This window comes from Capra hircus, chromosome 20, assembly GCF_001704415.2.
Source record: "Capra hircus breed San Clemente chromosome 20, ASM170441v1, whole genome shotgun sequence".
In the NCBI taxonomy this organism is placed as follows: Eukaryota; Metazoa; Chordata; class Mammalia; order Artiodactyla; family Bovidae; genus Capra; species Capra hircus.
In genome coordinates, this window is record NC_030827.1 from 38,322,134 (window position 1) to 38,610,491 (window position 288,358).

General features: G+C 39.9%; 1 protein-coding gene across 1 annotated transcript; it reads right to left on the reverse strand.

Annotated features, from left to right (window-relative positions):
- On the reverse strand, positions 16,406 to 216,255 carry SPEF2 (sperm flagellar 2). The gene is made up of 37 exons (XM_018065771.1): positions 216,113 to 216,255; positions 205,831 to 205,933; positions 197,372 to 197,624; positions 194,973 to 195,113; positions 193,387 to 193,451; positions 188,976 to 189,162; positions 176,861 to 177,049; positions 171,947 to 172,134; positions 166,665 to 166,833; positions 149,263 to 149,482; positions 145,919 to 146,077; positions 145,384 to 145,407; positions 143,892 to 143,924; positions 142,262 to 142,323; positions 139,799 to 139,902; positions 136,136 to 136,392; positions 131,150 to 131,258; positions 129,167 to 129,324; positions 121,800 to 121,967; positions 115,086 to 115,160; positions 103,261 to 103,409; positions 97,017 to 97,144; positions 96,795 to 96,933; positions 93,165 to 93,302; positions 86,632 to 86,783; positions 83,616 to 83,796; positions 77,615 to 77,780; positions 69,323 to 69,451; positions 66,623 to 66,761; positions 63,098 to 63,327; positions 50,130 to 50,236; positions 48,849 to 49,031; positions 41,996 to 42,088; positions 34,871 to 35,050; positions 24,175 to 24,414; positions 23,862 to 23,984; positions 16,406 to 16,768 (listed from the first exon to the last, which is right to left on the reverse strand). The coding sequence occupies exons 1-37, from the start codon at positions 216,168 to 216,170 to the stop codon at positions 16,679 to 16,681; spliced, it is 5,289 nt and encodes a 1,762-aa protein (XP_017921260.1). The 5' UTR covers positions 216,171 to 216,255; the 3' UTR covers positions 16,406 to 16,678.

The window sequence follows — 288,358 nt, forward strand, 5'->3', positions numbered from 1 at the left end:
GTGTCCTGCTGAGCACAATGCTACTTGTATAAGCAGGAGCTCACCTCTCACAACAAAAATCTATGTAATGTTTGAAAACAAGGAGGAATAAAATTAGAGTTATATAGCTCTTCTTCCACAGTGATGCAGCATGAGTTGTAATACAGTCACTGAATTTGGGTAGAATGACCTGGCCAGTAAGGCTTCAAGCCAAGACGGAAAGAGAGAGACGACCATAGCAACAGAAAAATTACCTTTAAAGGAAAATATCTTTAGTGTGGCACCAAACACTTCAGAATGTTGGTCAATTATGTAAGCTAGAAGGATGTCTAATGAGGTGCTATCAATAAATAAAATATTTCCTAGGTTAATATTAAAAAAATCCTGAGATGTTATAATTAAGAGAACCACTAATTTTACAAATATTTACAATTGCTTTAGAACCAAAAACATTCATTTGTGAATTTGGAATTAATTATTGCAATTCACCAAATCTAGATGACATTATTTGGAAGGTTCCTGCCAATTTCATAGACGTTAACTTGTGGGAAAAAAGTTAATCTTTTAAAAACTGTCCTTTGATTAAGAAGCAACTTTGTCCCCCCAGTTACTATAAATGTTTGTCTTTAATATTTGTGAACTATAGAATGGTACTGCTTGGAGAATATCATATTTCTATTCTTGTCCTTAATTCAGAGAGGATGCCATATTAATTCATACAAATTACTATGTACCATGCCATGAAGTTGTAAGATAAGGGGCACTCAAGTTGTAAAAGCACGTGACTCATATGCACCAAATCTTATGTCCTATCAGGAGTTGTCCCTCTCAATCCATGGATCACCCTATTGTCCCCTGAAATACTGCTGGGCTGCATTTCCAGGAACTAGCAACAGGTCTAGAACTCCGAATTCCCAATTGACTTTAATGTTCTAAAAGCGATGGGGAAGAGTCAGAGTGGGACTTTGTCTCCCTGGTGCCTTCTTAATCTATCAAGGCTAATGCTCTGTGAGAAGGGGTGGTCCCAGATACTTACCGCATGGGGGTAGTTCAATATGTGGCTGGAAGGGAAAGTTACAATGAGTCAGAGACTATGGTTCTTCTAGCTGCCTTGCCGCTGGCCCCCATCATCTCATTCAGACAAGCATGGGGACTCTTTGTCTACACGATGTTTCCCATGGATGGAAGGAAGGCCCCAAAGGTATTTGCCAAGGAAGACTAAATGTTTACCGATGGTAGGTATCTGAAGCCCTCAGAACATCAACTTTCGAAGACTTGCCTTAACAATATGTAAGTAAACAGTATGCTACCCATCAGCACTACTGTGAGAACAGTTAATGCAGGTGACAAGAAAAATGAGACGAGGAAGACAATTTCTGTCCTAATCTTTTACTTCATGAAGGAAACTTCTCAGAAAAATAAGAAAGCAGACAGCAGATATTTTAGATGTCTGGATGTCTAGATGTCTTAGTACTTTTCAATTTGCTATAAGAATAAACATTTAGGGTGCTAATGACTGAATGTATCAGATTACATATTTGTTTAGGTGTAGTGGTTTTTTGGAAATGGCAACCCACTCCAGTGTTCTTGGCTGGAGAATCCCAGGGGCAGCGGAGCCTGGTGGGCTGCCGTCTATGGGGTCACACAGAGTTGGACATGACTGAAGTGACTTAGCAGCAGCAGCAGTGGTTTTTCATTAAAAAAAAAAAAAAGCTTTGCTTGTTTTATTTTGGCTGGATTGAATCTCTGCTGCAGCACAGTCTCAGTAGTTGCTGCACATGGGCTTAGTTGCTCCAGGACATGAGGGATCTTAGTTCGGTGACCAGGGATGGAACCCATGTCTCTTGCATTAGAAGGTAGATTCTTAACCACTGGACCACCAGAGAAGTCCAGGTTTAATGGTTTTGCCACTGAAATTAAATTAAAATATGTTCTGCATTTTGCAAGGATGAAGGGACTAGTAATCTATATGTTGCTTCATTTCTGAAACAGTTAAAGCATTGCCCTGGATTCTAAAACCAGGACTGCGGCTTGGAAACAGTCTTTGATATTATCTGAAAATCTTCAAAACAAAATGCAAGTGTGGCCGTATTTTTTTTTTTTTTTTCTTTTTCTAGCTGATCTGCCATATGCTTGTTTTAGGTGTCTGTCTGATCGCACTCAGATGTGGGTAAGTGGTGGGGAGGAAAAAATAATGTTTCTTAGCTCTGAGGATAAAAAGACCTGAAATTAGATGCACTTCACACACTTTGGTAATCTGCCCCACATTCTGCGCCATGATGTAGGATATATACTGCTAATTCGGTGATTATTTCTTTGGGGGAAAACAAACTTTGCAAAAAAGCAGTTACAGATAAGTGACAACTTCTGTGCTCTATGAAGAGAACCTGATGATACTACTTGGTGAAGACTTCAAGGGGATTTAATCAGTTATGGAGCCTACCCTTCAGAGCTATTGATTTTGGGACTCCCAAATCACATCCTCTCTGGTCATTATTGACATATCAATCATCACTATGATGTTTTCTTTTTTTTTTCTGCTGGAAGCAACCAAACTGGAAAGTACCATGTAAACATCAGTGAGCTAAGAAAAGCTTCTTGAACATTCATATGAAAGTAATTTTGAAGTAATTAAGAAGAACAAGTTCTAAGTATATCAGAGACTGCTGTTTTATAATTTATTCCTTCTTGGCTAGAGCCTCAGAATGGCATTGTTGGGTTGAAGACTTGTAATACTCCTAATTTTAATAAATGTTGTCAGATCACTTTACAGAAAGTAATTCATGTTTCTTACCAGGATATATTAGAGTCAATATAATGTTTTAAATACTTGCTATTCAATGTGTGATCAAGGACCAGCAGCCTTGGCATTACCTTAAAACTTGTTAGAAGTGCAGAATCTTAGCCCTATTCAAGTTTGACTCAGTCAGAATCTGCATTTTACTAAGATCCCTGGGTGACTCATATATACTTGACCATTTGAAATTTTCTGTTTTTAATCACTTGCAATCTGTGTTAAATTAACAGGGGTTGTATTGATGAAATATCTTCTCTGGAAGGAGAATTAAGAAACTGGTAATGGTAATTGACTCTTGGGTGGAGCATTGTGGGACTGGCATAGAGAACTGAGATGGAAACTTGTTCATCACCATATAGTCTCATCAGCTTTGAACTTTTCCATGTGCATGTATTATCTAAATGAAGAATATTTAAGAACACCTTCTTACAAATTTAACGACTACTTTCCACCCACAAATCTCCAGGGAGATGGTTGCCCAGTGGTTCCACGTTTATTCCTCACACACTCCTGCTGACTTTGTCATGTTAGTGGCCTTCAGTTTAACAGCATGATGGAAAAGAAAAACTTTCCAAGCCACACGACTTGCCTTTTGAGGATATGAAAATGTAATGATGTCAGTGGGGGTTTATCTGACAAGGAAACCTCGACAGGGCAGACAGAGTGAGTCAGTGTCATGGGGGTACCTTTGAATGTTTTCTGTAACCTCCCTATAGTCTGAACTGTGATCATCATCCCAGTGTTCATGTTGCAATAGTATACAATTCCCCCACAAGAGAAAATTGCACTTAAAGCTTTGTGACTGATATAACTTTTTGAAATACAAGAATTCTTGGGTTTCTTGTAAATCAGAGAGCTGGCAAGCTGGTTTGGAACATCTCAGTTTCAGAGTTCACACTGGATCTGCTGACACCGGGATGGCTGCAGGTTTCAGGGAGAATGGGAGGCAGCTTCACCTTGGGAGGTTAGAAATGGACCATCCGCACTGCCCTCTTGGTGCTTGGAGTCTTCTTGTGACAAGAGTCCCCCTTTTCCTCAATGATCCATTATATACAGTGTAATGTGGTTTTGGGAAATGTTTCATACAGGCTACAGTGAAAATATATGGAAGTGTTAAACAGACTCTGAAGGTTAAAATATATCAATCTTTTATTAGATTAGATTGATTGATTTTAACCTTCAGAGTCTGTTTACATATACACAATGGAGTATTACTCAGCCATTAAAAAGAATACATTTGAATCAGTTCTAATGAGGTGGATGAAACTGGAGCCGATTATACAGAGTGAAGTAAGCCAGGACGAAAAACACCAATACAGTATACTAATACATATATATGGAATTTAGAAAGATGGTAACGATAACCCTGTATGCCAGACAGCAAAAGAGACACAGATGTATAGAACAGTCTTTTGGACTCTGTGGGAGAGGGTGAGGGTGGGATGATTTGGGAGAGTGGCATTGAAACATGTATATTATCATATAAGAAACGAATCGCCAGTCTAGGTTCAATGCAGGATACAGGATGCTTGGGGCTGGTGCACTGGGATGACCCAGAGAGATGGTATGGGGAGGGAGGTGGGAGGGGGGTTCAGGATGGGGAACACGTGTACACCCCTGGTGGATTCATGTTGATGTATGGCAAAACCAATACAGTACTGTAAAGTAAAATAAAATAAATCAATCTTTTAAATCTAGTTTCTCCAGATGTCGCCACCTTGTGGGTCTAACTGGCTTTATAATAAGCATGGTAATTTAAAGTTCTCTGGCCCTTGAATACACCTACTCTCTTAGGACCACCAGCCTCCTGAAAAATGTTGCCCAGGTATTTTGGAGAACTTTTGGGAGGGTGGTGGTGGTTTTCACATATGCTCACAAGTAAACCAGGTGAGCCACCAAAAGTTTTCCATTTCGTAATTTTCACTGACTTTGGCCCCTTCCTCTGAGCATCACCACTCTTGTCAGGAATTTCTTCCTTTTATTTCTTTCTGCAGACAGTAAGTCCAGGCTTCCCTCATGGCTCAGTTGGTACAGAATCTACCTGCAGTGCAGGAGACCCCAATTTGACTGCTGGGTCAGGAAGATTCGTTGGAGAAGGGATAGGCTACCTACTCTAGTATTCTGGCCTGGAGAATTCAACAGACTATAGCCCATGGGGTCACAAAGAGTTGGACACGACTGAGCGACTTTCACAGTAAGTCCCCTCCATAAGCACAAATTCTGTTCTGAGAGTGCATTCATAAGTTCAATTTGTTTGTAAGTTTGACAAAGGTAGCCTGGGTACCCAACTAACAGCTATATAATTCTGTACTGTAATAAGTTTATAATACTTTTCACACAAACAATACATACATGGAAAACAAACACAAAAAATAAAACATATTTAATCTTGGAGTACAGTACCTTTAAAAGTACAGTCATATAGTACAATAGCTGGCCTACAGGGGACTGGCACACATGTTCAAATCTTTGAGAAGTTTGCATCCTTGAAAGTTTGCAACTTGATGGTTCGTAGGTAGGGGACTTACTGTATCTCCTTTGTCCTAGGAGGCATCTGTCTCTGGATGTATCTGGGACACTGGAGCCCTGGCAAGTGTGGGGAGTGGAAGGGGTTGAGGCTGCAGGGTTTTCTTCTGGATGGGAGCAAAGAACTTAGTCTTCTTTTGGTGTTATTCTCCCTTAGAGGCCCTGTGTCCCAGGGTTCTTGTGAAACAGCCCTTTTAGCGTGTCCTTACATTTCCCTCTGTCTTGAGTTCATGGCCATTTCACTGTTATTGAATCTAGTTTCTCTAGCTCTTTCTATGTTCCAGGTACATTTTTGCCTTAGGATTTTATCTTCTACCAATGGGTTTCTGCCTCCCAGAAACCCAAGTTTATGTTGGGGTTTCTGCTCTATCCTCAGTGGAAACTCTAGGTTCATGAGAAACAATGGTTTATTACCAGGACCTTTCTGGGATTTGGGATCTAAATAAGAGGTTTCCATGGCCAAACAGATGCCACCTACTCAATTCTCTAGGAGCTTCTGGGGTAGGGGGCCATCCAGCTGTTCAGTTATGGGCTCCATGGCAAGGCCAGTTCTTCCTACACTTCAGCCACTTCTCTTGCCCTCTCTAGCATGGAAGTGGAGATGTTCCATCCTGTGTGGGAGAGAACTGCCTCACTGCCTCACAGAGAAGCTAAGGGAGAAGAGACTGTGCTCCGTCCTCCAGGCCCATGATGCTTCAGAGCTGCTGCTGTGTGTTCAGCTCAGTGGTGGGGATGTTTGGTGTTGGTGGGTGGATGTGTGGGTGCTGGGGTGGAGGTGAGGAACCAGAAGATGGGAGGAGAATAGGGGAGTACCTTTGCCCACAGCACCCCTAAAATTCATAATGAGGTTTTCAAAGGGTGCGTTTTATTTTTATACAGTATTATTTACTTTCCCCAAAGAGTGAAGGTGGTGACAAAAGGGGACAGGGTGACTCGGTGGGCATGGAGAATACATCTTCTGACCCTGCTTTTCTGTCTTTGGGAATTTCTGTGAAAAGAAGGGGGCACCTTACAAAGAGAGTCTGCAGCCAGTTTCAGGAGAGACCCACAAGCTGTGGTTTCCGGAACGACAGTGTGATCACAATTGATACCTGCGTTGTAGTAATCACCACTTCAGTGGCCTTGTCTGTTCCTAGACATAGGGGGAGGGGTGGCGACAGGAAGCGGTGTTGGTTCTTCCATCTCGATTCAGTCTTGCAGGTGAAGTTGAGAGTTAGGTAAGAAGTACATGGCTAAACCACCCCCTAATCAAAGGAACTTGTGGGCAAATGCTGGGGAAGATGGCTGGAGGCTTTGCGTGCTTCTTCTCAGACCTGCCCTAGTTCACCACCTCCAGGTCTCTTTAAGACCTCATCTATCTCATGCATGTTTCTCTTCCACCATTCCATGTTTAGCATGGATAGGAGAGGCAGGCGACAAGAAGATGGGCTGCAGAAAGGGTTGTACCTCTGATCTTGGTCTAGCCATGCACGCCTAGCTTCCCAAAGGGTCAAATGTCTGGTAGCCCAGGACTTGCAGAAGGACCAGCTGGAGAACCTTGGTCACTTACTGTCTTCCTCCTTCAGATTATTTTATCTTTTCATCCACATGGTTGGAGTGTCCACACAAGCTGGATGGGACCGTGTCAAGGTGGCTGTGTATGGTTGGGCAGTTTGTACACTGTGAAAATGCAACCAGCTGAGAGAGAATGGGGCCTGGGCTCTATTAGCCCTGAACTAGGCCTGCCATGAAGCTGTATCAGGCCACAGGAAGGAATGTCTCCTGCATAGTGCCTGGTGGAGAGTCAGATGAAGGTGCTGTCATGAGTTAGTGGTGGCCCTGGGTGAAGGGTTTAATGGGAACTCTGAAGCGTTGAATTTGGCAGCAATCTCCATTCTTGCTGCCACAACCAATCCTCTGATGTGCTTGGAGAGACTGCCTCTAGGAAACCTGATGGTGGAGAGCTGAGGCCACAGACCACACACATGGCCCACGAGGGTAATCATTCAGCTTATACAAAGTTGGCCCACATAATGTTTTAAACTATTTGAATTAACTGTCAATATTTACAATGCAAGAGATTTTGCATGAGGATCAGAACTCCTGCCTTCCCATGGCACAGCCAGGTGACATGTGGTTGGCAGGCACTTAGGGTGTGACAGTCCTCAACGTGCTCTGTGAACTCTCCAGCACTGAGGATGAGACTTCACTGATGCTTATCATAGTGCTTGTGCTCTGTTTTCTTGTAGTAGAATTAAGAGACAAGTGAAATCTATCCTGGGCCGTCTTTGAAAAGCGGGAACATTAAAGGCAGACTAAGAAGCCACTTAAAAATAATTCTGTTGATGTATTTTTTAAATACCTGCCAAGTCCCTCAGGCAGTTGTGATTACACCCTGTACTGTCATGTGAAATTATCTCATAAACACATAGTAGAAAAAATTGGAGAAGTTCCTCTAAAGCCCATGCTCCTTCATTGGGCTGTTATATTAAGCGGCTAGGCTGACAGAAGCAGCTTGGCTTATCATGATTCCTCTTCAGTGGAGTTCAGGTTGGGAGGTGTGTTTGGGGGATTTACCTGTTGCTCTCATGGCAGTTGGAGAGCATCTCCAACTGCATGGACATGAGTTTGAGCAAGCTCTGGGAGTTGGTGATGGACAGGGAGGCTTGGCATGCTGCAGTCCATGGAGTTGCAAAGAGTCAGACACAACTGAGTGACTGAACTGAACTGACCTGTCCCTCTGCTCTCAGTGTTTGTCAGGATGGAGGGTTTTCGCCCTCTTGCTGAGCTGCGGGGCTAGCTGATAAGTGGAACACACAAGGCCAGGTCAAGTGTCAGATAGAAAGATACTGTGATCAGATATATGGAATCTAAATGGTGGGGCGAGGAAGGACAGAGAAAATTCGAACACAGGTAAGACAAGCCAGATGGCCACAAAAAAATCAGGTATCTAGGTCAATGGTGTCAGATTTCATAAGCCAAATCCCCTGATGGCCAAGTTCTGTTTGTAGGGAGGTGATGCTCAAAGGGCAGAGGGTTGAAGAGACCAGTCCTTAGCTGAGGGGACCACTGGGAATTTGACACCTGTGTTCATACCTTGTGTTGCCTCTACCTGACCCACACATGGCAGAGAAGTGGTGTGGTCCAAGGGTTAAGGGGAAAGACCCGGAAAACTGATTCCTTCCCTCCCAGGTAGGAATCCTAGCCTCTTAGCTATGTGAGTTTGGTGAGCTCCTTACCCTCTTTGCCCCTTATTTCTCCTGTTTTATAATGAGGATAGGTACATATCTATTTTATAAGGTTACCTATAGATGAGAATTGAGTTAATTCTTAGAAAGTGCTTAGAAGAGTGGCTGGCACATGTCAAATACCCAAGAAGTATTTATTACTACCAGCTTGCTGTCTTTCCACCTACCTTAGGAAAATGCAATATTCAGAAACATGGTTATCAGCTTGGAGGAAGTCACCCTCTGAAAGAAATGAGAGCAGCGTATATTTAGAGTCACTCCATTCAGAAAGGAGATGTGAAGTTCTCCTGGAGAGTGAGAAGCTAGGAGATGGCTTCCTGTTCGGAGCACTCTTCCTGCAGACACTTGTGCAAGGAGCCTGGTGGCAAAGCCTCTCCTTGATTTACAGGAGCTTTACCATGAAAGGGGCTCAAATGGTGGTGACATGGGTGGGAGAAGACTCAGCCCTCGCCCGCGGGAGGGCATGGCTTGGTTTGCCCTACGCAGAGCACAAGGATGCTGTGGTTTCAGCCTGGTTTGTGGGGCACAGCCAGGTGAAGCTGCTTCAGACGGAGCTCAGTGTTGCTGTCTCCCTGCGGTTAGCATGAAGTGAGCAAAGACACAACTGCCTGTGCTTGGAGCTCAAGAGCTCGGGGTGCTGCTTTGAGCCCTGTGTGGCCCTTCTGGGGCTTTGAACTGTGGCCACAAGACGCTAGTGGCATCTTTTTCCAGATTTGTTTTGACGCTCACTCGAAAACAAGATTTCACTCTGTCCTTCTGACGAGAATCTGACAAGGAGTGTGCTTGTAGATTTGTTTAGCCCTGGCGCAACAGACTCTCTGGTGATGCCTTGAGCAATGGAGGATGCTCTACGTCTGTGTGGAGAAAACTTTGGAGGCAGAAGAAGCTGTTACAACAGGCAATGTAAATTTGTTAGTAAGCCCAGTTTGCCAGCAAAGTAGAAGAGGAGACAGAATAAGGTGCAAAAAGGTGTTGGAAGCAGATTTAGGAAATCTTTTGTTTAGACAAAAAAAGGAGTAGGAATGGGGGAGGGGCCTGAAAGAGCCCAGATGGCGGGGGTTGCTGGGCTGATGTGCTTGGAGTTAGACTAGGCTCCCAGTGCTGAAAGGAGCTGATTATAATAGAAGTCCTGATTCTCATTAGTTTCCAGAGTCATTAGGCCTCTAGCAGATGTACCCTGATGTCAGGCAGCCTCCTTTCTCCAGAGCTGCAGGGGGCCACTTGAAGAGGAAAGCGACCCTCCTTTCACACACACAAATAATACTGACAAGATGAAATTGGTTCTCTCCACAGATCTAGAATATGGAACATATAAGATTATAGGAGGGCTTCCTAGGTGGTGCAACGGTCCAGAATCCACATGACAATGCAGAAGGTCCAAGAGATGTGAATTCGATCCCTGGGGCCAGAAGATACCCTGGTGGAGGAAATGGCAACCTAGTTAAGTATTTTTGCGAGGAGAATCCAATGGAGAAAGGAGCCTGGTGGGCTACTGTCCATGGGGTCACCAAGAGTCAGACACAATGGAGCACGCATCCAAGCAAGATTATGGGAATATCTTTACTGTAAAAAGTTACTCTCCACTTGCTAGAATTTCTGTTAAAGAAGACATTCCTCTTCATTCATTAATCCATTTCATATTTATTGAGTATCTAATATTTATTCTCTCATATTAGTAAGTATGAGAAATCATGTTGAGGGAAGCTGTGTAAAATTGAGTAGAAAAAGATGCTAAGCATAGAGAGATAGAATCAGACTCTGAATAGCATCCTAAGAAATGTGGAATTTATTTGATAGTAAGGAGTCAGGGTGGAGAAGGCGATGGCACCCCACTCCAGTACGCTTGCCTGGAAAATCCCATTCACGGAGGAGCCTGGTGGGCTACAGTCCATGCGGTAGCTAAGAGTCAGACACGACTGAGCAACTTCACTTCCACTTTTCACTTTCATGCATTGGAGAAGGAAATGGAAACCCACTCCAGTGTTCTTGCCTGGAGAATCCCAGGGATGGGGGAGCCTGGTGGGCTGCCATCTATGGGGTTGCACAGAGTCGGACACGACTGAAGCGACTTAGCAAGCAAGCAAGGAGTCAGGAGGAAGGTTTTAAAGCAAAAATGAGACATGCTTAAGTGAAGATTCAGAAAGATTATTTTGGGAATAATGTAGAGACTGGGTTTGGATTGAATGATGGGGGCTTTGGGAGAAGATATGAAAATAGGGGGTCAAATGGATGCTATTTCCAGAGTCTAGAAGAAGGATTTGGAGGGATTTTGAAATAGAGTGGTGAGTGGGCATTGAAAGGAAAGGAGAGATGTTTGTAAGAAGCGATAGGTAGGGGGAGGAGAATGAGAAGGGAAGGATGGAGCCCCAGTTCTGAGAATGGGAATCATCCTTCTGGGAGATGGAAGCTGGGGTAGTTGAGCTGAGGACCTGATTCAGTAGAAAGAGAACTGCAGTCAGGGTAGGTCAAAGGGGTCAAATTCTAAGTTCCTGTCATAGCCGCCAACTTCCCTGCTTCTTGGTACCCTTCATCCGTCAACACTTCTTGTAATACGGAGCTTGTAGTTTCTCATGGTCAGCTGAAATCTGCCACTAGTGTTGGTTCATCCTTGGGGACCACAGAAAAGCCACCTCAGCTGGACATCTTTTCAAATAGTTTGGAGATGGCTCCTTTATCCCTTACATTGGAAGCTTTTCTACTTTAGGCTAAAGCTATAGGGCTTTGAATTTCCTCCCTTCTGAGCATATGTATCAGTTCCTCTGCATAAATAAATGGTGAATATATTCAAGTGTGTGGCTACAAACTGCACACAGAATTGCAGGTGAGGCCTAACCAGCTCTGATCAGAGGAAAATCAGCATCTGCCTTCCTACCACTGATGCTCTGTGGACACCAGATTATTCGGGGGACTCATCACACAGCAAATTAGATTCAATTTACTTTGACTAAAAACCTTCTGCTTTTTATTTTTAAACACTGATAAGTCATACTTCCTCTATCTTGGGCTTGTGCAATTGGCTATTTGTACTCCAGTTGAGCAAACTAGGTAAGACAATGGCTTTGGGGGTTCATATTGGGTTCCTAATCTATGTCTATAATTTACAAGCTTGTGACTTTGGGAAAGTTATATGATCTCTCTAGCTGTCATTTTCATTATGTATAAATGTCCATCTTAAAAGAGTACTTACTTCACAGTTATGAGACTAAATGAGATAATGCCTGTAAAGCATTCATCACTGTGCCTGACTCCCAGAAAATTTCAATAGTATTAGCTCTTATTATTTATTGTTACCATTATTGATCTTCTAACTTTGTTATTGGCTCCTCTTTTTCTTATTAAGCATGTGTGTATGTGGGTATGCTCAGTCACGTCCTACTCTTTGCAACTCTTTGGACTATAGCCTGCCGGGCTACTCTGTCCGTGGGAGTTTTCAGGCAAGAATACTGGAGTGGGTTGCCATTTCCTTCTCCAGGGGAGTTTCCTGACCCAGGGATCAAACTCACATCTCCTGTATTTTAGGCAGATTCTTCACCCACTGAGCCATCAAGGAAGCGTATTAAGCATTATTTAACTCAAATTTCTTCAAACACTGTGTCAACCACAATTATAATTCATATGAATTCTCTCTCTCTTTGGATTTCTTTGTTGATGGTTTGTATCACAGAAGTGAGTATGACAGACATGGTCAGTTTCTCCTATATCTAACTAGTCCTAGTCCACCGAGGGAGAGGGAAAATGAATAATTCATGTTATGAATTCTGTGTTCATTAAACTCACTCCACCATTACACATTCACTTGTCATTCAGTCCTTATTTGTTTACCTTGTTCCCAAGGATATCATGAAGATGTCATGGATAACCCTGTAAAATGCCACAATGTTACGCAGAGGAGAGCAACCAGGATAAGATTCAGATTCATCTCATAGAAGCAAGAGTTAGAGGACAGAGTATTATTTAGTGCCAAAAAAGAGGAGATAGTATAAATGTAGGTACTGAAGAGGGTGACAGTTTGGTGGGTGAGTTGGATGAGGATGGAGAGAAGGTGGGCCTGGGTGGCATGAACATCCAAGGAGGCCAGTCTTATGTCGGCAGGAAATGATCCTGGAAGTAGCTCTTTCAGGCAGCCCATGCTGATACCTCCTTGATCTACAATTTGTGAGAAATGGTAGCCCCCTTTCATGTTTTTCCCATTAATTAATCTAAAATACCAATTTTTGTAAAGAGAAGGAAATGTATCTTTAAAATAAGTGGACATGGACCGCTAGGCAAGAAAGAGGAAGCTATCCAGTCAGGGGAAGAAAGAGAAGAGAAACTATGGTTAAGTAGCGGACTTCCCCAGCTTCTGCCTGCCATCATTCATGTTAAATGTGTGGAAACCAATGGAAGTGGTGAAGGAGGCATTTTATGCTTGTACCATAGATTAACAGTCATTCTGTTTCCTTTGCCATCTTTTGCCCAGCTGATCTCTTCACTGAGACATCACTAGTGTAATATTTATTTTAGAAGAGAACAGCATCAGCTTCCCTTCCTTTTCATAGCAAATGCTATAACATTATTTTTTTAGACAGTTTTAAAATGGGTGATCCCTGGATTTTGTCATCTAACTTACAGCAAAAGTGCAGTGATGTACATCAGAACCATTGCCTGATAGAAAGGTTGGCTCAGCTGTTCATCATGTGACAGATGGCTTCTTGAAGGCTGGCTTTTCAAGACTGGTGTTTAGGTTGAATGTCCAGAGTCCTGAAATGGATAGCCTCCTTTGGGAGATTTAAAATCAAATGAACTCTATAGTTTTGAATTAGATGAAGACTTGCAGAGGAGCACAGGTTCATCATGGGAGAGGGCAGATGAAAAACCATGAGTTTCCCAGGAGGGAGAGTGAAGAGCCTTTCTGCCTCAGGGTCCTGAGACCAGGACACTTATGTCACCTTTTAAGTGGACAATATCCTTGTACTATATGGTAGGATTACATTGGAAACTGTCTTCTAACACCTTGACAACAGAATACAAGAGCATATGTTAGAGATGAATTTAATAGGGTTATGTGAAAATACTTGTACTTTAGTTTTAGTTTTTTTTTTTTTTCAATGTGGGCTCTGTTAAGATAGGTGAAAAGGTGGTTAAACTAAAGCATATGAAACAAGTACTTAGAAGTTTTCATTACTTGTAAATTTAATATAAGTCATCAGTTTCTTTTGGTCATCACAGACTCCTGGTGTGTGTGTGTGTGTGTGTGTGTGTGTGTGTGTGTGTGCACGTGTGCGCACATCCATACACAATGGCTTTGACCCTCTGGGGTGCATTAAGAGGGATGCCGTGGTGGTGTTTCCAGAAGAGAGCAACCCAGATCAGAGACTTCAGAGACACCTCAGGAAAGCAATTCCTGGGGGATATGGTGATGTGGAAGGCAAAAGCGATACCAGCTGGTTTGAAGATGGATGGGCATTCACTAGAATTATGAGACATGAAAGGCCCTTGGGGAGATGAACTCCTAGAACATTTTTTCTTTCTCTGGCAGAATCCCATGCAGCCTCTGGTTTGAGTGTTAAGTTCCGCCCTTGCCTGCTCTGGAACCTGCACAAGGCAAGAGCTCTGTTTACTTTCATCTCTGGGTCATCTTCCTCCCCCAGGTCCGCCCAATCCTGATGATGATCGGAGTCTCACCTGGTGGCAAATGCCAACCTGAGAGACCTTTGTGGGGGTTGCTCTCCCACTGTTTAGATGAGATAATGGGCCTCAGGAGGGGAATTCTGCCATTTCCTCCTTCACACTGGGCAAGAACACTATTACAGCAAGAAATTATAAGGAAATAAACAAGGAATTCCCACAGAGCCATTGTCTCCGCTTTTCATTTCTTTCCATTGCAATATAATGTTGCCTTGTCTAGTTCAATCTTTAATAAAAGTGGATTAGTTGACTGCCTGCATCCTTATCACAATATGTTTTTCGTTTGAATCCTATTTGCAGATACTCTTCCATTTCCTTCTCTAGAATAACTAGAACTACATTTGAACCAACTAAATTGAAATTGTGAAATCTTAGCTGGGTTTCCTCTCCACCTCCCAAGCTTCTGTATCACCACCCCACCCCCATAATCCCGAAGGCAAAAGTTCTGGGAATGGAACTGACAAGAAGCAGATTTAGGCAACACATCACTCTCCAGAAATAGAGTACCATTCCCACTGATAATTGAAATCATATTTGGATCACTCATTGTTTTAGTGACCAATCAAGATGTGATCTGCCTACACATTTTGCACAAGTGTATTCTAATGCAACTTAACGTTGGCTGTGCTTTTAGTCTTAGGTTCGGGAGCATAGCAATAAAGAAAATTCACAACATCCCTGATTTCATGGAACCTAAACCTAGTGGAGTGATAGACAAACGAGAGTAAATGTACAATTTATCAGTTGTTGATAAGTGCAAGGGAAAAAAAATTAAAGTGGGTTTGAGATGTATGGGGATGGTAGGTTATTTCTATTTTGTATTATGTGTTGAGGGAAGGCCTTACTGACAAAGTGTCATTTGAATAAAGGCCTGAAGGAAACTGGGGACAGGCCATGATGATATTTGGGAGGAAATCACTCCAGGCAGAGAGAAAAGCAAGTGCAAAGGCCCTGAGGCAGGCATGCATCCTCTGTTCCAAAATAACATATACTTGTTGCTTATGAAGAGTGAGCTGTGGGGAGAACAGTGGGAAATGAGATAAGAGAGGCAGCAAGGGGTAAGATCCAGGTGAGAACCTGGATGAACCTCTGCACAACATGGGACTCTAATAGAAGGCTAGAGCAATGGGGTGACTTGAAGGCTCCCTCTCCTTGGCTTGGATATGTTGAGTCTGTGATGATGATAAACCATCCAGGTGGTAGTCAAGTCCACAGCAAGAGAGAAGTTTGGATTTCGGGGAAAGAAGATGGGAATAGAAATGTCAACTTTGGCCTCATAAAGTCTTGGAAAAGTATGAATCTTCCAGGAATTGACTGTGGATAGAGAAGGCTGAGTGCTGGGGCCTTCAACTCTTAGGGGCTGAATAGAAGAGGTGTGTGTGAAGTCCAGCAAAGATTCTCAGAAGTAGCCAGTGAGGGGACCCAGAAGGGTTTCAAAGAGGCACAGCCACTGAAAAGAGCATTGTTGTTCACTTTGCAGAAATATGGATGGACCTAGAGGTTGTCGCCCTGAGTGAAGTAAGCCAGACAGAGGAGGAGAAATACTGTATGACACCCCTTATATGTGGAATCTAAAAGAAATTATACAAATGAACTGATTTATAAGACAGAAACAGATTCACCGACTTAGAGAATGAACTTATGGTTGCCAGAGGGGAAGAGATAGGGAGTTTGGGATGGACATGTACACACTGCTATGCTTAATGGATAACCAACATGGTCCTACTGTATGGCACAGGGAACACTGCTTGATGTGGCAGCCTGGATAGGAAGGGACTTTGAGAGATAATAGATACGTGTGTGTGTATGGCTGAGTCCCTTTGCTGTCCATCTGAAACTGTCACAACATTGTTAATGGCTATATATTAATAAAATAAAAAGCTAAAAAATACAACAAAACAAAATCACTTTCTTGAGGTAACTATCACTGAATTAGATTCACTAATTTACACAAGTAATGAGCTATCATCGTACATCAATCTCTACAAGACACATATCCTATTAATAAAGGACTATGAATAGATAACAAGGTCATGACTATACCAGAAGCTGAGACAACAGCCTTCTCCTTGACTGGTGAGCCACACCTTGGGATTTTACAGAGCAAGAACCATTAATACAAACTGTATGAAGCCACGCTGCCCTGATTTGAGCTTTGGGAGAATTTTTAATGTATCTGCCTAATGCAGATACTTCTCACAGGGACACATCATGATGCATGTGCTTGTTTATTTTTGAAAATATTGTTTTGGTGTCTTCTGTTTTCAGAATCACTTCAAAATGCATTCCTTCTTACTTTGGATTTTGGCTCAGAAATTTAAGGTTTATTACAGAATATTCTTTGAATTAAAGAAGGAAGACTCCCTTTACAGTGCCCCTCCTAGGCTGGTAGGGGCCATTTCTTCACTTACAGTGACAATGTATACAACAAACACCATGTTCACATGAGTTGTTTGGAAGATTCATTGCCACTCCAGTGCCTTCATTTCTTTTCCTCTGTAAGTCTTGAAGGAGACCTCTCTTCATCACTTCCTTGTACATGCTCACTCCTTTGGAGAATTATCTTAACATCCTAAGAGAAGAGATTCAAAGAGAAGTTACAACTCTTAATAAATGAATTAGAAGTAATGATTACTAATAATACGGGCTTCAATATGTGGCAGGATTAAACAGTGAGTTTTAATTTTTTCCTTTGAAAAAATTGTTCTCTATTTAGTGTGAATCCTGCCTTGCAACTTATTAATTTTGCCAATGGAAAGATATCAAAGATCTTAGAGACTTCATTTCCCCATCTAGTAAGGTCTAATAATAGAGTTGTCATATTAGAATAATTAGATAACATTTGTAAAAGCAATTACACAGTTCTTGTTTAGTTGCTAAGTCATGTCTGACTCCTTTGTGATCTCCTGGGCTGTAGCCCAACAGGCTCTTCTGTCCATGGAATTCTCCAGGCAAAAATACTGGAATGGGTTGCCATTTCCTTCTCTGGCAATTACGGAGAGTTTGGCACAAAATGGGCAAGACAAAACATTATTTCCCTATTAATCAATAAAAAACAATATTCATCTTCTATTAAAGGAAAATTCTAATGCTAAATTAATCATGTTTACAGATTTGTAGAATTTTAGAACAGCAGATTATTTTGAGGTGGGGGAATTATCCCCTTTCTGTTTTCTTTTTTAATATTAGGGATAGAATGATCTGTTTTTTATCCAATTAAAATATCCAACTATGCTGCATTTTAAATCACAGATGTTTATAAAATAAATTTAAGATATTATCACAATGTATTAATAGAAGGGGTTCAGTTCAGTTCAGTTCAGTCACTCAGTCATGTCCTACTCTTTGCAACCCCATGAATCGCAGCACGCCAGGCCTCTCCATCCATTACCAACCGCTGGAGTTCAGTCAAACTCATGTCCATCGAGTCGGTGATGCCATCCAGCCATCCCCTCCTCGGTCGTCCCCTTCTCCTCCTGCCCCCAATCCCTCCCAGCATCAGGGTCTTTTCCAGTGAGTCAAATCTTCAGATGAGGTGGCCAAAGTATTTGAGTTTCAGCTTTAGCATCATTCCTTCCAATGAACACCCAGGACTGATGGACTGGTTGGATCTCCTTGCAGTCCAAAGGACTCTCAAGAGTCTTCTCCAACATCACAGTTCAAAAGCATCAATTCTTTGGTGCTCAGCTTTCTTCACAGTCCAACTCTCACATCCATACATGACCACTGGAAAAACCATAGCCTTGACTAGATGGACCTTTGTTGCCAAAGTAATGTCTCTGCTTTTGAATATACTATCTAGGTTGGTCATAACTTTTCTTCCAAGGAGTAAGCGTCTTTTAATTTCATGGCTGCAGTCACCATCTGCAGTGATTTTGGAGCCCCCCCCCCCCCAAATAAAGTCTGACACTGTTTCCACTGTTTCCCCATCTATTTCCCATGAAGTGATGGGATCAGATGGCATGGTCTTAGTTTTCTGAATAGAAAGGGTACTAGCTAGCATAAGGGGAAAATGTAAAATTACATTTATTCAGTTTCCAGGGTTTTTTTTTTTTTTTTTAGGGAACTATTTAAGAGTATAAGTTTCTTTACTTCAGAGCTGAGTTCCAAAAGTTTCTATTTAATTGTAGTCATTTTACTCATGAAAACATGAGTTAGTTCAACATCTGAACAGAGCCCTGCTGAGTGACACCCACATGGCTGTATCAGTCACTGCCAGGAAACATAGTGAATCATTTTCTTGAAGAAGCTTGTTCTTTGAAAATATAGATCTCCCACAGCTGAAGGGCAATCTTGGGCAAGTTAAGTGAAAAAGAACAGCTGCTTGCCATTGACCTTTCTGGTCCTACCCTCCACAGTACTTACTGACAGGTCTTCTTTGCAGAGAATATTATTTTTAACAGCTATTGCTGACTAGTGACTATTTACTTGGGGATTAAGGAATGAGTTGATCTGTGATTATTTGACACTCCATAGCATGGGGGAAAATTATAAGCTCTAGATATTTCAATCAGTCTTGGCTAGATTTATGGCTGAAATCAAGGGCCATAATTTTAAGTAACAGTTAGTGGAGAAAAGGCTGAGAGAGTCTAGAAATGTTTGGCATGGGTGCCTTGAAAACACAAAGCACTGAAGCAGCCATTGCATTTTGTTATAAACATAATAGAGGCTGTTGGAGTGTATCTTAAAGTCAGATACCTTGAAGACTGTGTCCCTTCTAGGTACATTTATATTTATAGGTACTTTGGCCTCATGTAATCAGGTCCTGACTCATTTGTTTCTAAGAAATTCTCCTGTGACATTCTGACTTTAACACTGAAAGATTTATTTTTATCTCCTAGTGAATGGAACCCTTAATATTAAGCCTATCTGCTGGATGTACAGGTTTTGTTAAAAGAGACTCATATTTATGCAGCATATGTGTGCATAACAAGAAACTACATTTGGTGAGTTGGTGCAGAAAATCCAATGCCCACTTACACTTGTAAATCTATTTATTGGAGGAAATTTACTTTCTTCACTAATCACCCAGTGATGGTGTCGTCAATGATCTTGTTATATTTAAGCAAAGGATTTTTTTAAAGAATTTAGGAAACTTCTTTGAAAATAACCTCTCTATATAAACATCTATGAAAGAAGAAGTTAAATAAATGAGCTTGAATTGAATAACTATAAAATCCAAAACTAAACATGGATCTTCTGAGTTGGAATTGACCACATGTGGATTCCTGGGACTTTGGTTTGGACTCCCTGTCATCATGACACTCTCCAGTGGAAGTCTCCTTTCTTTCCAGAGAGCAGACACTGAATTTGGCAGATGAAATGCCAGCTTTTAGTTCATCTGTGTAAATTTTGCACTGTTCAGAAATATTTCTTATGCACTGCAACCACCAACAGGCCAGCAGTAATAATAATAGTAATAATAATTACTATGTAGTGTTAGTCACTCAGTTGTGTCTGATTCTTAGCGATCCCATGGGCTATAGCCTGCCAGGCTCCTCTGTCCATGGACTTGTCCAGGCAAGAATACTGGAGTGATCCAGGGGATCTTCCTGACCCAGGAATCAAACCAGGTCTCCTGCATTGCAGGCAGATTCTTTACCATCTGAGCCACCAGGGAAGCCCCTACTATGTAGTGAGGGCTTTCTATCTGCCAAGCACAGAGCTAAGCACTTTGTATGGCTTAAGTCATTTAATCTGTACAAGGACCTTGAGAGGCATGTTTGAGAATTAACCCTATTTTATAGATGGGGAAACCAAGGCGCCATGGGGTCACTTGCCCAAGGTCACACAGTTAGTAGCTATGAACCCAATCAACATGGCTCCTGAGTCTGCTCTCCTAACCACAAAGCCAGGCTACTTCTCCACAGGAGCAAAAAATAACACGTATCAAAATAATTACCCAAACTGGCCTTTTTCATATGTATTTTAAAATGTTTGCTAGTTCCAAACATGAATCTTGTAAACACAGAGCTGTTGGGTGACAACCTTTACTTCCCACTGTTTATAACAGCAAACAACATTTTAACCTGAAAAACCACACTCTAGTTTTTGCTCTACTTATCTTGAAAGATCTTCAAACAACATCACTGTGGTTAAAGTTCATTTTAAAAATGTGATCTATTTACTTGCACATGGATATCTGGAGCAAAAAAATTGATGACAGGATGAGAGTGTTAGTAATACAGTCTTCAGAGATTTTTTTCTTTTCCTTTCTTCTTTTTCTTTATTTGCTTAGTAAAAATGAGAGTAGAGCACCTTACTGGAAAGGGAACCTCTTTCCTTTTCAAGCATCACATTTAGGTTTTTCAGGTCAAAGGCTCAACTCTCGTCGGAATGGTGCCCTGACTAGATTCTAGCAGGTGGTTCACTGTCCTCTTGTCAGATTCCAGGGTGAAGTGATGACAGGGAGGGGAGATGAAGGACCAGGACGGGGGAGGGTTGAAGAAGCTGACTCGGCAGAAGCACCCTGGCAATGAAGGAATGAACCATCGGACAGCTAGACAGACTGACAAGCTCTCTTTCTACTATTAGGGTGTCAGGTGACATTCATACTCTGAAGCTGGAGGTCAGAACAAGCTCCAGCTGGGGGGTGAGGGTGGGGGGAGGGGGGCAGGTGCTCTCAACCCGAGGGATCTGTGCACCAAGCAAGATTTGGGGAACGTGAAGAGATCTTTTTGGTCATCAGTGCATCAAGGTGCTCCCAGAATATAGTGGGCAGCAATTCAGAATGTCAGATGTTCTGCCATGCCAGAGTTGGTCCTGTGCTATTCAAAATGCCAGGAGTATTTCAGCTGGGGTGCATGCTGATAAAACTCCTTCCTAAATAAGAGAAATGCACAAAGTAATAAGAAGCCTGCTGACTCCAGCTTTCCCTGAGGATCAAAATCCATCTTCAGGGGATTGATCTTTGAAGGCAGTCAGCCATCTATTGATGGAGTTTTTTCTTCAGGAACATGCCAGATAGAATCATCTCTGCAAAAGTCAGTAATAGACATTCTGGTCAGAGTAAAAATGTTCTCAAATCGTCCTGACTTTGCAGGGAGTTCTTCTCCCATAATTGGAGGAAGTGATGGTGGAATCATTTTAGGGTCCTAGTTGTTGTTGATAAGACAAGGTAAACCCTACTGCACATTATTCTAGGGAGCTGAAAATTATTTTGCTGGTTTAAAATAGGGGAGTTGTTCCCTGAAATATGAAACAGAATGTGTAGGATGAAATGCACTCTAAAGAGATGGGCTTCTGGAACCCACCTCACACAGAATGATGGTTGCTCAGAGGACAGAAAAGGCAGGGAGATCCCACAAGTGGCAGACTGCCCCCCCTCCTGCCTGTGACAACCATGAACCCACCCACCCACCTCTCTCCATCCCTTTGTCTAGTTCTGATGTGTGCTATTCCCACTAAATCCAGGGTGACACTAATTTATCCCATTCTCATCCTAAGTGGGGAAGAAGGCTGGTCTTTATGAGTGAAAGTAGGAGTGTCAGATGCTGAAAAGGGACCTGTGACATATGGGTTTCATTGTGAAGAGTAAATGTTTGTGGGATGTATGAGTACAATTACTTGGAATATTGCCAACCACATATCCAAGTATTCTGGGCCCGTTTAAATAAAGAGACCCAAATAATTTTACAAAGAGGATGGTTAGATGTAGAGATATAATGATGTGATATGGTTAGATGGCTTCCCTGGTGGCTCAGTGGTAAAGAAACCATCTGCCAATGCAGGAGACACACGGGTTCGATCCCTGGGTTGGGAAGATCCTCTGGGGGAACCCACTCCTGTATTCCTGTCTGGGAAATCCCATGGACAGAGGAGCCTGGGTGGGCTACAGTCCATGGCATCACAAAAGAGTAGGGCACGACTGAGCAACTAAGCAACAACAACAACAATGGTTAGAGATAAGGAAACACTTCATTTCAGTTCAGTTGCTCAGTCATGTCCAACTCTTTGTGACTCCATGGACTTCAGTACACCAGGCTTCCCTGTCCATCACCAACTCCCGGAGCTTGCTCAAACTCACGTCCATCAAGTTGGCAATGACATCCAACAATCTCATAGCCTGTCATCCCCTTCTCCTCCTGCCTTCAATCTTTCCCAGCATCAGGATCTTTTCTGATGAGTCAGCTCTTCACATCTGGTGGCCAAAGTATCAGAGAATTCAGCTTTAGCATCAGTCCTTCCAATGAATATTCAGGACTGATTTCCTTTAGGATTGACTGGTTTGATCTCCTTGCAGTCCAAGGGACTCTCAAGAGTCTACTCCAATATCACAGTTCAAAAGCATCAATTCTTCAGTGCTCAGCTTTAGATCACTTGCATCTTATCAAAATGAAAGCACTTTTATCGAAAACTCAGCTAACTCTCTGTAGTCCAATAAACCATTAGGAGAAGCCAAATAGGGAGACTGCATGCTGTTAAGTGTGTGAGGCTTGTGAGAAGGTTGTAGCAACCTGCCACATTCTGAAAGGTGGTCACCCCCAGCCTTCCGTAGTCCTTGCTGTCGGGGTCCCGGCACTTGCCAGGTGGATGCACATTCAGCATGTGTGGTTGATGTGTGAGGTGATGGTGTGCGCTCTGAGCCCCAGCTCTTCCTCTCTTCCTTCCTTTATTCTGCTGACTTGGTCCAGCCTCTCTGGGTTTGGTCCTCAGTGTTCCCACCCTGAACAGTTTCTCTGATGGAACCCTTATCCCTTCTTTCAGAAGCGCGGTCACTGGATGAGTTACAGCAACAATGTGTATGTGATGAGAGTTTGGTGAATAAATCAGCACTTGGCTGGGGATCAGGGTCTCCTTCGTTCTCTTGGGCAGGGGGATTCTATTCCCCATGCTCTTCAATCATAGGCCAGGGTCATTTGATGGCTGGAATAATGCAGAACATGAATATAGCCACCCATCCAGCTTTTACTGCCATTTACCTCCAGCCTTCTGTGGTAGACTCAAGGCCTCAGAGTCCTGGTGGGGCAGCTCTATGGTATTATCCCTAGTATTGGCGGGCCTATTGGTGGTACTGATCATATTACGCATATACTGGTAGTGCTAACTATCATGGTACCCGTGTACTGACAGTCACTTCTACTCTGCCTGAACTCACTGCCCTTGCGGTATTGAGGGCTGGCCTTTTGGCTGGATGCTGTTACCAGCTTAGCTTCCTGAGACCCTGGTCTAGCCTAGTCCAGCTTCTTCCCTCCTTCTCTTCCTCCACAATTGTTTTATCCCACCAAGCCCTGAACCTGAATTCAACCACGTTAAGACAATCAAGAAAAACAGTCCTGATGAACCTATTTACAGGGAAGACAGGGAGATGCAGACATAGAGAATGGACTTGTGGACACAGTGGGGGAAGGAGAGGGTGGGATAAATTGAGAGAGTGGCATTGACATATGCGTGTGTAGATATGCATATCATGTGTAGAATAGATAGCCAGTGGGAAGCTATTATATAACAGACAGCCCAGCCTGGTGCTGTCTGATGACTTAGAGGGGTGGGATGCGATGGGGGAGGGAGGCTCACAAGGGAAGGGATATACATATATATATATATACTATATATATGCAAAACAATGCAACATTTATAAAGCAATTATCCTCCAATAAAAATAAAATAAAATTATAATGACAATTTTAAAAAAGACTGTATTAGGATCTTTAGGTAATACTCACAGGGATCTTATAGTCTGGATAACTTGAAATCAGGTCTTGAATAAAAGGATGCTTCAGAAGAACAGCAACTTCAATTGGCTCGAGGTTCTTGGAACCTAGGTCCTGAAACACTTTTATGAAGTTCTTAAAAAGATACAAAAAATAAGTTAATTAAATCTATGATCCTGATGATATTAAAAATGATTTACTAAAGGAATCATCATAATTTCTACACGTTGAGACATTTCAGGAGAAATTCTATGACCATACACTCAAAATTGATGGAAATTTTCTTGGGTATAGGTTGTCTCTTTAATGAAAGAATCCAACCAACCTCTAAATAAATGTTCTCTATCTTTTGGTGGCTGGCAAATCTGTTAGCGTCCAGTACTTCATTTCCTCCTCGGAACACTTGGAGTAATGTTTGCATAGAAATCGTTTCCGTATTCGCATTTTCAGGGATTTCTTCTTCCTTTTCCTCCCCGTCCTCTTGTAATTCTCTTTCCTCACTCATAAAGTTGTCCTCGAGTTCAGGATATTCCTCAATGGGACTCATATCAGTAAAGGAAGAGGTCTGTGCAATTAAATAAAGAGAAGATTAAGTCTTTCCAGTAATAGAGATATTTACTGCTGCTGCTACTGCTAAGTCACTTCAATCATGTCCGACTCTGTGCGACCCCATAGACGACAGCCCACCAGGCTCTGCCGTCCCTGGGATTCTCCAGGCAAGAACACTGGAGTGGGTTGCCATTTCCTTCTCCAATGCATGTAAATGAAAAGTGAAAGTGAGGTCACTCAGTCGTGTCCAACTCTTTGCCACCCTGTGGACTGTAGCCTACCAGGCTTTTCCGTCCATGGGATTTTCCAGGCAAGAGTACTGGAGTGGGATGCCATTGCCTTCTCCGAATAGAGATATTTAGAAAACACCAATTTTGTCCTGAACTTTTTATGCCTCGCGATGGTAATGCCTACTGGTGTGCTGCAGTCCGTGAGGTTGCAGAGAGCTGAACACGACTTAGCGACTGAGCAACAACCACAGACTAGCTAAACAAAGTCTAAAGATAGAATATGCTAGACAGTAAGACAAGTCTTTCTTCCTTCTCCAACTCAGAAACAACAGCAAGAAGAAGCAAAAGTGGTTACCAACTGGGAAGGGTGGGAGAGGGATAAAGTAGGAGTTTGTAATTAACATATACACACGAATATATCTATAAAATAGATAACCAATGTCTTACTGTATACTCAATACTTTGTAATAACCTATGAGGGAAATGAATCTAAAATGAATCTGAAAAATATGTATGTATAGCTGAATCACTTTGCTGTACACCTGAAACTAACACAGCACTGTAGATCAATTATACTTCAATAAAAAATAATAAAGTAAAAAGAATAAAAAGAAAAGAAGTAGAATATGCTGGCCGCACTGGAAATCATGTCAAAATTCTAGACCAGTTCTGCTGGTACTTGACAGAGGCCTTAGTGTGGGGTGAGTTTTATTTACTTTCACACATGCTTTTGCTTATCACTATTTCAGATATACTGTATGCACTTGTACTAAGTCCCGTCAGTCATGCTCCATTCTTGGTGACCCTATGGACTGCAGCCCACCAGGCTCCCCTGTCCATGGGATTCTCCAGGCAAGAATACTAGGGTGAGCTGCCATTTTCTTCTCTAGGCGATCTTCTCCATTCAGGGATAGAAACCACCTCTCTCCTACAGGCAGGTTCTTTACCACTAGTGCCCCCTGGGAAGCCCCAGATACACTGTATTACTCAATAAAAAAGCACTGAAATGAATTGTGTGACTTCTGTCAAACTTTTACACATGAATCTAGATTTTTGACAGGATTTGCTTTGGAAACTGCCTGCAGTCTAGAGGTTGTGGCAGGTTAATTTCTCAAGTTTGATAGATTCTGAGAAACTTTGGGGCCTTTGTTTGGATACTGGATGTTAAACTCAATGAAGCACTCAGAAAGTAAAATAGAAAACAGATTGAATACAGACAGATTGGGATTCATATTGCTGCTCTTTGAAACTTGACCAAGAGCCATGAATTTAGATGCTGGCATTCTGAGTATGGGAAAGAGTAAATTGTTTCTGATGTAGTTTCTTATGTATCAAAAGCCTGAAAAGTATCGCCTACCTTTTGACCCAGTAATTACTGATCTAGGAACTGATTCTAAAGAAATATTCATGTGCACCAAGACTTTTGTATGTGGATGTTCATTTTGTGTTACTTACCACAAAAATAGAAAACCTATGATTCCAACAACAGGGAATGGTGACATCAATGATAGTATCATTGGAATGATGGAATGCTGTGCTGCTGTGTGCATTTTAGCTTAGAATGATAGTGAAAATGACAGTGAAAAAACACTCATGGGATAAGTGCAAAAGGGAACAAAACACAAATAATAAATACTGCCAGGGTCCAGCCCCAGTGGATCCAGGGTAATTTGAAGTGGGGACGGCATGGTGAGGAAAAACATATTTATTTAGAAATATAAAAGAGAGATTAGGAAAGAATAGTGTAGTAGGAAAATTTAGTGGAGAAAAGAGGCTGAATAACTTGGTTTACGGGGAAAGCTAATAAAACCTCAGGATAAGAGATTTGCACATCTACGTTAGGCCACCAGTGCCTGTTTGAATAGAGGAGGGTGCCCCGCCTTGGGCTCCCTCTCTCATGGATCTTAGAAGCCAGGGCAAGTAAGTAGACATGGTGAGCCTCCACGCCCAAGATGGGAATTCAGACTGAAAATAGAGTAAAGAAGACATGGGGGAACCAGTCCAGTGACTGGCCCATCCTCTATTGTCTGGAAAGGCCTTATATACTTTTGATTTTACATAGAGATCAATGGATAATACAAAATTATGCAGTGTCAACTGCCCTGACTCTTATCGAGACCAGGCTTTCTCTCTGCATACCTAGTTGTATACATAAGTCTTAGGTGATTTACATCATCTTCTGGCCAGAAGGCCAATTAACATTTTACAGCCCTTTTCTGATAAGGGTAATAGTGTTGTTCTTCCCAAAGTCTGGTGCCACTCTCAGAAAGCACTAAATAAAGTTACATTCTTACATAGCAAGGATACAACAATTTATAACAAGGAAAAGGAGTACAGTGATGTATAACAAAGAGAAAATTAATTAACTCAAAAGTCTAGTATTGCTAACATCAAAACTACTATATTCCTATTTCTGCATCCTGATTACATTGATTAATATCCTCCCAGGTGCCTAAAAGATAAAGGATATGGAGGCCTGGTGGCAAATATTAACTTAACAATGGAACCCTTCACCAAACTAATTCTTAGCTCTAAAAGGCTCTATATCTTTGAGATGTTTTGAGCTTTGTGCCTCTCACAGTTGGGGGCTGTAAACAATACACAAGTTGTAAAGTCCGGGCAGACCGGTCAGATAAGTTAGAAAGCCATCAAAGGGGTTTAAACCGAGACATTCTTTTTATATGCAGGAGACTGCTAACTGGAGCCCTAAGTTAATTCCTTTTAGAGGCAGAAGAGTGGAAAGCACAGTACAATAAGGCAGGCAGACTCTGGTTTTTGGGGGTAGATGTTCAGGAAAACCCAGGGGGAACCCCTGAAGCCTGACTCGCCTTGCCCATCAGGCCTCTCTGCATGACCTTGTCATGGGTGGGATCTCCCATGCTGGCTGCCAGCAAAATACACCAGGGTCCTCATTTCCTTATATATCTAATACTTATTAATGAAAAAGAAGAGAAACTGATACATTAAAGAACTGATAGTAGTTACTACCTCTGATTGGTCAAACAGGTGATTTACTTTTTATTTTGTACTTTGCAAGTTCTCTGCAGTAGATTTGCATTTATAATATTTACTGTAATAAATGTGTTGTGTGTTTCTGATGATGAAGTGATAGATATTCAATGATTTGCTGTTGGGGTCCAGCCCCAGTGGATCCAGGGAATTTGAAGCGGGGATGGAGTTGGCGAAGAAAGATTAATTAGAAATTTAAAGAGAGATTAGAAGAGAATAATGTAGTGAAAAAATAGAGGATAAAAGAGACTGATATTCCTTGGTTTACATGGAAAGCTAATGAAGTCTCAAGACAAGAAACTTGCACCATCTACGTTAGGCCACAGGCTCCTGCTTGAATAACAGAGGGTGTCCCACCTTGGGCTCCCTCTTGCGTGGGTCTTAAAAAGCCCAGGCAAATAAGTAGACACGGTGAGCCTCTGTGTTCCAAGGGATCAGCCTGAAAAAGAGAGGGAGGGAGAGGGAGAAAGAGAGAGAGAGTCGACACGGGGGAGGCCAAGCTTGTGCAAAAACCCTGTAACTTTATTTTTAAAAGGTACTTATATACCCTAAGTTTTACATAATGGAAGATACAGAGTCATGTAGGGGCAGCAGTCCTGACCCTTACTGATACCAGGCTTTCTTTCTCTTATCTTTCTGTATACAAAAGGTCTCAGGTGATTTACATTATCTTCTGGCCAAGAGGCCTGTTAACACTTTATGGCTCTCTTCCTTAATGAATGTTAATCTCATTTCTCCTGAAGTGTTTTTCTTTAATCTGTATCACTCTCAAAGCACTAAAGTTACATTCCTGTAGAACAAAGGTGCAGTGGGTTATAACAAAGAAGGTACTTAACTCAAAGATCTATGTTGCTACTTGTTTTTTTCTATATACCAACTATATCAACAAATAAAAGATATGAAAACTTGGCAGCAAGTATTGGCTCAACAATGAAACCCTTAATCAGTCCTATTCTAATGATTTTGACTCCTCGGAAGCCCCTACATTCCTAGGATGTTTTAAGCTTCCTGTGCCTCTCGCCATCGCCATCGGGGAGGCTGCAAACAATCACATGCGCAGCTGAAAGAGTCCAGACAAACCTGTCAGGCAGGCTAGAAAGCCATCAGAGGGGTTTTTGGATTGAAACACTCTTATTATGCCCAGGAGATTTATTATCTAAAAGCTCTAAATTAACTTTTTCCAGGAAAAGGTGGTGGAGGGACAGCCCCCTGTTAATGTCAGAGGAGTTGGTGAAAGGCATAATATAGAAAGGAAGACAGATTTTTGGTTCTGGGGATAGATGCTTGAGAAAATCCAGGGGGGACCCCTGAGGCCTGATCCCACCTTTGCATTTTGTCAGGCCCCCTTCCTCATGACCTTTGCCACGGGTGGGATTCCCCATGCTGGCTCCTGGCATCTTGCCATGAAAAAATGAGTGTTTTCAGAATGTTGACTGGCCCGATGTCATAGAACACCTGAGGGCTGGTTCTCCTTTATTCTGAGGAAGGAAAAATGCTAATTTAGGTTTAAAATTAGAAGAGGGTGCCATTGCCTGCACATACTCAATTCAGTAGAAGCATTAAGTGCATAGATCATACAAGTTCTTTCCAAATAGCCACTGAAGTCCCATGTGTAAAAAGACTATACCAGGGCACAGAATTAAGCCTCTGGTCATCGTAAGCCCCTCTGAAGGATGTGTAGAGGCGCAGGGTGGTGCAATGGAGATAGGTTGCATTTGGCCTAGTTCTGTGTGGTCACCTTGCTTTAGTTGAGTTTCTGTATCCTTTGCTAAATTGGAAATATAATCTGATCTTGAAGTTCTTGGAACTGAGTATATCTATCTATTTAGTCTTCCTTGTTTATCTATCTGTCTACCGATCCAATTAGCTTCTTCTCCATTTTAAGCAACTGCAATACTGATTTACTTGGCAGAAATGTGAAACTGACTTTTTTGTCTCTACCTAGGAAGCTTTGGCAGAGAAGGCAATGGCACCCCACTCCAGTACTCTAGCCTGGAAAATTCCATGGATGGAGGAGCCTGGTGGGCTGCAGTCCATGGGGTCGCTGGAGTCAGACACGACTGAGTGACTTGACTTTCACTTTTCACTTTCATGCACTGGAGAAGGAAATGGCAACCCACTCCAGTATTCTTGCCTGGAGAATCCCAGGGACGGGGGAGCCTGATGGGCTGCCGTCTAAGGGGTCGCATAGAGTCGGGCACCACTGAAGTGACTTAGCAGCAGCAACAGCAACAGGAAGCTTGGGAATCATCACACTGGCTTCCCATCAATAATCCCTTGAAGAGACGGAACATTGAGTGTGGTGAAAAGAATCGTGTTGAGACATAGAATGTCTTGCTGATAGTATGAAGAATGAGTGAATTTCTATTCAGACAGAAACTGTAGGTGAGCACATGATGAACTGGGATGGATGAGCAGGCAATACCAAAATTAAAGAGCAAGAACCTGGTCTCTCTTCGTCATTTCTGGAACTAGAGAGGGTCCAAAGTCTCAAAGGCTTGATATTGTCATCATGGGATAAATGGATTTTTAAAAATTTTAGCCCAAAGATAACAAATTAAACATTTGAATGAAGAATGTCTTTCAAATGGCATTATGTCATTAGGTCTTATTAGGTTAGAGGATACTTTATAAGCATTTGCTAGTTTTGCTCTTTAAGGGGTTGGACAGAATAGATTTAGTGGTTCAGTGGGAAGGGAGGGAGTGAAGGGCGGCCAAGATGAGAACCCAAGGAGCTTCCTGGCAGGACTTCAGGGCGTGCACGGGAGGGGGTGCTCACCAACAGACCGCAATTGTGGATATGGATGTATGGACAAAACCAGGCATGCTGGTTTGGAGAAAAGCCAGGGCTTCTGAATGAGCAATTATTAGAGGCATCAAAACTCTGTGTGAGTCACATTATCTTCTAAGCAACAGGCAGATTGTGGGGCTGGCAAGCACTTTGTCACACTCTCAGAGGCAGCCCTTGAGGACTCCCAGCAACATGTCCTCAGAATGGTGCCTGAGTGTGAACTTCTACCATTCAATCTGTTTAGTTCCCCACATCTCAGAAGCAGAACAGAAGGTCAGTCCTCCGGACTAATGTAAACAAAGCATCAAAGAGCAGAATGGGAGGAACGTTTGAGTTATTTGAACCCCAAGGCCTCAACCCACCTGTCAAGATGCTTTAACAAGACTCTTAAAACGTGGGCAGTTCAAGCTCACAATTTACTAAATTCCAATATCATAACCCCGAATCCCACAGGCCAGGATGAACAAACATCAACTTCTTTGATGTTTCACATTAACTAGTGCCTGGTCATGAGTGCTTGGCTCTCGAGCTTCTTTAAACTACCCAAAGAAGCTGTGGATATAAACAGGAGGTCTGTGCCACACTGACTAAACCAGCGTGTAAGGAAGAATACAGTGAGGAAGAATGAAACATCAGGGAGATTTCCAGTTGTTTATTTGGAAAGCAAAAACTGAGATCTGATTGAATGTCTTGGGAGTAAACACAGACCTGTTAACCTGTTACAGGCATTGTTTCTGAGCAGGCTCATTTTAACTTCCTGGGATCAGGTTGCCCAGGAAACCAGAACACGGTTGGAAAGGGCACAGAGAGGCCGCAGGATAATTGGAGGCAGGATGGTGAGAGCTAGAAGGAGGCAAGAATGGGGGAGGCGATGGGTCCTGTATGCCAAAGGCTCCTATGCTTCACTCCCAGCCAGGAGCATGCCTGTGTGTGTGGCATGTGACAGACCTGCCCCCACCCTGGTTTCTTTGCTGCTGTGCGGTGGTTGCGGGAGAATTCTTGCACAGTGTCCTTGGACTTTAAAAGAGTTCTTAAGAGAAGTAACCCAGGGAGCTGCTTCCTGGGCGAGCACTAGCTCTGGGGTCAAGGCCAGAAGGGATGCAGCCTCTTACAGTGCTGGTGGTAGCTGGCCTGGGTGCTACCCATCCAGACAGCTGTCTGTTGCTATGGCAACTCTTCTAGCATAGGCTGCCTTTTCCTGGTTTTTCTGGTGACTCAGTGCAGCCTCCGGGAGAAGGAAATGGCAACCCACTCCAGTATTCTTGCCTGGAGAATCCCAGAGATGGAGGAGCCTGGTGGGCTGCCGTCTATGGGTTCGCACAGAGTCGGACATGACTGACGCGACTTAGCAGCAGCAGTGCAGCCTCCAAATCTGCTATTGCTTCTGCCTCTTGAATGTCTGCTCTCCTCCTCTCTGCTTCAGAGATGGGAGTCCACCCCTTCCTTCTCTCTTCTTCTCTTTCTTCCCTTTTACCAACACACATGGAGAACTTGTTATGTGCATTGCTGAGCACTTGCCACTTTAGAGGACGCAAAGAGGCGTAACAAGTTGTCTCCAGTGCACAGTGGAAATAACAGGAGTAGGAGTCAATAGATAAACCACCCCCAGCTTGCATTACTAGTCTTGCTTCCCTCCTGTGCTCCCTACAGTCTGTTCTATATGGGCATCCATTTTAAATGAAATGACCCTGCTCCAGTGCCTTCTCATCTCATCTCTTGGCACAGCCAAAGCCAAGGTCCTTCCAGGGGCCCTCAGAGTCCTCTCCTCATCACTGTCCTTTCCTGCTGCTCTCCTCCAGCTCAGTGCTCTGCAAGTGCTGACTTGAGGTTCTTTGGGATGCACCAGGCACGGCCCCACATGAGGTCTTTTGCATCCATTGCAGTCTTCATTTAAATGCTCTTCCTCCAGAGGTCTATCTGCAAGGCTCTCTCTCTCACCTCTCTGGGCCTTTGCCTATACGTCTTTGCACAGAGACACCTTCTGTGAAGACCCTATTTAACACTGCAACTCCTTCCCAGACTCCTGTATTTTTCCCTATCTTCTTTTTCATCTGTGGCATTAATCACCATTTGATTTAGCCTTCACTTTACTTGCCTTATCCCCAGGTCAAGGGTAGTTCCAAAGTCACCAAGGTGCTGGATAAGTAATTGAATAAATGCCTGGGTATGTGGGATGGTTCTCAGTCTTGCCAGAGAGGATCTGGATATAAATGGGGCCCAGGTGAGGGAGTGGTCAGTGTGTCAGGGGGAGCTTCATGAATGAGCTGGTGTAGGAAATAGGCCTTGAATACTGGAGAGGCCTTGAACCTTTTGAGATGAGCTGGCAGGTGCTCCAGGTGGAGGGAGCAGCAAGAGCAAAGACACAGAGGGGGCAGAAAAGAAGGCACAGACCTCTCTTTGGATCAGTAAGGCCTCATGCTAATCTGTCTTTTATTCTGTGTTCCCTCCGTGTTTGGGCCATCATTCCCTCGTCCTCCCATTCTTTCTTGTATGGTGAAGGCAAAAGTGCCAGTCACTCAGTTGTGTCCTCTGTCCATGAGATCTTCCAGGCAAGAAGAGTGGGTAGCCATTTCCTTCTCCAGGGGACCTTCCTGACCTAGGAATTGAACCTGGGTCTCCTGCATTGCAGGGAAATTCTTTACAGTCTGAGCCACCAGGGAAGCCCTGTATGGGTATGGGCAACTGGATTTGTAACCCTTGTAGATCACAGGACTACACAAAGGGTATAATTTACAAAGCTAATAGTGAGTTAGCTGATTGTTCCACTCAATGAAATGTGTTTACTGAGCTCTATAGCAGTAATTCAGGTTCAGGAATGCAGGTTTGGGGATGCAGAACAAGACAGATGGCCCTTCCCTGACCGCCGGGGGCCCAGAGCCCAGAATGGAAGCTGACCATGTAAAGCAGTTGTCTGTGAGGGTTACTGTGAGGGGAGAAGTGCAGGGAGCTATGGGAACACAGGCAGGGTGCTGCCACCACTGCAGGTCAGGGAAGGTCTCCTAGAGGACAGACATTCCATAGAGACCTCAAGGCAGGTCATGATCCATGCCAGAGATGGGTGAAGGAGGCCCAATCCATACAGAAATGCAGAGACATCCCTGTGTGTGTGCATGCTAAGTCATTTCAGTCGTGTCCAACTTTTTGTGACCCCATGGACTGTAGCCTGCCAGACTCCTCTGTCCATGGGATTTCACAGACAAAAATACTGGAGTGGCTTGTCATTTCCTCCTCCACGGCATCAACCCAGGGATCAAACCTGCAGCATCTCTGTCTCTTATGTCTCCTACATTGGCAGGCAGGGTCTGTATCACTAGCGTCACCTGGGAAGCCCTGGGAAAGTGGCAAAAGGAGTCCCAAGTGAAGGCAGACTGCATCTGGCTTGTCATTTATTTGGGAAAATGTAAGTGGTCCTCCTATGGGCTAAGAAGACAGCATTCTCGAGTGGGAATAACAATAACTCGTTGCTGAACTTTGTGTTGTTGAGTCAGTGTTAATGCTGCATTGACAGAGCATTGGGGTGAAGAGCCCTGAGCTGTCAGCTTCCTAGACAATAGCCCAGCCTCAGCCTGGTTCTGATAGAAGGGGTAGGAGTTCCTCCTGGCCATTTGCCCAGGGCTGACATTTGGAGATAAGAGGGTCTATCTATGTCTTTTGGGATGTGAAAGCTATCACAGGAGCTTCCCATTTTCACTCAGAGAATCCAGCGTATTTTTTCTATGAAAGGAAAAGAACTGTGGCTGGGATATCTGAGGAGTCTGGACACATAGTAGCCCTCTGCCCTCCGTGTCCACAAAGAAGAACAGAGGAAAGCGTTCCACTATGAGGGCCACAGCTCACCTCACAAGGTCTGCTGCAGACTAAAAAGTCAGACCAGCGGGCACCTCATAAGTCAGCACTCTGTTCTGTGACTTTTCTATCCGCCCTGCCCCCCACCAAAGTCAGGGAATGTTAACCCTTGATAAATCTATGGTGGGATGTGAGGTTTTATTGTACATTAAAGTTTTCTGTCCCTGGAAGCAGACGACACAAAGATTGCCCATGCATCTTAGGTGGCCAAGTTTGGGCCTGAAACTCTATCAAGTGTTACAAATCTGTGGTATATGTTTGAAGGTTGAACTTGTTTTACATAGAATTTCCACACAGTGTGACAAACAGCCTGGATTAATACCCAGTTCATTCTCATTTATCAGGATTAGCACTTCATGCAAAATAAAAACTGTCCCTGACAGAGCAATTTTGGTTCCACCAAGAAACTTTGAGCAAATTTTGGATTTTACTACCAAAGCATTTTTTTTTTTTTCAGAGTTGGCCCCAAGTTCTAATCCAACTGAGTACGGCCAAGTCTATCTAAGACCTAGTAAAGCATTGTGTGAGGAAAAGTTCAGAATCTTCTGGGATCCCCTCCAGACCCCAGCGCTAGTCCATTTCTGGAACACAATTACCTTTGCTGCAACAGGATGAGGCATTTCAATTGGCTGGAAGACGTGAGTCCCAATGGCTACGCTGAGGGCCCTGTAGACCCCTTCTGTACTGTCTGGATGGCAAGCAAAATAAAGCAGCATCTGTGTGTAGTCAAGCTGGGGTGGAACCTTCTCGCAGTCAGCAAACAACCTAAAGAAAAACTGTCACACAAAAAAGAATTTCAGCCAGAGGGAAAATGCAAACCATCGGGTAGACAGTGGATGCACAGACAATGAAGAATCTCTCCAGTTTTGGAATAAGGTCATTTTCTGAGGACTGAATTATTAAAACTAACATGTAATGAATGGTATTAACTGAAAAGTAAGATAAACATTTAGAAAAAAAAGTAGGGCTCTAAAAATTCTGATGTTCTAATGAGGTGGGTGAACCTAGAGCCTATTAGACAGAATGAAGTAAGTCAGAAAGAGGAAGACAAAAATTCGTGTGTGTGTGTGTGTGTGTGTGTATATATATATATGTGTATATATATATATATACATGTATATACAGGAGACACAAGAGATGAAGGTTTGATCCCTGGGTCAGGAAGATCCCCTGGAGTGGGAGATGGCAACCCACTCCACTATTCTTGCCTGGAGAATCCCATGGATAGAGGAGCCCGGTGAGCTACAGTCCATGGGCTTGAAGAGACAGACAAGAGGCATGTGCTGATTAAAGTGGTGCATATTAGGTAGAAAAAGAGAGCAAGAACCCTTCTGTCCATCCTCAACTCCATCCTGACACACTGGCCCTGACTTCCAATCATGAAGCTTCTGGTACATCCCTCTCTGTGGGAAGCGGGAGAAGGGAGGGCACAATGCCCAGAGCCACTGGGACTCCAGCCATTAGCCTCCTTGTTTCAGCCACTTGACTCTGAACTCCCTAATCTGTTGATGCAATGTGACTCCTTCCAGTGAGGACTCTCACAGAGGAAGAGTGTGCTCATCACTGAATACCAGCTTTTTCAGCAAGTCTCTCCCACATTCTGAATGACTGAGCTTCTAGTCAGTTCTAGAAGCATTGTCTCATGCATTTGACAGCAGAGTTGGTGCTTGGGGATCTAATATCATCCTCTGGGGCCCGGCAAAGCCCAGGCCAAACCCTGGGACACACAGGCCACACTTAAATACCTAGGGACTTCTGTTCTGGGAGGCAGCTGGCTCTTCTCAAACATGTGTGCTTAGTAACCTTTTAAAAATGTAGACTCTAATTAAGTAGATGGTTCTGGATGTTTGTGGGAGACCCCCGTTCGATTCCTGGGTCAGGAAGATACCCTGGAGAAAGGATAGGCTACCTACTCCAGTATTCTTGGGCTTCCCTTGTGGCTCAGCTGGGAAAGAATCTGCCTGTAATGTGGGAGACCTGGGTTTGATCCCTGGGCTGGGAAGACCCCTTGGAGAAGGGAAATGCTACCCACTCCAGTATTCTGGGTCACAAAGAGTTGGACACAATTGAGCGACTTTCACATTTTCTTTCTTTCTTTTCTGGATGTTTAGTAGATGGCCTAAGTTTCTTTATGTTTAGCCAGCTCCTAGGTGATTCCAAAACTGCTGGTTCTGACTTACACTTTGAGAAGCAAGTATCTAGATCTAGAGATAGCATGTCATTCTTTAAAAAAATTTTTTTTAATTGGAGTATAATTGCTTTACAACTTTGTGTTGTTTCTTCTGTTCAGCAACGTGAGTCAGCTGTATGCCCTCTCTCTTGAGCCTCCCTCCGACCCCTCCATCCCACTCCTCTAGGTCATCACAGAGCACCAAGCTGAGCTCCCTATACTACACAGCAGCTTCCCACTAGCTATCTGTTGTACACATCATGTCATTCTTTATTACTAGCAATCCTTACAACTATTAGCAAATTCAATTATACGTCCATGATGAACTGGTAAAATAAATTCCTGATATTTGACAAATCGAATCCAAATTTAAATAAAAATAACTTTAATAGGAAAACACTGAAGTCTAAAGCATAGCACAAACTAAACTTCATAGCATAAACTAAAGTTATGCTAGGAAGCAGAAAAGAATTTTTGAGGTCAATGGGCTCTGCAAGCTCAATCATTCAGTTCTATCTTAATCATAAGTTTACTGAGTATTTGCTGTAAGCAGGCACAGAGCCAGGCTCAGATGGTCAGGCAGCCTTAGATTTTTCAAGAGTCATGATCCAGCTTTTGGGTTCCTTCAGGACGTTGTATTTATTTCCTCTTCCCACTTGTCATTGGAAGTCCTCAGGGATTTCCAGCAGGACATGGGGTAGAAGGGTGTTGACACCGATAGATAACCATGGCATTGTCCTTTCATGCTTATCTTCCATTTCTTTCATATGAATTCTGGACCTTTAGTATTATTTCCACTGAAATGCTCTTGAAAATGCTATGTAGGTGCAACACATTATTTCTGTTAACAAAGAGGCTGAATATGATATACTGAAGGAAGATGTGAAAAAATAAAGTGAACTGATACGTGAACTCCTTCTCTAACTACACAGGCTTGATTTTAAATCAGTGGATGAAACGTGTAAAAAAGGTAAGGACTGCTATATTCTTAAGATCATTTAAAATGTTTTTATGGGAAGAATTCTAAGAAGGCTTTGAAGTTTTCTGTCCCTTGGAGTACCCCCTTGAATAAATATCTTGTATAACCCCTTCCCCTTGAGTGGGAGGGATCTTAAATGTGATGAGAAAGTCATTCCCAGGAGTGAAGGCAAAGAGAGTCTGCAGACAATTAAGGTACTTAATCAGTGGGTTTTGAGTTAATCAAAAGAGACCCCAAACTTGGGCCCTGATTTAATCATGTGAGGTGTTTTTTAAAAAGGACTCTTTTTAAGGAAGGTCTTAAGGAAGAGATTAGAGATTTGAAGCCAGTGAGAAGCTCTCCTGCTGGTGAAGAAGCAAATCTCACACTGTAAAAAGGCCATGTGGCAGGGAACAACAGGCAGCCTCTCGGAGCTGCAGTTCTCAGTCCTACAGGATAATTCTGCCAGCAGCCAGTCCTGGAACCAATCAACCCCAGGTTTTGATGGTAGAACTACCAAGGCTTCCTAAAGGATTGGCTGTGAGAGTTTGAAAAGAAAAAAAGGAAAAGAACTGGGGATGACTCTAGGGTTTTGGCCTGACCAATAGAAAGGTCAGAATGTCCACTGACCAAGAGGGAGAGGGTTCTGGGTGAGGGCAGGGCAGTAGGGTGGGGAGATGAGGGGTCCGGACTCAGACTTGGATGCAGTAGGTTTGAAATGTCTACTAGAACATCCACGTGGAGAGGTCCAATAAGCAGTTCTGTTTAGGAGTCTCATGTTTGGGAGACAGGTTGGGGGTTGAAATAGACTCTTGGGATTTGTTAGCAAATAGATAGTATTTCAAAACACAAGCCTGGCTTCAACAAATGGTAATAGTCCAAGGTCCACTGTAGGGGGAAATGGAAGACTACTTCAGTATTTCTGAACCCCATGAACAGTAGGAAAAGGCAAAAGAAATGACACCAGAAAATGAAACCAGCCCCTGCACCAGGTCGGTAGGTGTCCAACATGCTCCTGGGGAAGAGAGGAGAAATAGCTTCAGAAAGAATGAAGAGGCTGCACCAAAGTGGAAATGACGCCCAGTTATGGATGTGTTCGGTGGTGAAAAAAAGTGATGCTGTAAACTATGATATTGCATAGGAAACTGGAATGTTAAGTCAATTGTAAATTCCAAGGTAAACTGGAAGTGGTCAAACAGAGATGGCAAGAGTGAACATCGACATTTTAGGAGTCAGTGAACTAAAATGGATGGAAATGGATGAATTTAATTCAGATGATCATTATATCTACTACTGTAGGCAAGAATCCCTTAGAAGAAATGGAGCTGCACTCATAATCAACAAAAGAGTCCCTAATGCAGTACCTGGGTGCAATCTCAAAAATGACAGAATGATCTCAGTTCATTTCCAAGGCAAACCATTCAACATCATAGTAATCCAAGTCTATGCCCCAATCACTGATGCTGAAGAAGCTGAAGTTAACTGGATTTTATGAAGACCTACAAGACCTTCTAGAACTAACATTAAAAAAAATTCTTTTTCATCAGAGGGGATTGGAATACAAAAATAGAAAGTCAAGAGATATTTGGAGTAATAGGTAAGTTTGGCCTTGGAGTACAAAATGAAGTAGGCCAAAGGCTAACAGAGTTTTGCCAAAAGAATGCACTGGTCATAGCAAACACCCTCTTTCAACAACTCAAGAGACAGCTCTACACACGGACATCATCCGACGTCCAAAAACAGATTGATTACATTCTTTGTAGCCGAAGATGGAGAAGTTGTATACAGTCAGCAAAAACAAGACCTAGAGCTCACTGTGGTGAGCCATCAGCTTCAGTGAGATCATCAGCTTCTCATGATGGAAGATGTGGAGAAGACATTATGACCAAAAAATGTGTGAATTTGAGTAGATGAATTAAATTGCCTTTTCTCAGGATATCCCTGTAGATTTGTTAAAACACTTGGTATTGTGTGGCCAGCTAGGGAGCCAGGACGTGGCTGAGCCTCATCAGTTATAAGGAAGTGCACTGTCACTGTCAGGAGACAAGGATGTGACTGCAACACAGACCTGCCTCAAGGATCCTCTCTCGGATGTAAAGAGACCTTTTCCCCAGTGCCTGGGACTCACTCGAACTCATTAACAGTGATAATGACCTATCTCCAGGAGCCCTGTCAGTCCTGGATCATAGAGAATACAGGTGACAAAGCAGGAGAGCTGGGTGTGGCCCTAGACTGTAGGCCAAGCCCTCTTCTTAAGCCCTCTTAAGAGGATGCAGAGGCCTTGGCAGGTGAAAGAACCTACAGTTCAAGGTCCTACAGTGATTCCTGGCAGAATTGGAACACAGCCCAGGGATCTTGACCCTTAGAATTCCTCTTTATGGTGTTTTCCCCCAATTTGGTCTTTACTATTCTAATAATGGCCAAAAAGTAAACTTATTATTTTGTTTTATGTTTTCCCTTTGTGCAACTTCTTTGGGATGTTAACCATTAAGCGTTGTTTCACCATGTAGGGTTAGCGTGGTTAGCTTCTGTTTAGTTGACACTTATGTAAGGCTTACTGTGTGCTGATCACTGTTCCGAAAGGACCACACATACGAACTCATGCTGAACAACAACCCCAGCAGCAAAGGATGAAAATAAAACCACGGCACAGAGAGGTTAGGTAACTCCATCAAGACCTCACAGCTTGTCAGCCATGGCATCTGTGCTTTTAGTCCTAGCTAAAGGGTGTTGAGATTTATGTAATGTTGAGCATCCAGTCTGTGGGACAGAGAGGCATGGAAAATTCCACTCCCTTATGTCCTCTGGACACTACACACACACTCTCATACACATCTGTCAGCCATCCTTTGCCCCATTATTGTTCGGCTGCCAAGTCATGTCCAATTCTTTGCGACCGCATGGACTGCAGCATGCCAGGCTTCCCTGTCCTTCACCAAGTTTGCTCAGACTCACTCTCTATTGAGTAAGTGATGCTCTTTAACCATCTCATCCTCTTTGCCCCTTTTTCCTCCTGCCCACAATCTTTCCCAGCATCAGGGTCTTTTCCAGCGAATCTGCTCCATAGAGCGCATCTTTTTCAGACTTTGTGGTCCTGCCTCTACCCTCCCTCGCACACTTTGTTCCAGCAGTTTGGGTAGCAGCAGATGGGAGCCATACTCCTCCTTGGCACCCAGAGGCCTCTCTGGCTTCCCTGCCTTGCAGTCCTCAGGGCTGACCAGCATAGGCTGTCTCCTGCTTTCAGCAGCTCTGTGAGCAACTGAAAGGCTCTGCTGTGATGGACATTTCTAACAACTTCTCACAGAAAAGGAAAGTGCTTTGTACTTGACATCCTATTCAGACTACTGGCCTCTTCCCACAGAATGAAGAACCTATTTATATATAGATATGCTTTCCAAAGCTTTAGAGGAGAATTGAACTAAGTCCTCGGGTTATAAAACAATCAACAACAACCAAAACAAAAAGCTGCCCCACAACTGCCAGCCTCATGTTTTGAACTTTTTTGGTAACTCCCTGACCCTTTCCTTTCACCTGCTCTCCTGCTAGCATCTAGCAGAGATGCTTGAAATATGCATCCAACGGAAGAGAATTGCTCACTTTCATGTTACAAGTCATGTTCAATTTTACATTGCAATTTTACACTAATGGCTGGCTGAATTGATTAATCAATACACATAGCTTGCTGTCATGTCTAAACCTACCATTCAATGTTTCTCATATCTTATCGAACTTGATTGTGTTGGATATAGTTTCATATTTTTAACATTTATATTGAAGTCAGAATAGTTTTCAGATTTTAAGATCTTATATACTATTGGGGCCTCAGGTATAGAAGTTAATGATAGAAGTTAACGGCCAAAGTGTTCGTTTAGGCTTTACCATAACATGATATGAAAAGCCCAAATGAATTTTTTGGCCAACCCAATAATGATGATGATATTTTTGATGATAATAATAATCTGGTGGGTATGCAAACTCTTGGAATGTTACATGAGTTAGTCAAAATCAAAGAGAAATGAACAAAGGCATATATTAGTAAAAGGCAGTTCTTATCCAAAGCTTTTACAATTGTAAGGACCTTTAGTGAAGATTATGCTCAATAACAGCTGATTTGCTAGATGAGAAAAGTGAAGCCCAGAGAGCTTAAGGATATTGTCCAAGATCACATGGGAGTTAACAGGAGGACTGTTTAAGATTTTGATCCCTGCCTCCTCCTCTCCAGACTCCTCTGTACTGCTGCCTTGGACTCAGTTGCTCGGTCTTGTTTGACTCTTTGTGGCCCCATGGACTGTAGCCCACCAGGCTCCTCTGTCCATGGAATTTTCCAGTCAAGAATACTGGAGTGGGTTGGGCATTTCCTTCTACAGGGGATCTTCCCGACCCAGGGATTGAACCTGAGTCTCTTGTGTCTCCTGCATTGGCAGGCAGATTCTTAATCACTAGTACCATGTGGGTGAATATTAAACTCTGCACTTTGGGAATACATTAAAGAAACAGGGGGTGGGGATGGAGTCTAAGACTAATTACACAATTGATCAATGTTACCGTGATATGGTGCCACATACACTTTTTTAAAAAGACCTCAGTAATTACCTCTATAAGATGCTCCTGCCTATTGAATGGCAGGGGTTCAAGAGGATTTTCTGGAATTTTGATATCTTCATCTCCTGTAAACCACAGGCCAGCCTACACAAAAAAACAAAAATAAGAATCATTAAAGTTATGCTGAGATGTAATTGCTGCCCTCAGAGCCACAGAGGTTGAATTGATCTTTGCAAGATGTCTAGAGCAGAGGTCCACAAAGTAAGCTGCAGAAGCCATGGGGGTGCTGAAGCAAATTCTAGAAATTCCATTCACAGGTATGAGATCTCATTCTTTTGTAATAATTGTTTTAAATTGATAATGTATAGAATGCATTAGTGCAGTAGTACACATGAATGACTTGTTAATGAAAACCCACAGACCAGGGCGCCAGGTACACTATGACTATGCTGTAACTGTTGGAGTGTGCAATGAAGCTTGGAGGTCCTCACCCTGGATGTGGATTGCACAGCAATATCAAGGCTCAGACAACAAAGAATTAACATGCAATGCAGGAGACCTGGGTTCGATCCCTGGGTGAGGAAGATCCCCTGGAGGAGGGCATGGCAACCCACTCCAGTATTCTTGCCTGGAGAATCCTATGAACCGAGGAGCCCGGCAAGCTACAGTCCATGGGGTTGCAAAGAGTTGGACACGACTGAGGGACTAAGCACACTCTGCTGGTGTCTGTGTCCTCCATCACATTGCACGTGTCCTGTCCATGTTTATATATGTCTTGGAGCCTAGTGTCCTGCTGGGGCATGTTGTTGGTGTTGGAAATCTTGGCTGAGTGAGTGACTCGCTGACTCAAGAGCTCAAGGATCGATTTTGAAAAGACAGCACTTGTCCTCAGCCCATGTCTGACACTAATTACCAAACCCCTTGATTGCCATCTGGGGATGCCTTGCCCCTCTCCCCCTTTCCCCCACCCCACTGCTCCCATGCTGGTGTAAAGTCCTATTGCCTCCATCATGAGCTGCTCCGGCAGCCTTCGAGCTGTCTTCATTTCCAGTCTCCTTCTTGTTTGTTTCAACTCAGACCATTTGACCATATCAATTTTCTCTAAACTTGACTCTTGTCATGTCAGCCTCTACTCAGAACCATTTCCTTTTCTTGCTGTTTTGCTCACATCATTCCTCCTCCAGGTGATTACGTGTCCACCAATGTCAACCTGCTTATCTCTCCAGATCCAGCTTAAATTACACCTCCTCAGAGAGGTCCTCTCATCTTTGTTCTCTCCTCTAAACTCCAGTTTGACTTGTTTGTATCACACATTTGGGCATTCAGTACATTTTGGGCTGCCTCATTCATATTTGCTATTAAACAGGTATTAATTTGCTATTAAACAGGTATTAATTCCTTGGGTTCAAAGAATGTGTCTTGCCAAGCTTCCATATGGCAAGTACTTCCTTTTGTTCCTAGGTCTTGCTCCCTTGCTGTCTTCCACACTGACAACCTACCCTTGGCATTGCCTACTGCCAGGAACCATTGGCAGGTCTAACTTGATTCTGGCCTATGCTCTGGGCCTTCTTTCCTTCCGAGAATTACCTGTGCTGGGAGAGAAAGCTGGAGTGGCAATGGGTAGCTTATTAAGAGGATGCAGCCTCCAGAGGTGGAGACTGAGTTTTCATTTAGAACAGAGGAGTGCTGGGTGGGAGATCCTGGCCATGTATAAGCGTGTGAGGGGGAAGATCCAGGAGAAGCGAGGGTCCAGCATGGGCTCAAGTTTTGAATATAAGTGCTTGGCTTTGCCCAGTGACTAAACTGTTGACAGTAGGTATCACTCCATGGGGGCTTCCCTGGTGGCTTAGATGGTAAAGGAACTGTCTGTAATGTGGGAGACCTGAGTTCAATCCCTGGGTCAGGAAGATCCCCTGGAGAAGGGCATGGCAACCCACTTCAGTATTCTTGCTTGGAGAATTCCATGGACAGAGGAGCCTGGCAGGTTACAGTCCATGGGGTCAAAAAGAGTCAGACATGACTGAGTAACTAACACTTTCACCTTCACTTCACCACTCCATGGAGAATAGAGAGATAGGAGCACAGTTAACATTCATGCTTTGGGACATGATGGAGTGACAAAGCTCAGAATTACCCCTCCTGCCTAAAAAAATAAGAAAAATGACATATATATATATATACACACACATATATACATATATGTAACACAATTATTTCAGACATTGGACAACAGGCAACACAGGATGGTGATTCCTGCAATAAGGAGAACAATGAGGTGCCCAACTATGGTTCAGGCTACAGAGCCAGGGGCGGCATCTAAATCGAACTGGGATGTCCTGCTGGGCTGAGAAGATAGACTTGGATTTGAGGGAAGGGTAGCTTCACTGGTAGCTCAGTTGGTAAAGAAGCTGCCTGCAGTGTAGGAGACCCGGGTTCCATCCCTAGGTTGGGAAGATCCCCTGGAGAAGGAAATGGCAACTCACTCCAGTATTCTTGCCTGGAGAATCCTATGGACAGAGGAACCTGGTTCGCTACAGTCCATGGGGACACAAGAGTCAGACACGATTTAGCAACTGCCACCAAACGACCGCCACCATCATGACCATTGGGCTTCTCTGGTGTCTCAGACAGTAAAGAATCTGCCTGCAATGCAAGAGACCTGGGATCAATTCCTGGGTTGGGAAGACCCCTGGGAGAAGGGAATGGCAACCCACTCCAGCATTATTGCCTGGAGAATTCCATGGACAGAGTACTGCAGGCTGTAGTCCATGGGGTTGCAGAGTCGGAGACGACTGAGCCACTGACAACACTAACCACGATGATGACTATTAATAGAATTTCCAGGGCAAGACACTAGAGGTGCAGAAAGAGAAGGTGAGCCCTAGAGATGTGCAGAAAGATCTTCCAAGTCTCGGCTGAGAGCTGACTTGTGCAGATGTGTATGGAAAATACCAGAAATGGGAGAAAGAATCACAGGGAGGGAGTAAGCTTAACAATTCCTAAAACTTACAAAGGGCTGGGACTATATTACCACCAGGGAGAATGTGACCACCAGGCAGGGAAGGACTTTCTGATGCACAAGGTATTGGGTAGTGTCCCTAGGAGGATATTGCCTGAGTAGTGGGGCCAGAATGTTGTTATTTAGTGGTTCAGTCGTGTCTGACTCTTTTGCGACCCCATGGACTATATAGCCTGCCAGGCTCCTCTGTTGATGGGATTCTCCAGGCAAGAATATTGGAGTGAGTAGCCATATTATCCTCCAGGGGATCTTCCTAACCCAGGGATCAAACCTGTGTCTCCTACATTGGCAGGCAGATTCTTTATCGCTGAGCCACCTGGGAAACCAGGGCCCAATTAGCCCTACGATAAAAGGCTGTTTTAGACCCACCCTTACCAATCTTAATGTAACTTCGAAAGGTTAAAGCTGATTGCACATAACATTACTGCATGCCCAATAATATTTAAAGGCATATAAAATTGGGCACTTAGCCATATAAAATTTGTAACATGTGGCATTCTATACAAAGGCATTCAAAAAAGCCAGAAAATATAACCCACAGTCAGAAGAAACATCAATCAATAAGAACAAACCCAGCAATACATAGATAATAGAATGAACAGACAAGGATGTTCATTTAACTCTTCTAAATAAATTTCATTTGTTCAAGGAGATAGAGGGGAAAAATGCATATGATGAAGAGAGAAATGAAGGATATAAGAAAGATCCAACTTACACTTCAAGAAATAAAAACACACTGGATTGTATTAATCACAGATTTGGTGCTACAAAGGAAACGATCAGTGAATGGGAAAAATGGAGCAGTAGAAATGAATACAAAATAGAATCAGAGAGAAAAAAATTGAGAAAAAAAAATGAAACCAGGATCAGCAACTTTGGGACACACGTGATTGGATTTTGAAAATGGTAGTGGGGGAGTATGAAGAAAAAAAAAAACTTCTGAAAAATTTCCAAATTTGACAAAAACTACAAACCCACAGATTCAAGAAGCTCAGTGAACCCCAAGCAAAACAAATGTGAAGAAAACCACACTGAGGGACACAATAATCAAACTGCTGAAAACCAGCAATAAAGAGGAAATGTTAAAAGAAGGATTCATTTTCATCCCCAATTTCTCTACTGTCAATTCCATATCCAGTTGTTTTAACACACAGGAATTTCCCCTGAGTCTTAAAACCAAGAATACATTCAGTCACATGAAAAAATATAATAGATGTATTTTAAAAATTAGGAAGCTGTTTCAAAGCATTTCACACAACAGGAGTGCCACAGAAGAAAGAACTTAGAGAAACTTGTATTTTTTAAAGAGTCGCCCAAGAAAATTTTGCTATGTGAAATGGTACATGTGAACTTTAGGGTTGGGATTAACTTGATCAAGCAGGGTTCAGTCAACCACATCCTGCCCCGCTGGATAATCTGGGGCTTTCTCCTTGAAATATGGAAACGTCCCTTTGTACTCTCTTGATAAAATATGGCCAAGGAATTTGAGGTTTACTTTTCCTTAGAGAATATGTGCTGTGCTATTTGGATCGTAGAACACCTGACTCATTAAGCCTGTGATAACATGCATCCTCACTGACAGAAGGTGAGTCGAGAGAGTTCACCATCAAAGAATTCAGCGTGAGTGTGACTAGACACCCACACATGACAGAGGCCAGCATGTCACAGCTGCCTGAGGGCTGGGAGCAGAGGCAAGGCACTTTCACGCTCGCGTGGCTCAGCCCAGGTACACAGTCAGAGCCGCTTCACAAGCCCTGTGTCTTAGTCCATTTTAGAAGCTGGGGAAGTCAACACATTCTCAAGTGGCAGTTGTGGTGAACGTGCAATTAGTCAAGAAAAGAAAAAAAACAAAAACAAAATAAAAAGTGGAGTAAACAGCCTCTTTACCCTCCCTCACCCACAGAGAACTTCATTTCAGCAATGCAATTGTACTATTTGTCTATTCTAAGGTGACATTTTCCACAAATCATAACATATTGCTGAAGGAGCTGTTTTGATATTCCCATAAAAGAACTCTGTGTGTGGTGTGATCTGGCAAGTGCTGGGAATACGTAAGTCATGTGAAGTCAAGTAGGGCTCTCCAGTGGCTTCCTTGTCATGGGCTTTCTGAGGAGTGGGCACTGGGTGGGCGAGGGGAGAGGGAAGAGCTCAGAAATCAACTGCTCCCCAAACCCAGGTGGTGTTCTGATATGTATATTTGAGTTTCTGTTTCATGCAGCAGTCAACTTTCTCTAAGAAATTCACACCTTTGGTGAAGGAGCTTTCTGGTTTTGCTCAGCACTTGCTGGTACAAATTACCAACACTTTATGTTCATCTCATGTTTGTGCAAAAAGATGTTTAACTGGATATCCTGTGTTCACTGGCACATACTGCAAAGAGTGAAGGTTGTTACTTTCGTGACTGCACACTTGTTAAAATCTTAAGCCAACAAGTTTTGCTCTGCTGTTTGTGTTATTACACAAAATCATCTTTAGAGGTTGTAAGTCCAGGTCCAGGACAGTGAAAGAATTCACAAATTTCTTGGGAAGTAAGCCAGCCCAGTCAGTTATGTGTCTTTCTTCATCGGCCTTGAAGAGCCTCTTCTTCAGTGCGTCAGTGCTGTTTCCTCTGGCTCAGCTGCCTGAGTGTGGGAATGTCAGGGTTGTCTATGAGCACGTCATCCATTAATTGAGGAAGAAAAGAGAAGCAGCAAGAGATGTGATCTTTCAATGGTGAAATACACGGGAGATACCGGCACTGAGAGATTATCACCTGATTCAAAATCAGCACCTTATGAACCTTTCGTGTCTACCAGCTTTGTGAAGTGGTGGGCACTAAGATAAATTTCTTTGCTGTTGCTCAGTTGCTCAGCCATGTCTGACTCTTTTGCAACCCCATGAACTGTAACCCGCTACACTCCTCCATCCATGGGATTTCCAGGCAAGAATACTGGAGTGGGTTGCCATTTCCTTCTCCAGGGAATCTTCCTGATTCAGGGATTGAACCCCGTGTCTCCTGCATTGGTAGGCAGATTCTTTGCCACTTTAGGGAAACCTTGAATTCCATTAGCAGACACAAACTAAGTCACTTACACCCTTCTTAGTTATGGTGTTTCATTCTAACTCACTCTTTTCTTACTCAAACTTCTCAAAAGATCAATCGACTGTCTTATCTTCACTTCCTAAAGAACAATTTATTCCATTAGTCCTCTGCAATCTAGATTCTGTACTCTCTTCAAATTGTTCTGGCGAGGGTCACAGTTACATCCTATCTGCAAATCCATTGGCCAGGTACCATGTTACTGGATTACCCATCACTTTACACACTTCCCTCGGGTGATCTCATCCATTCATAACTTCAACATTTGCCTACATGATAGTGACTGACTTCTGCATCTGCCATATCAGATGGGACATTTCTGCCTGCATTTCCCACAGACATTTCAAAGTCAGCTTGTCAAAAACCATCTCATCATTCAGCATGCTCATGATCAAAGGGAAAAAAAAAGCAAACCTGTCCTTTCCCTGTCTGTGTTTACTGTAACTGTTGTTGCGACTTGCAAAATATTGGGTATTGGGCATTGGGCTGATTAAAATCTCTGCAGGCGAGTCTGATAAAAAGCCAAGGTTAAGAACTTGGGAGGAGGACAATGATGTTTGCTGTGATTTCTTTAAGAGCCCTTAGCTCTGCAAGCAGTTTGGACTTTTTCAGACCCTCCTTTTCCCAGGGGGTGAAGTGGGGGTAGGTGGGAGCAGACTTCTGCCTAGGACCTGGGCAGTACCTGTGCTGCCTCTGGGAGCCTAAACATGGGCCATGAGACCTGGCATGGTGAGATCAGGGAATAACACACTTCTTAGGTCAAAAGTACTCTGATAGGATTAATGCCACCAGGGGCCGGGAGTGACCTGCTTATACTGTTCATAAGTGACGGTGCCCAGCTGCTCCGCATCCAGGGCCTTGAACCTCTGCAGGGTCTCCAGAAGCTCCTCCTCCAGGGGGATGGGCCAAGGCAGCGCTACTACTAACAAGAATTTCCGCCAGTCCACGGACTCCGAGTTTGTTACCAACAAAGATGCTAACTCCTGCAACTAGAAGAAAACAGGAAATGCCATTGGGATATTTGTATGATTCTCTCGTGACATTCCACCTGCTTGCATTTCATAGTGAGAGGTTCTGGCAAAGGAAGCAAAATTTTTAGCTTGGTTAATACAGTCAGAGCTGACTTGTTCCCTCAGGTTCTACCAAGCAATCCATGCCAGACAGAACCTAGAGAGTGTTTCCATTTTTGCTTCCTTGACATTTGTGGGTTTTGCTTACTGTTATACAAGGAATTGGATTTCCCAGGTGGCACTAGTGGTAAAGAAACCGCCTGCCAATGCAGGAGATGCAAGAGATGTGGGTCTGATCCCTGAGTTGGGAAGAACCCTGGAGGAGGGCATGGCAACTCACTCCAGCATTCTTGCCTGGAGAATCCCATGGACAGAGGAGCCTCTCAGGCTGCAGTTCATTGGGTCACAAAGAGTCAGACACGATTGAAGTGACTTAGCACACACACATGCACACAAGGAATTAACATTTGTGACCACAGTACACTTTGTACCTTTCCAACAGAGGAGGAATAAAGATGATATGAATGTGGGAGGGCTCGACAGCTTGTAGGGAAATATTCTTTAACCATCTTGTGTTCTTAAGGAGCAGAATATGATTAAAGCAAGTCTGAATCATCTACTGTTACTCGTTAGGATCACTCCATCTGGTAATAACAGGTACAGACTCATTGGCTGACCCTCACAGTCTCCGTAAGGTTTCACTGACTGTGAACATCATCACTTGTTTTCAAATACTGTGTATGAACATACTACGTGTCTTAACTTGAAGTTCTTTCATTTGTTTATTTATCGGCTGCCTACAATGCAGGAGACCTGGGTTTGATTCCTGGATTGAGAAGATCCCCTGGAGAAGGCAATGGCAACCCACTCCAGTACTCTTGCCTGGAAAATCTCATGGACAGAGAAGCCTGGTAGGCTACAATCCATGGGGTCACAAAGAGTTGGACACAACTGAGTGACTTCAGTTTCTGCTAAATGTCAGATGCTGTGAATGAACTGGTTATTTTAAAACTATTGACTTATCAGTCAAAGAAGAGAATTCTCAAGGCTTGAAACCCAAACAAAATTGAAGCTTACTTCCGGTTGAGTGAGGTTCATCCAACTAGTAGGAAAGTTGTTCGTTCCAAGGTTCAGAGTTACCAAATCCAGCAAAATGTCAGCAAATGCTTTATTTCCTATTATACCTACAATACAAGGATAAATATTTTTTGGTGTTATTATATGATCTGTTTATTTTGCTAAAAATGGAATAAACAATGAATATTTGTATAATCATTTTATTTAAAACTTCAGCCTATAGAGAAACATTAGACATTTTGAAAATACAAAAATATCAATCAATTTCCCGATTCTCTTTCATGGTTGTTTCTCATCTAAGTCAATATGTCTTTTTTGGCTTAGTAATAACTCATTCCAGACTGGGTAAAATGCTGAGACTTTATATTTTGGTTTGGAGTCTTCTTTGACCTTTTATTCAGAATAGATTGATTGAATTAAAAATAGTTCTTTATTCCTATTATTATTTATGTTATTAAAATGAATACTATTATTGTTTACAGTAATATTCCTGTTATTCAGTAGGGCACTAGAGTACAACATTCTGGCAAATATGGGATAAAGATGTTTCAAACGCATGCATATCACCAATGTGATCAAAATAACACATTTATCCTCATTTTGCTTTTTTTAGATCAGAATATATTTGTTTGGGTTAAATTTTGGGATATTTGAATTACTAAATTACTGGGTTAGAAGTGCTAATTTAGTTATCTAATTGGCTCAAACATTCTGATATATTTTATAAAAGGTCACTTTGAAATTTTTGAAGGCTTTTGCTCTTAAACATGAATCTACTTTACTATATTTGTTTAGTCTGTTGCTTATTTCAAATTGCATGCACATGCATTAAAAAAGAAGTAGGAAAGCAAAAATAAGTGTATCTGCTTAAAATATGTCTAACTCCCATAGCAGAGGTACCTTCTAGAGCCAGGAGACACTCCTACATGTATTCAGGTAACTGTCAGGTCCAGAGTATACAGCTATTTTTCTTTGTTTAGGAATAAAAAGAGTGAAATAGGTATAGAGTCTCACATTTTTCTTCCTATATCTAAGTTTTTAGCATTTCTCAAGTCCAACATAAACTTTATTAACAATTTCCTCTAACCTTGGGAAAATGTAGTAATCATTTAAAAATTTCAATGGTTCAAATAAAATACACAAGGTTCAGATCTGGAAGGTAATTTTCTGTGTAGCAAGAGCAGAATATTTCTTTCTTTGATGTGACTGGCCATTCAGCAGGTTGTTTAGAAACAAATTCTCTATCCTTTTTGACCAAACCTGAATATCCAATTTTAAAGAAATGAGAATAACTTCCCCAGGTACTGGAATTTTTGGTAAAATGAGCTTTGTATGATACTACATTGGTTTCCAGATAAGTTAGAAATAAATCATTCATCTTTCTTAAAATGAAACCAGAAATAAACCCAATTGAAACCATGAAGAGGCTCAAAGTATTTAAAATTTCTGGTAGATTTGTGAAATAGTTCCACTGTCTCTAATACCAATGGCACAAGCAAAGTGTTCTAAGAAAATACTTTCATTTCACATAAAGATTATTTATCTGGGGACTTTAGTGTGAAATGCAAAAACTATTTTGATCTTTGGCCTTGTTTCTTAAATGACCAAGGCATATAATAATGTGACTTTCACATATAATGCAGTAATGGAAATAGATAAGCTTACAAATTTTGTTTACAGATTAAAAAACCAATTGGCCCTAAGTTATTTATCTAATGCAGCCATCCATTATAATTATCCCGGAAAAACAGTTTATTGTAAGCCAGGCCTAAAGGCACTCTTGGTCATAATTATAGTCCGGTTACCCTTAGCAATAACTCTCAGAAAGATGACATCAAGATAGTATCATTGCTTAGAAGTATACACTTCACCCAAAGAGTGTGAAAGAATGTGTGACTATAGAACTAGATTTAGAAGGTTATAGGAAAACCAATCTTTAGATTTTTGCTTTGTATGTCTGGATGATGCCAAATGCCTTTTGTGTTTGATGTGAAGACTGGTGACTTTTAAATTTCAGGGTTTTTAAAACAGTTCTTTTTGCTAGGATCAATGATGAGGTCGATATTTATCACATTACTCATCGCTTTCACTAAGGCTTTCTGAGTTTGATGAGCAGTCTGAGTTAGGTCTTGTGTCCTCAGTTGAGGATGGTGTTCTTGTATTCCATAAATGAATGGCTTTCCTAGGGTCAAAGCTGTTAATGTCTGGAGAATTCAACTGAATTATCAGGAGATCCGTCATGTTGTCAGCCTTGACCTTGGCATGCATTTGGGACCTGATGCGCTTCATCTGACTAAAGCCACGTCCTGCCTCAGCTGAACTTGCGGGCAGGCTCAGCACGAGGTCAATGAGTGTCAGGATGTTTGGATACTTGTGTAAATAAACAGAATTCACAAAATCCCAGGTCAGTTTGCGAATGTTCTGAAATCTAGGAGAAAAAAAATGAAAAACGTGAAAGATGGAGACTCCAAAGTTTTACCCCAATATTTATAAATCAACTAGGTTACTTATGCTTACCTAGAGTAGATCTCCAATTTCAACATGCTCCATTCTGTGTCTACTTGGTCAATTTTCACCTTGGCTGCCTCTAATACTGGTTCATAATGTGCAATCAGGATGGCCACCTCTTTTTCTCCAAATTCTGCAATTGATATGCCAAAGAAAAGGTCACATATCTGACAGACACGTGTACAGGCGATCAAAGAACAACAGAAGCAGAGCCAGTGCTCCTGGGTTACCTTGATTTATTTTTGCCGGCCACAGTTTAAAGCTTCCAATCGTGGTTGCCTTCACCACATCTTGGTTGGCATCTCTGAAACAGCCTCGCAGCCTCTTGATAAGATGTGTTAAAACAATGTTTCTCACGTCAGAAATGTTTCCCTTTCCTCCAAGGCAGTTACCATGAAAGTGTGTGACCGAATCCACCCCACGTTCTTTCGGCCCTGGTCTAGGAGGGGGAGAAAAAAATTGCCCCAAGAGATGATTACCTGTAAAAGCCTCTGGCAAATGGTTTCCCAAGTAGCTGTCTGGTTTTGATAGACTCTCAGATCACCCCGGACTCCTCACCTTGTCTGATAAATTTGGAGCATTTCCAGTGTTGACTCTAAGGTGGCAAATACATCAGCAATTGAGGAATTTCTGTTCTGATTGACGTGGGACAGTATGCTAAGGACATTGACAACATCCACCAAGAAGTGGACAAATTTGACAATGTCTGCCTGGAGGAGAGACTCCAGGAGTTCTTCGGCTTTCTGATGACTGCTGTTGCTTCTGCTTTCTTCTGTCTGCAACACAGGTTGGGAATAAAATAGTGGTTTATCTTTCTCAAAGTTATCTCAAATTGCTCAATAAAAGTATTTTTTTTTTAAATTCTGAAAATCTGAAATAGTACCATATTTCAAAATTACTTACTGACTGCAGCTGCTGGACAATTGCTGGATATCCCTTGAGAAAGTTCTGGAGGGCAGCCTGCAATCCCTGAAGCCACCTCCGGCCTCTGACTTGAGAGGGCATCGCAGGTTGAAGGTGGAGGCCCTTGAAAGCAGTCACCAGAGCACTCCTGCGAGCAGGAGAATCGTGATAGAAGCGGTGCATGCTATGAAGAAGGTCTTTCACACGGCTGTAGAGGGGAACGCTCTGGAACACCGCCTGGTAAGACAGTTCGAGGTGATGGGCAAAGCAGTAAATAGGCAGCACACCTGGCTGGATTTCCCTTAGAAGCAGGGCCACTGCGCTGCCGTTTTCTCCCTCTGAACCTGGAGCTCCATCGCTTCCGAAACCCACCAGTTTCTTTGCCCAGTCTTGGTTCGACAGTCGAAGTTGAAGATTTCTCTCCAGAGTTTTCTCGATGGCACGTTTTATCGCCCAGGGCTCCTTCTTCTCCACGGTCTGTACCCCGACGATTTGGCAGTGCACTCTCCCTGCGCGGGCAAACTGCACATATACGAGTTCAGCTTTCTCAGCTGAACTGTCTGCAATCCCATCTCTGAGGACGGAGAAGAACTGACTTTTTTCTAACTTCTCTCTTAGAGTTCTCCGTTCCACTTCAGCAATAAAGTAGGTAAAAGTTCTGGCCGATTTACTGGTTCTGAACACCGGGCCGATATCAACTCCCTTCATATCGTCCAGCGAACACATCCAGAGGAAGTCTTTGAGGGGACGTCCGGTCTTGGCGACGGCGTGGCAGGACCGGAACAGGTTCTCCACCCTGCCGAGGGTCACCTTGCTCATGGTCCTCACCGTCAGCTCCGTGGTAGCTCTGCTCCCTGGAGAACCACTCGTGGCTTCCATGAGGGACGCCTTGGCGTGAGCCTCGCTCAGATGATGCGCGTTGAGAAATTCAGTCCTGAAGTTATCCGTGCCATAAAAAAAACTGACCTGATTTCCCTTTGATGTCACTTCATGTTTACGACACAGGCCGCAGAACATAAGATTTAGTATCTCATCGTATACAAGCCAAGGGTATTTTTTAAGCCAAATTTTCAAAAATTGATTGTTCCTCTTTGGGAGGTAATGGTCAAGCTTCCGAGGCCTTTTCTGCTTCTTGGTGAATCCACTCACATTGTCTGGAGGATCCCTGCCTTTAAAATAACTCCATGTTGTTATTTTAAGTAATTTCTGATGCTACTGGCAATTTTAATTCCCATCCCTCACTCCAAACTTCATATTTCTAGAACAATCCTAGGGAGGGCTTACCCCTTACTAGGCATTTTGGGAGTGCTCCAAGGGCTTTGTATCATTTACTTGTCATTACCTAGTATCCCTATTTTATATAGTTAAGAAAGTGGGTCAGTTACTAGTACTGATAGCCAGTTTGTGGATTAGAAAACCTAAGGCACAGAAAGGGTAATTAACTTGTCCAGGGTCACAGTGGCCATCCACGGTGGAGTTGGGGTTAGCTAGCAGGTGGTCTTACCTAGCCCCCCACTGTTACACACTTCATATTCCAGGTTCCTCCTGTGGGCGAAGGGTGCTATGGTCTCCTTCTCCCTAAAACTGTTTCTCCAGGCAGGAGAGGGGCATGGTCTTTTGCTGTTAATTGCCTTCTCTGGGTGAAAACACAGGAATCACAGGACACATAGGGTCTTGCCTCTGCAGGGTTTGCTTTGGACACCTCTCCCCTCCCGCCTCAGCCCTGCCTTCTCTGGCATTGGTTGGTTGCTACAAATAGGGGGTCCTAGTGGGAAGCTCTTGTAGAGCACAGGGAGCCCAGTTCAGTGCTCTGTGATGACCTAGAGGAGGGTTGAGCGAAGGGAGGGTGGGTGTGGAAGGGAAGCTCGAGGGAGGGGATATGTGTATCCTTATAGCTGATTCACCTTATTGTACAGCAGAAACCAACACAACACTGTAAAACTATTATCTTCCAATTAAAAAAAAATTAAACATTTACTGATACTAAAAGAAGTTATATAGTTTAGATTCTACATTTAGATCTATAAAAAAAGGGGGGGGCATCCTTCCTAGATTATTTTGCAAAGAAGCTGTGCCTCATCTTTTTCCTTTCCCTTAAGGTCTAATTTCTGACACTCATTTATCTGCCAGAGAGAGGAATATGTATTTATCTGGACAGAAGGACAAAATAATTAAAATCACACAAAACTCCTAAAATACATTTCTTCCTAAAGGCAGAGAGCCTAGACCAACATCTCTCTCTCCTCCTACAACTTCTGTGAAACTCCTGGTCATGAGATTACATTGTCCTATTTCACAGCACAATGAAACCTGGAACATGTGCTTGTGTGACTTGATACTAAAATGACTCATGTTGACACACACACTGAGTGTTTGCTTCAATTTAAGGCTTTAGGGTCCCAGGCTTTCCCTCCTCAACAGACAGAACCACCCTTCTTCTGTGCTTTGTCACATGCCAGATGACTGCTGAGCACTAGGGAGATGTTCAAGAAAACAAATCTCCTTTCCTAATTGATCTTTTGGATCTCATGTCTCTTAACATCTTTAAATTGAAAACCTTTGCACTCGTGTCAGTCTGCTTCTGCCTCTTACTTTATTGGCCTCTAATTTATATTTTGCCTTTAACCAATCCTTTTGCGGTTGTTGTTGTTAAAACAAATCCTTATTTATTTATTTATTTTTAGATCCAAAATTTTCCTGTTTTCATTTAAACCTAGTCTCCTTATAGCTGGGACCCATTGACTCCACTATCTTTCGTGCAGGTTGGGTAACTTTCAAGCTTCCCACACTAGACCCTCAGCTCCATGCTGGCTGCCTGCTCTACACATGTGAGAATTGGTGAATACATGAACAGCTGCATGAAAAAAGCAGACTCTGGTTGTTGAATGAAAAGACTTTAACTTTCACTACTAATTTAGCTACTTTTTATATCTTTAGCTTGCTGGCCAGATTTTCCAGAAATTCTATCTTGAATTCTAAGCACACACTTTATCACTGGCCTCATATAATTCTCTGGCTTCATGAGACTATATTCCCCCTGAAGAGACACCTGGAACTGTGCCCACAGACTATTCTACCAGGTCCAAAGGCTTCTAGATTTACTACTGCATTTCTGTGATGTGACTCGAGCAAGTGGAAGGAGTTTCCAGGCTGAGAGAAACACAGGGCTCCTGAATGCCACACTCCTTCTTGCCCTAATCTCCAGGACTTGCCACCTGCTTAGATATTCCTGTTAATAACATCAATCCTTTTACCTTTTCTAGAAAGCGTGAAAGTGTTAGTCGCTCAGTTGTCTCTGATTCTTTTGACCCCATGGACTGAAGCCCACTAGGCTCCTCTGTCCGTGGAATTCTTCAGGCAAGAATACTGGAGTGGGTAGCCATTTCCTTCTCCACTTTTCTAAGAAAATTTTCTGTATTTCTTGATTTGAGTAAATGTCAGACTGATTTACTTTTCAGATCAAAATAGGGAGCTTATTTACCTGCAAAGTGTGGTGTCATAGTTCTAGAATTTTCTCAAAGACACTAAGCCTGGGAAAACCCACACAACTGTCTAGTTACTCCTTCCAGAGCATCACCAGGTGCCCTTACTCTTGCCTCTAGGTTAGCTAGGCTTTCTAGGGAGACAGTAGTGTCTGCTGTTCTCAGACACAGTCTTATCCTCCCTCCAATCCAATCTCCACATCCTTTGGCTCTAAATGTTTTTGATAATTCTCTCCATTGTGGCCTTTGGGGGCAGCCTGAGGCGTCATGTGGGCTTCCCAGGTGGTGCAGTGGTGAAAAATCCGCCTGCCAGTGCAGGAAATGAGGGTTGGGAAGATCCTCTGGAGGATAAAATGGCAATCCACTCCAGTATTCTTGCCTGGGAAATCCCTGGTGGGTTATGGCCCATGTGATTGCAAAGAGCCAGACACGCCTGAATGACTGATCACACAATCTTAAGATTTCACAGCTTGACCACAAGCTCTTTGTGGCCCTCATTTCCTGGCTGGTCTGTTGCCCATTCCCTAAATAGGTCATGCAACTTCAAAATCTCAGTGTTAATTCCATTTTCTCCTGTTCCTAGAAGACTCTGCTCCTGCTTCTCTTCCTGGAAGCTTCTGTCCAGAAGTTTCCCATGGACTACACCCTTTGCTGACCCACACAGGAGCAACAACTACTTCCTCCTTGGATTCTTGTAAAAACCACGGAGCTGGGTGATACAGCTCGGCCACTACAGCCTAAACTTCCTGAATTTGTGCCCCGTCTCTGAGACCAATCATTGACTCCCAGGGTCTCCAAGAGGGTGTTGAGAGGGACACTTGTCATTTTTTAGAACAAAGTTGCAGGCCTTGAAAAACTAAGCACTGCCTCTCTTGAAGAAGGAGTTGAGGGTACAGAATTTGCTGAATAGTGTTTTCTCTGGATAGCCTCTGAGCAAAAATCAAAATAACTATGAACCGAATCTCTATAAGATATTACATCGAGTACTGATGAGCTTACAAAGAAAAGGAGTCCTTATGGCTTAAGTGGGGACATTGGAACATTGTTAAAGTGTTTTAGCTTCAACAGACTCCAAATTGGTTGCTTTGGAGAAAGACTCTCTTTCTGATATGCTTGGCACTTGATGTTTGGACAGGATGTAACTACCCAGAGCTTACTCGGTACATAGCTGAATGTTTTTGGTTTGGAGGCTTACAGTCCCCAAGGAGCTGCATACCTCATGGTTCAGTTCCACCTGGTGTTGTGAATTTTCTTTTTTTTTTTTTCTGGAATCATTCTAAGATAACCCTGTGTTCCTATGTGTTCTGTCAATTAGTCGTGTCTGATTCTGTGACCCAATGGACTGTAGCCTGCCAGGCTCCTCTGTCCATGAGATTCTCCAGGCAAGAAGTCTGGAGTGGGTTGCCATACCCTTCTCCAGGGGATCTGGGGAGTTGAACCTACGTCTCCTGTGTCTCTTGCATTGCATATGTATTCTTTACCCGGTGAACCACCAGGAAAGCTCTGCAGCTACCTCTTAGGGCATGTGCACCTTCAGGATACCGGAGCTCACATTTTGCATAATAACAAGCAGAGTTTGTATCCATATTGCATAATGTTACATATTACATAAGAATATAACATTACTGTAATTATATAATTAAGAGATAATGGCTTATATCACATCTGAATTACACATTTAGTGTGCCAGACACTTTTAAAGCACTTTACAAACATTAATTACTTTAATGCTCATAACAGTGAAATATCCATTTTTCAGATGAGGAAAGTGTGACAAAAAGAGGTTAAATAATTTGCTCAAGATCATATTACAGTCATTTGACAAGAGGGGGAGTTGGAAAGAGCTGTCTGACTCTTCTTACCCATGGATGAGTCTTCTTCCTCATCCAGCCACGGGTAAGAAGTGAATTAATGTGGAGATGCTCGAGCAGGGGCTGACACATAGGGCTTGACACCATTCCAATATTGACTACTGTCATAATTCAGAAAATACCCACAAAATCCATTCTGTGCTGGGAGTATGCTCATGGGAATGATCCTTGGGACAGGCAGTGGAAAGAAGGTCCTGAAGATTCAGGCTCTCTTACTGACTTAAGCTGCTCCTAAAATTTTAAGTATAGATCTTTGTTGGATCTTTGTTGGGTGGGAATAAAAATACTAGCATGAAAAGTCCTTTAATTATATTTTGCATAACTTTGTATGATTATCACATATAAGATCTTTTTTTTTCTGGCATATTTGTGACAATTAACTAATGATATTTTATGTCTAATTACTGCCTTTATCAAAGGAGATTTAGAAATATGACACAGGCAGAATTTGATGAGGAAAGCAGGGCTGAATAAAAGCATGACAGTATATGACACACTTTCAATTTTCCGTTATCTTCAGTAAGCACTATCTTAATGACTTAATTTTCATGTGGATAACCAGTACTCAGTAAAAACTCTTTAAGCTTTAGTTCTTTCTATTAATATTTTGATACTAGTTGTTCACAAGTATTTATTCAGTCACTTGTTTTAATGAAAGATTATCATTTCACTCAATAATTTTATTTATGTAGTATAATTAAAAGTAACAAAGTGTAACTTAATGACATTGATAGCCCTTGTAAATTTGCTAAGATACTCTTACTGTGGGCCTAGTAACATAATGATTGTTACATGCAAATATGTATGTTTTTTCCTAGAAAAGATTCATCTATTCATCATATTTTAATATATTTTAGTGAGCTTGATGCATGCATCTTAGATATAATAGGTTGCATTGGACTATATGAGATAGTATAAGAAAATGCTCACATTTCTTGGCTTAGATACAACAGCAATTTTCAAGTTGAAGCAGGAAGTTTTGTAGGAGTCCACATTTAGAAAGTTACTACTTTCAGCCAGTTGTTCTATATTTTCAAAATAGTTATCACTTCAATTAAGATGGTCTTTTGAAACTGTAGATTTTTAGGGTAAGTACCATGAGAGGTATCCTAAAAGATTTTCTAATTCTTGAATACAACAAAAACTTCACGTAAAAGACAGATCGATGTGTATCTATTAATAATCACAAGAATGAAGAAGAAAGACTTAAGTCAGAGGATGTTTTGGGAGTCAAAGGAACTGGGAGAAAGGGTGAGTGGTAATTAACTTCTAAGATGTCATCAGAGAACCTCTAATTCTGTGACTCTGGGATACAGGAAATAGAATGATTATTATTATTTTGTCTTACATTTTATACATGAGCAAAATGACAACAATGAGTATTATTTCTGTTGTAGACCACCCGACTCTATGCTAAGTGTTTCACATGAACTTGAAAAGTGCCATATGTAACATATATTTTTTTCAAATAGTATGACTGAGCTAATAACAAAGAAAGGGTTTAAACTTTTTGCTTATAGACCGTAACTCATTTTGAACCATTGAGATCTCCAAATCCCATGGTATTATATAGCTTTGTCAATTCTGTGTCAATTACAACTGTCATTCTTAAATCTGGATAATTCTCCAGCACAGGCGGTGGAGGTGGTTCCACCGAAAGAGTTGGTCTCTGTACCTGTTTTCCTGCAGTTCACACAACTGGGGAAGGAGAAGCAGAGAAGTCCCTGGCCTTTCCATGAGCATCTGTACTCAAGCCTCATAGCTTCATGGTTTCTGGTGACTGTTCCCCCAACTTTAAATATCCTCTGTATCCTTGCCATTTAGTCACTCTTACTTCTTTCAGTTCCTCCCTCCAAGCTGTTTTTCTGCAGTTTCCCTGACCAACTTCTTTGCACACTGATTCTCTCTTGTTTGCATTCTTGAGCACTTTTTTTTGTTTTGTTTTGATCAAGTTCAGATTTTGTTTTGGAAAGAACCTAAATAGAAGTTTATATTTTCTTCTTCTTTGGATGCCTTTTCAAATTATGCTCTAAGTCCCTAGGGCAAGTGGTTTTCCTTTTACATCTACATATATATATATATATATGTACATATTATATTGGAGAAGGAAATGGCAACCCACTCCAATACTCTTGTCTGGAAAATCCCATGGACAGAGAAGCCTGGTAGACTACAGTCCATGGGATTGCAAAGAGTTGGACACAACTGAGCGACATCACTTTCATATATTATATATAACTATCTCCTTCCTCCTCTACCTCCCTTTCTTTCTTCTCCCTTCCTTCCTCTTCCTACCATACTTTGAGAACTGTTGTATCCTACCATACTCTGAAAATAGACAGTGAATCAGTTGATATCTTTTGGTCCAGTTTCTAGAGTTAATCTAAGACAAACACAGGTCAAGTTATAACTGATATTTGTAATTTATTCATTTTTTTACTTTTTGGCCACTCCTTGCAGCAGGAGTGGACCAGGGATTGAACCAGTGCCCCCTGTAGTGAAAGTGCAGAGTCTGAGCCACTGGACCACTAGGGAAGTCCCTGTAATTTATTTTTAAACTTTCAGTTGAAATGCAAACTCTTGACTTTGAGGCTGGATGCAAGAATGTTTTATGGCTATCATCATAAATGTAAAGTCTCTTCTGAAAGGGACTATGAGTGGTTGATAATTTTCCACCTACTCAAATGTCCCCCAAAACTTTAAATTTTGACCTGCTTCCAGTCACCCTCGTTTAGGATTAAAGCAAATTATATTTCATATTTGAATTTTTGTAGCTCTGTCTTATTTTATATATAAACAATTATCTGGATAAAATGAAAAGTGAAAGCAACTTGGAAGAAGGAAATATGTAATAAAAAGACATTGTAAGCCCGCACAATGGCAAAGAGGCTGGAATCTGCCTGACTGAAGGACTGAAGGGATTTCATGTGCTGGCTCTATAAAATTGAGATTTTTTTTTTTCTGTAGCTGCTGATGGCCATATTTTGGGGCCTTCTGCTCCCTGCTCAAATGCTGCCAACCTGAGTTGCTGTCCCCTTATATCCTGGAGGTGTAGACCCACTCAAGCTGATTAGATGAGGTGACACTTCCCAGGGTAGGGGACTACCCAGGGATACAGTGGTTACATCTATTTCACCCACTGGGCTTAGCAAGAAAGTCTTTAGGCTTAAAGTAAAGCAATACTCTCTTGACTAATGAGATCTAATGTGGTTTTCTGGGGATACTGAAAAAAATAAGTGAAGTACAACCATTATGAAAGTAAAATTGTGTTAGTAATGGACAAAGGTCAGCTGACTATTCTCTAGGGAAAAGCAAGTGATTTTCCAGTAAGTAGGAGACAGTAAGTTGGAAGACAAGCCTCTTTATGTGAGGCAACTTGGTTCAGCGAGAAGGGACAAGACCTTTGAACCTGAAGTGTCCTGAGGGCTATGTGACCATAGGCAAGTTCTCAACTGCTCTGCCACTCGGTATCCTGACCCATAAAACAGAGATGATGATCCTCCATGTTCTGTCTGAATTACGTGTGCTGTCAGTTGACGGCACTCACTGCTGAATATCTATAAGTAGAAACATCCAAAACTTAAAAAAAAAAAAAAAAGCCTATGTAGGTGTTACAGAGTCATAATAATAAAATGTGAAGGAAATCAAGAATTTGTGTGCAGAAAATGTGTCCACTTACATGTGAACAGATTAATTCATCAATTGATTAAGCAAGTATGTGTTCACAAAGGTTCTGCTCTTGGTCTGCAGAACATGGAAGGAAAAGGCATGCATAAATGGGAAATTCTCTACTCCCTGGTCTCCCTCCCTAGACTAGTTGGGGAAGATAGAAACATAGCTCATAATCCCAGTAAATTCCCAATGAAACTTAAACTTGAAGGATGCATGAAGGCTGCCTCTCGGCTGCCAGATGAAGTAATGCTCAAGTTTGCCAAATGGCTAGCCAGGGGCAGGGAGAGCAAAGAGGAGAATTACCAGGGATGAGAGTCGCCATACCGCCAAAGTGTTAGACACTGTTTTGCTCTGTTTAATTCAGATCTATGTTGTATGAAGCAAATACTAGATAAATTAGAATGAAGCAAGGGCTCATTTTAGCACCACACGACCATAGAAGGCTGTTTTACTTGTGGACAGGTGATTGCCTTCCTGGTTAACCTCAAACTTTTTTTTTTGGTCCTCTTTTCACAATAATCACTTTTCCTACCTTTGGGCGCTATATCTAAGAACTGATCCCGGAGGTTGTCAAGCTGCTCGATGGTCAGGGTGCCATTTTCCTCCTTTTCCACAGGTGGAGGGCGTACCGGAGGAGGTGGATCTGGAAAGACTTTGATATCGCCATTAATGAAGAAGTCTTCTTGGTCTAAATAAAGTTCATTCTGAATTTTGGTTGATGTTTCAATGTGATAGCGAGCTACCCCAGTTAGTTTTTCCACACTGAAAATAGAAACATGAATAGGTTTATCCTCATTGAAAACACTATCAGATTAATAGTGTTTTCTTCCTAGACATACACAAAGAGTTAACACATTAGAAAATATAGCTAAGTTAGAAAATTCAGTCTGCATGTTTAAAAATTCTAATTTATCCTCAAGTCCATTTGTACAAAGGTAGGATAAAAATAAATAAACATAGATTAGAAGTAAAATACATGCTCATTACAGGGCTGATAGTCTCACATTTTATTTTTTTAGTCCCACATTTTATACAAAACTGAACAAAAAGGGATTCCACTAAAATGATTTTATTAGTATTAGGCAAGATTATGTCAAGAGATATATTTCATTCTAAATATGGACCAGAATAAGGTTATATGACAGAAAAACCTGTAAAATATGACTATTAGTATAACACATTTATTTGAAATGAGGACAAGTTGTACGTAAAGTGAATTAAAATTGATAATGGATTTCAAGAAAAATGGCTTTTTTCCAACTTTATATCAAGGAGTTTGATGTTATCTAAGACCCATTTGACAGAATGGACTCTGACAAAGCCCGTTGAAATTGCTTTCCTATGTTTATGGAGAATAACGTTGTTGGTATTGTTTAGTTGTGTCTAACTCTTTTGTGACACAATGAACTGTAGCCCACCAGGCTCCTCTGTCCATGGGATTCTCCAGGCAAGAATACTGATGTGGGTTGCCACTACCTTCTCCAGGGAATCTTTCTGACCTAGGCACTGAACCCACATCTCCTGCATTGCAGGCGGATTCTTTACCACTGAGTCATCTGGGAAACCTGGTGAATAATAATTCCCAGCTAAATCACATGGTATAAGCAGCCACAGTTTGGAGTGACTGTGGTGCGGTGGAAAGAACCCTGGAAGCTGAGCTCTAATTGTACACCGTCTCCAGCTCTGGGTCCTTGAGTTAGTGACTTAAGCTCTCCAATTTTCTCATTTTTGCAAGGGAGCCCAAAACACATAACTCCATACCTTATGGTTATTAATGTGAAATCACATAGGGCATGGATTTAGGCTTTCTTAGGGATTATAGTTCGGAGAAGGCAATGGCACCCCACTCCAGTACTCTTGCCTGGAAAATCCCATGGATGGAGGAGCCTGGTAGGCTGCAGTCCATGGGGTTGCTAGGAGTCGGAGACAACTGAGCGACTTCACTTTCACTTTTCACTTTCATGCATTGGAGAAGGAAATGGCAACCCACTCCAATGTTCTTGCCTGGAGAATCCCAGGGACAGGGAAGCCTAGTGGGCTGCTGTCGCACAGAGTCGGACACAACTGAAGCGACTTAGCAGCAGCAGGAGGGATTATAGTTATGGATCTAACTAAAGGCTACTTTAAAGGCCAGAGAAGTTTTATACAATAACTAAAATATCACTGTAATACAGAAAGAATCTTATATCTTGCAATAAAGATTGAGCATGGCAGAAAAGTGCATATTTAATCTGCTTTTATATAACTCAGGAACACTGAAATAAACAACAACAAAAAAATCGTGTTAGTCATTTTCTTTCAAAAGACAATCTTGAATTTAATTCCAGTACACTGTATTAGTGAGGTATTTGTGAGTGCCCATATAGTAGGTATTATCTAGGTACTTTCTGGTTGATGGTGTTTGTAGGGTGGGGCAGAGAAGGGGCACTGTGTTAGGAGGGACGCCAAATGCATGCAGAGACCCAGCCAGAACCAGGTTATCAAAATAAGTGCGCCATCTAGTGGAAGGTTATGAAGAGTACCCTCAAAAGGGTAGAGTGCAAAGAGTCGGACATGACTGAGCAACTGAACTGAATTGAACTGAACTGAAGGAGAAATGCCAGGAGAATGAAAGTGGGATTCGAAGTTGAAAGAGATCCGATAGGTCTCCCTATTCATTTTTTCTTGCCACTGGAGGATTTTTGCAAGAACCAAAAACTAACAGCATAGCTGAACAGTACTAGGTTTTCATTTCTTGTGGCCATATTCAGGTATCAGAGAGAGACGCACACATACAACCCATCTGAGAAATATGCACCTGTCAGATAAAAGTCAGCATTTACACTTAGTGACCACAAGGACGGGCGCTGTGAACCCTGAGAATGAATAAGGTACGCTTTCATTTGTAAGTGGCAGGCAGAGATCAGGACTGTACATCACTGTTCTATGAGTAACTGTCCAATTATTTTAAGCATTATGGCAATGAGGTGACCAGGCTGAGGGGTATGTGTGTGCATGTGTGTGAGAGAGAGAAACTTAGATACAAACAATGAAGCTGAGGATTTTACAACAGAACTTTCACAATGAGGCAAGAACTGGAGAAAACAAACCATAATAACCATCTTCTAGCTGGCTCACGTTGCTTCTAAGAACACTTGCCGTTTGTATTCTATGTATGCCGTGACTTACAACTTATCAGTAAATGTTTATTGAAAACTGTGGTGTGGCCCAGAATCTAGCAGAAACCTCTAGAAGAGCCTGGTTGGAGTGTTTTCTTTTACAGATGAGGCTTGTGGGGTTGGAAGTGATTAGGCGTGCTGTAATTTGTGGACAAGGAGAGAGTCCCCATCTCTTGGTCTCCTGACTGTTGAGGGCATTTCTGCTCTGCTGAGTTGCTTTCTTACACCTTTCAGGGGAGAATTAAGAGGATGAGATGCTCCCTAAGGACCTGTACCTCCCCATAAACAAAATGATCGGTCACAGGTCTGTTTCTGCTCTAGACTACAGTTCTGTTCCTCACTACAAATGAGGATCTAAAAAGCCTGTAGAATCTAACAGAAAAGTAAACTGGCTGTCATGAGGGAATCAGCCCAACGGGGGAAGCATTCCTCTAAATGACTTCTCCATCTCCCTCTCACTGGCCCTGACTAATAAGATGCCTGGCATTAGAAAGATATGAAATTTTATATCATGTCTAAAGAATAATTTTAAATTGCTTATATGCTTACCTGGTACACTAAGGTCCTCATGGAGCAGTGGGAAAACCAAACTATCATAAATAATGTGTAGTAGTGCCCTTTGATACATGACTTAACTATGGTTAAAAAGAAGCAACACAAGCGTATAGGTGATTTTCTGCTGCTGCTGCTGCTGCTGCTAAGTCGCTTCAGTCGTGTCCGACTCTGTGCTACCCCGTAGATGGCAGCCCACCAGGCTCTGCCGTCCCTGGGAGGTCAAAATTCTATTTATAAATATAATTCACATTTGTAAACCTCTTAACATTTTTTGGTCAATTTTAGTCTTCAGGCATTAGCAAAGTAAATACTCAAAATACTTAAAATGTCTTGCAGTTCTTTACCTGGCCATTTCATTCAAGTACCTCTCACCGAGCCACTTGTCCATGAGTCTATATACATCAACCGCCTTTATTACTAACTCTTCCAGGAAAGCCAGTGCTTTTACCTTTATCAGTTCAAGTCGGAACTGTGTAGCTATCTCTATTTAAAAAAGAAATAAAAATGTTTTTAATGTATTATATGGCATGAACTTTCTGATGAACCAAATTCAATTTTGAACCAATTATGCTTTAGTTTGTGAAAATTTTGGCACATCTTTGATATACTAACATGGATAATTAATAACCTATCCACCTTGGAAACAAAACAGCATGTGGTAGAGTCCTTTGACAGTTTACTTATTATTATAAGTAAAAAATAATAATTCAATTTTACATATAATTGCACTTTATCATATACCATTTGATAAATTGGAATGGGAAAACAGAAATAGATAATTTCTGAATTTCAAAAAGGGGGAGGCTAACTAAGTCTCTTGATCTCTCTTCTTAGAACCTTGGGAAGGCGACACCATGTTCTTCAGCACAGGTGAGAGGAGGGTGAAGCCCATGGTCCCAGGGCCCGTTGATGTTCTGGGCACATGGTGAGGTCTGTGATTTCCCTCTAAAATATCTGTCCAATCCTTCTTCTTTGCTTTGTCTATTGCCACGTTTTGACACTGATTTATGTCTCGCCTCCACTACAGCAATCACCTCCATCCTGCTTTCTCTAAGTTCCCTTTCCCACCTCAAACCCAAATCTACCTGCCCCAGAGTGACCCGTCTCACCTGCCTGCACACATGCTTCTGGGCACTTTCTGCCCAGAATTCTTTACTAGCTCCCAGTTGCCATAAGGGAAACGGAACTTTCTGGACAGGGCCTATGTGACCCTCCATCTCTCAGATCCCTCGTTTCCAGAATGTGCCTCAGACTCCCCAGCTACTCCCCATCGGTGGGTCACCTAGTTCCCCTCCCCAATCTGTGCCCTCATCGTCTCCTGCACACATTTCTCACATTCTTCTTGTTCAGCTCAAGCATGAATTCAACTGATCGGAAGTCTTTCTTGACTTCCTGCTTTTGCCCTTTGTCCTGTCCACCGAGCTCCAGTATCACAATATATTGTAAGTGATCATTTGCAGTTCTGTTCCTCTCTATTTTTTTTCTTTTGATGCTTTGTGTTTGTGTATATATGTGTATATTTTTTTCATCTACTGTAGGACTGGCATATAGTAGAAACTCAGAAAACCTTTACTGTGTAAATATGTGAATTCAGCCACACTAGGAACCATGTATGCAATGAACTGATGGATGACGTATACTTAGCTACTGAAAGCAGATGTGGGAACAGGCAATGTGACAGGCATGTGTCTTGACTTCCTGTGTTCAACATCCTTCAGATTTTACTCTTGGAAATAAGAAAACAGGGGATAGGAGGATGAAGAGAGGGGAGAAAAGGAGAGAATCAAGGGATGGAAAGTATCTTTAGTGGCTAATCATCATTGAGTAGTTAATGGGTCCCAGCATATCCAACGCTGCATTTTTATGGTTTTGACATCTAGTATATTGACCATGGCTTCTTTCCAATGAGGATACTTTGGTTCAATTTCTTGATCTTTTCAAATTCTGTTTTGAATTGTGTTATAAAACACCTGGAAGAGTCAGGAGGAGATTATGTCGTATAAAATTGTTGCTCTCCATAGAGAAGGAGGCCCTTGAATGTTATTGATCTGTCACTAACTCTTCCATGGGGTCTACTCCCAAGAGCTCCCTTTCAGGACTGGTTAACCTTTAGTCAGAGTTTACTCACCTAATGAGATGCCTAAATTATTCTTATTATATTATAGAAGCATAACCTTAAGCCTTCTTTCAGCCTGTAAATTCACACCAACTCTAAATATTGCTTCTGTTTTTTGACTTTGAGATTTTAATTACTGCTGATTGCAGCCATGAAATTAAAAGATGCTTACTCCTTGGAAGGAAAGTTATGACCAACCTAGATAGCATATTCAAAAGCAGAGATATTACTTTGCCAACAAAGGTCCGTCTAGTCAAGGCTATGGTTTTTCCAGTGGTCATGTATGGATGTAAGTGTTGGACTGTGAAGGAAGCTGAGCACTGAAGAATTGATGCTTTTGAACTGTGGTGTTGAAGAAGACTCTTGAGAGTCCCTTGGACTGCAAGGAGATCCAACCAGTCCATTCTGAAGGAGATCAGCCCTGGGATTTCTTCGGAAGGAATGATGCTAAAGCTGAAACTCCAGTACTTTGGCCACCTCATGAGAAGAGTTGACTCATTGGAAAAGACCTTGATGCTGGGAGGGATTGGGGGCAGGAGGAAAAGGGGATGACAGAGGATGAGATGGCTGGATGGCATCATCGACTCGATGGACATGAGTTTGAGTGAACTCTGGGAGTTGGTGATGGACAGGAAGGCCTGGCATGCTGTGATTCATGGGGTCGCAGAGAGTTGGACATGAGTGAGCGACTGAACTGAACTGAACTGATGCTCTCCTAACCACTTCCAAAATTCCCTTTTTGAGATCCCAGCAGACAATCATACAACAGTCAGATCTAGTTTTCATATGGTCACGTGAAAACAGCCAACTGAGTTATGCCTTTCAGTCAGTTTGCTTGTGCCTCATAGACACAAAGCCAGCCAAGGGCTGCTTGCCTACTGGTCTATTTTCTACTCAAAATATCATCTTAGTTCTTTCCAATTGCTACCTTCAAATTGCAGGGCAGCAAGATGCTCTTCCTTTATTCTGAGCTTCAGTTCATTTTTTAATTCCACTTCCTCAGTCTCTTCTGCTGGCACTACTACAGGAGCAGCTTCTGCCATAGGTGGGGATTTACCTGAAAGGGTAATGAATCATGCTGAGTTATCTGCTAATGGGCAAGTATACACACAGGGTCTTGGATAAAATGCCTACAAAGTGGAGTGTGTAGAGATATACATGTCTAGTGATTTGGGAAGGAGAGACACCAGGCCAGACAGTGTGAGTGATGAAGCATTAATAATCCTTCCTTGAGAATTCTCCATGTGGTATCTGGCTGGACACATATAAAAACGCCCCATTCATGTAGCATCACGGAAAGATGAGATATGTGGTTAGTGCAGACATGGTCACAGACTCCAAAGAGGGTTCCATTTAGAGTTTGGGAACAGAAATTAGCAAACCCCAAGATTGTGCTGGCCACCTGGAGAAACAACAGTCTTCAAAGGATACTTGCCCTGGCCAGTGTTCCCCAGGTTCTCATCAAGAAAGACCAGAGAACAGCCTCGTGCAGATACAGTGGAAATGTAGCCTATGGTCAAGAATTCATAATTCACTTCATTTAAAAAATTTAATTATTTTAATTGGAAGCTAATTACTTTACAATATTATAGTGGTTTTTGCCATACATTGACATGAATCAGCCATGTACATGTGTACATGTGTTCCCATCCTGCACCCCCTTCCCACCTCCCTCCTCATCCCATCCCTCAGGGTCATCCCAGTGCACCAGCCCTGAGCACCCAGTCTCATGCATCAAACTTGGACTGGCGATCTGTTTCACATATGATAATATACATGTTTCAATGCTATTCTCTCAAATTATCCCACCCTCGCCTTCTCCCCTAGAGTCCAAAAGATTGTACTTTACATCTGTGTCTCTTTTGCTGTCTCACATATAGGGTCATCTTTACCATCTTTCTAAATTCCATATATATGTATTAATATGCTCTATTGGTGTTTTTCTTTCTGACTTACTTCACTCTGTATAGTAGGCTCCAGTTTCATTCACCTCATTGGAACTGATTCAAATGCCTTCTTTTTAATGGCTGAGTAATATTCCATTGTGTATATGTACCACAGCTTTCTTATCCATTCATCTGCTGATAGACTTCTAGGTTGCTTCCATGTCCCGGCTATTACAAACAGTTCTGAGATGAACATTGGGGTACATGTGTCTCTTTCAATTCTAGTTTCCTGGCTGTGCATGCCCAGCAGTGGGATTGCTGGGTCATATGGCATTTCTATTCCCAGTTTTTTAAGGAATCTCCACACTGTTCTCCATAGTGGCTGTACTAGTTTGCATTCCCACCAACAGTATAAGAGGGTTCCTTTTCTCCACACTGTCTCCAGCATTTATTGTTTGTAGACTTTTTGATAGCAGCCATTCTGACCAGCGTGAGATGGTACCTCATTGTGGTTTTGATTTGCATTTCTCTGATAATGAGTGATGTTGAGCATCTTTTCATATGTTTGTTAGCCATCTGTATGTCTTCTTTAGAGAAATGTCTGTTTAGTTCTTTGGCCCATTTTTTGATTGGGTCATTTATTTTTCTGGAATTGAGCTGCAGGAGCTGCTTGTATATTTTTGAGGTTAATTCTTTGACAGTTGCTTTGTTTGCAATTATTTTCTCCCATGCCGAAGGCTGTCTTTTCACCTTGCTTATAGTTTCCCTTGTTGTGCACAAGCTTTTAAGTTTAATTAGCTCCCACTTGTTTATTTTTGTTTTTATTTCCATTATTCTGGGAGGTGGGTCATAGAGGATCCTGCTGTGATTTATGTCAGAAAGTGTTTTTCCTATGTTTTCCTCTAGAGTTTTATAGTTTCTGGTCTTACATTTAGATCTTTAATCCATTTTGAGTTTATTTTTGTGTATGGTGTTAAAAAGTGTTCTAGTTTCATTCTTTTACAAGTGGTTGACCAGTTTTCCCAGCACCACTTGTTAAAGAGACTGTCTTTTCTCCATTGTATATTCTTGCCTCCTTTGTCAAAGATAAGGTGTCCATAGGTGTGTGGATTTATCTCTGGGCTTTCTAGTTTGTTCCATTGATCTATATTTCTGTCTTTGTGCCAGTACCATACTGTCTTGATGACTGTAGCTTTGTAGTATAGTCTGAAGTCAGGCAGGTTGATTCATCCAGTTCCATTCTTCTTTCTCAAGATTGCTTTGGCTATTTGAGGTTTTTTGTATTTCCATAAAAATTGTGACATTATTTGTTCTAGTTCTCTGAAAAATATCATTGGTAGCTTGATAGGGATTGCATTGAATCTATAGATTGCTTTGCGTATTATACATATTTTCACTATATTCATTCTTCCAATCCATGAACATGGTATATTTCTCCATCTATTTGTATCATCTTTGATTTCTTCCATCAGTGTTTTATAGTTTTCTATATATAGGTCGTTTGTTTCTTTAGGTAGATTTATTCCTAAGTATTTTATTATTTTTGTTGCAATGCTGAATGGAATTGTTTCCTTAATTTCTTTCTGTTTTCTCATTGTTAGTGTATAGGAATGAAAGGGATTTCTGTGTGTTAATTTTATATCCTGAAACTTTACTACATTCATTGATTAGCTCTAGTAATTTTCTGGTGGAGTCTTTAGGGTTTTCTATGTAGAGGATCACGTCATCTGCAAACAGTGAGAGTTTTACTTCTTATTTTCCAATCGAGATTCCTTTTATTTCTTTTTCTGCTCTGATTGCTGTGGCTTAAACTTCCAAAACTGTGTTGAATAGTAGTGGTGAGACTGGGCACCCTTGTCTTGTTCCTGACTTTAGGGGAAATGCTTTCAATTTTTCACCATTGAGGATAATGCTTGCTGTGGGTTTATTATATATAGCTTTTATTTTGTTGAGGTACGTTCCTTCTATTCCTGCTTCTGGAGGGTTTTTATCATAAATGGATGTTGAATTTTGTCAAAGGCTTTCTTTGCATCTATTGAGATAATCATATAGTTTTTATCTTTTAATTTGTTAATGTGGTGTATCACACTGATTGATTTGTGGGTACTGAAGAATCCTTGTATCCCTGGGATAAAGCCCACTTGGTCATGATGTATGATCTTTTTAATATGTTGTTGGATTCTGTTTGCTAGAAATTTGTTAAGGATTTTTGCATCTATGTTCATCAGTGATATTGGCCTGTAGTTTGCTTTTTTTGTGGCATCTTTGTCTGGGTTTGGTATTAGGGTGATGGTGGCCTCATAGAATGAGTTTGGAAATTTACCTTCCTGTGCAATTTTCTGGAAGAGTTTGAGTAGGATAGGTGTTAGCTCTTCTCTAAATTTTCGGTAGAATTCAGCAGTGAAGCCATCTGGTCCCAAGTTTTTGTTTTCTGGAAGATTTCTGATTACAGTTTTGATTTCCATGTTTTGATTTTCTATTTTCTATTTCTTCCTGGTTCAGTTTTGGAAAGTTATACTTTTCTAAGAATTCATCCATTTCCTCTAGGTTGTCTATTTTATTGGCATATAGTTGCTGATAGTAGTCTCTTATCATCCTTTGTATTTCTGTGTTGTCTGTTGTGATTTCTCCATTTTCATTTCTAATTTCATTGATTTCATTCTTTTCCCTTTTTTCTTGATGAGTCTGGCTAATGGTTTGTCTATTTTATTTATCTTCTCAAAGAATCATCTTTTAGCTTTGCTGATTTTTGCTACAGTCTCCTTTGTTTCTTTTTCATTTATTTCTGCTCTAATTTTTATATATTTTTTCCTTCTACTAACCCTGGGATTCTTCATTTCTTCTTTTTCTAGTTGTGTTAGGTGTAGTGTTAGGTTATTTATATGATTTTTCTCTTGTTTCTTGAGGTAAGCTTGTATTGCTATGAACCTTCCCCTTAGCACTGCTTTTACTGAATCCCATAGGTGTTGGGTTGTTGTGTTTTCATTTTCATTCATTTCTATGCATATTTTCCTTTTTTATTTCTTCTGAAATTTGTTGGTTATTCAGAAGCATGTTGTTTAGCCTCCATATGTTTGCATTTTTAATAGTTTTTTTTTCCTGTAGTTGACATCTAATCTTACCACAATGTAATCAGAAAACATTCCTGGAATGATTTCAATTTTTTTGAACTTACCAAGGCCTGATTTATGGCCCAGGATGTGATCTATCCTGGAGAATGTTCGTGTGCACTTGAGAAAAAGGTTAAATTCATTGTTTTGTGGTGAAATGTCCTATAGATATCAATTAGGTCTAACTGGTTCATTGTATCATTTAAAGTTTTTGTTTTTGTGCTAATTTTCTGTTTAGTTGATCTATCCATAGGTGTGAGTGGGGTATTAAATTCTCCCACAATTACTGTGTTACTGTTAATTTCCACTTTCATACTTGTTAGCATTTGCCTTACATATTGTGGTGCTCATATATTGGGTGGATATATATTTGTAATTGTTATGTCTTCTTTTTGGATTGATCCTTTGATCATTATGTAGTGTCCTTCTTTGTCTCTTTTCACAGCCTTTATTTCAAAATCTATTTTATCTGATATGAGTATTGCTACTTCTGCTTTATTTTTGTCTCCATTTGTGTGAAATATCTTTTTCCAGCCCTTCAGTCTGTACAGCCTTTCAGTCTGTATGTGTTCCTTGTTCTGAGGTAAGTCTCTTGTAGACAGCATATATAGGGGTCTTGTTTTTGTATTCATTCAGCCAGTCTTTGTCTTTTGGTTGGGGCATTCAACCCATTTACATTTAAGGTAATTATTGATAAGTGTGATCCTATTGCCATTTACTTTGTTGTTTTGGGTTCGAGTTTATACACCTTTTCTGTCTTTCCTGTCTAGAGAAGATCCTTTAGCATTTGTTGAAGAGCTTGTTTGTTGGTGCTGAATTCTCAGCTTTTGCTTGTCTGTAAAGCTTTTGATCTCTCCATCATATTTGAATGAGATCCTTTCTGGGTACAGTAATCTGGATTGTAGATTTTTCTTTCATCACTTTAAGTATGTCCTGCCATTCCCTTATGGCCTGAAGAGTTTCTTTTGAAAGATCAGCTGTTATCCTTATGGGAATCCCCTTGTGTGTTATTTGTTGTTTTTCCCTTCCTGCTTTTAATATTTGTTCTTTGTGTTTGATCTTTGTTAATTTGATTAATATGTGTCTTGGGGTGTTTCACCTTGGGTTTATCCTGTTTGGGACTCTCTGGGTTTCTTGGACTTGGGTGATTATTTCCTTCCCCATTTTAGGGAACTTTTCAACTATTATCTCTTCAAGTATTTTCTCATGGCTTTTCTTTTTGTCTTCTTCTGGGACTCCTATGATTCAAATGTTGGGGTGTTTGACATTGTCCCGGAGGTCTCTGAGGTTGTCCTCACTTCTTTTAATTCTTTTTTCCTCTCTGCTTCATTTATTTCCCCCATTATATCTTTCACCTCACTTATCCTATCTTCTGCCTCAGTTATTCTACTGTTGGTTCCCTCCAGAGTGTTTTTGATCTCAGTTATTGTGTTATTCATTATTGATTGACTCTTATTTCTTCTAGGTCCTTGTTAAACATTTCTTGCATCTTCTCAATCCTTAACTCCAGACTATTTATCTGTAACTTCATTTTGTTTTCAAGATTTTGCATCATTTTTACTATCATTATTCTGAATTCTTTTCCAGGTAGACTCCCTATCTCCTCCTCTTTTGTTTGGTTTGGTGGGCATTCATCATGTTCCTTTACCTGCTGAATATTTCTCTGCCTTTTCATCTTGTTTAGATTGCTGTGTTTGGGGTGGCCTTTCTGTATGTTGAAAGTTTGGGTCCTCTTCATTGAAGAGGTTCCTCCATGCGGGTGGGGTTGGACGAGTGGCTTGTCAAGGTTTCCTGACTAGGGAAGCTTGCGTCGGTGTTCTGGTGGGTGGAGCTGGATCTCTTCTCTCTGGAGTGTAATGAAGTATCCAGTAGTGAGTTCTGAGGTGTCTATGGGTTTGGTGTGACTTTTGGCCACCTGTATTTTAATGCTTAGGGTTATGTTCCTGCACTGTTGGAGAATTAGCTTGGTATGTCTTGCTCTGAACCTTGTTGGCTCTTGAGTGGAGCTTGGTTTCAGTGTAGGTATGGAGGCTTTTGGATGAGCTCTTGTCAATTAATGTTCCCTGGAGTCAGGAGTTTTCTGGTGTTCTCAAGTTTTGAATTTAAGCCTCCTGCCTCTGGTTTTCAGTCTTATTCTTACAGTAGCCTCAAGACTTCTCCATCCATACCCCACTGATGATAAAACATCTCCTTTCAAAGACAATGGGCTGCCTTTCTGCGTGGCTGGTGTCCTCCACCACCGTTCAGAAGTTGTTTGGTGGAATTTGCTCAGCGTTCAAATGATCTTTCGGTGAATTTGTGGGGGAGAAAGTGGTCTCCCCATCCTATTCCTCCACCATCTTAGGAACACCCCCCCCCCACACTTCATCGTTTTTTAACTAGTACTTAACTGCAAGTACTTCAGAGATAGTCTATGAGAATTAGAAAATAAGGATTTGTCAGTGTTTGCCTGAGAATGTACCCACCCATAAGAAATGGCAGTTTGATTCTAGCTGCAAGCCCAGCTTATACAATTCTTCTTAGTTCAATAAATCTTTCCTGAATGTCTGATCTCAGGGGGTTCAAATTTTGGGAAGAAGACAAATATTAACAAAGAAATTGTAATTAGATGTGTTGCATCTTATTTGCAGTAGTGGATATAAGTATACAGATGAAAGAGCCCTAATCTCTCTGGGTTTCTGTATTAGCATCTGTAAAATTAGGAAATTTGACCCAACTAACTATTCCATTAAAGTAAATTGAATCATTTCCTTCAAATGCTGATTATTTCCTTTATGTTATTTAGCCCAGATGAAACCCTGGAGGGTTTGTCTCAAATTTACCATTTGAGACAAATGAGGGTCACAGGTTCTTAATTGTAGTGCTACTCTTTCCTCTGTTCCAGTGGCCATCACCTCACGCCTCCCCCACCCTCAGGGCTTTGTTGTAACTCCCACTCTAGATACCTGGATGGACTCCACCCAGGAAGCACTTCCTATTTCCTCAGATGGAGTGAGGTGACTGTGCTCTCCAGGGACCTGTTCAGTTTAGTCGCTCAGTCATGTCCGACTCTTTGCAACCCTATGGTGACCCCAGGGACCTGTACCTCCACATAAAGAATAATGGTTGGTCACATGTCTGTCTCTGCCTTAGACTACAGTTCTGTCAGGGCAGGGACCACGTTTCTGATTTTTTATGTAAGTTTGCCATTGGGTCCCTTGGACTCATCTTCATTGTGTTCTGCATGATGGGGACTTAACAAACACAGGAGCAACTGATCAGTGGAGGGACTTCTGCTCATATGCTTCCCTCTCTTTCTCTCTGGCCTTAAGTCACTTCAGAAATGTACAAGCGGGAACATTCAGAGGGCAGAATATATCTGTGGTGGAGCTCATCCCCAAGGTTATTGGAGGTGTCTCCCAACTTAAGTTTTCTTTCCTCTTTTTACTCTGTGTTAAAGAGTTTTAGGCAGGAGGAGGCCTCTAGGAGGTTAAGTTAAACCTGAGATCTGAATTAAACCTAAGGGCATGGCAACTCACTCCAGTATTCTTGCTTGGAGAATCCCATGACAGAGGAGCCTGGCAGGCTACAGTCCATATGGTCGCAAAGAGTCAGGCACAACTGAGTGACTAACACTTTCTCACTTTCACTTCAAGCCTGAAATTTACACACACAGAATTAGCTTTTGGGCTTCCCTGGTGGTTCAGCAGGAAAGAATCGCCTGCAGTACAGGAGATGCAAGAGATGCTGGTTCCATCCCTGGGTCGGGAAGATCCCCTGGAGAAGGAAATGGCAATCCACTCCAACATTTTTGCCTGGAAAATCCCATGGACATAGGAGCCTGGAGGGCTACGATGGTCCATGGGGTCACAAAAAAGTTGGACATGACTGAGTGACTAAACTACCACCTGTTGCTTATAACCCTCTCTTGATTAAGGCAGCTACTGTCAGTCCCCTTGCACATACTTTTCAGATTGTACAGTGTCATCTTGGGGTTCTTTTCACATGTCTTTGAGATTTATTTCCCCCTAGATACACTTGGTTATGTGGATAAACAACTTAAAAGGGGCTGGCATGGAGAATGTTTGCCAGCTAACATTCGAGCTTACAGATTCCTGAGTCTCTAAATAAAACCTAATGAACAGCATTCTAGTAGCTCAGAGGCTCATGTGCCTGGTTAAGTGCTTATTTTCCACCAAGGAGAGGTTAAGCATCCACGGTTCTGGATGCTAAAGCTGTGAATACCTTTTCCTTTTTTGTCCTCTTTCTTTTTCTTGGGTGGTGGTGGCGGTGGCGGAGGCTCCTTTTTCACTTTTTTATTTGCAGCTGCCTGAGGAAGTTTTTCTTTTGTTTCTGCTGGCTGGTTTTCTTTTTCTTCTTCCATGAGCCTCTGATGAATTTCAGCAGCCACCTGGTTGTATAAGAGGAACACTTCAGTTACTGCAACATTTATGAAAAATGATAACTATTTGGACTGAGTCATCACCCAATGTCATTGAAACCGCCTTTTACTGAAACAACCATGCCATATACTGAGTCTTTACAGAACACACTTTGATGTTTCACTTAAATGGAAACCTGTCTCTGTCCCAAAAAGTGGCTTTCTGAGGCCATCTGTGTGGCAGCCACTCACTTTCTCAAGCCCTGCCTGCCATGCGTCTTTCTGTTTCCTCATTCCTGCCTCCAAACCTGGAAAGCTTCAGAGTCATGCAAGCATTTCTTTCTCAATTTCAGACCTATGGATTGAATGCTCACTATTCTTCCAAGTTATTTAACTTATATGCAGAGTACATTACATGGAATGCCAGGTTGGATGAAGTACAAGCTGGAATCAAGATCGCTGGGAGAAATATCAATAACCTCAGATAGGTAGATGACACCACCCTTATAGCAGAAAGCGAAAAAGAACTAAAGAGTCTCTTAATTAAAGTGAAAAAGTTGGCTTAAAACTCAACATTCAGAAAAAGAAGATCATGGCACCAGTCCCATCACTTCATGGCAAATAGTGGGGAAACAATGGAAACAGTGAGACACTTTATTTTTCGAGCTTCAAAATCGCTGCAGATGGTGACTATAGCCATGAAGTTAAAAGACATTTGCTCCTTGGAAGAAAAGCTATGGCTAACCTAGACAGCATATTAAAAAGCAGAGACATTACTTTGCCAACAAAGGTCTATCTAGTCAAAGCTATGGTTTTTCCAGTAGTCATGTATGGATGTGAGAGCTGAGTGCTGAAAAATTGATGCTTTTGAACTGTGGTGTTGGAGAAGACTCTTGAGAGTCCCTTGGACTGGATCAAACCAGTCCATTCTAAAGTAAATCAGTCCTGAATATTCATTGGAAGGACTAATGCTGAAGCTGAAACTCCAATCCTCTGGCCACCTGATGCGAAGAACAGACTCACTGGAAAAGACCCTGATGCTGGGAAAGATTGAAGGTGGGAGGAGAAGGGGATGACAGAGGATGAGATGGTTGGATGGCATCACCGGCTTGATAGATGTGCGTTTGAGCAAGCTCTGAGAGTTGGTGATGGACAGGGAAGCCTGGCGTCCTGCAGTCCATGAGATCACAAAGAGCTGGACATGACTGAGTGACTGAACTGAACTGAACTGATTCTTCCAAGTTCCTGTTATCTCTTGGGTTTCAATATGGGGCACTCCCCTAAATCAGAGTTTCTCAATCTTTTGTTTGTTTGTTTTTTGCTGTTGATTGTTTTTATGTCCATTTCTCCTAATTACATTCCCCTCCATGAAATCTGAATACTGCAGAAGTGTACTTGCCTGTGTACTTTATATATGTCTGTGCTTTGTATATAAAGTTAGTGAGAATCTGTCTTGTTCTTCAGTCAAGTTTTGGGAGTCCATGCCCTGTATTAACTGGGCTCACCGACACTTGAATCCTGGGTTCCCATTCTATTCTAACACTAGACATCACCCCAGGAATGTACGATGTTCATGGAGGATGACTAACCACATTGCTGGTTCTTAAGTTCCTCTCTCTGGGAGACTTTGAACTTCTCTCCATATCTGTACCCTCCTCCTTTCACTCTCACAGATTTCCTGGTGTAAGAGATTAACTGTGTGGTCACAACACAACAGCTGATGAATGGGGTGGGGTGAGCTGCTGCTGGGACCCCTCCCTCTCCCTGCTCTGTGGGCCTCAGGAAAACCTTGTCTTGGGGCTTGTGCAGCTGTGGCTGTGCCTGCAGTTAGAAAGAATGCAACTTTCAAACCATGTTATCTTCCTGATATATGCCCAGGAGTGGGATTGAATTTGAAAAAGTATATATGTTAGTAGTTCAGTTATGTCTGACTCTTTGTGACCCCATGAACTATAGGCCGCCAGGCTCCTCTGACCATGGAATTCTTCAGGCAAGAATACTGGAGTGGGTAGTAGTGAAAGTCACTCAGTTGTGTCCAACTCTTGCAACCCCATGGACTGTAGCCTGCAAGGTTTCTCTGTCGATGGGATTCTCCAGGCAAGAATACTGGAGTGGGTTGACATTTCCTTCTCCAGGGGATCTTCCTGATCCAGAAATTGAACCCAGGTCTCCTGCACTGCAGGCAGAGTCTTTACCGACTGAGCTAGAAGGGAAGCCTTACCATCCAAGCCACCAGGGAAACCACTGGAAAAGAATATAAATGTATATATGTATAACTTTCTGTACACCTGAAACTAACACAACATTGCTAATCAACTATGATCCAAGGTAAAATAAAAATTAAAAATAAAATAAATTATAAAAGAAAGACTAGACCCGCTAAAACGTGTCCAATGGCTACTGGAGAGGTGAAGGGCATTTATGGGTATCAAACTGAGAAACAAAAGCTGAGACAAGGTTTTCAAGGTTTTCTTTATCCCTTTCACACACACATGGTGTGTGCCCCACACACCATGGGGGCGGTAGCAACAGATGGCTGAAAACTTAAAAATCTCAGTAAGGCAACTGGTGAGGAAATGGAGGTCCACGGAGTTTGTTTATAATGTTCTCACTGTGTCCAAGACTGATGATATTTCTGGGGAGAATTGGGTTAGGGGCCTGGAGGAGAAAGGGGAAGTTGGATAGAGGTGAACCAAAAGAGGAAAAAGGCACAATCTAATGTTTACCTTCAAAGAAATTTGCTGTCTTGTGGGCAACATTGACCAGCCAATTCCTGTGCTCTCCAGATCCCTGCTGCAGAATCCCACCAAGCTTCACAACCGTGGCTCAGCATGTAACTGTCCTCAACTGTTCTGCGTGTTAGTCACTTAGTTGTGTCTGACTCTTTGCAACCCCAGAACTGTAGCCTGCCAGGCTTCTCTCTCCATGGGATTTTCCAGGCAAGAATACTGGAGTTGGTTGCCATTTACTTCTCCAGGGAATCTTCCCGACCCAGGGATCGAAACTGGGTCTTCCACATTGCAGGCAGACTCTTTACCATCTGAGCCTCCAAGGAAGCCTTCAGCTGTTCTATGACTATTAATGCTCATCTCCAATCTTGAAATGGGCTGAGAGTTCCCAAGAGCTAAGTGAGCCCTGTGTCTTAGTTTTATCCATAGCTTTTAGCGTCTGTGTTAATACTCATAGAAGATGCCCAGGACAGGCTTACTGATTGACAGGATTTCTTTCTATTTTTTTTAGTTATGAGCTGCCTGCACTTTGTTTTTTTTTTTTTAAATATAAATTTATTTATTTTATTTGGAAGTTAATTACTTTACAATATTGTATTGTATTCATCAACATGAATCTGCTACAGGTATACACGTGTTCCCCATCCTGAACCCCCCTCCCTCCTCTCTCCCCGTACCATCCCTTTGGGTCATAACCATATACTACAGAATATATCCACAGCTTCTGGTGCAGTGGTCAAGAATCCATCTGCTAATGCAGGAGCCGTAAGAGATGCGGGTTTGATCCCTGGGTCAGGAAGATCCTCTGGAATAGGAAAAGGCAACTCGCTCCAGCATTCTTGCCTGGAAAATTCTATAGACAGAGAAGCCTGGTGGGCTACAGTCCATGGGGTCATGAAGAGTTGGACACGACTGAGCGACTGAGCACACAAATGCACCCACAGCTCTTTCGGTATTAGCGGAACCTCGGAGGGATGCAGAAAGGTTTCAAAGAGCAAGGCAGCTTTTTTGGTGTGCGTGCATGCTTTTTAATCAGATGCTTTTTTGATAAAAATGAATTTCATGATATATACTGTACTTTCAAATTCTTGGTAAAACTGTTAACATACTCACCTAAATTGCAAGCAATTTGTTTTTGAATCCATTCTTGCAAGGCGCAATAAGTTAGCAATTTCCTTTAAAATTGGATTTTTCTTCTCTGTAAACAGCCTTGTGATAATGGTGATGGTGATTATCATTACCTGCATTTTTCTAGTCCACTTCCCTCAAACACTTCTGGGTCTCTTTCAAAAATTAGCATAATTCACAGTACACCTAGTAATCTAGCTTGTAAGACTGAAGAAACTCTAGAAATAATGCTTTGACATAGTGGGCGTTAAACATGACTAGTTTCTTTGAAATCATTGCATACCTGCTAATTAGAAGAAAGTTCTGCTAAAAATTAACATAACATACTAAGTGGATAGCTCTTGGTAAAGCTGCTGTGTACAGAAAAAGCCCAGGCCAAAGTGCTGTCATTTCAATTGCCCTGATCTCAGCTGGTCCTGTTCTTCCTGCATCACTTCATTGAATCAAGCCTTTCTTATTTGAAACTCAAAGTTCGCTTGTGTGTGTTAGTTGCTCAGTTGTGTCTGACTTGTTGCGACCCCATGGACTGTCGGGGTCCAGACTCCTCCATCCATGGAATTCTCCAGGCAAGAATACTGGAGTGCATGGCCATTCCCTTCTCCAGGGGATCTTCCCAACCCAGGGATCGAACCTAGGTCTTCTGCATTGCAGGTGGATTCTTTACTGTCTGAGCCAGCAGGGAAAGTTCTCTTAAGGTTATTTAATGTCAAAATTATTTGGAAGTCTACTAGGAATATAAAGGGCTTCCCTAATAACTCAGTTGGTAAAGAATCCACCTGCAATGCAGGAGACCCCAGTTCGATTCCTGGGTCAGGAAGGTCTGCTGGAGAAGGGATAGGATACCCACTCCAGTATTCTTGGGCTTCCCTTGTAGCTCAGCTAGTAAAGAATCTGCCTGCAATGTGGGAGACCTGGGTTAAGTCATAAATCAGGATTCAAATGTAATTATTGGGAATATTAATTACTAAACAATCCTTCCTCCTATGCTTTCTGTATGGTTTTCAAAAGTCTGAAAGCAAAGTGGTACAGTTTTAAACAAATTTCTTAACATAATGATCTATTATATTTAGTTTCCAAAAAACTTTCATATTCATTATTTCATTGGACCTTTTCAATCATTCAAGAAAGGCTAGGTACAATGTCTCTCATGTTACAGATAAGGAACTGAAGACTCAGAGAGGTTAAGTGATTTTCCTGAGATCACACAGCTTAACTAAGAGGTATGGCCAGGGCTCTTGGTGCTCTATGATACTCTCTGAGAATCTAATATTTTAAAACTTATTTTCCTAGGTAATTTTAGTGGGATGCATAAGACTTGTAAATTATGTTCATGTTCAGTTAAACAAAGAATAATAATTAATCAACTTCTCTTTTTAGAACTTCTAGATCTGGCTTCCTACTCTCTGGTGCTTGGTAGTTGTGGTCTTTGCAGGCTACAGCTCATTGCCACTGCCATCATCATTTATACGAACATCAGTGTCACCAGCATAGCAGCAGAAGCATCTCAAGAACGTACTGAGGACTCAATATTGTGTTAGATGTGGGCATTATGCTAGGTGTAGCAGATACAGAAAGTTTTAGAATTGTTAAGGATTCAGGAAAACATTAATGAGATAAAAATTATAAACAATAACCTAGACAATAAGAGTCAAGAGTAGGAGAGACAATTACTGCTACAAGGATTAGAAGAGCATATGATCACAGAAGGTTTGGGCTTTGGGAAACAGACAACCAATTGATTGGTAATGACAGTAATACTAAGACTTAAAGAAAGTGTAGGCTAAATTCCTGACTTTAAAAATCTGGCCCTATTGGATCCCATTCTTAAATGGCAAAGTTGGCCTCTCTGTTTCTCTTATTTCTTTTAGAAAAAAAAAAAGAAACTTCTGAGAGATATAAATGTATGTTGTGAACATTGTGTAAACTTTACATTCATAGCATATTACCAATTTTGGAATTCAATGAATGGGTGTTATTAAAAGAAAATGTAATAACCAGCATTGCTTACCATGTGAGATATTGCCAAAGAAGACTGCTGCCACGTATCCATCACCATCTTCTCATCAGTCTCAAAGTTTAACTCTACACTTTCCAGCGTGTAATCGATCTTGCCCTTCAGGATGCTTTTTGTTTTTGGTTTGGATAAAGCTGACTCTGGAGAAATGGATCTTCGAGGAACCAGGGGAATTCTTGGGAAAATCACCAAAAAAGAAATATAAAGACTTTAACAGAATTCTATTTTTGTGGCCATGCTATTTGGAAAATTTTGTTCTCTTGTTCTAAGAAGAACCCTTTAGATGGAGAAAAGATTATGAAAGGCTGTATTTAAATTTTTATGATCCAGAGACTCTTATTAACAAGAGGAAACTAGAGACAAGTAATCTTAAAACATAATCTTTAGGACTAATTCTTGGTAATTATAAGGAAGGCAATTTTATGAAGAAATTCAATTTTGGAATTTATCTGGGATATAAACTTCTGACAAGGAATAAATCAGTCATGAAAAAGAGAACCAAATAGATTTGAGCATCACTTCTTTAATATGACTAGCACTTGGCTTCTGGAAATGAACAGTTAAAAGTGGGATATATTATAATAGATGTAAGGTCTGCAAGGGGTGTCTCACTGAGGTTTGAGAGTACCAGCATCCCTCCCCCAACTTTGAGAATGGATGATGAACTGTTTTGCAAAGTGCTGTGAGAACACAGAGTTAAGCTTTCCCCCTGCTCTCAACCATATTGGAGCTGCCCCTGGGAATGTCCAATCCCTGAAGGATCCCAGGATCTCAGAGGCCAACTGCAGGCAGTGATCCACAGATCAGAATGCTTACTGTGACTGGGATCCTGCTCAGTGATAGAACATAGGAAGGGCTTTCAGCTTGGGCAGAAAGGAGCTCCCAGGATGCCTTGGCTAAAACTTGAGAAGAGCAAGCAGTTAGCTTGGCAGACTCAAGTTGCTGGGGAATGGAGCAGTGACGCAGAAAGCTGGATGTGAATTTTTACAAATCACTGGCTTGGTCATGTTTTGAAGCATCAGATGAGGTTTTCTGAAGCTGGCTCTTTGATTATCACAATGTTTGGAATTTTGACAGTACACAGTACCTATGGAGGCCATGTGTTTATGACTCAGTACCCACCTACCCACAAGGCCAGTTGACACTTTAATAATCAAGTAATGCTCAGTCTCAGTCACTGAGACATATTAGATTCATGTGCCTAATCAGTTAAGGTAAAGGTTGTGTGATTATCTCTAGACATTTAAGATGAGGCAACAGGCAATTCTGAACACCTTGCTTTGGAGGACTGCAGTAGCAGCATATCATTTTAAAAGGAATCTGGGTTTAGAATTCATCTACTGAGAAAAATTCTGGTCTAGCCAGTCCTCTCACTATCAGTAGATATTTCAGTAGATATTAACTGGGGCATGTCACTTGACTTTCTGAGGCTCCATTCCTCTTGGAAGAATACAAATATAATAATAATAATATTATTATTATTTTTATACATTCTTTGTTATTAGTTAATACCATTATTATTACTATTAGGTTGTTGGAGGAATAAAATAGACAAACTATGTGAAAATGCTTGATGCTGTGCTCATTTCCCTACACATGTTAAAGAGACTGGTTGACTGGTTGGTTGGCCAGTTGACACATCTGTTGGCTGAGAGTTCCAGGAGTTACTTACAGCAGTGACTTGAGGTTGAGATTGGTGTAGAGTACTTTTGTAGAAAATAAGAACTGGCTGTTCTTTTGCCCATCTCATTCTACTAACCAACATTAACAGCTTCCCCATTATGCCTGACTTGCTATTTTGTGCTAAGAACAGAATGCACTGCTACTGGGGACACTGAAACTTGGCCTCTTTTGATGACTTGATGGTTCATATCACTTTGGAAATTTTCTTAATGTTTTTAATTGCAATGTTCTCTTTCTGCACTGGCTGAGTTAAAACACTGATCTTGTATTTGAGTCAAAAAGAGGGTACAGAGTTTCCTTTTTGTGTTTTCTTGCTTATGCGTGGTCCTGACAGGGACATGATGGGACTAGATGGAAGAGGTCTACAGAGAAATGGGTGTCAGATCACTGTGGAATCCTGTTGTGCTCAGGCCATTTCTAATTCTTGATGGCATAAGGGAGCATAAAACAAGAGATACTCACAATTAAAACAGTGCATGTGAGGAAGAATAGTTCGTTGTCATATTATGCAATAAAGATAATAGTTACCACTTATCGAGAGTCACTGGGACTAGGTCTCAAGTTCTCTGACTCTCAGACATGGTGCTATATGTTCTGAGGATTTCATTTTCTGCAGTCTTCATAACCACCCTACTTCTACAGATAATGAAACCAAGGCTTAAGAGAGTTGGGGGTGACTTTTCCAAATAAGTTGTTTTAATTTACTTACATATAACTAGTAATTGGCGAAAAATGTAATCTTTATTCTACCCTTACCACCAAGTTTATTTTCATGCTGGTGGGAATCTGATGTTAGATCACTAAGAAGTTTCAGTCTCACAAAGACATAACCACATAAGTTTGAGTCTTTACTGTTTCTCAGTTTCCTATACTGTAAAAGAAGATACATAATGCCTTGCAGTTTCATTTACATGATGTCACACACAGACACACCCATACACACAGAACAGCATGGGACCTTTCGTAAAAGTGGTAGAGGGTCATGATCCCTTACCAGAAAGTCTTTGGTCAAAAGTGTTTCAGAATTCAGAATTTGTATATACTGTATATTCCCTATCATCCCCAGCAGTCTGGTAGAAGCACTCCGTTACAAAACACACTATATCTCTGCAGCAAAAATGAGTAATCAGTGAGTAGATAAGTAGAATAAATAATGCATATCAATAGTCTTTGTCAAAGTTAGAAAAGAAATTCAGTTTTCAGGCCTTTTTTTTTTTTGATTTTGGATTAGCAGATACAGGAGTGTGGTTTTATAATGGTATTCAATTTAAAATCACAAAGCTTTATGCTCAGACTAATTACAGTGCAACATGATAGTCTACCTTACCTAAGCTGGCTTTCCAAAATATCTCTACTATCCAGTCGGACCAATGGGACTCGAGTGAATCTCTTAGTGTCATCCATCGGAATTTTACATTCCATGGCCCTGTAATAATCTTGCAGGAATCTCTTCGTATCTTGGAAACGGTTCAGTTCTGCCTTTAATAGCAAATATGAATGTTAATACCCAAGACAGAATAAGATAATCTGTACATATTTTCCATATAAGCTCTGTAAACACTATTTAAAAACAGTAGGTTGAAATCAGCTTTCTAGAAACTAAGAGAAGTGGTTTTAAGTGTTTATATAAGATTTCATAAAAATTAAAGAAAGTTGGTAAGTTTGCATTCTCTGTACTTATTGATTATGAGTCCACTTAACAAGATGATGTTTCCATTCCTCTTAATAATGTTACAAAAGATAGTATGATGTCTGAAATAGCACATATTAGTCATTATTTTGACATTAGGAATTCTTTGTGCCATATATTCAACCAAGCAATACATTAACAAACATTTGAATGTGTTTCATCATACATAACACAGTTGACTTGGTAAATACTAAAAGTACACACAAAATACATAATATAAATACATATACTTCTATAAAAGAACTGAAACACAAAATAAGACTAGATATTGGTCCTGTAGGACTATGAAATGTAGCTGTGGAGAACTAACAAATGGTGAGGTGAAGTGATAATGAATAGTCTTTTTTTCTCACAGTTTCCATTCCTGCGCAACATGAACAGAAGGGAGGTCACTCCTCCAAGGTCAAAACGAAATGCCTCTGCTAACTTTGCCAGTAGGCATCTTGAGGGAGAGGAAATGGAGAAGCACAGAGGAGCATCAGTTATTCCTGAGTGACTCCCTCCCAGCAGGTTGTTTCCGTTTGTGGTAATTGTGACATGTATGTGCAGTGAGATTCCACACACTGTCAATTCCACAAACAGACCATGAGTTTTCCAACCTACTCTCCTATCAGATGTCAGGTCAGTTGGCATATCATAGGTGCTTCTCTCTGGTGGTGTAACCATGACCTTCATTCTTTGCTTTTATTAGTAGGGCTACTTAAACCAGTTCAGTTCAGTTCATTTCAGTTCATTTGCTCAGTCAGGTCTGACTGTTTGTGACCCTGTAGACTGTAGCACGCCAGGCTTCCCTGACCATCACCAACTCCCAGAGCTTGCTCAAACTCATATCCATCAAGTCAGTGAGGCCATCCAACCATCTCATTCTATATCATCCCCTTCTCCTCCTGCCTTCACTCTTTCTCAGCATCAGGGTCTTTTCCAATAAGTCAGTTCTTTGCATCAGGTGGCCAAAGTTTTGGAGCTTCAGCTTCAGCATCAGTCCTTCCAATGAATATTCAGGACTGATTTCCATTAGGATTGACTGGTTTGATCTCCTTACAGTCCAAGGGACTCTCAAGATGGAAGCTCTTATGCAGATGTATTCCACAACAGTTAGTTAATTATAGAAAGCATCTTTTCTAAAAAGAACAAAACTCACCTGGTGTTCAAAGCTCTTTGCTGAACCTAACTCAGGATATTTATAGGGGCTTCCCTGGTGGCTCAGATGTTAGAGTCTGCCTGCTATGTGGGAGATTCTGGATCGATCCTTGGGTGGGGAAGATCCCGTGGAGAAGGGAATGGCTACCCACTCCAGTATTTTTGCCTGGAGAGTCCCATGGAGAGGGGAGCATGGCAGAATATTTATAAAGGGGTCCCTATATTCAGCAAGCAAGTAATGTTGTAATTTATGTAAGAAAACATCAAGGAACAGTCTTGTACTGCCATACTGAGTTTGGAAAAAATAAGTGTCTGCTTTGCATTGTAGTCTACAATGAAAGACAAGGATGGTTTCAATAGATTTGTTTTTGATACAGGAATGGAGGGGCCAAACTGATCTTAAAAAGCTGCTCTCTGCAGTATTAAACTTTTCTAGCTAAATAACCGAAATAGGAAGAAATTCCTTTGGTTAATTCTATACTGTAAATAAAATTACCATTTATATATTATCTTAAGATATGATAAGATATGAAGAAAAGCTATGACCAACCCAGGGAGCATATTAAAAAACAGAGACATTACTTTGCTGACAAAGTTTGTCTAGTCAAAGCTATGGTTTTTCCAGAGGTCATGTATGGATGTGAGAGTTGGACTATAAAGAATGCTGAGTGCCAAAGAATTGATGCTTTTAATGTGTGGTGTTGGAGAAGACTCTTGAGAGTCCCTTGGACAGCAAGGAGATCAAACCAGTCCATCCTAAAGGAAATCAGTCCTGAATATTCATTGGAAGGACTGATGCTGAAGCTGAAACTCCAATACTTTGGCCGCTGACTCATTGGAAAAGACCCTGATGCTAGGAAAGATTGAAGGCAGGAGGAGAAGGGGATGACAGAGGATGAGATGGTTGGATGGCATCACTGACTCGATGGACATGAGTTTGAGCAAGCTCTGGGATTTGTTGATGGACAGGGAAACCTGGTGTGCTGCAGTCCACAAGGTCACAAAGAGTTGGACATGACTGAGCAACTGAACTGAACTGAACTGATACTCAAGAGAATCTTCAGGATATCACATTTACAGTGCGTGGCATGCAAATGTATTAATAAACCCAATTTGTACAAATTGGATATTGACAAATAAATTTGGGGAACTGAAGTATTGTGAGGCTATAGAAATTGTTAAACTATAAGCATTATGGTTTAATAATGCTTACCAAATTAGCATTATTTGTTAAATATATTTAGAAATCAGGAAATTATTCCCTCCTTAACTTAGAGAACTGAACTCTTTAATTATGATTAAGATTAGTAGGTCCTATTTTATATAATTGGTATTTCAGACAGTGCTGGTATCTATGCCTCAGACTAACTCTGTTATATTATTTTATATAAAACATTAATTTATTTTTGGAGGACATAATTTGACTAATTATACAGCTAACTATGAATAAGATGCCATTGTACATCCACAATACCCATATAAGCAGAATTAAGATTCTTTTCACACTTGTGATAGCTAGTAAATCATGCTTTCTCATTGTTTCTGTCTTCATAGAATCTCAGTTTTGAAAGCGATCTTAGAAATCACCTTGCATAGCATTTTCTAAAATTTGTTTTGTACAAACCTTGTCTTCAATTCAGTTCAGTTGCTCAGTCATGTTCGACTCTTTGCAACCCTGTGGACTGCAGCACGCCAGGCTTCCCTGTCCATCACCAACTCCCGGAGCTTGCTCAAACTCATGTCCATCGACTTGGTGATGCCATTTAATGATCTAACCTTCTGTCATCCCCTTCTCCTCCTGCCTTCAATCTTTCCTAGCATCAGGGTCTTTTCCAGTGAGTCAGTTCTTCTAAACAAGTGGCCAAAGTATTGGAGTTTCCGTTTCAGCATCAGTCCTTCCAGTGAATATTCAGGACTGATTTCCTTTAGGATGGACTGGTTGGATGTCCTTGCAGTCCAAGGGACTCTCAAGAGTCTTCTCCAGCACCACAGTTCAAAAGCATCAATTCTTCAGTGCTCAGCTTTCTTTATAGTCCAACTCTCACATCCGTACGTGACTACTGGAAAAACCATAGCTTTGACTAGACAGACCTTTGTCCACAAAGTAATGTCTCTGCTTTTTATTTTATTTATTTATTTTTTTGTCTCTGCTTTTTAATAGGCTGTCTAGTTTGGTCATAGGTTTTCTTAAAAGCAGCAAGAGTCTTTTAATTTCATGGACATAGTTACCATGTGCAGTGATTTTGGAGCCCCCCCCCCAAAATAAAGTTTCTCACTGTTTCCATTGATTCCCCATCTATTTGCCATGTCAATCTTGTCTTATAGACGGTTAATGAGCACCGTGTTGGGAATAAAACAAAAAAAAACTTTGCAACATCAGTTTCAGAAATCCTGGGTTAGCACACTCAAAGAGTTTCTATATTGCAGGGCATCTTGATAATAATAATATGTCAATATTTTTGTTAATGTTCCAGCAAGAAGGAAGGGTAGAGTACATAGCCCTTCCCAAAGTCTTCTGAATCAACAAGTCCTAGTTTTGTAAAACATCTTGTAGGAGTAGTGTTTTACAGAATCCACCTTGGGAAACACTTACCTAGCCATAAACCCTTGACAACTTTCACAAAGATTTTTCTCCCCTTCACAAATATGCACAAGATTCTGCTCATGGGCTTCTGGACCAGCAGCTTAAGGGCCTGCAAAGTCTGTTATCTGATGGACAGTTCCAATCATTAGGCTCTTTTTTTACTTATTGAACTGAAATCTACTGCTCTCCTGTAGTTTACAACTTTGTTTTTTTCCTTTTTTATAGGATTCTGTCAATCCATGCAGAATAAGGCCTTTTCTGTTCTATTGGCTAGCCTTTAACTATGGAAACACTGATGACAAATCAGTGGTCAGAGGTACTGGCCCAGGAGTTAGACTCCCTGAGTCCAAATCCCAGTTCTCTCTCGATTGGCGTGTGGCATTGGTCAAATTACTTCATCTTTGTTTGCCTCGGTTTCCTCATCTGTGAAATGAGCATTAAGATAGAATGTACAGCCTAGGGTTCCTATGAAGGTTTAATGTATTGCACATGAAGAATCCTTAGAACTGTGTCTGGCACATACAGATTAAGAATTTAATACATATTAGCCTTTATTTGGAGAAGGCAATGGCAACCCACTCCAGTACTCTTGCCTGGAAAATCCCATGGACGGAGGAGCCTGGTAGGCTGCAGTCCATGGGGTCGCTTGGAGTCGGACACAACTGAGCAACTTCACTTTCACTTTTCACTTTCATGCATTGGAGAAGGAAATGGCAACCCACTCCAGTGTTCTTGCCTGGAGAATTCCAGGGATGGGTGAGCCTGGTGGGCTGCCATCTATGGGGTCACACAGAGTCGGACATGACTGAAGCAACTTAGCAGCAGCCTTTATTTGTTGTCCTTTCCTTTACCCTCTTCCCCACCCCCCTCAGTTGGTTTTAGATGTAGATTCTGTATCTCAGGGAGAGTCTGAAAGGCAGGTATTGTGGGGTGTAAGAGTTATGCCATTTTCACAAGAGGTGTGTATTCCTTGGACTTCTTGGGATTTACAAAAATTCTCTAATCCCTTTCCCTTCACTATTGGATTTCTGTTATTTCTACCCTAAGCTTTTGACACACGTTTACCAACATTCAATATCCGTTTACCCAAAGTGGTGCCCCAGGGGTGTCACCCCAGCAGGTTTAGGCTGCTGGGTGTCTCGCCTTCATACTCAGCACAACCCATGTCTTGTGGCTCTCTCCTGCATCCCAGAGCCAGCAATCAGGGAGGCAGCTCCTGTCTCTTAGGCTTCTGCTTCCAGTGGTCCACAATTGTCTCTTGGAGTGCTGGAAGTCCTCGCCTTCAAAGTCACTTGTTGAACAAATATTTACTGAACACCTCCTGTGCACAACTCTGGCCAGCCTCAGCTAACTATCCTCATCTCCGGCAATAACTTCTCCTAAAAACAAACCAGTTCAAGGCCTTTTCCACTGTATCCTCACTGCTATTTCTTAGGAAAGAATACTCCTGTAGACACAAGATACCCTTCATATTCCCCTCAGTGTGAAGAGATTATAGACAGGTTTCTCCCTAACTCCAGGCTCCTGATCTTCCTTGTCTGAGAGTATTTACTTTAGGAAATTTGTCTTTGTAAGCCCATTCTCTGTCACTTTGAGATGTAAATATCTTCAGATCTTTCCTCAGGTTCTAGGAACCAGAACTGTCTCTGTCAAGGACCTGGGAACCACCTCTTTGAGATGGCAGCATATGAAATGAAAGAAGCAGCCCCAGGTCCCTGTCCTCTGGGAGGAGAGGAGCTGACTTAGGAAGACATCCTGCTCCAAGCTGTAAAACTACTTGCATCAAGAAGAGAGGAGAAAGTTTACTTTTCCTTTAGGTGAGGCCAGTTGAGAAACACAGGTTGCTCATGACACCCTACCCTGCTCCAGCTCTTAGAAACATTCCAGCCCTTCTTCTTGGGAGAGCTGGATCTCCAGACTTGGTCTGTGCTCTCTCCCCTATTGTTGATGAATTTCTTGGGATGAAATCAACGTCTGCCTCATTAGCTGGTCCAGCATGATTCATTATTTCAATGGGCTGCAAAAGCAAGTTAATTAGGTTGTTCTTATGAATGGTCTGTGTTGCCAATCTGAACACAAATGTTTTTCGGGAATCAAGGGCCTGCTGAGACTGATCCTGCCCATGTTCTGCGGCAAGGCTTCAGGTATCTGCTGCAGGGGGCGAGGTAGTGACCCAGGACAGACACCATCTCTGCTGTCCCCTCCACAGCTCCAGGCCACCTGGAAACAACTGGTGAGATGTCGCTTGAGATGTTCCCAGTTCTGGTGTTTGCTTGAAATGGTTTATTTCAGCTGAATTCTTTGACAAGTTGGGGCTCAAGACTGGGTCGGGTGCTCTGAGTGAAATGAGCTCCAAACGGCCCTTTACATTCCCAGAGGGGTGGTTAACAGGAGGGCTGTGGCCATAGAGGGCAGAGTCTGTGTCATTCTGACCAGCCACTCTTACCTGCATCAGTGAGAAGAAATGGTTCATGGCAATTCCCATTGAGTCCTGCAACCAGCTCTCGTTAATGATGTCCAGACGCTCCTGCTCTGCTTCTTCCTTGCGGGCATCGCAAATGTCCCACAGGCGGTCCCGTAAATCCTGAACACAGAGAAGCAACGCTGTGAGGCTTCAGAATCGCAGCTTGGCTGACCTCCGTGTAATGAAACTAAAATCCTTTGCCTGTCTTAAAAATGTGCCTGAAGAAGATTTAGATCTAATGCATTCATGTATTTTATCCTTTTGCTCAACAAATCTTTATTTTGCTTCTACTCTATCAGGTTCTCACTTTCTAAGACTCCCGTCAGCATACCCTGTACCCATGTTCAAACCCACTGTAGTTCACTTTCTTCATGGGGGGCTATGGTTTCTGTATTCTAATCCTTCCTCACAAGACTTGTTTGGTTGAAACAAGACCTCTCAGGGAATTTTTGAGGAAATGGTGTATTGTTGATGGAAGAAATCTGCAGCTCTGTGCAATCCAAGGGAATACACAGGCTTGTTAATGAATCATGGGTGGAACATGTCATTCATCAAGAAATGGTGTTTGAACTTAATGGGGCTGTCTGAAGATAAGCTTTGTACTGCAGAGTTAGCAGTAAAATAAAATCTTTTAAAGATCCCATTTCTGCCATTTACTAGATCCTGAGCAATAGTGATGATAATACCTTTCTGTGTGTGTCACTGCATCAGAATAAAAGTCAGTGAACTTATATTGACTCATTGAATGCCTCCCAACAAACTTAGGTACTCTTATTATCTTCCTTTTGCAGGTGAAGATCTGAGTCAGCCACAGAGAGGTTTTTTCCTAAAGCCACTCTATGAGCAAGTGGTGGAGTCAGGATATGAACCTGTGGGCTTGAGCAAGACGTACCACTAGATTAGGGCTCAGTTACTTGACCTGTGAAATGGGGATATTGTTTACCCTTTGGATGTGCTATAGTCAGCCTAAGCCTATAAAGCACTTTGATCCCTGGGTTGTGGAGATCCCTGGAGGAGGGTATGGTGACTCACTCCAGTATTCTTGCCTGGAGAATTCCATGGACAGAGGAGTCTGGAGGGCTACAGACCATGGAGTTGCAAAGAGTTGGATACAACTGAAGTGACTTAGCTTGCACAAAGCACTTAGCACAGTATTCAGCACATAATAATTTCTCAATTATAAACACTATCATAGAAATTCATAGCAATACAATATCTGTTTAACAAAAATCTCATTAAGAAAAAATATATAGTCCAATAAAACTTGACAGCTTTCATAACCTTAATAATTTATTGAATATTAACTGTGCCTTGGGCATTGTGTTTAATGCCTGACATTGATTACCTCATTCATCCCCACAATAACCAAGAGAGAAGTTCCTGATGAGAAATTGGATGCCCAGAGTGGTTAAATCACTTGCCAATGGTTTCAACGTGGTGAAGTCAGGAATTCAAGAGCAAGTTTTATTCCAGTATCTACAGAGGGTTTTATTTCTGTGATTTTGTGTTTATGGAACACTTAGCATTTTGGTTTGTTATCTTGTGGGGGCTTCATGTGAAATGAAAAGATCACTGTCATTTTTATAGCTGTGTGCTAATGGCAGAAGAATACACTATTATTTAGAGCTGATCTGGGTGTCTCTGGGGTCTTTCCACAAATGCTATATCAGACATTCAGTGAGGACTGGCTTGTACTCCCCACACATTTATACATTTTTAAAAAGACAGCAGAGGAAACAGGGGACTTGTTTCTAGCTCTTATTCTGTTTCTGACTCACATGGAGGCCTTAGCAAGTACTGTTATCTCCATAGTTTGGTTTTCTAATGGTAAGGTAATGATAACATGATAGCAGAGCCTCATCATTAACTTCTTAGGATTGAAATGAAATAAGCCAAGAACAAGGACTGTTACTCCAAAAAAGAGGTTAACTACTGGCTAATAGGATTATGGATTTGTCATTTTAAAATTTTGTTTGTTTTAAGTATCGAATTTGTGTACAATAAACAAATGGTACTTCAGGAATTAGGGGGAAAATGCTCATAAGATATTTTAAGTCCTAAAACCTTCTCATTCTACTAGCAATCATCTGATTGATCTGGGGCAAGAGTTGATAAGAGGGTCAGCTTTGTGAATAGGTAGGAAACAGAAAAGGCAGATATGTTTTAGGATTAAGGACAGGTAAAATGCTTCAGTACTAGGGCATTTGTTAGTTCCATACCTGCTTGATAGAACCTACCAGCACCCTGCTCATCCAGGTTACTGTCATGCCTTCACTTAACTTCAATGGCTCCCAGTTGGTTTCCCAATGCCTCTTAAACACACCAAGCACCCTCCTCCTCTAGTGTCTTTGCTTTTCTCTCTGCCTAATACACTCTTCCTCCCCAGATCTGCCTGGCTCATTCACTCTCCTTTCCTGAGTTTGCTCAAATATCACCTTCTCAGAGTGGGCTGTTACACAACCACTGGATACTAAATAGTACATCAGCGTTTTTTCCTCCATGCTCTTTGTCCTTCACCTGGGTTTTATCAGTGATATACTCACTGTACATTTATGTGTTTATTGCTTATTCTTTGCATTCTGGTCCCCAGAATATAAACATCCTGATGTCACAGGCTTTTTTCCCACTGTTCAATCCCTAGCCCCTGGAACAGTGGTGAGACCCTGGTAGATGTTCAATAAATATTAACAGAGCAGATGAATGGGTCATGGGGTAGAGCTTGGCAATTAGTTGTTGTTGTACAAACAAACATTGAGACTATAATCAGATCTGACCACTAGTAGCCTATAGTTAGGGCTTTCCTGGTGGCCCAGATGGTAAAGAATCTTCCTGCAATGCAGGAGACTCAGTTTGATTCCTGGGTTGGGAAGATCCTCTGGAGAACAGAATGGCAACCCACTTCAGTATTCTTGCCTGGGAAAGCCCATGGACAGAGGAGACTGGCGGGCTTCAGTTGTGGCAAGGGAAAGAATTACCCAAACAGGAAAAGGTAAGAGACAGGAAATGGTAGGAAATCAAAATCAGGCTTCTTACACATCAGAGGATCTTTTCTAAAGCATCAGGGTAATATATATAAATATATACTTAAATGTATACTCTATTTATGAATTTATGAAAATCTGCCTGTTGACCAAGTACCAGGCACCGCACTTGCTGGAGATACAAAAATGTATAAGATTTGGTAGCTTCCCTCAAGGGATCTATTCAATAGAGGCAACACTTCAGGCTTTCTGGAATGTTCCTTCATTCCCCTTCTCATTGACATCAACCAACGATTTAACTGCATCCAAGACAGGCACATACTTAAAACCAGACTTAGACATGCTTACCTGACCTGACAAAGTGGTTAACAGTGTACAAAATAAATAGAGGCTGGAATGGTCTTAGATCCCTGGCCTTGGCTCCTCCTTCCAGAAGCATGGACCATTGGATTCTCACTCTGAATTCAAAGTGCTGAAGAGCCATTGCTCTTGAAAGTCAGCAGGTTGGTGTTCGAACCATTTCCCGTCTCATCCTCACACCTCATGAAAGTAATGAGGGGGTAAATGAGGCTTTTGCAGTGGGAGGTTTGATAGTGTGGAGACCTGGGCCCCGTGAGTCAGATTCCCTTACATTCACTCTTTGGTGCAGCTCTGCCTTTGTTTCCTCATCATCCCACAGGTCATCAGGAAGGGAGTTGAAATCCGCCTGCCACTGAGACACGAAGTCTTGCTTGTGGTCTGGACGCTTCAGAAACTGCTGGAAGCCTGTTCTGTAAGGCATTAGGGGAATGAGACAGAGCTTACATGTCCTCACTATAAACTACATGACTGGAGCTGTGGGAGCTTTACTTACCTAATATCATATAAGTAAGCAAGTACACTATGCTGGCCTTCTCTCAACTCCCTGAGTACTGTTTTGATGGAATTTATATAGGAATTTTCTATCAATTTCCAGTATGGTACTAAAAATGATGGTATTTCCTGTTAAATGACAAAGCATAAAAATCATAATTTCAAAGGGTAAAATGCTTCTGCGTAATCAAGTCAAAGGGCACTACTAAGTGGGAGATCAAGATGCAACTGCACTGGGACTTCCCTGGTGGTCCAGAGGCTATGACTCCACACTCTCAATGCAGGGGGCCTGGGTTCGATCCCTGGTCAGGGAACTAGGTTTCACATGCGGTAACTAAAAGATCCAGCATGCAGCAACTGAGAGCCAGGACAGCCAAATAAATAAATATTTTTTAAAAAGATGCAACTGTGGCTACTTAAATGATCTCTATGCAACTTCTAGCTCCTCCCCCAGCTAACTCCTATTTCAAACCATTCTTCATGTCTCAGCTCAGACATGTTTGTTTCCAGAAATCCTTCCCTGAACCCACAAGTGTATAGGGTCATCCTTCATCCTCTGAAGTTCGGATGTCCCACTTGAGCACCCTGTACTTCTCCCTTTAGAGCACTGATGGCATTAGTTGTAACTGCTTATGTTATTTGTCTATATTCACCTCTAAAACAGCAATCTCATAAAACCAGGAAGAATGGTTATCTTATTCACCACTGGACGGTTTTTCCTATAATTAGCACAGCATCTGGGGCATGTTAGGTGCTCAAGAAATATTTATCGAATGAATGGATTGAATGATCACAGACATCTTATCTTGCCTAAGCTGGAGAACATCTAAGGGCTCATGTCACAGTGATGGATGAGTTATTCCTCTGAATTCCCCCTTGAGGTTTCACATTTGCTGTAAAGCATACCATGAAACTCAGAAAGTTTCTTTTATGTTATATTTAATGAGGCAAATCAACCATCAAAACCAAGAGATAATGAAAGAAGAAATAAAATTGAAGATATTTATTATATTTAGTACAAACTTTCTGTAGTAGTTATTCCCTTATTGGCTATGCATTTATTAGTCAGGGAACACACACATAGGGACCTTGGAGGTCATTTGGGCTAATTTCCTCTCCAACTGAAAAATGACAAGAGATCCAGGGATAGATTATCCAATTTTCCTGTGGACCTCATTGATTTCAAAGCAACCCCCCTCCAGCATCACACAACTTGTGTTAGTGGAAAGTTCCTCCTGTATTATTCGCCTTCCTGTAGTTTCTACTTATAAGCCCTAGCTGTGCCTTTCAGAGGACAGGCTACATTCATACTGTCTTCCCTGTGACAGCCTGTTAAATATTTGAAGATGTGAGAGGGGAGATGTAGGCTGTCATTCAGGATGAAACTTGCTTATTTTTGTATTCCTGGCATCTGATAGAGCATTTGCAAATAACAGGTACTTAACAAACATTGATATTGGTGTAAGTAGACTCAATTAAACCCAATTTATCATCAGTTAAATTTTAAGGAGACTGGATGGCTCAATCTAGTTCTATTTAATTTAATTTTATTAATATTTTATTGGGGCTTTCCTGGTGGCTCAGGTGGCAAAGAATCTGCATGTAATGCAGAACACTGGGGTTCAACTCCTTGGTCAGGAAGATCCCCTGGAGAAAGGAATGGCTACCACTCCAGGATTCTTGCCTGGAGAAACCCATGGGCAGAGAAGCTTGGAGGGGTACAGTCCATGGAATCGCAGAGTCAGACATGATTGAGTGACTAACACTTTCAATATTTAATTGGAGTATAGTTGATTTACAATGTTGTTAGCTTCACATGTATAGCAAAGTGATTCCGTTATACATATATGTATCTTCATTCTTTTTTAGATTCTTTTTTCAAATAGGTTATCACAGAATATTGAGTAGAGTTCCCTGTAGGCCCTTTATGGTTATCTATCTTATATACAATAGGGTGTATGTGTTCAACTCAAACTTCTGATTTATCTCTCCTTCCAGGTATGATTCTATGTTCAACCATACTTTAGTATTTCATTTATCTAAATTAAACATTTACAGTTTTTTCAATGCTTCTCTCATATCATTTTAACACCTTTCTCCTACATCGATTCCCTTCTGGTTTCCAGTTTTTTAAAATAATCGCTCTTAAAAGATATGGTATCCAGAGTGGTGCTTAAGACCATTTTACATAAGCCCACTACTAAACCTCAGAATTCCCAGGTGACTCAGGGGTAAAGAATCCATCTACCGATACAGGAAATATGGGTTCTATCTCTGGGTCGGGAAGATCCCCTGGAGAAGAAATGGCATCCTACTCCAGTATTCTTGCCTGGAAAATCCCACGGACAGAGGAGCCTGGCAGGCTATAGTCCACAGGGTCACAAAAGAGTCGGACATGACTGAGCATGCACCCATGCATGCACACACCGAAACTCCTTCCTAGTGACTTCAAGACATTAACACTCAGGACGTGGAGAGTTACCACCCTGGAATGGACCTCACTGAACTAATATCCTGCTCCCTGCTCTCATTTATCTACAAAAACTTCATAAGAAATTGTCAAATACTATTTTGCATTCAAAATATACTATGTTTATGGTCCTTCCCTGACCCACCAACCCAACCTTGCTATCAGAGAAAAGGAAAGGGCCAGTTCAGCAGGACTCAGGCTTAATGAACCTATCTGAGGTTTGTGTGCTTATTTTGTTTGTTATAAGTGCTCAGAAGGCATGTGTTTAATAATTTTCTTCTACATTTTGTCAGGGATTAATCTCTGAATCACTGGTCTTGGGCTTTCCTTGTGGCTCAGACGATAAAGAATCTGCCTGCATTGTGGGAAGACATGCTATTAAATCTCATCCGCCTTTAATCAAATATTTAGGCCTTTGTCCATATCTGATCTTCCAGATTATACTGTATCTTCCGTGATTTCTGTGTTATTGATGTCTATCTGTAGTTTCTTTAATTCTCTGGGATGTGATTTTTCTGGGTCTAAGGACTTGAGGTTATGTGCCGTGACTAGATACTAAGACCTATCCTTTCCAATTAAATAGTCTTCTCTTCATTGACTGAAGCATAATAGGAAATTGGGTAGCCAAGGCAAGCATCCTCCAAGCCTGAGAAGCTAGAAAGCAAAGACCCCTCACTCCACTGCCTCCTTGGTTTTCTTGGCACCTTCCTTGTGGCTGGCAAAGGGGGAAGGACCCAGGTTCTCCTCGAACTTGGTTGCTGCCTCCACCTGCAAGAGCTAGATGTGAAAGCAATAACTCTCTGTCTCTGTGTCTTTCCACATGCCTATTGAAGTACATCTGGGGTCCCTGGAAGGCCTGGAACTAGGTTTACCTGTTAAAGTATAGGATGCACACACACACACACACACACACAGACACACACACACACAGACACACACATATATATAAATCATTGATTATGCACATATGTATCTATTTCATTGATTATTTGAAACTCAAATTTTTTAACTGGGCATCTGTCTTTTCTCTCTGTTTGCAGGTAAGCTCTGCAGCTCACATGTGAGAAGCTTAGAGTGGAAAAGGAGTAGAGGGAGAGCATGCGGCCTGCTTTGTTTCCAGGTTCTAGGCTACTTCTGGTGGCAGCAAAAGGAGTACTCTCCATGGTGTCACTTAGGTAACTAGAGGTCTGGGCTGTATATCCTTCGGTCGTCCCTACAGACTGACTCCCCATCCTTCACGCTTCACCCTGCTTGGTGCCCTGGGAGGCCGACTCACATAAATTATTTCAGGAACCTCCCTTGCCTTCCTCCTCCTGGGCAGGGACTACGAAAACAGAAAGGGTATGAGGTCTGGTTAAGTGTTTCCCTGCTCCTCTCTGCTGGTTGCTGCAGGGGGCTGCATCCTCTGGGAAGGCCACAGTCCCTGGCAGGTGGTTCTCTCTGTGCACAGGTCTTCTTGAGGTCTTCACCTGTGCTCCCTGTCCTCACCTTCTCAGGCCTAGGAGCAGTAATATCTCCCGTTGGGGGTAACAATCTAACCCTTGTAGATTTCCGTATTTATTGAACACACACACACACACACATGAGCTTCCCTGGTAGCTCAGTTGGTAAAGAATCCACCTGCAATACAGGAAACCCCAGTTCAATTCCTGGGTCAAGAAGATCCCCTGAAGAAGGGACAGGGTACCCACGCTAGAATTCTTGGGCTTCTCTGGTGGCTCAGCTGGTAAAGAATTCACCTGCAGTGTGGGATACCTGGGTTTGATCCTTGGGTTGGGAAGATCCCCTGGAGAAGGGAATGGCTACCCACTCCAGTATTCTGGCCTGCAGAGTTGCATGAACTGTATAGTCCATGGGGTTGCAAAGAGTCAGGCATGACTTTCACTTTCACTTTTTCTTTCACACACACACACACACACACACACACACATATATACATACAAACATATATATGGGCTTTCCGATGGCTCAATGAGTAAAAAATCCACCTGTGATGCAGGTGATGAGGGTTAGATCCTTGGGTCAGAAAGATCCCCTGGAGTAGGGCAGGGCAAGCCACTCCAGTATTCTTGTTTGGAAAATTCCATGGACAGAGGAGCCTGGTGGGCAGCAACCCATAAGGTCACGAAAGAGTCAGATATGATTGAAGTGACATAGCACTTATGATTGAAGTGCATAGCACGATATAGCACTTATATATATATATGTAAGTGCTATGTCGCTTCAATCATATCTGACTCTTTATATATATATAAAAATCAGCCTTTGTTCAGTTGTCTTTAAATTGTCATCTGCTTTCTGCCAGGATCCTGACTAGAAGATCTAATACAAGGGAAGCTTGTGTCTTATCTCAGTGTAAATGTTTATTTTGTACTCCTTTTAGTTCCCTCTTGTCCTCTATGAATTTATTTCTCTCAAGGGCATCAAGGTTTGGAGTTAAGGATTAGATTTCACTATTTTTGTTTCTCACTGTCCAACTCCCACCCAATAATATCATTTTAATTTTATCTCCTTTCCATCAACCACTTCTGTATACCGCTTCTATGACAGTTTTTGAATATATTTAGTTTTCAAAGTAGCTACTATTTGGCTGAGTGATATTAATTATACACATCTACATTGATATCATATAAAGTTTTCATCTTCTAATATTTCCGGTTCTAATCTCCCCATCAATGCTAATTAATTAACTCTTCAGAGCTCCGTAAAGAATCTCTAACGCAGTTGTCACTGTGTTTGACTCTGTATTGAATGTAGTGAATTATTTCACATCCTTCTACCCTCCTCCAAAAGGTTTATTATTTAATTGGGGAGATAAAGAAGATGTTTCCCTAGGAATGCTCAATAATAACTGCAACTTATGACTTGGTCTCAAGTGTCTGGCACAGATTGTCAGGGCTGAGAGCCCCTAAGAGTCGAATACCACGGAGGACTGAAATTAAGAAGACAGGGACTAAGTCTTTCAAAAAGTCTTAAAAGAAAGGCCATTCTGCGTGATTTTCCCAAGATGACTTATCTATTAAAGCAGCCCATCTACTCAGTGTTCTGTGCTGACCTAAATGGGAAGGAAATCCCCAAAAGAGGGGATATATGTAAACACATAGCTGATTCACTTTGCTATACAGCAGAAAATAATATAGCATTGCATAACAACTATACTCCAGTAAAAATCAGTAGTAACCATTTAGAAAGCAGCCCAATTTGCCAAGGTGACAACTGGGCTTTGCAGCTGTCAGAGAATGAAGAACGAAATGAAGCTTCAGGGCTCAGATGGACATCCCCTTGCCGGACCCTAGGGTACCCATTTATTAAGGAGGTCAGGCCAGGCAGCTCCCTATTCATTTATGAGTTGAGTTAGCTTCAAAATTTTCCTTCTATTTCTGAAAACTCAGGGGTTAAACTTCATATGAAAGCATTATGATGTGGGCATGAGAGCTGGGTTGGAGGGCTGTAATTTGCTGGGTCTGTGTTCTGGGGAAGCTGTCCTTCCAGAAAATTGCATTTTTGCTCCTCCTTGGGGAGAAAATTGGTCCTCACAGAGACCATTTACTCTCCTGATTGCATCACTCACTAGCCGCTCAAAGCATGACTCAGAAACTCGAGGGTGCAGAGAAAAACATGGAATGTGGTTCACTGAGTATTCTCAATCATCTCTGCTTTTTTGATAAATACATATATTATCAGCCAAGAAAGGCCTTTTGGATGGTGCAATGTGAATCTTACTATAAAGAGGAGAAGGAAGAGATTCTACTAGTTTGAGTTTAAACTGTCATACCTCAGGAATTGGTTCATTTACATACACCCACTCTTCTGATCCGGGCTTCGATGGGGCTGGCACTACCGGGACCGGTGAAACATCTGTAGACTCCGCAGGTGATTTCTTGAGTGGAATCTTCCCTCCTAGCGATTTTCCTCTAGGAGAACCTTCAACATGCATATTAAATCATGCCATTACAAGGATATGGATGGGGACAGATTCTGGTGGAGGATTAAATTTATGATTGCCATGAGCTTCATGCAATTCATTAACTGCTCTTTAAGCAACTTTGGGCAGCCTTATCAAATCAAAAATAAAAAATCTCATTCTCTAAAAAATCTCTCAGCCCCTAAATGTACCAATAATACCAACAGCAGGTTTTTTTTTTTTTTTGCAATACTGTACTTCTCTTGTCCAGTTAGCTGTGGAAAGCAACTTGATACTTCATTTTCATCTCTGTCCTTGCTTCCACAATGAACACATGGTTTTTACAAAGTTTAGATTCCAGAGAAAAGTGCAATTTACTATTGCAAAAAACTGGCAAATTGAACTATCACCCTGAAAAAGAAAGAGCGTAGTCACAACAGGAGCAGTGCTCTTGTTTACTGAAACCCAGGAGAAATTGCCAGGAGAAAGGATGCTATTATGAGTCAGCTGGAGTCAGTGAGGGGTAGAGGGGAGAAGAGGTATTGTAGCTCTTGAATAGTTCCATATTCCCTGGATCAGACAGAGGGTTTCTAATCAGGGAAACTATATTTCTTACTATAGTCAGGTTGTATGGATGAAGGCAACCTCTGAGCCAAAAGCCTGGCTGAATTAAGGCATAAGGTGGTGGGGAAAGGGGAGGGAAGAAGAGGGGAGAGGAAGAGTGAGGAGGGAAAGAGAGGGGAAGGAAGACAAGGAGGAAGAAAAGGAGGTTGGAGGAGCAGAAAGAGAAGCCTCATTTCCGCTCAGAATCCAGAAAGGGCATGCGCTATCTGAGAACATGAAGTGGTACCCACGTGGTCTGAAAGATCTTATGACTGATGAAACTACCTTAACTCAGAAAGCATCTATATTTCCTTAAAGGATCAAAGTTATAATTTAGGAATTCATTCAGTTTAAATTTCACTTACTTTCAAATTCGTTGTTAAGATTTTAGACGCAGTTTATTAGATGCCTATAGAATTTGCAGCACTTTCTTTCCCCCAAATATATTTCTTTAGTGAATATTATTTAATGATATGCTGTTTAGGAAAGTAAATATATCTTCCATTTTTATACTAGTTAAAAATATATGGATTATAAGTAGAGGAGAAATTGTCAATTATGTACTGCAGACAGTTCAGTGCTAAAAACAGTACTGCTATCTACAAGTTTAAAGTTGTATCTAGATTTTATTTTAAATTAGAAAAATTTAAGAACATCTTTATTCAGGTAGTAACCAAAAATGTTAATAATTTGAGAAATTTTTCTATATGATAATTTTTTAATTCTCTGACTTGAGTTTCTGGTAAAATATGTGATAACACTACTACTTTTAAGATGAATTTTTCTAAGGAGAATTTCTAAGGATAACTTTGTAATTATGAGATTGGAATGAGTTTCTTTTATTCTTTTCTTATATATCATGATCATTCAGTGAAAACTAAGAAAGCCAGGAAGTATTTTTGAACCACTGTGCTTTCATCTTATTTAAATTTTATCTAATTGTTTTAAACAATCAAAATGCTAAGAGGAAAAGATGTGAATGAATTAAAATGTATCTATTGGCATAGAGAGTGAAAATAGATATCACATTTGAACAAAATCATTCAACATCTCAAATTTACAAAAGGCAGTCCTTTTAAAGTATTACTTATGTGACCATGTGAAGGTTTCCATTTCTAAGATGTTTGCTTTCATTGGAGGTTGAATTATTGAGTCCTCAGGGCAGCCATTCTTCTTGCGTGAGAAGATTGAAGGGTAATCTGTTCTTAGCACAAAGTAAAGGTACATTTTAGCGGTTTTTAGTCCAGTTATTAGCATCTAACTGTATCATGCAGAAGCCCATGGAGTGAGAACAAGTAGATAAAATGAGGTATAAAAGAAAGACAAAATTTTATAATGTGAACATGGGATTTATTTAATGATTTTATCTGTGAATAAATAGTCAAAGTTGAAACAGTAGAGCAACAGTTTTGAGCAATGATAATAACATACTAGGAGCTCAGGAAAGGTAAGAAAAAAACTTAATCAATTGAAGAAAGGAATTTAAGAAAACTGGAACACTTTCACATTAAGTTGGCACTATTCAGTGAGTTAAGGAGGATAAGAACTCACTATTCAGTGAGTTCAAGGAGGATAAGATGTAAAAAGTCTGATTTTTTTTAAAAGAAAGGCATTTTTATTACCTTTCAGTCTTTAAAACATGCCCTAGTAGAATCTGACTTAATTAAGAACCTCACTGGGTAGAAACTAGAAGACTGGTTAATAGCGACAGCTTCAGCAAGAAAACATTTCGTTGTTAACAGATAGTGCTAATAGTTGCCTGGGCTGCAAACGTTGGCAACTGAAGTAGAGACTCAGTATGCCTTGGATAAATGAAAATTTTAGCTCTGAAGCAACGTGGCCAGGAAGAGAAGGGCATCAGTGTTAGGTAAGGAGCCAGATATGGAACATGAACCAGCTTATTCTCTAAATCACTACTGAGAAGCTATTTTGGAACAGTTTTTTCTCCTTGGTGTCCTAGAATTCATGTTGTTACTCTGTGCGGAGCTCAGTTCAGTTCAGTTTAGTCGCTCAGTCTTGTCCGACTCTGAGACCCCATGGACTGTAGCACAGCAGGCTTCCCTGTCCATCATCAACTCCTGGAGCTTACTCAAACTCATGTCCATTGCATTGGTGATGCCATCTAACCATCTCATCCTCTGTCATCCCCTGCTCCTCCTGCCTTCAATCTTTCCCAGCATCAGGGTCTTTTCCAATGAGTTGGTTCTTCATATCAGGTGGCCAAAGGACTGGAGTTTCAGCTTCAGCATCAATCCTTCCAATGAATATTCAGGACTGATTTCCTTTAGGATGGACTGGCTGGATGTCCTTGCAGTCCAAGGGACTCTCAAGACTCTTCTCCAACACCACGGTTCAAAAGCATCAATTCTTTGGAGCTTAGCTTTCTTTATAGTCCAACTCTCACAACCACACATGACTACAGGAAAAACCATAGCCTTGACTAGATGGACGTTTGTCAGCAAAGAAATGTCTCTGCTTTTTAATATGCTATCTAGGTTGGTTATAGCTTTTCTTCCAAGAAGCAAGCGCATCTTTTAATTTTATGGCCATAGTTACCATGTGCAGTGATTTTGGAGCCCCCCGAAAAATAAAGTCTTTCACTGTTTCCACTGTTTCCCCATCTATTTCCCATGAAGTGATGGGACCAGATGCCATGACCTTTGTTTTCTGAATGTTGAGCTTTAAGCCAACATTTTCACTCTCCTCTTTCACTTTCTTCAAGAGGTTCTTTAGTTCTTCTTCACTTTCTGCCATAAGAGTGGTGTCATCCACATATCTGAGGTTATTGATAATTCTCCTGGCAATCTTGATTCCACTTTGTGCTTCTTCCAGCCCAGCGTTTCTCATGATGTACTCTGCATGTAAGTTAAATAAGCAAGGTGACAATATACAGCCTTGACGTACTCCTTTCCCGATTTGGAACCAGTCTATTGTTCCATGTCCAGTTCTAACTGTTGTTTCTTGACCTGCATACAGATTTATCAGGAGGCAGGTCAGGTGGTCTGGTATTCCCATCTCTTTCAGAATTTTCCACACAGTCAAATGCTTTGGCATAGTCAATAAACCAGAAATAGATGTTTTCCTGGAACTCTCTTGCTTTTTCGATGATCCAGCAGATGTTGGCAATTTGATATCTGGTTCCTCTGCCTTTCCTAAATCCAGCTTGAACATCTGGAAGTTCACGGTACACATACTGTCGAAGCCTGGCTCGGAGAATTTTGAGCATTACTTTGCTAGCGTGTGGGATAAGTGCAACTGTGTGGTAGTTAAAAAATTCTTTGGCATTGCCTTTCTTTGGGATTGTAATGAAAACTGACCACCGGTCCTGTGGCCACTGCTGTTTTCCAGATTTACTGGCATATTGTGTGGAGCTGGAGATGTGGAATGTAGACTACTATAAAGTAATAAGGACTGGTTATTTGGGGTCACTTCTAGGACCTGATTTCAGTATAATTATAATCAGGGATAAACACTGGAAACTCCTAAGTCAACTTTGCATAGCGTTCACATTTCTGCCCACAGTCTTTAATAACCTGATCTGGAATCAATAATTATATCCCACGTTTATTTAGTCCCATGCACTCTGAAATGGATCCTTTTTTTGTATATTTACTTATTCCCTGTAATGGCCACAGGGAAGTACTTTTATGACCTCATTTTACACACGAGGGAACTGAGACAAACCAAGGTCAAGTTGTCTGCCCTTAGTCACTTGGATGCCACTTAGATGGTAAACAGGCAGAGCTAGAATCTCAGTCCAGGCAGGCTGACTCCAGGGTCCATGCATTTGACTATCATATTTGATTGTCTTTAGTGTTTATTGATGTAATTTATGTTCAGAAGTGTTCATTAGGCTGACATTTAGAAATCTGCAAGTTTTAGAGTTGTCCTTTTAACACTATTTACTTGGCTCATAAATTGATTTTAAGACTGCTCTATTTACATTGCATTATAATTATTACAATTTCATTTTTCTGCTTGTGGTGAAAAATCTATTAAAAATTACAGTCTGAGAAATCAATTCATTGAAAGGCTAGATAATAGAGTATAGATAATATTATTTAATTCATTTAAATTAGATGATGGTGTTAAGGAAAAATCCAAGGAAGTTCTGACACTGGGGAGAGTTAATATGGAGTGTAGATTGCATTCTCCAAAGTGTGAAGAGACTCTGACTTTCCCTTCTCTCAGATTAATGATTCCTAACAAAATATTACCTTATTTATTTTGACTCTCAATTTCCTCATCTTTGAAGGAAATGATCATTGCTACTTCACAGGTGGTTATGAGGATTTAGTGAGATTATACATAAAAATGATCTTGCACAGTGCCTGGCAAATGGTAGGCATTCTACAAGAGGTAGTTTGTTATTATTATTATTATGAATTATATTGTAAAAGGAGAATGTTGAATTTTGCCATTTGAACCATGATTATAAATTAATCATCAACTTTCTAATGTGTGGCATCAACTTTCAAATAAAACCTAACAAGTTTTGCATTTATTCTAAAATCTATTAAGATCTTGTATGTAGTACCACATACTGTTACCTGTTTAAGGTCCAAGGTGATTAAAAAAGAGTATTTTAGAAATTAATCCTAGAAAAGCTTAGGGCTTTTTACCTCTGTTTCAAAGTATTGTTAAACACAAGCTGTTTTTAAAATTGTAATTCACCTTAAACATTTTGGGAACCAGGTCACATTATATATAATACATTAGAAATAACAGAAGGTGTCTGATATTCCAATGGCTAAAATAGAGCAATAAGTCTTTGGCATCAAAACATGGTAGTTCTTCAACTTTAGTGAGCACCAAAATTCCCTAGAGGGCTTTTTAAAACACAAATCGCTTGGCCCCTCCAGGAGTTGCAGATTCAGTAGGTCTGGGGTGGGACCAAGTATCTGTTGTTCTAAAGAGTTCCCAGGTGATGCAGATGCTACTGATCTAGGACTGAACTTAAAGAACCACTGTGTTAATAGATGATCTAGGGATTTCAATTCCATTTCACTTTCATCTTTTTTTCCTCTGTTCTTCCATATCTTTACAATAAAATGTCATTAATGTTTATAACATTGACAAAATATTTATGGCTAAGTGGCTTGGTAGCACCTAAACAATGAGTTAAATCAGAAGGCTAGCACTGGAACAGTCCCAGTATTAACACATGGGCAGGTTGACAGAACTAAAGAGGACGAGATTTCCAAGCATTTATTTATAGAACTCTAGTCCCAACGGAGGCTTCTGCAGTGGCTCAGATGGTAAAGAATCTGCCTGCAATACCGGAGACCCAGGTTCGATCCTTGGGTCAGGAAGATCCCCTGGAGAAGGAAATGGCGACCCATTCCAGTATTCTTGCTTGGAGAATCGTTTGGACAAAGGAGCTTGGTGGGCTACAGTCCATGGGGTCTCAAAGAGGCAGATATGACTGAGCAACAAACCTCACTTTTTAGTCCCAGTGGATACTCCTCCGAGAGAGTTCTGCAGTCACAATGTTTTGGGATATTACATAGTGTGCCTCCCACTGCCTTAGAGATAGATGATCACAGGACATACATATCTATATCAACATCTGTCTCTGTGGAGAGTAAAGTCCCTTGGACTGCAAAGAGATCCAACCAGTTCATTCTGAAGATCAGCCCTGGGATTTCTTTGGAAGGAATGATGCTAAAGCTGAAACTCCAGTACTCCGGCCACCTCATGCGAAGAGTTGACTCATTGGAAAAGACTTTGATGCTGGGAGGGATTGGGGGCAGGAGGAGAGGGGATGACAGAGGATGAGATGGCTGGATGGGATCACCAACTCGATGGACTTGAGTCTGAGTGAACTCCGGGAGTTGGTGATGGACAGGGAGGCCTGGCGTGCTGAGATTCATGGGGTCGCAAAGAGTTGGACATGACTGAGTGACTGAACTGAACTGAACTGAACACAGTATTTTTCTGAAATTGGTTGATTAAGGAAAATTCTTCAATTAGCCCTTATGTAATACCTCCTAGGTAAGGTCACAGAGTAGAAAAGTCCTTATTTTATGAAGGAATAAAATAGAGCCATGGCAAATGGTTAAAGTTAATAAATTCTTTAAGAATACCATAAATACAGAGAACATAGGCAAAACACTCTCAGACATAAATTACAGCAGGATCCTCTATGACCCACCTCCCAGAATACTGGAAATAAAAGTTAAAATAAACAAATGGGATCTAATTAAAATTAAAAGCTTCTGCACAACAAAGGAAAATATAAGCAAGGTGAAAAGACAGCACTCAGAATGGGAGAAAATAATAGCAAATGAAACAACTGACAAACAACTAATCTCAAAAATAAGCAACTCATGCAGCTCAATTCCAGAAAAATAAATGACCCAATCAAAAAATGGGCCAAAGAACTAAACAGACATTTCTCCAAAGAAGACATACAGATGGCTAACAAACACATGAAAAGATGCTCAACATCACTCATTATCAGAGAAATGCAAATCAAGACCATAATGAGGCACCATTTCACACCAGTCAGAATGGTTGTGATCCAAAAGTCTACAGGCAATAAATGCTGGAGAGGGTGTGGAGAAAAGGGAACCCTCTTATACTGTTGGTGGGAATGTAAGCTAGTACAGCCACTATGGAGAACAGTGTGGAGATTCCTTAAAAAACTGGAAAGAGAACTGCCTTATGACCCAGCAATCCCACTGCTGGGCATACACACCAAGAAAACCAGAATTGAAAAAGACACTTGTACCCCAATGTTCATCGCAGCACTGTTTATAATAGCCAGGACATGGAAGCAACCTAGATGTCCATCAGCAGATGAATGGATAAGAAAGCTGTGGTACATACACACAATGGAGCATTACTCAGCCATTAAAAAGAATACATTTCAATCAGTTCTAATGAGGTGGATGAAACTGGAGCCGATTATACAGAGTGAAGTAAGCCAGAAAGAAAAACACCAATACAGTATACTAACGCATATATATAGAATTTAGAAAGATGGTAACAATAACCCTGTATGCAAGATAGCAAAAGAGACACAGATGTATAGAACAGTCTTTTGGACTCTGTGGGAGAGGGAGAGGGTGGGATGATTTGGGAGAATGGCATTGAAACATGTATAATATCATATAAGAAATGAATCGCCAGTCTAGGTTCAATGCAGGATACAGGATGCTTGGGGCTAGTGCACTGGGATGACCCAGAGAGATGGCATGGGGAGGGAGGTGGGAGGGGGGTTCAGGATTGGGAACTCATGTACACCCGTGGTGGATTCATGTTGATGTATGGCAAAACCAATCCAGTATTGTAAAGTAAAATAAAGTAAAAAAAAAAAAAAAAGAATACCATAAATACAATTGCAAATGGCATTTCAGTGTCAAGATTAGCAGGGAGAAGGGTAGGGATTGATCTAATATGCAGAGAAAAATAAAGATGAGTCAAAGATGCCAACAATAGGAAACAAGGATAAGTTTGAAGGAAGGAAAAAGGAGGTGGCTCCTCAAGCCATGCTTTCCATATAATTAATTGGTATCAAATAGCTTGTGAAGTAAGTAGTTAACCAATTAATAGTATTCACCTCCCAAAGGTATTAGTTCCAAATATAAAGAATTAAAATTACTAAGACTTGTTCTTAATGAAGTAAATTCTGTTATACATGCCAAAACAACAGTACTTCTACGTAGAAGAAATACTTCTAAATCTTGATCAAGAGTTCATCTATTTCAAATATTCAATACAGTAGAAACTATGTTTATGGAAATAGAAACAGACTAGTAAAATAAAAGAAAAAAGAGTTCTTGAATTTACTTAAACTGAGCAAACTGCATGATTTAAATGAATATATATTTTGCTGGGTGAAGTTGTATTTGCTTATGGTTCATCTGAGTCTACTTTTACCTAAAGATGTTCTCAAAGCATGTGCATTATTAGGTCTAACTTGATTTGGACAGGACTGGAAAAGGTAAGTTTTCATTTTAATTCCAAAGAAAAGCAATGTCAAAGAATTTTCAGGCTACCGTACAGTTGTGCTCATCTCACACACTAGCAAGGTAATGCTCAAGATCCTTCAAGCTAGGCTTCAGCAGTATGTGAACAGAGAACTTCCAGATGTACAAGCTGAGTTTAGAAAAGGCAGAGGAACCAGAAATCAATTGCCAACGTTTGTTAGATCATAGAGAAAACAAAGGAATTTCAGAAAAACATCTACTGCTTCATCGACTACACTAAAGCTTTTGCCTGTGTGGATCACAACAAACTGTGGAAAATTCTTAAAGGGATGTGAAAACCAGAGCACCTTACCTGTCTCCAGAGAAACCTGTATACAGGTCAAGAAGCAACAGTTAGAACCAGACATGTGACAAAGGACTGATTCAAAATTGGGAAAGAAGTATGTCAAGGTTGTATAATGTCACCCTGCTTATTTAACTTATATGCGGAGTACATCATGCGAAATGCTGGGCTGGATGAATTACAAGCGAGAATCAAGATTCCCAGGAGAATTATCAACCTCAGATATGCAGATGATACCACTCTAATGGCAGAAAGTGAAGAGGAGCTAAAGAATCTTTTGATGAGGGAGATAGAGGAGAATGAAAAAGCTAGCTTAAAACTCAACATTCAAAAAACTAGGATACTGGCATCTGGTCCTATCACTTTATAGCAAATAGAAGGAAAAAAGTGGAAACAGTGACAGATTTTATTTTCTTGGGCTCCAAGATGACTGTCGATGGTGGCTGCAGCCATAAAATTAAAAGATTCTTGCTCCTTGGAAGGAAAGTTATGACAAACCTAGACAGCATATTAAAGAGCAGAGACATTACTTCACCAACAGCTGACAAAAGTCTGTATAGTCAAAGCCATAGCTTTTCCAGTAGTCATGTATGGATGTGAGAGTTGGACCATCAGGAAGGCTGACGACCTAAAAATTTATGCTTTCAAATTGTGGTGCTGAAGAAGACTCTTGAGAGTCCCTTGGACTGCAAGGAGATCAAACCAGTCAATCCTAAAGGAAATTGACCCTGAATATTCATTGGAAGGACTGATGCTGAAGCTGAGGCTCCAATACTTTGGCCACTTGATGTGAAGAGCCCATTCATTGGAAAAGACCCTGATGCTGGCAAAGAATGAGGGCAGGAAGAGAAGGGGATGACAGAGGATAAGATGGCTGGATAGCATCACTGACTCAATGGACATGAGTTTGAGCAAACCCTGAGAGGTAGTGAAGGACAGGGAAGCCTGGTGTGCTGCAGTCCTTGGGATCACAAAAAGTTGGACATGACTGAGCGACTGAAAAGCCACAACAATGCATAAGTATATTTGATTTCTATTTTTGATGATTCTGTGCAGATCCTTCATTTGCTTTTGCTGATCACAATGAGAAAGTAAGGGATTCATACTGTAAATGTGAAAACTATTCTCCTATCTGTAAACAGGTGAGAGAAAGCATATCATAAATTATAGCCAGAACTCTAGCTAAATTTTTAATCTCACCAATGTTAACTCAACAATGACTAGTTACATAAACCTATCAAGTTATATAATCAGAAAAGGGTGAGATGCTTTGAGAATTATGGGTATGCATTTTTGAATGGCAAAATAGAGATTCTTTTAAGCCCATCATTTTGTGAACATTGCACATTCTTGGGCTGCTATTGCACTGGCAATCTGTAATGAAAAATTAAGCAGTAGTACATCATGACAGCCCCCGAGCATGTACTCCACAGAAGTCAACTACATGTGTCCATGACTGCATTTCAACCTTTGATTTGTTGCTGTAGCAGCTCCAGGGCTTTCCTGGTGGCTCAGTGGTAAAGAATTCACCTGCCAATGCAGGAGATGTGGGTTCGATTCCTAGGCTGAGCAGATTCGCTGAAGAAGAAAATGGTAACTCCCTCCAGTGGTCTTGCCTGAGAAATTCCATGGACAAAGAAGTCTGTAGGGTTACAGTCCATGGAGTTGCAAAGAGTCAGACACAACTTAAAGACTGAGCAGGCACGCATGTAGCAGCTTCAACACTATTGTTGTTTAGTCACTAAGTCATCATTGACTCTTTTGCAACCCCATGGACTATAGTCCACCAGGCTTCTCTTAGGATTTCCCAGGCAAAAATACTGGAGCAGGTTTCCATTTTCTTTTCCACGGGATCTTCCCAACCCAGGGATTGAACCTGTGTCTCCTGTGTTGGCAGGAGGATTCTTTATCATTGAGCCACCTGGGAAGTCCGGTGGCTTCAACATACAATGTAACTAATGTGCTTTTAAGAGCTTGGCATTTCTTCTGCCAGCTATCAATTATTTACAAAATTTTATCCCCCTTATTTCACAGAAACAGTTAAGATAAAAAATAAATGAAACTAGATCAAGAAAAATACAAACTAAATTAGGAGGTCAAAGCAAAGAGAGGAATTAGAAAGCAGACTCCAGGATATAGGTCCTTGCTTAGAAACTAAAATCTTAGATGCTAATTTGGTTTTTATTTCTAGACAGCCAGTATAGAAAAGGCAGTGCTATCATTTAAAGGTACTAATTATTTAGCCATGTAGAGGAAGAAAAAATTTCCAGTCCCTTTCTTCTGAATGAAATTTCCCACCTCAGATTTTACACAGAGGCCAGTGAATGATGTAATGGGCATACTATCCCTTCAGAAAATGAAATACCAGGTTATTATTAGTATAATGAAAGTTTCATCTCCAGTGCTGTTGTGTTGAGGACTTTATATCAAAGAACTTATCAGTGAAAGCAATTTCATGGAAGCTTTCCAAGAAAATGTGGTTCAGCATGTAGTTTTCTGTTGGCATAACTTAGCCCAAGGATAACCTTTATAATATCTATGATGATTGAATATTTTGTATCTTAGATATCAGAGAAAGCAATGGCACCCCACTCCAGTACTCTTGCATATTTGCTAAATTATTCCTCACAAGCATCACTTTCCTCAGCAGGACCTTTGCTAAGAGCCAGGTTACAGAAAGACTGAGGTTTTCTTTGGCAAGGGTTTATGATTTACAAATGCCTGAAAGAATGTACATTACTACATAAATATCATTATTTTCACTGAGAGTTATAAAATACAGGATTATATTTAATCATATTTATCTTAATCTGTACCTTTTCTTTTGAGTGAAGTTTCACTTTTCTTCCCTTTTCCTTCCTGAAGAGGTTCTCGATTACCATGCAGGGGTTCTAAACAAAATTTAACACATAAATATCATTTATGATTTTTTCTGACAGCTAGGTTATGATTTGTAAGCAATCAAATGTGATTTCTCAAAACAGCTATATTTGTGAACTGCCTAAAATGGCTCAGACCTTTACTGTGAGTTAGAATTAATCTGAAGTTAGACTATGGATTGAAAATTCTTGAATGACAACCCTGATAGGACTATTCTATTTTGTGACATTGAGAAGTTGAGTCCTAAGTTTAACATCAGCATTTAGTAGTGAATTTGATTGTTGTTGTTCAGTTGCTAAGTCACGACCGACTCTTTTTGACCCCATGGACTGCAGCACACCAGGCTTCCCCGTCCCTCATCATTTCCCAGAGCCTGTCCTAATTCATGTCCATTCTGTTGGTGATGTCATCCAACCATCTCATCCTCTGTCACCCTCTTCTCCTTCTGCCTTCAATCTCTCCCAGCATCAGGGTCTTTTTTCCAATGAGTCAGCACTTCCGATCAGGTGCCCAAAGTATTGGAGATTCAACTTCAGCATCAATCCTTCCAGTGAGTATTCAGGGTTGATTTCTTTTAAGATTGACTGGTTTGATCTCCTTGCTGTTCAAGAGACTCTCAACAGTCTTGTCTAGCACCACAGTTCGAAAGCATCAGTTCTTCGGTGCTCTGCCTTCTTTATGGTCCAGCTCTCACAACAGTATGTGACCATTGGAAAGACTATAGATTTAACCATACAGACCTTTGTCAGCAAAGTGATGTCTTTGCTTTTTAACACACTGTCTAGGTTTGTCAGTGAGTTTGATTATAAACTCTTTAATGCAACATACATGCAGAGTTTTAAAAGTCACAAGTAAATTTGAGGCAGATGGCTCTATCAGTATTTGGAGATAGTTCACTGAAATGATTGTTATACAATAAGATGACTGGATCTATAATAAGAATGATGCCAAAACACTCTGAAGGAGAGTTAAATAAACACATTGTTTTGATATGGCACATTCTTGAAGTTCTCTTGACCCCATACTTGGTTGCCTTGTGACTTTCACATTCCATTGTGCCTTGACTGTAACTTGTAATACAAAGGATTGTTTGGGAATATATACATTGGATTTCCTGGAATCTAATTAAAAGACATGCTGGAAATGGGGAAATTGGAAACTGATGACCTGGAGGTTAATAAGATTTCCCAAATAATAATTTGGTCTTTGAAAAACATCACTACATCCCACATAATTCACGAAACAAGTTCAGTCATCTTTCTTCGTTTGTCCTAGGTTACAGTTTGTTCCCCCTCATCATAAGGATGCACATATGGGGCAATTTAAATGTCTGTGATAGAGTTTGTCTGAACTATTCTTCGTATTTAGAAGTGACAGTTATAAGAATGTGTAAATGCATAACATATCACTTATGTTTAAATATATCAGCTCCAAAAAAAAAGATTCCATAAAATAAGACAACCTCTTTTGTTAATCTCTATAAAAGGACTTTTAAACATCCAAGAGTTAAATAGTTAAACACCAAACTCATTCATAAATAAATAAATCCAAAGGTTTGAATTAGGTTTTTTTTTTTAGAGGTAAGGTTAATAAAAAAGTCTAGATAACCTCTTAAGTTCAGTTCAGTTCAGTTCAGTCGCTCAGTCATGTCTGACTCTGCGACCCCATGAATCGCAGCACACCAGGCCTCCCTGTCCATCACCATCTCCCAGAGTTCACTCAGACTCATGTCCATCGAGTCCGTGATGCCATCCAGCCATCTCATCCTCTGTCATCCCCTTCTCCTCCTGCCCCCAATCCCTCCCAACATCAAAGTCTTTTCCAATAGGTCAACTCTTGGCATGAGGTGGCCAAAGTACTGGAGTTTCAGTGTTAGCATCATTCCTTCCAAAGAAATCCCAGGGCTGATCTCCTTCAGAATGGACCGGTTGGATCTTCTTGCAATTCAAAGGACTCTCAAGAGTCTTCTCCAACACTACACTTCAAAAGCATCAATTCTTCAGTGCTCAGCCTTCTTCACAGTCCAACTCTCACATCCATACATGACCACAGGAAAAACCATAGCCTTGACTTATGGACCTTTGTTGGCAAAGTAATGTGTCTGCTTTTGAATATGCTATCTAGGTTGGTCATAACTTTTCTTCCAAGGAGTAAGCGTCTCTTAATCTCATGGCTACAATCACCATCTGCAGTGATTTTGGAGCCCCAAAAAATAAAGTCTGACACTGTTTCCACTGTTTCCCCATCTATTTCACATGAAGTGATGGGAACGGATGTCATGATCTTCGTTTTCTGAATGTTGAGCTTTAAGCCAACTTTTTCACTCTCCTCTTTCACTTTCATCAAGAGGCTTTTTAGTTCCTCTTCACTTTTTGCCATATGGGTGGTGTCATCTGCATATCTGAGGTTATGGATATTTCTCCCGGCAATCTTGATTCCAGCCTGTGTTTCTTCCAGTCCAGTGTTTCTCATGATGTACTCTGCATAGAAGTTAAATAAGCAGGGTGACAATATACAGCCTTGACGTACTCCTTTTCCTATTTGGAACCAGTCTGTTGTTCCATGTCCAGTTCTAACTGTTGCTTCCTGACCTGCATATAGGTTTCTCAAGAGGCAGGTCAGGTGGTCTGGGATTCCCATCTCCTTCAGAATTTTCCACAGTATATTGTGATCCACACAGTCAAAGGCTTTGCATAGTCAATAAAGCAGAAATAGATGTCTTCCTGGAACTCTCTTGTGTTTTTGATGATCCATCGGATGTTGGCAATTTGATCTCTGGTTCCTCTGCCTTTTCTAAAACCAGTTTGAACATCAGGAAGTTCATGGTTCACATATTGTTGAAGCCTTGCTTGGAGAATTTTGAGCATTACTTTACTAGTGTGTGAGATGAGTGCAGTTGTTCGGTAGTTTGAGCATTCTTTGGCATTGCCTTTCTTTGGAACTGGAATGAAAACTGACCTTTTCCAGTCCTGTGGGCACTACTGGCATATTGAGTGCAGCACTTTCACAGATTCATCTTTCAGGATTTGAAATAGCTCCACTGGAATTCCATCACCTCCACTAGCTTTGTTCATAGTGATGCTTTCTAAGGCCCACTTGACTTCACATTCCAGGATGTCTGGCTCTAGATGAGTGATCACACCATCGTGATTATCCAGGTCGTGAAGTTCTTCTGTGTAGTCTTGCCACCTCTTCTTAATATTTTCTGCTTTTGTTAGGTCCATACCATTTCTGTCCTTTATCGAGCCCATCTTTGCATGAAATGTTCCCTTGGTATCTCTAATTTTCTTGAAGAGATCTCTAGTCTTTCCCATTCTGTTGTTTTCCTCTATTTCTTTGCATTGATCGCTGAAGAAGGCTTTCTTATCTCTTCTTGCTATTCTTCGGAACTCTGCATTCAGATGCTTATATCTTTCCTTTTCTCCTTTGCTTTTCGCTTCTCTTCTTTTCACAGCTATTTGTAAGATAACCTCTTAGTACCTTTAATAACAATACTCTGGGTAACCAACATTTTAGCTCCAAACTTTGGCAGAAGGTAACAGAAAAGGGGGTTAAAATAGGGACACCTGAGATGCTGAACGTAGAAAATACTGTGAGCAAGTCTAATTTCTCCTGGGAGTAGCATGAATTCTGCCTATTTGAAAAAATTATTTCCAAAATGTATTCTGAAATCTTCAAATATACTCTTAGCGGCATGGATTGCACTACCATGCTTTGTCACACTCAGAACTTTAGTTTTAAATTACATTCTGACATTTGATAGTGGACTTGATAATAAACCCTTTAATGGAAAAAAATTGTGAAGTTTTAAAAATTCAGAACTGTAAAAAATTAATAAACAGAAATCACAATTTTAAAAAAAGGAAATCACAATTAAACAGAGTTGAGAAACCAAAAGTGGGGGAGACCTCTGGCCCTAAGAGGATAGTATTACCCAACAGGAGGAAGAATGATTCCTCTTCTTTCCTGATGGATTTAGCCAATGAAAAGCCATGGACTCTTGGGGCACTATGGACCTTCCAACTTCCTTTTCCCTCCATAGAAGCATTCTCCTTCCCTTGTCATACGAGGACTTATATAGGGCTTGCCATAGTTGCAGACCCTGATTTATCATTCCCTGCTAATTCTGAATAAACCCACTTTCACTGGAGAAATATTTGACACTCTTTCAGGTCAACAAACCCATACACAGTGTAGAACTGTCAGTTCAGTTCAGTTCAGTCGCTCAGTCATGTCCGACTCTTTGGGACCCCATGGACTGCAGTACGCCAGGCTTCCCTGTCCATCACCAACTCCTGGAACTTACTCAAACTCCTGTCCATTGAGTTGGTGATGCCATCCAACCATCTCATCCTCTATCATCCCATTCTCCTCCTGCCTTCAGTCTTCCCCAGCATGAAGGTCTTTTCCAAAGAGTCAACGGCCAAAGTATTGGAGTTTCAGCTTTAGCATCAGTCCTTCCAGTGAATATTCAGGACTGATTTCCTTTAGGATGAACTGGTTCTATCTCTTTGCAGTCCAAAGGACTCTCAAGAATCTTCTCCAACCACAGCTCAAAAGCATCAATTTTGGGGCACTCAGCTTTCTTTATAGTTCAACTCTAACATCCATACATGTCTACTGGAAAAACCATAGCTTTGACTAAACAGACCTTTGTTGGCAAAGTAATGTCTCTGCTTTTTAATATGCTGTCTAGGTTGGTCATAGCTTTTCTTCCAAGGAGCAAGTGTCTTTTAATTTTATGGCTGCTGTCACCATCTGCAGTGATTTTGGAGCCCCCCCCCCCCCAAATAGTCTCTCACTGTTTCCATTGTAGAACTGCATTTGAGCAAAATGACCTTTAGTACTCAGTGTACAATGCTTCCTTTTTTACCCCATTTCCACCTTGGCTTTTTTTTTTTTTTTTTTAGTAAATTCTCTTTTCTTCTCAACTTTTAAAGAAAATTGTAATTGGATGTTTGCTTTGGGCTTGTTCAGAAGCCTCTGGTTTTCAGTTCTGAAAATGCGTTCTTTTGAAAAACACTACATTTTAAAATATAAATATAAATAAACCTGCTGGGAACTTCCCTCCATAAAACTGCTTATCCCAGCTTTCCTGAGCTGTAAGGGCAATGTGGCCCCATCCGCATTTACTAGCACTGAGATCTCACAGTGATGCCTTACCATTGGAAGGCAGTAATTAGGCCTCTGGGGGTGAACCCTTCTGTGCATTTTAAAAGCTCAGGCAGTACTCCTGCCCTTGCTGGAAGAAGGAGACAGATACAACCACTCTTTGAAGCAACAACAGCTTTATTATTCCTCCAAATGCACAGTATTCAACTATACAATTTTAAATTCACAAGCAAACTTAAGAAACTTAAAAGACTGCTAGAGACTGGTTTCAGGGAATGGCTCCAGTACATAGATACTCCTGGTCATGAGGCTGAGGTGAAGAAAGGGAGGGAAGGCCATGGTCTTGGGTTTGAGGCCTGGGTGGACAGTGCCAGGCCCCCTTGAGCCTCTGTGGAAATTGTCTTTCCCAGTTAAATAGCATTTTTAAGGTTTCCATTAGTCCTCCAGACCTCTGCTTTGTTTTTTAAAGGGAAAAAGTAGGTATGTTTAATTAAATGCTTTGTGCTTTATTGTTCATATGATAAAAACATTTTTGTATATTTTGTCTTTAGTTAAGTCCCATTTTGTGGAATATAATGGTCTTTAGTAGACCATAATAAATGTTATTAAAGTTTTCAAATTTATCTGTTTACTATAAGTAGGCTTAATTTTGAAAAATCAGGCCCACCTCTGATCTCAATGAAGAAGAAAGATTATAGCCTTTAGAAATGCAATCACGACATGATAGCAAGCAAACCTAGGTAGACTTGTATAACTGCATAGTTGACCACTTACAAAGCCGAAACCAGAAACTAAAGTCACGTTTGTTTCATATAAATAGCACTAAGTTGATCCTGTCATGCTCCTAGTATCATACATTTCAACAGTTGAGCATTTCACTTCTGTCATTATATATTCTACCATTTCATGGTCCATAGTGGTTAAGGATACAGAAAGAACTTAAGCTAAAAAATATTCTCTATATAAACTATCCATGTATGCTATATGTTGTAAAGATACAAGTTTACTGAGATGTCGGGAGCTTGTTTCTAGCCTTTCATAACTGCAAAGCACAAAAGAATAACAGTTACATATATATTCTAGTCTCTAATGGATGCTGTTGATTTGTTCCCTTATTCTATGGGCAACTGGTTATGTTCTCATTTTGGTAAGGAGGTCTCAGTCTTCATAAACTCAGCTTTACCACTCCAACAAACAGAAGTCTATCCCCTTGATCTGCTCTATGCTCCTTATGGTTATTCTCTCTGTGCCTCCCCTTCTCTCATCCGTGGTCTTATTCTAATCAGTAGATCTGGGCATGAGGATGCCCACACGGAGAGATCCCACATGGTCAGGTACTTGTGCTTTGGGATAGCCGTGCTCTCAGCTACTGCTGCCTCTCCACTTCATCTGAGCAGACAGCATCCTTTCACATGACGGATGCTGTTCAAAGCCTGACTCTACTGATAGATAAATGGACTGGTACTATCATTTACAATTCCTTTCTAAGTGAAAACGAGAAACTGGTAGACAGGGTTAGCAATCACTCTGTCAATCACCTGATGCTTGCTTTCCTTTTGCAGCAGGCGTTTTGGACCGCTCCTGTGGAAGGTGGACTTCCTTCTCTTTCTCTGGTTCCGGAGGGGGAGGAGGAGGAGGGGATGTCTTCTCACTCAGGGAAACTTCTTCTTTTCTCTCAGCTTCCTTTTCTTCTAATTTCTTTTTCACTGCAAACAGGATAAGAGTGGATCTTTATTAGCAGCTCCAGACACCTACTATTTCATGTAAACTAAGATAAACCTAACAATATAAAATTGCTCTCACTGAATTAAGGCTAAATTCATGTTTTAAATTATCCAGTCCTTGAAGCTGACATCTGGCGTCATCTCTGTCTGGTTAGAAATACCATTTCCCCTGCCTCTGATGGAGATGGTGATGACGTGTGTGTGTGTGTGTGTGTGTGTGTGTGTGTGTGTGTGTGTGTGTGTGTGTATCTGTAGCAGGTAGAAGACTTGCTGAGAGGGTGCCGACTTTAAAACTAACAATCTAGAATTAGCTAATATACTGGGATAGGAAAGTAAAAAAATAAGTCAAATTTTCTAGTGGATAAATGAGGTGAAAAAAGCCTAAAGAGAAGGTGAAGGGCAATATGACAGAAGAGGTGGGGATCGGGAGGACATAGAAAGGAACAGAAATGCATGCGGCACCAACTTCTAGGGGTAAATACATATAAAGCATTTAGAATGGTGCTCAGTACTCAAATAAGGCTTAACAAAATTCACCCATTCATGCACTAGCTAGTTATTCAATCTCACTTGTGCCCTGAAGGAAAGGAAGCCTTATAACAATAAGATAAAACTATGCCAATACTGTGGGCTTCCCAGGTGGCACTGGTGGTAAAGAACCCATCTGTCAATGTAGGAGACATAAAAGACACAGGCTCAATCCCTGGGTAGGGAACCTCCCCTGGAGGTGGGCATGGAAACCCACTCAGTATTCTTGCCAGAAGAATCCCAGGGACAGAGGAGCCTGGTAAGCTATGGTCCATAGGTTTGCAAAGAGTTGGACATGACTGAAGGGACTGAGCATGCACGCAAGCCAATACTGTCAACAGGTAAAACTATACCAACACTGTAAATAATAGTAATACAAACAATGCTAGGCACAGTTGTGGCTGCCAGAGATACAAAAGTGAAACAAAAGAGAAAGATCACTGCCTTGTGAAGCTTGCAAACCATAAACATGATGAATAAAGTAAGCCACATAAGAAGCTGGAAGGTGGTAAGTGTTTTAGGGAAAGTACGTAGAGCAGAGGGCAGGGCATCAGCAGTGCTGTGGGGCAGCTTTTACAGTTTGTTTAAATGGCTTGCTTTGCAGGGTAGACCCACAGAGGAGGTGGCAATTGAGCAAAGACTTGAAGAGATTGAGGGAGTGTGAGTTCCAAGCAGAGGAGATGTTCCTGAGAGGGTGTTTCTGGATTGTCTAGGCTCCTGTAATTGTCAGGGCCCTTTGCCCTTCTGGATTCAGGCTTACCTTACCCAGTGTACCCTTCCTACCCTCCCTGATTTCCCAGTGCTCCACCCTGGAAATGGCCACAACTTTACCCCTGTACCAATGGAAGTGAACACCTAAACCCTTGTATGGTTATTTTTCCCACTGCCCTCAGATCATTCTTTTCAACTTGGCAAGATAAGGAGGATTTGTTTTATTGGATTTTTTTCAAACTGGAAATTAATATCTTTTCCGATTATGAAAGTAATCTATAATTACTGCCTTTAAAATCTCAACAATGTAGACAAATAAGCTGAAAGAGAAATTTCTTGTTAATCCTCTTTGTCCTCCTTCTTCCCTCCTCATCAAAGACTGTATTATTGTTAAAGAGAAAACCATAAGCCCAAAATGGCATCACTTGTGCTACATAAGTAAAGTCCATGATACCAAACCTATACTGCCTGCCTCAGTTGCAGTTTCTACCTTCCTCAGAAGTATAATTTTAATCAATCAGTTTGGAATTTTCTGGTTCGCACCAATGAGATGATCTGTCATGGGGGCCCTCTCTATATCACCTCCCCTCTTTATCAAAGAAGAAGAGTCAATCTGCTTGGCAAAGACCCCTGCAGTTCCCTTCCCCTAAAAGATGTCCTGGCCCCAAATAACCATTTTTTTCCCCTTTTGCTAAAGACTTCCCTGTTTCACCCTCATGTCTATGAAAACTTCTACTTTTTACTTCCCTTCAGAGTGTCTTCTAGTTGTCAGATGGGACATTGTTTGGTCAGGAATAGCTGAATAAAGCCAGTTAGAGCTTCAGATTTATTGAGTTGAATTTCATTTATATATATATATATATATATATATATATATATATATATATATATATATATATATACTGTGCTGTTGGAGAAGACTCTTGAGAGTCCCTTGGACTGCAAGGAGATCCAACCAGTCCATCCTAAAGGAGATCAGTCCTGGGTGTTCATTGGAAGGACTGATGCTGAAGCTGAAACTCCAATACTATGGCCACCTCATGAGAAGAGTTGACTCATTGGAAAAGACTCTGATGCTGAGAGGGATTGGGGGCAGGAGGAGAAGGCGACAACAGAGGATGAGATGGCTGGATGGTGTCACTGACTTGATGGACATGAGTTTGAGTAGAGCTGGTGATGGACAGGGAGGCCTGGCATGCTGCGATTCACGGGGTCACAAAGAGTCAGACACGACTGAGCGACTGAACAGAACTGAACTTATATTGTCACTATTTTCTGTGCACATACATTTAATAATTGTTGCTATTGTTTTAATCGCTTAGTCATGTCTGACTCTTTTGCGACCCCATGGACTGTAGCCCACCAGGCTCCTCTTGTCCATGGGATTTGCCAAGCAGGAATACTGGAGGGGGTTGCCTCCAGGGAATCTTCCCAACCCAGGGATAGAACTCATGTCTCCTGCATAGACAGATTCTTTACCACTGATCCACCTGGCAAGCTCAGATTTAATAATAGATATACTTTTAAAAACAAAAAAGGGACAATTTAAATATAACCTGATTTTTCCCACTTAACAGTATATCATGATTATTTTAAAAGAGCAGACTATTCATAGAAGTACCATATCCTTTTATTATTTGTTTTTAACTTAATCAGGATGTTAAGTACAGAGCACTGGAAAATATTTATTATTTTAATGACCAAAATATTTGTTAAAAATAATTAATGGATTGGAATGTAAATCTTAAATAAGCGGCAGTGGATTCTGTTCATGTAATAAGTGACTGGAATATAAAACCTTTAGGAGAATGTTGAAGTGAGTCTGATAGCTGGTAAAAACACTGACTCAAATTTGTAGATATTTGAAGCTACAGTTCAGTTCAGTTCAGTCGCTCAGTCACGTCTGACTCTTTGCAACCCCATGGACTGCAGCACGCCAGGCCTCCCTGTCCATCACCAACTCCTAGAACCTACTCAAACTCATGTCAATTGAGTTGGTGATGCCATCCAACAATCTAATCCTCTGCTGTCCCCTTCTCCTCTCGCCTTCAATCTTTCCCAACATCAGGGTCTTTTCCAATGAGTCAGTTCTTCGCATAAGGTGGCCACAGGATTGGAGTTTCAGCTTCAGCATCTGTCCTTCCAATGAATATTCAGGACTGATTTCCTTTAAGACAAATTGGTTCTATCTCCTTGAAGTCCAAGGGACTCTCAAGAGTCTTCTCCAACCACAGTTCAAAAGCATCAATCTTTGGCACTCAGCTTTTTTTATAGTCCAACTGTCACATCCATACATGACTACTGGAAAAACCATAGCCTTGCCTAGACGGACCTTTGTTGGCAAAGTAATGTCTCTGCTTCTTAATATGCTGTCTAGGTTGGTCATAACTTTTCTTCCAAGGAGTAAGCGTCTTTTAATTTCATGGCTGCAGTCACCATCTGCAGTGATTTTGGAGCCCCCCCCCCGCCCAAAATAAAGTCTGTCCCCCTCCCAAAATAAAAACTCTTTCCCTATCTATTTGCCATGAAGTGATAGGACCAGATGCCAGGATCTTAGTTTTCTGAATGTTGAGCTTTAAGCCAACTTTTTCACGCTCTTCTTTCACTTTCATCAAAAGGCCCTTTAGTTTTTTTTTTCCCTTTCTGCCATAGGGTGGTGTCACCTGCATATCTGAGGTTATGAATATTTCTCCAGGCAATCTTGATTCCCCTTTATGTCTCACCCAGCCCAGCATTTTGCATGATGTACTCTGCATATAAGTTAAATAAGCACGGTGACAATATACAGCCTTGACGTACTCCTTTCCTGATTTGCAACCAGTCTGTTGTTCCATTTCCAGTTCTAACTATTGCTTCCTGACTTGCATGCAGAGTTCTCAAGAGACAGGTCAGGTGGTCTGGTATTCCTATCTCTTTCAGAATTTTCCACAGTTTGTTGTGATCCACACAATCAAAGGCTTTGGCATAGTCAATAAAGCAGAAATAGATGTTTTTCTGGAACTCTCTTGCTTTTTCCATGATCCAGTGGATGTTGGCAATTTGATCTCTGGTTCCTCTGCCTTTTCTAAAACCAATTTGAATATCTGGAAGTTCACGGTTGACATACTGTTGAAGACTGGCTTGGAGAATTTTGAGCATTACTTTACTAGCAAGTGAGATGAGTGCAATTGTGAGGTAGTTTGAGCATTCCTTGGCATTGCCTTTCTTTGGGATTGGAATGAAAACTGACCTTTTCTGGTCCCATGGCCACTGCTGAGTCTTCCATATTTGCTGGCATATTGAGTGCAGAACTTTAACAGCATCATCTTTTAAAATTTGAAATAGTTCATCTGGAATTCCATCACCTCCACTAGCTTTGTTCATAGTGATGCTTTCTAAGGCCCACTTGACTTCACATTCCAGGATGTCTTGCTCTAGGTGAGCGATCACACCATCATGATTATCTGGGTCATGAAGATCTTTTTTGTATAGTTCTTCTGTGTATTCTTATCACCTCTTCTTAATATCTTCTGCTTCTGTTATGTCCATACCATTTCTGTCTTTTATTGAGCCCATCTTTGCATGAAATGTCCCCTTGGTATCTCTTATTTTCTTGAAGAGATCTCTATTCTTTCCCACTCTATTGTTTTCCTCTATTTCTTTGCACTGATCACTGAGGAAGTCTTTCTTATCTCTCCTTGCTATTCTTTGGAACTCTGCATTCAAAATGGGTATATATTTCCTTTTTTTCCTTTGCTTTTCGCTTCTCTTCTTTTCACAGCTATTTGTAAGGCCTCCTCAGACAGCCATTTTGCTTCTTTGCATTTCTTTTTCTTGGGGATGGTGTTGATCCCTGTCTCCTGTACAATGTCATGAACTTCTGTCCATAGCTCATCAGGTACTCTGTCTATCAGATCTAATCCCTTGAATCTATTTCTCATTTCCACTGTATAATTGTAAGGGATTTGATTTAGGTCATACCTGAATGGCCTAGTCATTTTCCCTACTTTCTTCAATTTAAGTCTGAATTTGGCAATAAGGAGTTCATGATCTGAGCCACAGTCAGGTCCTGGTCTTGTTTTTGCTGACTGTATAGAGCTTCTCCATCTTTGGCTGCAAAGAATATAATCAATCTGATTTCGGCATTGACCATCTGGTGATGTCCACGTGTAGAGTCCTCTCTTGTGTTGTTGGAAGAGGGTGTTTGCTGTGACCAGTGTGTTCTCTTGGCAAAACTCTGTTAGCTTTTTCCCTGCTTCATTCTGTACACCATGGCCAAAGTTGCTTGTTACTCCAGATGTTTCTTGAGTTCCTACTTTTGCATTCCAGTCCCCTATAATGAAAAGGACATCTTTTTGGGGTGTTAGTTCTAGAAGGTCTTGTAGGTCTTCAGAGAATCGTTCAACTTCAGCTTCTTCAGCATTACTGGTCAGGGCATAGACTTGGATTACCGTGATATTAAATGGTTTGCCTTGGAAACGAAGAGATCATTCTGTCATTTTTGAGATGGCATCCAAGTACTGTATTTTGGAATCTTTTGTTGACTATGACGGCTACTCCATTTCTTCTAAGGGATTCTTGCCACAGTAGTAGATATAATGGTAATCTGATTTAAATCCACCCATTCCAGTCCATTTTAGTTTGTTGATTCCTAAAATGTTGACATTCACTCTTGCCATCTCCTGTTTGACCACTTCCAATTTCCCTTGATACATGCACATAACAATCCCAGTTCCCATCCAATATTGCTCTTTACAGCATCAGACCTTGCTTCCATCATCAGTCACATCCACAACTGGGTTTTGTTTTTGCTTTCACTCCGTCTCTTCATTCTTTTTGGAGTTATTTCTCCACTGATCTCCAGTAGCATATTGGGCATGTACTGACCTGAGGAGTTCATCTTTCAGTGTCCTATCTTTTTGCCTTTTCATACTGTTCATGAGGTTCTGAAGTGGTTTACCATTCCCTTCTCTGTGGACCACTTTTTGTCATAACTCTCCATCATGACCCATTCGTCTTGGGTGGCCCTTCATGGCATGGCTCATAGTTTCATTGAGTTAGACAAGACTGTAGTCCATGTGATCAATTGGTTAGTTTTCTGTTATTGTGGTTTTCAGTCTGTCTTCCCTTTGATGGAGAAGGATATGAGGCTTATGGAAGCTTCCTCATGGGAGAGACTAACTGAGGGGGAAACTGGGTCTTATTCTGATGGGGGAGGCCATGCTCAGTAAATCATTAATCCGATTTTCTGTTGATGGGTGGAGCTGTGTTCCCTCCCTGCTATTTACCTGGGGCCAAACTATGGTGGCGGTAATGCAGATAATGGTGACCTCCTTCAAAAGATCCCATGCATGTACTGCTATACTCACGGCCCTCAACCCAGCAGCAGGCCACCACTGACCGATGCCTCTGCTGGAGACTCCTGGACACTCTCAGGCAAGTCTGGGTCAGACTTGTTGAAGCTATAGCCTAGATTCAATTTGTTTTTGCTTTTCAATCTCAACTCTAGTGGTTACCTTCCTCCTCTTAGCCTAATTTCTGACTGTCAAAATAACATGTTAAGCCTCTTATATAATATATTTGCTTTGTCTGAAAGTTTCACATGGATGTTTTGGGGGAGTGGACATTTAGATGTGGAAGCTTGTCTTTCTAAATTTGAACTCCTGGGTTCCCAAGGTGATTGCAGCTTACACTTATGCACTATTTCTGTGTCAGTTCACTGATAAATCGTAGTAGTTAGGTCACAAATCTGGGGATGGAAGAAAGTATTCTACCAAGGCAGTTTTAGAACCTTTGTGATATTGATAATTTTGACCACTTTTTATTATACCAAGAAATTACAGTTGTCAGTGATAACTGACTGATAAACAAAAGGGTAACATTTCATTTCTTCCTAAGCTCATCAAAACCACACATTACATTTTTGTTACATAAACTCAAAATTATAAAAGAATTGTAATTACCTTTATTTTCTTTTTTAATTATTTCAGTCATAATCATTTCCTTTACTTTTTGGAACAATGACTGTTTATCTACTTCAGCATTGATTTTTATCAAAATGTTTTCTGGCTCTGTAAACCACTGCTCCAACGAAGGCCAGTTGTCCAGGAAGCCTACAATTCTGCAAAACCCAAATATTATATGAATATAATATCATGAATTATATGAATATCATATACTGAATATATGACTATCACATACTGAATATATAATATATATCACATATCACATATGAATATCACATACTGATTGAAATGTTGGAGTAACATTAAGCATGATTTATCTGATGTACATGATGAAAAAAACAGCTGCCAACATATATGAAAAAAGCAACTTTAAGAAGTCTACAGGCAATGAAATATATCCACTTTAAAGAAGACATCATTTTTAAGCAAACAGCAGCTTTACAAACAGTAATACTTCTTTATACATATATTAAAGCAACAATGTGTTAGGATTGAACAGTTTTATGTTAGAGTTGAAAAAATGAATGTGGAGTTCACTACTGTTTGCTTAAAAATAAACCTGTTATTTAAGTATTTTCTGTATGTTGTGCCAACAAGGTAGAACATTAACTTATCCGTTTATCTTTTTTTGATTTTTAAAAATTTTTCATGAAGTAATTTATTATCTTCTTCCTATCTTGTTCCTTCCAAACTTTACACACTTCCCAGAATCAACCAAATTGTTTGCCTAATCTGAAATCTGAATCCTAATTAATGATAAAAATTTAAACTTTGTTGGCACATCACACTTTAAAAGGATTTGCATTATTTTCTAATTTAATTTCTAAATATACCATATCAATTTATAATTTAATGTCTTAATTGTAATGCTCTAATTAAAAGCTAGCAAAATTATTATGAATTATAACGTGAAGGGATTTTCATCTTGTTCTTTTGCTGTATGAAGGATGATTGTTACATCACATTTTAGAGGGTAACAACAGCTTTTTTGCACTATGTAAATACTAGTAGAGATTCTTCTGTAACTAATAAAATGATTATTGAAATGTAAAAAAAATAAAAATAAAGAAGACATCATTTAATGCCAACTAGCCATATGTTTTGAGGTATAGGAAAGAGTAAGAGAAGATTTGGAAATTCTACCATTTCAGGAAAACTTTGATGTGGGTTTAGTTTTCTAAATGAAGTTCTAAGGAAATATCACCTGTACTCATAGTAGGCTGAGTGCCCTTCTGCTGGCAGCTATAGGCTGAGCCACATAGGTTATCTACTTTTTCATAGTTAGAGAAGTTCAAGAGACCCTTGAGTAAGTGTCGATGGTGGTGGTGGTTTAGTCAGTCACTAAGTCATGCCTGACTCTTGTGACCCCATGGACTGTAGCCTGCCAGACTCCTCTGTCCATGCAAATTTGCTTTACTCAAACATACTCGTGGAATGAGTTTTGTCCTCTGAGAGTAGATAGGCCTCATGAATCAAATTCCTCTTTGTTGCCTCAACTCATGTTTTCAGAGTTCTCAAGTTTTCAAAACATTGTTTAACTTTGTCTAATTTTTCTTTTCCAATGAGCAAACTGCATACAACCAAAAGAATGCTTATTACGCATTATTTCATTTTAGTTTTAGAACTACACTCTATACTCTGATGCCTAGATCTTTCGAATTCCAAGATCTTCATTGGCATTTGTTGAAAGAGGGCTGAATTAGGATTCCCTCTAATGAACCTGTAAGTTCATGTAGCCATAAAGGGAAATGTTGCTTGATTTAATTCTTTTTTACTGTGACTTTGATGACTTATACTCTGAATATAAAAGCTAGCACATAAATATTTCACTCAATATCAACGCTACTTAGTTTTGTTTTACCTATAAAACAGTGAACGCTAGGAAATACATCTTCCCCCTAGATCTGATGATACTAAATTGACTAGTTGCCAGTTTGTTCACAGGGCAAGAAACAAGAAGACAATGAGTTTTAAACTAACCTGTGCTGTATTTGATCTCTTAAATTCTGGTCCTCATCTGTATCTTTGTTTTTAGCAGCTACACGCTGATTGATATCTTCATGAGGAGCTTCACTTGAAAATGCTTCAGCTATGATATTGAAATTACTTAATTAGAAAATCTACTACACCAGTCAAAGTCGCAGTAGCACTGCCAAAATATACTGATACAAAAAAGCCAAATGAATATGGCTCAATATTAATTAAAATGTTTAACAAAATATTGAAAAAGTAAAGTATAGTTTTGGGGTCAGAATTCAAATTTCCCTTAGAAATTAGGAGAAGGAGGTAAAATACAATATTTAAGAGGAGCTCTAGTTTCAAGGTAGAACATCTTGGGATTGACCATGAAGAGAAGGTACTGAAAAATGATGGTTTGTCATAAATAACAAACAAGGAAGCAATTAGAAAATCAACACCATGATGTAAAAATTAAGAATGAAATAACAGGGTAGCCATAAAGTCAAATATGCAAGTTATTTGTCAATATTATATTAGAACACAATAATTTATCTTTCTAGACTTTATGATTTTTCCCTGTAGAAGAGACAGAAAGGAACATATCACAGGAGACTGAAGCCAAAACCAATTTCAGCTCCTCTGATTGAGTCCTAGCAAGGATTAAGAAACAATGTCCAGAATACTTATGAATTCAGTATAGATGGAAAATCATAAAGAGGGAAAGAAAGCTTTGAACTAGATTAAAAGGAACTAGATTACTCAGTTAATGCAAGAGAACACTGAAGAGCAAATTAATAGCACTCAAAAAGATGAAGTCCCCTCACAGGATACAGCAATCAATTGTCCTCCATCTATATTCATGATAGAAAAAGAGGAAATTAGTTCAGAAAACAGAATATGCTTTTAGGTTATTCAGAAAACCCAAAGATGCTGACGACAATAAGCGATGGAAAAAGACTGTGGGAACTATCATGAACCATCCCATGGTCAATAGCTTATTTTGTCAAGGACTTCAGAACATGTATCATCATTCTTCTCTTCCCAAATTGCACCCAGGCTTTGGCCCCTTCCTCTTCTCTCCATTTCACTAACATGGCCACATCTTGGATTTTCTGATCACCTTGAAGGGCTCCACCTCTGGAATGGCCCCATCTCTACAATATTAATGATCTATACCCTTATCATTTGTCTTGCCAGCACTCCTCTGTAGTTGATGAATCTCTATGACCCATCCTCATAAATTTGTACAGCATTTTCCCCAAATTGACAAGCACTATCCTGACTTGATTTTATTATTTTAGCAAACCTGAGTTGCACGGTTGAACATTTCAACTTCTCTCTCTCATCTGACAACTTCAGTTTATATCTTTCTGCTGCATCAGCCTTAGATGATATCCATCTCTTTTTGACTTGTAACCTCACTGACTATCTGGCTCAAAAATCAGCTGAGCTCTTTCATATAAGTGTACCCTTTCCTAAAACAGGGTATGAGGGGGAGAGAGACAGAGATGAGAAAGAGAGACAGAGGGAGAGAGAAAAGGAATACTAAAACAATAATGATAAAAATATCCTGTTTCCATAGTTCTTTCCTTTTGTTCAGAGACAAGTTTCTTGAGAGGTATCTTATACTCACACTCTCCACCTCCCCACCCCCATTCACATTCTGTTCCATAGCAATCCATCCTTTCCTGTCACCCACTCCATTGAAACAGCTCTCCTTCTGGTTATCAAAGACATCAACCCAATGGAAATGTTTCAGTCTTTGTCTTACTTGATTTATAGGTAAAATTTAGCACACAGTTCTTGAATGGTTTTACACATACAGTCAGCCCTCCATATCAGTGGAGTCAACCAACAATAGATTGAAAATATTTGGAATAATAATTCCAGAAAGGGCCCAAAAGCAAAACTAGATTCTTCCAGGTGTGGCAACTATATAGCAGTCACATTGTATTAGGTATTATAAGTAATCTAGAGATGATTTAAAGTATACAGGAGGATGTGCATAGGTTATATGCAAGTCTCATATGATTTTATATAAGGGACTTGTGCATCCTTGGATTTTGGTCGCTCAGTTGTATTTGTTTGCAACCCCATGGACCGTAGCCTGCCAGACTCCTCTGTCCATGGGAATTCTCCAGGCAGGAATACTGGAGTGGGTTGCCATGCCCTCCTCTTGGCATCCAAATGGGTTCTGGAATTAATCCCCTGTGAATACTAAGGGAAGACTGTAGTACATTATTTTATATCCACAACAAAACTTGTAAAGTAGGATTGTGATGCTAAAATTGGCCCCAAATGGTATAGTTTATAAATGAAAGAAAAAGCATTTGATTCCAGTTATCTCACTCCAAGTTCTGAATTTCTTTTTAAATTTTCAAACTGCTTATTGAACTATACCTTCCTGAAAGCATGCATACGTGAATATACAGCTCAGTGGCTTCCCAAACTGAAAATAGGATAAATAGCACCAAGATCAAGAAATAAACATTCTCAGCCCTTATCATATCTTGAAAGCAAGTTGGATTGCTTTGAGTTGTAGGCTCTGTTCTTCCAATAAACAGCCATGGATTGGCAGTATTCTTCACCTATCCTCAGATATCCTTGAACAAGAATAGGAAGTTAGCTGAACAATCATCACTACTGTTAGTACAGCCCCTACTTCTTTGTATGGAGAGTAGTAAATTCTCCCTTTTGAAATTCGATGGACAGCATTCAATACAAAGTACTGTGCTCAAGAGCTGAAGTAGTATCTAATGGTTTTGTCCTTTTATTTAAATGAACAGTGAAAGGAAGATCTCAAAACTATACAAACTCAAAATAAGGAAGAGTCGAGTGCTCATGCTTTAAATGTCCACCTATAAATATAGGAGGAAATGATTCCCTAAGTCTCTCTTAGCCACAAATGTCACTATACTAGTTGGAACAGCAAACGTATCGTACATATACAATGTACAATAACATCATCTAATTCTTAATTAATGAGGGAATCAGAAAGATATTACAACTAGTTCAAATGAAAATTTGAATGAGAGACATATTCACAGACAGGAATGATAAAATAGATGGTAATAGATGAAAAAACTGGTTACTATGTATAGAACAATGTCATACTTGAAATTATCTTTTTCAGCATGTAGAAATTAACTATCTTAATTGAATAGAATTCATTTGTATGTCTATGCATAAGAATCATTTGAATTAACGTCAATTTTCTACAATTTATGGTTATAGAAGAGATGAGCTAAGCCAGTGAAAGGTACAGAATCCTATGAAACCAAATACTCCAAGGGGTCCCATAGACAATACTCAGTCTTCTATCGAAAGAATATCCAATAATTTTTTGTTCATTTCAAAGTCTTCCACTGTTTTTCCTGATGCGTTTCCTGATGTCTTGCTACTATAGTTCCTGATGCATGTACCAGATTCTATACTAAGTGTTTAATATTTATCTCATTTAACATATGTGAGACAATAAGAAATGTATATTTGGATTTTGTCTCCTGACGCAGAGCTTTGAAAACCCTTGTAATTTCCTATAGTGGTAAGAGGAGGGTTTTTATATTATCATTATTCATAATAAGCCCTCTTTCAACCTTATCTGAGTTTATGCCAAAGAGGTGACTCTTGGGAGGGTGGAGCCCTTCTGCCTGTGCAACCAGCTGACCACAGAGTGGAACTTTCAGTCCTAGCCCCTGGTTTCTAGGGATGGGAAGAAGCTAGAGGCTGATCACTGATGCTCAGTTATATAGTCAGTCATACCTACATAATGGAACTCCCATAACAACTCTACAGAAGGGGTTCAGAGAGCTTGTGGGTTGGTGAATGCATCCATGTGCCAGGCATGTGTCACATACCAGGCTCCACGGGGGAAAGGCCTGAGCTTGGAATTCTTCCAGACTCTGCCCTGCGTACCCCTTCAACTGGCTGTTCATTTGTATCTTCTATGTCAGTCTTTACAACAAAACAGTAATAGTAAGTAGAGTGCTTCCCTGAGTTCTGTGAGTCATTACAGATAATTATAGATAATCTATCAGACCTGAGGAGGGGTCATGGAAACCCCTAATTTATAGTCAAGTCAGACAGAAGCGTGGGTAACCTGGGGATTCGCTGCATTGAGGCAGACATCTGAAGTGGGAAGAAGTCTTGTGGGACTGAGCCAACTGTGAAAATCTGTGACAACTCTGGGAAGTTACTGCTAGGATTGAATTAAATTCTAGGACACCCACTTGGTGTTTATTAAGAACTGAAGAACTGGGTGGTATGGAAAACCCATACACCTTTGGTGTCAGAAGTGTTGTGAGTAATGAAACAGGTTTCCTTGAATTATCCAGTAATAATGCAATGAGCCATTCTATTATATATAGTGTGAGATGGAGGTTTAGAAGAAAGAAAGAATTAGCTTTCCAAAGGTCAAATGCCTAATAACTTGCAAAGCTAAGAATGTGTGCTTTTATTCGTAACTACTTAATTTATGGAATAAAGTGATATTTTCATCTCAACAATGGAAAGTAGTTAAACCATGAATCTTGGCAAGACTATTTGACCTCATGATGTAAGGACTTCAGTCAACTGATAACTGCTCCTCAGTTAATACACAATCCAAGGGAAGGATGTTAGCAATCCTTGCTTGTAGCCCCAATGTGGTTCATGAACTTCACTAGAGTAACACACCAAGATATACTAAGTAGCCATGAGAAGCTCCTTCATTCATGCAAGTCTCAAAGAGGGCACCTCAGGGCCAGGGGAGCTGCCAAGTTGATGGAAGGGTTGAATGAGATGCTTGCGGTCACCATGGAATTCTCTACTAGCTTCAGGTTTGGGCTAGAGTGCTGAATTCAGACAGAGCAGGAGGCAACTAAGCTGTGCTAGGTAATTCTTTGGAAGTCTGAAATGGATTCTTTATTATCCACTTACAATTGTAAACGGGAATACTCACCATTTCAGAGAAAAGTAAAGAACTCTGAATTACATAAAAAGAGATTTTTAGAAAGGTGTCTAGCTTACCCATGATGTCATTCATGCGATTCAGTGAGGAATTATCTGAAATGTCTAATAACATGACAAAATCAAATGCAGAAGGGGGAAGAGGCACTTCTTTGGAAGCTGTAGGGTCAACAGCTAATGTGGATGCTTGTGATTTCTTTCCCTCTAGTTCTATGAGGTTTCTGTTGTAGCCTGTGAGTGCTTCCTCCAGAAGCTTTGCTTGGTTTAATGTCATTGGAAAGCCATCCAGGATCCAGCCTTTATACATAGGTATCTGACTAAATTAAAGAAAGGACAAATAATTAATAGTTTGATAGATACAAATCCCTTTAGAAATAATAACACAATGAATCTTGCCTTTATCTTTCTTTCAACTCCATAGTAACCTCTTTCTGCATGAATTTTACTTCTTTACAGCCGAAATTGGGCTTGCTGGTGGTGCTGATGGTAAAGCATCTGCCTGCCAATGCAGGAGCCACAGGAGACTTGGGTTCCATCCCTGGGTTGGGAAAGTTACCTGGAGGAGGGCATGGCAACCTACTCCAGTATTCTTGCCTGGAGAATCCCAGACAGAGGAGCCTGGTGGGCTACAGGCCATAGGGTTGCAAAGAGTTGGACATGACTGGAGCAACTTAGCATGCACACACAGACATTAGGCTTCCTATTGTACCACAAACACTGCCTTGCTCAAAATCCCTCTGTGGATCCCTGCTGCCCTCCAAATCTATTCCAGAAGCCACAATGTGGTGTTTAAAATGAACTAGCCACAACTTGCTCCCCTATAACTTCTCTCTCACAATTTTGAACCATTCACTTTGAACACACCAATCTCCTCACTGTTCAGTTCAGTTCAGTTCAGTCGCTCAGTCGTGTCCAACTCTTTGCGACCCCATGAATCGCAGCATGCCAGGCCTCCCTGTCCATCACCAACTCCCGGAGTTCACTCAGACTCACGTCCATCGAGTCAGTGATGCCATCCAGCCATCTCATCCTCGGTCGTCCCCTTCTTCTCCTGCCCCCAATCCCTCCCAGCATCAAAGTCTTTTCCAATGAGTCAACTCTTCGCATGAGGTGGCCAAAGTACTGGAGTTTCAGCTTTAGCATCATTCCTTCCAAAGAAATCCCAGGGCTGATCTCCTTCAGAATGGACTGGTTGGATCTCCTTGCAGTCCAAGGGACTCTCAAGAATCTTCTCAAGAGTCTTCTCCAACTCCTCACTGTTACATGAATATAAATAGTACTTTCTAGCTGCGTTCATAGAGTGTTCCTCTTTAGAACATTAATTTCCTCCTTTATACAGCAGGATAACATAACATACCTCACAGGATGCTGGTGAGGATGAACTGAAATAATACATTTTAAGAACTCAGCACAGAATTTAGCATATGGTGGGAACTCACATCGCCAACCTGGAAGTTTCTTCCTACCCCACCCAATCCAGCGTGGCGTCATAACAGCCTGCTTTGAACTCCTTTGGATTCTTTGGATTCTTTTACTCCTCACACAATTGGTTAACTCTTATGTTTCTTGACTTAGAAAAATTCAAGTGAATCTTCTTTATCTTGATTAAATTCTAAGTTGCTGAAATGTAAGGATCACTTCTTCAGTTTTTGCATTCAGTGTCATATCCTTTAAAGAGAATAGGTGCTCCAAAAACTATTATTTTAGTTCTTTAAATTGGAACACAACTTCAAGTTTGCTCTTGCAAAATCCTTAAATTATGTAAAATTAAGACTTTGACTTTTGGGTGAAAAATTATAATTTCATTTCTTTCTCCATTATAACTCATTTAAACACTTAGAATTCCCTTTCTAAAGGTTTGGAAGTGTGTTTTGGTGCCGGTGTGTTTGTTTGGTGACAGTGTGGCAAGAAAGGAATGGGAAAACTCAAGTTCAGAGAGCTTTAATTAATTACTTGTTCAAAGTCACAAAACTGCAAGTGACCCCAAATCTAGTGATCTTTCCACAGTACTAAGCTGCCTTCAGGTCACTGCTTCTATTACTCCTATTAGGCTATGAAGGGCAAGGAAAGCCTGCTTTTTGCTTTTACAGCTTCTTCAGAGCATGGTAAGCATTCTGCAGAGAATGGGATTGTTAATTCATTGGCCTCAGTCTGAGGAGAAGAAACTTCTTGAGCATTTTACCAGATCTGAGGAACCTTCTCCCACCTCCTGTCTCAGGAGTTACTTCAAGGGGAGGAGGCGGCCAAGGCCATGCTTGTCAGGCCGTAGTATGAGGACACCAGATGACAGGGAATGAGGACACTTCCGCTTTGGCTATGCCACTAACCAGACATGTGACTGGACTGCCCAACTGAACTGCCATGCCTTCCTTTCCTCATCGAAGAAGGATGCACGCGGACTAAATGGAAGGCTCTCAGGCTGATGGCAGGTCTCTGAATGTGTCTCAGGGGCAGAGGGGAGGGTGGTAATGAGAAGGTAGCAGAGTTGTGAGGGTGGGGTGTAGACAGTCCAACTCCATGGAAACCAAAGGTAAGATCCATTTTAGAGCTGATGCTCTTCATTCACAATTTTCTTTGAATGATGAATGCCATGGCTAAAACATGTTTTATTCCAGTTTTTGAAAAATGCTGCAACTGTTAGAATGAGATCCCTTCCAGCTTTGGGAATGGCCAACTGTGGCCAAGTTTCTTCAAAAAAGCAATCAGTCCAAGATATATCACCACTGAGAGGCAACTTAAGCCTTGACTGAAGCCTCTTAAGGAAACTCGAAAGGGAGAGTCCATTGCAGATGCCCAGGAAAAATTCTCCAAAACCTCCTGTCCTCATTCTCTTGGTCATAATGTTTCCCAAGCAGCACAGCCCCCAACCCCTCACCCACTTGATGCTCTGCAAAGGTCTTTCACAAAAGCCTTTTTAATTTCTTTTTCCATCCTTCTCTGCCTCATTTCTTTATTGCATGAATTAATTAACCGAGACCCTATGGCTTTTTGAAATTTCTCTCTTTTCTCAATTGTAAAGGAGGGCTGACAAGAATCCTTTTTTTCTTAGGAAGGAGGAATCATAAAATTATAGCCTATTTAAATTTTTTCTTTACCCTATCACACATCACCTCTGTGCTATGCATATGCTATTCCTTGCCTGTGCAACCTCTACTTTCTCCTTGCCTTCCTACCTTGTGCTGCCTGGCCTTTGGACCCCTGGGGTCACTCTCTCCTCCAGAAACTCAAAATGAGGAAGCACTTTGGCCCAAAGCCATATAGTGACGGTTTCTCCTCTCCCAAACCTGTCCTGTGGCTTTTCCAATTGTCTAATTTCTCCTTGAATTCCCCATACAGAATAGAACTTGGGACTTCCCTGATGGTCCAGTGGTTGAGAATCTGCCTCCCAATGCAGGACACATGGGTTCCATCCCTGTTCAGGGAACTAAGATCTCACATACCCTGGGGTAACTAAGACCAAGAATCACAAGGAAGATTCAGCACAGCCAAAAAAAAAGAGAATAGAACCTAACTTGAATTCCAGTCTGGGTGAGTGAAGTCAAGTTTGAAAAAGGGAGGAAAGTGAAATACAGACATGAAAATCACAAAATACATCTTTTTCTTTCTGTATGTATTCATTAGATATTAAAAATTAAAATGACTTCTATATTATTCTTTATAAAGCTCTACCTGCTAATATATTAAATAGACATAAGAAAGAAATTGTGGTCCATAGATACATACTTAATGGCATTTACCATGATGCTGACTAGCAATATATCAGATATGCTCTTTCCTTTCTTCAGCAGCATTTCTGATTTTGCACCAAGCTGAGCACGCACAGTGAGCTGTGAAAATAAACAAGGAATGGTAGGGAAGAGCTCATTTAAAAGTCAGATTCTAAATATCTGGAGGGGAAAAAAAATTAAATGGTCATGTCCTCTGGTGAATACATTGATCCTTTAGTACAATTCTGGAATCCAGCAAGCAGTTACGGAAAATGTATATACAGATTTGGGAGTTCCTCCTCTAGCCCCCTCCTTTACAAGATCTTCCTCTTTAATTCTTAGCTGCTCTGGCGTCCCCAGATTTCATCCTCTAACATGTTAAATCAAAAAGATTGGGGCTTTTGGCTTGAGTTCTAGTCACTCATGCCACGAAGAGGGAGCATGCCTCCTGGGGTGACCTAAGCAAGCCTGACTTTTGCCCACTGAAGTTCTCTTCTATCAATGATCAAATCTGATATATTTCTGCCTTTTCCATTATAGTTTATTATAAGATGTTAAATATAGTTCTCTGTTCTACATAGTAAATCTTTGTTGTTTACTTTATATACAGTAGCATACATCCGTTAATCCCATACTCCCACATTATCCCTCCCCTATCTTCCTCTTTGGCAACCATAAGTTTGTTTTCTAAGTCGGCAAGTTGTTTCTGTTTTATATATAAATTCATTTGATAGAATATAATATTTGTCTTTCTCTGACTTACCTCACCTATTATGAAAATCTCTAGGTCTTCCCATGTTGTTGCAAATGGCATTATTTCATTCTTTTCTATGGCTGAATAATACTGTTTGCTTTTTTGATACCTGATTTTGGCCCTCAGATAATTAGCTTTTCTATTTTTTCCAGCATTTATATTGTTATATGAACAGAACATCCCAAGCGTCTATTCTGAACTCAGCCACTAGAGTGAGCATTTTATGAGTCAAATGATACTATGTGCTAGTGTGTTCAACTCTTTGCAACCGCATGGACTGTAGCCCACCGGGCTCCTCCGTCCATGGGTTTTCCCAGGCAAGAATACTGGAATGGGTTGACGTTTCCTATTCCAGTCCCTTTCCAGTCTAGGGACTGAAACCGTATCTCTTGTGTCTCCTGCATTGCAGGCAGATTCTTTACCTGCTGAGCCATCGGGGAAGTCTCTATTTAAACCCTGCAAAGGCTCCCCTGTACTCTCAATGTCCTCATCATGGCCTCCATGACCCTGGCTGACCTGATTCCTCTCCCTTCCTGCTCATCTCTCTAACCTCCTCGCTTCTCTTCCCCTGCCTTGCTGCACAAGCACCTTTCTGCCTCAAGGCCATCATTCAGCTCTTCTGGAGACCTGAAATGGTTCCCCAGAGCCAGTGGTGATTCTGTCAATCTTCTTTCAATCTGTTTAAACATCACTCTCTCAAAGCGATCTCCCTTACTCTACTTTTCCTTTTCTTTTCTGTTCATATAAATTCATTTACATATGAGTTTATGGTCCCTCTCTTTTAGACTGTAAACTCCTTAAAGCTTGGGAACCCTGTCACTTTTGTTCACTGATATACACTCCCCCCTCAGATTACAACAATACATGGAACAAAGTATGCCCTTAGAACTGAATTGAATACGGAATGCAGGAGATTTTTAACTCAATAAATGTAAATATAAAAGTATATTTAGCCTTTATGCTAATTTATATTTAAAAAATACAGAGAAAAAGTTATAAGCCCCTTTTGATAATTTTCTCCAAACTCATTTTTCTCCCTATATGTCATCATGTTTATAGCTTGGTGTATATTCTTCCAAAACTTTTTCTATCTTAAAGCAGTTTTGAAATCTAAAATATTATAAAATTGATTTCCTTGGGGGAAAAAACAATAAATTAAAAGATATACTTTTATTTATTTACTTTAATTATATTTAATAAAATCCCACTTGATTAATGTGACCATTCTATTTGACCATTATATTTCCATATACAGTAAAGCAATCCTATATATGGAAATATTAGTTTTCATTAAAAGCAATAGTTGGCAAATTGTTGTAAACATTTTTTCAGGGATTAATGAAAAATTCTGCATAGTCACCAATAAGTCCAAGGGTAAATCCTGGAAAAAATTTAAAGATAAAGAGATTGTGAAAGAAATAAAAATAATAAATTAAGTGGTAAAGAGAAACACATCAATATAAATTTGGTATAAGTCTAAAATTTTTAAAAGCATGTGTTTACTTTCTTACTGGCACAACTGAAAGCAATTTCCACTGCTTCAGATACAAACTATATAAAGATATAAAAAATATCAAATAAATTCAGGTTTAGTATTTCATCATCAGGTTTAAGCCAAAGAGGAGCACATTGCTATTTCATATGAAGATGAAAATGCTACAGAAAGGCTATGAATCACAGCACATTTCAATATGCTAGTAGCCAAAATTAGATTATAGTACTTACTTCAGAGAAACTATCACTCGCTACGACTTCTTCAGCTTTTGCTGCTTTTCTAGCATCGGTATCTAGGAATGGAAAAAGTGATGAGAACGTACTCCGGTACTGACAACTAACAGCCATGTTAGTATTTGACCATCTGTGGTTTTGGACCTGCGGGTTATTGGACTCAGCTGTGTCTGAGATACGCCGAGGAAGGAAGTGAAAGCAGCAGCCCAGCGTGGCATCTACCTTCATTTCACAGCATTAAATCCTGGCCACTGTGTGGCTCCATGTTTTCTACTTGTTTTCCTCCAGTGTGGCTCACTCATAACAATGTCATTAGAAATACTTTAGTACAGTTTCTCTTCTTGGAAAACAAGCCAAAAATATAACTAGTTAACTGTATCTTCACTTTTCCTGTATTCTTCCCTGGAGAATCCCACAGACAGAGGAGCCTGGCAGGCTACAGTCCATGAGGTCGCAAAGAGCTGGACACGACTAAGTGATTTTCACGTTCACATTTCTTTCCTGGGCTATCAAATTATAGGTAATAAACATGTCTGAAGGTGGAAAGTTCTAGAAGTCAGAGAGTTTAGTCCAATTGTATGTAAAAAATTAGTTTTCAAAGTCTTTTTATAAGTTACTGGACTTTCATAATAGAATGCCATAAAATACTTAACGATAGTTTAAAAATCAATTAGAATTATCATGTAAGAAACAAATAACTGAAACAAGGGACAGCTTATATTTTTTTTAAAAGACAGGAAACTTGGCCTCTCTGGCAGAACTGCCTGCTCATAAACATGCATGTTGTCCAAGGTTGATGGACATTAAGGTGATGGTACTGTGCTTAGTCACTCAGTCGTGTCCTACTCTTTGCGACCCCCTGGACTGTAGACAACCAGGCTCCTTTGTCCATGGGATTCTCCAGACAAGAATACTGGAGTGGGTTGCCATTTCCTTCTCCAGTGGTGATGGGACAGGAGGAACCAAACTTTATGCAATGATTAAATATGGTAAAGCCTTAACTAGCACAAATAGAAAACATAGTCAAGATTTAAAATTGTTTTTCTTCAATGGTTTTACCAAGGATCTGTAGGACTGAAGCCCAGATCCCAAGGAAGATAATGTTTCGTTGGGTTTGAAAAGCTTGGTTCTATTTGCTTTGCACAAGGCTGAGAATAAGCGTTAATTATAATATCTGAGGAACCACTGTTGAGGTGGGTGGATGAGACAGAGCCACAGCCTCCCTCACCACAGTGAACAAAAGCAGCTGCGTGCAGACAGCACAGTGGTACACGCCCACCTGCATAGGTGAGAAGAAACAGTAACTGCTGTCTCCCTGCAAAGCCAGGAAGAGTGATGATGATTTAGCCTGGCTGTTTTCAAAACTACAACAAAACTGAGCAACTACTTGAAGGGATGTGAAAAGATTCCTTTGAAATTGTCATCTCTGATTGCCAGTGGCAGACAGTGGTTAGGGACAGCTGTGTTGATCTTGTTCTCTCTGTCTTGTGACCACTTAGACAACTGTGTAACCCTCCCCATCTCTCCTCTCTTGTCCTGAAAGTTTGTTTGTGCTCACATCCATGTGCTCCTACTATTAGTCTCACTTATGTAAATGATGGATGATTTATTTTGCTATCTTACTTACCAAGTCTGGTTTTATCTTCTCTTTCTGGTAGTGCTTCATCTTGCACGTCCTTTGGGGAGGAAGTACATGCCGGCACACACGGAGAGATTTTAATATTGTCAGATTTTAATAACATTCTTGATTTTACTTCTATAAGTAAGGTTTACAACCATAAACTCATTAATCTAAAACATTAATGATATTAGGAAGAACTGAATGAGTTCTAGAAATGAACACAATTTGATGATAATTGTACTTAGAGAAACACATAGTAACCCGTGGTATAATCTGTCTTTCAGCTGGTCTTCAGTTTCTATGTAAAATATACAACTGCCATTTGGAAAGGATAATGGGAGCTGAGAAAGAGGTAGAGTTTGTGGAAAACCACCTTAGAAAGATCAGACCTAGAGGGGTCAGTCATAGCCATAATGGAAATAAAGAAAAAATATGTACATTATCTATTACCTCATCAGTTAGAATATAGAGTACCACAACACAGAAGAAGAGGCAGCCTACAATGAAGAAAAACCCTCCCAGTTATTTTCAGAATCATGGTTAAATGGCATTTTCCTTGCAGCTCATGCAAATGACCTGGATTAGAGTCTCTGTTAATTTATTCAGAGACAGCATAAGGTAGGGAAAAGAATAGTGGATTTAGAATCTGGGATTCCTCAAAGCCTAATCATCAACAAGCCTCTGATGCCAAACGAATCAATTCATGTTTAGAACTGCTACTGTTTCCCTTTAAAAGAGCAGATTAGACTATATCTGGCACTGGAGAAGACTCTTGAGACTCCCTTGGACAGCAAGGAGTTCAAACCAGTTAATCCTAAAGGAAATCAAGTCTGAATATTCACTGAAAGGACTGATGCTGAAACTGAAGCTCTGATAGTTTGGCCACCTGATGGCAAAGAGCCAACTCATTGGAAAAGACCCTGATACTGGGAAAGATTGAAGGCAGGAGAAGGGGACAACAGAGGATGAGATGGTTGGATGGCATCATCAACTCAATGGATTTGAGTTTGAGCAAACGCTGGGAGATGGTTAAGGACAGGGAAGCCTGGCATGCTGCAGTCCATGGGGTCACAAAGAGTCAGACATGACTTAGCGAATGAACAATAACAAGATCACATCCTAATTCTCAACGTGGGGCCATACTCTCCAAGTTCCTGCCCCAGAATCTTTACGTAATAAGCAAGACGCAACACTGATGGAAACAGTAATGCAAGTAAACCATAAGAGATCTTCCCCTACCAGCCACCCCCAAAACTGAGATATATTAGTCTAATCAGAGGTCTGCAAACTACGATCCCTGGGGCAAAATAGGCTGGTTGTTTATACACAGTCCATAAGCATCTCTCCAGGGGATAGCACTGCAAAGCATCCCCCTTGCCATCTGTCTGCTCCTCTCCAACACCTTCCTTGGCTGCTGCCCAGGACTGGCACTGGGCTGCATCTAGAAGATGGGGACTTGCTGCTGGTCACTGCCAAGCTTTCCGTAGTGGAATTCTACTCTGAGAGCTGATCACTTCGTGAACTTTCCCAAAACGCCAACATCTCACCCCTCTCCGAACCCTTACAGTTGAGCCTTCCACCCCCTTACCTTACAAATGGACATGAATTTGAGCAAACTCTAGGAAATAGCAGAGGACAGAGGAACCTGGCATGTTGTAGTCCACAGGGTTGCAAAGAGTTGGACATGACTTAGCGACTGAATGAACCCCCTTACCAACCAGTGGCTCTTTCTTCAGGAGAATGCCTGAGCTCAAGTCTAGCCCACCATACTGGATGGCCCACCTAGGTAATAATATGTGTGTGTTTGTATGTATTAGGGCAGTAGGGATGGGGGTTGAAATTTTCTCTCTTGTTATGTAAGTACCCATGTAATATATCCTTGATGTTGCCTCTGGGCCCATAAAACTTAAAATATTTACCGTCTGAACTTTTACAGAAAACTCTGCCAATCTCTGGTCTAGAGGATCTCTTAGATGCCAGCCAGTTGGAAATCTCTAATGTATGAAGTGCAGAGAAGAAAACTAAAGCCACACTTGCCTGGTTTTCTTTACCACTCTTTTGCCTAACTGGTAAAACCTTTTCTTCAGGTGCTTTCTGAAGTCCATGGGCCCCGCTGGTACTTTCATTGTCATGAAATGCTTGGATAGCTTCTTGAACAAGAGTGTCAATAGAAAGTACCTGAATAGGAAAGCCTAAAATACAAAAGATTATTTTATGAATAGCTTTTCATTTAGGAAATTGAATCATTGTTCTTCAGTGCTGGCTTCAAACTTAGAAGATTCTGTTTAGGGTCTCCTAGAAATGCTTTTTGGGTCAAGATTTCTTTTTCTAAATACTGTGGTAAAATTCATACGGGGCTTCTCTGGTGGCTCAGTGGTAAAAGAGTCTGCCTGCCGACGCAGCAGACTCAGGAGGTGTGGGTTCGATTCCTGAGTCGGGGAGATCCCCTGGAGAAGGAAATGGCAACCCACTCCAGTAATCTTGCCTGGAAAATCCTATGGACAGAGAAAACTGGCAGGCTACAGTCCATGGGATCGCAAAAAAGTTGGACCCAACTTGGCAACTACACAACAACAAAAATTCACACGATGTAAAATGACCCATTTTAACCATTCTAAAAGATACAATTCAATATTACGGTCATTTACAATGTTGTTCAATCATTACTGATATCTTTTTTCCAGAAATTTTGATCACCCCAAAGGAAACCGTGCATCAATTAAGCAGTCACTTCCTATCTCCCTACCCTTGCCCCCAAGAACAAACTGCTTTCTGTCTGGAGATTTGCCTATTCTAGACGTTCTATATCCAAGGAATCAAACAATATGTGGTCTTTTGTATCTGACTTCTTTCACTTACTATGATGTTTTCAAAGTCCATCTATGTTGTAGCACATAAGAGTACTTCACTCCTTTTATGACTGAGTAGTATTCCATAGTATGGATATGCCACATTTTGTTAATGATTCATTGGTGATGAACATTTGGGTTGTTTCCACCTTTTCTCTATCATTAATAATGCTGCTATGAATATTCCTGTACAAGGGATTTTTTTTTTTTTTGGACCACCTGTTTTCTGCTCTTTAGAGTATATACCAGTGGTGGGATCACTGTGGTCATATAGCAATTATTTAACTAATCAAGGAATCACCAACTATTTTCCACAGTGGTTACAGCATTTTAATGTTCAAAAGCAATGTATGAGAGTTCCAACTTCTCTATATCCTCACCAACACATATTTTCCATTTCCTAAAAAATTATACTCATCTTATTGGGTATGGAGTGGTATCTCATTGAATTTTGTCAGGCTTTAAACAGGTCTATTTAACATCTCAATAATGACCTACCAGTCTTAATACAGACTGATCTTAGTAAAATTTTTGAATTTTCTAGTAAAACAATAATCGTTTTTCAGCTGCCCAGTCATGTCCGACTCTTTGCAACCCCATGCATGCAGCACGCCAGGCTTCCCTGTCCTTCACTGTCGACTGGAGCTTGCTCAGACTCTGAGCTTGCTCTGAGCTTGCTCAGACATGTCCATTGAGTCGATGATGCCATCCAACCATCTCATCCTCTGTCTTTCTCTTCTTCTCCTGCCTTTAATATTTCCCAGCATCAGGGTCTTTTCCAAGGAGTCAGCTCTTTGCATCAGGTGGCCAAACTATTGGACCTTCAGCTTCAGCATCAGTCCTCCCAATGAATATCCAGAACTGATTTCTATTAGGATTGACTGGTTTGATCTCCCTGCAGTCCAAGGGACTCTCAAGAGTCTCTTCCAACACCACAGTTCAAAAGCATCAGTTCTTCTGTGCTCAGTTTTCTTTATAGTCCACCTCTCATATCCATACATGAGTACTGGAAAAACCATAGCATTGACTATACAGTCTTCTGTCAGCAAAGTGATATCTCTGCTTTTTAAATATGCTGTTTAGGTTTGTTATAACTTTTCTTTCAAGGAGCAAGTGTCTTTAAATTTTAAGGCTGCAGTCACCATCTGCAGTGATTTTGGAGCCCAAGAAAATAAAGTCTGTCACTGTTTCCATTGTTTCTCCATCTATTTGCCATGAAGTGATGGGACCAGATGCCATAATCTTAGTTTTTTGAGTGTTGAGCTTTAAGCTCTGTTTTTCACTCTCCTCTTTCACTTTCATCAAGAGGCTCTTTAGCTCCTCTTTGCTTTCTACCATAAGGGTGGTGTCATCTGCATATCTGAGGTTATTGATATTTCTCCCAGCAATCTTGATTCCAGCTTGTGCTTCATCCAGCCAGCATTTCGCATGATGTACTCTGCATATAAGTTAAATAAGCAGGGTGACAATATACTGCCTTGACATACTCTTTTCCCAATTTGGAACCAGTTCATTGTTCCATGTCTGATTCTAACTGTTGTTTCTGGACCTGCATGCAGAGTTCTCTGGAAGGAGGTAAGGTGGTCTGGTATTCCCATCTCTCGAAGATTTTTCCACAGTTTGTTGTGATCCACACAGTCAAATGCTTTAGAATAGTCAGTGAAGCAGAAGTAAAGGTTTTTCTGGAATTCTCTTGCTTTTTCTATGATCCAACAGATATTGCCAATTTGATCTCTGGTTCATCTGCCTTTTCTAAATCTAGCTTGAATATTTGGAAGTTCTTGGTTCACGTACTGTTGAAGCCTAGCTTGGAAAATTTTGAGCATTGCTTTGCTAGCATGTGAAATAAGTGCAATTGTGAGGTAGTTTGAACATTCTTTGGCACTGCCTTTCTTTGGGATTGGAATGAAAATTGACCTTTTCAAGTCCCGTGCCCATTGCTGAGTTTTCCAAATTTGTTGGCATATTCTATTTAATTAGCTTTTCTTTGATAATACTCACTTATTAACAACAGTAATAGGTAAGTATTATTAAAGAAAAATTATTAAATAGATGGAAATCTGTGATTTCACTTAGAATTGAAAGAACTTCTAGAGAAAAAGCCAAAAGTTCATGAAAGGGAAAGAACTCAATTGATGTGAAGGATGAAAACAGTTACAATTTTAAGTCTTTATCTTTTCTATATGTGACAAGTTGTTATTTTCCTGTTTCATCTATTGGAAAAGTAAGTAAACTATATGATGAAAGGTTTAAGATATTATTTCCCTTTATACTATACATCATCATTATATAGCAAGCTCATAGATCCAGGTTTCCTTGGGACAGTTCTGATTCATGACTCTATATTCTTAAAAGTGTCTGCTTTGGACAATAAGTTATGTGATCACTTTATTACAATATTCTTAATGCTAGAACTTCCAAATGTATTAGCAGATTTTCATGTATGTTTTCTACAGACAGAGCCATTTGCAGCTATATTCACTGTAAATAGAAATCAATAAAGGAAAAAAAGAGAAAATAAATTTTACTTTTCTCTAGAGCCTTTAGAGCAGTAGTTTTTCCACTAAAGGTTTTCCCCAACAAGCATCCTTTTATAGCAAATGAAGGTAACTCAGGTACTGTAGATTCAACTTGAGGAGGAAGAGAACTTTCAATTAGTCTGTGAATCACATGGCCCAATATGCAATTGTTGGAGGGTGGTAAGTTTTCAACCATTTCTTCTGGTAAGGCCCATTCTCCAACCATGTTCTGTAAAAATAATAATAAAACAAAACAAATATTCTTAAAAGTGGAATTTAAGCATGTAGGAAATTGAAAATAAATACAAATGATAACAAACAAAAGTGAATCAGTACTTTAAATAGTTATATTACATAGATGAATAATAACATAATACTTTCATATTAGTGAAAAATAAGCTTCCCATATAGAAATAAAAAATAAATTCTAAAATACTTAACACTTTATGAAAGTAGACATATTGAGTTGAGACAAATTGTAATGCAAGTTGAGTATTAACACACTTAAATTGATGCTATCAGTAGATAGATAAAAGACAGTAAGAGTTATTTGGCTACTGTATGCAAATACTAAACTATTTTTAAATATTTTGAAGACAGATAAAAGAGAATTTTCATGACCAATATGTTGTCCTCTAAGTTTCCTAAATTCATCTTCCAGTTTCTTTAAGTTTCTGGCTTAAATGATCAAACAATTAGAGGAAAAGTAAAACAAAGGCAAAACAACAGCTATACAGTTCACATTCTCTGACTTCTGTGCACTAAAACTAGAAATAAATTTTATTTTTAATAAGTAAAGATTGGCTTTCTGAATGATTCCTAATGAAAAATTAAAACTGTAAACATTTGTAAATGACAGACTGAGAAAAATATTAAAATGACAGATTTATTTTAAAATATGAGATGAAATCAAGCTGTAGTTAGAGGAAAACTCATAGTCATTTAGCTTAAAATGCTTTGATCTAAAATAAAAAGAAGGAAAGTGAACTAAGGTTGAAAATAGGAAAAAAAATTTTTTTTATATAACCAGAAAAGAACATGGAGGAAGAAACTCATGATAATGGAGATTGATAAATTAGAGAGCAATAGTATTAAGATATTTTTATTGATATAATTCTAGAACTTATTCATATTGATCATAATGAAATTGCAACCAGTTATGCACAAGGGTGAAGTATAGCAAGTATCAATTTTTTTAACGTAGGAAAGGCAGTAACAACAGATTTTAAGGAGACTTAAAAATCCGTAAGAAAATATTATATACAACTCTACTATGACAAATTTGAATTTATTAACAAATGGTAAAATGATATTTTAAGAAAGTACAAATAATTAAAATTAATTTAAAGGAATATTTGTAAATATGAAAGGCATGAAAGAAAGAAAAACATTATTGAAGAACTGTGTCTGGGAAACTTGATGATACTACTAACAGAAAAAGAAAAGAAAATTTTTCATTTCTCAAACAGAAATTTAAATGTTATTTAAAGTCTTCTGAAATATGGAAGAAGATAGCTTTCCAGTTTGCTTGGCGAGACTAATGTAACACTGATACTAAAAAGGTGTCAAAGATCATTGACAAAAACAGCATCCAAAAAAGAAAATAACAAACCAATCTCATTTGGAAATATACCGCAAGAATCATGCATAAAATACTGACAACAATCAGCCTATATTAAGACAAAACAATTATATTAATTGACATTTACTACACATTCAGTATATCCCATATACTGCTGTTTTCATGAATTATTTCTAATGATTCTCATACAACTCTTCAGTTCAGTTCAGTTGCTCAGTCGTGTCCAACTCTTTGCGACCCTATGAATCGCAGCATGCCAGGCCTCCCTGTCCATCACCAACTCCTGGAGTTCACTCAGACTCACATCCATCGAGTCAGTGATGCCATCCAGCCATCTCATCCTCTGTCGTCCCGTTCTCTTCCTGCCCCCAATCCCTCCCAACATCAAAGTCTTTTCCAATAGGTCAACTCTTCACATGAGGTGGCCAAAGTACTGGAGTTTCAGCTTTAGCATCATTCCTTCCAAAGAAATCCCAGGGCTGATCTCCTTCAGAATGGACTGGTTGGATCTCCTTGCAGTCCAAGGGACTCTCAAGAGTCTTCTCCAACACCACAGTTCAAAAGCATCAATTCTTCGGCACTCAGCCTTCTTCACAGTCCAACTCTCACACCCATACATGACTACTGGAAAAACCATAGCCTAGACGGACCTTAGTCGGCAGAGTAATGTCTCTGCTTTTGAATATGCTATCTAGGTTGGTCATAACTTTTCTTCCAAGGAGTAAGTGTCTTTTAATTTCATGGCTGCAGTCACCATCTGCAGTGATTTTGGAGCCCAAAAAAATAAAGTCTGACACTATTTCCACTGTTTCCCCATCTATTTCCCATGAAGTGATGGGACCAGATGCCATGAGCTTCATTTTCTGAATGTTGAACTTTAAGCCAACTTTTTCATTCTCCTCTTTTACTTTCATCAAGAGGCTTTTTAGTTCCTCTTCACTTTCTGCCATAAGGGTGGTGTCATCTGCATATCTGAGATGATTGATATTTCTCCCAGCAATCTTGATTCCAGCTTGTGTTTCTTCCAGTCCAGCATTTCTCATGATGTACTCTGCATATAAATTAAATAAGCAGGATGACAATATACAGCCTTGACATTCTCCTTTTCCTATTTGGAACCAGTCTGTTGTTCCATGTCCAGTTCTAACTGTTGCTTCCTGACCTGCATACAGATTTCTCAAGAGGCAGGTCAGATGGTCTGGTATTCCCATCTCTCTCAGAATCTTCCACAGTTTATTGTGATCCACACAGTCAAAGACTTTGGCATAGTCAATAAAGCAGAAATAGATGTTTTTCTGGAACTCTCTTGCTTTTTCCACATAAGTATAATTATCTTGCCAATTTTGCAGAAGAAAACCCTGAGAATTATAGAAACTAAGTCATATTTGTCTGTGTGTGTGTCTGCTCGTATACTCAGTCATGTCTGACTCTGTGATCCCATGGACTGTAGCCCACCAGGATCCTTTCCATGAGATTTTTCTAGGCAAGAGTACTGCAGTGGGTTGCCATTCCCTTCTTCAGGGGATTTTCCTGACTCAGGGATCAAACCTGAGTCTCATGTCTCCTGCATTAGCAGGCATGTTCTTTACCTATAGTGCCACCTGGGAAGTTCATAGTCACAATAAATGGTAATGGCAGAGCTTAGTAAGGACTCAGGCAGACAGACTGCAGAACATGTGCTCAAAACCTTTATATTACATGACTGAATACGAGTCCCTTCATGAATATAAGGAAGGTTAAAAACGAGAAAACCTATCATATATCACATTAATAGGTTAAAATACAAGCATACGATCATTTTGACCAAGAAGCATCTGATCAATTTAAAATTACATTTCTGATGAGAAAAAAAATTAAACAAATTTCTTAGCATGCTACAAATTGAGTATGATTGGCCTAACATTTTTTACATATCTTACCAATATGTAATGGTGAGCCAAAGTGAACAACACATTTTTCTTTTTTTTTCTTTTTTTACTTTATTTTACTTTACAATTCTGGAAGTTCTAGCCAATGCAAATAAGATAAAGAAAGAAGTAGAAAATTTAACATATCTACAAAGCAGATTCACAGACACAGAGAACAGACTTGAGGGGAGGCAAGAGAGGGAAGGGGGAGGATTGGCAGTTTAGGGGTAGAAGATTTAGCAGATGTAAACTAGTATATACAGGATGGATAACTAATAAGGTCCTGTTGTATAGCACAGGAAACTCTAATCAATAGCCTGTGATAAAGCATAATGGAAAAGAATATGAAAAGGAATGCACATATATTTATAACTGAATCATTTTGCTGGACAGCAGAAGTTAATACACCACTGTAAACCAACAATTGTAAATCAATATTGTAAATCAAGCAAATTTTAAAAAAGAATAGAAAAAGTAGTAGTGCTCCTAGAATTAGCAGTTGAGTTCCTGATGCAGAGGTAGCTGCTGCAACCTGAATTTCCAGTGCTCGGTGCTGGTGACAGTCTTCTCATCAGATCTGGCTGTGATGGTTCTGGTAATTTTCCTTGGAAGTTTAACCTTGAGCATGGTTCTCGAATTGAACCTACTGAGTCACTGAACTACCTAACATATTTTGGATATTTTTTCTGCTTACTTAGCATAAGTCAACTTTTTAAATTGCATTCAGAAACTTTGACAAAAATCATTGGAATTGATGAGAAAAATATAACCTAAGCATAGTCTTGCATTTCTACTGACGAGTGTAAGAAAAATGACTTGAATAAAGGGAAGTTCAAAAAAGTCTAAAATTATAAGCCACTTAATTCTTCTCCAAAGTAATCTGATTTAATGTAATGAAACAAAAGTGTTAGTGCTATTTATTTATTTTTCCTTCAAGATATCACAGATGGTTCTAAAGTTGAAGCATAAACAGAACTGTACAGATAAAAATATGTACTTAAAAAGGAAAGACATACAGGTTTGTTGCCTAACCAGAGATATTAAAGCACTTATTAATAACTTATGAGGACTTCCTAGGGGGTGCAGTGGTAAAGAATCCACTTGCTAATGCAAGAGATGAAAGAGATGTGGTTCAATCCTTGGTTCGGGAAAATCCCCTGGAGGAGGCATGGCAACCCACTCCAGTATTCTTGCTTGGGAAACTCCATGGACAGAGAAGCCTCATGGGTTATAGTCCATGTGGTTATAAATAGTCAAACATGACTGACTCAGTGCTTTATACTCTTGTCAATTCCTTCACCTTTGTATGATAATGATATCTATTTCACAGGGTTGTTAAAAAGGTTGAGTGAAAGGCTTGTGTGACCACTGACTTTGAATGCTTAACTGTTAGTAGAAGTTCTCTTGTTGCTGCTGGAAGCACACATGGTAATACCCTTAAGGGAGACAGCAGCCACATTTTTGCCCAACAAGAAGTGCACTGTAATCAGAAAGGCATGCGTCCTCACAAAGGGGTCAGAATAAAGCCCTCTTCCCTCACTGGTTAGTTGTAGAATGTGGTCAGACACAATGGGATAGAATGTTGACCACGAAGAGAACTGAAGGCTTAGGTCAGGCAGAGGACCAGTGGAGATGGACAGATTGAGTATTCGGTAGAACATATTTTACAGCATCACCTTAAAAATACAGTCGTGAAATTCCTAATAAGACTAAAGATAAAGGGTAAGTAAAGGGAGATGTGTCAGGTTGGATTAAGAACATGATGAGGGAAAAGGAAAACTGAAAAAAGAGGGAAATTAGGCCGGAATAAAGATGACTAGTTTAAGAACAATGGCAATGAGCTAAAGAGACTTTGTTTCTGAAGGCTCTTTTTTTCACTCTCAATTCCCAGAACCATGCTGGAACCTAATAGGCATTCAATATTTATTGAATGAATGAGTGAATCAATCAAATATAGGCTCAATATATGTGAACCAAATAAATGAGTGAATACATGGACATTGCCTCTTATTAATTTTGATTAAGTACAAGGATGACTTAGTTCTCCAAATAAAATAGACACAAGCCAACCTAAAATCTAGGATAAGATCAGCAAGAATCACCCTCACAGATGGAAGTTAATAAGAATCCACAATGTATGAAACTAGCTAACCCTGGAAGCAGGTCTAGAAGTAACAGCTTGTAGTATGCTTTTCAAAGAGCTTCTCCATTAAACAAAGGCATCCTTTTTCTTGGCAGCAGGAAGCATCTCAGTTAAAATGTACTAAATTATAAAGAATTTATAAAATGGGACTTTGTAAGAAGTTCTGCCAGAGATTTTTACGGGTGCTGAGGGGGGTAAGGAGCAGCCTGACTGAATGAAGAGGTAAGGTCTGTTCTATGCCAAGCTATAATGATCCGGTTAGTTTCATTTTCCTAACTGGATATTTGTCTTGGGTCTCACAGATTACATTGACCCAGGGTATTCCACATCACTGGCAGATATTCTAGTTCTGTTTGTGGCAATTAACTTCCAAGCCTTTCATCTGAGCCCTGGCCTGCCTAGCTACCAATCTGCTGGCTTCATCTCCATTCTCTAGTCTGGTTCTTACCCAATCTCAGCTTTGATCACTGGCCTGCTCAAAGGACTTGGCTTGGTCCCACCTTTGTCTCTTCCTGTTTCTGACTACTTCAGGTAAATTATCTTGACCACCTTTGTTCCAGCTCTGAGAATTCCATGAGCCCTGGAGCTAGGTCTCATGGCTGACCTTCTGTTCAGGTCTGTCCTGTCTCCTACCAGAGGGAATCAAATATCACGGAAGCACATCTATTATTATGGCAGCATGGAAAGTCTAGGAGCTGCATTCCGGTTACTATGCTTGGAGGGTTTAGCACTCAGGAAGACACCAAATTCCACAGGGAAGTACTAAGGTACAAGCTCGTAGCTTTTTTGAGCCTCTGTCCTTTGCCTTGCTTTCCCAGACTTTCTCCTCCAACCACCCCCAAACCCTGAGGGAATCTGGAGGAACTGCTTATGTTTGTAATTCAGACTTTAAAGTTCATTATAACCACCCCCGGTTCTCAGAAGAAGAAAGGGTGGTTGGGTATTCTGCCAGATGGGAAATTCAGCTTATGTAAACTGGCAACCCTATAGGGCTTGACTACTGTGTGGGACCTGTTTGAGAGGCAGGTTCTTGTCAAAAATGGGAAAGATTGATGGAAAAATGGATGCTATGCTCTTTTGCCTCTAACAAGGAGGAAGGAAAGAGGTCCAGTTAGGTGATGGGCAGCTCAGTCCTGACCTCTCTTCCAAGAGCTGTCATGGAACAGGCTCTGTATCAACACCCAGTTCCAAGAAGAACTCAGAACAACCTGAAAAGATGAGCTGGCTGAGTGAGACTGGAAGCCTTTCTAAGGTCACCTGACCTGCAGTCAGGTCAGAGTCTGGTCAGATGTCTGGCTACGCCTTCCTGCCAGACAGACTGGCCCTTGACTTCCAGATGAGGCAGGGGCATGGTGCTGGGCAGCTCTCACTGACTGACGTTGGCATGGTAGGTGCACCTCTGGGGAGAAGGTATGCCACCACATCCCTCTAAGTTAGATTGCTCAGTCTGGACCACATCTTATCTGTGGCCAGGAAATGCAAGTGTCGCCCATGGTAACAAAGGAAAAGCAGATGTTATCACAGCTTCACCTGCTCTGCTCAGCTGAAGACTGTTCAGGCTAGAAGCAGCACTGTGAATAGCCAGTGCCTTTCTATCAGTTGATCTCATGGTTAATTCTGGCTCATTAGGATATATGAAGAACTGGTTCTGATCCTATAATGGCTTTCACTCAGAAGCCTGCTCACTTCTGTCCCAGAGGCAGTCTTCCCCAGTCTTCTCCGATATTATACTATGGAAACAGACATGTTTATTTCTAGCCTGTCACAAAAGAAGACCAGGACAACAACATCCATGTACCTTGTGGTTATTTTTGGAGGAAAATTCAGACAAGATCGAGCGCATTTAGGGTGATATGGCTGTAGCTGGGAGAGAAGGAGGAAAATTCAAATTGGCTATGGTCAGTCACCAACAAAGTGACAAAGCCTACAAGCCCACATGACACCTCCCTATGCAATCCAATAACTCCACCTTCTGACAAGTTTAGAAATTCAGCAAGCTTAGCAGTTGTGAGTCACAGCAGGCTTCTTTTTCCAAAACTCTGAGCTACCAATTACTTGTAAGTCATGCAGCTGGAATCACTGGGCCGATACTTTGTCTTCAGATTTGATTACCAGGGGTAACTGAGATGAAGCCACTCTAAGAGATCCCCTGTTCCAAACACATTTCAGTTTTACTGAAATCCAAGGACAAATCAGATGCAAACAGCAGGCAGGAGGTTCTGCTTAGCAGTCTGACTCCACATACACAAAGTGACCCACTGAGATCATGGAAAGAACACCTTATTTGCCCCGAAATGACAGGCTCCCACTACTGGTTCATTCTGTGTCCTGGCAAGCCACATGGCCCTCCAAGGCATTGAATGTGACACCCTGGGAGTTGCAGCAGCTGTGTAGCTAGCCTAGCACTTTTCAAAGCTCAGTTGCCTGAGTCTAAAACAAAATAAGAATAAAGTTACTTAATTTCTCCTGAAGTCCAAGCGCCCTTGGGGTGGCATCACAATGGACTTTATATCAGATCTCTCCTTGTGCCACAAACAATTCTGGTGGTGGTGACTATCCTCATGAAAACAGTAATCTTCATTCCTTAGATGCTCAAACTATGCTCTGCTCATCATCAGGGAGGTGGCAGTCTCCCTCCAGATCACTATTTTACTAATATTTATGGTCTTGCAGACCATAGAAAGAACTTTTCCAGAGGCCTCTACATTGGAATTCACCCATCTGTTGCCATTGACCAGCCAGGAACAGTCAGACAGGCTTGGTTAGAATTTCTCAAATGTCACAAGCATGGAGACACTATGACTTGCTCTAATCTTGTCACTGCAAAATTCACACAGTTTTTCCAAACAGCATACCTTTTCTCATAATAATGCCCACTGTCACTCTGTTTTCTTGTTTCACTACTAAACGCTGATATCTCAAAGAGGTGTGAAAGTGAATGAAAGTGCTAGTCGCTTAGGTGTGTCTGACTGTTTGCGACTCCATGGACTGTAGCCTGCCAGGCTCTTCTGTCCATGGGATTTCCCAGGCATGCATACTAGAGTGGGTTGCCGTTCCCTTCTCCAGGGAATCTTCCTGACCCAGATCAAACTCAGGTCTTCTGCACTGTAAGCAGATTCTTTACCATCTGAGCCACCAAAGAGGTATACAATGCTCCAAAATAGCTTAGGAATGGCATTGACAAACGTATGAAAGACTACTGTAGGGTCAGTGTACTCAATGATATGGCTGACAGACTCTGGCACTGGATGGGAGTGGCAGAGTAGGGTGTCATTTGGATGGAAGTTTCTCTATTCCTCAGCCCAACACATCTGCCCAACACCAAAAGTCAAAGACTTTCTTGGATCCATTGAAGTTTTGAGGTTTCTAACCCCATGAAATTAAAAGATGCTTACTCCTCGGAAGAAAAGTTATGACCAACCTAGATAGCATATTCAAAAGCAGAGACATTACTTTGCTGACTAAGGTCCATCTAGTCAAGGCTATGGTTTTTCCTGTGATCATGTGTGGATGTGGAAGTTGGACTGTGAAGAAGGCTGAGTGCCTAAGAATTGATGCGTTTGAACTGTGGTGTTGGAGAAGACTCTTGAGAGTCCTTTGGACTGCAAGGAGATCCAACCAGTCCATTCTGAAGGAGATCAGCCCTGGGATTTCTTTGGAAGGAATGATGCTAAAGCTGAAACTCCAGTACTTTGGCCACCTCATGCCAAGAGTTGACCTATTGGAAAAGACTTTGATGTTGGGAGAAATTAGGGGCAGGAGGAGAAAGGGACAACCGAGGATGAGATGGCTGGATGGCATCACTGACTCGATGGACGTGAGTCTGAGTGAACTCTGGGAGTTGGTGATGGACATGGAGGCCTGGCGTGCTGCGATTCATGGGGTCGCAAAGAGTCAGACACGACTGAGCGACTGAACTGAACTGAACTGAACCCCACTGTGTTCTTGCCATATTTATCACCAGATCCCTAGAGCTATCTCTAAAATATTTGGTGGGAAGTCTGAGCAGTTGATTGAAGAGAAGTTGGACTTGTGGTACAGGAGCTGGATCCTATAGTTGTCAAAGTAACAAAGGATGAACAAGAAAATCAGGAAGCCTAGGGAAGATTTTCACCACCTTGTCTTGGCTGGTTCTAGATGAGGAGCCAGGGGCAGAATTAGATTCTCTCTATTCTATGTGATCCAGAGCAAATAACAATGAATGGTGAACTTCATATCAGTCACCCAGGGCTCTTCTTTCTGGTTATGTCCTTCTTACTCCTTTTTCCATTCTACTTCTCTCTAGGTACCATTTCTTTAATTTTGCAAATCATTTCTCCATTCTGGTATAATGTCTTGATCTTGTTACCTGAATTCAACTGCTCTTACCATGGTTTTCCAATGAACTTAGTTTGTTTTCAGTTCTAGTAATTTGAAGCTAAATACTCCACCAGTAGTAGCTAGATATTAAAGCATCTGCCTACAATGCAGGAGACCTGGGTTCGATCCCTGGGATGGGAAGATCCCCTGGAGAAGGAAATGGCAACCCACTCCAGTATTCTTGCCTGGAAAATCCCATGGACTGAGGAGCCTGGTAGGCTACAGTTCATGGGGTTGCAAAGAGTTGGACACGACTGAGTGACTTCACTTTCTTTTCACTCTACCAGTGACCCAAGCTTCCCTTCCATTACATAAGACACATACCCCACAGGCACAGTGCCAGACTTCTGGCCAAGCCTACTCCAGTCAACTCAAGTTCTTAGCCCACAATAGTCAGAAGGCATTCTTGGGGCTAAGCCATCAATAGGTATACTTTTGAAAACTAATAAAATGATGTTTTGCTTTGTGAGTTAGTATCAGTACACTTGATGGCCATTAATGAGTATTCTAGGGCATAATGGTGATTCTACCAGGACACAGCTACATGATGATGCCTAGCCTAGAAAGCCTTACCATTTGAGGAGAAATTTAGGGAGTTGGGCTTTCTTGATAGCTAAGTTGGTAAACAATGTTCCTGCAATGCAGGAGACCCAGGTTTGATTCCTGGGTCAGGAAGATCCACTGGAGAAGGGAAAGGCTACCCACTCCAGTATTCTGGCCTGGAGAATTCCACGGACTGTACAGTATATGGGGTTGCAAGGAGTCAGACACGACTGAGCAACTTACACTTCACTTAGGGAGTTGGAGGCAAAAATCTAAGCAAAGACAGAAGAACATTACAGCTATGAAATGCATACAGCAAACATGAGAACATTCTGTTCAGTAAAGCTTCCTTCTTGGCTCCTATTTTAGAGGCTGATCATGATTCTGGTTATCTATTTTGGGAAATGTTTATATTTTAGCAGGTTCCTCTGATGCATCCATCCTTGTCTTCAGCACACATGATAATATGGGGCATCAGGTACAATGGCTGGCAGAATTGTTAAAGCGTAATGCCCCAGCAGAAAATCTCCACTCCCAACATATAAGCAACTACTTACTCTGCCTACTTAACAGTCACATATATTCTTGCATGTTTGAAACTAAAAGATAAAACCATCATAAATTTATAGTCAGAAGGTAAGTCATTAAGTTAAGATTCCTTTCCCAGAAAGGCAAAGAAGAGGCCATGAAACAATTTCATTTGAAACCAGGGATTCCTTACTTGACTAGTAAATCTGAGCTTTGAGACATTTTATAAGTGTCTTGAATAAACACATATGTAATGGACTGAATTCTGTCTCTCCAAAATTCATATGTTGTGTCTCTCCACTGTAATGGTATTTGGAGGTGGGGCCTTTGGGTGGCAGTTAGGTTTAGATGAGGTTAAAGAGGAGAGTGAAAAAGTTGGCTTAAAGCTCAACATTCAGAAAACTAAGATCATGGCATCTGGTCCCATCACTTCATGGGAAATAGATGGGGAAACAGTGGAAACAGTGTCAGACTTTATTTTGGGGGGCTCCAAAATCACTGCATATGGTGACTGCAGCCATGAAATTAAAAGATGCGTACTCCTTGGAAGAAAAGTTATGACCAACCTAGGGAGCATATTAAAAAACAGAGACATTACTCTGCCAACAAAGGTCCATCTAGTCAAGGCTATGGTTTTTCCCGTGGTCATGTATGGTTGTGAGAGTTGGACTGTGAAGAAAGCTGAGCGCTGAAAATTGATGCTTTTGAACTGTGGTGTTGGAGAAGACTCTTGAGAGTCCCTTGGACTGCAAGAAGATCCAACCAGTCCATCCTAAAGGAGATCAGTCCTGGGTGTTCTTTGGAAGGAATGATGCTGAAGCTGAAACTCCAATACATTGGCCACCTCATGCAAAGAGTTGATTCATTGGAAAAGACCCTGACGCTGGGAGGGATTGGGGGCAGGAGGAGAAGGGGATGACAGAGGATGAGACGGATGGATGGCATCACCGACTTGATGGACATGAGTTTGAGTGAACTCCGGGAGTTGGTGATGAACAGGAGTTGGCATGCTGCGATTCATGGGGTTGCAAAGAGTCGGACATGACTAAGTGACTGAACTGAACTGATAAGGGTAGAGGCTCCATGATGGAATTAGGGTCCTTTTAAGAAGAAGAAGAAGAAGAAGAAGAAGAAGAAGAAGAAGAAGAAGAGATCAAAGTTCTCTTTCTGCCTTCTTTATGTGAGAACATGACAAGAAGGTGGCTGTCAGAAATTCAGAAAGAGAGTTCTCACTGGGAAATCAAATCAGCTGGGACTTTGGTCTTGGATTTCCCAGAACTATGCGAAATAAATCCCTATTGTTGAATCCACCAAGCCTACAGTATTTTCTTTTGGTAGCCTGAGCTAATACAATGGATATCTTTAAACACACACACTCAAACAACACAGCAACCACAATTAAAAAAAAAAATCTCCTCACATGACCTTAAGACTCATCTACTAAAATCGATCACTTTGCTTCAGTCAGTTATCCAGCAACACTTCCTGAGTAACACAGGCTTCAAACTGATATTCAGCCCACAGGGAACAAATTCACTCAGGCGGTTTCTACTCTTTGAGACCCCATGGACTATACAGTTCATGGAATTCTCCAGGCCAGAATACTGGAGTGGGTAGCCTTTCCCTTCTCTAGGGGATCTTCCCAACCGAGGGATTGAATCCAGGTTTCCCACATTGCAGGTGGATTCTTTACCAGCTGAGCCACAAGGGAAGCCCAAGAGTACTGGAGTGGGTAGCTTATCCCTTTCCCAGTGGATCTTCCCAACCCAGGAATTGAACTGGGCTCTTCTGTATTGCAGGAGGATTCTCTATCAACTGAGCTATCAGGGAAGCCTGATTAAATACTAAACCATAAAAATTTGGGTTGTTCACTGGGAAGTCAGAGAGCCACAGAAGAGCTAGGCTGGAGAGTCCACTGTCAAATGTCAAATCTAAAGAGCCACTGGAACAACAACAAAGGCTGGAGTTGGAGAGTAAGAAGTAGTTAGTATTTGGATAGTGCCTTTGGGTCAAATAAGTCAGATGAGACTTATATAGGAAGATAGACCCTCCCATGGCTCATTTAGTCCCACAACCCTATTTCCATGTGGGAAAATAAATCCAGTGATAATAAGTTCTATTATATAAATAAATTTGGGGATACATCTGCAGTAGTGACAAAAATATGAATGTTAAACCCTAACATATACAGCTACATCTTAAAGTCTAGTTAATGTAAATCACGAGTCAAAGTGTTGCTGATAAAAACATTCATCACAACACACATTATAGGGTTAACCTAACAACTACAGCGAACTCAAGAGATCATTAAATAGCAATTTTCATTGAAAACAAAAATAACAGCAATGAAAAACTATGACCAGCATCAGACAACAGGGATGATGTGCCGGACACAAAATATCCTCCCTCCAAATTGTAGGAATTCCAGTTACACCTTACTCATGGGCATGCACAGTAGAGCCCTCAAATTTCCAAGTGCTTTGTGGTAGGGACTTCTTAGAAATATCTGCATCAGCAGGAAACCGTGGCCATGAGCTAAATTTAGTTTGAATACCCAGTTATAGTAACTCAAACTCATTCAGTAGCTAATTGCTAATAAGCAGCTTATGTTAAAATGAAATACTATGGACCTGTGAGTCGTTTGCCAGTAAGGAGTATGGAAGGGATTTGCATTTGGGGGAGCTTGGGGTTTGCCAACAGGAGTCCACTGAATAACTGAGAACTAGTGGCTGCTGTGTGGGAGCCATGCTGTCAATTGAACTGGGGCAGTTGGGCTCTTGGCTTAGCCTGTTGTTCATGGTCCATAGGATTTTGGACTCCTCCCCATTCTCCACTAAACAACTCTTATCCTGTAGTGGTTGCTTGGGAATCCCAGTAGGGTATGGCTCCATAAAGAGGCTTCTGCCTCCCTCTTAGGAGAGATAAATTATATTTTTGGCCACACCATTCCTGGTCCAGAGTTCTCTCACATGTAGCCATTCTAAAAAGAGAATATGATGATTGGGTAATAATGTGAGGAAAAAGGAGTCAAATTTTTGGTGGCTATATATGACATGGACATGAGCAAAAAATTGTTTTTATGTTAGTTTCTAGGTGCAATATTTAAATTTTTCAAAATTTCAAATGCTAGCAAGGTAATGCTCAGAGTCCTTCAAGCTAGACTTCAACAGTACATGAACTGAGAACTTCCAGATGGACAAGCTGGATTTAGAAAAGGCAGAAGAACCAGAGATCAAATTGACAACATCTTGTTGGATCATAGCGAAAACAAGAGAATTCCAGAAAAACGTCTGCTTCATTGACTATGCTAAAGCCTTTGACTGTGGATCACAACAAACTGGAAAATTCTAATGAACTGGTTCAAAATTGGGAAAGGAATATGTCAAAAGCTGTATATTGTCACTCTGCTTATTTAATTTATATGCAGAGCACATCATACAAAATTCTGACCTGGATGAGATGGTTGAATGGCATCACCAACTTGATGGACATGAGTTTGAGCAAGCTCCAGGAGTTGGTGATGGACAGAGAAGCCTGGCACACTGCAGTCCATGGGGTCGTAAAGAGTCGGACATGACTGAGTGACTGAAGTGATACTGATACCGAAGGGAAAAGGTAGGATGGGATGGATTGGGAGACTGGGATTGACATATATGCAGTACAATGTATAAAATAGATAACCAATGAGAACGTACTATATAGCACAGGAAACTCTACTCGATGCTCTGTGGTGACCTGAATGGGAAGAAAATCCAAGGAAGAGGGGATATGTACATATGTGTGTGGCTGATTCACTTTGTTGTACAACAGAAACTATCACAACATTGTAAAGCAATTATATTCTAATTAAAATAATTAAAAATTAAAAAAAAAAACGATTGCTTCCTCTAACCAAGTTTTAAAAGTATGATCTCAAAACCAGGAAGCATCAGTTCTATACAGATGGTAGATACTGCTGTTCAGTTGCTAGTTATGTCTGATTCTTTGAAACCTCATGGACTATAGCATGCCAGACTTCCCTGTCCTTCACAATATCCCAGAATTTGCTCAGACTCATGTCCATTGTGTTGGTGATGCCATCCAACCATCTCATCCTCTGTCACCTCCTTCCCCTCCTGCACTCCATCTTTCCCAGCCTCAGGATCTTTTCCAATAAGCTGGCTCTTTGAATTAGGTGGCCAAGGTATTGGATGGATGGATGGTGGATATAGGCACTAATAAAATATGCTAAGAATGTAAACTTTTTGAAGATCAATTTTTAAGCTATCTATTTAGCACTTTGCTAAAACTGTTTCATGTTTATTAAGCCACATGTGTTGATCCCCTGTCTCTTGTGAAAGACTATTTAAGCCAGAGGATAAGATGGTTGGATGGCATCACTGACTTGATGGACATGAGTTTGAGCAAGCTCTGGGAGTTGGTGATGGATAGGGAAGCCTGGAGTGCTGCAGTCCATGGGGTCGCAAAGAGTCAAATGTGACCGAGCAGCTGAACTGGAACTGATTTAAGCCAGAAAATGTATTTTCAAAGTTAAGACATTTATCATTTACTTAAATGCAAAACACTTAACAAGTATCTGAGGAAATGAAAGTTCTAATAATAGGGAATAATAAAGGACTGTTTACAGTACATCCATTAACACTCGTATATGGTATAGTTTCTATCGCAAAGTCAAAAGGAACACAGCATATAACACGTATCAGATATCCTAAGGTAATATTCACTTCCAGGACAACAGCCAAATCCAGAAATAAAATACATAGCATTATCAGACGTTCATATACTCCTAGAAAATGTTTATAATTTGCTGCAAAAGAAACATACCAGCTACTTCAGGATGTGGCTAAGACAAGCATGTTCCTGTGGTAACAATTTCCCAAACAAGAAAAAAAGTTAAAAAGACATGTCTTTGCTAAGCTGCAGACTACCAGGTCTCCTGATTTACGAAAGCAACAAGATAGATCTGGTTAAGAAATAATTCAGAAACAAGTATTTCATGAGTCAGCAAAATCTGTCAAATAAAATGACTTTGAATCTACAATGGAAAGAAATACCTTCACATAGGTTGACAATGTCAAAGAATTTTATTAGGCAGCATTGTACTTTAGGTTGACATACTAGATCTAGAATATTCTATAACCATGCAAATAAATATGAACATATATCCTATAAGGTTCTGGCCAACCCTTAATAATTATTTTAGTGAGATGTATATATAGACTTATCCAATTAAAATATGATATACATTTAGTTTCTCATAATAACAACAAAATCTCTCTTATCTTTTTATAAAAAGCTTATCTTCAATATTTTCATATTAGTGCTATTTTACACTTTGCCCTGTTTACTGTCACTCATTCATTTTATTTGTGCCTTCTTTCAATAAACATTGAGTATTTGCTAAGTATCAGAAAATGATTGGGTCAAATTATCTTTTTTTCATATTGTACTTACTACCGTTCTAAAACCCATTCAATCATAGTTTTAAGAATAAAAAGCCTCATTTGCCATTCCATTGCTGATGATCTACCCAGAACTTCTATCCCCTAGCTATTCATTTCACATCTCTTCTGCTAAAGGTGAGATGAAGTAGGATAGGGAGGGCAGGGTGGTCAGGAAAGAAATCAGTACATATTATTTGCATCCAACATGTATTGCACTTGGCTAAGTGTTTAACACATATTGTCTTAAATAAGTTTCACAACAACACAATAAGGTAGTCATATTGTTATCCCCATTTCATATATCAGATATGAAATCAGGACTCTTAGCACTACAGGCCTCACAGTTAGCAGCTGGCAGTGCCAATAATGAGATCTCAGTCTGGTTTATCCCAGTGGTCTTTCAGGGGCTCTTTTAAGATGCACAGCTGGCACCCATATTAAAAAAAAACAACACTGAATCAAATTATTGAATAAAAATGCATCTGTATCACTCAAAAACTCAGATCTTCTCCCCTTTTATTTTCCTCTAAAAGCAATATGCTATGTAGATAAATTACTATGAAAACACATTTGACCAGGGGTTTTGAAGCAAAGGTAGATAGCTCACTCAAAGAAAACTGCTAACGAATAAATTAAAAACTTCAAAATTCTGAAATCCACCTATTGTATTATTAATTTTATTTCAGACCACTCTCCAATATTACTGCAAGTAACAGATAATGAATTATGAATAGGCTAGGCATTTAAGTTATTACTATAAATACAAATTAAACTAAGGCAAAATAGAACACAAAACACCCCATTTTATTTAATAGAGATGAAAAGAAATAATATCACAAAATTAATATAAAGCAATGGCATTTATTATGTTGCATGCTCTTTAATTAGTCCACATTGATAGGTACCTTATATTCTTCATAATCATTGTTATCTAGCAAGTTCCTTTTCTCCATTTCTACAAGGTGTTCTGCAGAGAGCTTAGTTGGTAAATGTCTAAGAGAGGCTTGCTCATATATGGGTTTTCCATGGAAAAACAGTTCCTTCCAATCATGCATCAACTTATATGGGATCAGGCTACAGCAACAAAGAAAGAAAAAAAAGGTTGAGATAAAGCAATGGTTAGTTAAATACACATCTTAAATCTTAGCCTTTCTATTACCATGTTCATTCCCCAGGCTCTGCTATTTGAGGCCAGAAGTTCCACTTACTATGACATTCCTAACAGCCAGTAAAATGGCTGAAACTTAGTAGTATGAATGAATGACTGTTACCTAAAGTCAAACTTGCTTTGACTGTGCACTAAAGGCACACTATATCTAAAAATAATGACCACTAATCATAAAACTTAGTTTCTTTGATTTCCAGCTGTGATACTAAATGGCTGTGCAAGCTTTGAATATCATTTACCTGTTCCAATATCAGTGTCTTATGCAGAATAGACAGAATATTTTCCAAGGTCCCTTTAATATGACAACTAGTTTGCATATTTGCAAGTAATTTGTAACAGAAAAATCTAATGTATGGTGGCTTTTATTGTCACTGAACATCTGGTAGCATTTGCAATTATTTTTCAGTACTTTTTCTATTTAAGTTAGATGAATGACTTGGAGGCAGTCAGGACAGAGTAATCAAAAAACAGTTCCAAGAGGAACAAAATGTGCAAAGGAAGGAAAGAGCCTAACATAACTCAGATGCATTTCTCTAAAAATAGTGGAAACTGAAATTACAACCTAGCTTGAAATTGCTGTATTTCATTGTGAGACATGCTACAACATGCATAAACCTTGAAGACATCCTACTAAAATGAAATAAGCCAGATACAAAAGGACAAATATGATTTTACTTATATGAGGTACCTAAAATAGACAGATTCATAGAAACAGAGAACAGAACAGAGGTTACAAGGGGCTGGAGGGAATGGGGAATGGGGACTTATTATGTAATGGGTACATCACTTCAGTTTGGGATGATGAAAAAGTTCTGGAGAGACTGTACCCAATGCTAGTAAACTTTAAACGGTTTGAAAGTCACTTAAAAAAGGTTAAAATGGTAAATTTTATTTTATTTATTTTTCTCCACAATAGTAGTTTTCATTAAATGCAAACTTCAAATATAATATATTGTTTTCCATTAATAAAATATTTATATTTATTAGATATTGCAGAGATATGAAGTTTATAACTAATATACTCAAGCATAGAAAAATTCTAACAAGAATTTTTTAAATGGCATGGGCTCCTGTGTTGAAGTAAATGATTAACAACTTATATATTGTCAAAAACTTCATGTGGCAATTACTGAATCAATATTCTCTTATCTGAATATTGATAATTTTGTTAAGAAGTCCTAAAAAAAGTCAGTTGATGTAAGAAGGCTAATACCAAGAATATCCCTGTGATCTTGAAAAAAAAAATGTTGATAACATCTTCTTTAGGAAAGTACAGAGAGAATAACGTTATCTTGACAGTCAATAGTAGAGAGTAAAAAGATCTTAACATATATGCGTAAACACTGTATTCACTTGGAAGTAAAAGACACTTAAAATTTCAAAGCAAATGACCCCTTCAAAGTCTGATATTAATGCTCCTGAAATTTTAAAATTTTGTGTATTTCGCATTAAAATAAAAATGACTTCATATAATCAATGTTCTCTCAATATTAATTTTCACAAAGCAGGATTTAGAGAGTAACAGAAGTCATACTAGTATATGTCTATAAAATACTATGATAGTCAAAAACAATACACATAGGAAGTCCTCACCTTACTAGCTAAGTTTGTGCTCTGTAAGGGGATTTTTAGGTCACCTATTTGACACAGAAATAATCCTTCTATGGGTGAAAAGAAAACTCAACGTTGCCCCTAGGACAGGTGATTGACGTCTAGCTCCTTTCATGCTGGCCCCCAGCCAGCATGGCTGAGACTATCTCCACCGCCTCACCCAACAGAGGCATTCATGGAGCAGGCATGTGAGAAACCCTTTTCTCACAGTCTCCTTTCCAGGCTCTACCAGGGGTGTCAGGGGACCTCTGGCATTCTCTGACTGGCAGCTGTGTGATTCTCCCCTGATGTGATCACAAGGTGTTCTCTCTATGTGCATCTTTTCTGTTTCTTATAAGGACACCAGGCATCTTTAATAAGGGCCCCACCTTCCATGGGTATGACCTGATCTTAAATAATCAGTGAAGACTATTTCCAAACAATGTTACACTCTGGGGTATGGGGCGGGTAGAACTTTTAATATAGCTTTCTGGGGCAGGGGAACAATTGAACCCGTATATAAGCATTTCTATATTGCCTTTTTTAGACGCGAAATTTCAAAGTAAAGGCCCCTTAAAAATTTATGCTATTAATACCTCTGGAAATTTCATTCTATATATTTCGTTTTTACGTTCAGTTTGAGCTCTCCCTGGCTTTTGGTATGATGCATGGCTTTTCTTTTTACTGAAGTCTGCACATTTTTGGATTATGCTGTGACACTCTGGATCATATATAAACCTTCTGTTCTAGTTGATTTTTTCTGACATTGCTTGAGGAAGGGAAGGAGAAGGGGCCATCATGTTACTGACAGGTGAGGACAGAGGTCCCCATGTGGACTTCCTCATCACCAGAGGGAAGGGCATCCTTGTTGCTGATGAAGGAGGTGGCAGTTCTGTCCCCTCACAAGGTCTCTACCACAGTGGGGGTGGCCTTGTGACCACCAGGTGATGGTGAAGGTCCTGACCCTCCCTTGGCTCCTCTAACATGACCCTTATGGGGAGGGAGCAGTGGTCGGTCCTGCCTGGTGGGGGTGGAAGTCCATGCTTCCTACCTGGCCTCTGGGATGGTACCCTGGTGGGGTGATGGGGTCCCTTGTTACAGTCTTGTGAGGGTGGAAGACAGGCTCCCTCCTTGCCTTTGCTGGCCGAGGTGGAAGTGAGGCTACATTTTTCTTGCATGTGATAGTTGGAAAAGACTGGTTATCGTCTGAAAGTTTTTCATCTTGCTAGGCTGCTCCTTAACCGACTAGAGACAGCAGGTTCTTGTCGGGCTTATTTTGTCTACACCATTAGTATCTCTGTTTCCAGAATATTCACTTCCAATCTGGGATGTGTGAGGCAAAAAGAGAAAGAACTGAGGAAGCTCATCACAGAGTCCTGAGGTCATCAGCCAGTCCCACTTCTTCCTTCCATCTTCAGAGCCTTCTTATGCTTGTTTCATTCACAACGTCCAGGGTTTTTCACTGTACTTAGTGGGAGAAATAGGGAAAGGGGCATCCACTACATTTTCCCACAGTAGAACAAGATTTCTGTTTATGTTTCAATTTTGAATTATGAGATTTTACTTAGGGAAATCAAGCTGTACTTCCCCCACTCCAAATTATTTTTTCATGTTTTTATATTTATATCTACTATATTCTATTTTTTATTCTATTACTCTATTTTTTATCTTATTACTCTATTTTTTATCATTATAATGCACTGTATCACCTTTCCTTTTCAACCTTTTTGTAGATTACTTCTTCATCAGTTTATTCTAATTTCAAAATTTTGAATTTATATTAACAGGAAAAAGTATTTTTAAACATTTACTCCTTAATTCATTTCAATTTTTAGTCTTATTTTTCTTTTCTCAATCTTGTACCATTATAGTTTTATCTTCAACTTCATCATCATGTTATTTCATTTAATAGTTTTTATACAGTATTATGCCAGAAACATACTTTTGAGCTGTGGTGTTAGAGAAGACTCTTGAGAGTCTCTTGGACTGCAAGGAGATCAAATCAGTCAATCCTAAAGAAATCGGTCCTGAATATTCATTGGAAGGACCAATGCTGATGCTCAAATACTTTGGCCACCTGCTGCGAAGAACTGACTCACTGGAAAAGACCCTGATGGCTGGGAAAGATTGAAGGCAGGAGGAGAAGGGGACAACAGAGGATGAGATGGTTGGATGGCATCACCGACTCAGTGGACATGAGTTTGAGCAAGTTCCCAGAGTCGGTGATGGGCTGGGAAGCCTGGCGTGCTGCAGTCCATGGCATCGCAGAGTCGGATAAGGAGCAACTGAGCTGAACTGATGTCAGAAACATGGCTGTCAGGGTGAAAGCAGTGGAGAAAGTTCCTGTCAAGTCCAGAGGTGATGGGATTATCTCCCCATCTTCTATTGACCCTGAATATCATGGGGCCTTCATTCTTTTCACTGTGGTTTTTCAAGATCTCAGTCTGGATAACATCAAAAGTGTACAGACTTAAGTGGAGTGCCTTATCCTTTTGCTTTTGCTGAGAACTGCAATGTTATCACTCCCTTTCAGCTTCCAGCAAAGGACATCACAAGAAATTGGTCTCTGAAGCCAGGTGCCATATTTGCTTAAAAGCTGTTGCTGAGATAATTCTCCACAGATACACTACACTACTTATTGTATCTTAGCTGGGGCCACAAGAGAAAACCATTATTCTAAACTGAGAACCAAGAAGAGTGATGTATTCTGTAAAGAGCTAGAAATGGAAATGAGACATCATATGACAAACCGTGTTGCTCTTTTTGCTTTTTCCACCTGGAAGCACAGATAAAATTTGCAGCTCAGTTGCAGGAATTGGCATATCTACTGACACCTCTATAACTATGTTTCAACGTATTCCTTGTTTTTAAGTTTCTACTTTATCTGGCAGTGCTGAATGGCTTGCAGGATCTCAGTTCGCCAAGCAGGGATTTAATCCAGACCATGCCAGTGAAAGCCCAGAATCCTAACCACTAGACAACTGGGAAGTCCTATCCTTTGTTCTGATTTTGGCAACAGTGTATTCTTAATATTTTCTGTACTGTTAAATGTTTCCTTACAAATAGATTGACTCCTTTTAGAAAGAATGTGCAATGAAAAGTGATTTTGATTAGTAAAACAAAAAAATTTAAGTAATTCCAGTCTTCTAGGAAGCTCCTAATATTTTAAATAAATTATTATAGTCATCTTTGTAAATTATAGAGAATTTAGACACAAGGTTTAAATGTTAAAAGACATAAATACAAATTAAATCAGGCTAGTAACTGGGTGAAATAAGTCTGTAATCAAGGTATTCTGGACCCCACTTCTAAGTCTTTCAAGAATAATCACTGTCTCTCTTTACTCATCAATTTAGTGCCACAATCTTACTCTTTTCTCATTTTCTTTGGTGTCTCTATTATATTAACTATAAAAAAAACAACACTTACTTATTTGTCAACAATCGATAGTCTGCCACCTTAGTGGACAGATCAAGTATCTGATCCAAAATTTCTGCACATATTGAATAATGCTTTTGGTAACGAGCTTGAGCTCTTTCTATGGCGATCTGCTCATGAATTTCCTTATCTCTGAGGGCTTGTTCTTCAAAATCAATCTTGGCTTGTCTGGCTAAAGCCTGAGAAGGAAAAGACATATATTTTAGAGATTTGATTTTGTACTGGGGTATAGCCAATAATGTTGTCACAGTGTTGTGACAGTTTCAGATGAACAGCAAAGGAACTCAGTCATACACATATCCATTTTCCCCCAAACTCCTCTCCCATAAATCACCATAACCGGACAGTGATTCAGGTAAATAATGTCATCATTTCAATAGCTAAAAAAAAAAAAAAAATCTCTAAATAGAATGTAACCTCCTTTCATATCAGGAAAATGATAAATCATAAGACAGCACTTTCTCCTTAATACATTAAGTACTAAGTATTATGGTAAAGACAATATTAGAAATAATTCAACCTTAGCTTATGTTATCAGCAAAACCTAGTGCAGAGAAAAGTGTGCTGCATGGATTAATGATAAATTAGATCTGAAGTATTCAAGAAGTCCTGAGTTCATGGGCTGCAAACAGAGTTGGGGGTCACAGAGCAACAGGCAAGTTGTGCAGGGCACCAAGCATAGCTGGCCCCTTTGTGCCCATCTCAGAAGACCAATTAATCCAACATATCTACTCTGGCTAATGCCCTATGTCTTTTAGCAGGAGACTTCTGGAATACTGATTTATACTTAGAAAATATTTTGGAAATTCCCTGATTATTCTGGCTTGAGAATATCACACATTTGCCAACAAATGTTAAATGTAAACAATGAAGCCTTCTGCTGTTACAGCCTTAATAAATTGATAAATTCATAAAGACATGTATTTATATAGAAAGTAAGAAAATATTTAAAAGGTTTGACATCACTCTCTGCTTCGTTTGCACTCTTATTTTGTTTAGGGAACACTTTCCTTACACTAAGTAAAAGGCCAAACTTGGCACAACCAAATGTTTTCAAATAGTTATACCAACTCCTTGAGAAATTCAATCATGTGCTGACAAGCTCCAGAAACAAGACCTGCCTCCCAATGTAACCTACCTCCCAAGGTAACCCAATGAATGTACAATGGTGGTTAATGTGGGCCTAGAGGAGATGTGGTTGAATTCAAGCCTCAGTTTGTACAGGACTCAAGTCCTAGCTGTGGGCATGGCATGTGTGCTCAGCTGCTGGATTGTAGCCTGCCAGGCTTCTCTGTCCATGGGATTTTCCAGGCCAGAATATTGGGGTGGGTTGTCATTTCCTACCCCAAGTGATCTTCTCAACCCAGGAATCAAACCCACGCCTTCAGCACCTCCTGAATTGGCAGGCAGGTTCTTTACCACTGCACCACCTGGGAAGCCCCACCAGCTACGGGACCTGGGCCAGACTGAAACCTCCTACATCTCCATCTCTTCACTGGGAGGCCGGGATGGTATAAAGACTTAGCATGAACAGAAATTAACTGTGAGAGCAAATATCTCAGTCACAAGGGGCGAAATACATGACAATGGGCTGCTACTGTCCACTGAATCAAAGGGAAGCTTCATTTGTTTTGTTGTTGCTGCTTTATTTGTTAGTTTGCTTTATCTTTGCTGGGAAAGGAGTTAGCTTAGGTGACCTCTAAGGTAGATTCTGAACATTTGGCAGGTCCAGGAATTACACTAGTACTTGCTATTGTTGCTGTATTGCTTCGTAGGCCCTGTTGTCATGGAGAAAGCACCTGGTTTAAGTGTAAGTATGCTTACGGCATGCTTCTCAAAGTGTGAAGGGAAGAGAAATCTGAGAGTCTAGGAGCACCCAGATGAGACTTTATGGAGAGAGCCAGTGAAATGGGTTGTGAGGTGGGATTATGGATACTACAAAGAGCCTGGAAGGCATGTGGAATATTTAGGATGCTATGGAACTCAAACCTTGGGAGCCCAGGAATTCCTTCTGCAGGAACAAAGCAGCTTCCTCTCAGTTCTCCTCCCTCCCTTCCCCTCTCCTCACTCTCTCTTTCCTTCCAGGCCTTTCTTCCTTCTTTTTTAGCCTCAGAGTCTGCTATTTCTACCCCTTTCTCCTCCCCCATGCTAAACCCACCACAATTTCCGGTCCCATCACAGCAAAGTGGGTTGCAGCCCCAAATAAAGAAAGAAGGAAAAGGAGAAAGGAAATCTGTGGGAGGCAGTAAATCTCGGTGGTGATGAGCCTAGACTCTGAGAGCCACTGTGCTCTGGCTTCTCCACCAAGCTGTGCAACTTTGAGCTTTCTAAGTTTCATTTTCCTGACGTGTGATATGTAGACACGAGCAGTGTCCACTGCCAATGATGCTGTGAGAATGATAATGCATGAGATGTACACAACTCAGTGCTGGACTCAAAGTGAATACTCACAAGTGGTAAACACTATTGCAAAGAATTATTGATAATAATAGCAGGTGGCACTGAAATTTGAAACCAGGAACTGTTTTAATTAAAATAGAATTGATGCCCAGGTGCCTTCAAAAAAGAGATCAGCATATTTAACTTAAAAGCAAAACCAACCCCTGATGAGAAACATGAAGTTCTCTCTCTCTTTCTTCCTTTCCTCCCCACTCCCTACTTAGGCACCCGCCACTCCTACTGCAGAAGGTAATACATTCAAACTGTGAAAACAAGTTATCTCAGAGGGAAGGGTGCTGTGGAGGCAGATACCTCAGCTTTGGGAAAAAGTAATCACGTAAGAGAAAGGGATGTGACTTCTTCTTCTTCTTTTTTTTTTTTCCAGGAGATTCAGAGCTTCACAATTCTGACCACTGAGGCTCTGGGAGACCGAGTGTCTCAATCCTCTGAAGTGAGTTCAAGCCAGGTAAGGAGAGAACAGGTCATGCTGCTCACCATAGTGAGAGCAGTCCTGCTCCATGAGACTAGGGCTTTGCTATTCTGCACAGAATTAACTAGGCTTGTGAAAAAAATATATTTAGTAAATAGGCACTTATTTCTCATGTAAGCAAATGCTGCAGAATCCATTCAAGTTTACTCTCGTCAAAGAGGAGAAAACAAACAATCCTCCAGATAATTCACCCCTTGAAGACACTTGAGATTATGCAGATCTAATACAGGGAATATGGCTCCCTGCCCTCCTCCTAACGTTTCGGCTATATCTGTTCTACAAAGGCAAAAGCACTGGTCAGTTTCTTGACTCTGGGGAATATAGTACTTTCCAAATGGTATTTCTCTCTCTCTTTTTTTTTTATTTTGGGTGCAGTACTCAACAAAACATTGTATTTACAGCATAACAGCATACAATTCTGCATACTCTACATGAAGAATCCATTTCCTACAGAACCCTTAATAACATAAAAAAGGCAAAGTTTCCGTTATCGGAGGAATAATGTTTTCCCCAGAGGAAAGACAGTCTAATCTCATGTGATGATACAGAAGAACACCCAAAGACAGCATATTCCAGATACTCTTTTTTTTTTTTCCTTAAGAAGCACACAAAACACAAGTCTTGCTACATTTTTGTGCTGAACACAGACTATCTTTAAGGGTATGATTCCCTTAATCTGAAAGACCATTATGATTACATTTAAATCTGGCTCCAAACTAGCTTTTTAAAATTGCCTAACTTTGACACAAGCTACAATTCATTTTCATGAAATATCACAGTGGAAACCATGATCAGCATGGTTTATAAAGCATATTTATATTGATTTATACATGAAGCATTACCTTCCTATTTTCTGTAAGGTTTTCTCTTCTGCACAGCCTGGTTTTATGAATAGTTTATGACAGTAAAGACAAGCTATCTAAAATGCTTCCCATGTGAGTTTTACACTTCTTCAATCAAATCTGGATTAATGGATTGTATACATGTGAAACAACCTCAATAGGAAAAAATAAGAAGTGATCCATATAAACACCTTGATAATATAAATATATTTTGGTTATTAAAAATAATACATATAAAAATAAGGAAGATGCTAATATATCAAATAACTAAAAGAGTAGATACTTTGACTTTCAGAGCTATATAGGACCTCAACACAATGATATCATGTTGGCCAAGAGCATACCTGGCACCCATATCTTGGCTCTGTAACCATTCTCAACTACAATGAACCAGGGTCCCCTGTAAAAATGGCTTGTTCTAGTTCTGAGGAAAAAAGACTACAATATGGGCATGGGAAATCTTGTTTTACCAGAAAGCAAGGTATTGCTTATTAAAGACTCACGGTATTTTATAAAAAGGAGACAGCTTGAAAATGCTCCCATTTCCTGAGAACAGTATTCACCTAGAATAATGAACACTAATAACATCCCAGTAAACTCAGTGGATTTTAAAGAAAAAGAAAGTCCTTTATGCATCTAAAAAACATGAAACTTAGATTATCTTTCTTTTTTTTTTGAACAGCAACACTTTATACCTGAAGAAAATGGAATAAAGTGTTTAAGATAGTCAAGGGAAGAAAATATATATGCAGGGCAAAACTGACTCGTATAAAAGGCACATATTGTTATCAATACACAAGCACTCAGGGAATAGTATTCTCATGAGCAATTCTTGAAGAATCTACTGGAGACCTTCAAACAACCAAAAAGATCAGAGAGATGTGGATACAAGGACTGGTGGTGAGTGTGAAATATTTGAAGAACCAAGACTGAAGGGACAGAGTATAGTATGCGGATTTTATGTGCACCATTGGTGTAGCTGTACAAAAATAAAAACAGGGAGATAATAGAGAGATCATATAAAAAAACTGACTCATGAAATGATTGGCACCTAAATGGAGCCCTGTTTACCTTGATGTGGTAGAAAGGATCAAAAGAAACCTTAGAAGGATTGCTAAGGAGGGTATTGTTTACCGCTTCTCGATCAAGAGCATCCTGGAAGTCTTTAAGCCGTCTTTCCTCATATTGTTTTTCTCTGAAAATTCTGTTTTGCCATAAAACTTCCTTTTCGTGCCTAACGTGCATGAGCTGCACAGCGATCCTGCGTTCCTGCTGGGACTGTCGCATCAGCCGGTTGATCAACTGCTCCTCCCGATAAGCCTCCTGGAAACACCATTGCAAGAGCCAGTCATTTGTCAAGGCCATGTCCACTTTTGCTCAGCCCACTGAGCTGAGAAGCTTACACACACATCATGTGTAAAAGGCATAGTATTCACCTGCGTCAGTTTTTGCCATTTGATTTCAAGTCAAACATGGCAAAAAATTCAAGCTATAAAAATGAAAATTTCCACCAAAGGTTGTATAACCAGAAGCATATGGTCTTGCAACTCAGTCATCTTAAATGAATGATTACTTCCGTTAAAATCTGATCAAAAATAATTTAGGTAATTGTTTTCAAGGTTTTATAAACAAAGGGTAACTCTCAAATTATAAGTATCTTTTCAGAAACTTGGAATTGTGCTGTACACACTCAACATAAATACTAGATATTGTCTGGCTGAGAATGGCAGATCTGATAAGTTCCCGGCAGGGCCATCTCAATTTCTACGTGCTAGGATGGGGAGACTGGAGAAGAGGCTAAGAGGAAATGACCTACAGTTTACCTTAGAAAATTCGAGAGTGGTTGTAACCTGAGAGAGAAACTAGATGCACTCGTCCCTTGGCTATCTTTAGAGAAAGAAGGGGAACAAGCATTAACAGTGGAAGAAGCATTAAACTGGCAATCGGAGGCCCTGGCCATTGTAGCTCCACCTCTACCACTGATTGGCTGTGCGGCCTTGGGATTATTTCAGGGATTATTTCTTGACAGGTGAAAGGAGGGGTTTGGGTAGAAGATGGTCTCCAAGGCACCTCTAAGTTCTCTCAGTCTGTCTAAACAGAGACACCGTGTGGAAGAAGGAGGTAATTAAACTTCCCCAGGGGGAAGACTTGGAAGAATATCTACATGTTGGAGTTGTCTATTTAACACTAGATGGTAAAGAATCTGCCTGTAAAGCAGGAGACCTGGGTTCAATCCCTGGGTTGGGAAGATTTCCCTGGAGAAGGGAATGGCAACCCACTCCAGTATTCTTGTCTGGAGAATTCCATGGACAGAGGAGCCTGGTTTGTGCAATCCATGGGATCACAAAGCGTCAGACACAACTGAGCCACTAACTCTTTCAATTTCAATCCAGTTGTTTAGGAATAAAATTGGGCATCACTAATAATACTGTTTCAGATTAAGGGAGAAATACTCTATATATTTTCAGAATCAAGATACAAACAACAACACTCTATGGAAAGTAGCAAAACTTGAACTTGGGAACTATATAAAAATGTAGATTAAATAAAAGTTCAATTGAAAATAAACATAAAAATTTTTTTCTATTAGTAACATATCAAATAAAAAATAAAGTCATGAACAACTTTGAAACTGGTTTCATCTAGTTATAACATTCTAGAAGTTTTAACATTAATCATTTGTTGCCTATGTTGCCAGCGGAGGTGAGGCAGAATGTAAAAATGACCATAGGTTCTTCAGCTTTCTTCATCCACAGCCTTGCCGTGGATGCAAGCATTGCAGATATTCCCATCAAAAAGTAGAATCTATTTCTCCACTTCTTAAATGGGTAGGGGGTGGCCTCTGACTTGAACTGGCCAATGGGACATTAGTGAACACAAAATAAAATGAAACAAAACACTTGGGGTCTGAATTTAATTCTCCTGTGAGAATTAATTCTCCTCTGTCACTGTTACCACATTTTTTGCTTAGTTAGAAAATGAGAAACCATAGATGGAGAGATACCAACCTTCTCAGTTGGAACTGATGAAACTCTCCCAAGTCAGCCAGCCTCAGACAGCCTCTGAGACAGGACAGGTAAGACCAGCAGAAGGCACACAGCTGATCCCTGCCCAAGATACCTACCACATCTGAGGGTGGTTTGTGATAGCACAGTCACAGCCATATTTATTAAAAGTATAGCCTTGATTTATTATTCCAAGTGAATTCTATACTTAATGTGGAATATATTTGGCTGTATTTATATGGCAAGGCAATTTGGTTGTTGAGATGAGAGCTGGTCATTCTGATCCTTATAAGAACTGAGCTGGTCAGATAGGTCTTGGCTATTGCTTAGATGACAACATATTGTGATTAAAAAAGAAAGGAAAATTACTGTTGAATGGCTGAGTCAATGTTACATATATAAAGCTTCAGTATGAAGAACCATCAACTGTATTAGGACTTGTACTAAAAAATTGAGTGGAAAGGAAGATTTTTTTTTGTTCCATTGTACAAGTAGTTAATGTTTTAGAAATAGACTTTTCCTCAAAATTTCATTAGAATGTGGGACACATTTTCTCACAGAAAGAATATATGTTATGCTTAGGTGTTCAGGGAAGCCTACAGAAGTCTGTTTAACCCATAATGTACATGAAATAGTCTACATCTGCAATGAATAAAATAGAAAATAATAGAAGTCACATTTCTCTTTTAACTATATATAATTATATTTGGGGAAGATTTATACAGATACACAATCCAAAACATGCTCAGTTTGATTGTCAAGACCTCTGCCTTTCCCATGAGTTGGAGCTAGGAGCTAACTCTGGTGAATATCATTGCTTTAATTCTCTAAATATGCCCAAGTAGCTCTCTTGAAGCATAGTGGCTTCACCAAACACAGAGAAGAAGCAGCGCAGAGATGGAGTTCCTTTAGTGGAAATATTAGTCAGAGAACCAACTTTCTTCATTGTCCCTTAGGTTGCTAGATCCCTGAACAGATCTCTAGCTAGAGACTGAAAAAATCGAAGCTGTGAACATTCTGGTAGAAAGTGACGGAAGCCAGAAAGCATTTATTCACCCAGTTTTCTAAGTAACATCTCTAAGTAACACTTTCTAAGTAAATGTCAGTCCTGAATTACAAGCAAAAAAGTAGAAAGAAAAAACCTAGCAGCCAACACACAGCTGTTTTATAATATAAATGAAAATGTGTTCAAAATCTCACTGCTTGTTAATGAAATGTGAAATAGGTAGTTATTTTAAAATCTACCTTTTAATCATCTGATTTTCATAACCTGTAATTCATCTAATGAAAAGAGTGACTATCAAGGTGGCTGAGTAAAAATATTAATAAATGTGAATTCAAAGTAAGAAATTACCTTTCAGCACAAAGAGATGGCAGAGTTATTCTTTGAATTTTTCACTAAGAAAGGAGTGACTCTATCAGAGTGACTCTGATACTGGATAAGCAGTATTACTTCTTCATATGTATATGAAGCCTGGATTTCTCTTAAGGTAACAGAATACCACTGAGTGGATCAGATGTAATTAGGTGAATAAAAGAAGTGCCTTCAAATGGTCTTTCATATTTCAGACCCACAGATTTGTCCTACTTACATTCACAATCTGAATCACCTTGCTCCCTGTCTGTTCTTCCTACCATCTTCTGTATCATAGCTAATGACTCCTCCACGCACTCGGCTGCCCACGCCAGACACCTGGCTTCTCATCCCACTTTTCACTCCTCCATGTCTAATGAGTCAGTTATTCTCATTGATTTTACTTCTCTAATAACTCCTGAAGGCACTCCTGTCTATCACTACAGCCACTACCCTAAATGTAAACTGGAATAATTCCTTACCTGGATTACAGAAACAGCTATAACTTGGTCACCCCTCCTGCCATCTATTTTTAAAAGTGAAGCCAGACTGACCTTCCTAAATGTCAGTCTGGCCTTGTCACTCTTGTTCCCCTTTGCACTCAGGATAAAGTATCCTATTTCCCTCTTTGCAGCTTATAAGGCCTCTGATGGCTTGGCCTCTGGGGACTCCTGCCAGGTAACATTTAATTTGCTAAAAGCCCTGAGCCATCCATGCAATATTCTCTCTGAAGACACACTTTACCTTCCACCATCTCTACCTCTGCTGGAAACTAACTCCTCACACTATACCCAGAACCACCACCACTTTCAACTGTCTAACTTCAACCCTCCCTCATGCTTCTGTGCTCTCCTACTCTAGAAAAAGTCTCTGAGGCAGGACAGAGCTGGACTTCCCTCTCCTCACTTTCATTGCACCTCCACACTCCAATGTAGTTGGTTGTTTACAGATCCCCCTCAAACAGCAAGCTCTGTGAGAGCACGTTTCTTCTTATTCTTGTTCACTGTTCTATCCTAGGCCTAGGACAAGTTCGCAGAGCATAGAAGAGATCCAGTAAATATGTGTACAATGTAAGAGTTGATCAGTGATTCTCAATCCATAGCTGAATCAAATCACCTAGTTCAGTTCAGCTCAGTCGCTCAGTCATGTCCGACTCTTTGTGACCCCATGAATCGCAGCATGCCAGGCCTCCCTGTCTATCACCAACTCCCGGAGTTCACCCAAACTCATGTCCATAGAGTCAGTGATGCCATCCAGCCATCTCATCCTTGGTCGTCCCCTTCTCCTCCTGCCCCCAATCCCTCCCAACATCAAACTCTTTTCCAATGAGTCAACTCTTCACATGAGATATACAAAGTACTGGAGTTTTAGCTTTAGCATCATTTCTTCCAAAGAAATCCCAGGGTTGATCTCCTTCAGAATGGACTGGTTAGATCTCCTTGCAGTCCAAGGGACTCTCAAGAGTCTTCTCCAACACCACAGTTCAAAAGCATCAATTTTTCGGTGCTCAGCCTTCTTCACAGTCCAACTCTCACATCCACAGATGACTACTGGAAAAATCATAGCCTTGACTAGATGGACCTTAGCCAGCAAAGTAATGTCTCTGCTTTTGAATATGCTATCTAGGTTGGTCATAACCTTTATTTCAAGGAGTAAGCGTCTTTTAATTTCATGGCTGCAGTCACCATCTGCAGTGATTTTGGAGCCCAAAAATATAAAGTCTGACACTGTTTCCACGGTTTCCCCATCTATTTCCCATGAAGTGATAGGACCAGATGCCATGATCTTCGTTTTCTGAATGTTGAGCTTTAAGCCAACTTTTTCACTCTCCTCTTTCACTTTCATCAAGAGGCTTTTTAGTTCCTCTTCACTTTTTGCCATAAGTGTGGTGTCATCTGCATATCTGAGGTTATTGATATTTCTCCCGGCAATCTTGTTTCCAGCTTGTGCTTCTTCCAGCCTGACATTTTGCATGATGTAGTATGCATATAAGTTTCATAAGCAGGGTGACAATATACAGCCTTGACGTACTCCTTTTCCTATTTGGAACCAGTCTGTTGTTCCATGTCCAGTTCTAACTGTTGCTTCCTGACCTGCATATAGGTTTCTCAAGAGGCAGGTCAGGTGGTCTGGTATTCCCTTCTCTTAAAGAATTTTCCAGTTTATTGTGATCCACACAGTCAAAGGCTTTGGCATAGTCAATAAAGCAGAAATAGATATTTTTCTGGAACTCTCTTGCTTTTTCCAGGATCCAGCAGATGTTGGCAATTTGATCTCTGGTTCATCTGCCTCTTCTAAAACCAGCTTGAACATCTGGAAGTTCAAGGTTCAAGTATTGCTGAAGCCTGGCTTGGAGAATTTTGAACATTACTAGCATGTGAGATGAGTGCAATTGTGCGGTAGTTTGAGCATTCTTTGGCGTTGCCTTTCTTTGGAATTGGAATGAAAACTGACCTTTTCCAGTCCTGTGGCCACTGCTGAGTTTTCCAAATTTGCTGGCATATTGAGTGCAGCACTTTCACAGCATCATCTTTCAGGATTTGAAATAGCTCAACTGGAATTCCATCACCTCAACTAGCTTTGTTTGTAGTGATGAAGAAGATATAAATAAATAAAAAGTTGCTCATGGATTTGAAAAACTAATAACGTTGAAATGTTCACAATACCTAAAGTGATCTACAGATACAATGCAATTCCTAACCAAATTCCAATGGCATTTTTCACAGAAATACAAAAACAATCCTAACATTCATTTGGAGCCAGAAAAGACTCCAAAGAGCCAAACCAGTTTTGAGTAAGAAGAATATCAAGCTTCCTGATTTCAAAATAAATTACAAAGCTTCAGTACTCCAAGGCTACACAATGGAGGAAGGATGTCTCTATAACCCATGGTTCTGGGAAAACTGGATATCCACATGCAATAGAATGGTACTATACCCTCATTTCATACCATGTATAAAAATCAATTCAAAATGGTTTAGAGACTTACACATAAGATCAAAAACTATAAAACTAACAGAAGCATAATATAGGGAAAAACACATCCTGACATTGGTCTAGGCAATTAATTTTTTAATCTGACCCTAAAAGCACAGGCAACAAAAGTAAAAATAGATATATGGATTTGGATATTAAAAAAGAAAAAACTTTGCAGAGCAAAGTAGACAATTAAAAGAGTGAAGAGGCAACCTACAAGATAGGGGAGATTACTATTTGCAAACCATACATGTTGGCTAATATCCAAAATATACAATGAACTCAAACAACTCACTAGCCAAAAACCAAATGGCTGGATTTAAAAATGGTCAAAGGACCTGAAAAGACATTTCTTAAAAGAAGACAAACAAATGGCTAACAGGTATATGGAAAGGTGATCAACATTCCTAATCATCAGATGATGCAAATAAAAAACATCTGTTAGAATAAGTTCAGTTTAGTTGCCAGGTCGTGTCTAACTCTTTGCGACCCAAAGGACTGCAGCGCACCAGGCTTCCCTGTCCATCACCAACGCCTGGGGCTTGCTCAAATTCATGTCCATCGACTCAGTGATGCCATCCAACCATCTCATCCTCTGTCATCCCCCTCTCTTCTTGCCTTCAATCTTTCCCAGCATCAGGGTCTGTTACAAGGAGTCAGTTCTTCACATCAGATGGCCAAAGTACTGGAGTTTCAGCTTCGCATCAGTCCTTCCAATGAATATTCAGGACTGATTTCCTTTAGGATGGACTGGTTGGATCTCCTTGCAGTCCAAGGACTCTCAAGAGTCTTCTCCAAAACCACACTTCAAAAGCATCAATTCTTCCGCGCTCTGCATTCTACATAGTCCAACTCTCACATCCATACACGACTACTGGAAAAACCACAGCTTTGACCAGACAGACCTCTGGGAGTAAAGTAATGTCTCTGCTTTTTCATATGCTATCTATATTTATCATAGCTTTTCTTCCAAGGAGCAAGGGTCTTTTAATTTCACGGCTGTAGTCACCATCTGCAGTGATCTTCAGTTCAGTTCAGTTCAGTTGCTCAGTCATCCCTGAATCTTTGCGACCCCATGAATCATAGCACACCAGGCCTCCATGTCCATCACCAACTCCCAGAGTTCACTCAGACTCATGTCTATCGAGTCGATAATGCCATCCAGCCATCTCATCCTCTGTCGTCCCCTTCTCTTCCTGACCCCAATCCCTCCTAGCATCAGGGTCTTTTCCAATGAGTCAACCCTTTGCATGAGGTGGCCAAAGTATTGGAGTTTCAGCTATAGCATCAGTCCTTCCAGTGAACACCCAGGACTGATCTCCTTTAGGATGCACTGGTTGGATTTCCTTGCACTCCAAGACTCAAGAGTCTTCTCCAACATCACAGTTCAAAAGTATCAGTTTTTTGGTGCTCAGCTTTCTTCACAGTCCACCTCTCACATCCATACATGACCACTGGAAAAACCATAAGCCTTGACTAGATGGACCTTTGTTGGGAAAGTAATGTCTCTGCTTTTTAATATGCTGTCTAGGTTGGTCATAACTTTCCTTCCAAGGAGTAAGCGTCTTTTAGTTTCATGGCTGCAATCACCATCTGCAGTGATTTTGGAGCCCAAAAATATAAAGTCTGACACTGTTTCCACCATTTCCCCATCTATTTCCCATAAAGTGATAGGACCAGATGCCATGATCTTCGTTTTCTGAATGTTGAGCTTTAAGCCAACTTTTTCATTCTCCTCTTTCACTTTCATCAAGAGGCTTTTTAGTTCCTCTTCACTTTCTGCCATAAGTGTGGTGTCATCTGCATATCTGAGGTTATTGATATTTCTCCCGGCAATCTTGAGTCCAGCTTGCGCTTTTTCCAGCCCAGCGTTTCTCATGATGTACTCTGCATATAAGTTTCATAAGCAGGGTGACAATATACAGCCTTGACATGCTCCTTTTCCTATTTGGAACCAGTCTGTTGTTCCATGTCCAGTTCTAACTGTTGCTTCCTGAGCTGCATATAGGTTTCTCAAGAGGCAGGTCAGGTGGTCTGGGATTCCCATCTCTTTCAGAATTTTCCACAGTTTATTGCGATCCACACAGTCAAATGCTTTGGCATAGTCAATAAAGCAGAAATAGATGTTTTTCTGGAACTCTCTTGCTTTTTCCATGATCCAGCAGATGTTGGCAATTTGATCTCTGGTTCATCTGCCTCTTCTAAAACCAGCTTGAACATCTGGAAGTTCAAAGTTCAAGTATTGCTGAAGCCTGGCTTGGAGAATTTTGAGCATTAGTTTACTAGTGTGTCAGATGAGTGGAATTGTGCAGTAGTTTGAGCATTCTTTGGCATTGCCTTTCTTTGGGACTGGAATGAAAACTGACCTTTTCCAGTCCTGTGGCCACTGCTGAGTTTTCCAAATTTGCTGGCATATTGAGTGCAGCACTTTCTCAGCATCATCTTTTAGGATTTGAAATAGCTCAACTGAAATGCCATCATTTCCACCAGCTTTGTTTGTAGTCATGTTTCCTAAGGCCCACTTGACTTCACATTCCAGAATGTCTGGCTCTAGGTGAGTGATCACACCATAGTGGTTATCTGGGTCATGAAGGTCTTTTTCATATAGTTCTTCTGTGTATTGTTGCCACCTCTTCCTAATATCTTCTGCTTTTGTTAGGTCCATACCATTTCTGTCCAATTTTACTGTGCCCATCTTTGCATGAAACGTTCCCTTGGTATCTCTAATTTTCTTGAAGGGATCTTTAGTCTTTCCCATTCTATTGTTTTCCTCTCTTTTTTTTTATTTATTTATTTATTTTTTTTTTAAATTTTTTATTTTTTTTTAAATTTTAAAATCTTTAATTCTTACATGCGTTCCCAAACATGAACCCCCCTCCCACCTCCCTCCCCACAACATCTCTCTGGGTCATCCCCATGCACCAGCCCCAAGCAAGCTGCACCCTATGTCAGACATGGACTGGCGATTCAATTCTTACATGACAGTATACATGTTATAATTCCCATTCTCCCAAATCATCCCACCCTCTCCCTCTCCCTCTGAGTCCAAAAGTCTGGTATACACATCTGTGTCTTTTTTCCTGTCTTGCATACAGGGTCGTCATTGCCATCTTCCTAAATTCCATATATATGTGTTAGTATACTGTATTGGTGTTTTTCTTTCTGGCTTACTTCACTCTGTATAATTGGCTCCAGTTTCACCCATCTCATCAGAACTGATTCAAATGAATTCTTTTTAACGGCTGAGTAATACTCCATTGTGTATATGTACCACAGCTTTCTTATCCATTCATCTGCTGATGGACATCTAGGTTGTTTCCATGTCCTGGCTATTGTAAACAGTGCTGCGATGAACATTGGGGTACATGTGTCTCTTTCAATTCTGGTTTCCTCGGTGTGTATGCCCAGAAGTGGGATGGGAAGGCTTTCATATGTTTCCTTTCTATTCTTTGGAACTCTGCATTCAAATGGATATATCTTTCCTTTCCTCCTTTGCCTTTAGCTTCTCTTCTTTTCTCAGCTATTTGTAATGCCTCCTCAGACAACTATTTTTCCTTTTTGCATTTCTTTTTCTTGGGGATGGTCTGATCACTGCCTCCTGTACAATGTCATGAACCTCTGTCCATAGTTCTTCAGGCACTCTATAAGATCTAATCCCTTGAATCTATTTGTCACTTCCACTGTATAATCAGAACAGATTTGATTTAGGTGATACTTGAATGACCTAGTGATTTTCTCTACTTTCTTCAATATAAGTCTGAATTTGGCAATAAGTAGTTCATGATCTGAAGCACAGTCAGCTCCCAGCCTTGTTTTTGCTGACTGTATACAGCTTCTCCATTTTTGGCTGCAAAGAATATAATCAATCTGATTTCGGTATTGAACATAGGGTGATGTCCATGTGCATAGTCTTTCCTTGTGTTGTTGGAAGAGGGTGTTTGCTATGACCAGTGCTTTCCCTTGGCAAAACTCTGTTAGCCTTTTCTCTGCTTCATTATGTACTCCAAGGCCAATTTTGCCTGTTACTCCAGGTATCTCTTGACTTCCTACTTTGGCATTCCATTCCCCCATGATGAAAAGGACATCTTTTTTGGGTGTTAGTTCTAGAAGGTCTTGTAGGTCTTCATAGAACCATTCAGCTTCTTCTGGTTGAGGCACAGACTTGCATTACTGTGATGTTGAATGGTTTGCCTTGGAAACGAACAGAGATCATGCTGTCTATTTTGAGTTTGCACCCAAGTACTGTATTTCAGACTCTTTTTTTGACGAAGAGGGCTACTCCATTTCTTCTAAGGGATTCTTGCTCACAGTAGTAGATATAATGGTCATATGTATTAAATTCGCCCATTCCAGTATGGGCAAAGTATGTTTGAGTTCACTGATTCTTGAAATGTCGATGATCACTCTTGCCATCTCTTGCTTGAACACTTCTAATATATCTTGATTTATGGACCTAACATTCCAGGTTCCTATGCAATACTGTTCCTTACAGCATCAGACTTTACTTTCATCACCAGTCATATCCACAATTGGGCATTGTTGCAAATTACTGTTAGAATAGCTATTATCAAAAAACATAAAACAAAAATGACATAACAAGTGTTGGCAAGGCAGTGATGAAAATGGAACCCTTGTAAACTGTTGGTGGGAATGCAAACTGGTACAGCCACTGTGGAAAATAGTATAGTGCTTCCTTTAAAAATTAAAAATAGAATTATCATATGACCCTGAAATCCTACTTCTGGGTATATATCCAATGGAAATGAAAGGAGATGAAATTAGTATCTCAAAGAGATGTTTGCAACCCTATGTTCACTGCAGCACTATTCACAATGACCATGATACAGAAACAATCTAAGTGTCCATTGGTGGATGAATGGACACTTAAGTAAGTATAGATATGCATGTCACATTTTCTTTATATATAAATATTATATATATGTACACACACATAAATATATATATATGTATATATTTATATCTAGAATGAGCTTTCCAGGTGGCACTAGTGGTAAAGAACCTGCCTGCCAATGCAGGAGGCATAAGAGATGTGGATTCAATCCCTAGGTTGGGAAGATCCCCTGGAGGAGGACATGACAACTCACTGTGGCTATGGTCCATAGGGTCACAAAGAGTCAGACACAAATGAAGCGACTTAGTACACATGCATGCATATATAGAATATGATCAATCTTAAAAAAGAAGAAAATCTTATCATCTGTGATAATATGTTTAAACCTGGAGAACATTATGCCAAGAAAAATAAGCCAGACATAGAGAGACAAATATTACATAATCTTACCTAATGTGGAATCTAAAAAAGTTGAACTTACAAAAGTAGATCTTACGTATTTTCACCAAACACACACACAAAAATGGTAACATTTTTTTGTTGTTGTTAAGGTGATGGGTGTGCTAATCAGTTTGATTATGGCAATCATTTCACAATGCATACATATATCAAAACACAATTATATACTTTAAATATATACAATTTTTATTTGTCAATTATACCTCAGTAAACCTGGGACAAAAAGTTCTCTTCTCCCTCTAAAAGTAACAACAGATATACATGGTTGCCATAACTTTTAGATTCCTATTTTGTCAGCATTTTTTTACTGTGGTAAAATATATGTAATGTAAAATTTACCATTTCAACCATTTTCAAATGTACAATTCAGTGTACAATTAAGTAAATTCACAATGTTGTATAAGCATCATCAGATTTTAGATTCTTTGGTAAGTGTTTGATGTAGTTTTTTTCCTGAGTGTATTTGCTGTCATGGTGTAAAGATGAAACGCTGATTCAGAGTAGCACATGATACATACAGAAGATATACATAAGAGTGTATAAAAGACTATATTTTGTAAAAATTTCCAGCACTTTTATTTAATCAATAATGAAACATCTTACCTCTTGGGCTTCATGAGCTATTAACTGATCCATTAAGAGTCTCCGCCGTCTTTTTTCCCTTTGCTCTCGTGCAAAAGCATCTTCTTCAAGGCGTTTTTGGATTTTTTTAATGTAGTCATCATCTGAATAAGTGTTTAACAAATCAGTGGTTGTCTGGCCTGCTGTATCTAGAGAAGTCTTGGATGCACTAAAGGACAATAGTTTTTATTTAGATTTGAAAATACAACTCAATCACACACCACTACTTGTGACTATAGAGGAAGACCTCAGAGGACGGCTCCCTTGGGTGCTCTGTTCATTTATTAATACAAGCATTAAGGCAGATATTAGAACTTCAGTGTTCTATTTAAAATATAACTTATAATGTTATTCAAAAGACAGGGAAACATTATTATGGTATTCAGGGATTAAACAGACATCAATTCTCATATTGACAGAAGCGTTTTTATGAAAGCATAGTTAATTCATGTTTAACAAAGCAATAATCACACATGTTCTTTCCTAATCTGAGTATATACAGTTTTATTAAATCAAAGAGCAAACCCATTTACATAGTTGAATCAAAATTCTTAAATTATAATTAGTTCTACGTAATAATCACATATTTATGGCACAGATCATATTTTATTATAGTTCATTATTTCTATATTTGCTGCTTCCAGCTGAAGTCTGAGCACAGAAGAAAAGTATACTATTTTACTTTTCTATGTACCCATGCCTCACAGTACTGACATGTAGATGATGTTTGCTAAATTTCAAATCATATGTTAAGAAGCACTGCAAGTATATTACAATTTTTAAAAATTACACATTGAAATTCTGGTTATTTTATCAGCAGGTGCTCAACCTTTGATTGTATTCTGTCAACTGAGAGTCATTCAGCAGAAATTGTGTAGCTAGCAAAGCCTCAGGAAGATCAAAGACAAATTTTAGCTTTATTTACTAAGATTTAGTATAATTAATACTTATGAATATTAATTTATGAAATTAATATTAATTTATGAAAGTGTAGCATAACTTTTTTAGATCCTTCATCAAAATTATTATATTTTTACTTAAGTGTGGTGTTTAAAGGTCTGCCTTACATTGAGCATGGGTTAATAGGTCTCCCTTAACATTGTGTTTGGCTGCTACCAATATACTTAAGATATTGATTTTCCTTTGTTCATCAATCAGTCTAGCCAACCATACATACATACACCCATCTTCTGTCTTATGCCAATCAAGGCCTGAAGAAAGTTACATGATATTTTCTTGAATAAATATTCATTTTATGAGATGTGGGTTTCTTGAGGGCAATAATTATGTTTACTTTATATCTGTTTGCCAAGCCTCCATAGAGTTAGTCATTGTATGAGTGTGAATTATTAGTGATAGGAACCTTGGTCAAATTCATGTGTGTGTGTTAAAAAGCAGTTGTTAGAAGGAAACTAATGTAAATCTATGAATCCAAATGTCAAGTTACAGCAGCCAACAGCCTCAGAAAAGAAACAAAGGATAAAAGAGCAGGTGGCATTTACTATTTGTTTTAAAAAATAAAGAGTATATGTGGGGGAAAAGCAGCAACGGTCGTTCTTGCATTGCTCTCACTGAGCATTCACTTCATCCTTTCACAAAAGAAACGACAGACTTTGAAGTGACATCCAGGAGAAAGTGTTTGGGGAGCAGGCTTTGAAAGGGGCAGCTGCAGAAATTGCTCCTTAGGTCACCCCAAAAGATGATTTTAGTGCTTTCTGCCATCAAGTAGTGTGAAATTTCTGAAAGAGCCCAGAACATGCTTGATTCTAAGCTAAGGATTCAGAATGAACTAAAGAAGTAGTGGTCAATAACAGGGATTAAGAAAGGCCATATTGTACCAAAGCTTTTTTGTTTCTTTAAAAGTTTGCTCTAGGCCAGTGCCTCCCAGCATTTTTTTATCTGGGGGTCCATCAGAGGCAATGCCCTTTGTGAAGTGTACTGGAAGGGATTTGGAGTCACCGCTGGGGCTGCTCACAATCAGAGGTGACCGGTCCAGGGACTCCAGGGACCCCAGGCCCTATCCTTCTGCTCTGAGATGTGAGTGTGTCCATATCTTAAGGGCCCTGGTGGTAAATCTCTGGCAAGACCAAGTGGGGGTTTCTGCAGAGAAAGGACTTGAGACAGACACTGCTATTTCCCTCCCTTTTCCTTCAAAGCAGAGCCCATTTTATTCAGGGAAACAACATCCTCAGATGAAGACTACAGTTCCCAGTCTCCCATTCTGCTAGATTATGGCCATGTAACTGAATTCTGGCCAATAAGGTATATGCAGAATTGTTACGTGGGCATTCTGGGAAGGCTGGTATAAAGAACTATTTTAGATTGGAGATACCCACTTTATGCCTGGGGCTTCCCAGGTGGTGCTAGTGGTAAAGAACCCATCCGCCAATGCAAGAAACATAATGAGATGTGGGTTCAATCCCTGCATCAGAAAGATCCCCTGGAGGAGGACATGGCCACCCGATCCAGTATCCTTGCCTGGAGAATCCCATGGACAGAGGAGCCTGGCGGGGTGCAGTCCATGGGGCTGCAAAGAGTGGACATGACTGAAGCAAATTAGCATGCAAATTTGGCCTATCCTCCTTTCTGATACTGGAACATGGGTCAAATGGCCAGGGGCCTAGAAGCTATCTTACATTGCGAATGTGACTCTAAAGACAAAAGCCACATTTCAGGGCAGTGGAATGAAAGGGAAGATTCAGTCCTTGATAACCCTGGGGCAACAACACATACCCTTGGCTGCTTACATTCTAATTTCTGTTACAAGAGAGAGAAGAATGCTGCTGCTGCTGCTGCTAAGTCCCTTCAGTCGTGTCTGACTCTGTGTGACCCCATAGACGGCAGCCCACCAGGCTCCCCTGTCCCTGGGATTCTCCAGGCAAGAACACTGGAGTGCGTTGCCATTTCCTTCTCCAATGCATGAAAATGAGAAGTGAAAGTGAAGTCGCTCAGTCATGTCCGACTCTTGGCGACCCCATGGACTGCAGCCCACCAGGCTCCTCCATCCATGGGATTTTCCAGGCATGAGTACTGGAGTTGGGTGCCATTGCCTTCTCCGGAGAGAAGAATACACCCATCTAATTCAACCCCTCTGGTTTCCAGGTTTCAAAGCTACCTTAGAGGTCTAAATTCAGAACAGGCTGGGAAAGCAGTGAAGATCAGAGTGAAAGTTTGTGTGGGTATGATCTTTCAGATATTTAACCACTGACATTGTGATGACATTAATTAATCCAAATAGATGCTGATGTAGGGAGTGGAAGATGTTGGCATGCTTGGTCTTAATCCTGGTTGTTAACTGCGTGGAAATCAAGGGGTCCCAAGAAAGGAGTGGAAGGTAGAGCTACAGAGAATGCCATTCACTAAAAGTTCTTTAATATTTTAAGATGGTCATTTTGGTAGACATCATCCGTTTGTCACTCCAGAGCATGAGACTGGTGAGATGAGTGAAAGAGTTGAAAGAAATGGAGTGATTTCATGGGCCAAGGTCAGGGAGGGTGTGCTGGGGTTCAGATGGCAGCTGCAGGGGAGAGTGGGCTTGGGCTGTGGTTATTTTAGGAGTCAGGGAAGCACAGATAAACATGAGCAGGGCTTAGTGTAGGGCATCAGGAGTTTCTGCAGAAGGAAGGAGGAAAGGCAGTTAACACATACATTCTTCATTCTGCTTCATTTTCATTCACACCTGACTTCCTCACCATTTCTTCTTTCAGCTTAATCTTATTCCACTTCATTTGACTCTATTCCCTTTCTTCAGAAATATTAATATGGAACTGAAGTATATAATTTGTGTCTATTTTTCTTCCTTAATAGAGATTTATTTCCTATTCTATAAAATGTAAATGAGTAGACTTTGGATAGTTTCCATGAAAAAATGCAGAGGAATTCAAGCTGCTTCTATTTGCACAGTCCCTCATTAGTTGTTTTCTGTGAGTCAGTGACCCCTGATAGGAAACAAAAGGGGAGGAGATCTTTATCTTTAGGCAAAAGAAGCCCATTAACCAGGAGCTTTCTGTAAAGAACCCACTGAAAGTCTTAGTGATATTTTGCCAGCACTCATTCAGCAGTTCTTTATTGCTGGTCCCTGTGCTAAAGGCTGAGGATGCAAGGTGAGAGCAGCTAGAGTCTAATAAAGGCAGTACAGTAAAAAATGTAAATGAATAATAACTTGATAGCCACTTGCCTTCTTGATATTTACAAAATTGTTAATGAACAACTAATCTGAATTTTATCTCATTTATCTTCCTTAATATACTCTCTCAGTGAAGACTCTACAAAGTGAAAACATCCTTGGAATAGCTACTTCGGGTAAGCTGTTTCTAAATATTCAAAAGTTAAAGTAAAATGAACTTTTTTAAAGAAAATCAAATTTTTGATTATTAAAATAATTTTATCTCACCTTTCTTTTGCCTGGAGATCCTTTTTTATTAATGCTTCAAACTTCTTAATTTCATTGGCCACATCCTTTAAAGAAAATTCATTAATTTTTTACCTCTAAATATATTGAAACTTTTTCATTTATCAGTTTCATTCAAATTTATAAAAGTGATATATACTAATAATTCAAGCTAGTTAGGATTTCTAAATATTCTAGAATATTATTCTATTCTAATTTGTTACTTTTAGTGTAGGCTAAAGGTACCTCTGACAGTACATCAAAAGGCATTTAATAAGAAAAAAGATTATCAAAAAGTTAGGATGTGCATTTTTAATTACAATTATTTTAAATGAGAATAATTCCAGGAGTTGGTGATGGACAGGAAGGCCTAGCATGCTGCGGTCACGAGGTCGCAAAGAGTCGGATACGACTGAGCGACTGAAGTGAACTGAAGCATTTTTTGGATATAAATATTTCTTCAAAAATTATCTTGGGTGTTTTAAACACTTCTTGTGTACTCCTATGTTCACTATGAATTTGCTGTTGGAAAATTAATTTTAGCTGATCTGCCTACTGCAAATCCTTTTTCATGAACTTTAATCAAGTCAAGGAAACATAAGAAATATTTTTATTAAAATGGGGTCAGAAAAAAGCCTCTGTGGGTAATATTTTTAGACTCTAACTATAGGATTTTAATATTAAAAATTAAATGCGTTAAAATCAAATGCAATGGATTTAGACATCAGAGTGACCTGCCAATCTTTGCTTTATCAGCATTGTGAACTTGGGCAAAACATGCCAGTTTTCTGAGCCTCAGTTTTCTTATCCAAAAAATGGGGAAAGCAATACCCTACTTAGAGAGTTGTTTACAAATTCAAGACAATGTGAAGTGCCCAGCCCACAGCCTGACATATAGCAGATGATGAATAAATGGTAGCTATTTTCTTAAGTTAAAGGGGAGAATATCAATAACAATCATTATAGCAGCATGAAGTATAGATTCCAGGAATTAGTATCAAAACGTACAGATAGTACTGCTCCCCTATGAAATATAATGAGATTGTATCCTATATGGATGACTGATAATTGTAAGTAATAAAATATTTATCAATAGTATATATTAAATCTAAATATAATGAAAGCAAGCAAATTGCTTAACATTTCTAGGACTCATAGAAAGACAGTGCAACATGGGAAGGAAGTGTCCGGGAAAAGCAAATAGTAGTAATGGCACATACCTGGTATTCTGGGTACCTAGACTGGCCCCTGTTGTAAGCATGGGTGTCATGACCCATCACAACAGCACCCACTCTGGCACAGTTTGCTAGTGATCACAGAATCCACCACACAAGAGTCCACACAGGTAATTTCATTTAACAGCAGTTTGTCACCCATATCTTAAAGCTATATTCTCTGTTTCTAAACAGTTTAAATAACGGAATAAGATGGATTGGACATGCATGCAGTGCAGGTGTTTTAAATGAGTAGGGACAATGCCAGACGTAATTTGAAAAGGAAGTAGGAAGTTCAGGGAAGTTTCTCTCTTAGGGAAAGATCATCCTTTCATTAAGATAAACAGAACACAATGTTAAAGGATTATCACTTACCTCTGCCTCTTTTTTCTTTTTCATTAATTTTTGGGCGTCAAATGTTTTCAGAGTACGATTTGATGTGGGTTTAGGAATCTGTATGATAGCTGCTTGGATTTTGGCCATGATTTCATTTTGTCGTCTTTTGCTCAAGCGTTGCTAAATATTCCATATATATAAGTTTAGTTATTCAGTTTATCAGAATAATATGCAATGTAATACACTCACAGGTACACAGATATGTAAATTTTCCATTCAACTTTTCTAAACTCAGCATTAACTGATGGACTAGGTAATATTAGGAAAGAAGTATCAAAATAACTAATTCTGAAAAGTACGATACTGAAACACAGTTTGGGAGTCCCTAAATTATGCAGATAGAATGTGTCTATTTTCATTATGGGTGGTGATACTAAAAGGCTAATAAAGGTATCCCCAATATGAAAAATGAATGTAATTCTTTCCCAGTTCCTCCTTCATGACCTGCCTAATCATGGGAAGAAAAAATTTAATCCAGGACACGGTGTCTAGGAGGGCTCTCAACATCACTAATTATTAGAGAAATGCAAATCAAAACTACAATGAAGTTTATTACCTCACAGCAGTCAGAAGGGCCATAACCAGAAAGTCTCAAAACAATAAATGCTGGAGAGGGTGTGGAGAAAAGGAAACCTTCTTACACTGTTGGTGGGAATGTAAATTGGTACAGCCACTATGGAGAACAATATGGAGGCTCCTTAAAACACTAAAATAGGACTACCATATGACGCAGCAATCCTACTGCTGGGCATGACCCAGAGAAAGCCACGCACTCCAGTGTTCACGGCAGCACTATTTACAACAGCCAGTTCATGGAAGCAACCAAAATGTCCTTCAACAAAGGAATGGATAAAGAAGATGTGTTATGTATCAATATATACAATGAAATATTACTCAGTCATAAAAAAGAACAAAATTGTGTCATCTGCAGAGACTTAAATGGACCCGGAGACTGTCATACAGAGTAAAGTAAGTCAGAAAGAGAAAAAATGTTAATGCATATATGTGGAGTCTCGAAAAATGGTAAAGATGATCTTATTTGCAAAGCAGAAATAGACACATGGACGTTCAGAACAAACATATGAATGAATTGAGAGACTGCAGTTGACATATATACACCACTATGAACCTACTGTATAGCACACAGAATTCTACTTGGTGCTTTGTGGTGACCTAAATGGGAAGGAAATCCAAAAAAGAGGGGATATATTTAAATGTATGGCTGATTCACTTAGTTGTACAGCAGAAACTGACACAGCAGTGTAAAGCAGCATACTTCAATTAAAAATAATAATCAAAGGACATTTAATGATTATTTTCAATGTTCAAAGCATTGTACCAGGCAAATTTTTTGAATGGGAGTAACTAAAAATCTTGTGAGGTCATATGACAGGTAAATAATGAAAGTCAATAATATCAGCAAGAGGTGGTTAACACCAAAGAATGAGAATTATCTGTGTCCTAGGAGTTCCCCAGAAAGAGTTTATGTGCACTGGGAAGGTTGCAGAGTAGGTGGAGGGAAGTTTAGGGGAAGAGGAGAGAGGAGAATGAGGAGAGTGAGCTTGGGTAGGAGAGAGGGAAGAGCAGAAATAAATAAGTCCTATTCAGTAACAGGCTGCCAGTGTAATAACAGAAGAAAGACAATGCTGAGGGTTATGAAAAGATACAGAAAGACAGGTTGAGACTGTTTAGTGAAAAGATTTGAATGCTAGTCAAATCAAGGGGCAAGATATTTGTAGAATAGCTTCCCGGGTGGCTCAGATGGTAAAGAATCTGCCTGCAATGCAGGAGATCTAGGTTCAATCCCCGGGTCAAGAAGCTCCTCTGGAGAAGGAAATGGCAACACACTCCAGTATTCTTGCCTGGAGAATTCTATGGATAGAAGAGCTTGGCAGGCTACAGTCCATGGGGGTTTCAAAGAGTTGGACACAGCTGAGCAACTAACAAAACACAACATATTTGTAAAATAGCAGGTTTCTGAGAAGAAGCAGCCAACAAAAGTGGAATTGAGGGTAGATTCTCCTAGCAGTTGATTAAACTCTAGGAAACAAGCCTGAAGATCAGAGATTCATTCATAGGTTGCAGCAGGAGATCTGAGTGGATACGACAGGTGTATAGAAGAAAAAGAGCAGGCCTAAGAAGCACAAGGAATTAGGAACAAACAGAATTTGATAAGTTACTGGTGATTAGTGGATAGGATGGAGGGAGGCATCAAAAATGAATAAAAGGAAAGAAAATATAAAACCTGAATAGGGCCAATAACATAATCAGGGACATACATGCTCTAAGGGGCTTCTTTGAAAATGAAACATCTTTGCCGTGTCTCTTCAGCAAGCTTTATATTCTGATATATTTATAATTTTTCTTTATATACTTACATCTCGGAAAGCCTCGCTTTTCATGTTTTGAACTTTTGTGCTCATCAGGGGCTGTACAGTTGGCATTTCCACTCTAGTCTGAACACCTTTCTTTTTCTTCTGGAGAGCAATGTACAACTGATACAAGAGTTTCGTGGCAGCCCCAGGCTTCTCTGTGATGATATTGTGGGCCACATTCTGATCAAATTGCACACCCAAAAGGTGAAGTGTAGGCTCCAAGCGAGAAAAATTGTTAAGTTTGGCACTGGAAATCCTAGGCATTAAAATATTTCACATAGTAAGACATTGAGTTAAAAGCAAACAACAAATATCAGAGGATTTTGATAACCAAATACCATGTTCTTTTAAATGTATCAGTCCTTGCAAAAACCACTTAACCCTCTAGACAGGTTGAGATTTTGTCTATTGCCCTAGCTCCATGCATTTATTTCTCCTGAATGGTTAAAATAAAACTCATTAATTTCATATACTCTTCTACTCAAATAGATACTAGAATTTCTACAGGAAGTCAGTACAAAAACATACCTAAATGCCTTCTTTGAAATGGAAAAACTTAGCTATAGTTTTGAAAAACATTTTACTCAGAAGACAAAACTGCACTTTAAATATCCATTTCTTTAATTCATATCACCTGAAGATAACCTCATTTTCAGTGATGACTGAAAGTGATGACTCTCACCATTATCCGCTCAGGTATTGTCAGAAATAGTTAAACAATATTAGCCATACAACTAGATGAGTCATGAGATCATCACTGTATAGTGTATATCACTTCTTCAAAAATCACTAAAGACTTTCTAAAATATATTTTTTGTTGAATCATCTATTATCAAAGGAGGCTCACATTTTAGAAGAACTCACTAATTCATTATTAATTTACTCTCTCAACTATACCAATAACTTATTGAATTTAATAAATGTTTATAAAATTATTAAGGTCTTACAAAGATGAATAAGACACCCTGTCCTTTAGCAGTTCATAGCAGGAAAACAAGCGTAATAAGTAGTGATAAACTAATGCAACTGTTGTAATAAAGGTCTCAAATGACTAAGGGCCATCAATAAGCCTATGAATACAGCAGTAGAATAAAAGCATAAAGATGTTAGATGCATTTGCAACTTTTGTGCCTCTCTTATGTTCAAACTGGATGCAAATGTGAATTTTATCCACTGGCCCATTTTCTCTTTACTTTAACTTTCAAACATCAGTGATATTCTTTGATGGAAAAAAAATATACTGAATATACTTGAATATAAGTCAAAGTCCCATCTTCTCCCCGACAAAAGAGGATACCTTAGAACAGAGGGAGTTGGCAGAATTTCTAACATTATAGGGTTACTCACTCAATAACTTCATTTTAGACTATAAAGCTATTTGGGGAAGATACAATGACCTCTGTTGAATTTTCAGAAGCTGAAAGAGATCACTTAGCACTTAAACTTTTTAAATTTTATTTTATTTTTAATTGGAGGATAATAACTTTATAATATTGTGATGGTATCTGCCATACATCAACAAGAAACAGCCATAGGTATACATACGTCCTTTCCCTCTAAAACCCCCCTCCCACCTCCCTCTGCATCCCAGCCCTCTAGGTTGTCACAAAGCATTGGCTTTGGGTTCCCTGTGTCACACAGCAAATTCTTACTGGCTATCTACTTCACATATGGTAATGTATATACTTCAATGCTACTCTTTCAGATTATCCCACCTTCTCTCTCCCCCACTAGGCCCAAAAGTCTGTTCTCTATGTCTGCATCTCCGTTGCTGCTCTATAGATAGGTTCATCAGTATCTTTCTAGATTCTGTGCATGCGCACATGTGTGTGTGTGTCTCTCTCTGTCTGTCTGTCTGTCTGTTAGTTGCTCAGTTATGTCCAACTCTTTGAGACCTCATGGACTGTAGGCCACCAGGCTTCTCTGTCCATGGAACTCTCCAGGCAAGAATACTGGAGTAGGCTTTCATTCCCTTCTCCAGGTCTAGATTCCAAATATATGCATTAATATATGATATTTGCCTTTTTATTTCTGCCTTACTTCACTTTGTATCCCTGGTGAAGGAACTAGCAACCCACTCCAGTATTCTTGCTTAGAGAATACCACGGACAGAAGAGCCTGGAGGGCTACAGTCCAAGGGATCCCAAGAGTCGGACACAACTTAGCAACTAACCCACCATTTTGTATAACAGGCTCTAGGTTCATCCACCTCATTAGAATCGACTCAAATGCATTCTTTTCTATAGCTGAGTGATATTCCATTATATATATATATGTATCATAACTTATTTATCCATTCATCTGTCAACAGACATCTAGGTAGCTTGCATGTCCTAGCTATTATAAATAGCACTTAGCACAAACTTTATATACTGTTATACTGTTTCTAGTATATTATTTCTCAAGAGATAGTTCTCAAGCAGTGATTCTAAACATTTTTTTTCAATCACATATAATATCTTTTGGAAATATGATGAGAACTATGAAACATTTTCCCCAGAAAAGAAAACACACATCCATGCATATACACAAAATGCGTATGCAATTTGGGGGAATTTGTCAATCTTCTAAAAATCTAGCCTAAAAGTGCCTACTAACTGCAAAGGAGGTGGGGTTGGGAAAATAAAGGAATTATTTATAAATATAAATAAAGAAGCCACTGCCATAGGAAGGCCAAAGCAACAAGTGCATTGACAGAAGACACTGAATCCCTTTCCAGTCATGTGGTGTAACTCAGTGTCCCATTTCCTCTATTTGGTCAAGTATATTTAGCATGGCATGCCACATTGGCCAAACTTTGAATAAAGTATTTTAAATCGATAAAAGATAAACAGATTTTAGAAGGAATGAGAAGAGATAAGGAATGCTAAAAGGCAATCTTATCAACAACAAAAGTAAAACACTTTTTTAGGTCTTCTCATGTCATGTCTAGTGTTGCAATTTGTTTTCCCACAAATGACCTACAGTTTGAGATAATAAGCATTGGCTTAAAATGATTAGGGTACTATATAGACCATGTTTTGAAGAGTGCGATTGTGAAAGAGGATGGTCAGGTCAATGACTTGTGTTCACGTTCCTTGGATGGGCATCTGACAGCCACTTTTGATCTTTCATCACAGTTCATCTTTTCATGTCCTTATCTTTGGAGTTTGTATGTTTTCTCCACTACATTTATTTGCAAAGATATGGCCCAAGGGACACCTTTTCAAGATTTTGCCTGTGACATAAGCTTAGGCTTCAGAGATCAGAGGCACCATAATTTGGGAAGGAAAATCCAAAAGCAAACACCATTCATTTCCAAATTTTATCAAAATTTAGCCGTGTGCCCAATGAAAGTAAAGCACACTACCCTTCCTCTTACTTGTTTTACAAAACCTCCAGAATGCAGTGTAGCCTGCTAATACTACAGGGTTCAGTGACACAGTAGGCTTCAAAATGGCTTTTATGGTCTGGCTGAAGTGTCCAGGTGTAATAGCACTTCTTTCTGGAAGTTTTTAATAATATATATTCTAAATATCCAACCAAAATTTTGGGAATATAACTGGTATGCAAATGGACGGAAGTCCACTCTTGTTATAATGTATGCTCAATCAGGATACCATGATAATCAATTGTTTGTTTTTAAACCTAGAGAAACCACTGGGACATTTTCGCTCTGGAGACAGAGCATATGATGTAAATGATGACCCTTGAGGGGATAAGGTATGTGTTCTGGGAAATGCCTTCTCCCTCTCTAGCTGCAGTCCTTATCTGCCAAGGGATTACCTGTCTCTTCTCCTCCTTGACACCTTGTGAGGGAATACAACTCAAAAGGTCATTAGGATAGGGATATCCATGCTCCTTTACTTTTATTTTTTTAACTAATCTGCTCATTTCTCACCCTCTGAGTTGGACTACAGATATCCTAAAATAGAATTCTTTCAGAGTTAGATGAGTTGTTCTTAGGATGAAGTAATTCGCAAAGCAAGTTAACTTCAAGTTATGCACAATGCAGATTTAGATTTAGTTTACTGTTTACATTTTAAACTAAAGAAACTAAAAGTATTACACAAAAATCCCCAAATCATAAGCTCTGGCACTAGACAGCTGTTTAAAAACTAGGCTTTACAAAGAAGGGTCCTTTTCCCCACTGAATACGCTAACACAAAGCTCAGATGTATGGATTTACTGATTCTTGTCTTTAGAATATCATGTGCCCTAGAAAAACAGTGGGTTGTCCTAGGAGCTAAAGCTTGATAGTACCTAGTTGTTAAGACAAATAGATCCATCTCCCCATGTTAAGAAATATCCTTTGCAGTGAGTGAAGGGCAGGGCTGCAACACAGGATGATACTCAGGGCACATACCTATGAAGAGGCAGGAGAGGTGTGAAATCTAACCTGGGCTCAGCTTGCTAAGTCCAGGACCTTGGCATGAGGCAGCTTCATCCAAAATGGGGCTTTCCGTTCTTTACACACAGGCTTTCCTATTTACTAAGACCTTTTTGCACAAGGGCTTTCCTATTCACTAAGACCTGTGTCTTTATGATTACCTCCATCCATATGGGTCCCTATTTCTATTTCATGCAAAGACCTTCCATGGTCTTGCTAACAAGAGCCAACTCAGTACACATGAAATACTGCACACATGATCTGATTAGTATGGTTCTTTTAAGTTTTCCATACCTAATTCAGAACCAGATACACTTTCTGAAGTCAGTCATTTTTATTCAAATAGAGAAACATGATGGTGTGCCTGCAGTGGGTCAGGGACAATGCCTGGAGCACAAAGAATAAATGTACTCTGCAACTTTGAGCATCTTTGCAAAGTAGTTAAGACACAAACATTCATATATTCACTCATCATATATGGTTTGAGCTCCTTCAGGTGGTAGTAACTCTGATACGAACTGACATATAAATAAAAAATATAACTTAAAGTAATAAAAAAGGCATGTCTGAAGTGTTGTTGAGACAAACAGAAAAAAAAAAAAACAAAGAAGAAAAGGAAATTAAATCTGCTGGGGAGAAAACAAAGAATTTAGAACAGGGTGGATTTTTAGCTGGATCTTAAGGATGAGTAAGTTTCTCAAGGTCAAAGTGAACAAAGAATGATATACAAATGTTCAAGGCATAACAAAGGCACATGACATATTTGTGGACCAAAGTAGCTTATGTCAGAGCCACAAACTGGTGGAAAATATGACTGGAAAGGGTGGATAAGGGTCACAAGGGAAGCAGTTTGTAAGAGAAGCCTTGAGAAACAGAAACTGGAATACCTAAAGCTTTTTAAGCTGATGGGGGAAAGCACACCTAAAGATGTGGGTGTAGAGTTCTATCTGCCTATGGAGAAGTTCAAACAAGGGGCTTAATGCAGGACTTATCAGTATATGCAGCCATTCATTAATTCAAAAACCATTTACTGAAAGCTAAACATGTGCCAGGCCCACGATAGCCCTGGGGATGCAAAGAAAAATAATTCGTACTACAACTACAAAATCCCCTGAAGGTACAATGTGCAACTGAAAGAGATACAAACAAAGAAACTGACAACAAAGTGACCGATATTATAACAAGTAACTGTACAAGAAAAGTTTATAACTTTCATGAAGGGGTAATAAGCAATGACACCAAAAACGGATTGGAAACCTGGTTACACGGAGATCATCACAAATCAATCTGCATGAGAACTTGTGAGAAAGCAAAAAAGAGAAAAGAAAGGAATGTACACTGACTTACCTACCCTGGAAATCTTATACCTTAGAGGCTGATCCTGGCTTCTACTGGAAGGGAGGAGATTTAGGTAGAAGCAGAGTGGGCACAAGGCTAGAAGATCAAGCAGAGGAGGCAGCTTGGGCTAAGCAGTGAAGGGCAGTGTATACCTTGCTCTTGAGGAAGAGATGTGAGACATAAGAGTAGGATATGCACTAGAATGTTACCTAGTACCCTAGAAGCTTAAGAAATTGTCAGGGATTAGCAAAAGAGGCTAACTTGGTATAAAAATATATTTACAATCCATGGCTTCTGTTGAATTACACTATTATTACCTGCACAACTAGCATAATCTGGCTTGTGAAAGAATGACTCACCTCTAGAACGGAGGTACTAGACTTCTTTCCCTTAAACTCTTGCAATGTAGGTAATGCTCAATGGAGGTCTACCATCCCAAGGAGCCAAAAACTAAGAAATACTCGAGTGGGAAATATCAGGTTAAAACACTATGGATATGGAGCAGGATGTCATGAATGGCAGAGTAAGGACCTCCAAAAATCTATTCCTCCAAAAGACACTAATTTAACTGACAACATTAACTGCTTTGTAACTCTAGCAATTAGCCAAAGGCATGTAACAGTATAAAGAAAATTTATTCAAGAAAAAAACCTTAATCTCAGTAAGAACACAGAGCTTTTAGTCATTTCAACTTGCCCTATTCCCATTTCCTTCTTCCCAGCTCTTGAAAATCAGTAGCCTTACAGTGAAAACCAGCAGCCTAACAGCCATCTGAGAAGGCAGACAGGTTTGAAACTCCTCAAGAAATCCTATCCTCAGAACAATGCCATTATTTAACACAATTTAGAGCTCAATCACTGCCTTAGGTAGCTGTGATCTTAAACAATTGCCACTGATTGCTTTTTACTAATACCCTGGGCATAAGGTTTTCCAAATGGCAACCCACTCCAGTATTCTTGCCTGGAGAATCCCATGGACAGAGGAGCCTGGCAGGCTACAATCCATGGGCTCACAAAGAGTCAGACACAACTTAGTGACTGAACCACCACCACCACCTAAGGCAGTAATACCACTGGTGCAAACAAGAGCTGCCCAAAAATTTAAAAGGGAGATATAAGAATGAAATATCCACTGGGAACTTTGAAAAGCTCTGATACATTCCTGGGGATCAAGAGGACCATATGCATGTGTAGGAATGTTTGGATACCCAGGAAAGATAGGAGGAGGTCCAAATCTCTCACTTTTGGCTGACCTTAAGCTCCTGTACAAGCAGGAAGTAAAGGCTAAGGCAGAGTTGTAAACTGTGAAAGCACTGAAGATATACCTCAACAAACTCAGCATCTCAGCCAAGGAAGATTTATCAATTCAAGATATTTTAAAATATCTCCATTTATTTGCTGAGCTCTGTTCACTAAGCTAACCAAGCAGAGTTTTCAGGTGCTATACACAACAGGGAATACAGATTTTCGAAAATTAGTCCAAGAGAGTCATTAAACAAAAGGTAGCAGCAGAGCAACAACAACAAATCCTGGGAAGGTGGAATAATCTGTGTTACCTCACTGCATTATTTTAGATGTCTGTTTTCAACAATTTTGAGACATATAGAGAAATAGGAAACACTGTCCATACCTAGGGGGAAAAGGTCAGAAACTCTCTGAGGAAGCCCAGATGTTTAATTTGTTAGACAAAGACCTTAAGTTGGCTATTATAAGTGCTAAAAATGAAAATAATTCATTTTTTAAAAATTGTAAAAGAAAGTATGAGAACAACATCTCAACAAAAAATAGAATATCAATAAGGAAATAGAAATTATAAAAATGAGAACCAAGTGGAATTCTACAATTAAAAAGTATAATAACTGAGAGGTAAAAAGTCACTGGAATAGCTCAACAGGACATTTGAGGTGGCAGAAGAAAGAAGCAGTAAACTTTAAGACAGATCAATTGAAACTATTCACAGGGGCAACAAAAAGGAAAAAGAATGAAGAAAAATGAACCGAATCCCAAAACACATAAACACATTCTAATCATGAGAGAAAATTTCAGACTAATTCCAACTGAGGAACAATATCAAAATACTTGACCAGTTTTTAATTTTTCAAAACTGTAAAGATTATCAAAAACAAGGAAAGTCTGAGAAAATGATATCCTGATAAGATATTAGAACCAAAAAGACATTAGATAAGAATTATAACAAATCTTTGGTACAAAATGTACCATACCAATATAAGATGACAACAGTAGGGAAAACATGGGAACTCTCTGTACTATCTTTGCAACTTGTCTGTAAACCTAAAATTGTTCTAAAATAAAAAGTTTAGTTTTTAAAAATCAACAAAGCTCCCAAGACCTGTGTGATACTGTCAAGTATACCAACATACACATAATAGGAGTCCTAAAAAGAGAAGAGAGATGAAAAGAAATGGGGAGAAAGAACTTTTGGAGAAATGAGAAGCAAACATTTCACAAATCTGATTAAACACAGGAGTGCAGGATTATGGAAGACATTAAAATGGGGCCCATCTAGAGATGAGGTCTTGTAACAGCCTGTAACTTTTTCTCCTTTGTAGTCCTGGGAAAATGACGTATGTATATGTGAGGAAGCGGCAATTTTCATACCGATGGTGTGCTTGCCTGGTTTAGGTCTGGAAGGAATCTTGTGATAAATGATTCCTTAATGTTAACTTTGGAGGCTAAATCCATCCAAATGCCAAAGGAATTGACCTTTTTTAAAAATAAAGAATAATCTCACTAACCTGCTTTCTGAAAAGTCTGCAAAATCATCCTGAAGTGCAAACTTGTGCAAAACTTCTCCAATTAGATAGCCACTGGAAAATGCCTTTGCAAATGACTTGGGACCTGATTTTTAAAACACAGAGATAAAAAAATAAATATAATGCTTTACACAGAGCTTATATATTTTCAGTATGTACATACAGAGTAAAATCCCATAATTTAACTTGAACTCAGAATGCCATCAAAATAGTTCTAAAAATATCTTTTAATAATCAGATGAAAATACTGAATTTTAACAGTAGGTATCTTATAAAGGTCCCTGAATAAATGTGGATCAGTACTTGATAACATATGATATTTTGAAAGAAAAGACAACTTCTGATCAAACCAAACCAAACACAACCAACAAAATAAATAACCTTCGATCTAAAAACAAATCTTCAGTATATTTTATAAAATTATACTCTAATACTTCCATTATGAATACAACTTGTGGATGATTTCATATTCTTGACCAAGTGAGGTACAATCCAACTTCTTTAAACCTCAAAACTTAATTTTAACCTTTATGCAATGGAAATTTTAGAAAAATCATCTATGCCTTCTTAAATAAAACCTACTGAACATAATCAAGGCTTTCCTTGGGCTTCCCTGCTGCCTCAGTGGTAAAGAATGCACCAGCCGATGCAGGAGACATGGATTCGATCCCTGATCCAGGAAGCCCACATATCTCGGAGCAACTAAGCCCATGCACCACAACTACTGAGCTCGTGCTCCAGAGCCTGGGAGCTGCAACTACTGAGCCCATGGGCCTCAACTACTGAAGCCTGTGTGTCCTAGAGTCTGTATTATGCAATAAGAGAAGCCACTTCAATGAGATGCCTGCACACCACAACTAGAGTAGCCCAAGCTCACCACAACTACAGAAAAGCAAGTGGAGCAACGAAGATCCAGTACAGCCCAAATGGGGTCGCACAGAATAGGACACGACTGACGCGACTTAGCAGCAGCAGCAGCATATTATAAAAATAGATTTACATTGGTGGTTCTGTAGTTTACTCCAATGTAGCTGGTGTCCTGTACAATGATGGAGATGGCCCAGAGGAAGACAGGTTTTGGAGCTAGAGATACCTATGCTGAAATCTTGTCTCTGCCTTATACTAGCTGTGCAACCTCTGACAAGCTGCTTAACCTTCCTGAATTTCTGTCCCATCCTATCTATATCTATCTTGGTGAGCTATTTTAAAGATTAGAGGTAATATATGAGAATATCTTGGTACCATGCCTGCCACAAAGTATGCACATAATGATGAGTGCAGGAAAAAAATTAAGTATAAAACAGAATTTGCTTTCTTTAAAAATGTCCTTAGTTTGGGGTAACTTATATTTTTCTTTTGAAGGGTATAGGGTTACTTGGTATTCGAGAATGATATTTGAAGTTGATACATAATACATTATCATAAGACAAAGTCATCAGCTCCCAAAGGATTTCAAAATCCTCCAAAAATCTTCAGTGTGTTTCTATCAGAGTCCTTTAGGCAACTGCAATATTAAATATTTATAAACTGTTATACATTATCACAGTATCACAAACTCATTCATACGGAATTATCCTCTTTTATCTATTTGACTATCAACAAGGTGGCTAACTGCAAAAGAAGTTAGAATGATTTCACGATTCGTCTGGTGCTTGGTGTGTGATTGCAGGGAGGTGAGGGGAGAGACCTTACTCAGAAGACTTTACATCATCATAAGGCTCCTGCATATCTGACACTAGCCCACAATTTTGCCCAAAGCTTCCCTATTATCTGCTCTCAAAGTATTTTATAATTTAGTACCCCAGTTCTTAGGTTAAATCAATATAAAGTAGCTTAAAAAGATGTCAACAATTCTCATTGATTCTGTTTACTCAGGGTGAGCTCCTAAACTATCTAGCACTAGAATCTACTGACTCTGCCTTCCAGCATCATGGGGCTTCCCTAGTAGCTCAGTTGATAAAGACTCTGCCTGTAATGCAGGAGACTTGGGTTCGATCCCTGGGTCAGGAAGATCCCCTGGAGAAGGGAATGGCAACCCACTCCAGTACTCTTGCCTGGAGAATTCCATGGACAGAGGACCTGGCTAGCTACAGTCCATGCGATTGCAGAGAGTCAGATGAGACCATGAGACTAATATTCCTTTCCTTTTCCAGCATCATACACCAGCATCATACACATTTCAGTCTTTGCAGCAACTGAAATCCAAAGAGCTCCTTCTGCCCCTAAAGGCAGAGGTGTGCCTTGTCCTCCTGCTGAGTCACTGTTGCTTTCCCCTTCCCTCAGGACCCACCACTGCTGACCTCCAAAGCTGTTCCCTGCTTTTCGGTTTCCACCACTGTCCTTGCTGTGTTGTCTGCGCTGCTCTGGCTGTGCCTTGCACCTCTTCTGTCTATTGTTTTCTCTGTTCGGCTTCTTTCCCTTTTTTCTCCGTCTGCTGCTGCTGCTGCTGCTAAGCGGCTTCAGTCATGTCCGACTCTGTGCAACCCCATAGACGGCAGCCCACCAGGCTCCCCCGTCCCTGGGATTCTCCAGGCAAGAACACTGGAGTGGGTTGCCATTTCCTCCTCCAATGCATGAAAGTGAAAAGGGAAAGTGAAGTCACTCAGTCATGTCCGACTTGTAGTGACCCCATGGACTGCAGCCCACCAGTATTCTTAGTTTTCTGAAATGCCATTGGACATATAGTCATTGTCAGACTATAGAATCCTATTAAAAATCTAAAGACTACTACCTTGCATTCAGGAGCTGCTGCTATATCTGGTGATCTCGTTCTCCCACTCTCTGGATTTTGCATTTTTGCCTGTTGCTCCTGTTGACAAAAGACCTGAAATCTAACCTGTGAGTAACTGGGGAATAACTGTATCCTAATCCATCACACTCATCAGGCAAATGGTCTGTAGCAAACTCATAGCTACAAAAAGGTCAGGAGAAAAATAAAATCATAATCTACTTCCTTTGAAATGGCAGGACTTCTTAACAAGACTATTCTGATATGGATAAAATAGAGGCATTTTGGCTATAAAGGTCAAAGAAGAATAGCAAACACATTATTTCATTGTCAAGTAGGTTACTATAAATAAGTTTGAAAATGTGTTTGGAGCTCTGTGTGCATTAGACACTTTCAGTTTTTCTTTTTTCTTTTTTTCCTGTGCTACAGGAACACAGAAGAAAACAATCAGAGAAAAGCTATAAGAAGCAGCGAAAACAACAGAGGGAAAACACATAGAAAAAAAGTGGAGAGAAGAAGGGATTCGTGCAAGAAATTAGATGAAGAAAAAGCAGATAATCCAGGAATATGTAGATTAAAAGGTATGAGAAGGAAGATAAGAAGCCAGAGAGAGAAAGAGAAATGGAGAGAGGTGAGGGGAGAAAAACAGTAAGGAAAAAAGAAAACACAAGGGAAAGATTTTTTTCTTTTTGGTTTATCAAATTTTCCTTCCCAGTAAATGTTTCGGAATACCACAACTAATGATGGCCATCTCTACAAGTTAATTTGCACTCATGACTGGAATTACCTAAGGGAAAGAAAAGGTAGATTGGCTCCAGGATAAGGAACAATGAAGAATGTGGGAAAGAAATGAACCATAGGAGCTCAGTAACAATCTTCTCCCTGAGCTCTGAAATGATCTACAACTGGAAAAATGTTGTTCAGTAACAACTCAGCCACACCTCCAGTCTTCCAAGCCTCAGGTCTGATCCCATTCACTAAAGCTTTCAGTTGTAGAAATCTTTGATGTGAGCTTTTGTGAATTTTCTGGGACGGAGGGCAAAGAGTCTATGTGCTTTTCACCTGAGCCAGCTGGAGAAAAGACAAAAGAAGATAAGTCTTCTACATTCCAGATAGTAATGCAGTCAGCACAGGCTCTGGAGAGAGAAATATTTTCTGGTTTGACTCTTGCACCATTTATAAGACCCTGGACTTTGGATGGTTACACAGCCTCAGTTTCTTCTCTTTAAAAGAGGGAGAGTGATGGGTTCTACCTCCTGATAGTTGGTTTAATTAAATGAGATAATTGATTAAATGAGATAATGTAAAGTGCTTAGCATAATTCCTGGCCTATAATAAGTGCTCAGTGATCACTTTTATTATTATTGAAAGTGTTAGCTGCTCAGTCACGTCCAATTCTTTGCGACCCAATGGACTGTAGCCTGCTCAGCTCCTCTGTTCATGGGATTCTCCAGGCAAGAATACTGGAGTGGGTAGCCATTCCCTTCTCTATAGGATCAAACCTGGGTCTGTAGTGGAGGCAGATTCTTTGCCATCTGAGCCACCAGGTACTGCTTCCTAATTTAAGACAACATGTTATATCAATTACACAATTCATAAGCTCAGTAATAGATCCTCAGTGACAATAGTACAGGGCTTCCCACGTGGTGTTAGTGGTAAAGAACCTGCCTGCCAATAAAGGAGATGCCAGAGCCAAAGCTTTAAAGCCTGGATCAGAAAGATCCCCTGAAGGAGGGCATGGCAACCCACTCCAGTATTCTTGCCTGGAGAATCTCATGGACAGAGGAGACTGGTGGCTTACGGTCCATAGGGTAACAAAGAGTTGGACATGACTGAAGTGACTTAGCACGCATGCATGCAGTCACACATGCAATGACTATAGTACAAAGATCCTTATTTTTAAAGATAACTTAAAATTTAGATAGCAAATATTTGACCCTGTCCTTAAAGTCAGATACAGACCTACTCTTGGGTCCAGATAAGCGATAACACTCTCCCCAGTCTGGAGAAGCACATATAATCAAATGTAGTTGATTTTTACAGCAAATCATTTGAGGAAAAGAAATAATGACTGAACATAGCCTCACAGCATTTGTGGTCAACTTTTGCTACCAAATAACTAAAGAGATTTGGGGATGTGGGGATCATAGATGAGGGCCTATAGACCTACACATTCTATGCAAGTGAACTTTGTTCCTCTTTTACTAGAAGAGCAAAGACCTAGCTCAGGTTATCAACAACATTTAAAAAACCAAACAAATTTACTTTCATTTGAGAGATAGAAAAGCTGCTGGTGGTGGCCGGGCACTGGCCTGACCCCATTAGGCGCTGGTGTTCCTAGAAGCTGGTCCAGCTCTCACGGTTAGACTTTGGCCTTCTCCTGCTGGCCATAATCAATTTCACAGCACACCAAGATCAGACAAGGTTACTCAGTGACCCTGATGGACTAAGACAAAAACAAAATCCCTCTATAAACATGTCTGAACTCGGAGTGAAATAGTATTGCCCAACACACAAAAAATGACCAAATGTCACCCCCCTATTCTGACCGATGTGAGTGGTTGCTACTGTTTTTCCCTCCTTGCTTTGTTATCCCCACTTCCATTACCAGAATAGGTTATTCTGGTGTCCTTTTCTGTAAGAAGAATTGGTACTGTGGCTTATAAAATCATCAGAGTGTACTGTCTGTTAGCATGTCACAATTCCTAAGAAGTTGCTTAAAGTAATAAAGCAGAGTTTCTGAAATCACAAAAGTGAGGATCAAAGTACCTAGGATGACCTTCCTGAGATGAACACATCCATCAAGTTCTGCTAAAAACAATACTTTACCTTACTTTTGCCTCACTCATGCATCCTCATATAATAAAATATTTACTAGGTGCCTATTATGTGGCAGGCATCATGATAGGTATTCTTCTAAAGTGAGAGACACAAAAGTTGTTGAAATAATATTATCTAGACCTAGATAGATGATAGGCACTGTGGTAGATATTTTCCACTTGCAATATCATTTGATACCTCCCAAATATACAGTAATTATTATTATTACCTCTCAGGGTATAAAATTGTGACTAAAGATTACTGTTTCTAGTTCAGATATTAGAAAATCAGGACTTTAGAGATAACTAAATTTTTCAACTCTGTTTTCTATTTATTGATTCTTTGTTACTTGTGATAATGATGTCTGAGACTATTGAAACAAAAATACCTATAATAAGGTATCTACAATTTTCAATATGACCCCACCCAGAATCCAAAAGAATATGGACTGCTTGTATATCAATTTTTACATAGAATCTGATGTATACAGTACATGGAATTTGAATGCTCGACATTTGTGGAGAATGTTTAATTATGACATTCTGATGCCAAATTCCTCTTACAGTGAATTTATAAGCATTTTGTAAAACAGAGGCAATGATTAGGCTTGAAAATAACTGAGAGTCTGTAAAGACTTTTACAGCAAATCTCTTAGTAACATTATTCTGTATTGCTTATTTTTTATTACAAAAATAATTGCTTGAATTATTTTCTATTAAACAACTTTTAGTATGTTAAGACATTTCATTAACATACATCTAAGCATTATTTTCCAGGACAAATGGTCTAGTTAAACTTAACTCACTGGAGATCCTTAGCTTTAGTAACATAGAGCTGAATCTTCATATGTTGAGACTAATCAAACCTCTGGTGACTCCCAGAAACCTCATTAAGTGGAAGGAGACTGTTCTTAACTGAGGATCATTGGAATTCATTTTCTTTACTGCTGATATTCAGGGTAGTCCAGGCAACACAAAATTCAATATGAGATGCTTTATCCAATTGATTTCTACTTTTCAAAATAATCCAGAAATCAATCAGCTTTACCTGCCTCTCTAATGACTAAACCATTATTGAGTCTCACTGAGGCAGCAATGCATTCACTTGGCATTTTCATTCTGTTTGCTTTGTCTCAGGAAGCAACATGTGGACTGAACTACTTCTAAACAAATAGTAATAACTCCACCATTGCCATTTAACCATTTAACCATCTGGTTGAATTTCTGTACTTCTTGCGACTTCAACTGAACAATAATCCTCCTTAAAAGGAGCTCAAATGAATATCTTTGGGAGGGTTAATTTTTAAATAGTAAATTCCCTAAGCATAAAATCAAATGTATAATATATCCTAAGAGCACTCGTCAAAGATCTATCTCCAAATTCTAGTTCTAGGACTTACTAGATAGGTGACTTAGAACAAATCACCAAGCTTTCTCAGCCTCTTTCATACATCTGTTCAATGGAGATAATACCTCTTAGTATTTTTTAAAATCTCAAATATGAAAACCTATGTAAAAGGCTTAGCACAGGGTCTGGCATAAGAATTTGAGTGCTCAACAAAGACTACCTTTTATTATTATTATTATTCCATGTATAAACTTCATTTGAGAAAATAACTCTTATATACTCCCCTGTCCCAGCAATACTTTAAGATGCTTACTATATTTCAATTAAAGTGTTAAGCCTCTTTTCCCCCTACATTGTCATGTGACATTTGATCTTCTTTTTTTGATTTTGCATTTGAAGGCTATACTGAATTTTACTTTCAAATTATGAAGGCAATACAAGCAAAACATCAAATAACACAGATGTATCATCTCCTTTCCCAGGGTACACTGGCTTATATGCTTCCACACCTCTCTCTATGCTTACACAAAGATTAAGAGTCATGTATACGTCAACAGTCCAGTATATGCCTCTCCACACTTTTCTCTAACACATCCTCATGCAAAATGGTATTATATTGGTTCCAGTAAGTTTTAATTTTGTTTTTCACTTGACAAAATTACATGAGCTCATTTTCGGTCAAAAGTTAGAGTAACTAACTCATTTGTTCTAACAACTGCATGATAATCCATAGCATAAATACAGGATCATTTACCCAAGTATTCTATTTTTGAAGCAAATTCATATTGTCTCCATTTTTTTTTTCTTTTAGCCCCTACAATCCATGTGGCAATAAATATCCTTGTTCAAATGTCCTTACACATTGGTGATTTTATTTTTGTATGATAGTTTCTAAAAAGTAAGATTTAGCATTTACTGTGTGTCAGGGACTGTTTTAAATGTTTTGCATTTATTATCTCATTTAATCGTAACACTATTTGATAAAGTATTATTATTACCCCTATTTTGAGTATTATTAAATTTAGGTAAATAAATTGCTCACAAACACTAGCTAGTTAAGTGTGCATAAGAGCTTTTAACCTAAACAGTCTGGCCCCCAAATCCTTGCTCTTAACAGGACACTTATCCAGAAATTGCCCAATTATTTTCCCCAGAAGTTGCATCTACTTATGGTTCTTCCAAGAGAGTTCCTATAAACTGTTTTAAGTCTTCCATTTTACACCATTAGAATGGCTTATCTAATGACAGAAATCAACTGGCAGTATGCTTCTTAGACACACAGATCTTATCTTGTCTGTTTCCAAACACAGTTGAGTGTGTTCCCTATAGTCTGAAAAGCCTTTTACAACATGGATTTAGGTAATCTCAAGAATTGTGTCTCTCTCCTTTGACTCCTCTTAGCAGTTGGGATCAAGAAATGAATATGTATTACTAGTGAATGGGATGCAGAATATATTAGCTGTCTCTGCCAACAGCTTCCAGCTTTATACTTGGGGAAAGCAGACATCAGAAATTTTCCATTTATAGTTTATGTTATTTAAATTCTTTAAAACTCTTCAGTCTTGGGACTTCCCTGGTGGTCCAGTGGTAAAAACTCAGCACCTCTACTGCATGCAGAGAGTAGGGGTTCAATCCCTGGTCAAAAAACAGTTTCTGCATGCCTCTAGGCAGGGCCAGAAAATAAATAAAATCTCCAGTCTTTTAACCCTCAGGGAATGAAGTAATTCTTCCTCCTCCTTTCAAAACCCAAACTCCCAAACTGATTACAATTATAATGGCATATTACTGTTTTTAGATTTCTTGTAAATTTTATTTACTTTTCTCAAAAGTGTTTGAATATGCAACAGAGTCTTGTGGACTTGAGCAAAGAATATGGCTTTTATTAATCAAGTAAATGAACCAAAGTAAACTCAGCATCTGTAACTGCTTTTCTTAATAAGAGTATAGCTTAAGGCCATGATACTACATTTTGGCTCCTATGGTGAGAAAGAAATAAGAAAAGAAAAATGCTAACACCATCCTGAGATAAGCATCATATTTTCGATAAGGAACAGTCAGAGACACCTGGGATGATCATGGAATCCTGGGAAAAAACTTACTGTGTGTGGGTGGCAGTTTGGCAAAGAAAAAGTCTGGGTTTATGCCTCAAGAAAGGCAACTGGCAAAACCAATACAATATTGTAAAGTAATTAACCTCCAATTAAAATAAACAAATTTATATTTAAAAAATAATAAAAAATAAAAAATAAGATTTTAGGATATTAAAAAAAAAAAAAGAAAGGCAACTGGAGTGAATGATAGTCACTCAGTTTGTGTTCAACTTTGCGACTCCCTGGACTATAGCCTGCCAGGCTCCTCTGTCCATGGAATTCTCCAGGCAAGAATATTGAGTGGGTTGCCATTTCCTTCTCCAAAGGCAACTGCAAATGCTCCAAATTTAAAGATCCTAACACTAGTAACAAATACTTCGCAGCTGCAGAAACAACTACTGGTTGAGCAAATACTGTGAATGACTTAAGATTGAGTTGGCATTACTGCCCCTCTGGAAGCAAGTTGACATTATGCAAGAATGCTTCTGGGAAAAACAGACTGAAATGATTTGGCCTGAAAACCTCTTGCTTTGAGCAAAACCATGCCAGCTGGAAAATGAACTCTTGTTTAAGAAACAACAAAAAGAAGTTGAATGGGGTATAGCGCTATTCTGGAATTACTTGGTTGTCACAAAAGTTGTCAGCGTGTAAAACTGCGTCTGTGGTTGTGGGATTTAGGAAATTTGGATGACAACTTTATGGCTGGGATAAAGTCAGGTTGGTGAAGAAGTCAGCTTTGGGAAGAATGAAAAGTGGTCAGAAGTAGCGAATGTGCACATATTGAGTTAGAACTGCTGAAGTTTGTAAATGTTAATATATTCTGCATTAACTCAGTTTCACACACAGCCCTTTATACTGGAGGGAACACAATGGGAGGAGAAGGTATTGTAACTTGTCCTGGGGCACACAACTAGTAGTGAGGTAGCTGGCTTTCAGGATTCACATTTCGCTGGTTTGCCAGCACACCACGCTTCTGAGAGTGTGAAAGGAGCAATGTCAGGGCTAGACTAGAGTCCAGAAAGTTCTTCTTTCAATTGGAGCAAGGGCGCCCTCCCTAAAGCCTCAGAACCGTGGGAGGTCAGAACCCGCGGGGCTGGGACCACCGTGATGATGGGTAACTCAGAGCCGAGCGTTGGAGTGGAGAAGCCAGGCTCCACGGTGGCTGAGGTGAGGCAGAAGCCGCAGCTAGCCTGCCCCGCCAGACTCCATCAGCTCGCGGCGCCCCAGGCTCCGCGCCCCGTTCGCCCCCGGTCCGCTCGCCCCAGGCTGTGTCACTCACTCACGGTCTGGGACACCTTCAATTCCTGGTTGAGCCACTGGCACAGGATTTCCGACATGGTTTGGCCTGTATGTCCCACCGCAGGCAGGTGCCAGGAACGCGCGGGAAACCTAGCCCGCCTGCCTGTCCGCGTCCTCCTGTTGCCAAGGGCGACCCGTTGCTAAGGAAGCGTCTTCAGGCCGGAGCCAGGGGAAAGGCTGGGAGAAGAGGGGTGCCAGAGCTCAGCCCAGCAGGACAGAAAATCGTGGCTTGCCCCCTGCTGGTAGGTAAGACCGAGATGTGCGCAGGCCCGGTGGGCTTGGGAGGGCTGGGGGAAGGCGGTGGAGCGTTATTAACAGAACAGCCAGGAGAAGGTAGCGGGGTTGGTGTGTGGAGGAGGAGAGGCAAGGGAGCCTCTCAAAAGGAAGAATCTTGATGAAGGGGAATTTTCTTCTTCCTGTTTGCCTCCTAAAGAAACTTATGGAAGCCCCTGCTCCAGTTACCTCAGTTTTGTCTTTAACTTACAAATTGCCAGTTTTAATTGCTGTATTATATGCAGCCATGAAATTAAAAGATGCTTACTCCTTGGAAGGAAAGTTATGACCAACCTAGATAGCATATTCAAAAGCAGAGATATTACTTTGCCAACAAAGGTCCTTCTAGTCAAGGCTGTGGTTTTTCCAGTGGTCATGTATGGATGTGAGAGTTGGACTGTGAAGAAAGCTGAGCGCTGAAGAATTGGTGCTTTTGAAGTGTGGTGTTGGAGAAGATTCTTGAGAGTCCCTTGGACTGCAAGGAGATCCAACCAGTCCATTCTAAAGGAGATCAGTCCTGGATGTTCACTGTAAGGACTGATGCTAAAGCTGAAACTCCAATTCTTTGGCCACCTCATGCAAAGAGTTGACTCATTGGAAAAGACTGGGGGCAGGAGGAGAAGGGGACAACAGAGGATGAGATGGCTGGATGGCATCACTGACTCAATGGACATGAGTATGAGTGAACTCCGGGAGTTGGTGATGGACAGGGAGGCCTGGCATACTGCGATTCATGGGGTCACAAAGAGTCGGACATGACTGAGCGACTGAACTGAACTGAAATGATGGGCTACCCAGACAAGGACTGAATAGGTCTTATACAACTTTTAGTTCCAGAACTGGTAGAGGTCCTGACCTGTAGCAAGCTTTCTATAATTTTTATTGGTGATGGTGACAGAACTGACATTTAGGGTAATTCATATCTTTATATTGTTTTGAGAGGTGAGTATTTAATGAACTTCTTTTCTGGTCAGTTTTTTTTTTTTTTTTTCCCTTTCCAGGTATTATTTTAAATTGTATTTTGGGAAAGACTCTCACCTTGACCAAATCTGAGTCAGACTCCTTTGAGCCCTCTTCTCCCTGAGGTCCTACCTTGAACTTTGTCCTTGGCTCCTTTGTCAAATTTTGGCAAAAATTCTGCTGAGTGAGTTTAGTGAAAACCCTCCACCCTCCATATCTGATCTAGTTCCCTGTCCCTCACCCTTAATACCTGATCATTCTGGACTGTTTTCAGCAAATATCCTGTCTAGTCAGTTTAGTCTTTAACTCTGATGTTTCCTTGTAGTAGCTGTCCATCCAAAGACCTCAAATGCACTCCTTGGCTGTAAATCCCCACTTTTCCTTATTATATTCTGAATTGAGCCCTATCTCTATCCACTATTGCAAAACCCCATTGCAGTAGTCCCCTCAATAAAGTCTTTCTTATGGTCTTTAACAACAGAAAAAAACATTCTCCTTTAATAATTTCTAAAAGTTTAGATGGAATAATGGAAAAATTATTTACATATATAATGTGCTTAGTCACTCAGTTGAGTCTGACTCTTTGTGACCCCCATAGACTGTAGCCCACCAAGCTCCTCTGTCCATGGGGATTCTCCACGCAAGAATAATGGAGTGGGTTGCCATGCCCTCCTCCAGGGGATCTTGCCAACCCAGGGCTTGAACCCAGGTCTCCTGCATTGCAGGCGGATTCTTTACTGTCTGAGTCACCAGGGAAGCCAACATATATAATAGTATACATATGTGTGTACCTATGTGTGTGTGTGTCACAAACATAAGTAATTCCCCCCCCAAAGCTTGAATTCATCAAATTATTTCAAACTGTGAGAATGATGACAGTAATGTCCTAAGAGGTGAAATTCTCTTAAAATTAATCTGAAATTGATCTGTGTGTCCTGATTGGATAAAAGTTTAGTATCATTTCACTGCTGGCTTTACTTAACATTGAAATCTCTCATCTTATGAGTTTCTCACACCCAACACAGCAGGCATAACTACAATGGGGATTCTGAGGGAGATTTATTGCCAACAGAATTGGAGCCTGATACACTTGATATGCATCATATTAGAGTCATCCAAATTTAAAATGTTATATTCTGAATAGCCTGTTTAGCTTGGGGGATGTATCTAATAAACCCTTAAACATGAGAAATATGCCATCCCTGAAAATTCTTCTGAAAGATGAATATCTGCCTAGAAATGACCTCCAAGACTAGTCATCTTGGATGACTATGGCTAGTCATCCCAGTTGTACATTTAAATTGAAGACTAGTGTTACTCATTTATTAAGAAGTTCCAAGCTTTAATTTCAGTCTGTAGAGCCTGGGGGATAGAAACTATTGTTTTCTAGATTGCTGAGAAAATTGCTTGTGGGGAAGGATGTAGATGAAGGCACATCAAATTCCACAGCTGCACCAGAATAAAATGTCTGAGCTCATAAAGCATCCATCAGTTCAGCTCAGTTCATTTCAATCGCTCAGTCGTGTCCGACTCTTTGCAACCCCATGAATCACAGCACACCAGGCCTCCCTGTCCATCACCAACTCCCAGAGTTCACTCAGATTCATGTCCATTGAGTCGGTGATGCCATCCAGCCACCTCACCCTCTGTCATCCCCTTCTCCTCCTGCCACCAATCCCTCCCAGCATCAGAGTCTTTTCCAATGAGTCAACTCATCACATGAGGTGGCCAAAGTATTGGAGTTTCAGCTTCAGTATCAGTCCTTCCAATGAACACCCAGGACTGATCTCCTTTAGGATGGACTGGTTGGATCCCCTTGCAGTCCAAGGGACTCTCAAGAGTCTTCTCCAACACCACAATTCAAAAGCATCAATTCTTCAGTGCTCAGCTTTCTTCACAATCCAACTCTCACATCTCTATGTGACCACTGGAGAAACCATAGCCTTGGCTAGTTGGACTTTTGTTGGCAAAGCAATATCTTTGCTTTTGAATATGTTATCTAAGTTGGTCATAACTTTCTTTCCAAACAGTAAGCATCTTTTAATTTCATGGCTACAATCACCATCTGCAGTGATTTTGGAGCCCAAAAAAATAAAGTCTGACAGTTTCCACTATTTCCCCATCTATTTCCCATGAAGTGATGGGACCAGATGCCATGATCTTAGTTTTCTGAATGGTGAGCTTTAAGCCAACTTTTTCAGTCTCCTCTTTCACTTTCATCAAGAGGCTTTTTAGTTCCTCTTCACTTTCTGCCATAAGGGTGGTGTCATCTGCATATCCAATATCTTGAATAGTTTGGACTTGTTTATAGCATTTCAAGAAGTTTTTGAGACATTTGTTTCCTAAATCTGCTTTGGTTTTATTAATGACTAATTCAATGTTTATATATACATAAGTCCATACATACTGAAGGATTTTTAGAAAATCTTATGTGGTCTTCTATGTGTGTGTTTCATGTGTTTCTTCATTTCTCTCTCATCACCTTAAGATCATTCTCTCATTCCTTCTCCTCAGCCAGTTTTGCAATGTCCTTGCTCACTTTATATTTCTTGCTCACTTTATATTTCTCCCAGCAATCTTGATTCCAGCTTGTGCTTCTTCCAGCCCAGCGTTTCTCATGATGTATGCTGCATATAAGTTAAAAAAGCAGGGTGACAATATACAGCCTTGATGTACTCCTTTTCCTATTTGGAACCAGTCTGTTGTTTCATGCCCAGTTCTAACTGTTGCTTCCTGACCTGCATACAGTTTTCTCAGATATATGCTATTATTCCCACATCAGAGCAAAATATTTCTGTGCCATCTATAGGAGCTGTTTGGTTGCTGCTTATTGTTTTGTTTCAGTGATTTGTAGTGTTTGTCTTTGGATCCCAGCTCCAAACAACAATCTGCCAATTCAATATTTTGGAAAAGAAGTTTATATACAGAATTTAGATAAATGAGGAAGATATACAAAATTAAGGCAAAGTTTTTTCTTTTCACCAAAAAAAGCATGTTTCAGTTCTTAAAGTATCCAACTTGAAAATGATTTGACATTAAAATATTAATGAAAAAATTTGAGCTATTATTGAAACACATGCCTTTTACTGTGTGTTTTTTCTTGAAATTGCTAGCCTAGTTAGTATTCCAATTTTACCATTCAATCAATTGAATTTCCATTGAAATCCTAGCTCTGGCGAAGGTGTGTAGCACTGCTTATGTTGTTATTTTTCATTAATATGATTTATGAGTTGGTTTCTTCATGTGTAACCAGTTGACAGAGGAGATGATTTTTAAAAAATGGACAGTTTCCCATCTGTTCTTGAGATGGCACCCTGATTGTTTTTTAATTGAAAATTTTAGAGTATCTGTAGCTTGCATTTAATTGCAACTATTACAGCCAGTTTAAAACTTAATTGAAAATTTATTTTTTAAAACATTCCTTATAAATCCTTATTTCTCCTATGTAAATAGTGAAGTATGGATTATAAAGAGTTATTTTGACACCCCAAGTTGGGTTGAAAAGTGCTGCTGTGTACTGAAATGAAATACACCTTTTCTTTTTTTAAAAAAGAAGTGTAGCATTTTTTCAGAATATAATTTTACACTGTCAATAAAGCCCAAGCTTTGAAACCAGATACATCTGGCCCCAGTGAAGAGCTGACTCATTGAAAAAGATCCTGATGCTGGGAAAGATTGAAGACAGGAGGAGAAGGGGACGACAGAGGATGAGATGGTTGAATGGCATCACTGACTCGATGGACATGAGTTTGAGCAAACTCCAGGAGATGGTGAAGGACAGGGAAGCCTGGTGTTGTGCTGCAATCCATGGGGTTGCAAAGAGTCGGACATGACTGAGCAACTAAACAACAACACCTGGCCCCAGATAACTGCTCATGATCTGATGGGCTCTTTGACTTTGGAATAACTACTTAACCCCTGAGGCTCAGTTCCTTATCTGTAGAACAAGGACATCAATATTTGTTTGACAGACTTGTGAGAATTAAATGAGAAATTGCACATATTAATGTCTGGCTTACAGTAGACACTAAGCATTTCTTTCCTTTTCTCCTAAAGCTATATAGATTTTTCCGTTACATGGCTAGTTGACTTAGTTTTGGATAGTTTGGACTTGTTTATAGCATTTCAAGAAGTGTTTGAGACATTTGTTTCCTAAATCTGCTTTGGTTTTATTAATGACTAATTCAATGTTTATATATACATAAGTCCATACATACTGAAGGATTTTTAGAAAATCTTGCATGGTCTTCTATGTGTGTGTTGCATGCGTTTCTTCATTTCTCTCTCATCACCTTAAGATCATTCTCTCATTCCTTCTCCTCAGCCAGTTTTGCAATGTCCTTGCTCACTTTATATTAATTAACTCAACAAATATTTCCCCAGCGTCCACAATAAGCAGCCAAGCTAGATTTCCCTGTCCCTTCCCCTCTAGTCACTCTCTGCAACCAGTCACGTTCATATTCCTTCCCTATTTTTCAACTCAGACACTTCCATTAATTTAACTACAGCAGCATTTACAGACTGCATTTTGACTTCTTAAGAAAGAAAGAAAGTGAAGTCCCTCAGTCGTGCCCAACTCTTTGCGACCCCATAGATAGCAGCCTGCACCAAGCTCCTCCCTCCATGGGATTTTCAAGGCAAGAGTATTGGAATGGGTTGCCATTTCCTTCTCCAGGAATCTTCCCAACCCAGGGATCGAACCCAGGTCTCTCACACTGTAGACAGATGCTTTACCATCTGAGCCATCAGGGAAGTCCTTCTTCCCTGACTTCTTAAAAGAATATGTAATTTTTATGATGGATCATGCTAGAATTGTTTATAAATGAAACAGTGAAGAATAAAACAGAATAGAAAATATCAGAGGGCATTTCATGAAGGAGGGTTAATGTGAAATGAGGGTGGCATCATTTTTGGAGTCACTGTCCTGGAGGATAAAGACCCCACTGGAGGCTATTTACAATGTAGCCTGAATGCAAACTTAACTATGAGCCACAAATTCCCTTTGCATAGCTTGCACACATTTCTTTACTATATCCCACTTTTCTCATCTCTGCATCTTCTTTTGGCAAAAAAAAAAAAAAAAAAACAAAAAAAAAACAACTGTCTGTCTCAGCCAATCTTTAATTGAGGTCTCAGCTCATCAGTTACCACCTTCACAAAACCTGCTATTCTCTCCATCTCCCTAATTCCTTCTCTCTTTTGAAAGCTCAAAATAAGTGCTTTCCTTTCAACTTCCATCTGAGACACCTACCTCTTTCCAACTACCCACAGCTTGGCCAACAACTCAGTTTGGCAATCTTCTACAAGTCTTTCTCAACACATTTTCAAACAAATATTGATTTAGGTTTGTATTATTTGTGTCAAATAGCAGTAATGCTGTTAAAGTTTAATTCTGTTTCAAAATTCTTGAAGTCTTTTCTATTGAAGCAGATATAACCTTTTCTTTAATGTGTCATGTTTTCCAGGCCCACATGATTTGTCTTATATATTGATTGGCTTTCTTAAGCAAACATTTAAAATTTCAATCTTAGAGAGCAATCAGATTTGAAACAAAATCAAATTACAAAGAAAAAAAAGTGAGACAAAAAACTAGGTACCTTATGAGAAAAAGTGAGTCATATGTTCTAAGACTAAGATAAACCGAAGTTCATTTATCAGAATTCTTGCTTTAATTTCTTACATACTGAAGTTTTCAGAGAAGCCAAACCACCCTTTAGTATCTTAAATTTAGGGTTGTGAATTCCTGTTTTACTTTTTCCTTACTCAGAAAAAAATAAAATATTACTAGTAAACCTTTTTAGTTTTGCTGAATGTGATCAAATAAATATACATTTCTCCAAGGAAGACATAGAGATGGCCAAAAAGCACATGAAAACGTAGTCAACATCACTAAATATTAGAGAAATGTAAATCAAAACTACAATGAGATATTACCCCACACCAGTCAGAACGGCAATCATTATAACATCTACAAATAATAAATGCTGGAGAGGGTGTGGAGAAAAGGCAACCCTCCTATGCTGTTAGTAGAAATGTAAATTGGTACAATGATTATGGAGAACAATATGGAGGGTCCTTGAAAAACTAGATATAGATCTAGCATATAACCAGCTATCCCATTCCAGGCATATATACAGAGAAAGCCATAATTTGAAAATATAGGCATCCTGTTGTTCATTGCAGTATTATTTACAATAGCCAAAACATGGAAGCAACCTAAATATACATCAACAGAGGAGTGGATATTGATGTGATACATAGATACAATGGAATATTACTCAGCCATAAAAAGAATGAAGTAATGCCATTTGCAGCAACATGGATGGACTTAGGGATTGTCACATTGAGTGAAGTAAGTTGGACAAAGCCAAATGTCATATGATATCACTTATATGTAGGATCTTAAAAAAATGGTACAAATGAACTAATTTACAAAACAGAGGCAGAGTCAAAGACGTAGAAAACAAGCTTATAGCTAACAGTGGGGAAAAGAGGGGAAGAATAATTAGAAGATTGGGATTGACATATATACACTGCTGCTGCTGCTGCTAAGTCGCTTCAGTCATGTCCAACTCTGTGCGACCCCATAGATGGCAGCCCACCAGGTTCCCCCATCCCTGGGATTCTCCAGGCAAGAACACTGGAGTGGGTTGCCATTTCCTTCTCCAGTGCATGAAAGTGAAGTGTCAAAGTGAAGTTGCTCAGTCGTGTCCAACTCTTAGCGACTCCATGGACTGCAGCCTACCAGGCTTCTCCGCCAGTGGGATTTTCCAGGCAAGAGTACTGGAGTGGGTTGCCATTGCCTTCTCTGATATATATGCACTACTATCTATAAAATAGATAACTAATAAGGACCTACTGTGGGTTTCCCTGGTGGCTCAGTGGTAAAGAGTCTGCTTGTCAATGCGGGAGACACAGATTTCATCCCTGGGTAGGGAACATCCCTGGAGGAGGAAATGGCAACCCACTGTATTCTTACCTGGGAGATACCATGGACAGAGGAGCCTGGTGGGCTACAGTCCATGGACCCGTGAAGAGTCAGACACGACTTAGTGACTAAACCAACAACAACACAAAGGACCTACTGTATAGCACAGGGGACTTAACTCTATATTCTGTAATGAGCTATATGGACATGAATCAAAAAAGTGTGTAGCTATATGTATAATTCACTTTGCTGTACACCTGAAAGTAACACAACATTGTAAATCAACTATACTCCAATAAAATTATATATATACAAATATATTTAATCTTATTTGTCATACCCCCTAATAATAAAAGCAAAAACTGGCAGAACTAAAGGAAAATCAAAATTATATAAAATTAAAATGAAAAATATATACAATTATAGTTGAGACTTTAAAACTTTACCCTTAACAATTGATGAAGTAAAAAAAATGTTCTTTAAGGATATAGGAAACTTGAAAAACACCATAGCAATCAAATTAATATAACTGATATTTATAAAACAATTTGAAAGGAAGCATTCATTGAAAGCTGATTACACAGTAATACAACTAGAAATAGGGGTGGTGTACATTAGGTTGACTCTGATGACTTCAAAAATCACATGGAGAAAATTACTTTTAATTTTTCTTCCCACTGTGAATCTATATTGTCATCATGATGCATTAGGTTCTCCACAATTGAGCTCTCATTGTTTTTTCAAACTTCATCTATTCACATTTTTTATTGGTACCTTTTCAAATATGTTACCAAAAATTTCATAATCATTTTCCTAGATTACTAGAGAAAAGTTTATTGAATTATGTAATATTTTTATATCAAAGGAAATAACAATGCCAAATATGGGATTTCCTATAGAATATAGAAGGAAAGAAATATGATAGCAGAATTTCAGTCATATGTGCACTTCATGAAATAAAATATATTATTGTTACTTCCCTCTTGATTATTTATTTTTATCTTGTTTGCTTTCGTTTTTGTGGAAGGAACTTATCTGAATTGACAGAGAAATAACATAAAACTAATTTCTTTGTAATGGTTTATAAAACCAGAATGACAATTCCCTTTTATTTAGCAAGAATGAAGGAAGGATGTGTACTCTTGCTCCAAGTGTGATTGCAATTTCCAGACTCTTGGATTTTACCAACTGGTAATATTTCAAAAGCAAATTTGGAAAACAATGTAATGTTGCCAATTTTCTTTTTTTTTTCCAAGTAAGAACATAAAAACAAATACCATATCTTTTCTGGCCATTATTTCACATGAGAAAGAATATTTTACAAAGAAAGAAATAGGAATCAGAAAATTTGAGAATGAAGAACCGTACATTAAACTGAATAGACTTTATGAAAAGCCCACAGTATGTCATCAGAGACTTGTGAATGTCTTTGAATGTCTTTATAGATTGTTCCTACTGTTACCAAAACTCTGTTCCAGAACCTGACACTTAGGTACCTCTTGAACATGGATCCTTAATCTCCATGATGTTTGCAACCTTTCCACATTGGAATTTTCAAGACCTGTGAGATGGGGTGTGTGTGTGGGTGTGTGTGTGTGTGTGTGGGTGTGTGTGTGTGTGTACACACGTTAATGGAAAATTATCTGTGGATACTTTTTTCAGCCTTAGTCAGTTTCTTTTTGTTTTTCTTTTTGGAGTATTAAGTATCTTTCTATGTCTTCCAAAAGAATAAATACAGGGTTCAATGTTGGTTGGGGATATTTTTAAGGCTACCTGAAGACTACAAGCTCTCATAGAATTTGAAGGTCTTCTATAGAGTTTATCGACACCACAGCCACAAACTCTACTGAGAATTCCTCATTGTAGGAGACAATTGCCTATAGCAAGTCAAACCCCTAAAAAGAAAAAAATGGCTTTCAGATTATGCACTCGTTGGGAGACAACTGAATTCTTATAGTACTAAACTAGAGGCTTTAAATCATGCTATTTTGAATTGCATCAGGAAGTCCAATCCTAAGTAAGACCTGTACTTGCTATGGCTACTAGCAATTTCCATGCCATATTCTTACATATGTGTTCTAAGCATGTGATTAAATTGTCAAATCCTCCAAAAGTCTGAGAACACTGGCAAGAGTCAGACCAAAGAGATCCAGGCATTTAAATGAAGCATGAAATTAACTTCAATTTTCTTACTTAGCTATCATCTACAGTATTTCACCAAGTTAATAGCAGGTCTTCAAAAACTTTATTTATTCCAAACCACTCAAATGTGAGGAAGTCAACAGTGATGAAATTATAATGAAAATGCATCCATATTTGTTAAGAAATTGATTTTTTATGCCTAATATGCCAGCAAATTTGGAAAACTCAGCAGTGGCCACAGGACTGGAAAAGGTCAGTTTTCATTCCAATCTCAAAGGAAGGCAATGCCAAAGAATGCTCAACCTACCACACAGTTGCACTCATCTCACACGCTAGTCAAGTAATGCTCAAAATTATCCAAGCCAGGCTTCAGCAGTTTGTGAACCGTGAACTCCCTGATGTTCAAGCTGGTTTTAGAAAAGGCAGAGGAACCAGAGATCAAATTGCCAACATCCGCTGGATCATGGAAAAAGCAAGAGAGTTCAGAAAAACATCTATTTCTGCTTTATTGACTGTGCCAAAGCCTTTGACTGTGTGGATCACAATAAACTGTGGACAATTCTGAAAGAGATGGGAATACCAGACCACCTGACCTGCCTCTTGAGAAATCTGTATGCAGCTCAGGAAGCAACAGTTAGAACTGGACATGGAACAACAGACTGGTTCCAAATAGGAAAACGAGTACGTCAAGACTGAATATTGTCACCCTGCTCATTTAACTTATATGCAGAGTACATCATGAGAAACACTGGACTGGAAGAAACACATGCTGGAATCGATTGCCAGGAGAAATATCAATAACCTCAGATATGCAGACGACACCACCCTTATGGCAGAACGTGAAGAGGAACTCAATAGCCTCTTGATGAAAGTGAAAGAGGAGAGTGAAAAAGTTGGCTTAAAGCTCAACATTCAGAAAACGAAGATCATGGCATCTGGTCCCATCACTTCATGGGAAATAGATGGGGAAACAGTGGAAACAGCGTCAGACTTTATTTTTTGGGGCTCCAAAATCACTGCAGGTAGTGATTGCAGCCATGAAATTAAAAGACGCTTACTCCTTGGAAGAAAAGTTATGACCAACCTAGATAGCATATTCAAAAGCAGAGACATTACTTTGCCGACTAAGGTCCATCTAGTCAAGGCTATGGTTTTTCCTGTGGTCATGTATGGATGTGAGAGTTGGACTGTGAAGAAGGCTGAGCGCCGAAGAATTGATGCTTTTGAACTGTGGTGTTGGAGAAGACTCTTGAGAGTCCCTTGGACTGCAAGGAGATCCAACCAGTCCATTCTGAAGGAGATCAACCCTGGGATTTCTTTGGAAGGAATGATGCTAAAGCTGAAACTCCAGTACTCTGGGCACCTCATGCAAAGAGTTGACTCATTGGAAATGATTCTGATGCTGGGAGGGATTGGGGGCAGGAGGAGACGGGGACGACAGAGGATGAGATGGCTGGATGGCATCACTGACTTGATGGACGTGAGTCTGAGTAAACTCTGGGAGATGGTGATGGACAGGGAGACCTGGTGTGCTGTGATTCATGGGGTCACAAAGAGTCGGACACAACTGAGTGACTCAACTGAACTGAACTGAATTAGTTTTTGAAAATGGGAACTCAGTGTTCAAGTACTTAATTTGATATATCTACCAGATGGATCTCTTTTATATTAAATTCCTACTGGTTTACCAAATAATAACTATTAAAGTTACTTAGGGTGTCTCCAAAGACAAAGCAGGATTTTAACAGCATCAGGAAATTAATGATTATAATGTATGCTAGAATTGTGATGAAATGGTGACCAATAATTATATTAAGTTTCACTGCTTTGAAAATAGCATTATTTCATTAGTCAAGGTTCAATTTTTATTCTGACACAAGATTCATGAAGACAAGTCTAGTGCATATGAATTTAAATAATTTGGCAGTCAAAACTGGAAATATTCTGTATCAAGATGTCACATGCAAAGAATGGATTCTATCCTTGCTTCTTTATGCTAGCTCCTAGTAATTTCCATATTATATTCTTGGATGTGTTTACATATATATATATATATTTATATATGTGTGTGTATAAAACCTTGCATAAAGAAAACACTCTGCTTATTTCTAGTACATGTGGAAAATACATGAGTATCTGGAAGCAAAGAATAGACTGAGATTATGTAAAAAGCTTGTTAAAATATAAGTCCAATGTTCCATCATATAACTCTAAAAACTGCTTTTCTTTGAGTATTTGAAATTTTTAGAAATCAGGAGCCCTCTTTTAATCCAAAGGCCATTGGAAACTTGAGGGATCACATCTTATATCTTATTCCACTTACACTGTAGTTTTATGTGAATGTCTTGAAAGAGATTAGCAGAAAACAAGATGCAGGAAGTTGTTGATGGGCTGAATGTAATGAAAGGGGTAGTAAACCTGGAAATGGAAGGGGGGACTGATGAAAGAAAGAAGGAAAAGTACAGACAAACTTTTATCCCTTGCAAGATTTACATAAAAGTAAGTCTGGGGTCAAGAGATGCTATATAAGGGAAAAATCAAACAAGTTCTCAATAAAATATAATATTGTGCTTAGTTGCTCAGTTGTGTCCAACTTCCTGTGGCCCCATGGACTGTAACCCACCAGGCTCCTCTGTCTATGGAATTTTCTAGCCAAGAATACTGGAGCTGTTTGCCATTTCCTCCTTCAGGGGGTCGTTCCAACCCAAGAGATGCAAGAACCTGCATCTCTTGCATCTCCTGCATTGGCAGGTGGATTCTTTACCACTAGCACAATCTAGGAAGCCCAAAATATAATATTAGGACTCCCAGAATTGGTATCCACTTTGAACAATCATGAATGACTGCATGATGTGTGGGGAAGGTAAGGAGCCAAAAGAACCTTCTGTCAGGGAATAGGCAGAAAAATTCAAAGGTGAATGATGTAATATATGTCTTCCTCATTATAGACAAGTGTGCAACACGTGGCAAAAGAGGGAAAAGTCAAGAACCGAATGGAGAAAAAGCTGTATTTTTAAAATTAACCCAATTACAATTTGATGTTGACTTGGTATTTTTCTTAGATGCCTTACTCATGTTATGGAAATAGCTAATGAGGGAGAAGGCCAAAGATAGAAAATCTGATATGGCGATTTTCTTTTGCTAAAAACATCAATCATGTAATGATTATTACCAAAAAATGCTAAGGAATTGAATTTTTTATGTAATATGAATCCTTGCAACTCCTCACTGTTTCTTTGTGAATGTACCAACTGACCATGCATTCCTCTCCAAACTTACAAACTTACTGGCAACATAGAAGCCAGAGATAAGTTAGTTTAACCAAATTTAGCATTCTAAAACTTCTTCAAAATGGAAGAACAGAATCTGAATCCTTGACATAAATTCAGTACTCCCTCATGGCTAAAAGATTTCACCTACCACCTCAGAGAAATGCTGAGAAAACTAACTTGATTTTTGCATATTTTTCATCTTTCAGAGATTTGGTGATATGGGCAAAGTCATCCAAAAACAAATAAACCAACAACCAAAAAACTCCCAAGCTTTAGGACAATTGTATGTATCAGACTTTCATTTATACAACCTGTGTGGTGCTAGAACTGAAATAAAAAAATAACATAAAACCAAATGAAAGGCACTAAAACATAATATGATCCAGCTATAGGACATTTTGGAATAGGCAAAACTATGGAGAAAGTATAAAGATGAGTGGATGCCAGGGTTTGAGGGGAGGGAAAGATGAATAAGTGGAGCACAGAGGATTTTGGAGGCAGTGAAAATACTGATACTATGATGGTGGATACACAAAATTATGCATTTATCAAAACTCCTTCCCATGTGGCGCTAGGGTAAAGAACCCACCTGCCCATGCAGGAGACTACAGAGATTCATTTTTGATCCCTGGTTGGCGAAGATCCCCTGGAAGAGGAAATGGAACTCCACTCCAGTATTCTTGCATGGAAAATTCCATGGGCAGAGGAGCTTGGTGGGTTACAGTCCATGGGGCCTCAAAGAGTCAGACATGACTGAGAGACTGAACAGATGTGAGAACAGAGACAATACAACACAAAAAATGAACCCTAATGTAAACTATGAACTTTGGGTGATTAAAAACAAACAAAAGCACAAACAAAATAAACTCTTTTCCCACAAAATGTGTACTTGGAAAGTAACCAGTCCATGTCCATGTGCTTTGTTGCTCAGTCATATCCGACTCTTTGTGACCCCATGTACTATAGCCTGCCAGACTCCTCTGTCCATGGGGATTCTCCAGGCAAAAATACTGGAATGGGTTGCCATGCCCTCCTCCAGGGGATCTTCCCAATCAAGGGACTGAATCCAGGTCTCCTGCACTGCAGATGGAGTCTTTATCATCTGAGCCAATCAATGCATCAGAAACAAAATCACAGCACAAATTACAAAATATTTGAAACTGAGCAGCACTTAAAGAACTACATATAAAAACTGTGGGATGTAACTAAAATAATATTTACCAGAAAGTTTGTTGCCTAAAATAAATATCTTAGAAAATAAAAAGTTTGGAAATCAATGAGTCTAAGCCTTTCTCAAGAAATTGGAGATTAGAAATAAGTTATTTTTTAAAAAAGAACAAACTAATGTGCTAGGATAAAAATTATTTTTAAAAATAGATCTGATCAAATTTGAAGTGTGCATATCTATAAAAAGGTCTCTGTGACTGTGAATTATTATAGTTGTTTAAGTGTAAGGAGGTAATGGAAACGTATTTTGTCTACTTAAGGTTTAGAGATCTATCTTCTAGTTCTTTTCACGAAAAGACTAGATATTGTTTTACTTGTGGTTCACTTTGCTCTTCTGGACCTTAATTATTTAATTAATGTGAAATGAAGAATTTGGAGAAAAAGTCACATCTAGCTCTTCTGGGATTCTGCTTTTCTAGGGCCTTTGTGGAGGCAACACTTTGCCTAAAAAATAGCATATATAGTGTTGTTATCATGTGAACCACTAGTGTCTGCCTGGGAGCCTGGAAACTGAAACAGCGAGTTATGTTACACGGGACACAACATTATTATTATGGCCAGTAGTAGCAGTGGTGGTGGTGGTAATGGTAGCAGTGAAAAATTTGTAGTAAAGATGACTCACTTGCTACTATTATTTCCTTTGTGTGGTCACAGTTAGTTCATAACTAAATTCTCACAATTAAAATCCAAACTCTCCCCTCTTTACAACATTTTCAGTAAAATATATAACTCTCTTCCAAGGCACATTACATTAATAGAAGTTCCAAGTTGCTCTTAAGTGCTCCGAGGGCAAAGCGAATGACAATTGTCTTGTTAAATCAGTGTCATGTTCACTTACTTAAGGAGATTCTGGTCTTAAAAAATAGTAAGGCAGGCTGTTTTATTTTTCAAACAAGAAGAATAAAATAAAATTATTTTTCAAAGTTAGAGAAAATTTCACAGTGCATTTTTGCTCACAATGGAGAGAAATCTTCCTTCACTATTTCTTGCTCCTTCCCTTTTGCCATGCTGTAAAAAGGATGAATCGACAGTTGGGAACAGGACACGAGGGTACCTACATTTTCTCCCCTCTGTTCTCTTGTAAACCAATATCTGTTCTCTGTAAACCAATGGTTCTCAAAGTGTTGTCAGAGACCCTTCCAGGGGCATCAAAATGACTTTCCTAGTAGTTCTAAGTAAGACGTTACTTTCCTCTTTCTCACTTGTTCTCTCATGAGTGTACAGTGGAGTTTTCCATAGCTATATGACATGTAATGGGGCGTCCCAGGTGGTGCAGTGGTAAAGAATCCACCTGCCAGGGATTGAGACCACCAGGAGAGGTGGGCTCAGTCCCTGGGTCTGGAAGATCCCCTGGATTAGGACATGACAAACTGCCCCACTATTCTTGCCTGGCAAATTCCTTAGTCAGAGGAGCCTGGCAAGCTACAATCCATGGGGCCGCAAAGAGTCAGACACGTCTGAGTGACTGAGCACGTAATAAATGATGCCACAACAGTTGGAATATGGAAGCAGACAGGAGAATCTTACTGTCTTCTATCAAACCAGAGGTTAAAAACATTTACGTTAATACAAAATAATGCCACTCTTCCTACAAAATATTTCTGGCTTTGATCACATATTTTTCATAAACACATTATTTTTGTTAATATGTCAAGGGTTTGTTATTATATATTAATGTATGTATTATACATAATTTTAATGTATTTATTTACATACTTATATAAGCATGCTTCAATTAAACTAATATAATTTATGTATATATTTATTATATATAATGTATTTAATATATTTTGATGCATGTTCATAACTAATGTATATTATATACTACTTTAAATTTGCATTTTAATTTCAAAGGTAGTAAATATTGATAGATACTAATCCACATGAGCAAAAATTCTTTACAAAGTTTAAGAGTTCTTGAGATAAAAAATTTGATAACTATTGCAGTAAGTATTTCCTTTGGTAGCAAAGAGGAAAATTAGAAAACAAATGAATCTAAAATCTAGAGAAAAGGACAAGAGGCACTTAAATGCTGAACTAACCCCAAAGAAGAGGATAAAGCACTGGGAAAATCTCTCTCAACCTCCATAATTGTTTAGACTCAATGTAAGTGACAAATAAACTCTTTAATTCAAAATCATGTATGAGGGACTTCCTTGGTGGTCCAGTTGTTAAGACTCCGCACTTCCACTGCAGGGGGCATGGGTTTGGGGAACTAGGATCCCACATGCCTAGTGGGTGAAACAACACTGAATATTCATTAGGATGACTGATATTGAAACTCCAATACTTTGGCCACCTGAGGTGAAGAGTCAACTCATTTGAAAGGACCCTGATGCTGGGAAAGATAGAGGGCAGGAAGAGAAGGGGACAACAGAGGACAAGATGGTTGGATGGCATCACCAACTCAGTGGACATGAGTTTGAGCAAACTCTGGGAGATGGTAAAGGACATGGAAACCTGTTGTGCTGCAGTCCATGGGGTTGCAAAGAGTCAGACATGACTGAGCGAGTGAACAACAACAGTAACATAGCCAGGGATGAATAAAATGAAGGGAGAGTTAAGTAAGGATAAATGGGAAAGTGATCAAGCTAGACTCTAGATTTTCAATGCCGAATAACATATTCTTGCTGCTGCTGCTGCAGCTAAGTCACTTCAGTCTTGTCCGACTCTGTGCGACCCCCTAGATGGCAGCCCACCAGGCTCCCCCATCCCTGGGATTCTCCAGGCAAGAACATTGGAGTGGGTTGCAATTTCCTTCTGCAATGCATTCTTACTGCTTATCTTAAAAGACGATATTTGCTTAATGCCCCACGCATCTGTGTATCTTAAATGTCTGGGTTGTCATATATGTGGCATCTGTGTATATGGTTTAAGATTACTGTTCAGAACATGTTGCCCTGTCGTTCAGTCCTGGATGGAATAGTAGTATAGGTTCAGAGCAGACATCTGGAATCAGGCTTTGGAGGTTGAATCCTAGTCTTTCAAGTTACTTAATTTCTTTGTCTATAATATGGGGTTAATAACAATAGCAGCTCTACCTTGGGGTTGCTATCATGATGATAATATTTGTGACTACTTGATAAATGTTTAGCAGTGTCTGGACCACAGTGGGTTCCCTATAATTATTGGGTTAGCAAATAAGTGAAACCAGAGCTGGCCAGGTTAAACGCCAGGAAAAAGCAAGGGCCTAGGCTGTGAAGCAAATATAACATGACTGAGGGGGTGGGAGGTGGCTCCACAGATCAGAATGAATTGCTAAGTAGGGAAAACAGACAGCAGCCTCTGGGGTTAGAATGATTGGATATGGACAGACCCAACAGTGAATCATCAAAGCCCAAGGAACCAAAGAGGCTTTACATGATAGAGATGTACTAAGTTGTTTCAGTCAAGTCTGTTTCTTTGTGACTCTACAGACTGTAGCCTGTCAGACTCCTTTGTCCATGGGATTCTCCAGGCAAGAATACTGGAGTGAGTTGCCATGCTTTCCTCCAGGGGATCTTCCTGACCCAGGGATCTAACCCAAGTCTCCTATGTCTCCAGCCTTGCAGATGGATTCTTTGCCACTGAGCCACTGGAGAAGCCCAAATGAGAGGGGAGGGGCTGGGGGGAAAACGTGTTTCTCCCAATATACTCTCATGAGAAATGTTTCACAGAGATTGAGCTTGGTGTGAAGGACTGCAGGGGAAGAGACACAACCCTCTGAACCGAAACATCACTCTTCCAGTTATAAAAAAATTGCCACCACGGCTTGATGGCAGCATGTTCAAATCATGCACATCACAGCATTTTCTGTTACTATATCATTTCCAAATTCTGTCCCAATGCGCTGAAAAATGTATTTGAAATATTCTGAAGTCCAAAGAAGAGACTTTTTTAAAAGTCATGCCACATTTTTTTTTCCAGGGGAATTTAATTAAATTTAAAAAAAGGAAACTTTGATTTACTCTGGTATTTATATTAATCTGTTCTAATTTCATTAAGTAATCTAAATGCTTTTGAAAACACCCTTATTGTTTTATACAATAGTTAAATTTTAATTAAGTGTGCTATTTATTTAACTACTCATTCAAAAATAGGGTCTTGTTAAATGTATAATTCTCAGTTTGGCACATATAGTTATTTACATATCATTTCAAACAAAGACTTGTAACCACTGTGTATTCAGAAGTAAATAATGGAATTCATGTTTTAACATCAGACACAACTTAGTTTCCTATAATTAAAAATGTCATAATAGCAAAACTCCAGATTTGTGATGGATATCCAAGATCAAGTCACCATGTTGTAGCCAAGCATTCTGGGAAACAAACTCACTCAGAAGGACAATGCAGATAGAGGAATGCAGTTTATTACACTGGTGGACCCAAGGCAGAGTCTCCTCTTAGCCAAGGACCTGGACCAGTTTTTGTGAAAACCTTAAACACACTAAGTGTACATGCCCAAACCCACCTACCCAAATTCTCTGAAACTAGTCTGAACAAAGGGAAAGAAAGATACAATCAAAGTTAACCCATGATTCGTATGCCTTAAACCCGTGATTCGTATGCCTTAAACCCGTGATTCGTATGCCTTAAGCATAGGTAGTTAACAGTGGACAATTATCAATAGGCCTGTGGTCATATCCCAATATGCATAATAGAATTTATGATTCTATTCAGTTACACAGATAATTAGGATATTCTTTTAGGTGACGGGAGAGCCGAGGTATGAGCCCTGGGACTTTTCCATCTGGAGAGTCTGGTTTTCCAGCTGGTATGTCATTTCCATAGATACTGGGCATATCGCTCAAAGCCTACAGTCTGGCCCAAGATGGAGTCCTGATTTCAAGATGGAGCCTGTTCTGTCTGTTTCCTCCTGCAAACATCTTTAAGCTTATCATGTAACTCCAGAATAGCAGGGGTAAACTTTTAGAGAAAGATTAACTTTCTAGTACGCACACTTCCAGTACTAAGGATCCAGGTACCTGTAAATGTCCCATTAACAGGTAATGATTATAATGGGCACTCTTCTTCTAGGAACAAAGTGGAGGAGCACAGTCTTTCAGAAGTTTCAAGACAAGTTCTTCTCAGTGGTATTATATGAAGAAATGCTGAGGCTTTGTATGCAATAGTAGGAAGTGGCTTGTCTTTCTTCTATTCCTCTCTAAGAACAATGTGAAATAAATATCCTATATTAACACATATATGTGGAATCTGAAAATACTTAGTATAGATGATCTTATTTGCAAAAGGAAATAGAAACACAAATATAGAGAACAAACTCATAGATACCACAAGAAGAAGGGTGGAGTCGGATGAATTGGGAGATGAGGACTGACAAATATTCACTATTAATACTATGTATAAAAGATAACTAATAAACTACTGTTTGGGTATGGAACTCTACTCAGTGCTCTGTGGTGACCTAAATGGGAAGGAAATTCAAGAGAAAGGGGGTGTATACATAGAGCCAATTCACTTTGCTGTACAGTAGAAATGAACACAATATTGTAAAGCAACTAAACTCCAATGAAAATTAAATAATTAAAACGATTGTGTTCTTGTTCAGGAATTCTGCGCTTGACCTACTTTGCAAAAACCCCAAACTCTCTTTGTCCAACAATTAAATACTGTCAACAATTAAATTTTGAAAGTAGAATATAAAGAACAGGAGGAAAAATTAAATATGTATATTTGCTTTTGTTGGGAGATTCACTTGAATTGAATGCTTGTACTTTTAAGGTGACATTTCTGTTGAGAATTTGTGAAGTATTTTGTATGTGTAAATTTTTCAGCAACTTCTGGATTGAAACATAAGAAATGCAAGGATTATGTGGGTTATGGGCATGCCCCTGATTCTTTTATGAGAAAACTTTTCTAGAGAGTTCAATAATGAATTTGTAACATCTGAGGATAGTTAGTTCCTGTTTTTAGAAGAATCTTTGAAAAAGATTTCTGGGGTGAATAAGTTTTTTCCATTTCCTTCTATTCATTGGTTGCTCTTTTACTTGTCTCCTTGCCTTTCCTGAGGGGTATTCATTCATTTAGTCAACAAACATTTTATTGGGTGCCTAATCTATGGCTCTGTTTTGGAACTGGTTGACAGTGTTGAACTTTACCTAGGCCTGGAAAATAGGATTCCCCGAGACAACCATGAGGATCATTGAGGAGATTTGCATGTATGCAGTGAGACCTAAAGAGTCAAATTCTTGTCTTCAGGTTCAGTAGCAGTGAAACCATCCTCATAAAATTGAGTTCCTCTGCTGAGTTTATGATTAGCTTCTCTATCCAAAACATTATTTCCTTTCTTGTTTCATTCCTATTCCCCTCAGGATTAACAAATATCAAAGAAAAGAGGGGATAGAAATTGAGAAGGGCCCCATGGAGACTTCCTAGTACACAATATCTTTGTGTCTTACATTTCATGTTTGTAGAAAGAAGTATTAGTCTCCTAGGCCTTACCTGACTTCCAAAGATCAGACTTAGGGAGTTACTAATTAGGGAAATGAGAAAATGCAGAAACAATGGACAAGTAGTCAAGTCAGGAAAGGAATGATTGATTAAGCAACAGTTCAGCAGTAAATCTTCCCTAATGGCTCAGACGGTAAAAAGTCTGCCTGCAATGCCAGAGACCTGGGTTCGATACCTGGGTTGGGAAGATCCCCTGGAGAAGGGAATGGAAATGCACTCCAGTATTCTTGCCTGGAGAATCCCATGGACAGAGGAACCTGGCAGGCTACAATCCATGGGGTCACAAAGAGTCAGACACAACTGAGCATTAACACACAGCAATAAAACAGAATCCTAATTCCTCAAGGGGTGTACGAAAGATGTCTGACCCACATCTTTGAGTTGTTCTGCAGAAACTAAGATCCTCCCCCACCACTACCCAGGTGGAGGATGACTACATGTTGACCATAAGTATGTAGACTCCAGATTGGAACCAGAAGCTTGATGATTAGGGTTACTGAAATATCACCCTGTTACCTCTTAACCTCACCACCAGCCAATCAGAAGAAAGTCCACCAACTGCAACCCTCATCCAAAATGTTGCCTGTAAAAACCCTTTCTTAAAAGTCACTGGGGAATTCAGGTGTTTGAGCTTGACCTTCCCATTCCTCCTTGCTTGATGTCTTGAAATAAACACTGTAACTTCCTTCATCACAACCATGTCAATAGACTGGCTCTTCTGAGCGGGGGGCAAGCAGACCCAAGTTTGGTTCAGTAACAGTAGTTTAAAGCCAAGGTTTTTGACATGCAAGGGTCTACCATATATATATATATATATATATATATACACACACACACACACATATTTATATGTATATACACACACATGCACATATGTATATATACATACACATATATGCATATGTATACAGATGGAATTCAGTTCAGTTTAGTCACACAGTCATGTCCGACTCTTTGCAACCCCATGGACTGCAGCATGTGTCTTCCCTATCACCAACTCCCAGAACTTGCTCAAACTCATGTCTGTTGAGTCGTTGATGCCATCCAACCATCTCATCCTCCGTTGTCCCCTTCTCCTTCTGTCTTCAATCTTTCCCAGCTTCAAGGTCTTTTTCAATGGGTCAGTTTTTCACATCAGGTGGCCAAAGTATTGGAGCTTCAGCTTCAGCATCAGTCCTTCCAATGAATATTTAGGATTGATTTCCTTTAGGATTGACTGGTTTGATCTCCTTGAAGTCCAATGGACTCTCAAGAATCTTCTCCAACACCACAGTTCAAAAACATCAATTCTTCAGTGCTCAGCTTTCTTTATAGTCCAATACATATGCAATGCAGTGTTCCAAAGAATAGCAAGAAGAGATAAGAAAGCCTTCTTCAGCGATCGATGCAAAGAAATAGAGGAAAACAACAGAATGGAAAAGACTAGAGATCTCTTCAAGAAAATTAGAGATACCAAGGGAATATTTCATGCAAAGATGGGCTTGATAAAGGACAGAAATGGTATGGACCTAACAGAAGCAGAAGATATTAAGAAGAGGTGGCAAGAATACACGGAAGAACTGTACAAAAAAGATCTTCACGACCCGGATAATCACGATGGTGTGATCACTCACCTAGAGCCAGACATCCTGGAATGTGAAGTCAAGTGGGCCTTAGAAAGCATCACTATGAACAAAGCTAGTGGAGGTGATGGAATTCCAGTAGAACTATTTCAAATCCTGAAAGATGATGCTGTGAAAGTGCTGCACTCAATATGCCAGCAAATTTGGAAAACTCAGCAGTGGCCACAGGGCTGGAAAAGATCAGTTTTCATTCCAATCCCAAAGAAAGGCAATGCCAAAGAATGCTCAAACTGCACTCATCTCACACCTCAGTAAAGTAATGTTCAAAATTCTCCAACCCAGGCTTCAGCAATACGTGAACTGTGGACTTCCTGATGTTCAAGCTGATTTTAGAAAAGGCAGAGGAACCAGAGATCAAATTGCCAACATCTGCTGGATCATGGAAAAAGCATGAGAGTTCCAGAAAAACATCTATTTCTGCTTTATTGACTATGCCAAATCCTTTGACCTTGTGGATCACAATAAATTGGAAAATTCTGAAAGAGATGGGAATACCAGACCACCTGACCTGCCTCTTGAGAAATCTGTATGCAGGTCAGGAAGCAACAGTTAGAACTGGACATGGAACAACAGACTGGTTCCAAATAGGAAAAGGAGCATGTCAAGGCTGTATATCGTCACCCTGCTTATTTAACTTATATGTAGAGCACATCATGAGAAACGCTGGACTGGAAGAAACACAAGCTGGAATCAAGATTGCCGAGAGAAATATCAATCACCTCAGATATGCAGATGACACCACCCTTATGGCAGAAAGTGAAGAGGAACTCAAAAGCCTCTTGATGAAAGTGAAAGAGGAGAGTGAAAAAGTTGGCTTAAAGCTCAACATTCAGAAAACGAAGATCATGGCATCTGGTCCCATCACTTCATGGGAAATAGATGGGGAAACAGTGGAAACACTGTCAGACTTTATTTTTTGGGGGGCTTCAAAATCACTGCAGATGGTGACTGAAGCCATGAAATTAAAAGACGCTTACTCTTTGGAAGAAAAGTTATGACGAACCTAGATAGCATATTCAAAAGCAGACACATTACTTTGCCGACTAAGGTCCGTCTAGTCAAGGCTATGGTTTTTCCAGTAGTCATGTGTGGATGTGAGAGTTGGACTGTGAAGAAGGCTGAGCGCTGAAGAATTGATGCTTTTGAAGTGTGGTGTTGGAGAAGACTCTTGAGAGTCCCTTGGACTGCAAGGAGATCCAACCAGTCCATTCTGAAGGAGGTCAGCCCTGGGATTTCTTTGGAAGGGATGATGCTAAAGCTGAAACTTCAGTACTTTGAGCACCTCATGCAAATAGTTGACTCACTGGAAAAGACTCTGATGCTGGGAGGGATTGGGGGCAGGAGGAGACGGGGACGACAGAGGATGAGATGGCTGGATGACATCACTGACTCGATGGACGTGAGTCTGAGTGAACTCTGGGAGTTGGTGATGGACAGGGAGGCCTGGCGTGCTGTGATTCATGGGATCACAGAGAGTCAGACACGACTGAGCGACTGAACTGAAATGATCTGAACTGAACATATGCAATATATGAGTATATATGTGTATATGCATATATATACATGTGCACATATGTGTGTATATGGCTTTCCTGGTGGCTCAGATGGTAAAGAATCAATCTGCTATGCAGGAAATCTGGGTTCAATCCCTGGGTTGGGAAGACCTCCTGGAAAAGGGACTGGCTATCCACTCCAGTATTCTTGCCTGGAAAATTCCATGGACAAAGGAGCCTGGTGAGCTACAGTCCATGGAGTCACAAAGAGTTGAACACAACTGAGCAAATAACACACACACATATGTATATATATACACTTATGCATATATATGCATATATACGTATAATGTGTATATGTGTGTGTGTGTGTGTGTGTGTGTGTGTGTGTGTAGCTTCCCTAGTGGCTCAGACAGTGAACAATCCACCTGCCATGCAGGAGACCCCAGTTTTATTCCTGGGTTGGGAAGGTCCCCTGGAGGAGGGCATAGCAACCCACTCCAGTGTTCTTGCGTGGAGAGTCCCCATGGACAAAGGAGCCTGGCAAACTATAGTCCATGGGGTCATAAAGAGTTGGACATGACAGAGCAACTAAGCACAGAACACATATATGTGTATGTGTGTGAGTATATGTGTGTGTGTGTATTTATAGCTCAGATCCTTGCAAGTCAAAAGTCTTGACTTTGAACTACATATAGATATATGTGCAGTATTTGTACCTTGGCCACGGATAGTAGATTGGAAAGAAGATAGATGAGATGCCAGATAATCTTTCCACCACAGACCAGAAGGAGGCCCTCCTAGCTTGGTGGCTTAAAGGGGATGAATAAGGGAACACAAGCAGGATAGTCCCTGTATCCTGCCCCTCTTTCTCTTGTCTGGTATTGAATCACTGTGTGTGAGTAAGGTAAATGATAAAACTGTTGCATGGGTTTGGGAATCTGTGATCTGAAAGTATCTCACTTCTTTTGTGAGGCCCATAAAAATTCCAAACTTCTTGGAGTTAGCCTCCTTCCACTCCAATCTGTTCCCTCACATCCAAGCATGCTGCAGCAGCCATAGAAGAAAAATGGAAGCATAAAATGTACAGGAAGAGAGTGTTGAGACCCTATGCACAATATGAACAGCCCAAAAAAGAGCAGAAAAATGAACAAAATTTCTTCCCAACTTCTGTGACTTGGAAGGATGTGGCTGAGAGTGGGCTGCAGTGGGGAGTGGTCTCCAGAAGTTGAGGAAAACACAGTTCTTCACAGACTGGTTCCTGGAGAGAAGAGAGGGAAGGAGCTGTTACAGCATATGTACTGAGACTCACTGGAGGAGACCAGCTGAGACAGATGCTGATGACCTTGCACCAGAAACCTCTCTCCCAGTGATAGCAGGAAAGCACATGCATGACAGCAGAGGAGTCTTCCAGGGAGAAGAGGGCCAAAGGGGACTAAAGGAGGCAGACCTGACTTCACTGAGTTTATACCTGAAATAATGGAGGCAAAATCTATTTGAATTGACCAGACTAGATTTTCTATGATCAGATTAAATACAGTCTTAGAGGTCAAGCTGAATATGAGGTCTGAAATATCACACTAGTTCCATTATTCTATAGTATTAATTACTCTTAGTAGTAATAAGTAGTGAAACCACTCAGCAGTAGAGCACTATTTCTCTGATTCTGTATTTTGTTTCCTAGAATCTGGCAGAACACCACTGGTACTAATGTTCATCTCTTTAATTTGAGGCATTCAATAAACATCTTCTCTGGCTGTTAGTCTTTTTGTGTCTTTACCATCAACATTCCCTTTGAGTATCCTTTCATGTCAGCCAGAAGTTGACCTGTGTTCACTAGTCATAGAGAATAAAAAGTTCAATCATTGCACCAGTATTTCACTGTACAGCTCCAAGGGGAGACACTTACATTGATTTTATGTAAACGGCACTTTCTTGTGTTGTGCAATGTGAATTTCATCATTCATAGGGGGCCACTCGTTAATGATCTGGTTATACTCCCTTCTACCAAGTATGTTTCTATGCGTACTTCAAACTTTTTGTAAACACATTTTAAATCTTCGCTTAATAATTGTAGTACATATGCCATAATAACTCCAGAAACAATGAAGCAGCTGGCCTGAAGCAAAAATAATCCACAGTTGTGGAGGTGTTGGTGGTGAAAGTAAAGTCTGATGCTGTAAACAACAATATTGTATAGGAACCTAAAATGTTAGGTCCATGAATCAAAGTAAACTGGAAGTGGTCAAACAGGAGATGGCAAGAGTGAACATCAACATTTTAGGAATCAGTGAACTAAAATGGACTGGAATAGGCAAATTTAATTCAGATGGCCATTATATCTACTACTCTGGGCAAAAATCCCTTGGAAGAAATGGAGTAGCCCTCATTGTTAAGAAAAGAGCATGAAATGCAGTACTTGGGTACAATCTCATAAATGACAGAATGATCTTGGTTCATTTCTAAGGCAAAACCATTCAACACCAAGCAATCCAAGTTTATGTCCCAACCACAGATGCCAAAAAAGCTGAAGTTGAATGGTTCTGTGAAGGTTTACAAGACCTAGAACCAACACCAAAAAAAGATGCCCTTTTCATCACAGGGAATTGGAATGCAAAAGTAGGAAATCAGGAGATGCTTGGAGTAACAGGCAAGTTTGGCCTTGGAGTACAAAATGAAGCAGGACAAAGGCTAACAGAGCTTTTCCAAGAGAACACACAAATCGTAGAAAACATTCTCTTTCAACTACTCAAGAGACAGCTCTATACATGGACATCACCAGATGGTCAATACCAAAATCATATTGACTCTATTCTTTGCAACCAAAGATGGAGAAGCTCTATATAGTTGGAAAAAACAACACCTGGAGCTGACTGTGGCTCAGATCATGAGCTTCTTATTGCAAAATTTGGGCTTAAATTGAAGAAAGTAGGCCATTAAGGTATGAACTAAATCAAATCCCTTATGATTATACAGTGGAAGTGATGAATAGATTCAAGGGATTAGATCTAAGAGTGCCTGAAGAACGATGGATGGAAGTTCATAACATTGTATAGGAGTCATTGACCAAAATGACTAAAACCTCTAAAACGCCTTTTGTTGAAAGTGAAAGAGGAGAGTGAAAAAGTTGGCTTAAACCTCAACTTTCAGAAAACAAAGATCATAGCATGTGGTCCCATCACTTCATGGGAAATAGATGGGGAAACAGTGGAAACAGCCACAGACTTTATTTTGGGGGGTTCCAAAATCACTGCAGACAGTGACTGCAGCCATGAAATTAAAAGATGCTTACTCCTTGGGAGGAAAGTTATGACCAATCTAGATAGCATATTCAAAAACAGAGACATTACTTTGCCAATAAAGGTCCGTCTAGTCAAGGCTATGGTTTTTCCAGTAGTCATGTATGGAAGTGAGAGTTGGACTGTGAATAAAGCCGAGTGCTGAAGAATTGATGCTTTTGAACTGTGGTGTTGGAGAAAACTCTTGAGAGTCCCTTGGACTGCAAGGAGATCCAACCAGTCCATTCTAAAGGAGATCAGCCCTGGGTGTTCTTTGGAAGGAATGATGCTAAAGTTGAAACTCCAATACTTTGGCCACCTCATGTGGCCAAAGAGTTGATTCACTGGAAAAGACTCTGATGCTGGGAGGGATTGGGGGCAGGAGGAGAAGGGGACGACAGAGGATGAGATGGCTGGATGGCATCACCGACTCGATGAACATGAGTTTGAGTGAACTCCGGGAGATGGTGATGGACAGGGAGGCCTGGCGTGCTGCAATTCACGGCGTCACAAAGAGTCAGACATGACTGAGCGATTGAACTGAACTGAACTGAGGAAAGAAGAGAAGTTGAAAGGCAAGGGAGAAAGGGAAAAATACCTCACCGAATGCAGAATTATAGAGAATAGCAAAGAGAGATAAGGAAGGTCTTCTTTAATGAATAATGCAAAGAAATAGAGGAAACAATAGGGAAAACTAGAGATCTCTTCAAGGAAATTGGAGGTACCAAGAGAATATTTCATGCAAGGATGTGCATGATAAAGCACAGAAATGTTAAGGACCTAAAAGAAGCAGAAAAGATTAATAAAAGGGGGCAAGAATACACAGAACAACTATACAAAAAGGAACTTAATGACCCAATAATTACGATGGTGTGGTCACTCACCTACATCCAGACATCCTGGAGTGTGAAGTAAAATGGGCCAGAGAAAATATTACCATATACAAAACTAGTGGGGATGATGGAATTCCAGCTGTGGTATTTAAAATTCTAAAAGATGATGATAAAGTGCTGCACTCAATATTTCAGCAAATTTGGAAAACTCAGCATTGGCCAGCCACATGACTAGAAAATATCAGTTTTAGGGGCGCGGTCCTAAGATGGCAGAGGAATAGGATGGGGAGACCACTTTCTCCCCCACAAATTCATCAAAATAAACATTTGAACCCTGAGTGACTTCCACAAAACATCTTCTAAATGCCAGCAGAGGACATCAGGCACCCAGCAAAGCAGCCCATTGTCTTCAAAAGGAGGTAGGAAAAAATATAAAAGATAAAAAGAGAGACAAAAGACATAGGGACAGAGATCCATCCCGAGAAGGGAATCTTAAAAAAGAGAGATTTCCAAACACCAGGAAACACTCTCACTGGCGAGTCTGTGGTGAGCCTTGGAACCACAAAGGGCAACATAACCAGGAGGAAAAATAAATAAATAATTTAAACCCTCAGATTACGTGCCCAGCGGTAACTCCCTGCAGCAGTGCAGATGCTAGCATCCATGACTAGCAAGCGGGGGCTGGGCAGGGAGGTGCAGGCTGCATTGCTTAGAGTAAGGACTGGGCCTGAATGCCCTGAGGGCAATCTGAGGGAACTGACTTGAGATAGCAAACCAGTGGGTGGGATAGCTACTCCGGGAAAAGCCCTAACATAAGACACCGCCAGGCCCGCTTATAGAACAAAGGACTGACTAGAGCTAGCCGGCTGCAGGCCGGCCCATCCCCCGCCAAAGGCAGGCAGGTGAGGGCAGCCAGAGCCGGAAGGGGACAATCACGGCCCCAGAGAGGCATCATCTACCAAACTGTAAGAGGCTTCATTGCTGACCAAGACTTCTTGGGATTCTGGATGGTCAACATCCACCTGAGAAGCTGCACCAGTTGTACACCCAGAAAACTGAGTGGCAGGGACGGGGGAGGCGATAAGTCACAGCAACCACACTCGCCAAACACCTAGTCACCTGACCTGCTTAGACCTGGGAAGCACACCAAACGCAGGCCCAACTGAGTCTGCACCTCTGAGGACTACCTGAGTACCTGAACCTGAGTGGCTTAGACCTGGGAAGTGCATACAACCCAGGGCTGGCCTCAGACAGTTCCCAGCAGAGCAACCTAGATCCTGAGCAGTGTAGACTGGGAAAGCACACATGCCATGGAGGTGGGGTTGGGGCAAACGCAGTGTGGCTGAGACACTGCGAGCACACACCAGTGTTACTTGTTTGCAGCATTCCTCCCTCCCCACAGCGCGACTGAGAAAGTGAGCCTAAAAGAGTGTCCAACATCACCCCCTTGTGTCAGGGCAGACATTGTAGAGACCAGGAAATGGAAGAAGCTAAAACAGAGGGAACCACCTTGGAAGTGACAGATGGAGAAGTCTTGAGGCTAATGTAAGAATAAGACTAAAAACCAGAGGCAGGAGGCTTAAGTCTAAATCCCGAGAACACCAGAGAACTCCTGACTCCAGGGAACATTAATCCATAGCAGCTCATCAAACGCCTCCATATCTACACTGAAACCAAGCTCCACCCAAGGGCCAATAAGTTCCAGAGCAAGACATACCATGCAAATTCTCCAGCAACACAGGAACATAGCCCTGAGCTTCAATATACAGGCTTCCCAAAGTCACTCAAAACCCATTGATATCTCATAACTCATTACTGGACACTTCATTGCTCTCCAGAGAGATGAAATCCAGCTCTACCCACCAGAACACCAACACAAGCTTCCCTAATCAGAAAACATTGACAAGCCACCCGTCCAACCCTACCCACAGTGAGGAAACTCCACAATAAAGAGAATTCCACAAACTGCCAGAATACAGAAAGGCCACCCCAAACACAGCAATATAAACAAGATGAAGAGGCAGAGAAATACCCAGCAGGTAAAGGAACAGGATAAATGCCCACCAAACCAAACAAAAGAGGAAGAGATAGGGAATCTACCTGATAAAGAATTCTAAATAATGATAGTGAAAATGATCCAAAGTCTTGAAAACAAAATGAAATTACAGATAAATAGCCTGGAGACAAGGATTGAGAAGATGCAAGAAAGGTTTAACAAGGACCCAGAAGAAATAAAAGAGTCGATATATAATGAATAATGCAATAAATAAGATCAAAAACACTCTGGAGGCAACAAATAGTAGAACAATGGAGGCAGAAGATAGGATTAGTGAAGTAGAAGATAGAATGGTAGAAATAAATGAATCAGAGAGGAAAAAAGAAAAACAAATTAAAAGAAATGAGGACAATCTCAGAGACCTCTGAGATAATGTTAAACGCCCCAACATTTGAATCATAGGAGTCCCAGAAGAAGAAGACAAAAAGAAAGACCATGAGAAAATACTTGAGGAGATAATAGTTGAAAACTTCCCTAAAAAAGGGAAGGAAATAATCACCCAAGTCCAAGACACCCAGAGAGTCCCAAACAGGATAAACTCAAGGCGAAACACCTCAAGACACATATTAATCAAATTAACAAAGATCAAACACAAAGAACAAATATTAAAAGCAGCAAGGGAAAAACAACAAATAACACACAAGGGGATTTCCATAAGGGTAACAGCTGATTTTTCAATAGAAACTCTTCAGGCCAGAAGGGAATGGCAGAACATACTTAAAGTGATGAAAGAAAATAACCTACAGCACAGATTACTGTACCCAGCAAGGATCTCATTCAAATATGAAGGAGAAATAAAAAGCTTTACAGGCAAGCAAAAGCAGAGAGAATTCAACACCACCAAACCAGCTCTCCAACAAATTCTAAAGGATCTTCTCTGGACAAGAAACACAGGAAGGGTGTATAAACTCGAACCCAAAACAATAAAGTAAATGGCAATGGGATCATACTTATCAATAATTACCTTAAATGTAAATGGGTTGAATGGCCCAACCAAAAGACAAAGACTGGCTGAATGGATACAAAAACAAGACCCCTATATATTTTGGCTGTAAGAGACACACCTCAAAACAAGGGACACATACAGACTGAAAGTGAAGGGCTGGAAAAAGATATTCCACTTAAATAGAGACCAAAAGAAAGCAGGAATAGCAATACTCATATCAGATAAAATAGACTTTAAAACAAAGTCTGTGAAAGAGACAAAGAAGGACACTACATAATGATCAAAGGATCAGTCCAAGAAGAAGATATAAAAATTATAAATATATATGCACCCAACAGAGGAGCACCACAATATGTAAGACAAATACTAACAAGTATGAAAGGGGAAATTAACAATAACACAATAATAGTGGGAGACTTTAATACTCCACTCACACTTATGGATAAATCAACTAAACAGAAAATTAACAAGGAAACACAAACTTTAAATGATGCAATAGACCAGTTAGACCTAATTGATATCTATAGGACATTTCATCCCAAAACAATGAATTTCACCTTTTTCTCAAGTGCACATGGAACCTTCTCCAGGATAGATCACATCCTGGGCCATAAATCTAACTTTGGTAAATTCAAAAAAATTGAAGTCATTCCAAGCATCTTTTCTGACCACAATGCAGTAAGATTAGATCTCAGTTGCAGGAGAAAAACTATTAAAAATTCCAACATATGGAGGCTGAACAACACACTGCTGAGTAACCAAAAAAATCACAGAAGAAATCAAAAAAGAAATCAAAATGTGCATAGAAACGAATGAAAATGAAAACACAACAACTCGAAACCTGTAGGACACTGTAAAAGCAATGCTAAGGGGAAGGTTCATAGCAATACAGGCATACCTCAAGAAACAAGAAAAAAGTCGAATAAATAACCTAACCCTACACCTAAAGCAACTAGAAAAGGAAGAAATGGAAAACCCCAGTGTTAGTAGATGGAAAGAAATCTTAAAAATTAGGGCAGAAATAAATGCAAAAGAAACAAAAGAGACCATAGCAAAATTCAAAGCCAAAAGCTGGTTCTTTGAGAGGATAGATAAAATTAACAGACCATTAGCTAGACTCATCAAGAAACAAAGGGAGAAAAATCAAATCAATAAAACTAGAAATGAAAATAGAGAGATCACAACAGACAACACAGAAATACAAAGGATCATGAGACTACTATCAGCAATTATATGCCAATAAAATGGACAACGTGGAAGAAATGGACAAATTCTTAGAAAAGTACAACTTTCCAAAACTGAACCAGGAAGAAATAGAAAATCTTAACAGACCCATCACAAGCACGGAAATTGAAACTATAATCAGAAAACTCCCAGCAAACAAAAGACCAGCTCCAGATGGCTTCACAGCTGAATTCTACTGAAAATTTAGAGAAGAGCTAGCACCTATCCTACTCAAACTCTTCCAGAAAATTGCACAGGAAGGTAAACTTCCAAACTCATTCTATGAGGCCACCATCACCCTAATACCAAAACCTGACAAAGATGCCACAAAAAAAGAAAACTACAGGCCGAATATCACTGATGAACATAGATGCAAAAGTCCTTAACAAAATTCTAGTAATCAGAATCCAACAACACATTAAAAAGATCATACCCCATGACCAAGTGGGCTTTATCCCAGGGATGCAAGGATTCTTCAATATCCACAAATCAATCAATGTAATACATCATATTAACAAATTGAAAAATAAAAGCCATATGATTATCTCAATAGATGCAGAGAAAGCCTTTGACAAAATTAAGCATCCATTTATGATAAAAACCCTCCAGAAGGTAGGAATAGAAGGAACATACCTCAACATAATAAAAGCTATATATGACAAACCCACAGCATACATTATCCTAAATGGTGAAAAATTGAAAGCCTTTCCCCTAAAGTCAGGAACAAGACAAGGGTGCCCACTCTCACCACTACTATTCAACGTAGTTTTGGAAGTTTTGGCCACAGCAATCAGAGCAGAAAAAGAAATAAAAGGAATCCAAATTGGAAAAGAAGTAAAACTCTCACTGTTTGCAGATGACATGATCCTCTACATAGAAAACCCTAAAGACGCCACCAGAAAATTACTAGAGCTAATCAATGAATATAGTAAAGTTGCAGGATATAAAATCAACACACAGAAATCCCCTGTATTCCTATACACTGATAATGAGAAAATAGAAAGAGAAATTAAGGAAACAATTCCATTCACCATTGCAATGAAAAGAACAAAATATAGGAATATATCTACCTGAAGAAACAAAAGACTTTTATATAGAAAACTATAAAACACTGGTGAAAGAAATCAAAGAGGACACTAATAGATGGAGAAATATACCGTGTTCATGGATCAGAAGAATCAATATAGTGAAAACAAGTATACTACCCAAAGCAATCTATAGATTCAATGCAATTCCTATCAAGCTACCAACGGTATTTTTCACAGAGCTAAAACAAATAATTTCACAATTTGTATGGAAATACAAAAAACTTCGAATAGCCAAAGTGATCTTGAGAAAGAAGAATGGAACTGGAGTAATCAACCTGCCTGACTTCAGGCTCTACTACAAAGCCACAGTCATCAAGACAGAATGGTACTGGCACAAAGACAGAAATATAGATCAATGGAACAAAATAGAAAGCCCAGAGATGAATCCATGCACCTATGGACAGGCTTCCCTGGTGGCTCAGATGGTAAAGCGTCTGCCTACCATGTGGGAGAACTGGGTTCGATCCCTGGGTTGGGAAGATCCTCTGGAGAAGGAAATGGCAACCCACTCCAGTACTCTTGCCTGGAAAATCCCATGGATGGAGAAGCCTGGTAGGCTACAGTCTATGGGGTCACAAAGAGTAAGACATGACTGAGCGACTTCACCTCATGGACACCTTATCTTTGAGAAAGGAGGCAAGAATATACAATGGAGAAAAGACAATCTCTTTGACAAGTGGTGCTGGGAAAACTGGTCAACCACTTGTAAAAGAATGAAACTAGAACACTTTTTAACACCATACAAAAAATAAACTCAAAATGGATTAAATATCTAAACATAAGACCAGAAACTATAAGACTCCTAGAGGAGAACATAGGCAAAACACTCTCCAACATAAATCACAACAGGATCCTCTATGACCCACCTCCCCAGAAGTTGGAAATAAAAGCAAAAATAAACCAATGGGACCTAATTAAAATTAGAAGCTTCTGCACAACAAAGGAAAATATAAGCAAGGTGAAAAGACAGCCTTCAGAATGGGAGAAAATAATAGAAAATGAAGCAACTGACAAACAACTAATCTCAAAAATATACAAGCAACTCATGCAGCTCAATTCCAGAAAAATAAACGACCCAATCAAAAAATGGGCCAAATAACTAAATAGACATTTCTCAAAAGAAGACATACAGATGGCTAACAAACACATGAAAAGATGCTCAACGTCACACCTTATCAGAGAAATGCAAATCAAAACCACAATGAGGTACCATTTCATGCCAGTCAGAATGGTTGCTATCCAAAAGACTATAAACAATAAATGCTGGAGAGGGTATGGAGAAAAGGGAACCCTCTTACACTGTTGGTGGGAATGCAAACTAGTACAGCCACTATGGAGAACAGTGTGGAGAGTCTTTAAAAAACTGGAAATAGAACTGCCATAGGACCCAGCAATCCCACTTCTGGGCATACACACAAAGGAAACCAGAATTAAGAGACACGTGTACCCCAGTGTTCATCACAGCACTGTTTATAATAGCCAGGACATGGAAGCAACCTAGATGTCCATCAGCAGACGAATGGATAAGAAAGCTGTGGTACATATATACAATGGAGTATTACTCAGCCATTAAAAAGAATGCATTTGAATCAGTTTTAATGAGGTGGATGAAACTGGAGCCTATTATACAGAGTGAAGTAAGCCAGAAAGAAAAACACCAATATAGTATAATGATGCGTAATTATGGAATTTAGAAAGATGGTAACAATAACCTTACATGTGAGACAGCAAAAGAGACACAGATGTATAGAACAGTCTTTTGGACTCTGTGGGAGAGGGTGACGGTGGGATGATTTGGGAGAATGGCATTGAAACATGTGTATTATCATCAGTTCAGTTCAGTCTATCAGTCGTGTCTGACTCTTTGGGACCCATGAACTGCAGCACGCCAGGCCTCCCTGTCCACCACCTGAAGTTCACTCAAACTCACATCCATCGAGTTGGTGATGCCATCCAGCCATCTCATCCTCTGTCGTCCCCTTCTCCTCCTGCCCCCAATCCCCTCCAGCATCAGAGTCTTTTCCAATGAGTCAACTCTTTGCATGAGTTAGCCAAAGTACTGGAGTTTCAACTTTTGCATCATTCCTTCCAAAGAAAACCCAGGACTGATCTCCTTTAGAATGGACTGGTTGGATCTCCTTGCAGTCCAAGGGACTCTCAAAAGTCTTCTCCAAAACCACAGTTCAAAAGCATCAGTTCTTTGTTGCTCAGCTTTCTTCACAGTCCAACTCTCACATCCATACATGACCACTGGAAAAACCATAGCCTTGACTAGTTGGACCTTTATTGGCAAAGTAATGTCTCTGCTTTTCAATATGCTATCTAGGTTGGTCATAACTTTCCTTCCAAGGAGTAAGCATCTTTAATTTCATAGCTGCAATCACCATCTGCAGTGATTTTGGAGCTCAAAAAGATAAAGTCCATGACTGTTTCCACTTTTCCCCATCTATTTCCCATGAAGTGATGGGACCAGATGCCATGATTTTTGTTTTCTAAATGTTGAGCTTTAAAGCCAGCTTTTTCGCTCTTCTCTTTCACTTTCATCAAGCGGCTTTGTAGTTCCTTTTCACTTTCTGCCATAAGGGTGGTTGCCGGGGTCCTGCCCCAGTGGATCCAGGGTAATTCGAAGCAGGGACGGCGTGGCCAGGAAAAACTTATTTATTTAGAAATATAAAAGAGACTAGGAAGAAATAATATAGTAGGAAAATTAGTAGAGAAAAGAGACTGAATAACTTGGTTTACGTGGAAAACCAATAAAGTTCCAAGACAAGGAACTTGCACCATGTACGTTAGGCCACTGGTGTCCTCTTGAATAGCAGGGGCTGCCCCACCTTGGGCTCCCTCTCACGTAGATCTTAAAAGCCAGGGCAAGTAAGTAGACATGGCAAGCCTCCACACCCCAGATGGGAATTCAGCCAGAAAATAGAGTAAGAAAAGCCATGGGGGAAACCAGTCCAGTGACTTGCCCATCCTTTATTGTGTGGCAGGCTTTTTATACTTTTTGGTTGTACATAGAGATCAATGGATAATACAAAATTATGCAGCATCAGCAGCCCTGACTCTTATCGAGACCAGGCTTTCTCTCTGCATACTTAGTCGTATACACAAGTCTTAGGTGATTTACATCATCTTCTGGCCAGAAGGCCAATTAACATTTTACGGCCCTTTTCTGATAAGGGTTTGTCAACCAGAAGACTTATTTGTCTTAAAAGTGTTGTTCTTCGCAAAGTCTGGTGCCATTCTCAGAAAGCACTAAATAAAGTTACATTCTTACATAGCAAGGACACAGCAATTTATAACAATGAAAGAAGTAGTGATTTATAACAAAGAGAAAAGTAATTAACTCAAAAGTCTAGTGTTGCTAACATCAAAACTACTATATTCCTTTTCCTATATCCCAATTACATTGATTAATATCCTCCATGTGCCTAAAAGATAAAGAATATGGAGGCCTGGCAGCAATCATTGACTCAACAGTGAAACCCATCACCAATATAATTTTTAGCTCTTTAGAAAAGGCTCTGTATCTTTAAGATGCTTTAAGCTTTGTGCCTCTCATGGCTGGGGGGCTGTAAACAATTCACAAGTTGTAAAAAGTCCGGGCAGACCGGTTAGGTAAGTTAGAAAGCCATCAAAAGGGTTTAAACCAAGACCTACCTTTTATATGCAGGAGACTGTTAACTGAAGCTTTGAGTTAACTTTTTCTAGAGAATGTCAGGAGAGTGGAAAGCACAGTACAATAAAGCAGGTAGACTCTGGTTTGTGGGGGTAGATGTTCAGGAAAACCCAGAGGGAACCCCTGAAGCCAGATCACGCCTTTGCGTTTTGTCGGGCTTTCTTCCTCATGACCTTTAGCACGGGTGGGATTCCTCACGCTGGCTCCCAGCATCTCTCCCTTTCTTTATTTCTTAAAACAGCCAGAGGCAGCTCAGTTGCGAGCCTCTGAATGCTCTGCCGAAGATTCCTGACAATACAAGGAAGATGATTATGAGGAGCAAGATTAGAGCACCCACAGCAGTATAGCTAAGAATAGTAGACAGAATAGTCTTTCCAGAAATGAAATTAGAGAATGTATGGAAAAAGTCATTGGCTTCTCCTGCAGCAGTAAAATCTAATAGGGAGTGTTCCATGGTCTGTATCTGATTATGAAGTTTCCCTAAGTCTAAACTAATATCTGAGCTATTCCAAATGCCTAACATATGATTTTTCAACATATTGGGCATTTGCACTTGTTGAGTCAATGATATTGCTTCCACAGTAACAGTAACAGTAACAGTAACAGTTGTTGTTATTAAAGCTGAATTCCCTAAGATTAGTAAGCCCACAAATCGTCCTGATAGCATTAAATCTTATAGTTGTTTTATCACAGCAAGATCATAATTATCATACCAATAAGTAGTTACAGTTACAGGCACCATAAGATAGGGTGGACGTTTTAACACCACAAAAGAACAAACATTATATTGAGGAGTTAAGCAAGATGAAAGCATACATTGTTCACAAGATTTTACATTAGGTCCATTTGTACATTAAGTTTTCCGGAATCATTGGTGAAAAGAAAAACATAAGGAGAGGATAAACAAGCCAAAATAGAGTAAATAGAGTCATTTTCTGGTCGGAGTTTGTGCTGCAGCAGCTTTCAGTCCTGCTGGGATGTTTATCTTGCCTCTCCTGCGGGCGCACGCGGCGGCCCTCACCCCACCCTCCGCTGAACTGCATTGGGTCTAGCGGCGGCCAAGCGAGACAAAAAATTGAGCAAATAGTATACAGTTCCCATATATCTCCTCTCCCCATCAACCGTCTATCCCATAGTTTTGCAGATGGAGGCTGGAGCTGCTACCAGCTGCCAGCGCCGCACGCTGGGTCCCCTCAGTCAGTCAGGCTGGCCCCGCCCACAGCTCCCGGTGCACGGCTGTTTCCTGTGGTGGCGGCAGCAGAGGAGTTCCCTTTTTGTTTTATGTGGTCGCGGCAGTGAAGGAACCAGGTGCCTGGGGGACTGTGGCATGATGAATCAGCCTGTCCGGGATCCAAATTGATGAACCTGCATCCTGTGGAAAAAATATAAGCACCTCCTCGACCACTAGTTAATGGGTCGGGACCTTTCCATTGTCCAAAGAGGAGGTCCTTCCACTTTACCAACAGCTTTGCATTTTGTTGCTCTGAACACCAATGATGAAACGTTGCAGTTGTCAATTTAATTTTTTAAATTTTTAAAATTTGTGTTTTAACAACATGATTTTAGGGATATGTTAATTTAAGTCTAATGTTTAGTTTAGGTCTCTGTATAAATTTAAATAATAAATGTATAACCTCTTTATCTCATTTAGGTATACAGATATACCTAAATAACGTATTTATATATGTATTTATGTACGGCAACAAGTATAAACTCATTGACATATAATATATATATCAATATACTTGAATTAATCTTTATAATTAACATATTAATTAATATATATTGCACCAATACAACATGCACACAACTAATACCAACCAACATAAACCAACACACTGTAATAATGTATGTCACACACACAATATAATTATACAGTATATATAACATATATCACCACAGCACACCAATCTCTACCAATCAATATCAGCCACATACATATTATATTACTGCAATACATATATTATATATATAATATAATTATACAGTATATATCTAATATGTATATATAGTATACATATTAATTTATATACCAATTAATTGAGTATAGATTTATAAACAAAATTAGGTATATTCTTTATTATATTTTATTTATACCCATACCCAATTAGGCAAACTGTAATTAGGCAAGTATATTTATATTATGTATTTATAACAATATATGAAGTATTGTTAATTGTTCTGCCTATTGACAACTAAGAAATTGAGAAAACCCTTCTCTGAGCAACTCCTATTTGAGACAGCACGTCCCTCACCCATAGGGTAAAGGGGAGCGAAGGAACTACAGAGAGTTAGGAAAGTTTCACAGGTATCCTCAAATTGCCAATCTAACATTTTTGAACTTTTAACTACTGTGGGGGCTTGAGGGCAAATGAAACAAAAGTTGACCCCTGAAATCTATCAGGGCAACTTGCCAATCATCACTATTTTGTAAAAGACTTGCAATTGATCCTTATTGGATGGAATTAATATATTTGTTACTTTTTTTCTAAAAAGTTCCACACTTCTTTTTCTTCCTTTTATAATTAATTGTGCCACCAAGTTGGGATAAGATAAAACTATTTTTCTTGGGGTCACTGGTAGATGGAACCAATGGGCCTTCTTGTCACAAGCATCCTGTTTTGTGGGAAGAATAATTTAATCTCATCTTTTGGTAATATTAATCCTAATTAACTGATCATTAAAGCCTCATCTATTTTAACAAAAGCCAACTCTGTCTCACTAGTCAACTTTTTCTTAGAACTGGGATTAGGATCGCTTTTTAAGCAATCAAACAAAAGCTTTAAATCTGCATTAGTCAGTTTTAAATGTGGGTGTATCCAATTAACACCCCCTAATAATTTCTGGAAATCATTTAAAGTTAGTAAACAATCTCTCCACAGCTTCAAAGAGGCATTATCAGTTTTAAAACTTTTGGCAGACCTAAATATAAGAAGCAAGTAACAAGGTGTTGCACAACATCTTTATAAGCTTTTCCAATTATCCTTTTGTAACCTAAATCTGGTCTATATCTTTTTAGGTGACAAGTAACCATCTAATCTTTGCTTGAATACCTCCAGCAACAGGGAACTCACTACTCACCAAGGTTTTAAACTCTCTCTCACCTTTTCCTCTACAGCATTCCCATCCTGCATACCACTTTCTCTAATCCCACCAACTCATTTTCAGTAGTATGTGTTGGCCAGGAGCTGGGCCAGTCTTTCCCAGCAATGCAAGAAACATCTGTTCTAGTGTCTAACAACCCTGATATTTTATTTCCTTGAATTAAAAAATCTTTTAAAGGCCTGGAAGCTGTAATTTTCTGCACCCAAAAAGCTAGATCACTAGATTTAAATCCTCTGGGCCCCTAGCTTGATAAGTCAAGGTTTTTTTTTTGTCTGATAATAAAGTAAAAGCAAAAGCTGTGTTATTCCTTAACCTTTATTAATTTGCAGTTTTAGCAGGTGGCAAGATCAAAGCTTTAATTTCCTCAGTACAATCAGCATTTACTACAGACACCAGCAAAATTTTTTGAGAAGAAAGCGAGCTACGCCCTAGCACAAGTCTTACAATGTCCTCAGGCAGGGGGCTAGCCACTCTAGTTGGAATCGGAGTAACCGGCACATCAGGGGTTAATATTGTTGCCATGGAGCTGAGGTCTAGTCCTGAGCTCCTGGGGTTAATTGGCATGGCTTGTTGTCTCTGTTTAGCAGGACATTGCTGGCAAAAATGTTCCATTTGGCCACAAGAGAAACATTTTATATTTGTAAAATCCTTTTTATTACCATTGTTTTTCTTTCTTTTTCTCTTTTCTGTTTTCCTTTTTTTCTCTCTCTCCTTTTTTTTTTTTTTTTTTTTTGTTTTGTTTTGTTTTGTTTTGTTTGGGTGAAGCCCTCCTGAGGAGATTTTTTGTAAGGAGTAGGCTCTGTTTTAAAAGCTCGTTTTTGTTTTTGTTTTTGTTTTTGTTTTTTTTTTTAATTCTGCCTATCTTTCCACCTTAGGCAATGTTCTGGGAGGCTTTGGATGTAAAGTGGGGAGTTCTTAAGCCCTGGGGAGGCGCAAGCGGAGGTGGCGGTCGGTTGTCTTAAATCAGAAAATGTTGGATAAATTTTTAAAGGTTTGTGTAGAGGGGGAGGGCGCTCGGCTGCAGCGTCCTGTAAGCACTCCCCTTCCTTGGGAGGAAGTCTCACTCCTTTTCTTTGTCAATGGCAGAAAATATGATCTGCGTAGAAGGTGGAGACCCACTACCATCTACCGCTATAGCCTCTCCCATAGTCTATCTAACAGCCTCATGATGGGGGGTCCAGAACATTTCTAATCATATTCCACAGAGAAAAAGCATTTACAAGAACTTTTTCTGGCTCATACAAAGTATAATAAGTTTTTAGCTGTTTTCCTTGCTTCACCCAAATATCTAAATTAACAGTGTCCTTTTCTGGAAACCAAGGACATTGCTCTTATACAAAATTTTAAAGAAATTGAACACTAGCCTTTTTATCTTTAATTTATCTTTTGTTTAACAGTTGCAAAATTACTTCTATAAAGAGTTGTCATTCTTTTGACTCATTGTTACCTGTGTCAGAAAATTAAGATTTATAGAAAAGTCTGCCTTGTCAAAGTTTTACCTTAGCCAAGGGGGGTTTTCTTTCCAACACGTAGAAAGTCTGCTTTGTCAAGGTTTTTACCCTTGCCAAGGGGGGTTTCTTTCAACCCATCTACCCTTCACTAAGGGGGGGTTTCTTTCAAACCCTTAAATTGGGTTTCTTTCAACCCAAAACTTCCCACCCTTCTTTCCCTACCTATCTTATGCAGGGGGGTCTGCAACACCCTGAGTGGGGTCCTAGCCATACCGAAAACTGCACACTGGGGGAGACCTACCTTCAAATAGCCTGTTCCGGGTACCAGTTGCTGGGGTCCTGCCCCGGTGGATCCAGGGTAATTCGAAGCAGGGACGGCGTGGCGAGGAAAAACTTATTTACTTAGAAATATAAGAGATTAGGAAGAAATAATATAGTAGGAAAATAAGTAGAGAAAAGAGGCTGAACAACTTGGTTTATGTGGAAAACCAATAAAGTTCCAAGACAAGGAACTTGCACCATGTACGTTAGGCCACTGGTGTCCTCTTGAATAGCAGGGGGTGCCCCACCTTGGGCTCCCTCTCGCGTGGATCTTAAAAGCCAAGGCAAATAAGTAGACATGGCAAGCCTCCACACCCCAGATGGGAATTCAGCCAGAAAACAGAGTAAGAAAAGACACAGGGGAAACCAGTCTAGTGACTGGCCCATCCTCTATTGTGTGGCAGGCTCCACTTTCACTTTCATCAAGAGGCTTTTTAGTTCCTCTTCACTTTCTGCCATAAGGGTGGTGTCATCTGCATATCTGAGGTTATTGCTATTTCTCCCAGCAATCTGGATCATATGTGAAATGAATTGCCAGTTCAGGTTTGATGCATCGTACAGGATGCTCTGGCCTGGTGCACTGGGATGACCCAGAGGGATTGGATGGAGAGGGAGGTGGGAGGGTGGTTCAGGATGGGGAACACATGTACACCTGTGCTGGAGTCATGTCAATGTATGACAAAACCAATATAATATTGTAAAGTAATTAGCATCCAATTAAAATAAATAAATTTATATTTAAAAATTTTATTAAAAAATAAATAAAAAATAAAAAATCAGTTGGACCTAAAAAAGAAAAGAAAACTTCAATTTTCATTCCAATCCCAAAGAATGGCAATTCCAAAGAATGTTCAAACTACCATAAAATTGTACTCATTTCTCATGCTATGAAGTAAAATTATGCTCAAAATCCTTCAAGCAAGGGTTTAACAGTACATGAACTGAGAAGTTCCAGATGTACAAGCTGGATTTAGCAAAGACAGAGGAACCAGAGATCAAATTGCCAACATCTACTGGATCATGGATAAAGCAAAGGACTTCCAGAAAAACATCTACTCTTTTTCATTGACTATGCCAAAGCTTTTGACTGTGTAGATCACAGCAAACTGTGGAAAATTCTTACAGAGATGGGAATACTAAACCCTAAACCACCTTACTTGTCTCCTGAGAAACCTGTATGAGGGCCAAGAAGCAGCAATTAGAACCATACATAGAACAATAGACTGATTCCACTGGCAAAGGAGTATGACAGGGCAGTATATTGTCACCTACTAATTTAACTTCTATGCAGAGTAGATCATGTGAAATGCTGAGCTGGTTGAATCACAATCTGGAATCAAGATTGCCCTGAAAACTATCAACAACTTCAGATATGAAGATGATATCATTCTAATGGCAAAAAGTGAAGAGGAACTAAAGAGCCTTTTGATGAAGGTGAAAGAGGAGAGTGAAAAAGCTGGCTTAAAACTTAACATTCAAAAAGCGAAGATCATGGCATCTTGTCCCATCACTTCATGGCAAATAGAAGGGGAAAAATTGGAAGCAGTGACAGATTTTATTTCCTCAGGCTCCAAAACCACTGCAGATGGTGACTGCAGCCATGAAATTAAGAGACACTTGCTCCTTGGAAGGAAAGTTATGACCAACATAGACAGCATATTAAAAAGCAGAGACATTACTTTTGCCAACAAAGGTCCACATAATCAAAACTATGATTTTTCTCCAGTAGTCATGTATGGATGTTAGAGTTGTTCCATGAAGAAGGCTGAGTGCCAAAGAACTGATGCTTTCAAATTGGGGTGCTGGAGAAGACTCTTGAGAATCCCTTGAACTGCAAGATCAGGCCAGTCAGTCCTAAAGGAATCAGTCCTGAATACTCACTGGAAGGACTGATGCTGAACCTGAAGCTCCAGTATTTTGGCAACCTAATGCAAAGAGCTGACTCCTTGGAAAAGCCACTGACGCTGGAAAAAATTGAAGGCAAAAGAAGCGGGGTGGTAGAGAGTGAGATGTTTAGAAAACATCACGGACATGGACATGAACAAATTCCAGGGGATATTGGAGGACAGAGCTTCAGTCCAAGGGGTTCGCAAAGAGTCAGACATGATTTAGTGACTGAACAACAACTGCAATACCATAATTTAAATAATTTCTTTATTTTTAAGAGAAGTATTATTTTTACAAAATATTGCTATTAAAAAAAACGGGTAAACATTCTCATGTACAATTATTCATACTTGAGTTGTTGCTTTAGGATAAATTCTCAGAAATAGGTCAAAGAGTATGGGCATTCTCAAGGCCCTTAACACTCAGTTAAAAATTGTTTTCCAGGAATATTGTTTTGATTTACTCTTCCATTAACTGTGTATGAGAATAGCTTTTTCACAGTAACTTTGCCAGCATGAGAAGTCTCATTTATCAAATGACAAATTGGCAGAGGTTAACATAGTGAGTGAACTGGTGGTTTAGACGCCAAGTCATGTCTGACTCTTGTGACCCCATGGACTGTAGCCTGCCAGGTTTCTCTATCCATTGGATTCTCCAGGCCAGAATACTGGAGTTTGTTGCCATTTCCTTCTTCAGGGGAGTGAACTGGTGGGAGTAAAATTTTGTACATTTCAGGAGAGCAATTTGTCATTGTCTTTCTGAAATGATGCATGCTAGGACACTAGAAAAATTCACAACATTTTAATTAGTTATACCAATCACAAAAGTTTTTCCTAAGAAAAAATAGATAGCATGTGTAAAATGAACATTTAAAATGTTAATTGTAGTGTTACAAAATAGTAGGGTAAAGGCAACTTACATAGGAATTATTGAAGAAATTGTGAAATAACTGCTAAAGATTAAATTACATATAAAACTACTAAACGTAGAAAAACGTTAATGGTGATGAGATACTAAGCAAAATAATCATGTATCAGTAAAATAAAATTTTTGAATTTTTAAAAACCATATGTTGATTTTATTTTTAAGTATGGAAAGAGATACCAAAATGTTAATAATGTGTTTGAGGTGTTTTTTGTTTGCTTTGTTTCTCTTATTATGCTCTTTTTTATATCTTTCTAGAATGATGCTTTCCCTGATGATGGGTAGGACTGAAGGTAAAAGGAGAAGGGGGAGGCAGAGGATGAGATGGTTAGATAGCATCACTAACTCAATGGATATGAATCTGAACAAATTCCCAGAGATAGCAGAGGACAGATAAGCCTAGTGTATTGCAGTCCTTGGGTTCGCAAAGAGTTGGACATGACTTAGCAACTGAACAACAATAACAACAACATCTTGGTAGAATATATATTTTAAAGAAAGTATGTATAAAGATAAAATCCTTATTTCTAAGTTTATAAAATTATAATCATTGATTCAAAAACTTGCCAAAATTTATTATAGTTAATATAGCATTTAAATGCCCTTATTTTCAATATCAATCAAAGCCATTGTTATCAGCTTTGTTTTTATTCTCAGGAAAATGGATTTTCTTTCTTAATTCTACTAATATGTTGAATTATTTTGTGTCATGCCTTTAACTGCAATTATGAGTGAATGTAATACTTTATATGTCACCTAATTAGTTTCATGAAAACTTATAAAACCACACAATATTCCCATATGTGAATATTTCCATATTTTTATCATTAATAAACATTAATTGACTTTTTAAAATTGGAAACTTTAAGATTTTTAAATACATTAAACTGTGTTACTCTTGGCAGTCCATCTAATTAGGGAATGAGTCTCTGCCAACTCTATTTCCGAATATTTCCATCCCAGTCAAATCAAATTCTTGCTAAGTCAATCTACCCCTCGGATGTTCCAAATGTGGTCTGTTAACCAGTGACATGGTCATCTCCAGGACGCTTTTGAAAATGCAAAATATTCAGCCCCATTCAAGACCTGTTCAAGTTTTCCAAATAATCTATATGTATGTTAATATTTGAGAAGCACTGGGCCAGAAATGATGGAGAATAAATTTTTTCAATCTTCCCCCACTTTTTTTGTTGGTTTTTGTTTGTGAATGTTATTTAAACCTAACATTGATGGTAAAAACAACTATTATAGTACTTTTCTGCCTAGCTTGAAACAATTTTTGTTTTTTTGACTGACTGGGGTAAAGTGTGGCTACATAATTTCAAACCAAACAAATCAAGACAAAGCTGAAGTTTTCCTGGAAAATAAAAATGTGGGAAAAAAATCACAGACAATTGCTTAAGTGTGCCTGTCAAGACTAGATATATTTTCAAGTGAAAAGATTTCTTCTTTCTTTATCAGACCAAAACATAGATTCCGGTTCATAAGAGATGACTACATCACAATTTATGGATGACATTTTCTGCTTCTAGGACTTCTTTCTGGGGAAAATGGGTTCTATCAAAGCTATGCTGTTAAAAGACATGAATATTTAAACTAAATATTTCAACTAAAAACAAAGCTAAAACATAAAAATAACATGACACTCTTTGACCACTTATACTAAACACATCTAGTGCAAAATAATATCCCTGGTTCAAAAGACCAGATGGAAAAAGTTTCTCCTGGAAATCAATGTTAATAAAGCAATCTTTTCAATCTTTCCAAGAACTTCACTACCTTGTATACCTGTAAACAGATTAGCAGGGAGAAAAATGATTATATTCTCCCAATGAGCCCAGTGGGAATAATTACTCAGTCTATGAGGAGTATATAGCTTAAAAAATCTCTAAGACAAATGCTTCCATGATTGTCGTATCTTCTCTGAGAGAGGTTCTTGTGAACATTCTAGAAAGTGGGTTTTAGATTGCTGATTGATTGCTGGGAGAAATATCAATAACCTCAGATATGCCGATGACACCACCCTTATGGCAGAAAGCGAAGAGGAACTAAAGAGCTTCTTGATGAAGGTGAAAGAGGAGAGTGAAAAAGCTGGCTTAAAACCCAACATTCAAAAAAACAAAGATCAGGGCATCTGGTCCCATCACTTCATGGCAAATGGATTAGGGAACAATGGAAAGAGTGATAGACTTTATTTTTGTGGGCTCCAAAATCACTGCAGGTGGTGACTGCAGCCATGAAATTAAAAGCCCCTTGATCCTTGGAAGAAAAACTATGACGAACCTAGGCAGCGTATTAAAAAGAGAAATTACTTTGCTGACAAATGTCCGTCTAGTAAAGGCTATGATTTTTCCAGTCGTCTTGTATGGATGTGAGAGTTGGACCATAAACAAAGCAGAGCGCCGAAGAATTGATGCTTTTCAATTGTGTTAAAGAAGACTCTTGAGAGTCCTTTGGGCAGCAAGGAGATCAAACCAGTGAATCCTAAAGTAAATCAGTCCTGAATGTTCATTGGAAGGACTGATGCTGAAGCTGAAACTTCAAAACTTTGGCCACCTGATGTGAAGAACTGACTCTTTAGAAAAGACCCTGATGCTGGGAAAGATTGAAGGCAGGAGGAGAAGGGAATGACAGAGAATGAGATGGTTGGGTGGCATCAATGGACATGAGTTTGAGAAAGCTATGAGAGTTAGTGATCAACAGGGAAGCCAGGTGTGCTGCAATCCAAGGGGATGCAATGAGTCAGACAGGAATGAGTGACTGAACTGAACCCCTTTACCAATATTTGGCAGATTAAGATGTCATAAATTATTTGATATTTCTCTTTTCAAAAGGTAAGATCTAATGTGCCTCTCTTTGCATCTGGCATGACCTTGCAACCAACAAAACTCAGGGAAGTGACACTTCAAGATTCACTGAAGTCCAGGACTAGATCAGAAAACACCATGCAACTTCTGCCTTGCCTCTGGGAACCCAGGCTATCCAGATGCTTCCAAATGGGTCTCCCCTCTTGAAAGTCACCTTCTACACAGCAAGAAGCCCAGGTTACTGCTCTTGGTGACAGTCCCAGGTGGAAATCTTGTGGATGAGTCATTTTGACATTGGTTGCCATTAAGCATTCAGAAGGATAGATGCTGAAGCTGAAACTCCAGTACTTTGGACACCTGATATGAAGAACTGACTCATTTGAAAAGATCCTGATGCTGGGAAAGATTGAAGGCAGGAGGAGAAGGAGAGGAGAAGGACGTTGTTGCTGTCGCTAAGACTAGACTGTAGAAGGAAGGTAACAACTTTGGGCACCTGGACCAATGAAAAAGCTAGGTACAGACTCTAAAGAAGATTACCTAAGAGGTAAGCAAAGACTGACGAATGAGAGAATAAAAGTACTGTTGCCTACTGTGCAGAAGGCTTTTTAAAATATGATATTGTTCTGTAGCCTGTTCCGAGGAATGTGTTTTCCCAAGAACATTAACATTTATTTTTGTGCAAACAAGCCAACTCTTTTCAACTACTAAATTACATTGGCTTCTAATGCATAGAAAAAGGAATTTCTAATTTGAAATTACATTTTGTTGCTTAAGTGAGGGATAGTTTTAGGTTACAGCTTAGTCTTCTTGAATTAAACTGTAACTGAATGAAACGTTAAAGACTCCAATCATTTCATACATATTTTTAACCAGTCTCATAAATTTGACTAATGTCTTTGATTTCTTTCAAAATTCTTTTTCCTGTTTTATATATAAAACACAAGGTAAGCTTCTTGGTTACTCCATGTCTGAGTCTCTCCTCATCAAGATGAAAAGAAACAGCTTATCACTGTGAAATATTTATTGAAGATGTATTGTAATATTTTAAATAGCCCCTCTGAGGCAGTGTCAGGATGCTGAAAAGATGGATAGTTTGTCTTGGAACCTAAGCTGTTAGCAAGGTTATGCAAACAAGAGTATACTGCTCTCAAAATTCCACCCAGGGAAACACAAGACAGAATTTCTTCCTTGTTATATAGTTTAATGCAATTTTCTTATGGGGAAGCATGGTTATGATATTTTACAATCAGCATGCATTTACTTTATTTACCCACTTACTGATTTCCGTCTGTTTAATTATTTACCCATTCTACATTTAAGAAGAATTTAAAGTCATTTACAGTAAAAAACAACAACAACAACAAAAAAAACACACTAGGAGAATCCATACAGTGGTAAGAAGCTTCGTATTTAGTTAAAAGTTGAAGAAATTACATGGACATTGGGTGAAACTGAATTACTGCTGATAGAATCAATGAAGCTCTCCGAATATTTACAATCTGGTCCATATTGTAATAGTAGATGACCTCGCTCTTTCATCTCACTGAGAAAACGGAAACAATAGGAAGATAACTTCCGGTTCCTCCCCAGACCATGAATTATATCTGAACCTGTTTTCTGCTTTCCTTTGTGTTTCCATGGGCGACCATTCCCTCTCATCTCAGGGCAATCGCTTTTCTAGGGTCCTGGATGCCATGTATTCCTTTCATCTAGTGAAGGGCTTGGTCCTGCAATTATCACCCTCTCCTGCATCTTCTATTATTTGTTCCTTACTATAGGATCACCCTATTACATACAAATACACTGTTGTAACTCTCATTAAAAAAAGGAAAAAAAAAAACCTCTTGATCCCACATTTCTCTTCCTTTCACTGCCATATGGCTTTGCTGCCTATACAGCAAAAGTTATTGAGATGCTGTCTTTACAGGGATTTGAGGCAACTATTAAATAATACCTTGTTTCCTGTTCCAGTTGAGGTCCAAATTGAGAGAGAAACAAGATTTAGAGAAACTGAGATTGATGACAAAGTGAATATGGGAGAACACAGTTTAGGTCCTCTAGTTATAGGCTGATATTTCTCTACCTCACTAGGCTGACACTCAGTCACTGGGTGGGACAAGTGTATGCCTCTCTGGCAAGGGCTGCCTCCTTTACCTAAAGAGGACAGAGAAGAACCAGTGTGTTCTGCAGGTCAGAAGCTGCAGAGAGGGGGAAAGGAATATGGCACCTCATCTGTGTTCTTTCCATAGTTCAGCATCAGATCAACTCCTCATTTTCTGGGAAGGAGTGATGAGGCAGAGAGGCCAGGAATGTGATTCTAGAGGAGACCTCTTTCTAGTCAAGAAGCTAAGGAAAGGAGGTTCCTTCCTAAATGCACTATGACCTCTTCTTTCAATGTTTCTTGAGTCTAAGACAGTTGGCTTTCACTCCACTGGTCCACAAACACTCGTATTATCCAGTCCCCAGTGAGTGCCAACTTGTCAGTAACAGCCAGGTACAGGCAAGGCACAGCTGCTGTGATGTCATAGATATGTGTTGTGTTGAGGCGTGGGAGGACCTGCAGCAGCCTCCACCTGCTTCCCCTTAGTTCCAATAAGGTGTGGAACAGATTCAGAAAGTTCTCCTGTGGGACCTCTCTGGGGCAGGGAGAAAGAGGGAAGAAAGGATGTAGAAAGTGATTCAGAATTAAATCAAGGTGGTTGGAATGGCATGAGGTGAGGAGGGGAAGCTCAGGGATGGTCAGGGGAGTTAGAGAAGTATAGAGAGATAGTAAGGCTAGGGAGTAGAGAGGCCAAAGTCTAGTGCAGCTGAATATCTGAAGTTCAAGGGAGGAAGATGGGAAGCCCAGGCAGTAGGGAGCAATGGCTTAGCTTCCCAGAAGCAATAGTCATCACAATTCTATCTTGGGCTGAGAGCAGAATATGAGCCAAAGAGACTTGAGCAGCATCTCTAGCAGGGACAGAGGCCAGAGCCCAAGGACCAGCTAGAGAGAGCAGAGAAGAGACACTTTCTCTGGAGCAGACAATTGACGGTTCTCTCTATACCTAGACTCCATCTCATGAAAAGGCAGAATGGTCTCTTCTTGAGAGAGGCAACAATAGTCTTCATAATGAGTCTAAACTTTAAATAAGCTTCACAAGGACTTTAAATATTCATTTAAAAAATTACTTTAGCAGAGACTGAATCACCTCAAATTATCAGATTAAAGTTTATTCAGCTATTATGGAATAATAGGTACCAAACTTCCCAGGTGGCACAGTGATAAAAATCCACCTGCCAATGTAGGAGGGGCAAGAGACATGGGTTCCATCCCTGGGTTGGGAACATCCCTTGGAAGAGAAATTGGCAACCTGCTCCAGTATTATTTCCTGAAAAATTCCATAAATAGAGGAGCCTGGTGGGCTGCAGTCCACGGGGTTGTAAAGAGTTTGACAGGACTGAGCATTCACTCATACAAGAGTAAGTCAGCTCATTTATAAGATGTAAAGCTCCTCTTCTGTACACTTTGTAGAAATATATTCTGAGTCTTCTGTAACTGTATCTACGTCCTAAGTGAACAATGAGCTTAAATTATGCTTCTTTTTGTCAAGTTTTGTTTAAGAGAATAATAATGTCACTTAATAACCATGCTGCTTCATTTTAATATTGTCAGCTGAGAAGTTGTAGCAGCTCAAACATAAACACAGGTTTAATTAATGATGAAAAGCAAAGGAAACACAACTTTTAGCAGAAAATGACTCATGCCTGAAAGTGTGGGACCCTGAAAGTGTTCCATCAGTGGCAGTTTAGTCTCGTGACATAAGCTCTTTAATTAGGAATCTCACAACTGAAGAGAAGGATTCTGACATGAATTTAGACACATTTTTGTTATGATTGAGAGGATCAGACATCTCTAATTAAGAAGAACCTTATTTCTGAACCTCTTCTTGAACCTGGACAGATATTCTGGATTTATACTACATGGGAATGACTAATAAGCACTTAGAGTATTCCTGCTGTTTGGGGAGGAGTATTGATTTCCTCATGAACAATCCTGCTGCATTGCCCAGGAGAGGCCCTGGGAAAAATTGGACTGTATCACCACAGGGGATGGGTTAAAAATAAAGGCATTGCCCTGTGGGACCTTGAACTAGTTAGAAGGCAAAGGAACTCCCAGAAACATAACTTATAACAAGGTGGCATGATTGTTAACTACTGGCAATTGCAGCACAAAAAAAGTGGGAAAAAGATTTACACAATTAAGACACCATTTTTATATCAGTGAGTCAGAGCTAGAGTTACAGAATGAACTCAAAGTATAGGCGGCAGGGTATTGAACATGCGAAAATAAAGAAGATTTCCATTTACAGTTATCTTAAATTTAGATGCTAACTCACTTGTTTTTGAATATGACTACCCATAAAACAAATTTTTTTAAATGCAAGTAATGATGTAGTAGAATGCAAAAACAATTCAAATACATAAATTTATGCTGTTCCCTGATATTTACAATACAAATGATAATCTCTAAAAATATTTTGCCTATGTGTCTCCAACCCAGAGTTCTTTGGTATCTGATGAAATACATACCATGTTGTTATGTTAACTGCTACAAGTGAGCAAATACTAGTTAAGTCATACTTTGGGGAAACATATTTTTCTTTCTCTTTTAAGGAAACAACTGTATTTGCCCAGCTTTGATTACTCATAGTCCCACCTCTGCTCGTAGGATTAAACTATCCATTTGATCTTTCAACTTTCTAACTCTTCCTTGAAAACCTTTTTTGTGCTTTGGTTTTTCAATGTGCACTCATCAAACCACTTTATTCTTCAACATGTCTATGACTTGATTCTGCTCATAGCATGTTCAAAGAAGGAACATCTTTACCTGGAAGAGGGGTCATTTGTCTTCAGTAATCATATCATTCACATTTGTCAATAGGGCTGCCTCTCATGTGAGTGAAGTGGTTGAGTGGCATCTTGATTCACAGAAAGTGTGCCCTAGAGGGTGATTTGAATACCTCTCTTGGATTCCTATCACAAATTAGAAGTGGATGCATCGTGCTTGCTGATGTTTGCACAGAAAATTTGAGGGAAAGGGGAATATGGCCAATGATATTACCTGTGTTTTGTTTGTTTGGTTTTTAGTGAAGCATCACAATTTTTTATTAAAAAATTTTCCAGTATTTGGCATGCTGTATTTATTTTTTCTGTAGACAATTCTTACAATGTTTGTGATGTTGTGTTATTCTCTGCTATACAATGAAATGAATCAGCTATATGTATACATATATATCCACCCTATTTTTTCTAATGCAGAGTTAGGGGCTGAGATGGGAGAAAGCCAAGAGTCTAAGAAGATGGGGCAAATGAAATTCAGCTTGTCCGCATTTCTGGTGCATAGGACTTCTCAGCATGTACCTTGGAATTGATTTAGACTTTCTGTAACAAATTTTAAATTGGAAACAAGATACACTAGAACTTGGGGAATGAATTTCAGAAAATATTAGAATGTATGTTTTTAGTGCCAGGTTTAAATCCTGACTCTGCCATTAACTGGCTCTGACTATGGGCAAAGCTATTATTTGGTTTTAAGAAATAACTCTATAAAGAATGAAGAGGTTGAGCCAAAGCAAAAACAATGCCCAGCTGTGGATATGACTGGTGACGGAAGCAAAGTCTGATTCTGTAAATAACATTATTGCATAGGAACCTGGAATGTTAGGTCCATGAATCAAGGCAAATTGGAAGTGGTCAAACAGGAGATGGCAAGAGTGAACATCGACATTTTAGGAATCAGTGAACTAAAATGGACCGGAATGGGTGATTTTAATTCAGATGTCTGTTGTATCTACTACTGTGAAAGAACCCCTTAGAAGAAATGGAGTAGCCCTCAAAGTCAATGAAAGAGTCTGAAATGCAGTTCTTGGGTGCAGGCTCAAAAATGACATAATGGTCTCTGTTCGTTTCCATGGAAAACCATTCAGTATCACAGTAATCCAAGTCTATGCCCCAAGCACTAATGCCAAAGAAGCTAAAGTTGAATGGTTCTATGAGGACTTACAAGACCTTCTAGAATTAACCAAAAAAGATGTCCTTTTTTATCATAGGGGACTGGAATGCAAAAGTAGGAAGTCAAGAGATATCTGGAGTAACAGGCAAATTTGGCCTTGGAGTACATAATGAAGCAGGGAAATGATAAAAGAGTTTTGTCAAAAAAATACACTGGTTACAGCAAACACCCTCTTCCAACAAACAAGAGATTACTCTACACATGGAAATCACCAGATGGTCAATACTAAAATCAGATTGATTATATTCTTTGCAGCCAAAGATGGAAAAGCTCTATACAGTCAGCAAAAGCAAGACTGGGAGCTGACTGTGGCTCAAGATAAAAAATTCCTTATTGCCAAATTCAGACTTAAATTGAAGAAAGTAGGGAAAACCACTAGACCATTCAGGTATGACCTAAATCAAATCCTTTATGATTATGCAGTGGAAATGACAAATAAATTCAAAGGATTAGATCTGATACGGTGCCTGAAGAGCTCTGGACGTAGGTTTGTGACATTGTACGGGGTCAGTGATCAAAAGCATCCCCAAGAAAATAAATGCAAAAATGCAAGTGGTTTTCTGAGGAGGACTTATAAAATAGCTGACAAAAGAAGAGAAGCAAAAGGCAAAGGAGAAAAGGGTTAGGGTTAGATATACCCATCTGAGTGCAGAGTTCCAAAGAATAGCAAGGAGAGATAGGAAAGACTTCCTCAGTGATCAATGCCAAAAAATAGACGAATACAATAGAATGCCAAAGACTAGAGATCTCTTCAAGAAAATTAGAGATCCCAAGGGAACATTTCATGCAAAGATGGGCACAATAAAGGACAGAAATGGTATGGACTTGACAGAAGTGGAAGATTTTAAAGAGGTGGCAAAAATACACAGAAGAACTTAATGACTCAAACCACAATGGTGTGATCACTCACCTAGCACCAGATATCCAGGAGTGCGAAGTCAAGTGGGCCTTAGGAGGCAACATTATGAACAAAGTTAGTGGAGGTGAGCTATTCTAGTTGAGTTATTTCAAATCCTAAAAGATGATGCTGCGAAAGTGCTGCACTCAATATGTCAACAAATTTGGAAAACTCAGCAATGACCACAGGACTGGAAAAGGTCAGTTTTCATTCTAATCCCAAAAAGGCCAAAAAATCCCAAAAAATCCCAAAAAATCCCAAAGAATGTTCAAACTATCACACAGTTGTACTCATCTCACATGCTAGCAAAGTAATGCTCAAAATTCTCCAAGCTAGGCTTCAGCAGTACATGAATTGAGAACTTCCAGATGTTCAAGCTGGTTTTAGAGAAGTCAGAGAAACAAAGGATCAAATTGCAACATCTGCTGGATCGTCATAAAAGCAAGAGAATTCCAGAAAAACATCTACTTCTGCTTAGTGATTATGCTAAAGCCTTTGACTGTGTGGATCACAACAAACTGAAAAATTCTTCAAGAGATGGGAATACCAGGCTGCCTTACTGGTCTCCTGAGCAAATTGTGTGCAGGTCATGAAACAACAGTCAGAACCAGACATGGAACAATGGACTGGTTCCAAGTTGGGAAAGGAGTACGTCAAGGCTGTATATTGTCACCCTGCTTATTTAACTTTTATGCAGAGAACATCATGTGAAGTGCCAGGCTGAATGAAGCACAAGCTGGAATCAAGATTGCAGGGAGAAATGTCAATAACTTCAGATATGCAAATGACACCACCCTTATGACAGAAAGCGAAGAGGAACTAAAGAGCTTCTTGATGAAAGTGAAAGAGGAGAATGAAAAAGCTGGCTTAAAATTTAACATTCAAAAAACAAAGATCATGCATCTGGTCCCATTATTTTCTGGCAAATAGATGGGGAAGCAATGGAAACAGAGTCTTTATTTTCTTGGGCTCCAAAATCACTGCGGATGGTGACTGCCACCATGAAATTAAAAGATGTTTGTTCCTTGGAAGAAAAGTTATGATGAACCTAGACAGCATATTAAAAAGCAGAGACATGACTTTGCCAACAAAGGTCCATCTAGTTAAAGCTATTTTTTTTTTTTTTTTGCAGTAGTCATATATGGATGTGAGAGTTGAACTATAAAGAAAAGTGAGTGCCAAAGCTTTGATGCTTTTGAACTGTGGTGTTGGAGAAGACTTGAGAGTCCTATGGACTGCAAGGAGATCCAACCAGTCCATCCTAAAGGAAATCAGTCCTGACTCTTCATTGGATGGACTGATGCTGAAGCTGAAACTCCAGTACTTTGGCCACTTGATGTGAAGAACTGACTCATTGGAAAAGAAGCTGATGCTGGAAAAGACTGAAAGCAGGAGAAGGGGATGACAGAGGATGAGATGGTTAGATGGCATCACCGACTTGACAGATATGAGTTTGAGCAACGTCCCAGATTGGTGATAGACAGGAAAGCCTGGTGTGCTGCAGTCCATGGATTACAAAGATTTGGACATGACTGAGTGACTGAACTGGTCTGATATATATATATATTTAATCTTATGCCTATCTTTATTTTTTTTCCTTTTTTAAAAAATTTAAATTTATTTATTTTAATTGGAGGCTAATTACTTTACAATATTGCATTGCTTTTGCCATACATGAATTTCTGTTTGTTCATGTGTCAGGATGCTTGGCCATCTACCAGGGCCCTGCCCCTAATTCTGCTCAGCTGTTTTCAAGCTCTATTCTTTAGAAGTGGCTGAGCTTCTCCTTTGTTCCAAAGATCAATTAAGTTGTTCTGAAGAGATCAAAATAATTTCATACCTCTTGCTGAATATTGTTTTGAAGGTGTAGATTTTACCCATTTCTGGTCAACAAGATATAAAGAAAGTCTGGGAGAATTGTGAGGACATTTTCCTGGCCATAATAACCCCTCTTGTTACTGTTCGCCACTGTATGAGAGTATGATTTCTAGAAGACTGGGAACCATCTTGTGGGAAGAAAGTCACGTGAGAATAGTCAAAATTCACACGCCAAGGATGGAAGAAGGAAGTGGTGCCAATACCATGGCCCCTGCTGACTTCTTGAGTTCCTGCATCAACAGAGTTTGAGACTTCTTATTATGGAAAATAATCAATTCTTCCTATTGTAAAAGTCAGTTGGATTAGGTTTCCTGTGGGACCAATTCCTCTTAATAGATATATTAGTTCTATGAAATGGGAATTGGAATATATGTATCAAAGGTTTTGAGAAAAGAATATGAGATATATGTGTAACATTTCACACAGCAGGTGTCATGTGCTTAGTAAATGTCACCATTGTTATAATTAACATCAGGATTATTATTATCTCAATATTTTCTAGGCATAGAAAATGTTTTCTTTCTTTTCTTCTAGGTTATTTGACTGACCAATTATAGGCATACCTTGGTGATATGCAGGTTCTGTTCCAGACTACCTCCAATAAAGCAAATATTGCAATAAAGGGAGTCACAAATTGTTTGGTTTCCCAATGCATATATAAGTTATATTTACCCTATACTGTATTCTATTAAATGTGCAATAATATTATGTCTATAAAACAGTGTATATACCTTAATTAAGTATACTTTATCGCTAAAAAATGCCAACCATCATCTGAACCTTGGGCAAGTCATAATCTTTCTGTTGGTGGAAGGTCTTGCCTCAATGTTGATGGCTACTGACTAATGAGGAAGGTGGCTGCTAAAGAAAGACTGAGGTGGTTGTGACAATTTTTTAACATAAGACAACAATGAATCTGCAGCATTGATTGATTCTTCCTTTTCATGAAAGATATCTCTGTAGGATGCAGTACAGTTTGATAGCATTTTATCCACATTAGAACTTCTGTCAGAATTGGAATCAGTCATCTCAAACTCTGCTGCTGCTTCATGAACTAAGTTTATGTAATATTCTAAATCCATTTTCTTTGTCATTTCAACAATTATCACAGCACCTTCACTAGAAGTAGATTTCATCTCATGAAATCGCTTTCTTCGCTCATCCATAAAAACTAACTCCTCATCCGTTGAAGATTTATCATGAGATTATAGCCATTCAGTCAAATCTTCAGAACTTCTAGTTCTCCTGCTGCTTTTCAGTTCAGTTCAGTCGCTCAGTCATGTCCGACTCTTTGCGACCCCATGAATCACAGCACGCCAGGCCTCCTGGTCCATCACCAACTCCCGGAGTTCAACCAGACTTGCATCTATCGAGTCTGATGCCATCCAGGCATCTCATCCTCTGTCGTCCCCTTCTCCTCCTGCCCCCAATCCCTCCCAGAATCAGAGTCTTTTCCAATGAGTCAAATCTTCGCATGAGGTGGCCAAAGAACTGGAGTTTCAGCTTTAGTATCATTCCTTCCAAAGAAATCCCAGCGTTGATCTCCTTCAGAATGGACTGGTTGGATCTCCTTGCAGTCCAAGGGACTCTCAAGAGTCTTCTCCAACACCACACTTCAAAAGCATCAATTCTGCAGCGCTCAGCCTTCTTCACAGTCCAACTCTCACGTCCATACATGACCACAGGAAAAACCATAGCCTTGACTAGATGGACCTTAGTCGTCAAAGTAATGTCTCTGCTTTTGAATATGCTCTCTAGGTTGGTCATGACTTTTCTTCCAAGGAGTAAGTGCCTTTTAATTTCATGGCTGCAGTCACCATCTGCAGTGATTTTGGAGCCCCCCAAAAATAAAGTCTGACACTGTTTCCACTGTTTCCCCATCTATTTCCCATGGAGTGATGGGACCAGATGCCATGATCTTCGTTTTCTGAATGTTGAGCTTTAAGCCAACTTTTTCACTCTCCTCTTTCATTTTCATCAAGAGGCTTTTTAGTTCCTCTTCACTTTCTGCCATAAGGGTGGTGTCATCTGCATATCTGAGCTGATTGATATTTCTCCTGGCAATCTTGATTCCAGCTTCTGCTTCTTCCAGTCCAGCGTTTCTCATGATGTGCTCTGCATATAAGTTAAATAAGCAGGCTGACAATATACAGCCTTGACGTACTCCTTTTCCTATTTGCAACCAGTCTGTTCTTCCATGTCCAGTTCTAACTGTTGCTTCCTGACCTGCATATAGGTTTCTCAAGACGCAGGTCAAGTGGTCTGGCATTCCCATCTCTTTCAGAATTGTCCACAGTTTATGGTGATCCACACAGTCAAAGGCTTTGTCATAGTCAATAAAGCATAAATAGATGTTTTTCTGGAACTCTCTTACTTTTTCCATGATCCAGCAGATGTTGGCAATTTGATCTCTGGTTCCTCTGCCTTTTCTAAAACCAGCTTGAACATCTGGAAGTTCACGATTCACGAATTGCTGAAGCCTGGCTTGGATAATTTTGAGCATTACTTTACTAGCATGTGAGATGAGTGCAATTGTGTGGTAGTTTGAGCATTCTTTGGCATTGCCTTTCTTTGGGATTGGAATGAACACTGACCTTTTCCAGTCCTGTGGCCACTGCTGAGTTTTCCAAATTTGCTGGCATATTGAGTGCAGCACTTTCACAGCATCATCTCTCAGGATTTGAAATAGCTCCACTGGAATTCCATCACCTCCACTAGCTTTGTTCGTAGTGATGCTTCCTAAGGTCCACTTGACTTCACATTCCAGGATGTCTGGCTCTAGATGAGTGATCACACCATCGTGATTATCTGGCTCATGAAGATCCTTTTTGTACAGTTCTTCTGTGTATTCTTGCCACCTCTTCTTAATATCTTCTGCTTCTGTTAGGTCCATACCATTTCTGTCCTTTATCGAGCCCATCTTTGCATGAAATGTTCCCTTGATATCTAGTTTCTTGAAGAGATCTCTAGTCTTTCTCATTCTGTTGTTTTCCTCTATTTCTTTGCATTGATCGCTGAAGAAGGCTTTCCTATCTCTTCTTGCTATTCTTTGGAACTCGGCATTCAGATGCTTGTATCTTTCCTTTTCTCCTTGGCTTTTTGCTTCTCTTCTTTTCACAACTATTTGTAAGGCTTCCCCAGACAGCCATTTTGCTTTTTTGCATTTCTTTTCCATGGGGATACTCTTGATCCCTGTCTCCTGTACAATGTCACAAACCTCATTCCACAGTTCATCAGGCACTCTATCTATGAGATCTAGGCCCTTAAATCTATTTCTCACTTCCACTGTATAATCATAAGGGATTTGATCTAGGTCATACCTGAATGGTCTAGCGGTTTCCCCTGCTTTCTCTATATTTATTCCCTCTACTGAAGTCTTGAACTCCTCAAAGTCATCCATGAGGATTGGAATCAAATTATTCAAACTCCTGTTAATGTTGATATTTTTACCTGTTCCCATGAACCATGCATGTTCTGGCATCAAGAATGGTGCATCCTTTTCAAAAGGTTTTCAATTGCCTTTGCCCATCCAGATCAGTTCAGTTCAGTTCAATTCATTCACTCAGTCATGTCCGACTCTTTGTGACCCCATGAATTGCAGCACACCAGGCCTCCCTGTCCATCACCAACTCCCAGAGTTCACTCAAACTCATGTCCACCGAGTAGGTGATGCCATCTAGCCATCTCATCCTCGGTCATCTCCTTCTCCTCCTGCCCCCAATCCCTCCCAACATCAGGGTCTTTTCCAGTGAGTCAACTGTTCGCATGAGGTGGCCAAAGTATTGGAGTTTCAGCTTCAGCGTCAATCCTTCCAATGAACACCCAGGACTGGTCTCCTTTCGAATGGACTGATTGGATCTCCTTGCAGTCCAAGGGACTCTCAAGAGTCTTCTCCAACACCACAGTTCAAAAGCATCAATTCTTCAGTGCTCAGCTTTCTTCACAATCCAACTCTCATATCCATACATGACCACTGGAAAAACCATAGCCTTGACTAGATGGACCTTTATTGGCAAAGCAATGTCTCTGCTTTTTATTATGCTCTCTAGGTTGGTCATAACTTTCCTTCCAAGGAGTAAGCATCTTTTAATTTCATGGCTGCAATCACCATCTACAGTGATTTTGGAACCCCCAAAAACAAACTCTGACACTGTTTCCACTGTTTCCCATCTATTTCCCATGAAGTGATGGCAGATAAAGCCTTATAAAATGTAGTTTTTGAAAAATAAAACTTGGAAGTCTAAATGACTCTTTGATCCCTGGGCTTCAGAATGGGTTTTGTGTTAGCAGGCATGAAAACAACATGAATCTTATTGTACATCTCTATCAGAGCTCTTGAGTGATCAGGTGTACCATCAATGAGCACTAATATTTTGAAAGGAAGCCTTTTTTTCTGAGCAGTAGCTCTCAACAATGGGTTTAAAACATTCAGCATATTATGTTGTAAGCAGATGAGCTGTCATCCAGGCTTTGTCATTCCATTTATAGAACACAGCAGATTTAGCATAATTCTTAGAGGCCCTACGACTTTTAGAATGATAAAAATAAGCAATGGCTTCAGCTTAAAGTCACCAGCTGCACTGGCCCCTAACCAGAGAGTTAGCCTGTCCTTTGAAGCTTGATTTTTTTCTCTTGCTGTTAAAGTTCCAGATGGCATCTTCTTTCAGGATAATGCTGTTTCATCTGCATTGAAAATCTGTTGTTAAAGTATCGTCCTTCATTAGTGATCTTGGCTAGATCTGCTGGATAACTTGCTGTAGCTTCTACATCAGCACTTGTAGCTTCACCTTGGATTTTTATATTATGGAGATGGCTTCTTTCCTTCAACTCCAGGAACCAATCTTTACTAGCATTAAACTTTTCTTCTGCAGCTGCCTCGTCTTTATCAGTCTTCATAAAATTGAAGAGAGGACCTTGTTCTGGCCTAGGCCTTGGTTTAAGAGATATTGTGGCTGATTTGATCTTCTCTTCAGATAATATCAGAGTATCAGCAATAAGACTGTTTCCTTTCTTGTCATTCACATGTTCACTCAAGTAGCACTTTTAATTTTCCTCAAGAACGTTTCCTTTCCATCCACAACTTGACTAAGTGTATGGTACAAGATGGCTAGCACTCGGCCTATCTCAGTTTCAGCGTGCTTTCCTCTTTGCACTTTATCATTTCTAGCTTTTGATTTAAAGTGAAAGACATACAACTCGTCCTTTTACTTAAACACCTAGAGGTCATTATAGGGTTTTTAACTGGACTGATTTCAATATTGCTCTGTCTCAAGGAATAGGGAGGCCTGAGGAAAGGTAAAGAGATGGGGAACTGGCTGGTCAGTGAAACAGTAAGAATACACATAATGCTTATTATTTGCCATCTTTTATGCGTACATTTCATGGTACCCGAAAACAATTACAATAGCAACTTCAAATAGTAAACAAGCCAAGGTTGGTTCCTGGGGTTGATTAATCACAGATCACCTCAAAAATTATAATAATTATGAAAAAGTTTGAAATAGTGTGAGAATTACCAAACTATGTCACAATGATAAGAAGTGAGTAAGTGTTGTTGAAATAATAGACTTGCTGGATATAGGGTTGCCATAAATATTCAGTCTGTAAAGACAAGCCAATATTTACAAAATGCAATAAAGCAAAGAACCACAGAATGAGGTACGCTGCTGCTGCTGCTGCTGCTAAGTTGCTTCAGTCGTGTCCGACTCTGTGCGACCCCGTAGACAGAAGCCCACCAGTCTCCCCTGTCCCTGGGAGTCTCCAGGCAAGAACACTGAAGTGGGTTGCCATTTCCATCTCCAATGCAGGAGGGTGGAAAGTGGAAATTGAAAGTGAAGCCGCTCAGTCATGTCCAACTCTTAGTGACCCCATGAACTGCAGCCTACCAGGCTCTTCTGTCCATGGGATTTGCCAGGAAAGAGTACTGGAGTGGGTTGCCATTGCCTTCTTCCAGGATGACATATGCCTGTGATTAAATTGCCATAAGACAGATTAATAGGAGAAAAACACATTTAATTCTGTATATATGGGAGCCTTACCAAAAAAAAGAGAGAGAGAGACTCAAAGAAGTAACCAAAGTAGGCAAGTTTTATATCTTTAAAACAATAAATTTGTGAAACATTGGCAGGACAAACAAGTTTGGACTTGGGGTAGTAAATTTGTTAAGGAGTAACAGGTTTTTTTTGTATAGCCTACTTGGCCTTAAATTCCCTATTTTTGGTGATAAAGATGACTTTAACCCTTCTGGTGCGGAGAAGCTTACCTTTCACATGAGAGAGTTACTTCTTGTTTTCAGGGGGAAAGAAGAGAGTCAGAATGTTCTTCTTGAACCAGCTGTTTCTTAAGTAACTAATTAAAAAGAGACACAGATATATAGAAGTCTTTTGGACTCTGTGGGAGAGGGCGAGGGTGGGACAATTTGGGAGAATGGCCTTGAAACATGTATAATATCATATGTGAAACAAATCGCCAGTCCAGGTTTGATGCATGATACAAGATGCTCGGGGCTGGTGCACTGGGATGACCCAGAGGGATGGTATGGGGAGGGAGGTGGGAGGGGGGTTCAGGATGGGAAACACGTGTACACCCGTGGATTCATGTTGATGTATGACAAAACCAATACAATATTGTAAAGTAATCAGCCTCCAATTAAAATAAATTTATATTATGAAAAAAAAATACTCACTATACCAAAATGACATATGTAGGGGTAGCATAAAGTAAGAAATTTCAAATCAGAGAGGCTAAATGACTTGCCAAAAGTCACCTAATGAGCAAAAAATAAGGCAGAAAACAGATTCAAATTCCTAGCCTCCTACAGGACTTTATGTTTTTCCCTCATTGTGAGGCCTCCTATGTTAGAAAAATATCTCTATTAGGTTACTATCACCATCAAAGACCTTACTTTTTTTTTTTAAGAGATGACCTTTATTCAATTTAAAGCTTACTTAGCATCATCAATAAATGTTTCATTCAAAAGGAATGAGAAGCATCACTTTTCTTGTATCTTAGGGAACAAATCCACAGGTAAACATATTTATTGAAAACATAAGAATGAATTTCCCTCAAAACAGAGTGACACATGAACAAGCCATATAAATAAACTCATTTTTATATATTTATTTTTAAATTGCTTTTTATTGGAGTGTAGTTGATTTATAATGTTTTGTTAGCTTCTACTACACAGCAAAATGAATCAACCATACATATACATATAGCCTAAGGACCCTAAATCTTACAGAGTTTCTTTTCCTTTCTCTAAAATAATGACACACCAGCCAGTATTTGATTTAGCTGCTTCCTCCTTGTAAGGCATTTGTTTTACTTTTCTAATACTCATATGCATCTTCATGCTTGCTCCTAAAAGAGCAGCAACACAAAATAAAACTCCCAAAACTCCATTTTAAGAGCTAGAAAATTGAAAGCAAAAAAGAGTAAGGGCTGTATATTTTGTCTTTCCAGATAATAAATATTTTGTCTTCCTGGATGTCAATTCAATTCTTTTTTCATTTCACCGTTTTCTTACAATGAGAAAAGAGAAAGTATAGAGTTTTACCCCAAGGAGGGAGCATAGAAAATAGGAAGAGGTAATTCAGAGAACATTAGGGAAGAAACCACCCCCATTTTCACCCCATTTGCTCCAATTTCCTAACATCTTCACAAATTGAAACAGCAGATAATTTTTATTGTTCCTGGTGATGTCATGGATGTCTGGAAAAACTTATTTCACATGAGTTTTTGTTCATAATAGACTGAACCACTTTGATTTTTATGTTTTGTCCTGACCTTTTGATTTCAGGACAGGGCTGGTTGTTAACTCTCAGAGCATTTCCTAGCAGAGTTATGCTCTGCAAAGAAATGAAGCTTTCTTTGTCAATTCTGTGTCATTGTGCAGTGGAAATCATGATATGTGGTATTATTCTTTAGTAGAGTCATCTCCAAAAGAAGTAATGTTCTCCTATTAAAAATTTAAAAATTACTTTAGAGACTTAGGGCATTGGAATTGCCGGAGAGTTAGACAAGCTGGAAAAATACTGTTTCTCTAAGATTACCAAGAGATTTTTCACTTAAATAAAATAATGTATCCTCATCACAGTTTCCTGCAATTTCAGATTCAGGGTGGCGGAACCAACACAGAATATGACTCACTAGTGCCCCATGCTGAGTAAATTATGGGAAGAATAAAATCTTCCTACAGAGCTGATCACATCCATTGATATTTGCAGTAGTTTGAATGATTGATTCCCGTAAATAACTCCATCTCAGATAATGGGTAAAGGTATTTTCAATATTGTTATTTCCCTTACCAGTCTAGACATGGTTATGTGATGACATTGAAGCTGATGAGGCAGAAGGAAAGTCAGGGGGAGGTGAGGGAAGGGATTTTCTGAGATGAATGAGATTGTATTTTAGGCTGAGTTCCCTAAGGAAGACCCTGAGATGTGGATTCTTATGAAAGGTATGTACTGACCATACATACCTGGAGAACAAGAACAAAGGAAGCAGAATGAGGGGTAGAAAACAGCTGAGCAAGAATGTGTTCTCAGTCAGGAAAGGGCTTCAGTCTCATCCAATGGGAAAACCTGGAGCAAAACTGCATCCAAGGAGTTGATTCCACCTTGAGGTGAAGGGTGAAGGGAAATGAGTTCAGAGAGATAGAGTGGAGTCACGTCATGGAAGGCTTTCAGTGCCAAGCAAAAGAGCTTGTGGTGACTCTATAACTGATGAGAAGCCAGAAAAAGTTTTATTTTATTTTATTTATTTATTTATTTTAATTATTTTTTTTTAATTTTACTTTACTATACTGTATTGGTTTTGCAGAAAAAGTTTTAAATGGGTCAGATACAGCTATGAAATAAGCCCATTGTTGCAGATAGGAGAATGGATTAAAGAGGACATGACCAGAGCTAGGCAGACACAAGAAATTTTATTGCCCAGATTTTAACTGATGAGAGACTGACTTATGACATAGCATGAAGAGTAATGAGAGAAAGATTTGAGGCACAACTTGGAAGTGAAATCAGCAACACATGGCAATTGACTAGAGCAGAGTTAAGTGAAAAGAGGAGATACCATTTCACGCCAGTCAGAATGGCTGCGATCCAAAAGTCTACAAGCAATAAATGCTGGAGAGGGTGCGGAGAAAAGGAAACTGTCTTACACTGTTGGTGGGAATGCAAACTAGTACAGCCACTATGGAGAACAATCCCACTGCTGGGCATACACACCGAGGAAACCAGAATTGAAAGAGACACGTGTACCCCAATGTTCATCATAGCACTGTTTATAATAGCCAGGACATGGAAGCAATCTAGATGTCCATCAGCAGATGAATGGATAAGAAAGCTGTGGTACATATACACAATAGAGTATTACTCAGCCATTTAAAAGAATACATTTGAATCAAGTCTAAGGAGCTGGATGAAACTGGAGCCAATTATACAGAGTGAAGTAAGCCAGAAAGAAAAACACCAGTACAGTATACTAACACGTATATATGGAATTTAGAAAGATGGTAACAATAACCCTGTATGTGAGACAGCAAAAGAGACACAGATGTATAGAACAGTCTTTTGGACTCTGTGGGAGAGGGAGAGGGTGGGATGATTTGGGAGAATGGCATTGAAACATGTATAATATCATATAAGAAACAAATCACCAGTCTGGGTTCTATGCAGGGTGCAGGATACTTGGGGCTGGTGCACTGGGATGACCCAGAGGGATGGCGTTGGGGGGCAGGTGGGATGGGGATTCAGGATTGGGAACACATGTACACCCGTGGCGGATTCATGTTGATGTGTGGCAAAATCAATACAACATTGTAAAGTAAAATAATAATAATAATAAATAAATAAATAAACAAACTAAAATGTTTAAAAAAAAAAGAGACAAGTAACATCCCAAGCTTTCTAGCTAGTGACTTCTGCCTCCCCTGATTAGCCAATATTCAATAAAAGATAAAAATGACAAGCAGAGATGAGTTCAGTTTGGGAAGCCCAGTGTTTATGGTATCTGTAGAGACATTTAACACTTTACCATGGAAGTCTGAAGATTCATGAGGATAAACTTGGGCTGAAGATGCTATGCAGTTGCCATCAGAGTATTTACTGTATGGGGCAAGCAAAACCAAAGGAGAGTCCAGAAGAGGTGGTTTGACTATTGCAGGCAAATAACGCTCCCTCTAAAAATGTTCATCTTGTAATCCCTGTAACCTGTGAATATGTTTCCTCTCATGGCAAACGAGACTTTGTGGACATGATTAGGAAAAGGATCTTGAGGTGGATTATCTGGATCATCTGGGCAAGCCCACTATAAACACAAAGACTCATAAGAGGAATGATGGAAGATCAGAGTCAGGCGAGGAGAGAGGTCTGAGAGAGAGACTGGAAAACCCTACACTGCTGCCTTTGATGGTGGAATATAGGGAAACCAGCCAAGGAAGACAGGCAGTCACTAGAAGCTGAGTAAGGCAAGAAACCAAACTCTCCTCTCAGATCCACCAGAGAGAACAGCCCTGTTTGTGCTGCTATTTGAACCTATTAGAACTGATTTTGGATTTCTGACTGCAGTAACAGTAAGACAATAGCTTTGTGCTGAATTATGCCACTGTGTTTGTCAAAGAAGCAAATGGAGACTATTACAGATTACAGTGGCTTTGTGAGTCTGTTGACATCTATGAAGTGAAGTGAAGTGAAGTGAAGTCACTCAGTCGTGTCCGACTCTTTGCAACCCCGCGGACTGTAGCCCACCAGGCTCCTCCATCCATGGGATTCTCCAGGCAAGAGTACTGGAGTGGGTTGCCATTTCCTTCTCCAGGGGATCTTCCCAACCCAGGGATCAAACCCAGGTCTCCACATTGCAGGCAGATGCTGTAACCTCTGCGCCACCAGGGAAGCCCTATAGACTACAGTTAATTCTGTTCTTCCAAAAATATGTATGGAATAGCTACTCTGTGTCAATTCATAGCCTTTAGAAACCAAGGAATGAGTGGACAAGAAAGAAACAGAAACAAATAATTGTAAACACAGTGTGAGAGGGGCTGAGATAAATGGATCTTCACAAGGGAATCATGATGTCAGAAATGGTGGTGGGGTCAATTCTCCCAAGGTTAAGGAAGGCTCCATCAAGGTGGTATAGCTTAGTGAGTCACAAGGGATCCCTGCAAAAATTACAAGATGATCTCTGAGATTCCTCAAAAAGGCAAAATTCTGAGATCATGGAACTGTTTTTCAATAGAGTGGTTAACTGTAAGACATCTTGGGACATAGGCAACCATGCTGGATTGAAATGATTGATTTCCTCAATTGTTTCTTCTCAATTTCTCTGACTCCACATGGTCCTTTGTGATGGTGATATTTGATATAGACTGTCATTCTTAAAAACATGAAAAATTAGAATATATTATACTTATTTTTCTATCGAAGATAATTGCTTTATACTTTTTGTGTTAGTTTGCAGAATTTATTATACTTCTATCTTTAGTTATTGGTTTTTAAAAATTTATCAGTGTATTAGTTTCCCACCAAAGAAACGGAATGTTTCAAAACAACAGTAATTTATTGTCTCATAATTCTAGAGGCCAGACATCCAAAATCAAGGTTTTGGCAAGGCTGTGCTCCCTCTGATGGCCCTAGCGAACAATCCTTCTTTGCTTTCTCCAGCTTCTGGTACTTGTGGGTAACCTGAAGCATTCCTGGGCTTCTCGACCCACAAATTCAGTTTCATCACCAACCTGTGTATCTTCATATTTTTATTCCTCTGTGTGGTGTTTGTCTCTGTGTCCAAATTTCTCTCTTAATAAGGACAGCAGTCATATGGGATTAGAGACCACTTTAATGACCTTTTATTGCAACTTGATTAATTCTAGGACTATACTGGTGCTCCAGTGTTTAGAACTCCAAGCTCCCACTCAGAGTTGGATTTGATCTTGGGTCGGGGAACTAAGGTCCCATATGCCACATGATGCAATAAAAAATAAATAAATAAACAAAACTTAATTACTTCTGTAAAGACCCTGTCTCTAAATCAGGCACGTTTTTGAGAAAGTAAGGATAAGGATTCGAACATACTTTTGGGGAGAGAACACATTCAACTCATAACAATTGATGGCTTCAGTACATTTATACTTATGAATGGATTAGAAAGAGCTGGAATATTAAGAAGCTATTTGTCTTTTCCTAGGCAGATGAGAAAATTTAGAGTAGAAATTTGGTGATACTAAATAAAAGTAAGAACAAGAAGACAAAAGTCAGGAAAAGAAATGCAAATAGTAACAAAATAATCATGTTTTATGTTTAAACATATTAAATTTTCTATTTAAATTTTAAAACAATTTTTAAACTCTTTTAGAAAATGGTTCTTGATATAACCCAACATGTTTTTAAGTATGAATTGTTTCATAAGGTAATTGGAATAAGAAATCAAACTAAAAGAAATAACTGATGGATGCAGATTTTTTTTTCACATAAGGAAGTAAAAACTTTATCCTGATGCTGGCAAGTTAGAGGAGGAAAAAGGGAAGAGATGATCAGTAACAGGAAGCTATTCTGATGCTTTTCCTTCTCCAGTTTCTCCCACAAGAATTCAGAAAAGTAGGAAGCTAAACTTTTAGGGAATGCATTTTTTCATCAAGAAGCTCTTAAAGAGGCTGCCAGTATGACACCGGTGGTGGAGGGGGTGGGGGGGGGCGTGGGGTAAATTCCCCATAGTCACAACTGCAGGGAACTTCAAGGGAACTTCCAAGTTGGGTTGCTTCTCAGGCACTAGACCATCCTGCATCATCAGAGCATGGCCAAGAAAGAAATAGCAGCTCCAAGGACATAAAATAGAGTAAGCTCTGGGTATATGCTGATCAAATGTGCTTCAGATAGGAGTTAAAAATGAAATGAAGAGTTAAGAATTAATGACTTCAGTTTTAATTTTCTTTTTCATATCTACTCTCTAGAGTTATACGTTTTCACTGTTCCATGTGTATACCTTACTTTTGTTTTATTTTATTTATTTTTTATTTTTTTTCTCATTTTATTTTTTTTATTTTTTTTTAGCTTTTTTATTATTATTATTTTTTTTAATTTTAAAATCTTTAATTCTTACATGCGTTCCCAAACATGAACCCCCCTCCCACCTCCCTCCCCATAACATCTCTCTGGGTCATCCCCATGCACCAGCTCCAAGCATGCTGTATCCTGCATCAGACATAGACTGGCGATTCAATTCTTACATGATAGTATACATGTTAGAATGTCATTCTCCCAAATCATCTCACCCTCTCCCTCCCTCTGAGTCCAAAAGTCCATTATACACATTGTTTTAAACTAATGAAGGGAGGGACGTCCATGGAGGTCCAATGGTTGGGAATCCGCTTGCCAAATCAGGCGGGGCACACGGGTTCAATCCCTGGTCTGGAAAAAATTCCACATGCCACAGGCAACTAAACCTGTGTGCTACAGCTACTGAGCCCTCACTCTAGAGCCTGTGCTCTGCAACAAGAGAAGCCTGAGCAGTGCAAAGCCCTCGTACCGCAACTAGGGACAGCCCTCGGTCACTGCAACTAGAGAAAGCCCATGCATAGCAACAAAGATCCAGCACGGCCATAAATAAAATTAAAATAATGAAGGAAAATATGGAAGTATGGAGCCAACTTGAAAAAATATCAGACTGTTTAGCAGGTAAGGTTATCATTACCAAGGTACCTTCTTTATTCTGTTGATAGAATTAACAAAGAAGTAACACACGATTTCTTAAATATTTATTAGTTTCCTATGGCTTCTGGCATTCTTTGGTTTTTGACATTATGACTCCAATACATGCCTCCATTTCCATATTTCCTCCTCCTCTTCTGATTTTGTCTAATTCCCTCTGCTTCCCTTTCATAAGGGTACTTGTGATTGTTTTTAGGGCCCTTTTGGATAACTAGGATAATCTCATTCTCTCAAAATTCTTTAATTACATCTGCAAAGACTCTTTTTCCAAGTAAGGTCACATTTACAGGTTCCAGGGATTAGAACCTGATGTCCCTGTGGAACATAATTCAGGCTATTATAAATGCAGAATTTACAAAACTAAAACCACTGCACAATGATAGTAAACAGGCAAGGTAATATAAAGTCAGCTCTACAGTCATCTAGATGTGGGTTCAAGTCCCTCTCTGCATCTATTAAACTGTGTGACTCTGAGTGGGTGGTTTAACATTCCTGCATACCTCATTGCACTCATCTGTAAAATAGGGCCAATACTACCACTCCCATGAGAGAGTTATGAGGAGGAATAAGTGAGGTAATGCACTTAGAACATTTGCACAGAGCAAGCATTCAATATTTATTGATAAAATTAGTAAGAATTGTGGTGAAAAAGCAAACTCTGTGAAACGCCCAGTATTATTGTCAGTTATGCTCTTGAAAATTAAAATTATTTCCTCTTGAATCTCAGAAAGAGGGAGAGAACAGCTAAATACATTAAGACATTAAAATAACCTTTATGAGATAATGGAATCAATACACTAGTAGCAAGAGATGCCATGAAGTGTAATGCTGGATACAAACAAATGGGAACTTCAGACTATATCAATTGCCTCAAAGCAATGCAAATATGTAATCAATTTCCAAGAAAAGACAAAAGGCAAATAGTAGAATTGCTTTTCAACAGGTAGAAATTAATTGTTTAAAATATGACTAAAGGAGAAGCTGCAATTTTAAAATAAACGATAAGGTGGATAGATTATTAGTCTAAGCAGCTGCTCCCAGTGCCCATAGTCATTAAGCTTAAAAAAAAAAGGTTTAAAAAATATTATCACTGAAGAGAAAGGTGGTGTATAATTTTCTCTCTTCTTTAAGACAGTGATTTATGAAGACACTTGGGATGAAGAATATTCTTGTTAGCAAGCAGAAGGGTGTGATGCTTTCACTCTGGTGAAAATGATTTCTTGTCCTTTCCTTTATGTTTGATTTAGAGTTAGAGAAAAATTTGAGAGAAAGATGAGGGTCTAAATTTATTTTATGTCAGCTGTGCATCTGACCTTGGGCAAGAGGGTGTGGGTTAAGTTTTAGGTGAATAAAAGTGAGGTCAATTTTGGGAGAAGGATTCTCCAGGATCACAAAATAGATATTCAGAATGATTGAATCAGCTAAACATCTCTCTCTGTCAATTTTACATACAAAATGATTACATTCAAAATGAAGTTCATTTTTTCCCCCTGAAATTATGTGTGAAGAGCAAAGTTTACTGGAGAACAGGATCTATCATATGTATAGTTCCTCCTTGCTGATTCAAGAAGGAGTACTTTATCAATCCTATTCCTTTTCCAACCTTAATTTTAGCAGTTCTAATCAATTTCCTTGCTTTTTCTAGCATATCACAACCATTTCTCTGGCACCCAATTCTAATGGGATTCTTCTTGTTGCTTCCCTATGATTGAATTATAAGGTGCCTCTGGTTG

What these genes read in the sequence shown, in the direction of transcription:
- SPEF2 (XM_018065771.1), bottom strand. Translation starts at nt 216,170, where the DNA reads ATGTCGGAAATCCTGTGCCAGTGGCTCAACCAGGAATTGAAGGTGTCC. An exon ending in ATGCTCTTGATCGAGAAGCG is followed by an intron (nt 172,135 to 176,860) that starts GTAAACAATACC and finishes TTTCCTTCTCAG; the next exon opens with GCTTTAGCCAGACAAGCCAA. An exon ending in TAAATGAACCAATTCCTGAG is followed by an intron (nt 97,145 to 103,260) that starts GTATGACAGTTT and finishes GTCATTTAACAG; the next exon opens with GAAATACCATCATTTTTAGT.